We start from the raw sequence: 249032 nt of genomic DNA, 5'->3' as shown, positions 1-249032 counted from the left end.
ACTGATGGAAATTTCTGGAAGGAATGAGAAAACTTCATTTGTAAAACTATGCAACAGTTTAACAGCATCAGTCCTGGCAGTGTTTGTCTGAGAGCTGAGGTCTCTGGACAGCGGGTTTAAAGAAGAGTATGCTGGAGGCCTCTCAAAGACACAGTTGCATCTTCAATGCGGTGCGAGTGGAAGCCGCAAGTGGAATCCTGATGAGCGGAGCTTGAGAACAGCCGTGCGGCGTGGAGCCCCGAGGCAGAGTAGTGTCACACCTGGATTCTGCAGACCCAGCTCTGTCTTCACGGAGACACTTAGCTGCCAAGGGAGTTCCTCTTGCCTCCTCGCCCCTGTGGCACTGTGCTTTCCTAGATGCTTAATAAAGGTCTGTTCTGCTGAGCAGAAGCTGGGAGGGCCAAGCTTCCATTGCTTTTTCCTCTTGTGCTTATTGCCTTTACCCATCCTTCTAACCTCCAAAGCTCTTATACTACGAAGAGCAGAGGAACCTGTTGCTGTAATTTAATAAATATTTATTATTAAGCTATAGTTATTACAGCGGTGCTATCTATCCCACCATTAGTCAATAAGGACCCAGACACCTGTTGTATTTTTTTAGGATAGCCTTTATGTGGGGAGGGCAGATATTAAGCCCCTAAACTCCCTCCCATGCCTCCCTGCCCCCATCCCATGCCATCAGTCTCTAATGATCTCTTCTGAGCTACCTCCTGTCCATAATCCTCAAATACTTGCTAATGCTGTCCATCTCCTCCATCCATGCTGACTGGGCCACGTGCTCTCTCTACCTAACCCATCGTAGTGGTCCTCTTCCTTCTCGTCCTCCTGTGCTTGTCAGCTTCCCCCTTCCGGACAGATCCTCTCTGTCCTCCAAGCCCTCTAAACCTTCACTCAGCCCTTCCTTCTGCCTTGCCCAGGTGTAGGCCTTTTATTCAGCCAACCAGGGAGGCAAGGTTCAGGGCAGCAACTAGCTCTTGGGAGGCAGTAATTAGCATCAAAATACATAGCACTAGACCAGCCTCCAATAATTTCCCTTTTATGTCTAAATAAAAAGACCATTTTTTTTTACAATAAAATACAGTAAAAACAACTATGAAACAATTATAAAAAACCAATAGCTAAGAATTATATGAAATGTCTAGTCTAAAATGTATTTGGCAATCTTGAGGAAAATATTATTTGTCCTATCTTGGTGAGTCTAAAGTTTTGTACCTAAATTAATTTCTATCACGTCTTGTACCTAACAGCCTAAAGGAATCTATCTAGACCTTAAAACACCTTCTTAATTCCTGAGCAACTAAATTTAATTGTAAAACCATAACTATCTGGTCCAGTATCTAAATGTTGAGGAATTTTACCCATCCTTGACAATGACATCACTTCATACATGGGTTGAGAATTGGTGTGAGGCCTGAGGCAAGGTTTCCCTACCTTAGGACACAGGAAAGGACTTGATGGTGGTGGTCTGTGGGTAGCCTGAACAAGAGTCACCCTGAATTGCAGAACTGTGGCATCAAAAGTGCTTAGAATCTTCCAGCCAGGGACTCAGGAGTTGAGAACAATGCAGCAATTGCTCCGAGGCGATCTTGCTACCTGCATTTTTAGCCTCAGGTCTAGGACACCTGCCTGTCCTTTATTCAGAAGTAATTAATTGACTTGATTGGTTTATGCCAGGCCTGTACTGGATCCTGGAGTAACAAAGATAGAGCATTGATAATTATTCTTTGGGACACAGTTGAGTACCGGAGAAGGAGGCGAGATACTGAGCAGATAGCTAAGACCAGGTGGGGCTGTAGGCCAAGAGACACTTTTCATTCCTGAGGCAGGGACTCAGTGCTGGGGGAACCACTGAAATAGAAAACCCTGGAAGCCACAGCCAGCTTGGTGGCGTTTCACAGCTGTCAAAATATTATTTAAGGCTTTTAAAATATGTGTGTCTCTTGAGATATCAAAACTAATTTCTGAATAGCATAGGGAAACTCTAGCAACTTGCACTGAAAAGGAGCAGTGTCTTCTTCTGCCTGCACTCCTGTGAAGGATTTACAAATGTTAGACCGACGGTACAACACTTGCTCTTCAGAAGCAACTGGAAACCCAGCCTTTGCAGGGCATGGCAACAGCAGATCTCAAGACAGAGAAGGCTGTTGTTTGACCCAGGATATCAGCTGCTATGGGGTTCAAAGCCTTTCTGGTGTACTCCTCTGCATCTCAGACAATAAAGGTATCTACAGATAAAGTGAAGATTCTGGTCAGAAAGTACTATCTTCCAAAAATAGGGATCTCCTCAGAGTTTAGACTAATAAACAGCACAGGATGAAATCAGCACTATTGCATGATTGCGAAAGTCCCGAGCTCGGGATAAACAAGGTTGTTTGTCCCGAGCAAATGACCAGAACAGATTAAAACCAAGTGGTGGTGGTGGTGATGGGGGAGGGGGAGGACGAACTTGTTTTTCTAAGTGACAACCTTAGACTTTCTCAGTGAAAAAACAAAGCCTCTCTCTCAGGATACATCTGGCTCCTTGCTCCCAGGGAGAGGAGAAAGGGCTCGTGTAGCCTACCCAGGTGACAGGTGCCCGGGTAGGGATTGGAATTATGCCAACTGTGCTGTGTGGGCTCAGCTGCAGATAGATAGGCCATGGGCTTTTCTTATTGGGGTAGTCTGACTATCAGGTGCTCACCAGTGGCAAGCAGGAAGACTGGTAGGTCACAGCCAAGCAGTAGCAAGTGTAAAAAACAGCACTATATTTAGGCTCCAAGAACTGAGCTTGGGTTTTAGCCAGCTGTTGACGTGCTGGGAGCCTCACAGAGCCTGGAGGCGGGGTGCTCAGTGCTCTCCAGCAGGTCTGTAAGTAACAAAGGGTTTCTGCTGGCCCAGGAGTGGGAATTCCCAGGGTTTCCTTTTTCCATCCAGTCCAAAGGAAACAAAACAACACCTGATCTGACGACTGATTGTCCTGGGTCTGGGTCTGAAGGACCCACTTCGGGAGAAAGGGACGACTTGCATTCCTATACTCAGGCCATTCCAGTGACTCTCCCTGCTGCCCCTGGACTGTGCCAATGACAACAGCCCTCCTCAGTGATATAGTGTTTGTTTGTATGGATGTGCTCATGTGCATTAACACGTGAAGAAACAGGGTCTAAGGAACAAAACCATAGGAAAGGGAAGTTGCCTTGCTAGGTTATTTCTCAGCTTATATTGCTGTTATCCTAGATGTTTTGTTCTAGAATGAACGCTTCAAGTATCCGGCTCACTCTGGATACGAGGCACCTGTGGTACAATTCTCCAGAGAAGCTATAGCCACTGAGCGAGTGTGGCTACTCTTGTCCGAGGCTCCCCAGAAAGAAGATCTGCCAGGCGCTCAGGCCGTGGCCTCTCATTTTACCTCTGCCTCCTCCCCTTTCTCTAATGACTGCATGTGACTGTTCTTCATGATTTAGTTTACTTAAAAATGACGTGGCTCCGAAGCTTGACTGTGTAGGTGTTTCACAACATCTGCTCCATGTGTAGGAAAACCGGCTGCCAAAGGCAGAAGGTGCCATGGAACTAAAAAACGGTAAGCCTAGGAGTTCAGAGTACAACTTACCGTGGACTCACAGGTGGAAGGATCCTCAAATCCCAAGTAGGAGTAAGAAGCTTATACACTACTCCAGACAAGCATGGGCTGCAGCCAGTCAGTATGTACTAGGTCTTTCCCCAAAGCTGTTGACATACCCAGTATCTCTTAAGAAAAATATTTTGCTTTGATCCCCTGATGGGTGGAGTCTTTCAGAGGACCTCTATGGTAGACTCACATCCTGTTCCATCTCTTCAACTGCTTCCGGTGGTGAGTGTCTATTCTATCTGCCCTTCTGAATGAGAATTAAGTGCAGGGAGTCTTATGGGAGAGTTGGGGGACGGAAGGACCTGGAGGGGACAGGAGCTCCACAAGGAGACTAACAGAGTCAACAAATCTTGGAGAAAGAGGGAGACCTGCAGAGACTGATGCACCAACCAAGGACCATGCATGGAGAGGAACTAGACCCCCCTGCTTGGATGGAGTCAATAGACAGCACAGTCTCCATATAGATCCCATAGTATGGGGAGCAGGGCTGCCTCTGAAATGGACTCTCTTGCCCACTCACTGATCACTTCCCCCTGACAGGGTCAGCCTTGCCAGGCCACAGAAGAAGAGGATGCAGGCAGTCCAGATGAGACATGATAGGCTGGGGTCACAGGGTAGGGGAGGAGGGGGAAGAGGGAGGGGGCTACATTTGGGATGCAAGGTGAATAAATTAAAAATAAAAATTTTTTTTAAAAAGGTGGAAACTACTGTGTGTCAGTGAACAGCACAGAATGCTTGGGTATCTTAACAGTTTTGTCTTACAGGACTGGTAATGTGTGCCAAGGTCACCTGGTAGGCAACATGGTGGTTATGGTGGACATGCCTATGGTCATGTCAGACTGAATCCTGTACTGGGAAAGTGACTTTCCTCCCTTTCCTCATCAGTATAATAGAGGCGATAATGGTTCCTGTCCCTCAAGGTTGATGAGGGTCACAGCTTTACCACAGTGACAGACCATGCCAGAAATCTCAGCATCTTAAGAGACTTTATGTCTCTCAAAAGTTGTGGAGCTCTATAGTGGCCTTGGTGTGTCCATTCCACATGTATCCTCATCCTGAGTCCCAAGCTCCTTGGGGGCATGTTATTACTGAAGCAGAGAGAACGAGCAGAGTGACTGCAGAAGCGTGTGTCTCAAGGCTGCTTCTGGGCCACAGTGTACCTTGCATTCACTCTTGTTCCTGCCCAGTGTAAGTCCCCGAGGAAAGTCCTTATCTGTCGATGCACACATCACTCACCAGGGCAGTGGTGCTCGACCTTCCTAACGCCGTGACCCTTTAATACAGCTCTGCATGTTGTGGTGACTCCCACCCACAAAATTACTTTCGTTGCTACATTATAACTGTAATTTTGCTACTGTTATGAAGCATAATATAAATGTCTGATATTCCTAATGGTCTTAGGTGACCCTGTGAATGAGTCACTTGACCACAAAGGGGGTTATGACTCAGAGGCTGAGAACCACTGCATTAGGGGCTCTCAGATTCACCCCCAAAATAAGCAGAAGTATTGAAATCAAAGAAGGTGTCCCATGAAGGCATTATAGTCATATTATGAAAGCAGTGAAGACCTTAAATTTTTTTCAAACAGTGCCTGGGACACAATAAAATATTGTTATACTAACAAGGGTATTGAGCCTTGATTGCTCATGGCCTCTTTTTCTTTTCTCTTTGAAGCCCATGTCTCCCCCTGGCCCAGGCCTCTGCCCATGCTTTCTGCCCATTCTTTCCACTCATGTTGACTTTGCTCGTTTCTTTCCTGACATTTGTCTCCTTCCAAAAAAATCCATCATTTTTTGACTGATTCTCCGAGATGAACACCTTTGGGCCTTCTGTAGTTGGTGCAGTTGTTTTTCTATTCAGGGAAAAGGGATGATCTACCTTTAAGTGAGGCATCAAAAGACTTGTAATTCATGACTGGTTAGTCCCAGGGTATTTTTGCTCTTGAAATTTTTGCTATTCCACCAGCACAGGTTGCCACTTTCACCATCAGCATCAACAACATGTAACAACAATTTGGTAATAAAATTAACAACAAAACATGTTTCTCACGTGTTATGTAAAGTTTCATCTCTGCTGCTGTGATAAAACCCTAACCTCAACAACGAAGGAGAGGAAGGGGTTTATTTCAGCCCACAGGCGCGTCCTTGAGGGAAGTCAGGGTAGGAGCGTGAAGCAGAGCGGCGTGCTGTTTGCTGGCTTCTCACAGACTGCTCTTAGCTGGCTCTCTTGTATCGTTTGAGACCATTGCTCACGGAGTGGTGCTCCTCACGGTAGGCTGGGTTCTTGCACATCAACTAATAATCAAGACAATTCGCACACAGACAGGCTCATTGGCCAATTTGATGTAGTAAATTCCTAGGTCAGATCTTCCCTCCCAGATGAGCCCAAGCGGTGTCAACTTGGCAATTAAAGCTAACGAGAACAAAACCTCACGTTATTTCATTCTGTCTTTAAGAAAGTTCAGATGGTGTCTGACTTACTGAGTTGACATCCATGATGCAGACTTAAAGCTCCTTGCTCCGCATCTGCAGAAGCAGCTCCCCCTGCTGGCCAGACTCTTTTTAAAAGTAATTTATTTATTCACTTGACATCCCAATTACAGCCCCCTCAGTCCTCTCCTTGCGGTCCCACCCTCCCTCCTTCTTCTCCCCTCCCCCTCCCCTATTCCTCAGAAGAAGGGAGCCCTCATCCGTCCACCCATGCTAGCTCATCAAGTCACTTCAGGACTGAGCACGTCCTCTTCCCCTGTGGCCTGCCAAGGCAGTCCCACCAGAAAAAAGTGATCAAAAAGCAGGCCATGTTAGAGACAGCCCTTGCGCCCCTTTCTAGAGGACCCACGTGAAATCTGAGCTGCCCATTGGCTACATCTGTGTAGGGGGCTTAGGTCCATGCCTGGTTCTTGCTTGGTGTTTCAGTCTCCACAGGCCCCTCTGGGCCCTTTATTAGTTGGCTCTATGGGTCTTCTTGTGGAACTCCTGTCACTTCCAGGTCCTTCTATCCATCTCCCCACTTTTCCACAAGACTCCCTACACTTTGCCCAATGTTTGGTATGAGTCTCCACATCTGTTTGGATCTGCTGGTGGGTGACGCCTCACAGAGGACAGCTAGGTTGGGCTCTTATCTGAAAGTATCATAAATAGTGTCAGGTGTCCTCGGTCTTAGACCTAGGGGAGGGGAATAGGGTGAAAGCAGGAGGGAGGGAGGGAGGAACGGGAGGATAATAATTGAGTTGTAATCTGAATAAATTAATTAAACAGTAAAAAAAAAAAATAGTGTCAGGTGTTGGCTCTCTTCCATGGTGTAGGTCTTGGGTGTGGCCAGGCATTGGATGGACATCTCCTCGATCTCAGCTCTGTCTGTATCCCTGCACATCTTGCAGGCAGGGTAAATTTGGGGTTGAAGTTTTTGTGGGTGGGTTGGTATTTTGTGGGTTGGTTGTCTAATTAGGGAGACCCAGCTATATCACTCCTGGGCATACACCCAAAAGAGGATTCATCAAACAACAAGGACTTCTGCTCCAGTATGTTCATAGCAGCCTTATTCATAATAGCCAGGATCTGGAAACAACCTAGATGTCCCTCAGGCAAAGAATGGATAAAGAAACTGTGGTATACTGCTCAGCTATTAAAAATAAGGAAATAATGAAATTTGCAGGCAAATGGATGGAACTATAAAAGATCATCCTGAGTGAGGTAACCCAGACCCAGAAGGACACACATGGTATATATTCACTTATAAGCAGATTTTAGCCATATACTACAGGATAAACATACTACAATGCATAGACCCAAAGAAGATAAGTAACAAAGAGGATTCAAGGGAAGATGCTTGAATCCCACTCAGAAGGGGAAATAGAATAGACAAGAGATAGTGGTTGAAGAGAGGGAACAAGGTAGGAGAGAGTGTGGAGAGAGAAAAAAGGATGGAGATCAGATCTGGGGAGGGGAGAGTGGAGGAGGGACATGGGAGGACAAAAGGCCTGCAGAGAAAAAGAGAAGCTGTGGTGGTGGTGGAGGGGCATCTCAGTGACAAGCTGGAGACCTAAGCCAGGATAGGCTTCTGGGAGGATATGGAGGGACCCTGAGCTGAGACTCCTAGTAGCAGGGCCTGTGGAGACCGAAGTGGCCAGATCTCTTTAGTCAGAGAGATGAACTCCTGAAACAACTGACTGGCCTCCATTTACATACCTGTCTGACAGATATGGTGAGCCCTGCTTTGTGGGAGTGTAGACAGGACACGAATGACAAAAACATTAAAGTAAAAGCATTCTGTAAGTGAAGAAGCATCTTACCAGTTAGTTCACGCAACGAATGTGCGCTAAGAACCTGCTGCCTGCTTAGCACAGTTCAAGAACACTGAACACCAGGTCAGACTTTGTGTGCCACAATCAGGTCATCAGCTTTTGTTTTGAAGTGGGAAGGCTTTAGGAGTGTTTGCACACATGACTGGCACGATCTAACTTAGTCTTTAGAGGGTCACCCTGAGCTGTGAAAGAACACGTGTTAGAAAGCAACGCAGTCATCCAGATGGAGGCAGAAGGGGGGACCTAAGAGACTCATGGAGGTTGTGGGCATAGAGGCACAGAAAGGGGCTTTGGTCTGAACATACTGTAAAGATAGGTTCAGCAGAATTTGTCTGTGAAACTGAGGGATGGGGAGCTAAAGAGATCCCTGCCAGGCAGGTAAATAGGGAAAGGGGTCACAGATAAATAATAAAGTTGACAGCTTTTTTCTTATTACCTAAAGCTGTGGATCAATCAATTCCTCTTTCTTTGTCTAAATTGACTATTTTAGTTTGTTTCTATAGCTGTGATAAAGACCATGACAAAAAGAAACTTGGGGAGGGAAGAGCTTATTTCAACGTACACTTCCAGGTAACAGTTCATCACTGAGGAAAGTCATGGCAGGAACTCAGGGAGGGCAGGAACCTAGAGGCAAGAACTGATGAAGAAACCATGGAGAGATGCTGCCTGCTCACTTCCTCCTTAGGCTCTTTCAGTCTGAGTGCTTATATACCCCAGGACCACTTGCCCAGGGCAGCACTAACTACAGTGAGCTGGGCCCACTCACATCAAGCATTAATTAGGAAAATGCCCTACAGACCTGTCTACAGATGGGATGTTTCTTAATTGAGAATCCCTCTTCCCAAATAACTCTTGCTTGTGTCAAGTTAGTATAACACTAAACAGAGATTGACCGATATAAAATGAGAAGGCGGGGGCGGGGGTGTCCAACCTAGGCAACGAAAAACACTTAAGAATAAAGATCTCTCTAGAGGTCTCAGTCTTACAAGACCCCCAGCCCTCCATGGGGAAAATGGATTTTCATTCCTGAATCCCATTTTCACCTTGTGGAGAGTCTTTTTCTCTATACACTTTAACACACACACACACACACACACACACCTGTGTGTATGCTTTTTCACTTACAATAAAGGTTTGTTTTGTTGTTGTTTTGTTTTATCTTCTTTGTTCCTTCCTGTTGTGTTTTTATCTTTTAATTCTTTAGTTGGTGAGAAAATAAAATTCAACCAAGACCCCCTAGATGGTAACAGTAGGGTTGTTTGTAAGTTTGGGGGGGGGGGAAGAAACAAGAAAGGCAGTGAGGGTTTTGGCTTGGGTGGCTGAAGTCACGGCACGGCTGTTGATTGCTGGGTGAAGACTGTGAGGACGGTACGTTAGATCTAGTATACTCACTGAACATTCAAGTGGGGCACCCGAGCAGTTAGAGGTATGAGCCTGGGGCTCTAGAATGTTGCATCTGTCGATGTGAAAATGCATCTCTTACTTCAAAGGGGGCAAGAGAGTTTATTCTGGAGCTAAATATAAATGACCATGGCCTGGAAACACAGATGTAGGTTACTGCAAATCCCAGGTTCCAACACAGAAGCAATGTCAGGAAGTTTTTGTAGTAACAGAACAAAGAAAGTCATAAATCAAGACACTTTGAAACACACTGGTGGAAACATGGAATGGCAGTTACCTCAGCTATGGGTCCTTCTGATGACTCTTGGACTTTTGGATGTAGAAAGTACGGTTTTGTTAAATTTACACATCCCCAAACATTTTTATCCATTAGTCGCAGGATGTCAGATCTGACAGAGGTGGGCAAAAGGAGTGATTATCTGTAGGACTAAAGATACCCAAAACATATTGTAGCTGGGCTCTGTACCTGCAGCATTCCAAGCTCTGCACAACCGTAGAAGTTTACTTATCTGACCAGTCTTGCAGAAGGCGCATTGGAAGGTGCAGCTTCTTTGTGGGAAATTGGATTTACAGACACCAGGATCAGTGTGAGGTCGCCAGTGAGGGGAGTCTGCAGCACAGGCGATGAGTCTGAAGCCAGAAGACCGGAAGTACTTCCCAGGAGTCTTTTCCAAGCTGAGGCTCCCGCCCAGTAAACTGAATGTATTCCTTTCCCACTGGTAGGAGTGGCTGGTGCAAACCCACAGCTCTCACCTCAAAGGCGTAATAGTTTATTCTGGAGGCAAACACGAGTGACGATGGCCCAAGGAACACAGATTTAGATTACCCAAATTCCACGTTCCAACCTCCAAGTAGTTTCACGGAGGTTTTACAATAACAAAACAAAGTCATGAATCAAGATACTTTTAAATACATTTGTGGAAACATCAGAAAGACCCGTTAGAGCCCTGTGGAGAAATCTCGCCTGTAGATGTTATCTGATACAGCGTTCTTAGGCTTCTGATATGAGAATGGGATTTTGTGCAATACATTCCAAAGGTGTTGTACCTGGCAGGATGGTACATGTCCTTGAACAGGGCGGGTAAGGGATACATCCAGCCCGATATAAATAGTAATGATGCTCTGGACCTGCTACATCCCAACCTCTGCTCATCACTGCAGTCTTAGTCAGTTAGCCTCTGCAGACAGTGACTTCCAGAAATTCTCATTCACAGGGCCTTTGGGTGATATATGGCGACCCGTGAAAAATACCTTAGGCAGATGTTATTTCTCTATACTAAATACTCAGTACTAAGACTGTAATTTACAAGTTGGACAGGATGGTTGGGGGGCGGGGAGAGGAATTTAACAAAGGTCAGTTTTTGTGTAGGTTCATCGGACTACAAAAAGAGGAGGTAACAGGGCTTTCTGTCTTGGGGTCGTTCTTCCGAGTGGTGAGAGAGAAATACAAAAGGACCACCGGAAGAACCCACACAACTCCGTGGTGTGAGCCGGGGACCATAGAGGGTCTCTCCGCCTCTTCCTAGAGCGGCCCGCAGCTCCGCTAGCTGCCCTCACTTCCGGCGGGCGAGGCGCGAGGCGAGCACCGTGGCGGGCTGTGCGGTGAGCGCGTCCGGCCTGCGGGTCGGCCTGAGCGGGTGTGTGGTGGGGCTGCGGCGGGGCCGGGAGCCCGGAGGATGGGTGGCCAGGGCGAGGGGCCTTGGCCTGGGGTCGGCCTCTGCCTGGGCGCCTGCGCTCGCCGCGGAGAAAGACTCCATTGTAGCAATGCTTAGGCTGCACCGGGCTATTGTGAGCGACTACAGGGAGCCAGTGGACGCTTTGTTGCTCTCGTAAATGGGTGAGGAAGCAGGTGCCGGCCGGTTAGACGGGTTCCCGGTTCCGGAGCTCTGTCAGCCAGCTTTACTGAGCCTCTCCCCTACTGGGGAAACTCAGAACACCGTACTTGGTGTTGGAGGAGGGGGCGATGGACCCCTAGTTCGTCCGGTGAGAAATCAGGCCTGGGAGGTGGTTCCTGGACTGGGCTGGGTGTGCTAAGGAGCTCTGTGCCTGTGTTTACAAACCCGCACATGAGGATGACAGCATAAAGCTGTTTAAAACCCTTAAAAATGAGATAGCGCACGTAGGTTTGCCTGTAAGCATGACTGCACTTTACCCATGGGTAGATTTCTTAGTCTATAAGTTTGAAATCAGTTGGGACGTCTCGGTATTTAAAAAGATGTGCTTAAAAGTGTCTGACTGCCATTATAGCTATTACTGAGTGCCGTGGCTCTGGCCTGAGACGGTTAATGGCCGGTGATTGCACTTGCTTTGTGTTATATGCACTTTGCTCTTTCTGTCGCTGCAGTCGCAGCAGAAGTAGTCCTGGATACCCTTACTCTTGTATAGTTATTATACAACAAAATGAAGAGGGAAATGGGGGGAAAATGTCGTTTGTGTTTTTATTTACTTACTTGAAATGCTTTTAGGCAAGGAAACTCAGGACAATGATTGACTTGCAAGTAGGCTTTCTAACCCAAGACACTGTACATCCGGTAACTGTTTTGCTTTGCAACCCGGAACACCTCCTACATTGCCACCTATTTGGAATTTACGTGGGGAGGGAAGGGTTTTTTTTTGTTTTGTTTTTTGGTTTTTTGTTTGTTTTTGTTTTGTTTCGTTTTTTACATTTTAAACAGTCTCCAGACAAATCTTAAACGTAAACAAATAAAATTAATTTAAAACTTTGAGTTGTGCTTTCCTTGGCTCAGTGGGGTCTAGGACAGGAAGAGTAAAGAGTTTCTTCAGATTCTTCTCACTTGGTATTTACTGAATAAGACTCCCAGGAAAATTTTAATTCTTTCTACAGATTAGCTTCCATCTTCAACACAGTTTGCGAGGTTATCGTTTAAAGAAATAGCCAAACAAATAAGAATAAATTTACCAGGAATCTACGATACAGTAGTATAATCTCTCATTTCTTTTGAGTTTGAACATCTTAGATAGCAACTAAGGGAGGGATTTTCAGTCAGCACTGAAATGAGATACGTGTGGCAGAGAAGCCTGGTTGTCTTCCGCAGCTCATTATCTGCGTTTACTTCCCAGTCCCTCAAAATACTCTCTGCCCCTGCTCCTTAACGCGTGTTTTTCTTTCTTTTTTTATATTTTATTAATTTATTCATTACATCTCAATTGTTATTCCATCCCTTGTATCCTCCCATTCCTCCCTCCCTCTTTTTTTTTTTTTTTTTTTTTTTTGGCTGTCCAAACACAGTAACATCTGAAAACTGACGATGGTATTTATTACATTTAACTTCTGGAGTTAGAATTACCTAACAAACATTTGTCTCTTAAAGTTGCATTTGTTTTATTTGTCTTAGGTGCACTTTGATTTAAACATGGATGCGGTTTTGATTGAAGAGGTATTAATGTCGGATGACCGCTGACCTGTATTTTTCTTTTTCCCCTCCCCACAGGAAATTCTGAGTTGCGTTACTGTGGGATGTGAGACGTTGGCTCGGAAGACAGTAGAATCTCCTGACAGTACACCTGGCTATTCACCATGAGGTTAGGAAAGCCTAAAGGGGGCATTTCTCGAGGCTCAAACCAGGGAAAGGCCTATGAGAGCAAGCGAAAGACAGCTCGCCAGCGGCAGAAATGGGGGATGGCCATTCGCTTCGACTCAGGCCTCAGTAGACGGAGAAGAAACGTGGATGAAAAGCCCTACAAGTGCAGTCGGTGTTCCAAGAGTTTCAGTCAGAGCTCCACCCTTTTTCAGCACCAGAAGATCCACACCGGGAAGAAATCCCACAAGTGTGCTGACTGTGGGAAAAGCTTCTTCCAGAGTTCTAACCTCATCCAGCACCGGCGCATCCACACCGGGGAGAAGCCCTACAAGTGTGACGAGTGTGGAGAGAGGTTCAAGCAGAGCTCGAACCTCATCCAGCACCAGAGGATTCACACTGGGGAGAAGCCCTACTGCTGCGACGAGTGCGGCCGCTGCTTCAGCCAGAGCTCCCACCTCATCCAGCACCAGAGAACCCACACTGGGGAGAAGCCCTACCAGTGCGAGGAGTGTGCCAAGTGCTTCAGCCAGAGCTCTCACCTCAGGCAGCACATGAAAGTGCATAAAGAGAAGAAGGCGCACAAGAGGGGTAAAAATGCCAGGGCGAAAACTCACCCAGTGGCCTGGAAAACTGGTAAAGGAAGGAAGGCGGTGGCCGGGCTCCGCCAGGTAAAGGGTGCCACCTCAGGCCTTTTTAAAAAGAAAAAGTAGATAGAGGCAAAAAACAAAAAAGAAAAACAAACAAACAAAAACAAAAAAACGCTCTCGTAAGAATAAGGATGCTTTATAGCAGAGCACTTAGAACCGGGTCCTCCCCTAGCATGGAGGCGTCAGGGGTTTCGTGACATTGTGCCGAAACTCTGAGCCTAGCTGCCCTCATTTCCTTAGAAATAAATAAATGAATGAATGAATGAATAAATACATTTCTGTGTCAGGGAGCACAAAGAGCTGAAAAATACTTTGGTGAGAATTTAGAATCCCTGGCCTCAGCGGAGATTTCCTCCCTATATTTTGATAAAGAGCATCATGCCTCCGAGATTCACAGGTGTGCCAATGATTACTCTGTTTTTAGGATTTTTCTCTAGGCAGAATCATTAAAGAAGGAAGGAATGAGTCGTCAAGCGCTATATTTTGTTTTTAATGTTTTCTAGTTGATTAACTGTTAGTATTAAGTGTTGACTCTGTTTTTGACATAATAAAATGCGTTCAGGTTTGTAGGTTTTTTTTTCTTCTTTACTAGTGTATACTGTATGGAGTGAGGCGTTTCGTTCCCTTCAGTGTGTGTGACGTATCTGTATGAGGGGCTTTGGTCGTGTCCTCCCTCATGACCCTCCCCACCACCTCCTCCGGGTTGTCCTCTCCCAGACAGTGCCCTTTCCACTCAAAATGGTTACCCTACATTCTGTGAATGACAGAAAACTTAGTCAGTTATTTTCCTGTAGTGATCTCCAGTTGTATCCATTTTTCTCCAAATGACATGATTTTGTTCTTTTTGGACAAATAATAGTTTATTGTAGCTTTGAAGGTTTTAATGATAACTCATTTTTGTTTATTTGTTTCTTCCCTTCTACTGTGTAAGTAAAGGGGTAAAAAGGTCCCTATATTACTTTGCTTTTGTTTTTTGCTTTATTTTGTTTACCGTAGTCTAAGAGAGACTAAAGAATCCAAAACGAGAGACCACAGACCTCGTTGTGACACCAGTCCTTGGTGGTAGTGGTGGTGCTGTGTCACTTGCTTGCTTGAATTTGGAATGGGGTTATGTTGAACCAAGCCAATGGCTTCCTGGCATCCCTTTCTTCTCTTAAAAGCAGCGTCTGCATGAATAAACTGTATTTTACTAAGAAAGCCTCAGCTTGCTTCTCGCTGAAGAACTACAGTGTCATAGACTGTGCTTCGAATACCACTGACTGTCTGAAACAGATGTTGGTCTACAAGTTACTGTCCAGCGTGCTGTAGTGTTGTTAGAACTTTACTTTTTTACTTTATAGCACTTGTTTAAGAAGACTAGTGTATATCCTTCTTCCAATGCCAAGCATACATTCCTGATCAGCCTTCAGCTCGACTTACTGTTTATTGAATGCTAATGTTTTCTGATTTTTATAGTATCAGTTCTTCCTGTATTGATGACAATTATCCTTAAAAATAAAGAATGAGATATTTTCGCATACTACTCTATTTTTCTTTTGAGAAACTGTTTTCAGTCAATTAGAAAACAAATCACAGCTTTTAGAAGACTCTCGCTCTGCTCTTCGGTTTCCTCGGATCTGAACCCTACCTCCTTCCTGCCCCCTGCGTTTGAGTGGAGAGCCATAGCATATGACTTGGCCTGAGACAAATGACAGAAGCAGAATAGAAATAGGTACGAAGTTTTGAAGCCTGAGGTAACCATGCATCAGGACTGTCTCCATGACAGCGGAAAGGACTGCCACCACTGAACTCCGTTTCTGTTGGCACTCTGATAGGGTCTTGGTGTGAAACCCAGGCTGGCCTTAAATTCATTCCCTTGATTGAGCTCTGCAATAGCCAGACTCACACATAACTGTTCTCAGCCCCAGCATGACTCCCGTTCTGGTTTTAACACCCCACCCCACCCCAAACACTTCACTCTGAAGACAGAAGACACCAATGATATTCATAACGTGGCATGAGCTTGGTTTTCCCGCGTCACAGGGATGAGATCTGCCTTGGTTAGTCTGTCTGCTCACAGGCAGGAGGGTAGCATGGTAAGGCACTGATGCCAAGTTCAAGCAGAGGTTGCAAGCGTTAGAGATGTGCCGCTATAACTGCTAGACCACGTCTACCTGGAGCCCTCTGTCCTGTTGGTGGTATCCACATACATATGTATGTGTGTGCGCACTTGAGTTCTTTTTGATAGAAGTTGTACTTCTACAGAATATTATCAGGAAACAAGTTACGAAATTTTAAGAAAACGAGTTTGAAAAATTAATGCATGGACCTGGGTAATGTTACCACTAACAGCTCAGTTCAGAGGACACCAGCTTGGTAAAGAGCCCTAGGCTGTGTATCACAGAAGGCTTACAGAGTCCAAGAGGAGCATATAAAGAAGCCAGCACCGGTCAGCATCATTGCACAGAACCACACGGGGGGCCTTTATATAGTTACTATTACTTTTGAATCAAAACATAGGTCTTTGCCTTAGTAGGATAATAAATCTATAGCACTGATGAAAATCAAAACCTTAGGACTCTTACATGTTAGGGAACATGCTAAAGTGCTGTTGACCACAAACATCCATTTCTTCTGTGGCCTCATGTACAAAAACAAGATAATTAAGGCAAATAGCTGTGGACCAAGTTTTCAAATAGCAGGACTGTCCACATAGCAGGCTCTTATTTGTTTGTTTATCCAAATGATACTAATTAAAAAGAGAAATATCTTAAACAAGTACTGGGTTGTACATCTGTAATCTCAAGCTAGGGAACAGAAGTTCAAGGTCATCCTTAGTTACATGACACATTTGAGGCCAGCCTAATATATATGAGATCCTATTTAAAAAAAAAATCATTGTCTACTTTCTATGTTATTGAAAGTCCAGATAGACCTGATGTAAAAACTAGAGTATTTAATGGGGGTCACTTTGCATTCACTACATGTTTTTAGCTCTGCAAACTCCCACATAAAATCAAGCTCAGATACACATCTCTACACATTTCCAGTCACAGCTTTATACAGTTAGAAACAGTGTTGCGTGTACTAAAATCACCTAAAATGGTTGTTTGTAAAGTGGCCATCTGGAAGACTTCAGTGCATAACTTAGGTGAACTTAGGCTTTTAAGATAAGTAGGCAAAAGCCTAGCAAAATCAACAATTACTTTAATAAATAAAACCTTTTCTAAGATAATTCATTTCTATAACTTTCTAAGAGCAGAATAATATTTTAAGGGCTGGTTGCTTTAGACACAGGAAATTAGTAGCTACTTGCACTGTGCATTAAATTTTGACCTTAGGAACTCCTTAGAGAGCTGAGATGGAGACCAATTGGTGCAGTGGTCATTCCCTGACACCACTAAAATGGTAAAAAGGGCTCAAAGTCACTTTTGGCTACATAGGCAGTTTGAGAGCAGCCTGGGCTTCACAGAACTGTGTAGTGTGATTTATCTTGTGCACCTGGCCCTTTAAAGGATCCCCAGCTGCTAGTCAACTGGCCCTTTAAGAACTCTTTAAGTGCTTCTATTTGAGATTCTGTAGAGAATTCTCTGTTTAGCTCTGTACCCCATTTTTAAATTGGATTCTTTGGTTTGTTGGTGTTTAATCTTTTTAGATCTTTATATATTTTTTATATTAGCCTTTTGTCAGGTGTAGGATTGGTCATCTTTTCCAGTTCTTCTCTTCATTGTCTCTTTTCTTCTTTTTTCTTTTTCTTCTTTATTTCTTTGCTTCTTTCATGCTAAGGCAGTAAATCTCTTTAAAGAGATTCATTGGAGGGACAAATCCAGGAGAGAAGGGACGAATCCAGCCTCTGGTCCTAGGAAAAGCACTTAAAGAAATGCTCAACATCCTTAGTAATCAGGGAAATGCAAATTAAAATGACTGAGATTCCATCTTACACTCATCAGAATGGCTAAGATTAAAAACTAAAGTGATACCACATGCTGGTGAGAATGGGGAGCAAGGGAAACACTCCTTCATTGCTGGTGCGAGTGCAAACTTTGGAAGGCAAATTGGTGCTTTCTTAGAACATTGAGAATAGCTCTACCTCAAGACCCAGCTATACAACTCCTGGAAACATACCCAAAAGATGCTCCACCGTACAACAAGGACACTTGCAAGCACAACTATGTTCATAGCAGCTTTATTCATAATAGCCAGAATCTGGAAACAACCTAGATGTCTCTCAACCTGAAAAATATATAAAAGAAACTGTGGCACATTTACACAATGGAACACTAATTAGCTATTAAAAACAGTGGAGTCATGAAATTTTCAGGCAAATTGATAGAACTAGAAAAGTGACTCAGAAAGACACATATGGTATGTACGCACTTATACGCAGATTTCAGCTATATAGTACAGGCTAAACATACTACAATGCGCAAAGAAGATGAGTAACGAGGAGGACCCAAAGGAGGATGCTTGAATCTCCCTCAGAAGGGGAAATAGAATACATAGCTGAAGTGGTTGGAGAGAGGAAACAAGGTAGGAGAGGGAGCGCAGAGAGAAATAAGAATGGAGATCAGACTGGGGAGAGTGGAGGCTGGAGGGGCCTGCAGAGAAGAGAAGAGGAGAGGAGAGGAGAGGAGAGGAGAGGAGGGGAGGGGAGGGGGGAGGGGAGGGGAGGGGGGAGGGGAGGGTAGGAGAGGAGAGGAGAGGAGAGAAGAGAAGAGAAGAGGAGAAGAGGGGAAGGGAGGGGGAGGAGAGGAGAGGAGAGGAGAGGAGAGGAGAGGAGAGGAGAGAAGAGAAGAGAAGAGAAGAGAAGAGAGACCATGGGAGGAGGCATCTCTGTGACAAACTGGAGACATAGGACAGGGTAGACTTCTGGGAGGGTATGGGGGTGACTTGAGCTGAGATTCCTAGTAGCAAGGGTCATGGAGACTGAAGAGGACACCCTCTTCACTAGAGCAGACCCCTAGTGGAGGGAGGGGAACACTAACCCACCCACAAAACATCGACCCCAAATTTACCCTGCCTACAAGGTCTGCAGGGATAAAGATAGGCCAGAGATTGAGGGAATGTCCAACCACTGCCTGGCCCAACCTGATACTCACCCCATGGGAGAGAGCCAACCCCTGACACTATTAATGATACTCTGCTATGCTCAAAAAAAAAAAAAAAAAAAAAAAAAAAAAAAAAAAGGAGCCTACCTTAGCTGTCTTCTGAGAGGCTATACCCACCAGCCGATCCAGGCCGATTCGGAGACTCATAGGCAACATTGGGCAGAGTGTAGGGAGTCTTCTGGAAAAGTCAGGGGATGGATAGAAGGACTTGCAGGTGACCGGAGCTTCAAAAGAAGATCAAGAGAGCCAATTAACCAGGCCCAGAGAGGCTTGAGGAGACTGAAGCAGCAACCAAGGACCATGCATAGACTGGTCCTAGGCCTCCTACACAGATGTAGCAGATGGGCAACTCAGGCTTCATGTGGGTCCCCTAGTAAGGGGAGCAGGGGCCATCTCTGACATGGACAGGGGAAGAGGATGTGCTCAGTCCTGAAGATACCTGATGAGCTGGAGTGGGACAAGGCTCCCTTTTTCTGAGAAACAGGTGGGACCAAGAGGAGAGGAGGGAAGGGTCTAGGATCAGGATGTAAAGTTAATTAATTAAAATACCTGGAGTGGGGCTGCAGCTCCTGAGCTCCTCAGCTCAGCTGGGGATAGCCTCCCCTGGGAACTGCAATGTCCCTGCTGAGATAGCTTCTTCTTAGAGCTGTGTGGGTCCCTGGGATTCTGAATCTCAGGATACCCTTCCATCTGAGTAGCCGGAAGCCCAATAAGAACAGTGTGACTTCTGTTTTTAATTTGTTTTAAAAAGTTTGAGGGACTGGCAAGATGTCTCAGTAAGTAAATTTGCTTTCTGCCACACCTGAGCACCTCAGGTTTTGTCCTTAGAAACTTCATAACAGAAGGAGAGACCTGGCTCCCACAAATAGTCTTCTTCACACACGTCCTCCATAGACAAGTAAGTGTAAAACATTTTTTAAAGTAACATCAGTGTGTCCCTCAGTCGAAGAGGGGATAATGAAAATGTGGCACATTTACACAGTGGAGCACTGCTCAGCAGTCAAAAATAATGACATCATGAAATTTACAGGCAAAATGATGGAACTAGAAAAGATCATCCCGAGTGAGGTAACCCAGACCCAGAAAGATAAACATGGTATGTACTCAGTGATAAGTGGATATTTACTGTTAAGTAAATGATAATTTTCAGACCCAGAGAGCCTAAGTAACAATGAGGGCTCTAGGGGAATCAATGGCTTTCCCTGGCAAGGGAAATAGAATACATTTTGCAAGTTGACTGGGAGAGGGTTGCATGGGAACAGGAGAGATTAAGCTGGGGGAAGGGAGGGAGCTAGAGTACAGGGAGGGATGACTGGAATTGGAGGGCATTTATGGGGTGGGGGAGATGGGGGAACCTAGTGCAGTGGAATCTAAGGGTGACCCTAGCAAGGACTCCTAGTAATGGAGAAGATGAGCCTGAACTGCTCATCTTCTGTAACCATGCAAGGCTTCCAGTTATGGGACTGGGACACCAACCCAGTCACAAAATTTTCGAGCTACAATCTGTACAGCATGCAAGATGTGCTGGGGCAATGGTGGCACAGAACTTGTGGGAATGGTCATCCAATGATTGGTCTAATTTAAGGTCTATGCCATGATCAACATTGCAGGGATGACCAGGAACAGGAGACTGGATAGCCCAGAGACCTAGGATAGACCCAAAGATGACGGGATAGATAAATAAATAAATAAATAAATAAATAAATAAATAGAGTTTAATGATGTTCTGCTGTACTCATAGATAGGTGTCTAATTCAGTCATCACCAGAGAGGCTGGCTTGGCTCATAGCCAAACATTAGACAGAGTGAGAGCCCAGGTTGGAGTTCTCCATTGGGTCCCTCCCCTTGAAGCTCTAGGAAGCTCACTGAAGATGGAGAGGAGAAATTGTGGGAGCCAGAGAGATTGGGTACCCAGGGAAACAAGGCTTGTGGAGTCAACTAAGCAGGTCTCATAAGGGTTCAGAGTCTGGAGCCTTGTGTGGGTCTGCACTGGGGCCTCTGCAGGTATGTTATGCTTGCTGGCTTTGTGTTTGGGAGGGGAGCTCCTGACAATGGAGCAGGGGCATCTCTGATTCTTTGCCTATTTTGGGGGGGGCCTTTTCCTCCTACTGGGTTGCCTTGTCCAGCCTTGATGTGAGGGTTTGTGCTTGGTCTTATTGTATCTTGCTGTGCTGTGTTTGGTTGATGTCTCTGGGAGGGGCTGATCTTTTCTGGAGGGGGACATGGCGGGGATCTGGAAGGACTGGATCTAGGGAGAGAGGAGGTAAGGCGGAACTGGGAGGAGGAGAGGGGGAAGCCTCAGTTAGGATGTGCTGTATTATAAAAGAATAATTTGTTTTTAAATGTAAAGTAACACCAGTGACTGTAAATAGACACCAGTAGAACGTAAGCTCCTGTGACACACGTAATACAGCAGGGTAGAGTAAAGATAGAAATTGTGTTGACACAGGAGTTCAAGACAAAGTCACAGGGACAGCCATGTTGGCTCAGTGAGCTGCCTTCCATTTTGAATAAACTTGACAGGCCAGGACTTTTCTGATGTTATGGAAAGACAAAAGGACAAGCTGCCTCTAAGTAAAAAGGCTACATGATATTTTTAAATGATAGTTTTATTTTAAATATAAAAAAGGAAAAGAAAGGATCAACTAAGGGTCTGGAAGACAAGTTTAGGGTATCAGGTGGAGGGATTGATCTTTGAACTATTAACTACATGCCAACTTAACACAAACTCAAATAGAGTCATTTTGTTCAATATCTTTTGTAACTGTAAAGCTTTATGATATCAGTCATAAGGAAGAAAGTTTTAAGTTAAAAGAAAACTGATTTTGTCCTAAAGTTAATTTTTAGTTCTCAGGAAATTTGCTGTTCTCTTGCTTTGTTCCCCTTGTTCCTATATAGTTATGTAACCAAAAAAGATTTCAAACTGTGTAACCGATGAGTAAAGTCTTTAAGGAAATGATTTCGTGTATAAATAAAGCTTACAAGACACAAGTTGTCAGAGGAGGTAAAGCCAGTAAGGCTTCCTCTCTGTCCCATCTCTCATGAAAAAAAACAAAAACAAAAACAAAACAAAACACAGCAGTGTAGAAGTCTTGGAGAGACCCAACAGAACTAAAGTCTTCTTCTTCTTCTTCTTCTTCTTCTTCTTCTTCTTCTTCTTCTTCTTCTTCTTCTTCTTCTTCTTCTTCTTCTTCTTCTTCTTCTTCTTCCTGCTTTCTGGTACTTTAAAATATCTACTTACTTGTTTATTTATCTATTTGTTTATGTGTGTGTGCACATGTGTCCAAGTGACCAGAGGTCAAAAGACATTAGTAGTGAAATTGTTATTCCACTAATATTCGTGGAAAGTTATGGACCAGTTGTATATATTAGATATGTTAAAATGCCATCTATCTTGTGATATGAAAATATCACACTTTCTATTAAACAATAGAAATTTATTTTTATGTATTCTGGAGGAGAGAAGTTCAAATCCAAAGTTCCAATTAGGAGTGTTTTCTTGTGAATCCTCTCTTGCTTTGCACAAGGACCCTCTCACTGCTTCTTTACATGGCTTAAACATGCACCTGCGCACGCGCGCGCGCACACACACACACACCCATACCCCCCAGTATTTAACATTCACAGCAGTGTTCTTGCACATAAACACTCATAGTGGTTATGAAAGCATGCACAAGACCCGAGCAAGAACAAGTCAGATAATAATCCCAGTGTGGAGGAGGGAGGGGTCATGAATTCCGACACTTAGCTGAGGGGCTTTGCCCAGTCGATGCTTGCTGAGAGACCCAGTCAGCTTTCTTAAAGGATTTGGCCCCTGCAAGGATACCCACACTGCAGTAGATGATCCTGCACCTATCCACGCACTGGCAGATCTAAGTGGACTGTGCTTAAAAACAAAGACAAGAACACATGAAATTAGGAGGGAACAGTAGTGGAGGTATAGAGAGAAACTGGAGGGGAGAGATGAAGTGTGAGGTGTGCATTTGGTTCAAGCACATTATATGCACATAAGAAATTCCGATGCACTAATTAAAACAGTGTATTAAATAGAGGGCAGGGATACTTGCATCTAATCAGTCCTGGTCAAAATGTGGTCCCACCTTCCACTGACACATCATCTTCTAGGCTTCTGTCACACCCTGCTACATGGTCTGAAAAGTTACCAGAACTATGTGAGATCTTTTTTTCTGAGGGTCATATTCTAATGGGTACCTTTCCCTTCCCCCAGTACAAGATTCTTTGAACAATTCCTCTTTCTTGGGCTCCACAATAGTCAGACTGGGAACACATGTATAAGAGCCATTTTCCATAACTTCTTGTGTTTTGCTTGCTTTTGGGAGAGCTAGCACAAGCAACCCCATTTTTTCTGGTTTGAGACAGGGTCTCATCATGAAGCCTTGTCCCCTCCCCAATCCTTAAACCTCTAACCTCTAACCTCATGCTTCAGCTTCCCAAGTACAGGAAAGAGCTCTCATGCCCAGAAGACCTCATTTCAATTCTGATGACTTCTCTTGTCTCTGAAAAATATTCTTTGAAGACACTGACATGGTTTGTTGTCCATTGTCCCACAGGGCCAGGATAGGATCCATCCTAATTGGTCTAATTTGATCCTATGTTCAAGGGGTAGGGAGGAGTAAATGACAAATCTCTAGAAATCAGTCCCAATAGACTCTTTAGGCCTCACTTTAAACAACAGAGACGCGGAAGTGGCTCTGAAGTAAGGCAACCTGGAAGTGCACTCTTGGGACCCTGAGACCTAGCTGGCCTAGAAGAGAGAGCACATTACTGCTTGTGGCTCAGTCGCATTCCCATTGGCCTTGGCCTCTATGGTCAACCATGTGTGGTTGTGCTAGTTACAGTTTTTAATGGGGACTCTTGTCTGAGGCTTTGTCTCAGCACACGGACTTCCGGGTGTCCCCCTTTACTGTCCTGTAGCAGAAGTGGGTCTCTGTTCCTCTTCCTTCCTGCTCCTGCTTGTGCCCGCCTCTAGTGCTTGGGCAGGATGAAACTGGAGTCAACTTACCACTGAGTTGTCAGAGTTTCTCATTCCAGTGTTCTCTCCACTCCCCGGCATCTGACTACTACTGTTGGTATTCAAAAGCATTCGTAGCCACTCCGCGTATTCCATTTCATAGCTGTATCCAGAAATAGGGTTGAATGAGCGTTTTACATGTTTCCTGATGCTAAATCCTGTGATTACTCATTTATTCTTTATTTATGCCCTTTTCCAGTACCCAGTATTGTTACTTACTTTTTTTTTTTTTTACACTTCCTGGAGTTCCTGTTCTCTTCTTCCTCAGTGAAGGCCCGACACTCAATGTACATCATATCATGTAGTGTTCAGCAAAGAACTACAATAGCATGTGTGTATTATACTAGGTGTTCCTAAGAGTGTGCTGCCAAACTTACATGTTATGCTTGTCTTAGATAGCCCTCCCTGAGGTCAAAGGGCAGAACACTAAGAACGTTTAGGGAACACCTAATAACTACCACTCCGCTCTAATTACTTAGGGTATAGGAAGATGATGAAAGCATAATTTACGATTTCCCAAAGGTGTGTGAGCTTCACAGAAAACATTTTCAAGTCAAACTGAGTAATAGAAAATTTGCTCCCATCAGATTAATTATCATCTGAGTTAACACAGTGCAGTGACTAGGAGGTGAAACATCATGAGTGGGATTTGGGGAAGCCCCAGAGAGGGACGTTGCCTCCCTAAAATGTTCTATCTTAATTACTGCTAACCATTCATGCTTTTCAGAAACAGTTGGCATGAAACAGACAAAAAATAAATTGGCTCCTTCCTCCACTCTGTTTCAATTCTTTCAAACCCACACTTCCTTAAGCACCCCAACTTGAACAAGTAGTTGTTTATGTGTATTACATGTGTTGTTGATTTGTTTATGCCCAACCTTGTCCCCTAGTGTAAGCCTTTTATTAATTCTAGCCTTGTTTCCCTCATGGTTAATTTTCTTGAAAGGCTGATTTATACTTAAGAGGATTGAAATGAGTGCCAATGGAATACAAAATTGGTCATTCGATGGCCAGTAGCTATTCTTCACTTAGGAAATGAGTTTAAATTGGCTTTCTTGGGGCCCATGTATAGACAAATAAATTTTTGGGTTTTGTCCAAGAAATATATGATTTCACAAAACCTTTAGGTAATATTGATGCCCCAAATTTAGGAGTAGGAAGTTAGTAATTGGCTGGGAGTGGTATAATGAGCCAAGCAAGAAGTGTGTGTTCTCACTTAGGATGATCATTTCTAGTTCCATCCATTTGCCTGCAAATTCCAAGATTTCCTTGTTTTAAATAGATGAGTAGAATTCCATTGTGTAGATGTACCACAGTTTCTTTATCAATGCTTCATCTTAGGGGCATCTAGGTTGTTTCCAGGTTCTGGATATTACGAATAAGGCTGCTATGAACACAGTTGAGCAAATGTCCTTCTTGTATGGTGAAACATCTTTCGGATATACGCCCAAGAATGCTACAGCTGGGTAGAAAGCGCCATATTGATTTCCAGAGGCAAACAAGCCATTGAGCAAAATGTCCTCATTTCTACTACAGACAGAATGCTGCCTAAAAATGGGCAAGCCTAGATGCAGGCAGAGTCGACGGCTGAGCTCTGCCAAGGTAGGCTAAGCAATTCCTCAATAGTTCCTGCCTCACAAATATGTCTAGCAGAGCTATTGGGCTAGAAGGCCAAAGGTGATGCTCCAACGTTATAGAGAGTGTTGGGTGACTGTTCAGACAGTAAACTGTCTCAGTCATTTTTTTCATTTTGGAAGCTGGTAAGCTGCACTACCGGTTCAATCAAGCATTTAAGTTTTATTCCTTCTCAAGTCTCTGATGGGGCTGAAGACCAGATAGTTTAGTCTTACAATCAAGTTTAGTTGGTTAGGGGATAAGATCTTTTTAGATCAAGATAGATGATTTAAGTTAATAGAGATGAGCTACAATAGATACTGAATTTCATTCAGAAATTTAGACCCAACAAGATAGGAAAGATGTTTACTTCAAGTTTGGCAATACAAATAGCCAAATCACTATGAATGAAACATTTGTATAACTCATGATTGTCTTATGGTTCTTCCTGCTGTCTGTAGTTTATTTTATTCATGTATAATAATATAAATGTATATGTTAAAAAGGAAACAATAAAAAAAGAAGTATGTGTTGTTAGTACCTAGTAACTGTTTCCCCTCAGTTTGGAAGACAACTTATCATTACATCAAGTTACAAACAGAGTAGATAAGCTAAGCAAAACATACACGTTGGGTATGATGGGCAGACAATGATAAAAGCCTGCTGGTTCCAGCAGCGTAAATACATGATCTGATGACGGCCTTTTGACTGTTACCCAAATAACACCTCCCTAGTAAAATTCCACTTGTCTTTTTAAGCAGTGCTAAAATCACTTCACAAATGCATCATTTTGCAAAAACATTTATTATTTGATCCTGGTCTATAAGGCTCCTTTCTCATTAGTCCTTAGAGAATTTTGTATAATTTTTTTTTTTATCATTTTCATCCCCTACTCCACTTCCTCTCTTATCCTTCTCCCTTCCCTACTCTCTAATTTTGTCTTTAAAAAAAAATCAAGTACAATCTATGCTATCCACATACCATGGATCTGCGGCAACCCACTGGAGCTGGGTGTATATGCTATTTATTAACTGTAGGTTATAATGCTTACACTGCCCAAGTGTGGTGATTTAAATGCGAGGGCCCCCATAGACTCATATATTTTAGCACTTGGTCCCCGGTTGGTGTAACCCTTTGGGAAGGATTTGGAGGTGTGGCCATGTTTGGAAGAGATGTGTCATTGGGAACTAGCTTGAGATTTCAGCAGACTCCTGCCACTCCCTGTATGCTCTCTGCTTCCTGTTTGTGGTTCTGGATATGAGCTCTCAGCTGCCATTCTAGCACCACGCCTGCCTGTCACCATGCTGCCTGCCCTGGTGGTAATAGGCTCCTATTCCTATGCAACTATAAGCCCCAAATAAACCCTTCCTTTTATAAGTTGCCTTGATCAGGGTGCTGTCTCACAGCAACAGAAGAGTAACTAATGCAGCAGGTCTTGTTCAGAAAGTCCTTTCCTGTGCCAATGAGTTCAAGCATATTTCCTACTTTCCTTACTATCAGATTCAAGGTTTCATGCCTCAACCCATTTGGAATTGACTTTTGTGAAGGGTGTTAGATATGGGTTTATTTTCATTCATCTACACATGGCTACCTGACTTAGCCAGTACCATTTCTTAAGGATGCTGTCTTTCCTCCAGGGTGTGTTTGTACCTTTGTTGGTCAAGAATCAGGTGTCCACAGGTATGTGGAGTTACATACCAGTCTTCCACTCTTTCCGTTGATCAATATGGTTCCATTCCAGTACCATGCTGTTTTTATTGCTACACCTTGGTAGCACATCTTGGCGTGTCCGATGGTGATTTCTCCAGTAGTTCTTCTACTACGCAGGGTTGTTTAAGCTAACCTGGGTTTTTGTGGTTCCATATGAAGTTTAAACTTTTGTTCTGTCATGTGTGTGAGCTGTGCTGGAATTTTCATGGTGATTGCACTGAATCTGTGGACAACGTATGGTAAGACAGCCATGTTCACAATAGTAATCTTACTGATCCATGAGCGTGAGAGGTCTTTCCGCCTTTTGATGTCCTCTTTAATTTCTTTCTTTGATGACTTGAAGCTTTGAGTGTATAAGTTTTTCATTATACAAATCTTTCACTTGCTTGGGTTAGAGTTATTGAAACATAATTTTAAGGGTGTTTAGAAAGGTATTGTTTCATTCTTTATTTATCATTATGTTTGCATGTAGGAAGACTACTGAGTTTTGTGTGTTGATTTTTGTATCCACTGTAGACGTTTCCTGGTGGAGTCTTCAGGCTCTCCTATATGTAAAGCCACCATTTCTGTGATAAAGCTTCTTCCTTCCCTAGTTGTCCTTCATTTCCTTAGTGGTTTATTCTCTAGCTAAGATTTAAACGGCTAGACAGAACAGGTATCGAGAGAGTGGACATCCTTGTTTCGTTCTTGATTTTAGTGGAAGTGCTTTGAGTTTCTCCTCACTTTGAATAACGTTGGCTGTAGGCTTACTGTAAGTTTTTTTTTTTTTTATCATATTGAGATGTGTTTATCACATCTATAGTATCTCTAGGACTTTTATCATGAAGGGATGTTGGATTTTATCCTTTTCTGCATCTAATGCAATAATTATATGACTTTGTTTTTTCAGTCTGTTTATGCTGTAGATTATGTTTATTAATTTGCCTGTGTTGAGCCGCCCATGAATCTCTAGGGTGAGGCTTATTTGATGATAGTGGATAATATTATGATGTGTTTGGCTAAAAGTTTGTAAATTTTATTGATTAAAAAAATAACCAACTACTTCAATGATTCTTTGTATTGTTTTTGTTTATTTTTTTCTAGTTTATTTGTTACAGCCTGAGTTTGATTATTTCTTCTCATTGAATTTTTGGGTGTTTTTTCTTTTGCTTCTTGTTTTTCTAAAGCCTTTGAGTGTGTCATTAAGCTATTAATATGAGATCTCTCGAGGTTTTTAACATAGACACGTAGTGCTATGAACTTTCTCCTTGAACTGCTTTCATTGTGTCCATTTGAGTCCACTGGAAACATCTCACATTACAGTCGCAATAGATGGTATTAATTTGTAGATCAGTATGGCGGAACATTGCTAAACCAATAATGTCATTCCATAAATACGAACTGTCTTTCATTTATTTGGGCCTTACATTCAAGTTCTTGCTTCAGGTTCTGTTTCTCAAATTATGATAATCAGTTCCCTTCTTCTTAATTTTTATTCCCTTTATTTATCCTTCCAGAAATACGTGTGTGTGTGTGTGTGTGTGTGTGTGTGTGTGTGTGTGTTCTGTTTACTTTACCACTTACACTGCAATTTATCGAAAGTAAATTAAACATTCAAGTGTAAATTTAACTTCATAATCACTATGATATATTGTAGTCATATAATGAAGGTTATTTTGTGACTCATTCATTATTTCAACTAAAAGTAGATTTCACTGGAGAAATGCCTTTATCAAAACAAACAAACAAAAAAAACCCTTTCACTTAAAAAATGATTTTAGGTGACTAGAGATCATTGAAACTATTCCTCATGGAGTCTAAGTGGAGATCTGAACTAAGCTCCGTTTTCTTTCTTATTTGTTGGCATTCCTCAGGCTATTTCATGAACCATGTTGACAATCGCTGTCTTGTCTTTTCTGAATCATGTGTTATGTGAATAACTGATTATGTAACTGAGATTTTTGAGAGAAGGAAGATGCCAACTAACTATGCCAGCTAACAGCCACAAAGCAGATCGAACCTTGTAGTCTTCCTCTTTTCCAGATTCCACTCCCAGTGGTGTGTAATAGTGTGCCCTGACCATGCACATCTGTGTCAGTGTGTAGGGTCCCTGTTTTGTAGGGCTTGCACCAACATTCTACTTTCCATCAACAGTAGTTCTACATGCTCGAAGCTGAACACTATCCCAATCTTTAGCTACAGAATGCTTTTGGCAGTTGTGAAATGCGTATAGTTTCTAAGATATGGATGGTTTTATATGTGTGACTTATTTCACTCAACTTTATTTCGGGGATGTTTTTTGTTTGAGACTTTCTTATATGCATGTAATGTGTCTTAATCAAATCTGCATTCCCAACCCATTGCCTCCAATTGAGTCCCTGTCCCTCCACCACTTTGCCCTCTCACCTTTTTTCAAACCCACTGAGTCCACTGATTTCTGCCAGTGTGTGGGTTGATATAGAACCATTTACTGGAACATGGGTAGCTTCTCTCAGTCCACATCACTGAAGAAAGCAGACACACCCCCCTCCCTGGAAGCCACCAACTGCCAACACTTTCTCAGATTGGGGCAGAACTTGATGAGCCCCTCCACGTCCATACTGAGAGTCTGCCTAGCTTGACCTTTTATAAGCCTTGAGCATGTAGGCATGTCTGCTGTTTGTTTATGTGTGTGTGACAACTTGGTTTCGTCCAGCAAATATTGTTTCACTGCAGACATCCACTGTGTCCGGGTCTTAGAATATTTCTTTCCCCTTTTCTGGATCACCCTTGAGACTAGAAGTAATGAGTATCTCACTCCACACTGCCTTATTCTCTGTATGTTGACCAACGGAGCTCACCACCTACTCCTAAAAGATTTTTCCAGTAAGGGTTGAGAGATGCAGTAATATATAGCTACACTGGTAAGAATTCAGGGGCCATTTATTGCTAACTCCATTTGGCAGAAAGCTAATACTAAGTTCTCTCCTAGGGCCTATGAGGTCAGCCATGAGTCTTTAGCCAGGTTGCTGGTATGAGGTATAGGTTCTGTCTTTTGGAATGAGCTTTACAGCCAATCAGAAAGAGGTTGGTTATTTGCATAACATTTGTGTCTCGTGTACCCCACTGGGCATATGTCATCAGGGAGGTTGTTACTGTAGCTCACAGGATTCATAGTTGGGTAACACCACCAGTGACTTTTTTCTGACAGTAGCATGCATAAAACCTTCTAGCAGTGTGAAAGCTATCCAGTAGGAATGAAGTTTCCAAATAGTTGCCAGCTTAATTTTTGCATGACCTAGAATTCAGATATGCGGTCTGTGGTGATTTGAATAGCAATGTTTCCCCATAGGCTAACCTATTAGAATATTTAGTCACCAAGGAGCAGAACTGTTTGAAAGGATTACAAGGATTAAGAGATGTTGCCTTGTGGATAGATGTGGACACATTGGAGGAAGTGGGTCACTAAGAGTGGACTTTGAGGTTTTCAAAACCCCATGCCAGGCTCGGGGAGAGCGCTCAGCTACTGCCCCAGCTCCATGTGTGCTGCAATGCTCCCTGACAATGACAATGAACTCACCCTCGGAAACTAAGCAAACCCACAATTAAATGTTTTCTTTTATAAGAGTTGACTTGGTCATAGTAGCTCTTCCCAGCAATAGAATGGTAAAAAAAATGGAAATTGGTACCAAGATATTGCTGCGACGGGCATGACCATGCTATTTGTTTGAGGAATATGGAAGACTTTGGGACTTTGGACTAGAAAAACAGTTAAGAGCACTGTCTGCACTTCCAGAGGTCCTGAGTTCAATTCCCAGCAACCACATGGTGTCTCACAACCATCTTTAATGTGATCTAGTGTCCTCTTCTGGTGTGCAGGCATACATGCAGGCAGAGCACCGTAGACATAATAAATAAATAAATAAATAAATAAATAAATAAATAAATAAACAAATTTTTTCTTATATTCTATTTTTAGCTGGGCATGGTGGTGCATACCTTTAATCCCAGTACTTGGGAGGCAGAGGCAGGAGGATTGCTGTGAGTTCGAGGCCAGCCTGGTCTACAAAGGGAGTACAGGACAGCCAAGGCTACACAGAGAAACTCTGTTTCAAAAACCAAAAAAACCAAAAACCAAACCAAACAAACAAAAAACCAACAACAACAACAAGAAATAAAATAAAATTCTATTTTTCATTTGTTCACTTTACATCCCGATTGTATCCCCCTCCCTCATCATTCCCCAGTCCCACCCTCCCTCCCTCATCTCGTCCCCATTCCCCTAGTCCTCAGAAAGGGGAATCCCTACTCCCCTAGCATCTGACTTCCGCCTATCAAGTCTCATCTGGACTGCCTGTATTCTTTCTCTTCCTCTGTAGCCTGGCAAGGCTGCCCTGCCAGGGGAAAGTGATCAACATATGGGAGCCAGAGTCCATGTCAGAGGTAGTCCCTGTTCCCCATATTAGGGAACCTGCAAGGAGACTGAGCTGCCTGTCTACTACATCTCAGTGGAGGGTCTAGGTCCTCACCATGCATGGTCCTTGGTTGGTGCATCAGTCTCTGCAGCACCCCGCCTCCTCTGCCCGGATTTGTTGGCTCCATTGGTCTCCTTGTGGAGCTCCTGATCCCTACAGGTCTTTCTATTCCCCAGCTCTTCCATAAGATTCCCTGTGCTCCACCCTGAAGTTTGGCTGTGAGTCTCAGCATCTACTTGGATCCCCTGCTGGGTGGAGTCTTTCAAGGACCTCTATGGTAGGTTCCCTTCCTGTTCCTTCTCTTCAACTGCTTCCGGTGTCTATTCTATTTGTCTTTCAGGATGAGAATTAAGCATTCTTCTTAGGGTCTTCCTAGTTATTTAGCTTCTTTAGGTATGTGTATTGTAATATGGTTATCCTGTATTATGTGGCTAATATCCACTTATAAGTGAGTGTATACCATGTGTGTCTTTCTGAGTCTGGGTTACTTCACTCAGGATGACCATTTCTAGTTCCATCCATTTGCCTGCAAATTTCAAATTTTCCTTGTTTTTAATAGCTGAGTAGTATTCCATTGTGTGAATGTACATGGTTTCTTTTGTCCATTCTTTGGTTGAGGGACATCTAAGTTGTTTCCAGATTCTGGCTATTACAAGTAAAGCTGCTATGATCATAGGTGATCACCCTGTGGTATGGGGAGGTGTCTTTCGGGCATACGCCCAGGAGTGGTTTGGCAGGGTCTTGAGGTAGAACTATTCCCAATTTTCTGAGAAAGCTCCAGATTGATTTCCAAACTTGTTGTACAAGTTTGCACTCCCACCAGCAGTGGAGGAGTGTTCCCCTTTTTCCACATCCTGGCCAGCATGTGCTGTCACTTGAGTTTTTCATTTTAGCCATTCTGATGGGGGGTAAGCTGGAATCTCAGAGTTGTTTTGGTTTGCATTTCCCTGATGATTAGGGGGCATTGAACATTTCTTTAAGTGCTTCTCAGCCATTCAATATTCCTCTGTTGAGAATTCTGTTTAGTTCTGTACCCCATTTTTAAATTGGATAATTTGGTTTGGTGGTGTTTAGTTTCTTGAGTTCTTTATATATTTTGGAGATTAGTCAGATGTAGGGCTGGTGAAGATCTTTTCCCAATCTGTAGGCTGTTGTTTTGTTCTTTTGACAGTGTCCTTTGCCTTACAGAAGCTTTCTAGTTTCATGAGGTCCCATTTATTAATTGTTGATCTTAGAGACTGAGCTATTGGCGTTCTGTTCAGGAAGTTGTCTCCTGTACTAATGAGATCAAGGCTCTTCCTCACTTCTTCTTCTAACAGATTTAGCATGTCTGGTTTTATGTTGAGATATTTGATCCACTTGGACATTAGTTTCATGCAGGGTGATAAATAAGGATCTATTTCCAGGATATCACATGATGGAAAGATCTCCCATGCTCATGGATCAGTAGGATTAACATAGTAAAAATGACCATCTTACCAGAAGCAAGCTACAGATTCAATGCAATTCTCATCAAAATGGCAACACAATTCTTTACAGACCTTGAAAGAACAATTCTCAACTTCATTTGGAAAAACAAAAAACCTAGACTAGCTAAGACAATCCTATACAATAAAAGATCTTCTGGAGGACTCTCCATCCCTGATGTCAAGCTGTACTATAGAACAACAGTAATAAAATAGCATGGTACTGGCATGGAAATAAGCTGGTTGATCAGTGGGATAAAATTGAAGACCCAGAAATAAACCACACACCTATAGACACGTGATTTTTGACAAAGCCAAAACCATACAATGGAAAAAGATAGCATCTTCTAACTGCATGTCTACTTGTAGAAAAATAAATAAATATTTAAAAAGAAGATGTTTCAAAGGAGAAGAATACTAGTAAGTGGCCTAGAAACAGTTCTTGTGATAGTTTGACTGAGAATGTGGCCAATTTTTAAAAATTTATTCATTTATTATAATTTATTTATATTGTATCCCAATTGTTATCCCCTCACTTGTATCTTCCCATTCCCACCCTCCCTCCCTTTTCTGCTTGATTCCTTTCCTCTAGACCTCTGACAGGGAGTGTGGGGGGGGCTCCTTCCCCACCATCTGACCACAGCCTGTCAGGTCTCATCCAGATAGCCTGCATCCCCTTCTTCTGTGCCCACATGGTCTCCCTGCCAAGGGGAGGTGATCAAATCTGGAACACCAAAGTTCACGTCAGAGGCATCAGAGGCAGTCCCTGCCCCCCCACCCCCCCCCCCCCCCACCATGAATGAGCTGCCCAGGAAGTCATCTAGAACAGAGAGCCTGGGGGGGGGGGAGACTGCACAAACTGTTGCACCACTTTTAGATTTCTAATGATATTTAAATATTCCGTGTGTGATATATATATATGGCTTTTCAAATATAGCCTATTAATTTATTCATATTACATCTCAATTGTTATCCCATCCCTTGTATCCTCCCATTCCTCCCTCCTTCCCATTTTCCCCTTACTCCCTTCCCCTATGACTGTGACTGAGGGGGACCTCTTCCCTCTGTATATGCTCATAGGGTATCAAGTCTCTTCTTGGTGGGTTATTTGTTTTCTTGATGTCCAGTTTTTAAAAATTCTTTATGTACTTTGGATATTAGCTCTCTACCAGATGTGTAGTTGGTGAAAATCTTTTCCATTCTGTAGATTCCTGATTTGTCCAAATGACTATGTCCTTTGCCATACAGTTGCCTTCCATTTCCATGAGGTTCCATTTGTCAATTGTTTATTTTATGTTCTGTTCAGAAAGCCTTCTCTTGTTCCAGTGAGTTCAAGGCTCTTCCCCACTTTCTCTTCTAACAAGTTTAGCGTGTCTGGTTTTATGTTGAGGTCTTTGATCCACTTGCAGTTGAGTTTTGTGCAGGGTGGTGAGTGTAGGTCTATATGTATTCTTCTACATGCAGACAACCAATTTGACCAGGACCATTTGTTGAAGATTCTGTCTTTCTTCCCCCGTGTGTATTTCTGGCTTCTTTATAAGAAATCAGGTGTTTATAGGTGTGTGGTATATGTCTGCATTTTCAATTCAATTCTACTCATCAACATGTCTGTTTCCATGCCAATACCATGCTGCTTTTATCACTATAGTTCTGTAATATGATATGAAGTTGATGATGATGATACCTTCAGCAGTTCTTTTATTACTAAGGACTGTTTTAGAAACCCTGGGTTTTTTGTGTTTCTATATGAAGCTGAAAATTGTCTTTTCAAGATCTGTTAAGAATTATGTTAAATTTTGATGGGATTGCATTGAATCTATAAATTTACTTTGGTAGGATGGCCATTTTTACTATATTAACTCTACTGATCCATGAGCGTGGGAGACCTTTCCATCTTCTGATATTTTCTTTCCTCAATATTATAAATACTATATCATAAAAGTCTTTCACTTGCTTTGTTAGAGTTACTCCAAGATATTTTATATTTATGAGGCTATTATGAAAAGTCCTATTTTGCTGATTTCTTTCTTAGTCTGTTTGTCATTTGTGTATAGGAAGGCTACTAGTTTTGTGAATTAATTTTGTGCTCATCTACTTTGCTGAAAGTGTTTATCAGTTGTAGGAGTGACTCCTGGTGGAATTTTTAAGGTCACTTACATATACTATCATGTTATCTGTAAATATAGATACTTTAGCTTCTTTCTTTCCAAATTGTATCCCCTTGGTCTCCTTCAGTTGTCTTACTTCTCTAGCCAAGACTTCAAGAACTATATTAAATAGGAAGGAAGAGAGTGTACAGCCTTGTCTTGTTCATGATCTTAGTGGCATTGCTTTGAGTTTCTCTCCATTTAAATTGATGTTGGCTGTGGGTTTGCCATAAACTGCCTTGAATAGGTTGAGGTATGTCCCTCATGTTCCTACCCCTCCAGGACTTTTATAATGAATGGGTGTTGGATTTTTCAAAGGCATTTTTTTTTGGTTTTTGTTTCTTTTTTATCTAATGAAATGATCATGTGGTTTTATCTTTCTGTTTGTTTATATTGTGTATTACATGTTTTGATTTATATATCTTGAACCATCACTGCATCTCTTGATGAAGGCTACTTGATCATGGTAGATACTCTTTTTTATGTGCTTTTGGATTTAATTTGCAAGTATTTTGTATGTTCGTAAGGGAATTTGGTCTGTAATTCTCTCTTTGTTAGGTCTTTATGTAGTTTGCTTATTATGTAGCTGTGACCTCCTAAAATAATTTGGGCAATGTTTTTTGTGTTTCTATTTGTGGAATAATTTGAGGAGTATTGGTGTTAACTCTTCTTTGAATGGCTGGTAGAATTCTGTACTAAAACATCTGGCCCTGACTCATTTTAGTTGGTAGTCTTAATTACTGCTTCTATTTTACTAGGGAATATAGGTATGTTTAAATTGCCTGTCTGACATTGATTTAACTTTGGTAAGTGATATGCATAGAGAAAACTGTCCATTTCTTTTAGATTTTCCAATTTGATGGAGTACAGGTTTGTGAAGTGTGTTCTTATGATTCCCTGGATTTTCTTGGTGTCTGTTAAGTCCCCCTTTTCATCTATAATTTTGTTACTTTGGATTTTTTCTTTATTCCTTTTTGGCTAAGGGTTTGTAAGTCTTATTTCAAAGATTGTCAAAGTCTGTCAAAAGTATTTCTCAAATAACAAACTCTTTGTTTCATTGATTCTTTATATTGTTTTTGGTTGTTTCTATTTTAATTTCATCTGAGTTTGCTTATTTCTTGTCATCTGCTCCCTTTGAGTGTGATTTCTTATTATTCTAGAGCTTTCTGGTTCTTGCTAAGTCACTAGTATGTGGCATCTCCAGTTCTTTTATGTAGGCACATGGTGCTTAGAACGTGACTCATAGATCAACTTTCATTGTGCTGTGTACATTGGGGTATGTTGTATATTCACTTCCATTCAATTCTAGAAAGTCTTTAATTTCTTCTTGATCTTTGTCTTGACTTGTTTTTGTTTTTTTTCCCCCCATTCAGTAGTGAGTTGTTCAGTGTCCATGAGTTTGTAAATTTTCTGTTTTTTTCTCTGTTGTTGTCTTGATATCCAGATTTAATCTCTGTTGGTCAGATAGGATGCAGAGCGTTATTCAATTTTCGTGTATCTGTTAAGACTTTCTATGTGTCTGAATATGTGGTCAACTTTGGGAAAGTTCCATGAGGTACTGAAAAGAAGGTATATTCTTTTGTGCTTGAATGAAATGTTCTGTAAATAGATGTTAAGTCCATTTGGTTTATGATATCCGTTAATTTCAGAGTTTCTCTCTTTAGTTTTTGTCTGAATGACCTGTGTATTGGCAATAGTTGGGTATTGATGCCTCCCACTATCATTGTAGTTTGTGATGGTCAATATGTATTTAAGCTGTAATAATGTTTCTTTCATGAACTTGAGGGCCCTTGTGCTTGGTACATAGATGTTAAAAATTGTAATGTCCTCTTGGTAGATTTTTTTTCCTTTGATAAGTAGGTAATGTCTTTCCCTATCTCTACTGATTAGTTTTGGTTTGAAGTCTATTTCGTCAGATATTAAAATGGCTACATTGGCTTGCCCCTTAGGTCAATTTGTTTGAGATATTTTTTCCATTGTTTGATGCTGAGGAGATGTCTATCCCTGATGTTAAAAGTATGTTTTCTTAGACACAGCAAAAAGACAGATCCTGTTTTTTTTTCAATCTATCTGTTAATGTGTGTCTTTTTATTGAGGAATTGACACCACTGATATTGATAGTGAGCAGTGTTTATTGATTCCTGCTGTTTCAGTCTTGTTGTTGTTGTTGTTATGGTGGTGGTGATGGTAGGTTTCCCCTCTTTTGAATTGCCTGTCTGGGATTACTTATTCCATATTGTTTGGGGGGTATGCCTATCCTCTTCCTGTTGAAGTTTTCATTCTAGTGCCTTCTGTAAGGCTAGGTGTGTGAATAGATGTTTCTTAAGTTTGTTTTATCATGTGATACCTTACAGCCACTTTACTAGACAACTGACTCCTAGCTACATTCTAAAACTTACCCTCTTGCCTACAAATAAGTGTAGCTCTCACCCCTCATCAAACAAGCTCCTCCTTACAGCAAATGGAGACCATTACAGAAGAGCACAATTGGTCACAATACAGAAATCAATGGACTGTGTGGAGCTCAGCCTCAGTGAATGTTTATGGTACAATTCTTCGCTGCAAGACTCAAGGGACATCAGGAAAGAGAAGGATAAAAGGTTATAAGATGTAGAGAGCCAGGAAGTCTGCTGTGAGACTGTGTCTCCAAGAAATGACAAGGAAACTTCACCCATGACACCTCAACAACATGGCTTCCTAATCAAGCCCCGACAATACTATAATGATGTTGACAATATCAGTAGACACGCTAATGCAACACAGGGAAGCCTCACAAGTTCCCACAGCTAGACAAGAGCTACAGGCAACTAGTAATTGCAGACAGAGGGTGCATTAGCCTCTCCCAGGGATGAGCCCCTTATTTGGTTTTGCAAGACAAAGTGTTCAGCCCTAAAATCATATACACACAGACACACTAACCTGACTCAGCAGGATATTTATATAAGTGTGTGTGTGTGTGTGTGTGTGTGTGTGTGTGTAACAAGAACAACAACAACAACATGAATTTGAAAAGGACTCAGGGAGCCCAGGAAGCTTTGAGATGTGGTAAATATGCGCACTGTTAGGGAGAGGGGGGAAGGGATGTGATTATACTTCAATTAAAATTTTTATTAAAATAAAGAAAAAGAAAAATTTATTTAAAATTCTACCGTATTTTCTTTTGAACAATAAATTGTTAAACCATTTATTTTAGATCTATTAAACATCTGGATTTTTTCTTTTGTTTCCTGATTTCATTTTTACATGATGTCAAGTCAGGGTTATACCGAAGACTGTCACTCGGTCCAGGACCATTATTGACAGTACTATCATTTCCTTGCCAGTTGTTTTTATGGCAACTGTTTGCAAACTATAATTTTTCTGTCCTTTTGCTTTCAACTTTTGTGCCTTCTTATATTTGTAATGGTTACTCCTAAAGGATAACATATATCCTTGATTTATTATGTAGTTGAAAATAAATATTTATAAATCTTTATTAATTTATAAATATGTTCAAACCATTCATCCTGCTTAGGTATTCCTTAATTCACCTTGTTAACATAATTAAAATTTCTATGTAAAGATTTTCACACATATTTGTCAGAAATATGAGGTATTTTGTGTAAATTGATGTATTATAGATTATATTGAGAATTCTTTCAGAACTGGTCTTCAAACAGTGACAAATCTCAGAATAGCTGTTCTGGGCACAAGAAAACAGGGTAAGGCATGTGCCACTTACTCTGACTTCACCATTGCAATGCTGTGAGGATATCCTAAAATATCGCATTGTACTCTGTAAGTACATATAATTTTTATGTGTCAAATCAATATATATTAAATATAGTATATGCATATGTGTGTGTGTGCACACACACACACACAAACTGTGGTGGTTTGAACAGGAATAGCTCCCATAGACTGGTGTTTGAATGCTTGGACACAGGGAATGGCACCATTAGGAGATGTGGCCTTGTTGGAGGAACTGTGTCACTGTGGAGGCGGGCTTTAAGGTCTATATGCTCAAGCTACAGCCATTTTGGCACATAGTCTCCTTCTGCTGCCGACCTATCAAGATGTAAAACTCTCAGCTCCAGCGCCATGTCTGCCTGCACACTGCCATGTTTCCTGCCAGAAAGGTAATGGACTAAATCTCTGAAACTGTAAGGCAGCCCCAATGAAATGTTTTCCTTTATAAGAGTTGTACTAAAAACAACAACAAACAAACAAACAAAAAAGAAAAACAAAACAACAACAAAAAAGAGTTGTCCTGATGATGGTGTCTCTTCACAGCAATAAAACTCTAACAAAGACAATAATATATACCAAATTGTATCTACATATATATTGAAATATAATACATTGTAAATATATGTTGATTTGACAAATAATAATTATATGCATCTACAGAGTACAATGTGATATTTTAATATATATATATATGATATATACATATAAACAACAAAGAATCAGTAGGTTTGAGATGCCAGGAGAACCCTGGCATTCCCTTTATCTCTAAGGAAAAGTAGGAATTGTATTTCCCTCATTAGGGAAGCTAAGGCAGAAAAGAAAATACTCCACTGATAAAAACACCAGTGGCTGGTGCGCATATATGCGTGTGTTGAAATAGTAACCTTAAATTTGTTAATTTCCACTATAATCGTTTGCTGATCAGGATAAAATATAATGAAAATAATTATCACATGCATAGATGGACAGACAGATGAAATACACTCTCCCCTTCTGCAGCTCTCTTCTGTACCTCCTCCGTAAGTCTGACAAAAACAAGAGGCCAGGGCCAATTCTTCATGATCACGTGTGTGCATTTGGCTACCTTGCTTTGGTCTCAGTATACAAACCATGTTTAGAAAAATTTGACCTCAAGTAAATAGGAACTTTTCTAGTTGAGATCTGAGAAAATCTTAGGAAATTACAGTAAAAATCCTTAGCAGAAGGTAGTTCATACTCCCTGTCACCCCAGACAGGAAACACGCTGCTCTCCCAGTAATTCTTGAGTCAAAAGTGACCAATTAGATGTCTCTAGGGAGCCCAGCTGTGCATAACATTTCTTTTTCTATTCCTTTGGCTCATAACAAGCTCTGAGAGCACCCTGTTCCCTGCCTGGGGACATCATGCTAGTGACCAAATTCTTGTGGGGAAATCATCAAAGACATATTAGACCTGTGTTGGGTTTTTCTTTTTCGGAGATTTTTCGTTCTTGCCATCACCCAACACAAACGATTTTGCACTAAGTCAAGTGGGATTACAAAAGACAAAGCTAGGCAGAAGAAAGGTCAGATGCACCCAGAGAGGTGAGCAGCGTGCCAGAATATTCCTTCGGCCACTTTGCAGGTCCTGAAGCGTGAAGGAGAGCGAGGTACGCAGTACACTCACATCTTGGCCATGACAGTGTGGGACCGACACGTGTTACACCCTGCCGCCAGCAACTTGGCACTCGGGTGAGATGGAAGAAGAATGAGAAAGTTGGGGACCACTGCTACACGTGAAGGGGATAGTGCCGTGTGTCTGGAACATTCCTCCTAGTCGGTTTATGCTTTCAAAGACGGTCACCAGCATCTTCTTATGTGCTAGGGTGGAGCCAAGAAGAGCACGCTTACGTCTTTGATTTACCCTGCAACGGTGAGCTAGCTCCCTAGCGCATGGTCATCTCGGTGTCCTGTTAGGTGCTCGTGCTGTAACAGAGATAATCTAAGGGCCATACCATCCTTGGGTCCACCTATGTCATCACCATCACCTGAAGAATGAGGCAGCAGGGTCACCAGAGGTTTGAGAGACTGTGAGTTGGACATTCTCTCCTGTAAAGAGTGCCACCTCGGTGAGTTCAGGGCTTTGCATGACGTGAACTTGATCTCCGGGACACACACAGTGCAGGGGAAACTGAGTCCTGCAAATTCTTCCCTTCCCACCACGTACTTGCCCCCAGTGCAGCTACACTAACAATAAATAAATACAAACATGTAATACACTAAAAAACGCGCTGTCATAATATTGTGAAACAGCAGGAAGTTTGGGTTCCCGTAAGGTCCGCTTGGAATCCAAGCTTCATTGTCTCTGTTATGTCATTCAACCTCTGAGACTGAAAGGTGTGATCTCTCCTCTTGGTGAAACAAGGGTGGCAAAAGCCTAACACTCGTGACGTCATGGGGACAGAGAGGAATCCTGACTTCAGGAGGCCAGGGTAGCAGTGTACATGGTGATGGTGAGAGCCATGATGGCTGGACCAAAGAGCAATAGGCCAGCAATTACGATGCCGTAGTTAAACTTGGGAGCACGCAGATTATGTCAGAAGTAGGAAGAGTTACATGTTTTGTCACATTTTATCTTCACCACCTGGGACAGGCTGCTGAATGACCTGGCTGTGTGCGCTGTGAGAACATCTCTGCTCTCGGTGACCTCTTTACCGTAAGTGAAGACGTGGGAATGGGGAATGGGACAGCTGTCCGGGAATTTACCCTGGAGGGATTTCCTGCTGCCCAGCACCTGGGGAAGCTGCTCTTCTCAGTGCACCTGCTGGCATACCTGGCCTCCATGACCAGCAATGTGCTCATTGTCTCCACTGTTTGTATCAGTGCCCGCCTGAAAACCCCCATGTACTTTTTCCTCAGTATCTTCTCCGTCTTCGAGTGTTGTTTCACCACTGCGGTTATTCCGAAGTTGTTGGCTATATTTCTTTTAGGGAAGCAGACGATTTCTTTTGTTGCCTGCTTCGTACAAGCCTTCGTCTTTGTATTTATCAGGGCCTCTGGCTTTCTTCTCATCGCTGTGATGTCAGTGGACAGGTGTGTGGCCATTTGCAAGCCTCTGCATTACGCCACCATCATGAACCTGAGGACTTGCATCCTCCTCGTCGTGGCCTGCCTTGCTGTGACCTTCACCCTTATCACTTGGGTAGTAGTAAAGGTGTCACGGTTATCCTTCTGTGGCCCCCGTGTCATCCCACACTTCTTCTGTGACCTCGGCCCTCTGATCCACCTCTCCTGTTCTGACACCAGATCTACTGAAGCTCTGACCTTTGGCCTTGCTTTGATCATCCTTCTCTCTTCCTTCATCATAACCATCACTGCATACAGCAACATAGTAGTTACAATTGTGCATCTCCTGTCAGCCAAGGAGAGACAGAAAGCCTTCTCCACCTGCTCATCCCACCTCATCGTCCTCTCCCTGATGTACAGCAGCTGCGTGTTTATATATGCGAAACCGAAGCAAATGAGCAGGCTTGAATCCAACAGAGAGGCTGCTCTCGTGAACACAGTGGTGACGCCTCTGCTGAACCCCATCATCTACACCCTGCGCAACAAGCAGGTCCATCAGGCTCTGAGGGAGACTCTGTGCAGAATGAAAATATCAAGATAGGAAAACACCACACGTTCTTGTTTTCTCCATGTTAATCAGTGCATGAGCCTCAGCATTTCAGAATCGCAGAATTCACCAGCCTTCCATGTAAATAGCTCCACTCCACAAAGTGAATTCTTTTTAATGTGGTATGTGTCCCTGTCCCACACTCTCTATTCCACATATTTCTGGCAATAGATCTTATTTTTATTTATTTATTTGTTTTGGCTTTTTGAGACAGGATTTCTCTGTGTAGCCCTTGCTGTTCTGGGACTCACTCTGTAGAGCAGGCTGGCTTTTTCATTCAAGTGATAAGAACTGTGTGCTTGAAATTTCTGAAATATATTGAACTATACTAATTTAATTGTACTGTCTTCCATGCATAAATAAGCTTTAGTGGAAATAATAATTATCTACCAATGGTGGTAAAGTAAATAAAACAATTAATGATTTTATTTGAATTGAAGCTTTGAAAATTTTAGTGGCACTCACCAATGCTTAGCCCATATTCCCTCCATGAGGAGTTTTTTTGGGGGAGGACAAATCATGTCTTTTTATTTTTTTAATTTTATTGATTTATTCATATTACATCTCAATGGTTATCCTATCCCTTGTATCCTCCCATTCCTCCCTCCCTCCCATTTTTCCCTTACTCCCCTCCCCTATGACTGTGACTGAGGGGGACTTCCTCCTCCTGTATATGCTCATAGGGTATCAAGTCTCATCTTGGTAGCCTGCTATTCTTCCTCTGAGTGCCACCAGGTCTCCCCATCCAGGGGACGTGGTCAAATATGGGGCACCAGAGTTTCTGTGAAAGTCAGACCCCACTCGCCACTTAACCATGGAGAATGTCCTGTCCTTTTGCTAGATCTGGGTAGGGGTTTGAAGTTTACTGCATGTATTGTCCTTGGCTGGTGCCATAGTTTGAGCAGGATCCCTGGGCCCAATCTGCCTATCATAATGTTCTTCTCGTAGGTTTCTAGGACCCTCTGGATCCTTCTACTTTACCATTCTCCCATGCTTCTCTCATCTAGAGTCCCAATAGGATGTCCTCCCCTCTGTCCCAGTTTCCTGGTAAGTGAAGACTTTCATGGGACATGCCCCTTGGGCTAGTGTGCAGATATAAGTGAGTATATACCATTTTACTCTTTCTGCTTCTGGGTTAACTCACTCATTATGATCATTTCTAGCTCAATCCATTTATCCACAAATTTTGGGAATTCTTTGTTTTTAATAGCTGGGTAGTATTCCATAGTGTATATGTACCACAGTTTCTTTATCCATTCTTCTACTGAGGGACACCTAGGCTGTTTCCATGTTCTGGCTATTATGAATAAGGCTGCTATGAACATGGTTGAGCAAATGTTCTTGTTGTGTGCTGGAGCATCTTCTGGGTATATTCCAAGGGGTGGAATAGGTAAGTCTTGAGGAAGCCCTATTCCCAGTTTTCTGAGATAGCGCCAGATAGATTTCCAAAGTGGCTGTACTAGTTTGCATTCCCACCAGCAATGAAGGAGTGTTCTTCTCTCCACATCCTCACCAGCATGTGGTGTCGCTTGAGTTTTTGATCTTAGCCATTCTGATGGGTGTAAGATGGAATCTCAGAGTTGTTTTGATTTGCATTTCCCTGATGACTAAGGAGGTTGAGCATTTCTTTAACTGTTTCTCAGCCATTTGGTATTCCTCTGTTGAGAATTCTCTGTTTAGTTCCAAGCCCCATTTCTCAATTGGGTTATTTGTTTTGGTGGTGTTTAATTTCTTGAGTTCTTTGTATATTTTGGATATTAGACCTTTGTCAGATGTAGGGTTAGTGAAGATCTTTTCCCAGTCTGTAGGCTGTCGCTTTGTTCTCTTGACAGTGTCTCCTGCCTTACAGAAGCTTCTCAGCCTCATGAGTTCCCATTTATTAATTGTTGACCTTAAAGCCTGGGCTGTTGGTGTTCTGTTCAGGAAGTTGTCTCCTGTGCCAACATGTTCCAGACACAATTGATGATTTTATTTGAATTGGAGCTTTGAAAATTTTAGTGGCAATCACCAATGCTTATCCCATATTCCCTCTATGAGTAGTTGAAGGAAACATGATCCCAGAATTCGTTACCTCTCCATTGCTCTTCTGTAACTCAGCTCAGCTGTACACGAATGCCTACTTCAATGCTAAGTTGAAATTTACTATTTGGGGTCTCAACTCATTTTCTAAAACACCAAAATGGCCACTGTCCTAAAGATGAGCAAAGCCTTGCTGTTCTAAATTATGCAATTGCATGCTGGTTTCTCCAAGCAAAGCTTATATATGACAGATTTCTATTCTGAGCCTGTTACTGAGAAAAATGTACATAAGTCGGCTGAGAGGGGTCATGCTTAATATTCATTTGTAGGAGTTCCCTCAGATTCAAGGGTGTGGAATATAAGTCGTTCATCTGCTTTGAATTATTAATGAAAATAATTTAAGCAAGTGAGAGGTTTTTTTCCTGGTAGCATATTGTTTTCAGTTACAGAACTATCTCCCAGTTAATGGCTTACTTTAAAGCCAGTGCTTTTGTTGATCCTGTTTCTTGCATGCTTTCAGTCCCAGTTTCCAGGATATGCCAGGCCTGTCTTATCTTCAGAAGAAATGCCTCCGGAAAGAGTGTGATTTATTACTGGGTGTTTGTTTTGAACTAAGATCTCACCAGGTGGTAAATTTGGACTTCCCTTACTCTTTCACTTTCGACAGCTGAGTTAAGTGACAACAGAAATGGGGCACCCCTGCCCAGCTCTTTCTTTTTAGCTAAACTAAATCACTGCACAGCCACAAATAAACTTCTATGAAATTCCCTTAGGCTCATGAGTGGCCCTGAGCATCATGATTCCAAGTTCATCTTTCACTCCAAACTCACAAACCCCAGACGCAGAGCTCCTGCATTGGCTTTGCCTCGTGGGTCCCCTCAGAATGAAGCACGCCCACACTGTGTTCACACTCCCAGACCCAGCTCTGAGCACACAAGCCCTGTACTGCTTTGCCTGGTGAGCTGGCTCAGAACCAAGCCTGCCCCTGCCATCTGCACAATCTCAGGCCCACATCAGTTCACACACCAGCACTACCAGATGACCTCCCCTGGCCCTAGACTACCATAGCCTGTATCCACGCTGGCAGCCTTAGGCCCAATCTAGCAGCTCCTACAGTAGCTGTGCATTGCCTAACTCCAGTCATGTGGCTCCTGCCCAACCTGAAGCAGGATAGATCCTCACCTCACACACATGTCTAATGAGAGAAGTTCACATCACAAACACACACACACACACACACACACACACACACACACACACACACACAAGAAAAAGGAAAAGAAAAGAAAGGACAAGACCACGTGTCCCACCTCAAACCCACTAGCTCTCTAATAGTGTTCTCCAATGAGAATTACTGAGATGAACCCCAGGACAGAACAATCATAAACTCCAAAGAAAAACCCAAGAACTTTAAAGAGACACACACACATCTGAATGAGACGATAAAAACAGCGCAGGGCTTGAAAGTTGAACTCAATAAAGAGATAGAAATATTGAAAGGGATTCAAGCTGAAATTAAGATTGAATTGAAAGGCTCGACAACCTAGTTAAAAAAAAAAAACTTGAGGAAAGCATTAGGGGTAGACTGGCCAAGTAGATGACAGGTTATTATGACTGAGAAATAAAAAGGAGGATTAGGACTACTCAAGCAAAGAATATGACATTTAAAAAAAACCACATAACAGGAACACACAAGAACCATGGGGTACCACAAATAGATCAAATCTTTGAATTATGGGCATCGATGAGAAAGAGTCCCAGGTCAATGACACAGACCAGACAGTCAACAAGATCATAGAGGAAAACTTTCCCAAACAAAGAGAAGACATACCCGTACAAATACAAGAAGAGCACATAGACACAGTTGAAAAGAAAATCCACATTGTCTATTATAATTAAAACACTAACTATACAAAACCAAGAGAAGATATTGAAAGATGCTAGAGAAAAACTCCACACCACATGAAGAGGAACCCATGAGAATAACAGTTGATTCTCAGTGTAAAGGCTGAAAGCTAGAGAGTCTGGAACAAGCACACCTCCCCCAAGCATGAGGACCTGAGGTGAATCCCCAGCACTCAGGTGAGAAGCTAGGTGTGGCTGTGAGGGCCTGTAATCTCAGCGCAGTGCAGGGATGAGGATGTGGGAGTTGGAGGTACCAGATCCTGCAGGGTGACTGGCCAGCTAGCCTAGCCGAAACTGTAGGCTTCAGGCTCAATAGCAGAGCCCATCCCAAAGCATTAGCACAGAAGACAACAGCATAAGGACAACTGATGTCTTTCTCAAGCTCTGCATGTGTGCAAATGTGACAAGCACCACACACACATGCTTGCACCCAGGCATACAGCGCATGCACTATACAATCCAGGGAGAGAAGAAGGAAAGGAAAAGAAATCCAAGAGGATACAGATAAATAAAAATATATCAAATATTTATGGATTAAAAGAATTGATGTGGCTGAAATCCTTACATTACCCAAATCATTTTACAGATTTAATGTAATCCTTATATCAAAGAATGGCACTGGCATTGTCCATAGAAATAAATAAATTCTAGAATTCTGGGTAGCCAAAGCAATTCTGAACAATTCTTAGTGAGAAAAAATGATGAAGATACCATATTACCTGAGTTCAAACACACTACAAAGCGTGGTGGTGGGACAGGAGCCTACCTATAGACATGTGGAATAGGACAGAGAGCCTAGCAATAAAACTAACCCAGTAACAGACAATTCATTTTTTTTTTACAAAGTTTAAAAAATACACACCAGAGAAAGAATGGTCTGTTTAATAAATAATGACAAGACAAACAGTATCTAATGTAGAAAAATGAAGCCGGACCCCTATTTCTTACTACACACCAATACCTACTCTAGTGGACTCTAATACAATACCAAAGACACTTCAATATAATCCAATTTAAAAGCGGCCCTAAAAAATGTATACAGAGAAGACATGGCCAGCAAACAGATAAAAAAACTGCTCAGTGTTACCAATTATTTATTTTTAAAAAGCCAAAAAAAGAAAAAACAAACAAAAAACAAAAAAACAACAACAACAAAACAAACCACAGTGTGTTATTGTCTTAATATAGTTAGAATGGCTGTGATGAAAAACAACTGCGAGCAAGGATGTGGAGAAAAGGGAGCTCCAAGCCAGCGAGGGTGGGCATAGGGACGTTTGTAAACATTCTGGAAAGCAGCCTGGGCTTGTTCCCCACAAACTCAAAACTGCCAAGTGGCCAGGAATCACATTGTCTGGTGTATTTCCGAAGAAAAGGAAGTCGGTGTGCTGAGATACCCACATTGTCATGTTTCATCCATCACTGTGAACAGTCACCAAAATAAATCCACAGCCGACACACCTCCACCGGAAAAATGGACAAAGAAAATGTGATACGTGTACATAGCAGGATTATATTCAGACGTTTAAAATGCAGTGCGACCACTGGATATGTTTGAACCCGGGGAACACATTAAGTGAAACAGTTCAGAATTACAGAGATAAATGCCACATGATCTAACTCATAATATGGACTAGAAGATACCATGGCATAATTTGCAGGGAGGCTGGATCTGACCCGAGGCTCAGGGAACATTGTAAGAGGAGGCTGGAAGAAGGTAAGGGCAGCATGGGGGAAGGGATGCTGTGAGATGCTATTTTCTAGACATGACATGGATATTGCAAACATGAACTCGCAGTAGCTGCGGTTATCTGCACACGCCAGCCACAATTCTGGCAAAAATGGGAGGGGTACTCTCCAGGCCCCACCCATTCCAGGGATCTATAGTGTTCCCAGTGGCGGGTTTCGCATGATCCAGTAGATGGCCCAACACTCATGTGCATGTAGACAACACTAATTGGACTCAGTAGATTAGGAGGAGGAGGAGGAGGAGAAGGACATGAAGCCAAAGGAGACATGTAGGGAGGGTGGGAAAGTTAGAGTAATGGGTATGATAATATTTCATTGCACACATGTATGAAATTCTAACAAGTGAAGGAATAATATAACAGGAAAAAACCGATAATTTACAGAAGCTGGAAGTAACAGGTGAAGAGATTGATCAAGAGGTGCAGCGCACAGGTAGATACAATGATATGACCCAGAGTTTAAGGCCATACCAGGACATCTTTACTAGGTAGATACAATGATATGACCCAGAGTTTACTCCGTAAAAATATATTGCTTTTTTTTTTTTTTTATTAAATAGCTGAAAGTACTTTGTATCAAGCTATGGCAGTAGGTCCCAATGTTACATCTTCTTTAAAGAACACAGGAAAGAATAAGTCTGAATCCAGGGCGACTAGACCAAACCCCAACATTGAGCCTCCTGGGAGGGCAGTGCGCTTGAAGACGCTGGGTTCTGGCCAACAATCGTTCATAAAAGGGAGGAAAGAACCTCTGTGTGTGAGGGTTTGAGCTGTGGAACCTGCCCTACGCTTCAAAGCTGTGTCCCTGGGCCATTACACAGTCTTTTTTCTTATATTGTATTATCAATTTACATCTAAATATAGATAAAATTATAGCTAAAATTGTGAATTTTAACTATTTTACCAGAAAGAAATAAGAAATACCTGAAGAGACAGATATGATAATTACCCTCAATTGGTCAACCCAATATATATGCATCAAAGCATTATGTTATGCCTATACAAATACATGACTACATATTAAAAAGCAAAGGACCTCTGGGTAAGATACTTAACGCTGTCACTGTATGAGCCAGTGAGGCAGAAGTTGGAATAAGAAAAAAACAAATGAGAGAAATAGAGGAAGAGGATTGGCAACACAGAAGGAAGTGAAAGGGCACCAGAATGTGGTGGAAAGCAGATGGCAGTGCAGATAAATAGCGGAGTGTATGACCTCAGCGAAGCATCCTGACGTGGGGAGAAAAAAACATAAAGTTCCCCCAAATGTAAGCTCACACGGCCCAAGCCTGGAAGAGCCGGACGCGCTTGTGGGTTTTTGGTAAGACAGGATTCCTCTGGCAGGCAGGCTAGTGGTAGAGGAAAAGCCCATTTTATTTTACTCTATGATTCAGGGAGCAGTGGCCAGGGGCCATCTTGAGAGAAAATCAAGTTAAAGCGGAGTTACCCCAGGGCCTGAGATCAGGAAACTGTGAGAAGTTATGCAGCCTCAGTTTGGCCAGCTACTGCCTCTGGGTGAGGAAAAAGGTTCATAGATCAAGTCTTGAACGCCGGAGAGTCAGATGTTGAGACAAAGGGTTGCACCCGCAGGCTGGGAAGTCCATAAGGGGAGATAGCCCCAGCCTCAGTGACCCTGAACAGATCTCATCAACAGATCCAAACCCTGGAGTTTGAGAGCTCTGAGCTGAGGCCCGGTGATCAAACTGTGGAACCCAAGAACTCCGATGTTACACGCATGTGCTCGGTAGTTAGAACTCCGTCCCTCCAGCACCGTGACCACCCTGCAAGTACAAAGACAAGACAACCACCTCAGGGCTTCGTTTGATTCACGCACCTCCCCAGACACCTCCAGTTAAACACTAATCCCTCTAGATCTAAAAGAAAACTTGCTCCAGACCGCAGGCTGCAAAACTAAATGTGGCCAGTAGAGGTCTCTGGTACACAAAAAAGTAAATCTACCAGCTGGAACTCGCTTCTGGTGCATGCCACAGGCACAAGTGCGCACACAAGCAAACCTCAAACTCGCTCTCTCCTCACATCTCACAACTGTCTTCAAGCTTTGAGGTCACAACAATTCTCCAACATCCCATCTTTTCATTTTTCTTTCTCTCCTCATCTAATTTTTAATGGATTATTTCTATTATTGTGCAATATTTCTTTCTTTTCACACATTTTCCCTTTCTTTTTTGCTTCCTGTGTTTCTTCACCCGCCACCTGCCCCATATCTACTAATATTTTTTTTGCTTTATTTTAACACTGTTTTAAAATTTTATCCCTCCTCCCTGCTTTTTCACCTTTTCAGTATTGGGATTTTTTTCTAATCTCTTGCTATGTTCCCTTTCCTCTCAGTGTATTCTCCATGCCACTTCTTTTATCTGGACTATAAACCTGCTCCCCACTTATTTACTCCTTTCCTTAGTTCACTCACCCACTGTTTCCACACTTAACCAAAGTAATGTTTAACTTTGTTGTATAGTAGCATTTGTATTTCTGTTTTATTGTCACTGATAACATATTAGTGAGTTGTAATAGTTTTATGTGTATTTCCATATCATGTATGGATTGGTGCTGTTGTCAATACAACAATTTGTTATCTCCTGCTGAGGGGTCCTGGGGATGGAGACTCCCAGGGCAGGCTGATCAGCCAGAAGAGTGGCCCCTAAAAAGCCAGATGAGACATCTAAAACAAAAGGTGTACATGTCACAATGAAGACATTTGCATATCATGAGGGAACAGGCAGCATGTCTCATCCTCAAATCACAGCTCCACACCTGCTGAGCTCAAGGGTGCTAAGATGGGCAAGACACCCCACAGTGGCTTCATGGCTTCCTGCTAAGAGTGACAGAGGGCCTGAAAGAAGATACAAATTCCCAGAAGACTCCATCCTAGGGAGGAAAGCCAGGAAATTACATACAGGAACATCTGGATAAACAGCAATGTGGAGTGAAAACTCATCGTGAATATTGAGATAACCGGGGACGGGGGAGCCAAACTGATGAGTTGAAAGTAAAATCTTGACAAACCAAATAAACACATTGGAAAGCATCACTGATAAGCAAGGAAAAGAAAGGTTCGTGAAAATTTACACTCATGAGTCTAAGGATAAAAAAATAAGAGCATGGCCAGAACATCCAAGAACGCTGGTGCACGGTAAAGATCCTAAACATAAGAGTCCACAGAGAGGAGAAGGCGCTGATATGAACACTGAAAGTGTGGGGTACATAGCCTCTACATATGGCCAAGAATACAGACGTGCCTAAAACTGTGTGATTTTTTTTTTGAACTCGACCGTGTGGCTCTCCAGTATGAACATGCATATGTCAATGTGGTGTCATAACACGGAACGGCTGGGCATGCCTGGTATCTGCTGACTGAAAGGATATCAGAACATCTCAAACTTAGAGAAAGAAATGGACATTCAAGCTTAAGATGCACGTAGAGCCCTAAATAGACATAACCAGAGAAGAAACATGCTGCGCCATTTTGTCAAGATGCCAAAAATACAAGGCAAAAGAAACAATATTCACGGCTGTGAGGGCAAAATGCTAGCTTCCTTATGAAGGCAAAGCACCAGATCTCTCTTCAGAAATGCAAAAACAAAATTACAAGAACAAAAATAGAATGTGTATCTCCAACCTGAAAGTAAATGTCTACCAACAACCATTGCTATATGGAAGAAAATGATATTTAAATTTGGAGAGATAGGATAACTCATGTCAAGCCCAAACTCAAAGCAAAGCAGTTTGTGACCTCAAAGCCACACTACAAAGGATATTTAAAGTAATACTGTGCAGAAAGAAGGAAGAAAGCTCTCAGGCACAAGAACACAGGAAAGGGTCTTTCATGAGAGAAAAGATGAACAAAGGAAGCCTAGAAATGAAGCCATTTTGTCAAACGCTGTCAAATTTCTATTACTAACAAGAGAAAGTACATTAAACAAGCCAATCAATCAGCAAAATGACCTGTAAAACTATCGAAAGCAGTGAGCCCATCAGAATTAACAGCCCTTAATGCAAAGTGCCTCAGTTTGCCAACAAAGAAAGGCCAGGCAAAGCAGATTAAAAACCACCTCCAACTATTACTTGTCTCCCAAAAGCATAACTCTTGGTAAAGACAGACACACAGACCAAGAGTGTTGGGATGGAAAACAGCCCTTCTGTCAGTGGCAATGGAGAAGCTGTCACAGGTATTCTGGTATCTGATAAAGTCAACTTCAAGCCAGAGCCAAAAAGATAAAGAAGGGTGTTACATAACTGAGAAACAATACATCAAAATAATACACATACACGAAGTGTTAGGGATCGCTATAAAAATATGACATGCTGGGGTTGGGGATTTAGCTCAGTGGTAGAGCGCTTGCCTAGCAAGCGCAAGGCCCTGGGTTCGGTCCTCAGCTCTGGAAAAAAAAAATATGACATGCTAATGGGTATAGAGTGATGATAAGCCCTGAGATAATAATAGTGCACAACATTAGTGCTGTCAAATCATCTCATCTCTGTGGATCATGCAATGTAAAAACCGACAAGAAACGCGAATGTTAAACTACACCATACTCCAACTAGACTTAACAGACTATTAAGATAAGGCCATGAAAAATGCAAGGCGCAGCCAGGCATACCGCAATAAAGCAAATAGGTAGTAAATACTGTATATAACAAAAACCTTGATTTTTCCTGGAGATATTCTCTGTGCTTGCTGTGTGGTATGTATTCTCCTTCTTCTGTCCCCATTATGTGGATAGTGGGTCTTTTTCTGTGTTTGATTTTTTTTTTTTAAACCCTCAACCTTTACTGTATCATCCAATTTCTCTATCTTGTCTTTAATCTTTGACTCTGTTTTTGGCATGATTTATTCGGTGGGTGAGGTTTTCTACTAAGATTTCAACCTCATCCCAGCCCTGTCTCTCTTGCTCTCACACTCACCACACCCCACCCCTTCCTCCCCAGAGACCTTCTGACCCACCAGCATGGTGGGGAGACACAGGTAAGTTACGTTTATTCTCCTGTACAGTTCTTTTCCATTCTGGTCACCCTGTGGCTGGTTGCCAAGGACAGTGAACTTTCCCTAGACTCTTTTCTTCCCTTTGGGACTTATTAGATTCCAGACTTCTCCCCAGTGGAGACCCTGAAGCAAGCTCATGTGACACAAGCACAAGAAGGTCATCTGTACTCTCCACAAAGTCCCCATCCATCCCAGAAGCCCTGTGGCTGTTTGTTAGGGACTGTGACCTCCTCCCGACCCTTATCCCTCCTTCTGAGACTCAACAGTTCTCAGCCTATACCTCACAAAGGATTCTCCATCCAACACACAAGGCTGAAAGATTCAAACCACCCTCTCCCTTAAGAATTGTCAAAGCCCCACTAGCTCCCTGGCTGGGACTCCTCTCCAACAGCCTTGTCTTACATTGAAACCTGATGCCAGTCCACACTGTAAGGGAAAATGTGTTCTAATCTGCTTGACCAAGCTGCTGAAAGCACCTGATTGTAGCTGACAAGAAGAAAACATGAGAAAAGCGCTGTACCTCCTCCCAGCCTACCTCCACCCACTAATGATGGCCTCTTGGTGTAGACCCAGGAATACTCCAGTTCTTCAACATGGCCATTTCAGCCTTTCCTTATAACCCATCTCCATTCCTAGGGACTTCCAGCCAACGCACAGAACAGCTTTCTACCAGGGACCCCATAGCCAGCAAAACTGGCTGAATCCAGATAAGCAGCTACCTTGTAACTTCCTTCGTCTCCCCAACTATACTCTTTCTAGGCAATTCTTTTTTTTTTTTTTTTCAAGACAGAGTTTCTCTGTGTAACAGTCCTAGCTGTCCTGGACTCACTTTTGTAAACCAGGCTGGCCTCGGACTCACAGCAATCCGTCTGCTTCTGCCTTCCAAGTACTGGGATTAAAGGCGTGTGCCACCACACTCTGCTGTCTAGGCAACTCTTAAACATGCAGTCTCTCACTCTCATGAGTCCCTCCTCAGAACCCACCTCCATCTCTAGGACTTGGCCTCTTGGCACAGACCCAGGGTTCACAGTCCTTTTTCACCACCATCCCTTTCAGCCTTTCCTTTCTCCGTCTCCTTGTGTCACTCCACCACCTGCAAAACTGTTCTCTACTAGGGACCCGACAGCCACCACACTTGGTGAGAATCCAGAGTAGGCAACAGCAACCGAAGAATGAAATCCTGTCCAACAGAGCCGAGACCAGACATCTGCACCAAGAAATGCTTGAAGTATCAGAACTCCAGATGCCCAGATCTCAGCACAAGACCACAAACAGTCAACGCATACGCTTCCTCTAGAACCAGGGAAGCCCGTTTTAATAGGGCCACGAGAAAAAGCAGTTTAGCTGAAAGAAAGACAACGACTTCAACATAGCAACCACGAGTAAGCTCAAGGCCCTTAGAAAGGATCAAATGCCGTGATGAGGACCATGGAAACACAAGTTGTTGAGTGGCATAACAAAAGCATCTGAAGACATCAAAGTATAATTTAACAAAGGCATAGAGTCACTAAAGCAATTCCAGACTAAAAGAAGCCTAAAAATGGAAAACTCAGGAAGGTAACACAAATGTTAGAGATAAGCATTACCAACAGTTTTCAAGACAGAAGAGAGACTTCTCAGGTCTTGAAGACAATATAGAGAGAATGGACAACTCAGCCAACTAGATCAGAAAAATTAAATCTAAAAAAATTCAGACACAAAACTTCTAGGAAATCTGAGATACTATAAAAAGACCAAATTTATGAATAATAGGCACAGAAAAAGGAGACGAACCCCATAGCAAAGACATAGAAATTTTTTTACCAAAATCATAAAAGAAAAATTTCTAAATCTAAACAAAGAGATGCCTGTTAAGGTACATAATGCATATGGAACATCAAATAGACAGGACAAGGACCAGAAAATAACTTCCATGAGTTAAGAGCATATTCTGGCCCACAACTCTAGTGGAAGCCTCCACCAAAGGCCACCCCATCTGGAAGACCAGAGAGAAAACAGAAACTGAGGGATAAACGGTCATCCAACAACATCAGAATGCCTAAGATCAATAAAACAAGTGATGGCTTGTGTTGGTGAGGATGTAGAGTAAGGGAAACGCTCGTCCATAGCTGGCAGAACTGTTAATTTGTACAGCCACCATAAAAATTAGTGTGGTGGTTCCTCAGGAAGATGAGAATTGATCTGCCTCAAGATCCAGCTAAGCTGGGTGTGATGGTGCACACCTTTAATCCCAGCACTTGGGAGGCAGAAGCAGCAAGTGGATCTCTGTGCGTTCAAGGCCAGCCTGGTCTACAAAGCAAATCCAGGACAGCCAAGGCTACACAGAGAGACTCTGTCTCAAAAAAAAAATCCAGCTAAACCACCCTTGGGCATATACCCAAAGGATGCCTCATCCTATCACAGAGATGCTTGCTCAACCATGTTCATTGCTGCCTTATTCATAACTGCCAGAAACTGGAAAGAATCTCAATGTCCCTCAACAGATGAATAGATTTTAAAATGTGGTATATTTACACAATGGAATATTTACTCAGCCATTTAAAAAATGAAATCATGAAAACTAGGTGGAACTAGGGAAAAAAATCATCCTGATGTGGTAATCCAGACCCAGAAAGAGAAATATGGTATGTATTCATTTATATATGGATATTAGCTGTTAAGTCAGTAATAACCAAGCTATAATACATAGAGCCACAGAGCTTAGGTATAGAGTAAGGCTGGTGGGGGGCGGGCAGACAGATCTCCTTAAGGAAGGGAAATAGAATAGATAGTTATGGATTGATTTGGGGGTGGGGACCAGAACGAAAGGATCAAGTGAGGGAGGGGAGAAAAGAGGATGATGGGTAGAATACAGGGAAAGACAGCTAAGATTAAAGGCCTCTTTAAGGGGTAGTATAAAAACCTAACAGAGTAGAGGCTTCATACATATATATATACTCATATCTGGCACAGCCATATCCACTGGAAATGGCAAGAGTCGTGAAGCCAGCACAGCTGCTTGACACAGTCCCAGAGAAGCTGAACAGACTGCTACAATCACTGTCCTTTTATCTGAAATTTTTGGGTCTTGGCTCTGCATGGTGCATTCTTGGGGACTTTCTGCATTATGATTCATTTTATGTCTTTTCCTGAGAAAATCATGCCTGCGTCTTTTTAGGACAATCCTAAAGCTAACTTTACCTGGCCACTATTTGGAAATCTTTCTTATGGCCTGGTGATCATTAAGCACAGATAAGCACATAGCTGGATGAGGTCATTACTCCAGGAATCTTCCTGGGGTTTCCGGCCCTGAGCTAACTCAAACAGCATAAATAGTGCAGGGTAAGCAGAGACAACTGACAAACTCTGACTGGTCAGAAAAATGAGTTACAGATTAAAGGCCTCTTTTTATTATAGGCTTAGAGGTCTCTTGAAAATGTAGTTTAAAGATAGGGGACTGGACAGGGTATACTCCTGAAAGAATAAAGCCAAGTAAATAAAGCAGGTTGACTAAAACAAACTTTTCATACTTGATAGTGTAGATGATGAAACACATAGTTAAAGAAGTTAGAGATTGGCATTTGCTATTCATAAAAAGACAGGTTTAGGTATTTTGTTCGTTTGAAATGCTCTCAAACTACAAACACTGCCAGCCTAATAGCAGGCTGTCATATGATAAATGTGTTTTCTTTGGAGGAGACATTCTTTAGATTCTTTAAATTGGAGTTATAGGGATAATAATAATAACAATAATAATAATAATAATAATAATAATAATAATAATAATAATAAGAAGAAGAAGAAGAAGAAGAAGAAGAAGAAGAAGAAGAAGAAGAAGTAATGATATCTGATCTGTCTGTATTTCTAATTGTAACTGAACTTGTAACCCTGGACATATAATGAAAAACAAACACATAATCTGTAGCTTTTGGGTAATCATTAGTCTGTCTTTTTTTTTTTTTTTTTTTTTTTTGTGAAACCTGTATAAAGAAGCACTTGTTTGCTGCTCAGTCAGAACTGTGAGATCCTCCTGGCCGTCATGCCTGGCTCCCTCCCTCCCCTCCTCCACAGAGGAGACAAGGAGACAGCAAGGACCCGATCTCTGCCAGGGAGGGTTCCCAAGGAAGGGCCCCTTGACACGTATCTATAGCTACACCTACATAATTACTTATATACTTATTTTCTTATGTGTTTACTTATATAGGGATGTAGCTATAGAATAGATGAAGGTGACCTAAATTAAATTACCAACAATGGGGTGACAAATAGATATTTACATAGATAGACAGATAGATAGATAGATAGATAGACAGATAGATAGATGGATAGACAGATAGATAGATAGATAGATAAACAGATAGATAGATGGATAGATAGATAGATGGATAGATAGACAGACCTGTATGTATATTTATATCTATATCAAATGTGTATCTATATCTAAAAAGAGAAATATAGTTATAGGTATAAGTGACCCAAATGAAATCACCAATAATGGGGGAGACAGAACCCCAACTGGAAATCTCTTATCATGAAACTAAGTTTCCAGTACTGGGAAACTTTTGGCCAAAGGGGTCCCATGGAAACCCCCAAACAATCTAAGCTTTGCCAAGGATATGTATAGGTCACTTTCCACAAGCTGACAGCAAAGCCCTGCTGCTAAGGCAACATCTTTACAACTCAGTGGACACAGAGAAGTGGAGCTGGTCCCTAGAGCCTTCACCAGTACTGTCTAGTGTTCCTGGCCCTGGAGGTACTTGAATGCTACCAAAGAAGAAATGTAAACAGCAACCCAGCTACAAACCCTTCCATCTACAGTGGTGTCCTGCCTGCAAGACACGCTAGTGCAATGGTGGCACAAAGCTGTGGGAGTAACCAACCAATATCTGATTTGACTCCACAAGATGGAACCCATACCCAACACTGCTTGGGTGACCAAGAACCCGAGACTAGATGGTCCAGGGACTCAGGGCAAAACCAAATACTACTGGGCCTTTTTCTTCTCTTTTTTAAAAAATTTGTCTTTGTAAATTTTAATTTTGTTTTACTCTTTTCTCTTTTCTTACTGTATATGTCCTTTGCATATATATATATATATATATATATATATATATTATGTCTTCTAGTTTTGTGTTTTTATGGAATTCCTGAGTGTTGGAAAGAGTGGGTCTCTGTGTCTATTAGCTCTTAAAACCACACATAAACCTATAATTATCCTAAAACTAAAAGTTTGTTTATTTATTTATTCATTTAGTGTGTGCCTCTGTGGGGGGGGGGGGAGAGAGAAAGGGGGTGCACATGCACACATTCCACATGGAGTATGCCAAGGCCGAAGGACAGTCTGCAGGAATCGCTTCTTTCCTTTGACCATGTGGGTTCCAGGGAACAAACTGAGGTCATAGTCTTCATAACAAGTGCTGTTAATTGAGCCATCTCACAAGCTTTCAAAAGTTTTGCACACTGAAATAATAGCCAGAATTCTATTCAGCATTTCCCAAAACACCACAAAGAAGTATGTGACTCATTATGAGTTCCATGGTCCAGAGAGATTCGAGGTGAGGCAGCTGGTAGCCTGTGAAGACAGAGTCCTTTAAATGTGAGATACACACAGGAAGCTAACAGGGCTGCCTGAATGGCGGACTTGTCTGTGAGGACAATGCGCACTACTCCGGCTGGATGTAAGACTGTTGGAAAGTACCTCATACACCTTACACTCACAGATGGCACTGCACACAGTCAGCACCACGAGAGGTCCTTGCTGTTACTTTTTGTTCAGAAATTCCTTTTTTTTTTTTTTTTTTGAGAAAGAAAAGACACAGATGAATTTGTCTCTTTGCAGCCATAATCCTTGGGATATTTTATAATCAAGTCTTTCTCTCAGGATATTTTATAATCAAGTCTTTTCCATACATAAAAAGGTTTTGTAACTCAACAGTCTTAGAGAGCCCTAAGTTTTTTTTAAATCAAATTATGCCTTAAGATAATTAATTTTCAAATAGCTATAAAAGAAAATGTATACTTAAATATAACACACAGAGAGAAAGAGAGACAAACAGACAGACAGACAGACAGACAGACAGACAGACAGGTCAAATACACACTATGCATATCGATAATCAAGTCTACTTTCCTTCGGTTCGGTCACCTTTACTACCAGCCACTTCTCCAGGGAACCTAAGAACTATAACTGTCTCAATTTTAACGCACTTTATTGTTAACTCGTGTGTGTGTGTGTGTGTACATATATATGTATGTATATATACACACATATATGTCTACTAAAATTTTATGATTGTGAGTTCTATTAATTTGTGGCATAAAATGGCAGCCAGAATTCTGCTTAACCTCAAATTTCACTGCCAGACACTTAAATTTACATTAACAGAAAACATGTAACATGAGAAGATTGAAACTGGTATGGGATCATCCCTTAGCAACATAGTTGTACAGGGCTTTGCAATCTAAATTCTAAGAAAAAGGATTTATATACTAGGAGGTTTTGTATTTTTGTTTCAAGAACCTACTGAAGCAAACTATTAATAATATGTAATATATCAAGATGGTGATAAATTTAAAGTGTGCATATCAATCATCCAAGTTACACTAAACCATGTTTCCAAGACAAATGGATTCACAGAGAGAAATAAATATGGTTATTATTGATTTATCTCAAATCCAATTCGTTCCTGAGATTTTAAATGTTGACTCCAGTAAATAAAGTGGTAAAGAAAAAATCTACCTATTTGTCCTTAAGTATCAAAAAATTCAAGCAAGTGAATGTATCATACACATCAAATATTGAATCTAACTGACAACTTAACTTTTAGCTTAATGGCTTTGTACGACTGTTATCTGTCAGCATCCTTTCAGGACCATTTCCAGAACCTCATGAATAACAAAACCCACGGATGCTCAAGACCCATATGTGAAGTGACACAAAATTTGCATAAAATCTTAACAACATTACTAAACCCTTAAATCATATACAAATTACTTATACTCCCTAAATGATATAAATGCCATGTAAGCATACGTGTTTCATACACACCTCCAAATACTTATCATCCCTGTTGTCTGAACCTGCAGACATATGATTCACAGAAACAATGGGGGGGGGGGCAAATGTTCTGTTACTATTTGTTATATTAATCCATTTATGGAGTCTCCATAAATGCTGTCTGGGTTGATGTAATATAAGGCCAATGAATAGAAATGAAGGAAGCCATTTGTGAGTCCAAGGTGCTGAGCAGTTTTTTTGTTTTCAATTTGTACATGGCATTGCAAGTCAGGGAGCATGGATCTGGTGTAAATGGCGTAACGGAGATCACCACACGGATACTGTAGGGAGTGTTTCCACTGTTGGGGCATTTCAGTTACATGACCAAGAAGACTCACCTTCCCAAGCAGCTGATATTACTTCTTTAAGTTCCCCCTGGACAGTGCACCCCTCAGAGCCTGGTGGACCTGCTTGTTGCGCAGGGTGTAGATGACAGGATTGAGAAGAGGTGTCACTACAGTGTTTACAAGAGCAGCCTCTCTGTTGGATTCAAGCCCATTCGCTTGCTTTGGTCTCAGATATATAAACACGCAGCTGCTGTACATCAGAGAGAGGACGATGAGGTGGGATGAGCAGGTGGAGAAGGCTTTCTGCCGATCCTTGGCAGATGGAAGCCGCATGATTGAGTTTAGTATGTTGCTATACGCAAACACAGCTGTAACGACCGACGTGAAAAGGATAAATGAAGCGATACCAAATGCCATTTTTTCAAGAGATTTGGTGTCTGAGCAGGAGAGATGAATTAAGGAGCCAAGGTCACAGAAGAAATGGGGGACAAGATTAGAGCCACAGAAAGACAGCCAGGAAAGCTCCAGAACCACACCAGTTATTAGGATGAAGGAAAGCACGTAGCTGAAGAAAACCAGAAGGAAACAGATCCTGGGGTTCATGATGGCTGGGTAGTGCAGAGGCTTGCAAATGGCCAGGTAGCGATCCAAGGACATCACAGCCATGTGGAAGAAAATTGTGGACCCGAGAAACAGAAAAGAAAAAGCTTGTACGATGCAAGGAGTGAAATGGATTGTCCTGTCCCCAAAAAGAAAGATTGCCAGGAGCTTCGGGATCACGGTGGAGATGAAACAGCACTCACAGAAGGAGAAACTTCTGAGGAAGAAGTACATAGGGGTCTGCAGGCGAGGGTCGGTCCAGGTGATGGCGATTATCAGCGTGTTTCCTGTGACCGAGGCCAGATACACCAGCAGGTGCACCAGGAAGAGGACCTTGCCCAGGTGCTGAGCCACGAGGAACCCCTCCAGCACAAACTCCAGGACTGTTGTCTCATTCCTCATCTCCATTCTTACCTCTGCTTATTTCTCCATCAACCCTCCTTGATCTGATAGGCAAATCTGCTAGCTCCAAACAAGTAAATAAGTTAATTGGTGGTCACTTCTTTTAAAGGCTGCTTACCCCAAGCAAGGGGCCTGCGTGGTCTGGACCAAGTCCTCAGTATGTATGGTACGGCTGTTGGCTTGATGGTTTTGTGGGACTCCTAACTAGGGGATCAGGCGCGTCACTCTTTTACGTGCTCTTGGGATTCTTTTCCTCCTATTGGGGTGCCTTGTCCAGCCTCGATATGAGGGCTTCTGCCTTGTCTCGTTGTACCTTGTTTTGTTGTCTTTGGTTGTTGTGTCTTGGAGGCCTGCTCTGTTGTGAAGGGAAACGAAAAAGGAGAGGAGATGCGGGCAGCTGGGAGGAGTTGAGGGCGTGGAAGCCGGGGTCGGTGTATTGTATGAGAAAAGAACCTATTGTCAATTTTTAAAAATCATTTGCCCTTATGAGTCGAAGAAGTCATATTCTAAGTTTAAAGTCATTTATAAAATACAAATGTGAAACATGAAGTTTGGTTTTGTGTTGATTTTCAGAATTATATATTCTTAAAAATATTACCTTTGGAAAATATCATATAAGATAAAGAATAAAAACCAAGAACCATGCTTTTTTGACGATGAAACATGTAAGTATCACACATCGCAAGTGTCACCCTACAGAATGCTAGTCTCTAGACAGCAGACTTGCACAATATGGAGCCCTCCTGTGTGCTGATTGTAGCCTCTGAACATAGTATTAAAAGGCTATGTTTTTACTATCACATTCCGTCACATATGTCACATATGTCATATCATATATAAACAGAGTCTGAGGGGGTTATTTCCCGCTTCCCAGAACAAGCTCAAATGCTTGCTCCCCAGGGATGCTCATAGCTACCCAGTGACTAAGATGAGAAGGAACTAGGTGTGAAGGTGACAGAATAGTTCAATGGCTTTGTTCAGGCACAGAGAAGAAAAATGCAATGTGTAACTCAGTGTCCTGTGCCTTCTACCAGCCTTGCAGAACAGTGGTGCCTGCTTCAGCTGTCCTTAACAAATCGTCCATGATCCTTCCCTCCCCAGAAACATTATTAATAAAATATTCTGCTGTGGTTGAATTAGATCACTGAATGCAGATTAACTTTTTAAGAGCCATTGCCCAACTACCTGCTCAATAGGCAAGAATCAGCATTTAAGGGGATTGGTGCTCTGGTGAAAAACTCATCACAAGTCAGTTTGTTTTAAAGTCTTGCTTGCCCAGATCTATGGCTTTAATTGTGCAGGACCACAGTGCTAGCTTGAACAGGACTAATCTCTGTTTCAAACTGTACATCCTACCTATGGCCATACATTTGCCAGAAAGTGGCTCCCAGCAAAGAGATGCTTTAGGTAGACTTTCCCTCTTGCAACAAAGTGAAATCTTTCTCCTAGGCAAAATAAATAATAATAATAATAAAATAAGTCTTATCAAGAGCTATATGTCTTTAACCTACAAAACAAATAATGCTTGCTTTATATTTCAAGTCACAGAAAATTATTATGTCTATTTATTTTTAAGAAATAAGGAAAGTTCTAAATCTGGGCAAAGTAACAGCTGTTCTTCCTCCTTGCATAAATCTGACTGGTAAATTCTAGACCCTTTGAGGCAATGCATAGAACCCAACCCACACTACCATTTGAGGGGCTAATCATTTAGAAATCCAGAACATATTCATATCAGCCCTATGGAATAGTTACCCATTCCACAGGCTGTGATAGCACACTCTTTTCATAAGGTGTATTAACTTTATATTGGTCCAGAAGACACAGATTAACAATAATGACATACCTGCCTGGCTGTAAATCCACTCAAAGAAACGTAAGGAAAGAGGACAATAAAAGGTAAATCTTGTTGATCTTGGAGGCCAGTAACTAATCTCTTGTCAACTGCTTATAGTAGGCCACTCTAGATAGGTGAAAATAATTGCAGTTGTAAATGAGAATACATTTATAGATCTTGTTTTATTATATACTATTATATACTACAGCAGGATGGTTTACTCCCATGGGTGATGCCACACAGGGTCCAAAAGGGCAAATCTCTAGGACATTCATTAGAGGAATAAGAGAAAAAGATTCAAAATAAAATGACAACATAATCCCAAGAGACATTTCATTGCTTAGTGTTAGAAATGGAAAAATTCAGGAGACTATTATAATTAACATTCTAGTGCACATGGCAACCTTGTGACCTCATTCTCAGAAATCTGTATGGTTCGCTGTGAAAATCTTTAGAGGTATATTTGTCACGTCTCCCAAAGTTACACGTGTGGGGAAACATCGAATTACAATGTACTCGTTTTACCCCATTTGTTTTTATTTTACGTGTAGTGTTTGCTTACACGTGTGTATCTGTACCATGTGCAAGCCTTGTGCCGGTGGGTATCAGAAGAGAGCCTCCTGGAACTGTAGCTACAGACAGCTATGATCGGCCACATGGATCCTGGGACCTGGACCAGGCTTGTCTGGAAGAGGACAAGTACTCTAAAAGGCTAAGCCATCTCTCCAGCCCCACCGTTCACCTACTTTAAAATGACGACATGTAAGTGTCCAGGTAGATTTCTACACAAAGGACAGTTATGTAACCACCTGTCAAACTCTAACATTTCCCACTTTGCTATACATTTCTTTGTCCTCTTACAGTAAAGAGCTCAACAACTGCTACAATTTCTACCATCAAAATCACTTTCGAGGGCCTGGAAAGGTGGCTCAGAGGTTAAGGGCACTGGGTGCTCCTCCAGAGGTCCTGAGTTCAACTCCCAGCATCCATATAACCATCTGGCTCATAACCATCTATGATGAGATCTGGTGCCCTATTCTGGTGTGCAGGCAAACATGTAGGCAGCACACTGTATACACAGTAAGTAAATAAATCTTTTTTTTAAAAAATCACTTTTGCCTGTTCATGACCATGGCACAGTAGGTGTCCCTGTTTTGCCTCTGTTACTCCTAGGGTGTCTGAGGTCCATTTATGCTATGCCAGTGTCTGACGTTTATTCTCTTATAGTCACCACAGTTTTCTATTCTCCTGCGAAGAACATTTCTGTCCAGTCTAGCTCCAGGCTACAGTGAGTCAAGATGCTCTGATTATTCTTCTCCCATATGATACATCCCTACAACACTTCCCGTCCCTTCACTCCTTCCAGTCCTCACCCCTCTTCTCCTCTCCCCCAGATTCACCGCCCCCCCCCCAATTAGCCCCAGAAAAGAGCAGGCCTCCCAGGGACATCAACCAAACACAACACAAAAAGATACAATAAGACCAGACACAAAACCTTCACATCAAGGCTGAGTGAGGCAATTCAGGAGGAGGAAAAGGCTCCCAAAAGCAGACAAAAGAGTCATAGACACCCCCATTGCCTCTGTTAGAAGTCCCCCAAAACACCAAGGCAACAGCCACAATGTATATGCAGAGGACCTAGAGCAGACCTGTGAAGCCCCCATAAAGCCTGTGTAGCTGATTCTGAAAGCAGTGTTCCCCAGTGTCCTGACCCCTTGGCTCCCACAATTCCTCTTCCTCCTCCTCCTCCTCCTCTTTCTTCTGCAGGGTTCCCTGAGCTCCAAGGGGAAGGACCTGATGGAGACCTCCAACCAGGGCTCTCTCTCTCTCTGCCTGTGTTTGGCTACAGTTCTCTGCATCTGCTCCCATCAGCTGCCAGAGGCAGCCTCTCTGGTGACCACTGAGTTAGGTAATGACCATAGCGAATATCATTAGGAATCAATTCACTGGGTCTTGGTTTTGTTTTGTTTTATGTTTCTTTTGTTTTTGTTATTTAGCCAGCTGTGCTTGGTTCTTCCCAAGCCCCCTGGGCTATTCAGCCTCTGGTTCTTCATCATCCCCAGGTAGCGTCAAGCAAGGGCTCCCTCTCCATGACATGGGCCTCAAATTAGACTAGTCTTTGGTGGACCACTCTCACAAGTTCTGTGCCTCCAGCTATGACTATTCTTATACAACTTGTTTGAAAACAGAAGGATGTGATGCTCTTGAGTAATTAACATTCACTTAACATGTACAGGTTCTACGTAATGGGCTGGATCGTTTGTACCCTGTACAAACTTACAGGGCTCATAACAGCACTTTTGAATATCATGTACTTTACCCATCATGACAGTCCACAGCGCTCACTTACACACCCACTGGCTATCTTCCTTTTATGCATCACTTTCTTACATGTGCAACTTTGTTTTCAAATCTAGATTCTGAATATGTGAGAACACGTGTAATGGTTGCATTGCCGAACATGGTGCTCTCCAGTTCCACTCCTGAAAATGGCATACATATCTTGCTTCCTGTTGGCGAATAAAGCATGATTGTATATACACGGTACACCTTGTTTTAGCCAGACATCTTCTGATGGACAGCTGGGATGATTCCATCCCCTTTTTATGGCTGGTAGTGCGACGGCAATCATGCATGTGCAGACATCTTTGTAGTACGCTAATCTAGTTCTCTTTAGGATTGTAGCTCGGAGTGGTATAGCTGGATCATCTGGTAGTTCTGTTTTTGTGGAGGTTTGTTTTGTTTTTAGGAAAAGGGCTCTTACTCTATAGCCCAGGGTGGCCTTGAATACACAACAATCCCCCTTCTTCATTCAGCTGAGTGCTGGAATTGCAGGTGTGAGCCACCACACCCCGCTTGCTTCTAGATCTTTCTCAGGAACACTCAGACTTATTTATTGAGCAAATGCAATACTTAAGTTCCTACCAAGTGTTACAAAAGTGCCATTCTTCCTGCATCCTCACCAGAATTGGTTGTTTATCTGGTCATTGCCAATATAATGTGAATGGCATGGGATCTCCATGTGGTTTTGGTTAATAATTTCCTGACGCTAAGGATAAGATATTGGAAGTTGTTTTCATATATTTATTGGCCATTTGTGTTTCTTCTTTTTTGAGATGTACTCGCTCAATTCATTCGTCATCTGTTCACTTAGAGTTTCTGTGACAGTTTGACTTTTTTTTTCCTCTTCTGTTGGGAGGAGAATTTAAGCTCTGGAATCAGACCCAGACATATTTGAATCCTAGACCCAGTAGCAGTGGGTGTGTTAGAATTTTCTGGCAAAACAGAAACTGTGGGCAATATAGTGTGGAAGAATGCCTTTAGTAGGTGTAGCAGTTGTCAATAAAGCACTGTTCAGCCAGTCAGCTGGGTAGAAGGACAGGCAGTGGAAGGCAGAGCTTTGAAGGGAGGTTGGAAGGGCCTGTCGCTGGACAGTTGACAGCTGGAGAGAGAAGCTGCACTGAGGAGGATCAGATCGGCAAGTGATTGGGATATATGTAAGCTTTGAGGCCATAGAATTAGAGTAGTTTAGTTTAGTTTACTAGTAGAATAGTAGTAGTTTAGATTCTGCCCAGCATAGTGCTTGCAGCTTTAAAATACACCACAGTCTCATTGTATCCTAGACCATACAGTTAATTGCAACAATATAGCACAAACATAAACAGAACATATAGAGAGCATCTACCACCTATCTGTGTCTATTATCTCAATCTATTATCTCTGGCATCTGTCTCCCATCTGTCAGCAGTTTGACTTTCTGAACCCTTCATATATTCTCAATGCTCATCCCCCATAAGATATACAGATGACAATTTCTCCTATTCTGCGGGCTGTCTTTTCACTCCATTAATTCATTCCTTCATCATATTGAAGCTTATAAATTTGATGAGATCTCACTTGCCAATGCTTGCTATTATCTCCAGGAATATGGGAGTACTTCTCAGGAGTTTTTACCTCTCCCTATATGTCAGTGTTTTCTCCTAGCAGTTTCAAAGTTTCAGGATGTCTATGGAGGTCTTGGGAGAGACACAGATGTAGCTTCATTCTTCCTCATGTGGAAATCCAGAGACTGTTTTCTCCAGTGTATGTTTTTGCCGCCTTTGTCAGAGTTGGGTTGTGGTCATATGAGTTAATTTCTGAGTCATCTATTTCATTGGGCTATGTGTATATTGTTTGCTCATGCTGTGCTGTCTTATTGTGGTTGTTCTGAAGTCTAATTTAAAATTCACTACTCTGGTGCCTCCAGCGTCACTCTTTTGGCTCAGAACTGCTTCCATTCCAGGGAATTGCTCCTCAGTGTTAATTTGAGGGTAGTCTTTAACTTTCTGCAAGGATGTCAGTGAAATTTTCAGAAGAATTGCATCAGGTTTGTATATTTTTTTGTAATGCAGAAAAATGTCACAATATTGGTTTGACTGGCTCAGGAGCATGAGTAGTCTTTCTATTCTTTAGGGTCTTCATTTTGTTTCTTTTGACATTTTGATGTTTTTGCTGTAAATGCTTTCATTCCCTTAGATTTATTCATAGGTATCTGCAAAGCTATTGTCATGGCACTATTTTCATGCTTGCTGTCTCAGCGTGATTATTACTGAGGTATAGAAAAGCTACTGGTTCTGTATGCTTATTTTTGTGTCTGGATTCTTTGCTAAAAGGGTTTATCTATTCTAAGAGTTTCGTTGTTTAGTCTTAGGATCCGTTACATACAAGACCTTGTCATCTGTGACTAAAGATTTTTATTTAATAAGAATACTTCTATCTTTCCAATTATTCCCATTTTATTCATTTTTCCATTTAAATAATATTTTAAGGGCAGGTATGGTGATGCATGCCTTTAATCTCAGCACTCGAGAAGCAAAGGTAGAAAGATGGCTGTGAGTTCAAGGCCAGCCTGGTCTACAAAGCAAGCCCAGGAGAGTCAAGACAACCCTGTCTTGAAAAACAAAACAAAACATTAATATTTTTCTTGAAAAACAAAACATTACTATTTTAACTATTATACTAAACAAAAATCCAAAGAACATGTTGTCTCCTTTCTGATTTTAAGCAACATGTTTTAAGCTGTAAGATGGCTCAGCAGATGGGATCCTGGCCTCTATGCTTGACAACCTATGTTCAGTCCCCAGGACTCACATGATAGGAGCAACCTGATGCCACAAGTTATCCTTTGACCTACATGAATATTTGTGTCATGTGCCTACACACACACAAACATACACACATATAAATAAACATAATAAAATGTTACTCCCCCCACAGTGAGTGTACTGCTGACTGTACATTCGCCATAGATGCTCTCTACATGTTTAGGCATGGCTCGTCTCTTCCTAGTTTCTACAGAGCTTTTACCATACAGGCTAATGAGCTGTTATTCAAAGGCTTTTTCTGTGTCCTGCAGAGACTGCGTAGCTTCTGTCACTCTGCCAGTTTCTATACTGCACTTACTATTGTGCATAAGCATCCAAGTTATGTCCAAGAAAATACAAATGTAAAGTTGAACAAAACGACTAGGATAATTTAGTATTTGAAAACTAAATTAAGTAAAGAGATGGAAACACTGAGGATTACTCAAGCTGAAACTAGGGTGGAACTGAAAATTTCAGTAACCAAATTAGAAAACTCAAAGGAATGCCTTATAAGTTGAATGGATCAAGTAGAAGATCCATTTCAGTATTCAAGTAGAGTAGGAGAAATAGATCATAAATGCAAAAAATATGAAAAAAATAATAAATCGTGGGAAAGGAGCATGTAGGAACTGTGCAGCCCCATGGAAAGTACAAATCTTTGAAATGTAGGGATGGTTGAGGGAGAAGAATCCCAAGTGGTTGCCATACACTACATTTTCAATAAGAAATAGAAGAAAGTGTCCCTAACCTAAGGAAAGACACACCCATGCAGATACACCCGTGGGCGTCTAATAGCTAGGACCAGAAAATAAAATCCCCACAACATGCTATAGGAAAACACTAAATATATATATAACAAAGAAAGAGTATTGAATGCTTTAAGAGAAAAAAATACATATCACATATAAAGGAAAACCAATAAGAATGACAGCTGATTATCACAGAATGATTATCACAGAAACTTAAAAAGACAGGAGAGCCTGGGTCCATGCACTCTAAGTTCTAAAACACTGCAACTGCCAACATAGACTATCAGCCATAGTTGATGGGGAAAAAACCCTTTTCTATGATACAAACAACTTTTAAATTTTCGTGCCCAACAAATCAACCTTAAAGACAATACTGGAAGCAATATTTTGGCCTGGAGAGGAATAAATAAAGCCAAGAGAATCCAGAAAGAAAAATGAAGTTATAATTAATAAAACAGAAAGTATGACTCAGAACAAGATGGAAGAAAGAAAAATAGATGCAATAACACACACATTTCAACATGAAACTTAAATATTAAAGGCTCCAATTCTCCAATCAAATGACATAGACTGGTTGATGGATTAAACAAAATCCATCTTTCTGCTGTCTACAAAAACAACACCTTAGCTTTAAACATAGACATTGCCTTAAGATGAAAGGGAGAGACCAAAGTGCTCCAATCAAATTGTACAACAAGGTAGCCACTGCTAGCAAAACATCTGACAAAATTAACTTCAAACTAAAACTAATCAAAAGAGAGAAAGAGCGACAATTCATTCTACCCAAAGGGACAGTTAACTAAGAAGACATGACTATCCTAAGGATGGATGAGCCAAAATCTGGTGCACTTGATCTACTGCTGGAAACAAAGACATAGAAAATCAATTAAACTCAACTATTACATCATCCACAACAGAAAAACCAATGGAAAAAACAATATAAAATAAACCATAAGTTTAAAAATTAAAATGATGGTAAGTTAATGAAATAAAAGAAAGTGTCAGAGAATGAAAAAGATAAGAAAAAATTAACTTAAAATGAAGAAGGATCCCACACAGCACTTAGAACATGCAGCTTCTGACATGAAGAGCTTGTAAGTATCTGGACCCACACCCCCTTCCACCTGCCTGCCAGTCACCCCACTACAAGCCAGCCAGGCACACCCATTGCAGCTTCCCCCAGAAGCCAAAAAGGATAGTCCCAAGATTGAATACCAAGCCCCATTCAGCTGGCCCACAGTCTGACAGCTGGGGGGAGGGGCGATGCCAAACACACATACAAACAACCATTCGGCAAAAAGATGGAGGCCTGACCTTGTCCATAGAGTTACCCTAAGAAGCATTACCACTGTAGTTAGACTTCTTTCCCATCCGAGGTAATTTGCCCTGAATTATTTGCTTTTCCCCAGCATGGTAACCAACATAACAACTCAGTCTGTTTTACACTTCACAATTCCTCCGGCCTTTTCTTGGCTCTTCAGTTTTAGGGGTTCAGACTGAATGCACCCTAGCAAATGAATAAAAGCAATGGGGACTTTTCAATTCAATGCTTTTTCATCTTAGTGAAAACTAGAGGTGTACTGGTGTGTGTTTACATGCAAATAGTCTTTGTGGAAAGCAACTGTAGTGAGTGGTGTTAAGCAATATATTAATATCATGACAGGTATTGTTTAAGAATCATTCAAATCTTGGTATGATGTTCACATAAATCTGTCAAATAAATTTTACATTCTTGGTACTCATTAATTTAATTCTCCATTCCCAACTCTATCCTCATAGCCTCTCTTTGTTTCTCCATCATTTCAAAAGGATATGTGAAACCATGGCTTCCCAGACCCAACACACATCAAATAAAATGCATGAATGATTTGAGAAACTTTGTTGAAAAGTGTAACACGTATGTAATATGTATGAGGCTTTGGTTTCAACTGTCACCAAAGCAAATATAAAACGATTTTTCATCACAAGGTAATCAATGCCTTCAGATGGAATTGCTATATGCGTCAGCCATCATTCTAATAACAAACAGACAGGGTTTGATGATACAGCACACCTGATGGTTTACAAAGAACATTTAAATGAAAATGGAGTTAGACTAACTCAAAGGGGAGGTGCACTCCTCCTCTGATATCTGTGTAATTTAACCCTGGACAGCGCATCCCTCAGAGCCTGGTGGACCTGCTTGTTGCGCAGGGTGTAGATGATGGGGTTCAGCAGGGGCGTCACAACTGTGTTCACAAGAGCAGCCTCTCTGTTGGTGTCCAGCCTGCTTGTCTGCTTCGGCTTCATATATATAAACACACAGCTGCCATACATTAGAGAGAGGACGACGAGATGAGAGGAACAGGTAGAAAACGCTCTCTGTCGCTCCCTGGCTGAGGGGAGACGCACTACTGTGGCTACTATATTGCTGTATGCAAAGATGGCTATAGAAAGGGATGTAAAAAGCACAATTAAAGCAAGATGAAAAAACAGCATTTCAATAGACCTGGTGTCTGAACAGGAGAGACTTGCCAGCGGTCCAAAATCACAGAAAAAGTGAGGAATAACGTTGGGGCCACAGTAAAATGACTGGGAAAGCATCACCACGGGAACCACCATGAAGAGGAAGGCCAAAACCAAACAGACAGCAACGAGGAAGAAGCACGTCCTTGGATTCATGATGGCGAGATAACGCAGAGGTTTGCAGATGGCTAGATACCGGTCCAGGGACAACACGGCCATAAGGAAAAAAACGGTGGCCCCCAGGAAAAGAAAGACAAAGGCTTGTGTGAAGCAAGCCACAAAGGAAATCCTTTGCCTCCCTGACAGAAAGATGGCGAGCAGCCTGGGAATAACGGTAGTTATAAAACAACACTCCACAAAGGAGAAACTGCTCAGGAAGATGTACATGGGCGTCTGTAAGCGGCGGTCCTCACAAGTGATAGCAATAATTAGCGTGTTGCCTGTGAGGGAAGCCAAGTAGGCCAGCAAGTGCACGAGGAAGAAGAGGCTCCCCAAGTGCTCAGCCACAGGGAAGCCCTCAAGGATAAACTCCTGAACAGCTGTCCCATTCCTTGTGTCCTCTGTCATCAGCATCTCCATTTTTCAGTCTGTCACTGAGAGGCTTTGCAAAACCATGGCTGAAGATGGAGAACTGCATGCTCCTTAAACTGTAAACGACATGGGAAGGCAATGGGACTTTTAACACAGTGCACTCGATATGTTGTTTTTCCCACTGTTAAGGGAAAACAACCGACTGTTACTGTGACTGTCTTTATATTACATTCACCCTAAAATACTAGCTTTAGAAGAACTGCATTGCTGCACACCTTCATTGGGGATAAAGTCATTCAACAGTGTTGGTCATTTTCTCGTGTGGTTCACGGCCTACTCGGAACAAGTTATACTCTTCGATCTATTTGGTCATGGTTCATATATCTGGTAAAAGTACATTCATGTCTTACAGACACAGATAAATATTACAAACAAAAAAATTACAACCTAAAAATCAATCTGAGTCTGGGGACATAGCTCAGAGGTCGTGCTCCTACCTGACACGTGTGTGAAGTTATGGTTCTAGTTCCCACGGATGCAAAATGAAAGAAAGTGAAGCAAGCCAGACAAACCGAAGCAAGAGGCGGCCTGGCAGTGAAGGGCGTTTCTTGTTTATGCTGTATAATCGTCCGTAACTCCAGTTCCACGCCATCCAGCTCTCCCTTCTGACCTCTGAGGGTACCAGGCATGCAGGTTGTATGCATAGACACACACAAGCAAAATACGCAATACACATAAAATAAAAACAAGTCTTCAAAAGATTTTAAGTCATAGAAGCTATTCATCCCACAAAATATATTCATCATTCCTTAGCATTTGTCCCCATGTTTGGCCATATTATTACTATTATTACTATTAGCAAAAGATCCCGTCATCTTGTAGTACCATCTCTGGTCCTAGGAAGGGAATTAGATTAGAAGAGCCTCACAATTAACTGTATTTGGATTGTTAAAGGCTCATGTCAGGCAGGCAGACAGTGGAAGAGATTTCCCCTCCATCCTGTGCGTGATGGAGGGAGAAGACCTGCCATCTCATCTTCTTAGTCCAGACATTTCTAAATGTCTAGGTGGCTGGGGAGATGGGTCAGCAGATAAAGTGCTTGCTGTCCACATGTGAGTTCAGACTCCAGCACATGTGTAAAAAGCCAGGGGTGGTGAAGATAGCTACAGATGGTGAAGTGCATCTGTAACTCCAGCGCTGGGGAGGGGCAAAGACAAGCAAAGCCCAGTAGGAAGTGATGAGTGAGGGTATCCAAGATCAACCTGTGGCTTCTACATGCATATACATGGTAAAGTGCAAGTGTCTTATACAGATATGGGCACACGCAACACACATGCATGCACCACGTGTATATACCCTAAACACACACATGAGAGTACCCTCCACATGCACACACCACACGCACACACAAACATAACACACACACACCTTCATACACAGAAGCAAAGAAAAGAAATAAAACAAAAAGAATGAAAGACAAAAGAATATCCAAATTTGAAAGAAAGCTCAGTATACAATGTGAGTTTGATTCCCCATAATCCAAACTGAAGAAGGGGGAAGGGCAGGAGGAGGAGGAGAGCATGCTAGCATGCTCTTGTAATTGCTGAGCAGATGAACACAGGCAGATCCCTGGGGTTTGCTTACCAGCCAGCCTGGCCCATTTGGCAAGTGCTCGACCATTTTAAAATAAAAATGAATAGTGCCTGAGAAATGACACCTGTGGCTGTACTCTGGACACCATGTACATGCGTACACACATGTGCACACACGCACAATGTACATACCCACCTGTACACACACACACGCATGCACAGACTCATACACTCAGGGGAAAAAAGAGTGTTTAACCTAGTAGAAAAAGATTTCATGACTTAATTCAAGTGATGATTCTGATTCATCCTTTCTCCTAATTCCTGTTAGTGAATAAATATTATTTCCCCCTAAGTTGATAAAGTCCTTGTATACGAGCTTCCCTCACTCAGGTCAAGTAGAATCCACCTCAGGTCTCAGGCCTAGTTTGACTTAGCACAACCAAATACTCTCGCTTTTGTTATCAGAGCTTTAGCGAAGGAAAACACTGCTGTTGTTCACAGCAAACAAATGGCAAGATGCCCCATTCACCTTGAGGCCACATCCTTGTCGCAAGGAGCTCACAACAACCATAACTCTGCCCTCTGCTATTTTATCTTTTTTCTTTTTTAAATGTATACATTTATATCATTACACATAAATGAAATAAACTACATACACCTGGAAGAACCATGAGACAATTAGGAATCATATAAATGTTACATTCATAGTGATTTGGCTATTTGTATTTGGCAAACTTGAAGTAAACATCTCTCCTATCTTGTTGGGTCTAAATTTCTGAATGAAGATCAATATCTGTCATATCCCATCTCTATTAACTTAAAACATCTATCTTGATCTAAAAATATCTTAACCCCTAAACTACTAAGCTTAATTGAAAGACTAAACTATCTGGTCTTCAACCCCATCAGAGATTTGAGAAGGAATAAAACTTAAATATCTGAATGAACCAGAAGTGTAGGTTAGCTGCTTCCAAAATGAAAAAAAAATGATTGATACAGTTTACTTCCTGAATAGTCACTCAACACTATATAACATTGGAGCATCATCTTCAATCTTCTGGCCCAATATTTCTGACAGACATATTTGCGAGGCAGTAGCTATTGAGGACTTGCTTACCCTGTCTTGGCAGAGTTCAGTTGTTGACTCTGCCTGAATCTAAACTTCCCTATTTTTAGGCAGAATTCTGTCAGTGGCAGAAACAAGGACGTTTTGCCCAGTGGCTGGCTTGCCACATTTGAAGCCAACTCCATAAAGAGGTTCTTTGATGCTCATCATCTTCTTTGAGACAGGGTAAGTGTTGCCAGGAGTTAACTTGTCTTGTTGTCAACGAATCTTGAGAACAATAAGAACGTCTTTAAATGCCATATTTTGTAGGTCTCTGAGGCTTTTGAAGACCTTATTTAATTAACTATTTTACCTTATATATCTGTAGAATCATATCTATTAGACTTAGAATATATATTCTTGTGTTAAAATTAGACTAGATTTTGACATGACCATGATTTGCATCAATATACAAAATTTAATACCATTGAATTAAAAGTAACCTTTTGAGAATAACAATTCAGGGCTTGAGATGAGGAGTAGATTCAATAATCTACCTTTTGTTCTATCCTCCCTCTATATTTCTATATCTCCCTTTCTTTCTTTTCAGCTCCTATCTCCCTGAGAGATGTCCCTGAGTCAAACCTAGTTTCCTCTCTGTAAAAGACCAATAATACTTATAACTAACTCCCAATGAAAATAAGCATCTGTAGACCAAGAGAGTAAACAGAAACCTATCCCCCTCTGCTATTTTCACTCTCAGAAATAAATCAGCACATTGGTCTGGGCAGCTAAAAATGTAGGCACATAGACACCTCCATTCTAAAGGTTCATCAATTTTCCAGAGAAAAATCCAACATGTACAGCACATCTGCCAGTTATTCTTCGCCAATCAATTAACAACCCACGAGCTGCACTAAACCAAACTTATACTTCAGAAAATCTTGCATGGTGACACCATGGACAAATAAGAGCACACATTTCCTCATTGTTCTCTAAGGATTGGCAAGTGAATGGATCTGGAATTAAAAAAAAAAGAAAGAAAAGAAAGTTTTTGAGAGTCTCCAGGTCCCCACACCCTATCCTGCTACCTTGCATGTGCCAACTTCAGCAAACAACCCTACTGTTAGGAGCATGCAGCAGTCAGGGTAGAAAGCAGGAGAGGCTCCACTCAATACAGCATACATAGATGTTTTCTTCATAGATAGTATTTCCCTGAAAAAAATTTCCAAGGCACTGAACTGCTACTCCCACCACTGCCACCTACCACTTTCATGTTCCCAGACTGAGAAGGACACTTACACCACCAGGAGCGGAAATGAAAAGGACAGGACTTTGTCCCAACATATGTTTAGTTTCGGACTGTCTCTTGATACCAATCAGGGTCTACGAGATCCAGGGAGCAGCACCAAGAGACACTAAATATCATTAGTAGATGGAACGAAGCCATCCACAGACCTGTGCCACACTAGGATCCCTCGTGATTGGTAATTTAACATGGTTGTAAGTGGACTATCACTTGATTAATAATAATAATAGTAAGTCTGTATAAAACATTATTATATCTTATATAAGAACAGTAAGTATAATGGTTGCCCTTTCATTGTCTACAAAAGATATAATAATAATAATAATAATAATAATAATAAGAAGAAGAAGAAGAAGAAGAAGAAGAAGAAGAAGAAGAAGAAGAAGAAGAAAAAGAAGTAAGTTTGTATAAAGTATTATTATATCTTATAATATATAATGATTATTAAGTACAATGGTTGCCCTTTCATTGCCTACAAAAAATATAATATGAGCTCTCAAATGTCTTCATGAAAATATTTAAAAGTGAAGTACATATAATTCCCCAAAGTTCATAAACTTCCAAATTACATACTACTGTTAATGCAGGATTAAAAGGTCAAATGGAGCTAGCCAACACAGCACACACCTGTAATGTGCTCATTCACATGACTGAAGCATGAATATTAGTGAGCCTGCGCCTAGCCTGGGATTCACAATAAATACCAAGACACATGTTGATGTGACTGAGTCTTGGCTCTTCCGTCTTAGAATAAAATAACTTACATTTTATTTTACAGGAAGGAGATCTGAGTTAAGAGAGACTTTGATATTTTAGTGACACTTTGGATATTTTAAAGAAACTTTGAACTTTGAAAGCAACTTTGGGTGTCTTAACATTGAACTTTTAAAGTGTTTGAATTTTAATGATTGTGGGACTTTTAAAAATAGGAATTCTTTTATATTGTGAGTTTTTATCTTAATATTTTTGCCATTTTATTGAAAATAGATTTTTTTCATACAGTATATCCTGATTACAGTTCCCCTCCTTTTACTCATCTGTTTCTCCCCACCTCTCCTTCCATCTGGATCCACTCCCTTTTTGTCTCTGATTAGAAAAAAAAAAAAACTGCTTCTAAAAGATAATAACAAAACACAACAAAATAAGATAAAACAAAAACCATCACATCAAAGTTTGACAAGGAGATAAACTGTAACACTAATATTAACATGTCATATTGGGGACAAATGAGAAAGAAAAGGTTCTAGTTGCATAGTGATTGTCAAGGGTCAGGGTGACAAGGGGTCAGTTATGCTGGCTCAGTTATGTCAAGTCGACACAAGCTTAAGTTATCTCAGAAGAGGGAATCACAACTGAGAAAATGCTTCCAAAAGATTGGCCTGGAGGCAAGCTGTGGGGCATTTCCTTAGTCAGTGACCATGTGGGCAGCACCATTCCTTGGCAGCTGGCCCTGGGCTGTGTGGGAAGGGAGGCATGGAAAGAGTGACCTTGGGCAGTGTCCCTCCCTGCTCTCTGCTTCAGTTCCTGCCTCCAGATTCCTGTCTTGGTTCCTCCCCTGATGTCCCTCAGTTATGAAGTATAATCTGAGAGCTGTGAGCTGAAACAAACCCTTTCCTCTTCAGTTGCTTTTGATCACGGTCATGATAGTTCACCACAGCAATAGAAACATACCTAATACATTAATCTGGGCATATGCGGGACTCTGTCCCCTACTACAAAAATACTTTCTCATCGGTGTTCATTGTGGCTCTTTCACAATAGCCAGTAGAAATTGAGATAGGTGCCCATTGGCTGATGAATGGATAATGAAAATGTGGTACATTTACACAATGAAACACTATTCTGCTGATAAAAATAAAGTTGTGAAACTCACAGGAAAATGGATGGAGCCTGAAGCAACCATCCTAAGTGAGGTAACCCAGACCTAGAAAGACAAACATTGCATGTTTCCTCTCTTCGTGTGTGTTGGCTTTGAAAGTTTAGATACGTGCATTTTGTTTGGAATACCCACAGAAGTCAGGGGGTTAGTAAAGGGCAGTGGGGAGGGAAGACAGTCGTATAAACGGTTAAAAAAGAATAATGGGACAGGAAAGAATAGGTGGGGTGGGGGAAGGGAGGGAGACATAATGAAGAGAATGTGGGGAAGTTCACCAGAAAGCCTTTGAAAAGGCCACATGGAAACCTACTACCATAGAAGCTTCCTGAAGTAATACATACACATACACACACATATACATTTATAAAACGTGTCTAAGTGGAGATCCCTTATAATGAGAGACAACACCTCTGCTAGATACCATGCCAGCAAATGAAATCCATGGTACCAAGAAAGAGTTGTCCCTATGTGAGTTACCGGCCAGTCGGGTCCCATAAACTACAAACTACCAGCTTAGTGCTAGTGCTCTTGGTTACCCTCCGTAAGCTGACCTTAAGGACCTACTGCTGAAAATACTACATACTTGAGTCATCAAATGTGGAGAAAACAAGCTGGTACTCTCCCCCCCCCCCCCCCATGCCTTATTCCTTTGGCTAGGTTTCATAGCGATGGAAAGTCCCATTGTCAACACCAAAAGAGGGAAGTAACCATTAATCTCACCCAGGTGTGAATGGTGCGAACTACAATGATGACTGGCTTGGCAAGACTTGCCCACTGGGGCAATAGTAGCTCAAATGCCATAGAAGTTACTAGACACTTCCTGATTTGACTTAGAGCCTTCTCCACAAGCCAGAACCCAAGATAGGACGAGACAGAACCTGGCATTGCTGTCCGCTACAGAGGAGCGGCGACTACTTTTTTTTTTTTTTTTTTAATCTATGAACATTCTTTTAGAATCAAATGGCTTACCACTCTACCCATTGCCCTAGTTGGGGTTCTATTGCTGTGAAGAGATACCGTGACCATGGCAACCCTTATAAAGAAAAGCATTTAATTGTGGGTTGTTTACAGTTTCAGAGGTTCAGCCCCTTGTTGTCATGCATGGCAGGCAGCACGGTGGCATACAGGCAGGCATGGTGCAAGAAAAGGAGAGGAGAGTTCTACATCCATATACACGAGCAGCAGAGAGAGAGGGCGAGACACTAGGCCTGGCTTGGGCTTCCGAGACTTCAGTGCTCACCATGAGTGACAGGGTTCCTCCAACAAGACCACGCCTCCTTCTAGTGCCAATCCCTAGTGGCCAAGCATTCAAATCTCTGAGCCTCTGGAGGCTATTCTTATTCAAGCCATCTCACCCATAGATGAGTGCATCTCTCCACCCTCACCAAAGAGTCCTCTTGCAATAGATGGCAAGTAACACACAGACACACAACTGGCCATTATGCAGAGATTAAGAACTCTACTCAACACTATATGAGATATCCGTATCAAACCTTCCTCTGAAGGTTCATGGATCATCATGGAAAAGGGCTTGGAAAAATTGCCTGAGCCAGAGATGGTAGGTGACTACACAAGGAAAGTGTTTTCTGGACACAACAGAACAATTGTCCATAGGAACTCACACGATCTGTGACCTGCACAAGCTCAAAGAGACAAAATCCCAGCAAGGAGAGGGGAGCTGAGCATGAAGTACATCCCTAGCTGAGGAGATATTTGTAGCTGCAGGAGGAGGGATGGTTTTGTTTAAGGGTGTGATAGATCATGGTAGGGTCAGCTGTACCTACCATGCACAGCTGGCTGGGTGATGGGAGGGACCCTTCACCTTTTGCAACTCAGAGCGGCCCAGGGTGGTATGTTGGAGCGTTGTTCCTTTTTTTTTTTTTTTTTTTTTTTGTAATGATTGCAGAGCCATACATGTTATTTTTCAAAGTGGAAAATTGTTATTGGATTATTTAAATAAAAATGATATCTATTCCACTTATATATGCTTCTTAAGTAATGTAACCACAAAAGAGGAATCCTACCACCCAGAAATCTACTTTATAAATTAAGGGTTGAATATGACCAAATACATAACAACCATGTGTGAAAATATCATAATGAAGCTCATGATTAATACAATTAATATATGCTGACACAAAATCATGTAGTAATAAGAGATAACATGTTTTTACTATAATTCTTTCATAGTAGGCATGTTCTCCAAGATCATATTTGCATTAATTTATGTTGGGTTAATATGGTACATTTATTTCCAGTGGTAATTTTTAGATGACTTTGAAAGTGTTCTTTCATGGCCACCTTCTCTACATCTTTAATATTTGATTTATGTAAGGATGGGGCAATGTGAGAATTTTTGCACCTAACTTACACTCAAGTAAATAAATTGTATTCTTTTATGGCTCTTCAATGGACCGGAACAGTGAATTATTTCCACAGTTTTTACAGTTTCTCCCTAGTGTGTCATCTCACACACTCTGGAAATTTGACAAATAAATTAAAGCATTTTCACACTATACATTAAAAGATTTCTTTCCTGAATTTTGCAGGGATTTAATGAATGGCTGTAATAGTTACTTTTCTCATTGGTGTGATGAGTACTTGACAAAAGAAACGTACAAGTTGAAGGGGTTTATTTTTGGCTCACAATCCATCACAAGATGCATCATGGTATGGAAGGCAGGTGGGCAAAAGCATGATACAGCTGGTCACCTTGCATCTGATTCAGAAAGCAAAAAGATGCATGCTTAAAGTCTGATGGCTTTCTCCCAATCCTTTGTACATGTCCAGATGCAGAAAGTTAGGAGTTCTAACCTCCTAAAGTCATGAGGCATTCACACCCTTGCAACAGACAAAGCAAGACCCAGATATTGAGTTTTTCCTATTTGTTTGTTTGTCTGATTTCCCATGCTGGAGATCAAATCCTGAGCCTTGCACCCATCTACTGCCAAGCTGAGCTCTAGCCTCTCAACTTGATGCTAGACCGTAACATGGAACCCTGGGTAAGGAAACACTGAAACCAGAGACTGTCTACACGCCATGCTCATAAAGAGTTTACCGTGTACATGGCAGACCCACAGCCTGTGTTCTCCATCCAGACTTGCCATGTACGGTAGTAGCTGGTACTAGCAAGCCAGTTTGGTTCCTGCCACATGAGGAGGTTAAACTGGTCAAGAACATCAGGAGCATACGGACCTGTGGTCGGAGAATGAGTCAAAGACGTGATGTGCTTACCTTGATGCAATCAAGGACAGAAAACGGAGAAATGCGTGGAATGGAAAATCTGTCACTTCCTCTCTATGGCTCCCTATGTTAGGTGACAGAACTAGTTTTAAGAGTTAACACTACATGGAAAGAAGAACTGACCCTTTCCTGTCGGTGGGAAATTGTCACCGGTTCCTCCAAAATGATCCACGAAAGAACAGAGTCTTAGCTGTTAGGGCTGTTGGAGAAAACAGACATGTATGTCCTTGTAGCACAAGGACAGAAGATAGAGCATTCCACCGGACAGCTGTAGAAAAAGGCTTAAGCCGCAAGATAAAGCAGAGGCCAAAGTTGGGTTCAACTGGATGAGGAAGACAAAGCAACTTGAACACAAATGGACCTATCTGAGTTTGCAGAACAGAAAACAACAACAACAAACATATCCAGACTAAAGGAAGCTGATAATGGGGTCTGGAAAGGACTCGGACTAAGAGAAGACTGGGAATCTGTCTCTCCAGGGAGCTCTCCCCTTCGGCCTCTTGAAAAGAGATGGCGGCATCCAGCAGCCTGCAGATTACTCATGTGCCTGGGGCTTCAGTAACTACTGGGATAAGGTTTATCATCTACTCACCCCAGTTGCCCCTCTCCACTGAGTCGTTTCAGAGAGTTAACTTCACCAGCCCAGCAGGCCATCGGTAGTCAAGTTGAACCAGGGAGTGTGGTATGCAGTTTTCCACGAGTACTCTCGCCCTCAGTGGACACTCACTAAAACGCTGCTTTATTACACAAAACACTTGATGTCGTTTTTTTGGTTTTTTTTGTTTTTGTCATTTGTTTCACTCAGCCCCTACGTGGGCCTTTGTCTTTATTATAGATAGAAGGAAACTAGAGTTGAAGTTGATTTCAGCTTCTTCCAAGCTAGATCAAGGCTCTTGCCTCATTCTCACTTCCTCCTGACCTTGAATGACAACATTGCTTGGCTCTTGAGAAGCAGCACTTCCTTTATGCCTGCATTTGTCATGTTAATTGGGGTACTTGCTTCCTAAGTGTGTGTGTGTGTGTGTGTGTGTGTGTGTGTGTGTGTGTGTGTGCGCGCGTCTGTGTGTCTGTGTGTGTGTGTCTGTGTGTCTGTGTGTGTCTGTGTGTGTGTGTCTGTGTCTCTGTGTGTGTGTTTGTGTGTATACATAGATATAGTCTCAAATTTCTGCTTTGTCAAATTTCTATTTGTTAATGCTCATTTAAGCTTTCAATATTTGTCTAAACATTCTTTAGAATCCATTGTAAAATACGAAGATTAGAAAAATGATTAGAAACCAAGGTGGAAAAATAATAAATACTTTTCATGGCATGCTGAAACTCTACTAGTGTCATATTGAGTAATCAGTGATTGTTGACAAAGTCAAGTTTATTGAAAAGTATTGGAGATCATGAAAAGCATCAAACTATTATTAGGGATCAATTTTGTCACGGAGACTAGACTTAATCCATAAGAATCTACATATAAAGGCCATGGTTTTCTACAAGTCATTTAATTCTCAAATTTTGGGTCCAAAATCAATTTACTTCAGATGAAGGATAATGAGAATATGGGTGAAGACCCAAAGATAGCTCAACCCTTTTAAACCAAATATCAACTTCTATTCTTAGCTTCCACCTAATCTGACAAAGAATATGTTTTTATTTATTCCCAAAAATATAGCTAAATATTCACATTTTTTTCCTGTCACCATGACCAAAGAAATGGACTTTGTTACAAGAGCTTTTAACATAAGGGACAGATTCATGATCTCTCTACAACAGATACAGATTGTACTCCCAGCTTTATTCAGAAACAACAGAAGGATAATATTGTGTTTTTACAGTGATTTTATCACAACTGGCTCATGTCACTTGTTCCCACTCCAGGGCAATGAAGTGACAAATCTACAGAATTCAAAGACCAACTCAAGAGGTGAAAAACCTTGGGTGTTTTTCTAGGTATATAGGCCACATATCATGTGATAAAGATGGAGCTTTTACAAGTAAGACCAAGAGGTGAACCTACAAATTTGTTTCCCCTTGAAGCAAATATCAGTGAGAGGAAAAGGAAAAAGCAGAAACAATAGCTCATATTAACATCCAAAATTGCCTTTGATGCTTAAAGGACTCCAAAGGGAAGAGTTGAAGGAAAATAGAAGAAGTGGGTTTCTTGGAGACCAGAGGCTGCATGAATCAATTCTCCAGTCAAGAAATCCTCAAAATGCAATGGGTCCACACATACTACTTAAGTCTTTCAAGGTTCACACACTCAGATTCAAAGTGTGGTTTCCACATGAATGCTGTACATGCAAAAAAAAAAGAAAGACATTCCACACATCTGTAAGGTTTATGGGCACTCAGTCCTCTTAGAGAGTTTTTGTTTCTTTGACTGTATCCCCCTGGGGTTGGTCCCGAGACTCTGTTTCTTATGCTCAGTATTGTGTGAGCTCACAGCCAGCCACACTCTTCCATTAGTCGGTGCCAGGTCATCAGAACTCTGAGGTCATCTACAAAGACAGTGTGTGGGAAAAGGTTAGCTTTCTTACCTTCGGCACACTAACAAGCCTTTCATGTACCCCCTGGGATAGCCAATCCCCAATGAAACTACAAGCCCAAGAGAAGAGCCCTGGGAGTCACACTTTAATTTCGGAGGAAAGGAAAAAGTTTCCTAAGAGCTGCTTTGACCTCTTTGTTTCTCAAAGTATAGATCAGAGGGTTGAGTGTAGGGCTGAGCATGGTGTACAGCACGCCAGCCAGTTTGCTCTTCTCTGCGTTGTAGCTGGAGACGGGGCTGATGTAGGCATAGAAGACAGCACTGTAGTACATGCACACCACAATGAGGTGGGACGAGCAGGTCGAGAAGGCTTTCCGCTTCCCTTCTGACGTCCGCATCTTTAGGATGCTGGAGATGATAAAGCCATACGACACGATGGTCATCAGGAAGTTCAATATGCCGTAAAAAGCATCAGCCAAGACGATCATGACACTGTTCACATAGGTCGAGCTACAGGAGAGAAGCAGCAGTGGGGGTACCTCACAGAAGAAATGTGTGATGACACTGGGGCCACAGAAATCCAAGCGCGTCATCAGTCCTGTGTGAACGGCTGTGTTGAAAGCACAGAGTGCCCACACTCCAGCAGCCAAGATGCTGCAGAACGCTTTGCTCATCATAGTGCCGTAATGCAGAGGGTGGCAGATGGCCGCGTAACGGTCGTAGGCCATGACCGTTAGGAGGAGCAACTCTGAGGATGCAGCCCATGTAAGGAAATAGAGCTGGGTCATGCAGCCACCGTAGGAGATGGAGTTCCGCTCCGACACCAGACCTTTCAGGGCCTTGGGCATAATGGAGGAGGTACAGATGATGTCCATAGTAGCCAAATTGAATAAGAAAAAGTACATGGGGGTGTGGAGTCCAGTGTTGCAGGTGATGGCCAAGATGATAAGGACATTACCTACGAGGGCCACAGAGTAGAGAGAGAGGAAACAGATAAATAAGAGCAGCTGGTACTGCGGGTGCTCAGAGAAGCCCTGAAGGATGAACTCTGTCACCAGTGTCTGGTTTCTCATTGTCAAGGATGTCAGAGACCATTAGATGATTATGGCCCCACACGTTTGCATAAGATTTCAGGGCTAAAAAAAAAAAAGAGGTGAGAGGTTTCTTAAGAAAGGTCGTCGCCATGTTTCCTGCATCCCTGACAACACGGCATGGATGAATGATGAGACACAGCGTTATTGGGTTGTACTAAGATGAACACTCCACTGCTACGTTAACAAAGAACATACCCAAACATAGGCTACATACACAGAAACCTGAGCGTCCAGTTCATAAAAATAAGTGCAAGTCACCAATTAAGCTCATTAATTCTCAGTTAAAGAAATGCAAATTAAATCAAAGATCCACTCTGTCATTCACGACTGAATCAACTTAGGAAGTTGATTGACTTAGTATTCACAGCAAACAAGGATTCCTCAAAAGGATACCACAAAAAAAAAAAAAAAAAAAAAAAAACAGCATATCTCAAACAACAAGGAGGGTGGGACTAGAGGAAAAAATGTCCGAAGTTGTCCTCTGGCCTGCACATGCGTTGGAAACAGGCACATGGGTCTCTGCATATACAAGTACGCCAGAACACATGAACACACACACGCATGCATACACACATACACACACACACACACACACACACACACGCATAAGTTCTCCATTTGAACTTTTGAAAATTTGAAATTTTTCTATTTGAAAATTTCCTTCCTGGAAAATTTTCTTAGGTAACTAATATTAAAAAAAAATAATCTGAGCAAAATAATTTAGGACTGGAAACTACAAAGCCTCCTACACTCTCTAAGTTGGGTGCATCATTATAGGTCAGTGTGGTAGTGGATACTTTGAAACTGGTGCACTCACGGCCTCTTATTGATACTTTTTAAATACAATGGAAATTGTAAAAAGAATTTGCACAGTCATTAGGAGTTAAAGCACAAAAATTAATAAAGAGGCATTGGTGTACGGACCTGGCAGCAAAACAACTTATGCACGATAGACCACAATTGGTTTTTGTGTCACTGCTTTTGCTAATGTGTTTTCTGAATTTTCTCTAGTGTAGCTTTTCTGAAAGGCAGGTGGATTGCATAAGCACATTTTAATAACTCAGGGTCCCCTACTGCTGACAGAGCGAATATCCCACACAGCACTTCTGGAAACTTCCTCCTCTATAGACTCTTCCTACCCGTCTTAACTCTCAAAGCCAAGGCCACAGCCACGGCCACAGCCACAGCCACAGCCACAGCCATAGCCAGCTCCCTGTAAATGCTCTGGGTCACATCTGGCTTTTTGGGACAGTCTCTATGACCTCCTCAGCCAGGAGGAGGTCATAAAAGTCCTTCTCAAAAGTCCAATGTGTCTGCTGCTCTCTCCAAACATCTCCTCCTTGAGGAGAAAGGGGCACTCTCTCTCTCTCTCTCTCTTTTATGACCCCTCAGGATTCTATATTCACCTGTCCTAAGGCCCAGTACAGGTGCTGTAGGCCTGGTTACAAAGCTGGTTCTCTAGCACTGGTCCAAGTCCCCATGTGCAATTTTGGCCCAAGTGCTATGCCTGAGACCCAACCATGTTTGTTATTTCAATGCTAAAGATCACCTAGCAAAAATAACGGTGACAGCAACCACAGTGCACACTATGGCTGGAGGGAAAAACCAGCACGTGTGACACCACATTGGCTCTCTCCTGCTTTTCAATTCCTTCACCACTAAAAGGGTAGGAGTACGTTCATTTTTTAACTAAGAATTCCATTTTTTTTGTTGTTGTTTTGTTTTGTTTGCCAAACTTCCAGAATGCATTTGCCACTAAAATATTAAAGGCTTATACAAAATGTCTAAGTGTCAGCTACAGTTTAGGTCATGCCACTCTCCTGTAAGATGACAAGTGTCCTTTGAGCAGAGGGGTGTGGCACTGCAATGAGGTACAGCAACAAGCTGACCTAGGCTGAAGCCTGTGCTGGGGGACCCGCTGGGTCTTCACCTCAGTGTCTTCCTGGGTCTGAGGCTCAAGGAACTTCAATAATGTGAGTGAATGGAACAAGCACAGTATGTTTCTTTCACCGATTCCATTTTTGTTTGAGAGCAAAAAAATGAATAGTATTTTTCCCTTAATTTATGATTTGTATCAAGAGAAATAAACGTGACATTCTGTGTTCCTTACCGTGGCCCAGAGGGTGAGCAAGGGAGACAGAAAAGCTGAGGCTGAGGAGCTGAGTCAGGATGAAAGAGGAGCAGTGCCATGGTTTCGATGGTCTAGTGCAAGGCGTCTGCGCGCTCCTCTGGAATTTCACGCACTGACTTCCCCAGCCATCGTGTTCCCGCCATGACACTCACTATAGACCAACAGGAGTGTGTTTGCCGCCGCTATACCAGGAGGAGACAAGCGCCTCGGTTCCCTACACTCACAGAGCAGCAGAGCGCTTCATCGGTTCCACATGTTGCTGCTGAGCACCAAGAAAACCAAGCACACAGGAAAGGCTGAACCCGATTCTTTTTCCTCGGGTCCAGAGCGAGGGTAGCACAAACTAAACACACCTCCGATCTTGACAGGGGTAGAGTCGGTTCAACAAGCCTCTTCAGACTAAAGGAGGAGCACGTTCCCCTGCAGAACACTACTTGGCGCGATGGTTTTTCAGGCAAGGTGGGCAGTCTTCCCCGTGCAGCTAGCCAACAGGGAAGCAAGGAATCGGGACGCCAAGAGGCCCACGAGAATGACCATGAGGACGATCTCACCGGTCTCCTGAAAGGCACAATGCTGCGGACTCTCCTGGGATTCTAGGCTGTCAGCTTCAGTTCTCATGAAGCCTCGAAATTACCGCGAAGGATGTAAATGAAAAGGCAAGCTGCCAGGTACCAGGCACCCGGCTTAAGCTCCTGCTGCGGTCAGCCATCACAGTGACCACACCCAGGGTTATCTAACCCACCCGCCCAGTCCTCTAGCGCCTAAGTCCTCCTAGAAAACAACCACGCACTGTGGGTCTCATCACCTCAGAAACACAGCTCACTCAAAATCCTTCAGTGCAGTAAAAAATAAAATTTTCGTTTTATTTTTCCTGACAGCGGGTTGAATTTTACACGTAGGCACACAACTTATTTTTTTAGCGAATTTTTATTTTAGCTCCAGTCCGTGGTTCCTAATGTCATAAATAAAATATCGCTGTCTTATGGCAGTTAAGGATGGAGAATTTACCAATGCTCGTTTTTAAATCTCTAGGGGCTCCTGGTTTTCAGAGACACTATATAACATTTCCAATGTACTTATATATGAAGATGCATCATCCACTCTAAACGTATTTCAAGAATAGAAAACTGAAAATCAGAACATGCATCAAGTATTCAGCTTTAAATTAAAATGGCTTTGTCCAGTCTGTCTCTTAAAGTCTCTCTGTATGACCTGCCCTAATTGTCATGGACCTTTAGTATTCAGTCCCAAGCTTTTGGACTCCAGTCCAGAATTCTTTGTTGTGCGACATCAACCTACACGGAGCCCAGCAAATGTTAAAGCAGGGCCAAGAAAAGGAACCCCCCATCAACAACTGGAGTGGGTCTTTTCGTGGCTGTGACATAGCATACAAACCTAAAATTCTTAGCCACATCTAGGATCTTATTTGCATCACTGTCTCATTCATGGATCAAACCATAATAATACCTAGGGAGAAATATTTCCATGTTACTGCGTTGTGTAACTAAACATGTCTAGATAAATAAACAAAGGCTGGTTTATGCCATTTGTTAATATTAAGCAGGCAGGGTTACAAGTCAAACTTTCCCCTGCTGTTTCATGTCACCCCCCCCCCCATGGGACAAATGTTCCTTGAAATACTCATAATTACCTTTATAACTCCACTCTCGTGCGGCCGGTGCAGTGCGTGTACGGCCTTCTCTCTGTCAGACACAGATGAAGGAGGGACCATAGTGAGAATGAGCCTGTACAGACAGGTGAGGGAGGCTCTTTGTCCCGCTATTTAAGTTCATGATGCAAGAAACTTAGGCTCATCTTTAGTAGAATTTGTCCCTGTCCATGGCAGACACCTGGGAGGGATGTTCACAGCCTTTCCTTTAAATGGACCCAGAAGGAGCAATTAAATTAAATCCCTCTTTGCTGGGGATTTGGCTGTCGTTGGTGGACACAGATATGTTGTTCTGGGCTTCAAGCCAAATGTGTGGAAGAGAGTGTAAGGCCCAGTGGGAGACGGCCAGACATCGCCACTGTCCCAGTTCAGAGAACTGGGGTCAGGGAGGACCCAAGCTCAGTTCTCAGAGTAATACATTCACACCTGGAGATGTGATGCTTTGTTTTCTCAACCTGAACCTACTTGCTCAGTATAATAATGGGCAGTTGCATCCATTTTCCTGAAAAGTGAAAAATTTCATTCTTATGACTGAAAAAATTTATTGTCTATGTCACATTTTTTATCCATTTATCTGTTGATAGAAACCTAGACTTACTCAATAACTTAGCTATTGTGATTGTGTAAATATTTGTGTGGCACACTGACTTATAGTCCTTCAACAATATATACAGGCATGTTATGAATGGTTCACATGATGGAGTGTTTTAAGGAATTTCCACACTAATTTCCATAGTCTTTGAGCCAATATGTATCCCCACCAACAATGCATGTGGGGCTCCTTTCCCTGTGTCTTCTCCTGTACTTGTTGCTATTGATGCTCTTAATGGTGGCCATTCTGACAATGAGACTGAAGATCAATGTAGTCTTAATTTGCATTTCTATCATGACTAAGAAAATCTAGTATTTTTTCATGTTTATTGGTCCCTTGTATGTATTTATGTATGTATGTATGTATGTATGTATGTATGTATGTATGTATGTATCTTTTTAGAACTTATTGTTCATCAGATCCATTTATTTATTGAGTTGTTTGGTTTAGTAGTATTTAGTATTTTGAGTCTTCTATATTTCCTAGATACTAATTTTCTGTCCAAGATACAGTTAAGAAAATATTTTCTTTCATTGCATAGGCCATCTCTTCTTATTGTTTCCTTTGCCATGTAGTCATTGTTGTTTGTTTGTTTCTAATTTCATGGAAGCCCTATTTGTCAATTCTTGGCTGTATTTCCTGAGCTATATTGGTCTCCTTTTCCAAAATTCCTTGCCTATGCCTGTGTATTCAATTCCGCTAATAGCTTCAGAACTTTAGGTACATCAAGGTGTTTTGCTGACATATGTAAATCTTATCGCCTCACAAAATATGCAGTTGTTTACAGTGAGAGCTTTGATAAAGGGATGGAGGGAAGTGTGTATGAAAGAAAACCGTAAAGGCAGTGGTCACAGTCACCAAGCAGGAGCAAAGCTGGGGCAATGTGGCACGTAGGTCACGTGGGTTCTACTGCATAGAGGTATGCCCTCCTCCTACCCCACCCCCTTTCTAGCTTCCTCACCTCTATAAGCATTCCAGATTAAATACACGGACACAAAAATCCAAGGCATTAAGATAACTGATACATCTTCAATTATTTTTGACCAGGGTGAGAGATGAGGATCTAGTTTCATAATTCTACATGTAGATATCCAGTTTCCAAGCATCATTTATTGAAAAGTCTTGACACCTTAACAAAATATATCAGATGGGTGTAGCTGTGTGGTTTCATTTCTGGTTCCTCTCAAATATTCCATTGGTGTATATTTTTAGTTTTGTTCAAGCATTGTGTTGTGTTGCCACGGCTGTGTAATGTAACTTGAGGTCAGTGTGGTTCTTTTTTTCAGCATTACTTTGGCTGTTTAGACTTTCATGCTTCCATATGAATTATGGATTTATTTTCTCCATTCCTCTGAAGAATGACATTGGGATTTTGATGGAGATTTCACTGAATGTATTGATCACTAGTGGTAATTCAACCATTTCGTTGTCCTAATTTATAGATGCATGCCATGAAAGGGCTTCTGGTGTCTTCTTTTTTTCCCCCTTCAGTCTTTTAAACTTTTGTTGCAGAAGCTGTTCTTGATAAATAACTAACACTAATTAAAAAAGAAAATGTGGTACATACATAGTTATGAAATTTGTAAGAAATGGATGGAACTGGAAAAATATATTTAGTGAGACAGCAAAGATAGAGAAAGCAAAATCCACATGTTCTATCTCACATGTAGATCATAGTTTCATATTTTTAGATGTATTTGTCAAAAGTGAATGTCTGTAGAGACACTGAAGTATCAGAGAGGCCACAGCTTTAGGTGGGGATGGTATAACATGTGTGCTCTGAAAACAAATGCAGCAAACGATAGCAGTTTAAACAGGAAACCGAGTGAGGGATGGAGAGACAATGGGGTGCAGAAAGGTTAACTAAAATTAAGGATGCTTGAATAAGTCACATGGAATTCCATTACATTATAAACTAATTAAAAACATAGTTTAAAGCATACATTGAATATAGGTACCATGCATTGTGGATAGTGCCAACCCCACAAGCCATGGAATATCAGGCAAAATCCCAGGGCCAGGTATGGAACACCTCTCCAGGAGTTGTTAGCCAGGAAAGACCCAAAAGTCCTAAAACCTATACAAATTATGGCTGCTGCCATTTTTTGACCACGAATTTTGTAGTGGCCCTATTGCTGAAGACAGCACATACCATGGTTGACGAATACAGTGAAACTGCAGGAAGTGAGCGGAAAATGAATAATCTTTGATGCACACTTGTTCACTTTGGAAGCACTTCACTGATGATTTTTGCATCTGTGTTTATCAGACATAGTAGCCTGTAGTTTTCTTTTTTGTTCTGTATTTACCAAGTTTGGTTATTCAAGTTATATTAGTTTTGTAGGAGTTTGAGGGTGCTCCTTTTATGTCTGAATAATTTAGGAAGATTGGCTATAGGTCTTTGAAAGTCTAGTAAAATTCTTCTCTGGATCCATCTGGGTCCAGCTGTTCCTAGTCAGGTTTTTATTACTGTTTCAATATCTTCATTTGTTGTGAGTCTTTTTAGGTTTTTTCTCTCTCTTCTTGGTTTGTTTTTTGTGGTCTGGCTGAATACAAAAAGCCACCCATTTAAAAAAAACAAACAAACAAACCAATTTCTAACTTAATAGAGTGCCGATATTAAAAGCTTCCCTTCCACATTCTTGGTTTCTTTGGTGTCTGTTTGTCATGTGTATGTAGGAAGCTCACTGATGCTTTTGTGAGTTAATTTTCTTCTGGGTACTTTGCTGACAGTGTTTATCTGCTCTTGGAGTGTTTCCTGGTGGGATTTTTAGGGTCACTTATGTATACTATCACATCATCTGCAAATAAAGATACCTTGACTTCTTCATTTCCAATTTGCATCTCTTTCATCTCCTTCCGTTGTCTTAAGGCTCTAAAACTTCACATACCATATTGAATAGATAAGGAGAGAATAGACAACTTTTCTTCTTCTGAGTTTAGTGGAATTCCTTTGAGCTTCTCTCCATTTAAGTTAATTATGGCTACGGGCGTGCTGTAAACTGTCTTTATTATGTTGAGATATGTCTCCCTTGTGTCCCTAATCTCTGCAGGTCTTTTATCATGAAAGGCAGTTGGGTTTTGTAAAAGACCTTTCTGTATCTAATGAGATGATCATGTGGTTTTTGTCTTTCTTTTTGTTTATATGGTATATTATATTTATTAATTTTCATATATCGAACTATCCCTGCATCTCTGGGATAAAGTATACTTGATCATGGTAGTTGGTATTTTTGATGTATTCTTGGGTTCGGTTTGCTAGCAGTATTTTGCTGAATATTTTTGCACCTATGTTCATAAGGGGAACTGTCTGTAGTTCTCTTTCTTTGTTGGGTCTTTATATGGTTTGGTACCAGAGTATTCATTATCCATTCATTTGTAGTAGTTATCTAAGTTGATTTCACTTCTCAGATATTGTCAAAAAAAAAAAAAAACAACAACAACAATGAACGTGGATGTGCAAGAGTCTCTGTGGTAGGATACAAAGCCTTTAAGTGTATGAACAGGAGTGTTACAGCTGACTCATGTGGCAGCTCTACTTTTAGGTGTTTTACAGAATCTCTACACTGATTTCTGAAGTGACAATACTAGTTTATACTCTCACTAACACTGTAAAGAGTTGACTTTTATCAACATCTCAGTATCTGTTACTCTTAAAGACTTATATTTGACTTGGTTCGGACTTAGAAGTACAAGCTCTCAGCAAGGACAGCTTTGGCAAATTGTTCCTGGAACTTTTCTTTGTTGTTTGTTTGTTTGTTTCATTCTCTTGGCCCAAAGTTTAGCACATTGTGCAGCTGCCTCCTCCTTTTTCTTAGTGTGTTCCTTCAGCACAATAACATCAGCATTTGTGTTTCAGGACACATGGATTAACAAGGCAATGAATCTTAGGTGCTTTGGTCCTGGGCTTCTTATCTTCCTTTTTTACAACCTTCTGATGACATATTAACAGACGTCATCTTCTTTAGAGAGTTAAAAAGCCTTCTGAGTCTGTTAACTCTTTGTGGCCCTGAACACTGAGGCACATCAGTATCTGCCAGTCCTGAAATATTCTTCTTTTTTAAAAAAAATTACAACCAAGTTGAGAACAGAGTACCATCCACAGTGCCTCTGCAATCTGACTTGTGGTTCCTCCCTCCAGTTCTCTTTCATGTATAACAAGAATTGCTCTTACTCAACAGCAAGCACACTCTGCCAAGAGACTTTTTTCTCCAATATATATATTTATCATCCTTTAAAAAAAAAAAAGTAACTGTAATTGTGCTGTGAGAAGTGCTAATAGTGCAATAGTGACATAACTGTTATAGGGGCAAACCTGATGTTTGATCTGTCGAAGCGAGTTCATACCTGGTACTGTGAACCTGGTCATAGGCCCATGGCTGGGTGTCACAAGTTATTTTTATAAAACCTGTGTTTGTTTCTCTTAGTTTAGTCTCTTAACCCAGCTACCACGCAAATAATTGAGACTCTTTTATATTTGTTTATAAAGCTTTCCAACACAATCTTGAGCAGTTTAAATCTGTTCTTAATCCTCTATGTTATCCTGACTCCATCTTTGCCGAAAAATCCCAAGCTACTTGCCTTTTAGTTCTTTCTTTGCTTCAGATGAATCTTCATCTCTCCTGTACCTCTGCTTGTGGCTGAATCTACTCACGGAATCCCCCTACTTCTTCTAACTCCTCCTCCTCTACCTGGCAGGAAGTCCAGCCCTATTCTCTCCCCTGATCAGTGATTGGCTGTAAGCTGCTTTATTGGTATACAAAGTGACAATTGAGGAACAGAGTTTATACAACATTGAGACAGGAGATTCTCAGAATAAGGCTTGCAACCAGGTACAGGGGAATATAAAAATCAGCATTTGAAATACACAATAACCTTATGCCTACATCTCCCCCTTTTAGTCTAATAAAAAGACTCTCTTACAATTTATAATAACTGTGAGACTACAGCCATCTAGTATTCAACCTCATCAGAGACTTAAGAAGGAATAAACATTACCTAAATATGTAGGAAGTGCAGGCAAGTAGCTTTCAAAAGTATAGAAATGACAGAGATATTTGGCTGCCTGGACAGTTACCCAAAATTTCTCCACAACATTAGAGCATCATCTTCAGCCTTCTTGCTCAGAATAGTTGACAGATTTTTCTGTGAAACAGGAATTATAAACAACTTGCCTACCTTGTCCTTGCAAAACTCGGCAGTCAACTCTCCTGCAACCAGCTTGTCCTGTTTTGGACAATATTCTGTCTGTAATTGATGCAAGAGCACTTTTCACCCAGTGGCTATCCTGCCACATGTGAAGCCTTTGATGCTCTTTGAAATAGAACAGAGGTTCTGCCAGGAACAAACTTGTCTTGTTGTCAAAAAAAAAAAAAAAAAAAAAAAGCCTTAAGTTATTAGAATCCTTAAATGCCATATGCTATAGAACTCTGAGGTTTTTAAAAGCCATCTATCTATTTTGTCTGAATTATTTTGAGCTATCTTTTGTCTATCAATCTAGAAAACATATTTTTTGTAATTAGCTAAACTAGTATCTTGACCATGAGTTTGATTGTCTGATTGCTAATATGCATTTCTTAGTAATCTTTTTAAAATATTTATTTATTACATATACAGTCTTCTTGCCTACATGTACTACTGCACCTGTGGAGGCCAGGAAACAATAAAGGGCCACAAGAGATGGAGAAACACTTCTTAGGAGAGAGAGGATAGTAGAACAAAAATAAAAGAAGAAAGTGGTAGGTAAGTTTAAGGAAATTGAGCTTAACTAAGGAGGAGAGGGGGCAGAGGAGAGGAGGCCACAGGACAGGTTGAGGATAGATAATTAACACTAAGGATTATTGAAAAAGCCATACAGAACTTAATATTTTGTAAGCTCTCTAAGTAAATATACTTTACAGAAGAGCTAATACTCTGCCCAAAAGCCACAGGTTACCAAATAAAAGGCACAGTGTGTGGTATAGGCTGCCTTCCCTCAAGCTACTGGCTAGAGGAGTCCCAGAGACACCTTGGTTGTTGCTCGATTGCCCACCAGACTCATGGAAAGACCTTAATATGGAAGACACCACACACTTTGGTCACAGGACATGGAGAAACCAAGCTGGTGATGACAGGGAAATGTTCTCCTTGCTGGTTAGCCTTACTAGTACCAGAAGCTACTGTGTAGGTTGCTGGGAGAGAAAAGTCATCAGTAGTCTCCCCTAGCTGTGAACCCTGAGACTTGTCTGACAGTACATTCCCACAGATGAAGTAGTGTCACAAATGTTAGGGGAGTAACCAATAGCTTTCTGATCAGATCGAAGACCCAAATTCACTGGAGGAAACACATATCTAGAGCTGCAAATCTGATCAAGAACAGGTGGCTGGGAGCATAGACCCCCAGGAATAAAAACAATACTACTATTTTGTCCACTGGAAATAATATGAAACTGTCATATACTTAGATAAGTAGGTAGGTAGAAAGACAGACAGACAGATGGATGGACGGACGACGGACGGATGGATGGATGGATGAGCAAACAGACTAGAGCTTTCAGTCTTTAGTAGAGAAACTTCCTTATATAGTAGATATCAATTCACTTAGAAACTCACAACCAATCAAAGTTCAGAGAGTGTCTATGGAATGCTCAGCCATATATAGGACAACCATATCATGACTCCTTTGCTCCAAGTCTCAGGAAATGTCATGAAGTAGAATGCAGGAAGGTTGTGACAACCAAAGGTCACTGAAGAGACCAGGAGAAAACAGTGTCTTTGGGACACAACAGGACCAATGCACAAGACCCACACAAGATCAAGCCAGTCAGCATTCCAGCATGGAGCAGGCAGCCCAATGAGCTATTGTCAGTCTGGGGCAGGTACGGGAGGCTAGAGTCAGTTTACCTTAGGGATGTGGTCACTGGTGGGTCAACCATACTCCAGTGGATGACTTCACACCCATGTGTATGAACGCAGCACAAATTTGGACTCAGTAAGTTAAAAGATAAATGAAATAAAGAGCACATGAAGTTGCAAGGGAGAGGAGGTAGGGGTATATATGGGAGGACTTAAAGGGAAGAATGAGGGTGCGTGTGATTAAAAACACACTATGGCTGTATGAAATAATTTAAAACTATTTTTAAAGGTCATTCCCATAGATAACACTAAGCTCCTATGAGCTAAGGTACAAGGTTGATAGAGTAACATGATAGTTACTTCTTGTGGGGGTTTGAAGAGGTATGATTCCCCATAGACTCATGTGTGTGAATACTTGGCCCATAGGGTGCAGCACTGTTAGGAGGTGCAGCCTTGTTGGAGTAGGTGTGGCCTTGCTGGAGGAAGTGTGGCGCTGGAGGTGGGTTTTGAGGTTTCATATTTGCTCAAGATATGCCCAGCGTTTTCCTGGAAGACTATTTCTCATGTTCTCAGCCTTCCTTCGTTGCCTGTGGTTCTTTGTCTAAGGTTGAAGCCTCCTGAGCTCCTCCAGCCCACACCTCCCCCTCCCATGTTATGCCATCCTTGGTCAGCTCGAGTTTTGGGAGCTATGTTGGTGAGATTCTATGGGTCTAACATTCCTGGGAGACATGATCTCACAGCAACCTCCCTGTTCCTCCGGTTCTTACAATCCTTTTTGCCCCCTCTTCTGCAATAGTCCCTGAGCCTTGGCTGCAGGAGTGGTGCTGTTGATGACTCAGTTGGGTCTGACCTCTACAGCTCTGCATTTTGATTGGTTGTGGCCTTCTGTCTATTGTCTCTGTCTATGGCAGAGAGAAGGTCCCTTGGCGAGGAGTGAGGACTACACTTTCCTGGGGGTGTATGTTTAGAATGTGGTTAAGAATTAAGCTGACTTAGCAAAGTGACAGTTGTAGGTTCTTCTGCAAGAGCAATGACTTCATTAGCATCAGGTTAACTGGCTAGCTTTCCAGGGGTTGAGTGGGTCTTATACAGAACAGTGAGGGTAGATGGGGGAAGAAGGTAAAATAACCGTTAAGCTGTCTTAAGAAGTCACAAGGAACCATACTATTAACTATCTACCTAAAACTGCCTATTATCCCTGTCATCCATGGAAATCAGTTCTCCTAATAGATCCCATTCAGGTCATGGTGTGCCAATGCCTTTGAAGGGGGCTGTGAGACCCCAGGTCCTGCTATTCACTTTTTCTTCCTATGCATGAGGTTTTTGCTCTACCACATAATAACTGTGATGCACAGCTCACCATAGGCTAAAGCAGTGGAGTGAAATGATGATGGACTGGGACTTTCCTCTCTGTGAACTGATTAACTCTTGCATTTCGTTGCAGTAACTGGAAATCTAACACACCTGTTTCCCCATTGCATTTGCATTTGCATTTGAAAAGGACCTAACTGAATCTGGTGCACAGTGCTCAGCAGCGGGAAGACCATGAGAGCTCAGATAGCATCACATTCATCTGCAGGTACTTATTTGTCTCATATGGGTATATTTTCTTTTCAGTTTAAGTAACAGTTCATCAGATGTCAAGAGCAATTGCCATGAGCTTGTAACCACACACATGGTGCCACCTCGGAGACATCTGCACTTCATTTTCCTTCTCTGTAATTTGAGATTTATTTCCTGGGTTTTTGCAGTGAACAAATAGAGAGAGATGCAACTAAAATTTCTTATCACAGACTTCTTTTTTTTTTTTTTTAATTGTGATTTTCTTTTCTTCTTACCCATGTCTTACCACAAGAATTTGGACAAAGCAGCATTCTGCCTCTAATAGAAAACATACCAAAAACAAGGAAAACCACAAAGTGATGATAGGCAATGTGAGAATCACAAAAACAAAACAACAACAAAACAAAAAACACAAATGCACTATGAAGAGAAAGCCCAGTGCTTTTCCAATGAGAAGGCAGGTCTTAGAGGGAGGACCACTCTCAGCCTTGGACTGAGTGACTCCTCTTGTGTTTGCTCATCCAGGCTCCCTGGAGACACACTATGGACATAAGCTAACCTCAGGGCAGACATCACCAGGGGAATGAGACCTGTGGCTCCCTTCTGAAAGAGAGGAGCCAAGAGCAGCTCACACACACAAGTACAGTTGAATGTGTGCTTTAACGTCTTTGTGTTTGGTCTATAAGTTCCAAAAGGAAGAAAGTTCATTAAGTTTGTCTTCCTAAATAAGACCAAATGTTTGGACTCAGCCATCATGTCAACCTACCTGGGTCTTTGGAGACTGGAGGTCAAGGTACAGTGTTGTGGGGTGCCCCGCACATCTCTCACAGCACAGACTTGAGGGAGGAAGCAGTCTGCAAAAGGCTGGTACAATTTTGATAGGCAGGAGGCAGAGGGAGAATGGAGAATGCTGGTCCATAAGATGACTGTGCTCTGACCTCAGGCAGAAGGAACCATGGTAGCCATTTCCACGTTATCCTTCTCCCCAGGATGCTAACAGATTCACAGGGACATTTACATCCTTTGGATTTTCCTGGTTTGGCACAACTGGTGACTAGACAAGCAAGGAACTAGGATGAGCTGATCACATCCTTCTTCAGGGATGTCTGCTGAGATGGTGAGTCTCCTCTGTCTAGGGCAGGGGGCGGGAAGAGCTGGTCTGGAAAAATGAAATGTAGTACACGTGTCTGCATTCTAGTGCTCTAATGGAATCCTAAGTGGTACTGTTGGAAGGGAGCGAAGTGGGTGTACATGTTTCCTCTAAAGTCTCAATACATAAGAGAGATTGTATTTACTTTGCTTTTTTGTTTACTGTTTAGAATTTTGTTCCCGGTGGTTCCCCGATGTTAACATGCCAAAAGAAACTGAGGCTGTAACTTTTATTTTAAATTTTCATACTTTGCTCATATGTACCCTCACTCAACTCTCTCCAGATCCTTCCCACCTCCCCATCCACGCAGCATCATGTCCCCCCCCCCCACTCAAAACCCAGAAAATAACAAAAATGCCCACAAACCCGAAACAAAACAAAAAGTACATGGAGTTTGTCTAGTATTGGCCAACTACTCCTGGCACTTGAGGCCTACCCCAGTGTGTGGGTGATACTCCATTGGAGAAAACTGGTTTCCCTTTTGGTCAAGTGTCATTTGCAAATACCTCCTTGCTTAGAGGTGGGACCCCCCATGTCCACTCCCCATTTCAGAGCCAGAATTCTTGTCTGTCTTGAACATGTGAAGGTCTTGTGTGTGCTGTCGCACTCTTTGTGGGCCCCTATGTGTATCAGTCCTGTTGTGTCTAGAAGATACTGTTTCCTTGTAGTCATCTTTCCACGTCCCATTCCATTTAGATCACTGAGTCTTGAGGGGAGGAGGTTGATAAAGTGTTACAGTATTTTGTATCTGTTTGGCCTACAAAGCAAATAACTGACACAGAGACTAAAACGTAATTTAAAGCTGCCAGCACTTCAGGCGGAGTCTGAACTGATTCTAATCTACTCTTAAACTAAACAAACTACTCTAAACCTTATAAAATACATATATTCCAAACACTTGCCACCATGACTCCTGGGCCGGTCTGCGTCCAGTTCCCACCGTCCTCCTCCAACCATCCAAAAAAAAACCTCTTTCTCCCTAACCATCAAACTTTTCTCCTCCTTTCCAGGAAGTCCCGCCTTCCACTTCCTGCCCTTCTGCCCAGCTGATTGGCTAAACAGCACTTTATTGATGGTTGATACATCCACTTAGCATTCCTCCACAATAAAGACATCCCATTTAGGATGGAGGTCTCCAAAGTCTCTCACTCTTGGGACATTGTGCAGTTATGAGTCTCTATGCTAATTCCCATCTACTGCAAGAAGAAACTTCTTTTATGAGGATTGAAAGATGCATTGATCTTTGGGTAGGAGTCATTTTATTACTATGTTCCATTAGCAGAATAGTAGTAATAGGTTTTATCCTAGGCCCATGGCCTATCTGGCCTTAGGTTTTGGCCACTTTAGTGTCAGGTATGGTTCCATCTCATTGAGTGGGCCTTAAATCCAATTTTAAAAATTGGTTGGCTATTCCCATAACACTTATACCACTGTCACACCAGTATGTCTCACAATCAGGTCATTGTTGTAGGTTGCAGGGCTTGTAGCTGGGTGATACTGATAACTACCTTTCTCCTCCAGAGGTGGGCAAAGTGCCTTCCAGCATCATGGATGCTCTCAATAGTGGTGAAGTTTCTAGTTGGGTACCAGCTTGGCTTCTTCATGTTTAATAACACAAGTGTTATCTTCAGCAAAGGGTTTGTCATAGGTTGTGGGGAGTAACCAATAGCCTTGGCAATAGCCTGTGATGTTCGCGGGGGGGGGGGGGGGCGGTCCATGGACCCCTTTGGCCAAAGATTCAGCAAGATGTAACACATGCTTGGTACTATTCCTTTCAATATAGATATAGTTTAAGAATTTTCTACAGTAGTAGGCTTCCATGTAGTTTCTCAAGGGCCTTTAGTGTTAATTGACCCCCCCATATTACCTACTTTCCTTTTTCTCCTCCCCTCATTTAATTCTCCTATCTTAGTTTCCCCTGAATGAGGCTATATATTTTCCTTTTACTAAAAACAGATTATTTTCTCACATAGTACATCCTGATTACAGTCTTCTCTCTCACTGTACCCCTCCTAGCTCATCCACACCTCCTCTCCCATCCAGATCTATTCCCCTTCTGACTCTCATTAGAAAAGAGCAGGCTTCTGGGAGATATAAAAATACAACAAAACAATATATAAGATAAAACAAAAATGATCACATTGAAGTTGGGCAGGACAAACCAACTGAAGGAAAATAGCCCAGGAGAAGGCCAAAGAATCAGAAACCCATTTGTCCTCACACTCAGGAATCCCATAAAAGCTCTGAACTGGAGCCATAATACATACTCAGAGAACCTGGTACAGATCCATGCAGGCCCTGTATATGCAGGCTTCCGTCTCTGTGACTTCATATGAGCTTTGCACATGTCGATTTGGAGGGCCTTGTTTTCTTGGTGTCCTCCATCCTTTCTGGTTCTTTTTTTTTTTTTCTGCCTCCTCTTATGTGGGGGTTCTCTGAGCTTAGGGTGGGGGCTTGATGGAGATATCCCATTTAGGGCTGAGTGTGCCAAGATCTCTCACTCTCTGCATAATGTCTGGCTGTGGGTCTGATTTTTTGTTTGTTTGGTTGGTTTGGTGTCGGGAGCCGGTCCGCCATTACAAGATGGCGCTGACTTCCCGTTTCCTGGTTCTTCACGGAGGCCCTTATGGCCAGTGCGCATGCACAAACACGTCACCCTTACATAACCCGCTTACGTAGGCAGTATGCTAATTAGGTATTCTCTAGAGCACCAATGACGGGAGGACACGTCCCTCTACGCCTTGATATTTCCTATATAAGCCGTGGATTTTACGGGGAGAGGGTCCTTCTCCATCAGTCTGCAGAGAGCTGTACAATAAAATCGCTGTCAGAAGAATCCTGAGTTGCCGCGTCTCCTTTATCGGCGAAAGGTGCGCGCGACAAGTGGTGCCGAAACCCGGGACCTGCCGACCCCTGGGTGAAGGAACGACTTGAAGGACCCCCGACTGCTCGTCGGAAGAGGATTCAGAACTGACGGCGTGAGAAGCCTAGGCACTTTTCTGCAAGGTATGATTTCTTTTGTGTGGTACGGTCCGCTCTTGCTGTGTTGCCTTTGTCTTATAAAAGATGAAAGATACAGAGAGACAGTTAGCGAGGGACAAAAGGCTTTGGCGGACCACCAAGGTAGTCTATCAGAAGCAGAAAAGGAAAGAGGTTTAAAGAAAAGGAAGAAACCTCAATCAAAAGGATCCGAATTAAAAGGGAAACTGAAGGAGGGAGAGAAAGGGAAAGCCAGTGGGCTGTATCCCGTCTTAGATGAATTTAAAAATCTTAAAGTAGAATCTTCCGCCTCTGAGGAGACGTCTTCAGAGGACGGGGACTTGGGATCTGATTCAGAGGAGGACGAGTTAGATCCTGAAGAACGAATAGAACTGGACGAGGAGGCTGCTAAATATGAGTCAGAGAGATATGGGGTTGATCCGCCATTCGCCCCTAGGTGTAGACCATCAGCACCTCCTCTAGAGGAAAAGGTGATGTTGATAAAAAATAAAAGGATGACAACGAGACCTAAGACAGCTAGCTCCTTGATTCCAGTGGAAAGATGTAATTGATAACAAATGGAAAGGCCCGGATCCAATATTAATAAGATCCAGGGGAGCTGTTTGTGTTTTTCCACAGGACCAAGAAAATCCAATTTGGGTGCCGGTGCGGCTGACCAGGATAGTGAAGAAGGAAGAGAGCGCCTGGCACCTGGGCGCTTCGACTATATTGGCCATAGCCACCAGCTGTTCCACATTTGTGCGGTGCTGGGCACGCACTTCCAGCTGGAGGCAGTGCTGGTTGATATGGGCTCCTGCAGAGCCTGGCTGGCCACACAGGAACCCACCCTGGTGGGGATGGGGTCATTTGGCCTTATGTTGGCGGCGGGACTAGTTTTCTGTCTTTGGTTGCTCTGCAAATTTAGAAAACAACAACAACGTGACAGAGTTGTGCTTGCGCAGGCTATGCTTGCTGTAAAACAAGGGGCATCTCCCCAGATTTGGCTTAATATGCTCAAACACTGAGACACTATCTTGGTTCTAGCATTCCTGATGGGCACAGGTTCCCATTGCACCAGGATGCTACAGGATAGACCTGTGCACCTCCCAGGGCTCGAGTTCCCATTGCACGGGACTTCAGGTGTACAGGGTCTCCGTCCATGTGCCCACCTTGATCGCTCTCTGCTGAGGAAGTGGAGGGCTGGATCGGTAATTTCATGGCATTCGTTTGGCATTTTAATTTGAAATTTAAGGGGGAGATGTCGGGAGCCGGTCCGCCATTACAAGATGGCGCTGACTTCCCGTTTCCTGGTTCTTCACGGAGGCCCTTATGGCCAGTGCGCATGCACAAACACGTCACCCTTACATAACCCGCTTACGTAGGCAGTATGCTAATTAGGTATTCTCTAGAGCACCAATGACGGGAGGACACGTCCCTCTACGCCTTGATATTTCCTATATAAGCCGTGGATTTTACGGGGAGAGGGTCCTTCTCCATCAGTCTGCAGAGAGCTGTACAATAAAATCGCTGTCAGAAGAATCCTGAGTTGCCGCGTCTCCTTTATCGGCGAAAGGTGCGCGCGACAGTTTGGTTTGGTTTTGGGGGGGGTTGGTTTGGTTTGTTGCTTTGTTTGTTTGTTTTTTAAAGCTGGCTAAAATAAGGTGTGGTCCACATCTGCAGAGGAAAGTGGCTGCATAGGCAGGATGGCCTCTAGTCACTTTTCTGACCATTGGAGGCCAGGTCTGCTCAGCCCGGCTGAAGGGGCAGATCCACCCTGTTGCAGTTATGAACGCAATGGCTCCAGAGCATCTCACGGACATGCCACTGCGTGTGTCAGGTGATCATGCCACCAGTGAGAGGAAGTACAGGCTGGTCTTCTTTCTCTTGCCTTACCTTCTGCTTTTCCAACCACAAAACCTGCAAGTGGCCGGTTCCCCAATAACAGGGAAATCACAACAACCAGGATCTGTGTAGAGCTTCTCTGTACCTCACATTGTGCTAAACTAGGCTATGAGCAAGGACAGCCCCAGCCCCCAAGTACCTCATAAGGCAATGGGAGAAGTGAAGACAAAGCAGATCCTGGTGGGACAGATAGATGGCAATGTGCCAACAAGTAAGTGGGGTCTCAGTCAAAGACGGGCAAACAGATTCGTGGAAGAAGCAACATCTGGGAAGGATTTTGCTCAGAAAGATCTAGAGGTACAGAAGGAAGACAGGAGAAATCCAGAAGGGAAGAAAATATGCCAACGTTTTTTTGTGTAGCTGGGAAGGCATAAGCTTTCAGAAAACAGCTCATTTAGGCTGTGGTATGACAATGCATTGGCTCCTAGTATTCCACCAAACGCTGATTAGGGTATCATCGTTGAAGGGTTTTTGCATATGTGGTTTATTATGCATTGTTTCGTTATCTGGGAGGGACGCCATCCAATCAATTGGAAGGCAGGAAGAGCAGAACTGAAAGAAATAACCAAGAAGTAGTAATGCAATTTATTAAAACCAATCTAATACTGCCCATTATTCCAGTGTAAATTCCAGAGGGCGTGTTGACCACCCACCTTCCAGGAGTGACCATCTGGCCTCTATGGTAACGATTGCCCTGTTCTTCATGGTAACGCTGTTGCTCTTTTCTAAATACAGTGGGATAACCTTCCCTGCCTTTTCAGCAATTACTTTCCTGAATGTTTCTTGTCTATCTTTACCCAAAAAGGACAGTTTAGCTATCGCTAAAGAGGTATCCTCTTTTCCTAAGACTCCCAGCCCTGACCAACTCCTTAATTGCTTTCCCACTGCAAGCCCAACCCTTTTGAAGCACACCCATCAGAGCTCCGGGCCACCGCCGCAGATCAGCAGTCTCCTGTTCTAGCTGCTACTTTCTAGGGCTGTTACCCAGTCTCACTAACCATTTCCCCCAGTTTGGCCCCCAGCAGTACAAAGAGAAGATCTGTTCCTCTTGTGAAGAAACCAACAATCAAGTTTCTGTGGTCCAGATCCACCGCTTGCATCAGCTACAGGCGGTCTCTCCACATGGGCTTCTGACCTTCTGCTATAAGTTAACCATTGCATGGGATATGTGCAGCCCTGGTAGGCTATAGGTAGTGCTAGGACTCCGCCTCAGCCCTTGAGCTGACAATGAGGGACACTGAGGCAGGCAGAAAGCCATAAAGACGAAAGTAGCAAAGGATCGTCTGACTACTGAATACATAAATGAATGAGGCATAAAAGCTAAGTAGAGATGGGTCACAGGAACAAGGGCCTCAGCCTATGGGAGGCAAGATTACCGCCCTACCAGTGCCTCAAGAGAGGAGGTGAGGCGTCAGGGACTGGCCAGGGCCGGGGGCGGAGCCTGAGCTAGAAGGCAGGGCCGAGTCCTGGGCGGGGCTAGACCCAGATGCTAGACTAGGCGGCTGCTGGCTACAGTAGAAGAGCTGCCACGGGTGAAAGGGTCAGGGCTGCCACGCGGAACTTCGCGGGTTCCTGCGCCAGCTCCAGCAACATTCACTGCCCGCCGCCATGCCCTCTTACACGGTCACCGTGGCCACCGGCAGCCAGTGGTTCGCGGGCACCGACGACTACATCTACCTCAGCCTCGTTGGCTCTGCCGGCTGCAGCGAGAAGCACTTGCTAGACAAGGCTTTCTATAACGACTTCGAGCGTGGGGCGGTGAGGATGCGCGCTTGGGACTGGAGGGCTGGCGGCAAAGAGCGGGCGGTGGGCCAGGGTCGACAGGCGCCTGAGGACCGTCTGTCCCAGCGCCTGAGACCCAACTGTGAGGGCATTGGGATCCTGACTCAGCAGCGCCAGAGTCGGTGCCTGTCAGGGCAAGTAGGATTCGGGTAGTGGAACACCCTGGGCTTCCTGGTGATCACGACCTCTTAAGGGACAAATGACTTCCAGTGTGGGGTCTGCATAGGACTGGCTTCTTCATTGGGGGAAGGCACAAAGTTGCACAAATAAGACCCAGAATTTGTGAGAGCGCTCTTCACTCGGGAGTTGTGAGGACCCAGGACCCCTGTTTTACTGCAAAGTACAGAAAGCCCTGTTAGACAGGCATCCAGAGCCCTGAGTTCCCCTTGGGCATGATCATTTTTCTATCCCTACTGTGCCTCTCAGTTTACCAAGCTGAGCATAGGTTAGGTCCAACCTTATCCGTCAGTCATTGATGAGTCCCATTTGGTAGCTGAGAATGATTCTAAGAGCTGTCCCCACCCTTAGGCACCTAGGTACCTGTAGGTGTGTAGTTCCCTGCACCCAGCCCCCGTGTCATTTCAAGGAAGCCCTGGCAGAGCAACCTTTGGGAAGCCCGTCAGTCAGGTGCATCCTCCCTGAGTATTAACCTCTGGAGGAAAAAAATGGAAGAAAATTTTCCTTTCTTTCCTCCTAATACAGACACTGGAATCTGGTAGCTGCCGAGGCAAGGTAGCCAGAGTCTATTGGATCTGCAGCCCCACTCAGGCACTGTGGGAGGCCATTCAGCTTGGGTGCTACTGGTGTGCCAATTCTAGCCCCATGGCTTTCTCTGAATTCACACAGGTCATGGTTTTCAGCACCCCACTAAGTGCCAAATACATAAAGCGTGATCAGTACGTGACTCTGCAATAGACAGACACACTTGAGGGACTCAGGATGTGTCTTCTTCCTTCTACCACATCCAGATTCTAAAATGAACCCCAAAAGTTTAGATTTTACCAAATTGCCTTATCATGTGTTCTACTGTTGAGTCGCCCACATGAAATTGCTTAGAATTAACTATCTGTGAGAAACACAACTGACAGTTTCATATGCTTCCACTGAATACTTCCTGGATGAAAGTTCACTTCACATCTGTTCAGGCTAAACTAAGGAAATAATAGTTAACCCCTTTTCTGGATTCCAAACGCTAAGTATGCTTGATTCCTATCCTGGGACCTGGTACTTAGCCACATTTAACAAGCTGCTAACCAGGCTTGAACTCTCTTCAAGTGAAGTTGGTTGCTGAGCCTCAGAATGGCATCTCCTGTTTGGTTTCTCCAGTCTGGGAGCTGGCCCCAGGAACTGTACCACAGAAGGCTAAATGTGGCATTCAATTGGGGTGCTGACACCCTATGCAACCTCCAAAGCACTTTTGTTTATTTTCACTGTTTAGGGGTTCTCCCAGGATCTAGGGGGAAAGAGAGGGGACAGACTGCTTCATCTTTATACATGGACTCAGGGTGGGTGGCTCCTTCTCCCCAAACCTAGAGACACACAGGCTATATCAGTGTGCTCAGGCCATGTAGCAAAGGGCACCTCATGTGTCATTACCCTGAAGAGGAGAATGGCAGTGTGGCCATCACAGATGACTGGAAAGGAAGTGAGGGACCTGTTCTGTTCATCATTTACCTCTTTCTGTTCTGTCTTCCAACCTGAAAAGCCATTCAAGTGGCCTTGAAATTAAGCACCTCGGCAAGAACCCCAGAGGCAAATTTCAAGAGAGATTTGCACGCATATTTCCATTTGGTAGGAGGGAACCACAGGTCTAGTGAAATCTCTGTCCTATAGCTGAATGCAAAAAGAGCCTTAAAAAAACACACACACACACAAAGAAAGAAAAGAAAACAGCTTTTGAGAAAGTTCCTGTTGATGCAAAGGTTACTACATACTTTGTCTTGCACAGCCCAGAGCAACTTCCTCATTCTGCGGCCAGTATATCTGTAAAGTCCAGATGTCCCTTTTGGGTAAAGGTAGAAAAGAAACCTTGAGGGAAATGTTTGCTGAGAAGATAAGACTATCCCACTGTGCTTAGGAAAATGCCACAGTGTTACGTACCATGAATAGCAGGGGAACCAGCCACCAAGAAGGCCAGCTGGTCACTCCCAGCACCCCTTCCTAACGTACAACTGAATAGTGGACAGTACTAATCTGTTTTAGTAAATTACACTGTTGCCCATCCCCCACTAGTGCCATAAGAGTTCTGCCAGGAACTCAGGTCAGGAGTCCTTCGGATTCTCCTGGGTGTCAGGCACCTGGTTCCCTGATGTCTGCTGAGGAGAGTCCAGATGGGCCGTGGAGTGACCTTGCTCCATAAGCTAGTCCTACGTGGGACAGCTTTCCTTGCTCCATAAACTAGTCCTGCGTGGGACAGCCCTAACACATCTTGCAATTTTGAGGACGCCTTAGTTGGCTACTTTCCCTGATCCACAGTACTCTGGAAAAGCTCAGGGTATTGCACTGTTGACTATATGGCTCTTGAATATATTCATTACACATAAACTCATCTTATAGACAATATGCTTCTACATATCCCTAACATAACAAATATTCTTGTATTTGTACAGAGTAAACTCTACAGCACCTCTTTATGAGGAAGGACATAGTAGAGGGGAACAAGTATTTCCTTCTGTATTAACCTTCATGTGCCCCTCCTCCCGCGCTGTCCATCTCCCTTACCTCCCACCCTTCACCCCCTCTTCTTCCTCCCTTTACTCCCACAATGGCCACATTTTGACCCCCTACTTGGCCTCCAACTCTCCTTCCTTTTCTACTCTAATGTGTTTTTCCCTCTCTATCTTTTGTCCCCTACTACCTGCCCACTTCTGTCCCCTCTCATTCCCACAGTTCAGCTCTATTTCTCCCACTTCTGCCATCACATCCTCTTTACTCAAACTCTCTCATTCTCTGCAGCTTTTGGTCTTCTCATCTGTTCCCTTCTGCCTCTCATTCCCTCTAGCCTAGTCTCTCTTTTCTTCCCCAGCTCCCCCGCCCCTTTCTCTGTCCCTCCTCTCACCAGTTTCTCATTAGACTCCATCCAAGATGGACAGCCCAGTTGGTCATGCCCTCGCTCTGGGAGAGACCCATCTTCTCTCTGACCCATCCACGGAATGGTTACACATAAAGGGAGGTGAACAGTGCCCAGGGAATAACACGCAAAGCTGTCCTCTAGCAGAGATGGAGGAATGAATGAAAGAGCAACTGTCTACAAATGCTTGTAGAAAGCTCAAACAGATGTTGATCAGTGAACGCTGTGCTGGGATGTTCATGTACCAAATAATAATGTTTACATCAACAACAGGCCATATATATGATGGTGTCATTATAAATTTATAATGGAGCTGAAGTATCCTGTTGCCTGGTACATGCACTATGTTTAAACACAGAAATACTTATAATTATATTATAATTGCTTATGTATTCAGTACGGTAATGTTTTACACACACACACACACACACACACACACACACACACACACACACACACACATAAACTTAAGAGAATTGGCTTACCATGTAGCCTGGGCTTATAGCATGATATATAGGTACATTCATGTAAATATATACTATGACAAAATTGCCTCACAGCGCATTTACCAGAACATATCCCTGTCGCTGATGTATGACTGCATTTGGAAACTTTAAAATCAAATATACAACAGAATTTAAAAACAGCGAGTGAACGCAGGCTTCTGGCCCCTCCTGGCGGGCTAGTGAAGTGCTGGCACCTCTGTCTGCAGCTGGGCTCTAGCCTTTCTCCTCTGTGTGAATTGCCTAGATTGAGACCATTGTCCTCCCAGCTCCCCATGTCTGAAACCTCCTGCCCACTCCTCCCCACTCTCTGCGCACCACTGCTTGCCGTCTCTGAGCCTCGATACACCTGTAAAATGGAGTGACTGTACACACACACACACACACACACACACACACACACCTGCACAGCACTCACCGAGCCCCCAGGCCAAGCACTCTTGTTCTAGCTATACTCTACAATTCTAGACCCGCAAACAGCATATTTCTCTCTTAAGAGTTTCTGGGTTCCAACTGAACCACTCAGCTCTTGTTTATCTCCTGTCACATCTAGGCCTGAAGCCAAGTCAGCGAAGTTGCTGGGCTGAGCAGAGATAAGCCGGACTACAGGGCTGACCACCATCTCCTATGGGAGATCCTACTGGAAAGCAGATTAAGTCCCTATAAAACAGCCCAGTGACGTCGTCCCAGTGCATTCCTGAGGTCCTTAGCCAGGCAGAGTTGAGGGTCTGTAAGGTCCTATTTCCTGTGACTGTACTATAGGATGCTGAAGGGTCGGCCTCTCTTCCCTCAGAAATGTTACTCAGTATCTTATTGTTGTTGTTGTTTTTCTTTTTTTTATTAATTTGTTTTTATTTTAATTTGTTCACTTTACATCCCAATTGTAGCTCCCTCCCTGATCTTCTTCCAGTCCCATCCTCTTTCCCTTTCCCCCTCCCTCCACCCTCCCCTAGTTCTCAGAAAGGGGGGGAGCCTTCCTTCCTTACCATCTGACCCCAGCCTATCAAGTCTCATCTGGACTGCCTGCATCCTCTTCCTCTGTGGTGTGACAAGGCCACCACACAAGGGGGAAGTCAACAAGTGGGCAAGAGAGTCCAAGTCAGAGGCAGCCCCTGCTCCCCATGCTATGGGACCCACATGGAGACTGTGCTGCCTACTGACTACATCTGAGCAGGGGATCTAGGTCCTCTCCGTGCATGGTCCTTGGTTGGTACATCAGTCTCTGGAGGCCCCCACGGGCCCAGATTTGTTGACTCTGTTGGTCTCCTTGTGGAGCTCCTGTCCGCTCCAGGTCCTTCTAGCCTCAAACTCTTCCATAAGACTCCCTGCCCTCTGCCCTAAAGTTTGGCTGTGAGTCTCAGCATCTGCTTTGATGCCCTGCTGGGTGGAGTCTTTCAGAGGACATCTATGGTAGGCTCCCTTCCTGTTCCTTCTCTTTAACTGCTTCCGGTGTCTGTTCTAGTTGCCCTTCTGAATGAGAATTGAGCATCCTCCCTAGGGTCCTCCTTGGTATTTAGCTTCTCCTCCTCCTCCTCCTCCTTCTTCGTTTTTGTTGTTGTTGTTTTGTTTTTGTTTTTGTTTTTTTGAGCCAGGTTTCTCTGTGTAGCCTTGACTGTCCCGGACTCGCTTTGCAGACCAGGCTGGCCTTGAACTCACAGCGATCCACTTGCCTCTGCCTCCTGAGTGCTGGGATTAAAGGCGTGCACCACCATGCCTGGCTGTTGCTTAGCTTCTTTAGGTCTGTGGACTGTAGTATGGTTTTCCTGAGTTATATGGCTAATATCTACTTATAAGTGAGCATGTACCGTATGTGTCGTTCTGAGTCTGGGTTACCTCACTCAGGATGATCTTTTCTAGTTCCATCCCTTTACATGCAAATTTCATGATTTCTTGTGTCATGGCTGTCCTAGAACTCGCTCTGTACACCAGGCTGGCCTCCAACTCATAGAGACTTGCCTGTCTCTGCCTCCCAAATGCTGGGATTATAGGCGTGTGCCACCACCACGCAGTATCTTCTTTTGGGTCACCACTTGTAGCTGCTTAGATAGTCTCAAAATGCATAGCTTTCTCCTCAGTTCTTTCTTATTACTTTAGAATGGACACCCTCTCTTCATTCACCCCAATCTTCCTGATGTCATCTCTTCCCACCCTCAAGAACATCCTCTCCAGCCTCTCAATGCCACAGGAAAGCCACTTCCTCAAGAGCAGCTGGCCTAGGGCTGGGTCCAGGCGTTCTTGGCGGCTGCCCTTTAGTCCTGACCACAAGCCGACTTCCCTCTCCTCTGCATGCACTGCCAGCCCCTCCCACTGCCCCTCATCCTTACAAGAGTTCCCCATGCCCTCCAGTTTGGAGCCCAGGTCTTGAGCATATAGGTTCGGCTTCTTCTTCCTCTCACTCCACAGGCACTGGAGCTATGAATGCACTGCAGCATTCATATGGTTTGGCTCAGGCTGCTCACTGAGACTGCAGGGTTCTTTGCCCTGTGAGCTCTTTGGGAGCCTGAGAATGTAGACCAGGTAGTTCTGACATACACAGCCAGTGGGCTATGCCCTTGGAGAAAGCAGGGCTACTCAGGTATTCTGCCATTCTGATTTCTCAACAATCCTACAAGCTAGTTGCTTTCTCTGCTTGAAAGACGGAGAAACACAAGCTGGGGAGATACTCGGGTACTCAAGAGTTCACCTTGTAAGCACAAGGACTTGAGTTAGATCCTTGGGCTCCATATTTTTGAAAACCCAGTCCTGGGGTCACACTGTAATCCTAGCTCTAAGGAAAGGGGGACAAAGGGGTCTCTGAGGGTTTCTGGCCAGCTAGCCAAGCCTGCTTAGTCAGTTCTAGGCCAGTAAGAGACACTGACTTAGGGTCAGCGTGGCAGTGCCTCTGGAATGACATCCAAGGTTGCCTGCTGTCCTGCAGGAGGGGAAAAAAGGAAGAGGAGGTATAAGAGGAGGGAGAGAACAGAGAAGAAGGGAAGAGGAAGAGGAGGATGAGCAGGAGGAGGAAGAGAAGAGGGGGAAAGGAGGGAAAGAATGAGTAGGAAGAGAAGGAGGAAAAGGGGAAGACATGGGGAAGAAGAAAGGGGGCAGAAGATGAGGCAAAGAGGGTAAAAAAAAGAAAAAAGAGTAGGAAGAAGAGTAATATGATGAGGAAGAAAAGGGGAAGATGATTAAAGAGGAGAGAGAGAGGAGGAGAACATGAAGAAGGAAGAGGAGGAGGAGGAAGAAGAAGAACACGAAGAAGGAGGATGAGGAAGAAGAAGAGGAGGAGGAGGAAATAAAGCAAATTGATGAGGCCATATGGCCAGCAAGTTTGCACCTACAGTGTGAACTCCTCAGTTAGACTTGGAGTCTCCATCTTGGTCCACAGGAGTGTTGTGGCCTCTGCACATACATACAAGTTAGGAATTATCAGGAGAGTGAGCTTTGCCAGTGCCCAGTCCCAAACCATCCTATCCCCATTATGTTCCTCTACCCCAGGACACTTGAGTCAACCCCATCAGAACCTCTTCTGACCCACTGAAGGTCTCAGTGTAGAGACTTCCTTTCGTCCCCCATCTCTGTAAGTCATGTGTCTTCCCTAGTTTCTTAGATGCATCATGAGGCTTGCCGGCTTCATCCCACCTTGTAGTGTAGATAGTGTCCCTGCCTGAGGTTCTTCAGGCCCTGAGGTCATTATTCTCTGTGTGAGCATGATAGGTCACATAGGATGTGACCCTGCTCTCCAGGGTCTTAGAGCATCTTGGGGTCATCCCAACAGGATTTGCCTCTGACCCACGAGAAAGACACTCTGGTACTTGTCAGGCTTTCTGAAAGGACCTGAGATGAGTCAGGCCAGCATAGGAGCCTGGTTCTTCCATCCTCACAAACTGTTCCCGGGGGACCAGCGCCTCTGGTCTTGTCCAAGACTACCACATAAAAACTTCCCAGTTTATTCAGAGCTAAGAGGTTTGTGAAAACATCCAACTTCTCACTCCTTGCAGGCAGTATTCCAGTAGTCCTAGCAGCAGGGAGAACGAGGGACAGAAATAGGGGTCAATGGGATCTCATTATTGTAGGTTTAATTTTCTTAGCCAATATATTTTATTAACAAGCTAGTAACTGAGCATACGTTACTTATAACCCGACTAACTAAAACAATAGGAAGAGAGAATTAAGGAACACAATAACAAAACCGTAAGGATATCAGTTCCGAGGAATGATTTTCCTGGCATAATCAGCAGGATTTCTTTTGTTGGAACTTGGAGTAACCAGAACCCAGAACCTCAGCAGGAGCCGGAGCCTCGAAGCCTTTTCTCAAGCAGTTCTCTCTAGGAGCAATGAACAGCCAAAACTATCTGAACTCTGCAAAAAGCCCCGCCTCCAGTCCTGAGCTCATTTATATATCTCCTCCCAGAGTCTGGTCACTGGATCTTTTCAGCTGGCAACAATCAAGCTCCCGCACAAGGTGGTTGGTCTTCTAGGGAATTAACCTCACCTGTTCTCTCACAAGACCGTTCCAATCCCACCCTTGGGATCCTAAAAAACAGATTTATCTTTCCTTCACATTATCACTTGTAGGACTCTGGGGTCTTCTGTTAATGGAAAATCAGGAAGTTTGCCTTGAAGGTGTCTTGCAAGGCATCAAGTCCAGGCTCCCAAACCTGGTAGTCATTAAAGCATTTCCTCTTGCCTTCCATTAATCAACAAAGATACCAGCCACCCAGAGGCCATGGATATGGCAGGCACATCCATCTATAGGCTGGAGGCAGGAGCCAGGCAAGCCCTGGGCATCCAAGAGCACAGTCTCTAGGGCCAGGCGGAAGCACTGTCCACTGTCCTGGTGGCACCTTCTAGCAGCATGGTGGCCTCAGCTTACAAGTGCCACAGATGCATGGAGATGCTAATTGTTTTCAGCATACGAGGCTGTGATCTGTCCCGGGAGGACTTGAATCCACGAGACCTACTTTACTCACTTTATTGGCACCCTGAGACCTAGAGAGAGATGAAGGGGCTGTACCTAGGAGGCACTGCACGGGATTCCAGATCTGTGGATTAACATCTGAAGTGGGACCTACTGAGCCTCAGAGTCTTCTCTGTGAAGTCTGTCATAGCTCCCCTACCTCTCAAGACTTCGTAGGAGGCGTAGTTGTTGTCTGCAGGCCCTTGGTACATTATAAAGGATTGTTCCATGGAAGGGCCAGCCTACACCCCTCCAGAACATAGGGGCAATTAAAGAGGACCCTCACCAAGTCTGGCTTTGCAGGAATTTGCAGGAGCCTAGGTACCTTTTTCTCTTACAGCCTGCATCATATATAAGCTGAAGACATTCCCTGGGTCACTAGAGCCCATCGATATAGAGTCAGGGTCCAGGTTCCTCCAGGGGCAAGGCTACTTAAATTAACTAAGAGATTCCTTAAGAATCTTGGCTAAAGATGTATTAATTGACACTTCATATGAATAAGTGGTGTATGTGAATGTAATGGAACATTGTTCAGTCTCACACATGTATATATAAGCACGTGCGCGTGCGCGCGCGCGCGCGCACACACACACACACACACACACACACACATACACACGCGCACACACACACACACACACACATATACACAGCCCCGCCCCAATTTGGTCATTTTTGGCAACATAAGTGAGCCATCCCGTTAACTGGGATAGGTCAGACACGGAAAGTCAAACATTTTATTTCTATGTGGGAACTGAAACGCTGATCACATAGAAGTAGAGGCAAGAATGACAGTCAGTAATGTCCAGGAAGGAGTTAAGGGGGTGGCTGGGGGAACAAGCACCAAAATGAAGTCAGGTAGGAGACACGTGTTCTAGCTTTTCACGGCACAGTACAGTGATGATAGCTCATAATCACTTATTGTATATTTCAAAATAGTCCGAAGGAAAAAAAATTTAATGTTTCTAGGATGAGTAAGTGTTTGAGGTGTCAGAAATGTTAATTACTCTGGTTTGCCGATGCTTCTTCTATGCTTGTACTGAGATGTCGTACTGAACTCCATAAACTTACAGTTATTGTCAGCTCTAAAGATTAACTACATAAAAAATAAAACTACCTCATCCCATTTCAGATAAGGCAAACCTAGAGGATAATTGGCATAAGCCCAAAGTAATAGGAGAAAAGAATTCAAATCTGCCTAGCCCGTCAATGCACGTTACTCAAGATGAAATGAAGACCCACAAGGGCAGAGAGAGCCCAGGGTTTATACACTGAATTGTATGGAAAACGTGACAAAGAAGGAGTGGGGCTAGGGCAGTTAGGTGGAGTGACCACGGACATTGGAGAGGGCTAATTATACACATTTCCATTTTCCTTCCAAGGAAGGCCTTCTTTGTGAGAAGGCAAAGGGTAGAATGATCTTGAACTGCCATTGTTATCTCACCCAACTCAAATATTTCCGACGCTAGAGCACACAATTAGGGAAGAATGTTCTCAGCGGCTTCAGAACCCAGGTCTGGGAGGCAGCTGTTGACTCTCTTCTCCTCCCGCCCAGGTGGACTCATACGATGTGACGGTGGATGAAGAACTGGGCGAGATCCAGCTAGTCAAAATCGAGAAGCGCAAATACTGGCTCCACGATGACTGGTACCTAAAGTACATCACACTGAAGACGCCCCACGGGGACTACATCGAGTTCCCATGCTACCGCTGGATCACAGGCGAGGGCGAGATTGTCCTGAGGGATGGACGCGGTAAGCTGCTTGGACCCCTGCCGCTCCTAGGCTTCCGGGGGAGCCAGAAAGTTTCTCCTTCTCGGATAGCCGCCTTTCTGGGTGCGTGAATGCCGTCTTGGGTGGAGCACACCTTTTTATCCCATGCCCTAATGGGAGGCATGATCTTCCTGGATAGTAACAAGCTCGAGAGTGGAGCTAATGGCCCAAGGACTCCCACCAACCATGGCTTTCCCTCTGCACACTGTCCTGAACTGGTCAGGAGATGATGTAATCTCCTCTTAACGAAAGAGTCCTGCAAATGGGGAACTCTGCAGGTTAGCACAGGGCCCAGTAATGCAAATTCTCTGGCTGTCCTTAGTAAGATGGGGGGCGGGGGAGGCAGGAGTTCAGGGCCACAGGACACTTCCTGAAGGCCTGGAGACTAGAAGGTTAGACTAAGACTGCCACTGGAATGCCAGATATAAGGGCCAGAGACAAGCTGGAGTTCACAAGTCACTTGTTTTATTGCTTTGCTGTGAAACAAAGACTCGGGTTCACTACACAGCTTGGGCTGGCCTTGAACTTTCAATTCTGCTGTTTTAGCTTCTAAAGCCCTTGGATATGCAGGGCCCACTTTGGTACTTCTGTAAGAGGCCATTCTTTTCCAGGGTCCCTCCAGCTGGCTAACAACAAAGAACCAGAGAAGGAAGCAGGTGTCAAAGGTCAGCTAAGGCTGCCTGTGCTCTCCCCCATTGAATGATTATTAATAATTAATATTGACTCTTAGAATTGGTAAGGCAGCAGTTATTCCTTAGTCTGCTATTATATAAATAAGAGACATGGAAACCTGTTAGATTTTTTAATAAGCCTTAATGCACTGGGGCTGGACAGATATTAACCCTCTATGCTATCTTCTCTGCTTTCCAGCCAAAACCCCCCATAAATTCTTGCTCATGTTTTCCACTGAAGCTGCTTCTGCTTCCTCAGGCCAGTCCTCAGAGCAAGCTGCTCTCCGCCAAGTGCTTCTAGCTCATGCTAATCCATGGTGACCTGCTGTCCCTTCTCCCCCCCTTCCTCTCTCCTCATGGTCCTTCTGCCTAACCAGGCTGTCAGCAACTTTGTTGGTGTACTTTTAAAATGTATTTTTATTTGGGGTTCCTTAAATCTCTTTCTCTCTACCCCACCCCAATCCCTTCCATCATCGCAACACCAGGCAGGGGAGAAAGGTGGTTAGTGGGGAGAGGGGGCATAGTTTTCCTTAGCTGCTTCCTGTTGGTTAGGGTCATTGAGTTCCTTGGGACGAGTCCAACCTTCATTTCAGGATATCCTCCTTCTTGTTGTCACACTGCAGCAACAGCAACCAAGAGCAGCAGAGGGGGAGCACCAGCAGCCTCCTTCCTTCTCCAAGCCCCACAGACAAAAGACCATGGCCCCGCACAGGGTAGTTCACAGCTGACAAAGATCATGTGCCCTCTCAGAAGGCCGCTATCAGCTGTGGACAAAGCGGAGCAGTCCCCATATCCCACACCTGGGATTAAAACGAAAACATGCTTACATACAACCCAAAGCTGCCACAACACAACTTTATTAGCCAATCAAGAATAACTGGAGGTGAAGTTACATAGCATCCCTTGGTGTATGTAAAAACAAGCAAATGCTCCTCTGATGTGTTGCCAGATCTTAGCAGCCAGCAATTAGCATTAGAATACATAGCACCAGACCAACCCCCAACACCCCTCTCTGAGCGACACCTCTTGCAAAGCAGCTGCTCCTATGCATGGGTCAAACTCCAGCATTGGCAAGCTTCTCTCTTCTACTCATGGTCCTTGAGTTTGCTTTCTGTCTCAATCTGGAATCATAAGTCTATACATGCAGACAGCCTTGAGGATGCCTGCAGCTTCTCAAGGCAGCAATGAGCACGGCCCGGACACAGACCCCCTGCTGTGCCTAGTGCTTCACAGTTGGGAGATGTAGACAAGATGAGGCTAATCATTAAACCGCCTCCCTTTTTGGTAGAAAACTGAGACCAAAAAAAAAAAGAAATTCTCCGACCATCAGATCACATCCCATTGTCCTTGATGTGGAACTTGACTTAAGCCAAATTCTAGGAATATTTCTGAATTAGGTACTTGGGTTTAGAAGGGTTTTTACTTTAATCACCGCTGCCCCAAACTCAGCAGGAAAGACACAAGTGCATACACACACACACACACACACACACACACACACACACACACACACACACTCACACCATTCAAGTCATCTTGTGGCTCAAACCAAAAATGGCTGCTTTTCTTAATCTAGTGTTTGGAAGACGTTAGACTCTTCTATCTGTCCCACCCAAGCTCTCAGTGGAAATGAAGCTTCTTCCAGTCAAGGTGCCTAAGGAATATTCTGGGCATCTAAGGCATTTAGCAAAGAATGCCAAATGTTCACAGTAGTGCCTAGCATAGCTGGTGACGATAGGCATTGTCACCTCAAGCTCAGACCCACTATAGGGGTAACCCATAATAACCATGATTCTCATTGGTTGGACACATAAGGGGGACCAACACTGTAAAATGCTTTGGAGTGCTGTCATACTAACATCCCCCTAAGATCTTGAGAAATGGGCGTTATAATCTACATTTTATTACTCTGGGACACCTGACTTTAAACCACAGAGCCTAAGTCCACGCCTGCTTGTATACCTTCTGCACCCATGGCCTAGGTGCCCACATTTGTCTCCTGTGTAGACAGCACAAGGGACTGGACAGTGTCCTGCGTGTTGGGACTTAAGTTTTGCACATCTCTGTGAAGCATCCAAATGGACTTAGACGCATAAGAGCCATGAGTCCTGCTGTTTACTCTGGCAGCATCAAAGTCAGCTACTATGTCATCTCAGTATAATGGCTAAAGGACCACTCGGAAGTCATTTAAAAATATCTACCAAAGCCTGGCATGAGGTACATGCCTATAATCCCAGCACTTGGACGTCAGAAGTTAGAAGATGAGGAGTTTAAGGCCAGCTTTGTATAAATAGAAAGTTCTAGGCCACCCTGAGTTACATGAGACCTTGTCTCAAAAATAAATAAAACGAACAAACATATGTAGCAAACACAACAAAATACCTACTAGCTTGTATAGGTAAACATGTCTGTTCTAGGGGCCCAAGGCTCCTGCATAAGCAGCATGCTGAGGACTTAGTGGAAGATGTCTGGGGAAAGCCTCACCACTAGACATTGTTTGGACATTGCTGCTTTTCCTCAGGCTACTCTCATACTTGTCCTTCCTTCACAGCAAAACTGGCCCGAGATGACCAAATTCACATTCTTAAGCAGCACCGGCGTAAAGAACTGGAAACAAGGCAGAAGCAGTATCGGTGAGTTGTGGCATGGACCACATGGTCATGCACAGTACCTCCTGTACCACATGGCCATGCACAGTACCTCCTGTACCACATGGCCATGCACAGTACCTCCTGTACCACATGGCCATGCACAGTACCTCCTGTATCATGTCCATGGTATGAGATTATCATGACAATCATCTCACATCCATCTTCAGGCAGCAAAAGTAAAGGGAGTCAAGGAGAAAGCTTGAAAACAGCTGTATCACACTTGGGGAAAATGGGTCCACGAGAGTGAGTCACCAGGACACTTTCCCATTATTGCGTGGACTGCCTTAACTATTTATTTTTTCATATAATATTATAGTTATAACAGTGATACATAAATTTCTGATTGTGTCACGGTTCTTCTTGCCATAGGTAATCTATTGTATATATGTGTAATAATATAAATGTATATGTACAAAAATAAAATAAATTCTTAAAAAGTGACTTGAAAAGTCACTATATAAGTGATCAAGAAAAAAGGTCCAATTTATTCAAATTAAACATGAGGGAGAAAAACCACTACTTCCTTAAATTTAAAAGAGTCCTACACACAGCTGTATGCTAACATAAGATGAAACAGACAAATCCTAGAAAGACACAACCTATCACTGGATTAAAAATTAGATGATCCAGGGCCAGGGAGGTAAAAGCAAAAGCCATGCAAGCCTGCCCACCCAAGTATGGCCCATGGAACACACATAAAATCTGGACGTAGTGGTGTCATCTGTAATCCAAGCACTACGACAGCAAGATGGGCATGGAGGCAAGAGAATCAACCAGGTCTCAGACCAGCCAGTCTGGGATACACAGCACAGCAGTAGAAACAACTTCAAGAGGTTGCAAGGTGAGACCCAACTCCCAAAAGTTGACCTCTGACCTCCACATTCACAATATTGCAACTGTTACACATGTATGCCTACATACAGGTACACACACACACGAACACACACACACACAAACACACACACACTAATTTTTAGGAAATAGAGGATTTGAATACACCAATCACATGTAATATAATTGAATTAATAATTTTCAGGTTTTCTATAAATGAAGCTCAGGCCCAGGTAGCTTCATGAGTAAGTTCTAGCAAACATGAAGAAATTAATAGCAATCCCAAATAGACTTTCCCATAAATAGATGAGTAGGCAATATTTCACAACACATTGTATGACACCGACATTGTACAAAAACTAGGCAACAACATCATTTTTTAAAAAGCAATACAGCTGTCAGGGGGAGGGGCACATGCCTTTAATCCCAGTACTCAGGAAGCAAGGATGGGAGGATCTCTGAGTTCGAGGCCAGCCTGGTCTACAGAGTAAGTTCTACAACAGCCAGGACTACACAGAGAAATGCTGTCTGGAAAATTAAATCGGTGAAGAAAGAAAGAAAAGAAAGAAAGAAAAGAAAGAAAGAAAGAAAGAAAGAAAGAAAGAAAGAAAGAAAGAAAGAAAGAAAGACAAATATCTCTTGAGAATATAACTGCAGAGATTTTCAATAAAATATTAGCAAGCCAAGTTCATATGGTATTAACACATGAGATTTTTCCCCATGAATACAGTGTTTTTGAATATTCAAAAACTGTTAAGGGAATGGAGAGACGGCTCAGAGGTTAAGAGCACCATCTGCTCTTCCAAAAGTCCCAAGTTCAATTCCCAGCAACCACATGGTGGCTCACAACCATCTGTAATAAAATCTAGTTCCTTCTTGTGCAGACAGGCACACATTCGGGCAGACTATTATATAAACAATAAATAAATCTTTTAAAAACTGTGTTAATCTAATATATGTCAATAAAGAGAAAAAGCTCCTGCAATCATTTTGAGAGAGAGAGAGAGAGAGAGAGAGGAATTTGAGAAAAGTCAGCATCCTTTCACAATGAAACATACAAAATATTGGAATTGAAGAGAACTTCTTCAACTCAATAAAGAACATCTATAGAAAACTCCCAGGACAAACTGCTTTCCCGTAACATCTAGGAACATGATAGGATGTCCACTTTTGCTACTTCTATTCAGCATTTCAGTGAAAGGTTTATTTGGTCAGTTAGGGGAAAAAAGGTTTGCATAATAGCCAAAATGTGGTTATTTTATGAAAGAATTAATGAACTGGCAAGATTATAATTACAGACTGAATTAAAAATTCTAGCCAGGCATGGTGGCACACGCCTTTAATCTCAGTACTCAGGAGGCAGAGGCAGGTGGATCACTGTGAGTTTGAGGCCAGCCTTGTCTACAAAGTGAGTCCAGGATAGCTAAGGCTACACAGAAAAACCCTGTCTCAAAAAAAATTCTATCCACTATAGCAAAGAAGTAAAAAAAAAAAAAAAAAAAAAAAAAAAAAAATCTTACAATAACTCCAAAATCAATGCAATATTGATTAAGAAATTTAACAAAAACAGTCTAAGACTAACAAAGCAAAACTATAAAACATTGTTGAAAATAATTAAAGAAAACCCAAGTAAGTCAAGTGCCGATCTCCCCAAAATGATGTAGATATTCAATACTCACTGTGAAAATCCCAGCTAGTATTTTTTTAAAACAAAATTAACGAGATGTTTCTAAAATCCATATGAAAGTACAAGGTATCCAAAATCACCAGATCAATCATGAGAAAAAGAAAATTAAGTTAGAGAATCTACATTTTCCAACATCCAGATTTCTACACAATCGTAATATTCAACGAATACAGATGTGTCATGAGGACAGGTGTACACAGCAATGAAACCGAATTTCAAGTGCAGAAACAATCCCTTATACTATGCTCAATTAATTTTTGGTAGAGGCAGCAAGACAAGTTTGTGGGTAAAGAATAGCCTTTTTAAAAAAGATTTATTTATTATGTATGTAGTGCTCTGTGTGCATGTACACCAGCACATCAGAAAAGGGCATTAGGTCACGTTATAGATGGTTATGAGCCACCATGTGGTTGCTTGGAATTGAACTCAGGACCTCCAAGCCCTTTCTCCAGCCCCAAGAATAGCTTTTTTAATAAATGCTGCTAAGAAACCCAGATTGCCAAAGTGCAAATAAAGGATGGTTGATCCATCCTTACCTAACAACAAATTGATGACCTACATGGTGGCATTAAAACCATACAATCCTATGAAAACACAGGAGTAAACATGGCAAAGGGTTCTTAAACAGGACACCACATGTGTACATAGCTAGAGAAAATTAGATGATTTGGCTCCGCCAAAGTTTAAAGCTTTTATGTTTTGAAGGACATCTTGAAGAAGAAGAAGAAATGCAAGACTGTTGACAAAGTATTTGCCTTATGAACATGGGGAACTGACTCCAACCCTCTGAATCCACACTTTTTAAAAACTGTAGGAACTAGAGAGAGACCATTCAGTGATGCTTGCCACACAAGCATCCCACACAAACATGCCACACAAGCATCCTATACAAGCAGCTCACACACATAAGCATCTCACACAAGCATCCCGCACAAATATGCCACACAAGCATTCCTCACACACAAGCATCTCTCACACACAAGCATCCCACACAAGCATCTCATACAAACATCCCACACAAGCATCTCACACACACAAGCATCCTACACAAGCATCCCACACAAGCATGAAGACCTCAGTTCGGATCCTTAGCATCCATGTAAAAGCCCAGAGCTGCAACGCGTGTCTATAACCCCAGCACTGTTGGGGCAGAGACAAGTGGAACACCAGAGCCAGTCTAGCTAAATCAGTGAGGCCAAGTTCAGTGAGGAGAGCCAGTCTCAAGAAAAAAGGTGAAGAGTGACCCAAGACACTCAACATCAACCTTGTCTTCTACGTTCACACAGACATACACACACAAGCGTACACACACAATGCATGCACTCACTCACACAAACCACCATACATATGCATGCACCCCCTACCCCCACACACGCACACACACAAGCACATCCACATGCACATGTGGGCACATATGCACAGGTCAGGCATAGTAGCATATATGTATAATCCTAGTGCTGAGGATGAAGAGACAAGTAGATCCTGGGGCTCTCTAGCCAGCCAGCCTAGCCTACTTAGTTAGCTCCTACCTACTGAAAGACTGTATCTCAAAAACAAGGTGGATGGCTCCTGAAGAATGACAGCTGAATTGTCCTCTGGCCTCCACGTGAATGGGCACACATGTGCACACAAATATATCTACACACAAAGAACCCACAGAATGAGAAAGAATATTTGCAAATCATTTATTTGACTATTTATTTGACTGTTATTTAAGTACGAGGTGCAGGCAAGCAGCTTCCAAAACTAAGGGATGACAGAGACAGTTGCTGTCTGGTCAGTCACCCATTCTCTCTCTGTGACGTTGGAGCATCATCCTCAGCCTTCTGGCCCGGTATATCTGGCAGACATAATTGTGAAGCAAGAAGTATGAAGGACTTGTTTTCCTATCGAGGCAGAGCTTCGGCAGTCAACTCAGCCTGCGTCCAAGTCTTGTCCATTTTGGACAGCATATTGTCTTGCTTGTAGAGAGAGCTGGGGCATTTTTGCCCCGTGGCTAACTCACCATTAATAAAGCTATCTCCAAAAGGAGGTTTTATGATGTTCATCTCTGATGGGATTGAAGACTAGATAGTTATAGTTTCAGTTAGGCTTAAGTTGTTCAGGATTTGAGAAGAATAGATGGGTAAACATAGAAGGACAGGTGCTACACTAGCTGTCTGGGAAATGCGCATCAATACTACAGTGAGATGCTAAGTCGTACCCACTAGGGCAGCAGCAATCAAAAAGCCAGATTATTACAAATTATGGTGAAACTACAACCCTCACATGCTGCTGTTGAGAATGTTAAATGGTGCAACTGCTTTGAAAAATGGCTTTGTAATTCCCCAAGTTAACAGAGTAATTGCGTCATCCAGCAGCCCCACTCCTGGTTATGTGCCTACTCAAAAGGAAGACATATGTTTGGATGGCCAATGTTCACTGCCAACTTGACTGGATGTGGAATTACACAAGAGGATGAGGCACACATGTAGGTCAGTGTACAGGAGAGCTCCAGACAGAGCCAGCTAAGTGGGGAAACCTAACTTGAACATGAGTAACCCCAACCTACAGCCATAGGGTCCTAGACAGAATAGAGAACTGGGAAAAAGCAGGGAGAGCCCTGGCATGGCCCTTTCTCCATTTCATGGCCCACCATGATGTGAACGGCCCTAGTACACCTCACCCTCCCCACCATGATGGACAAGATCTCCTGAACTGAATAAAACACAGCTTTCCTCCCTGAAGTTGTGTTGAAGTCACAGTGATGAGAAAGACACCACATATGTCCACACTAAAGACCCTATACATTATTGTACTAATAACCCCAATAGTGCAAAGATGTGTACAACTTAAATGTCTATTAATGGGTGGATTGATGGATAATGTTATGTACCTGTGTAGTGTGATGTGGGTTTCAGGGATCAGACTCAGGTCATCAGGCTTGGTGATAAGCACCTTTACCCACTGAGCCGTGTTGTCTGTCCCACTATGTAGTTATTTAAAAGCCTTTGAAGTTGGCTAGTGGGGGGATTGTGTAAGAGTTTGAACCTTTGGGCTAGAGAAGCCCTATAGTGCTTCAAGCAGAGCTCAGTGGACCATAGTGGTAGAACTTCAGAAGGCTGAAGTGCCAAGAGAAGTACAAAGAGTGTAGACCTGCTTCATGAGTCTTTGATGATGAACAAGGACTCTACTAGTGACTGGGCTGGAGGCCATTTGTGTGATATTCTGGCATAGGCTCTGGCTTATTCTGTCCATGGCCTAAGAGCTTGCATGAGGCTCAACTAACAAATAATGGACTAATATGTTTGGCAGAGGAAGTTTCAAGACAGGACAGCATCTAGCCTGTGCTACAGGACAGCATCGGCTATGGTGATGGTTGCCTATATCTGTGAATATGGTTTTTAAAAAGACTTAAATTATTGATTTTCGTTGGGTAAATTTTGTATCTATAAATTATATCCCTATAAATCTGTAAAAAAAATTAATTAAGCATAAGACGTCAATGTTAGAACAGAATGTTTACATCATGTAAACTTTGACGAGCAAGTCTTCATAATCATGCTCAGCAAAGCCTCTTAGATATGACACCAAGAGAGCACACAGCACAGGGACAACTGTCAGGCTGGATTTTATCAAAATGTAAATTTTCTATACTACATATAACTCCATCAAAACAGTAAAAAGATAGAATGGACCAATGTTTGAAAACTGCATCAAGTATATATATTGAATTAGGAATATATATACAGAACTCTAACAAACATAAAAAGTAAAGCCCCACAGATTATAATTAGTGCTGCCAAGGAGGGAAGGCTCAAACCGCAGCACACTAGTAGGGTCAAGCAGCTGTACGCATTCGGGGAGACATGTCAGTTCTTCCTCAGAATTGTAGATAGAATCATCTTGTGACCTAGCAACACTTCTTATCATAGCTGTCTCCAAGAATAATACAACCAGAATTAGGGGTGTGGCTAATGGTAGAGCAGTTACCTAGGATATACAGAGCTGTGGGTTCAGTCCCCAGCACTGCAATGATATTAGCAATACTAAGTTTTATATCTACACCAAATACTTGTCTGCAAGTATCCATGGCAACTGTCTCAGTTGGGGTTTCTAATGGTGTAATAAAACATCATGACCAAAAGCAACTTGGGAAGGAAAGGGTTTATTTCACTTCACACTACCAGATAATTAGTTATCCATCAGTGAACTGCTAAGAGGCCAACATGGATGACCACATGATGAAAGCAAGATGCCAGAAACACATCTAGCTGGCCCCGAGGTCTAGACTGTGTTGCTTAAGGAAGCGCATGGCAGAGGAACTATGGCCAGTTACAAAGAAGTGACATTACACTGGCAAGAGTGACTGGGCATGTGCTGTGCCTATTGTCCTAGATTACTTGGGAGGCTAAACAGGAGGACCATTGGGTCCCAGATGTTCAAGGCCAGCCTGTTTCTAAAAGAAGAGAAAAATTAAGGATTAAGGATACTCTTGCCAAGAGTCGGGTTGGAGGCACTCTCACTGAACTGGGAGGTGGCTAGAGAGATGTTTAGGGTCTGGGAGAGAGAAAGGGGGAGCGGACAGATACATTAAGAGAGACAGAGATGCATATGTTTATACTCCCTACTTCACAATTTAAAAGTTAAAAACTCTTGTACCTTTACTGCCTGGTGTAAGAAAGTAACCTGATTACACGGTAGTCATGCTAAAAATTCAATGTGTCTGTAAACCTTTCCACCCAGCTCTGGATGGTGCATTTTGGAGCTTCTGTACTTGATACAGTACATAGAACCTTGTCTGAGAGTCTGCCTTCCCTTCCCTGGGGTTGTTGTTTCAATGCTTTTTCAGCTTGCTTCTCTACTTCAATCTCCTGTGACAAAAAGCCCTTTTTAGAAGTTCTACAAAACTCTAGTCTATGGGATAGGTTAAGACAGAGCACGAGTCAGGCAGGTGCTGTGGCGCACACCTTTAATCCCAGCACTTGGGAGACAGAGGCAGGCAGATCGCTGTGAGTTCGAGGCCAACCTGGTCTGCAGAGCAAGTCCGGGATAGCCAAGGCTAACACAGAGAGACTGTCTCAAAAAAATGAGAAAAAAAAAAAAAAAAGACTAAATAAGACAGAGCACAAGATTACTTTGATTTGTTGTCAGTCATTACCATCTTAGTGTGGGTAAGGGCACACCTACTTACACTTCTTATCCATCCACCTAAAAGATCACACTCTAGCCGGCCTTCTGGAAGCCAATTTGTGTCGTCCCAGCTGGATCTTGTGAAGATCAGAAGGAGGGTTATGAGATATTTTATCCTTTTCTTAGATCTCATTCATGTTTTATTCCTCCTTCCACCCAACTGCTCTTTTCAGCACCCTCCCCACCCATGCCCATGCCCCCATTTCCGGCCAGGAAATGCTGAACTTCGTACTGTCTGCACAATCCTGAACTTCCCCTTTCAAGTGGATTTTCGGGCTTCCTGATTGTGGAAGCTGAGCAAGAGCAGAAAACAGTTCCAGGGAAGCTTCTGGCATTCCTCAGAAGCCCATCTGGGAACGGGCACGGAAAGGTCAGAGCTCCATGGCCCCTGGCCCTCACCGACTGCACTGTGAGAGTGACACAGCGTCCTGTGGTCTGACAGCTCTCCCAGTCCTGGTCTAATACTTCCATGCCTTGCAGTTTTCACTCATGCTCTGAAGAGCAGCCATTGACACACATTGATACCCTTTCATTTTAACTTCTCAGTAGTTAGGTTTATCACAGTTTTTGTGGTTCTGAAAACTGAACCCAGGACCCCCTAAATGGTAAGCGAGCGAACACTCCACCACCAGCCCTGGCCGCATCATTGGTGGATACCGCTTTACCATGTTCACTTGGCTACCTGTAGGTGGACATATGGGCACCTGCTAGTGCTTTCAGACTGAGCCACAGTGAGCTTCGGACACCTGTCGACGCTCTGATGGGAGAATGACTCTGGGGAATACATCTAGAAGCATATGTGCAGGATTGCCAAGTGGATGCATCATTTGTGTTCTCCAGAGCTTGGTGATTGCCCAGATGTTCTGTCACTGTCCACCCTTAGCTGCTGTTGCTGTAAGATGCCATCCCCCTGCATCATCATCACATTCCACATGAGACATTTTCATCCATGTCTGTCTGATGGATGGGACTGTATCTCACTGTTTTCTCCATCAATCACTACATGATTGTGGGTTATACATGCACCCTGCAGACTTAGCCAATAGCTCCCCTATTGGTGAACACTCAGCTCCTCTTCACTTGGTTTGTTTTAGATATTACAAACAGCACTGCAGGGAAGCAATCTGTATGTCTGGTATACGATCGCTTTAATCACTGGACGATCCTTGTCCAAAATATTGATCCATTGTCTCAAAACTGCTCTCACCCCCCACATAAATGAGATTGTGAACTGTGAGGCAAATATGAATGACCCTGACCTGCGAGCTTGACTTGGGTGCTCTGAATGCCAAGGTCCCACACAGATGCAATGACACAAGCATCCATATCCACAGAGCAAAAGAGAGCGTTAAACCAAAGCATTTGCCAAGTCCATCTTGGGGACATCGGTTGTGTGAGCTACTTGAAGTTGGGGGGAACCAACTTTGGAAGTGGCAAAGCAACTGGTGGTCTGTTGATGGACTCCAAAGATGAATGGTTGACAAGTCACACATAGAGGCAGGCAATGGCTGGTTATTAAAGAGACAAAAAGTGGCCCCAGATCATTTTCCTCTAGATCTGCACCCTGACTCTTTACAATAACAAAGTGGTCAACCAATCCGCCTGGTAAAACTTTCAGAACAAGCGCAGTTCTCTTTGCTGAGACTGTTAGTTCTCGGTTGTGCTGGGCAAGCGTCGTATTTTGTGCACACAGAAGCCAATTGCTGCTTTATGTCATCTGACACTAAGAAGGCTCAGGCTGGGGACTGAGTATGAGCAGGCAAGGGAGCGGCCTGCAGAGGAATAACGGCAGAGCTGTGCAGCTGTCCCTTCATTTACACCAGGGTTACTAACTATCATGATCTCAGTCTAACTTTTTTCCCTCTCCCTCTGCATTTGACAAAACATTTACATATGACATAAAATAGTAATATTATCCCTAGAGTTAAAACCGTTAAAAACACAGCCTAAGGGGGGAAAAAGATAACAGATCAGAGGAATAGGCAACTAACCAACCAAAATGTCTATTTTTAAATTTTCACTACAAATGCGTACAATTTTTATTTGTCAATTAAATGAATGAAGGCATTAAAATAATTAAATTAAAACTAAATATCTTCAAGTCCTTTTATAATTTAATTAAAATATGATTACATCATTTCTCTCCTCTCCTAACTCCTACCCCTCCAATGTCTACTCATCCCCCAACTGACAGCCTCCTCTTTTTTTTTAACCATTCTTGATAGATACACATATAAACAAGCCAACATATAAGTGCAACCTGTGAGAGTCTCTGTCCTTACATGTCACCTGCATGTGTGTATTTCCAGGGCTGACCACTTGTTATTGGCTAACAAGACAAGCAGTTCGTCTCTGGGCAAGACTGACTGTCGCTCTCTCAACAGTTGTTAATTGTTTGTACCTCTTCATCTAGGAGTAGGCCCTGTGAGACTCCCCACCGCCCCCCAGCCTATGCTGAGATGTCGGTTGTTCCGTTGTTGGGATTTCATGGGCGCAGCTTTCCTGTCATAGCCAGCAGAGGCATCACACAGCAGATCTCTTGGTCCTCTGATTCTCACCATCTATCTTCTTCTTCTTCTTCTTCTTCTTCTTCTTCTTCTTCTTCTTCTTCTTCTTCTTCTTCTTCTTCTTCTTCTTCTTCTGTGCTTCCTGAGCCTTCAGTGCTTAGGAGATGTGTGGTAGACACAGCCACTGGGGCTAGACACCACACACTCACTTGTTCTCATTTTGGCCAGGTGTGCCTCCCTGTGGTGCTCTCCTTCCACGGCAAAAAGAAGTTTCTTTGATGAGGGTTGAAAGCTACACTTGTCTGTGGGTGTTAGGATGAATATTCAGAATTCCATTAAGAATTACACTGGTTTGGAAAAATTGGCAGTAATGATCTGTGCTCTCCCTAGCCACGTGCAGCTGGCTAGGCTTTCATTCCTGTTAAGAAGGCTTCGAGTCCAAGTAGACAGCTGTAAGTCACTGCCAATGCTTAAGTACCACCACTGCCCTCCAGCAATGTCTGGCCGTGATGGAGACTGTGGTTTATAGGCAGCCACATTTGGTTAGGACTTGACACTTTCTTTCCCTAGCATCTTATCACTTTATGGCACTATGAAAGCTTGTCCTCGGGGGCACGCGCTTGGGTCCTTTCCAGCTCAAATCCTCTGAGTCCTACGTGTAAATTGCATGGTGTTCTTAGCAATCTGGACTTACCTTTAACTTATGGGAGGCAACTAAGGACAATACCAATAGGCTATGTTGGTTTAGGACATCTGTTGGGTTTCCCTGATCAACAATTCAAAGGGAGGTTTTTAGGACCACTGCTGGACTTTTTGTTAGATACTCTATGGCTCTTGGGGAGAGAATCATCACTCCATGTGCTGTATTTTCATATAGTGCATGTTTTCTCTTATCTGTGGATATTAGATTTTAAGCTTTCTATATGTGCTTCATTTAAAACAGCCACAGAAGTTAGATAGCTTGTATGAGACCAAGAGAGGAAGGGGTCTCCCAAGGAAAGGGAAATAGAATACAGAGCTGTGGGTAAACTAAATAGGCTTAAATGGGGAAGAGGATGGGAATGCGTAGAAAAAGAGGAAATATGGAGGGGACAACTAATACGATGGGGCCTTTTGAATAGCCACATGGAAACTTACAACTCTTGAAGCATCCTAAAATGTATAAAAGAGACTTAAATGGAGTTACCACATAATGGAGGAGACAGTGCCCCCAACTGGACACCATATGGTAGCAAGTAAAACCCTCAGTATCAGGAATGGGTTACATCTTGTTCAGTCATTAGTCAAAGGGGACCCACAGACAACCCCCATAAACACTATAGACTATTGACAATGCTATTAGTTACTGTCCACAACCTGACAGCAAGTCCCTATTACTGAAGGCAGCGCTTACTTCTGTCATCAAACATGGAGAATTTGAGCTGGTGCCCAATTAGAAGCCTTAGCCATACTGACCAGCATTCATAGTGATGAAATGTACTACACATGCTACCAGAGGAGAAAAGTAGTCATCAGTCCTGCCCAGGTACAAACCCAACCCTGAGACCCGTAACTGTGCCCTGTCTTGCAAAACATACAGATACCATAATGGCACAAATGTCATGGAGTAACCAACCACTTTTTTAAAAATCGCCTTTAAGGCCTACTCCATGAGATGATACCTATGTCTGTACACTTTTTTTTTTTCAAGACATGGTCTCTCTGTGTTAGCCTTGACTGTCCTGGACTCGCTTTGTAGACCAGGCTGGCCTTGAACTCACAGTGATCCATCTGCCTCTGCCTCCCGAGTGCTGGGATTAAAGGTGTGCGCCACCACACCCGGTCATCTGTACACTTTTAATGAGGTCACAAACTTGAGACTAGATAAGTCATGGGCCCTAGGAGAAAACCTACTACTGTATTCTGCTAAAAGAACATGCCACTCGTAAAGACATATTGCTGTACCCATAGGTTAATGTATAGGACTCAAACCCCATCAGAGAAGTTTCTTCTTGGAGTAAATTGAGAATTAACAAAGAAACACACATATTCCCAACTGGAGAATGTGCAGACAAGGTGAGACTTTGTAATACCCGATGCTAAGTGGGATGTCTTTACCAAATCCTTTCCCTAAAACCTCGGGGATCCATACAGAAGAGGCAGAAAGAGCCAACGGTGGTTGATGACTCCAAAGAAAGTGTCTTTCAGACACAAAAGGGCTGATGCACATTTGAACACACAGAGACTGTAACAAGATCAAGCTAGGTAAGTCTCAGTACAGAGAAGGGGAAGTGGGCACAAAGTCCCACCCCTAACCAGGGTGCCATTTGAAACTGATGCCTGCTCAGAGAGGGACAAATGGCGTGACCCTGAGTCTATCAGCTGCACTGCAGGACAGGTGTCATGCTCAGGAGCAGTCGGCTGCTCAACACAAAATGGGCTCCATGCTTCCTTTGTTTTCCATGCGTGTGTGTGTGTGTGTGTGTGTGTGTGTGTGTGTGCGTGTGTGTGTGTGTGTGTGTGTGTGTGTGTGTGGTCCCTTTTTGGTTTTTGTCTTATTGTTTATACATATATTTTCTGAGCGAGAGAAAGAATAAAAACATGAATTTTGGAGGGAGGTAGGGAGATAGGGAAATTTTAGGAGGAGTTGAGGAAGAGCAAAGATATGATGGAAATATGTTGTATGAAAAAAAGTAAATAACTCTTAAAATGTAATAAAATCAAATGACCTAATTCCAAAACAAATCCATAAACACCGTACAATGTCTACCACTTTAAGTGTGAGAAATGAAAAGTTTGTTAAGCTTTCTGTATTTGGCTTTCAAGTCTCTGGTGATTTTGTCTATGGCTCTTTGCATTCCTTTGGAGTTCTGTTATCCATTTGTGTTATGTTGCCTCCTGGTTGGCAGAAAGTAAAGAGTGACTCATGGCACAAAGATGGAGCTCAAATAATCTATTATAGGATGAACAAACTTTGTCCTGTAAGAGACTGGCCGGATTTCACACTGACTATAATCTTCTGGTTCCTTGTGGACTAGTTACTTTATCAATCATGTTTTATAATAGCAGATGTCTCTTTACATTGAACTGATTGTATCATCTCCATCTCTTTAAGCACCCTCCCTCCAAATCACATGTCTTTTCTGCCTCTTCCTTATTTCTGCCCAGTTGTTCCTTGTGGTCTTTGCCCACAGAGTGTGGGGATTTTGTTTCCTGCTAGCCTGTTTATGTCTGTGGGTGTGAAGGCCTTCGGCTCCTGTGGGTTGCCTTGTCTGCATATCTCATTCAGTAGAAAGGACATGGGTGTCTGGCTTCAGAGACCAGTAGCAAGCTATGTGGCTTTTGTGAAAAGTGGGTAAGTGTTTGCCCCCTGGTGTCGCATCCTGAGAAAGTTCTTTCTGAGCTGGCAAAACAATGTCCAAACTCTGAAGAAGAAACCTCAGGGCATGCGAAGTGGATTAGCCAGTGGAAGCACTTGCTATGCAAGCCCTGTGGTCTGTGTCTAGCCTGAGCTCACTACTCACTGCAGCAGAAAGAGCTGGCCCCCAAAAGCAGTCCCTGGAGGTCCTGTTTCATCCAGAAGCTACTGTTTTAAAAGCCTGGGTTTGTAAGTGAGTACTTACCACGAGCGTCTTTCTGGGTCTCGGTTACTTTACTCAGGATGATCATTTCTAGTTCCATCCATCTGCCTGCAAATTTCATGATGTCCTTGTTTTTAGTGGCTGAGTAGTATTCCACTGTGTAGACGTACCACAGTTTCTTTATCCATACTTTGGTTGAGGGACATCTAGGTTGTTTCCAAATTTTGGCTATTACAAATAAAGCTGATATGAATATAGTTGAGCAAATGTCCTTGTCGCATGGTGGTGCATCTTTTGGGTGTATGCCCAGGGTCTTGAGATAGGACCATTCCAAATTTTCTGAGAAAGTGCCAGATTGATTTCCAAAGTAGTTGTACAAGTCTGCACTCCCACCAGCAATGAAGGAGTTCTGTCACTTGAGTTTTTGACATTGAGCCATTCTGACATGTATAAGATGGAATCTCAGAGTTGTTTTGATTTGCATTTCCCTGATGACTAAGGGCATGGAGCATTTCTTTAAATGCTTCTCAGCCATTCGAGATTCCTCTGTTGAGAATTCCCTGTTTAGCTCTGTGACAAATTTTTAATTGGGTTATTTTGCTTGTTGGTATTTAATTTTTTTAGTTTCTTATATATTTTGGATATTAGCTAGCCTTTTGTCAGATTAGGATTGGTGAAAATCTTTTCCCAATCTGTAGTACAAAATAAGCATACTACAGTGCAGACCCCAAAAAGATAAGTAACAAGGAGGACCCAAGGGAGGATGCTTAAACCTCCCTCAGAAGGGGAAATAGGAAAGACAGAGGTTGTGGTTGAAGAGAGGGAGCAAAGAGAGAAATAAGGGTGGAGATCAGACCTGGGGATAGCAGGGGGGTAAGAGAAAAAAGAAACTGTGGGTGGAGACATCACTGTGACAAGCTGGAGACCTAGGTCAGAATAGGCATCTGGAAGGGTATGAGGGGACTGTAGCTGAGGGCCGTGGAGAGCACCCTCTAACTAGGCAAGACTCCTAGTGGAGAAAGGACAACACCAACCCACCCATAAAATCTTTGATCCCAAACTTACTCTGCCTACAAGATATGCAGGAATAAAGATAGAGCAGAGATTGAGGCAATGTCCGACCAATGTCTGGTCCAAATCAAGACCCACACCATCGAAGACAGCCAACTCCTGACACTATTAAACATACTCTGCTAAGCTTGCAGGCAGGAGCTGAGTCTCACAGCCAAACATTAGGCTAAGCAGAGGGAGTCTAGTGGTTAAGTGTGTGGAGGAGGGGAGGGGTATAAAAGGACCTAGAGGTGACAGGAGTGCCACAAGAAGAGCAACAGAGCCAACTAACCAGGGCCCAGAGGAGCCAGTGGAGTCTGAAGCACCAACCGAGGACCATACATTGACTGGACCTAGATCCTCTATATAGATGTAGCTGATGGACAGCTCAGGATTCATGCGGGTCCACTAATAAGGATACGAGGGGCTGTCTCCAACATGGACTCTATTGCCTGCTTTTCAATAACTTCCCCCAAATGGGACTGCCAGGCCAGGCCACAGGGAAAGAGAACGATCAATCCTGATGTGACTCGATGAGCTGGGGTGAGTAGGTAGGGGAGCTCTCCTTTTCTGAGGAATAGGGGAGGGAGGATGGGACTGAGAGGAGAAGGAGAGGACTATCACCAGGATGTAAAGTGAATTAATTAATTAATTAATAATAGTTTTTCAAAAAAGAACCTGGGGCTTTAAGAAACAGAGAAGCCTCGCTCTACTCCTTTTTGCTGAGTTCACTGACTCTACAGGGGTTGGGTAGGACTCTGGTTGTTCTCTTGGGATAGGGCTGTTTATTTCCATTGGGAGTTGGTTATAAGATAGTATTGGTCTTATTCAGAAAGAAAATGAGATTGGACCTAGGGATATCTCTCTTTTCCTTTATCTTTCGTTCTTAGGTATGGAGGTAGGCTGAAAAGAAAGAAGGGGGAATATAGGAATATGTAGGGATGACAGGACAAAAAGTAGATTATTGAATCTACTCCTCAACTTACGGCCTTAACTGTTACTCACAAACAAGGTTATTTTTAATTCATCGGTATAGAATTTTTTATATTGATGCAAAATAAGTTTAATTTTGATACATTGGTATAGAACTCAAATTCAAGATTATTCTTCATACACATTAAATATATCTCTACTTTAAGATAAGGTAGTGTATCCAGACAAATCAATTATAATACAAGGTTTACTTCCAATACCTTGAAGGTGCTATTGTACGCTGGTTAGGATAATTAAGTAACACAAGTTATTTGTTAGTTGATCAACTCATGGTCATGTCAACTTCTAGTCTATTTTCATCACAAGAATATACACCCTAGGTTCAACAGATAGATATGATTCTATAGATAGATAAAGTTAAATCATTAGATAAGGTCTTCAAAAGCCTCAGAGATCTACAGAATATGACATTTAAAAATGTTTTTATATCTTAAGGATCCTTTGACAATAAGACAGGTTAACTCCTGGCAACACCCAGCCTACCTCAAGGAAGATGATGAACATCAAAGAAACTCCTTATGGCGACGTATTCAAATATGGCAAATAAGCCACTGGGCAAAATGCCCTTGTTTTTACCACAGACAGAATTCTGCCTAAAAGTGGGCAAAGTTGGAAGCAGGTAGAGTCGACAGGCAAACTCCGCCAAGACAAGGCAAGCAAGCCCTCAATAGTTCCTGCCTCACAAATATGTCTGTCAGATACAATGGGCCAGAAGGCTGAAGATGATGCTCCAACGTTATAGAGAGTTTTGGGTGACTGTCTAGGCAGCTAACCGTCTGTCATTTTCTCATTTGGGAACCTGCTAGCTTGTACTTCCTGTTTACTCAGGTACCTAACTTTATTCCTTCTCAGGTCTCTGATGGAGTTTAAGACCAAATAGTTTAGTTTTACAATTAAGCTTAGTTGTTTAGGGGTTAAATTGTTTTTAGACCTGGATAGAAGTTTTTAGGTTGATAGAGATGAGGTGTGATAGATGTTGATTTATCTTCAGAATTGTAAACTCGCCAAGATAGGAAAGATATTTTCTTCAAGGTTGCCAAATACAAATAGGCAAAACACTGTGAGTATTACATTTATATAATTCCTAATTGTTTCGTGGTCCTTCTTGCTATATGTAGTTTATTGTATATATGTGTGATAATATAAATGTATATGTAAAGATGTCTTGTTGTTATTTTTGTTTGTTTGTTTTTGTTTTTGAGACAGAGTCTCACTGTATAGCTCTAGCTGGTCTGGAACTAGCTATGTAGAGCAGGCTGGCCTCAAGCTCACAGAGATCCACCGGCCTCTGCCTCCTAAGTGCTGGGATTGGCACGAATGGCTCTGCCCACCTATTTTTGAACCAGCACGCAATGGTATGCACACACCTACACTTGCATGCACTCACACACATCATCTACAAGTTAATAATAAACATAAGTTTAAAAATAAAGGAAGATGTGAACGCTATCCCTGGTACATACGTCTTCACTGCATCACTGCAAAATTCATCTCCACTCAACCCTTTGAAGTCACTGCATCCCCTGAACTGCCAAGCATGAAGAACAAAGCATTCTTGTGACTGATGGTGGTTTATTGGTGGGTGATCGTACTTTGGGGTCCCCCAGTGACTGGCTCAGTTTTAGTTGTGTATTGGAGACACCTCTACTCACTTTTCCAAACAAACAAAAAGCATTTATACACTGTTCTCATTTTTATGCTTATTAATGTACTTGTGGTAAATGTCACGTGAGCAAGAAAAAAAAAAGCCTACTGAGGAGTGTCTAGAAGTTAGACATATCCCTGGTGGATAGCTGGGCTGTAGATAGATTTTTTTTTTTTTTTAAAAAGCAAACAAGCTGGCATGGTGGTGCATGCTTTTAATCCCAGCATTTGGGAGCCTGAGGCAGGTAGATAAATGTGAGTTCAAGGCCAGCCTGGTCTACAAAGCAAGTCCAGGACAGCCAAGGGCACACAGAGAAACCTTGTCTTGAAGACAACAAACAAACAAAAACAAAAACAAACTTCCTGCTTTTTCATCACACTCTTGACCTGAGACAAAGCCATTCAGTCTGCTAGTGGTTTCTCTCACCAGTAGCCTTAGGACCCTCTGCTGGTGGACTGACCAACAAATTCAAGGCTAGATCAGGATGCTTACCCCTAAGTTGAGGGCCTATCAGTCAGCCTTCTGTTCCCTGTTCAAACTGACGAACCGTAAATTAGGAGAGAGACATTCCTCAACGACTGTTCCAAGAGGCCAGATTTCCAGAGCTGCTCTCACACCTGTAATATTCCAAGCTCCACAGTCCACATTCTTTACCACTCCATCAGCTTCTTTTGCACACGCAGTTTCCCTCCAGGAATTCTCACTTCTAAGAGGGTCCCTGGGCCAGCCAGACACCGACAAGAGCAGTGGGTACTGTGTCCCGGCAAGAGCACAGGTCACGTGACCAGTGCGGAAGACTGAAGTCTGCCCCTCTAAGGGAGCCTTAAACGCGGGACACATAAGAATGCACACAAAAACTCTGAGTCAGAAGGAGTAGTTCAGCATTCAAGCAAAAATAATCCATTTTCTCATTCCCAAGTGAATGAACTGGGATTTCGTTCTCTCTAGTTTTTTGTTTTTGTTTTTGTTTTCAGAGAGGGTTTGTTGAGCTGTCGCATGAATGATGACTATAAGGCGTAAGAGTTAAAGATGTTCACTGGGGGTGGTGTCTGCTTTCTCTTTAGAGGGAGCTACTTTGACTGTGACCACGTCTAACCCTGCTGCAGGCCAGATGTTATGGGGGACACATTCCCTCCTGCTCTGGACCTCCTGTTCTTTCTCACTTCCTCTAATGCCCTATGAGTCTCCCACGAGGGCCTGAAAACCATCCCCTTCCCTAAGCGCCACACATAGAATCAGTGTGTGCACTGACCAAGGAGCAGGACGTTTGACACTCTGGTTGAGTGTGACATGGGAACCTTCCACCTGTGGCTGTCTAGACAGACCCCTCCTCAGGGCTGTGGCTGTTCAAAGTTGTTTGTGTTAAGTGAGGTTTGTGGGATTTCCTACCTCACCACTTCCTGTGCACTAGTGCGTGGCTGTTATACTTGCACTAATTCTTTGGTATAAGCCGTCCTCGGATCTCTCCTGGAATGATCATACCACAGAGTATACATGGTTGCCACACAACCTCTGAAGGGCTCCTAGTACCTCAGCTTCTATAGTGTGTTGAGCTTATAGTGGGGGAAATCAACTCCCCACCATACATAACCTAGTCTGACAACATGGCCACCTTCAGCCCAGGGGACCACCCAAAGGGGCCACCATTAACATAGTGACTTTTCTCTGTGCCAGCTGGATGGAGTGGAACCCTGGCTTCCCTCTGAGCATCGATGCCAAATGCCACAAGGATTTACCCCGAGACATCCAGTTTGACAGTGAAAAAGGAGTGGACTTTGTTCTGAACTACTCAAAAGCGTAAGTTTTAGGAACTTCCGTGGTGTGGGTGGCCCATCCGGTAGCGGGGAGGGAGATGGTGTTAAAAATGAGTTCAGGATGGTAAAGAAAGAACTCCATTCCACCTAAAGTGTCTGGACAAGGCAAACTGCACTCTCGATGGAGAAGGTTTGCTCGGAAGGGCAAACGCACAAGGCAAGAGTTACACTTGGTTTTTGTTCTGACTCAAGTGGTAAGTGTGTTTCCCCCATTGACTGGGATCCAACTCATAGGGTTTTTTTGTTTGTTTGTTTGTTTGTTTGTTTGTTTGTTTTTAAATTTTAGACCTCTCTAGACTTTCATTTTTTTAATATTTTTTTATTTATTTAATTTTTTAATTTATGTGTGTTGGTGTGAGGGTGTCAGATCTTGGAGTTACAGACAGTTGTGAGCTGCCATGTGGGTGCTGGGAATTGAACCCGGGTCCTTTGGAAGAGCAAGCAGTGCTCTTAACCACTGAGCCATCTGTCCAGCCCCCCAACTCATAGTCTTAACTGGCTAATCTGCAAAAAACTAGCACACAGGAAATGAAGGAAAGCAAAGGGGTCCCTGATCCAGGCCATCAAATGGTTAGAGTACAGCAGTGGACCTTTGGGTAAATAAAGGTTTCACTGGGGGAGGAGGGATTAAAGCTTTTCCATAAAAGTACAAGGTTGTGGGGTGATAAAATGATTTTTAATTCCTTGTCCTAAACACACCTTATAGTATTTGATAGACACGACTCACATTTGATGTTTCTTATAATAGGACCCTCATCCTTTTCCTTTAAGGGCCTTGAGCTGAGGGAGTGATTTAGCTGACACCATTCCCCGTGCGCTTGTGTGTATCCAGGCCAGAGGGTAGCTTCTCATTGCACAACTGCGAAATGACCTGAATCTAAACAGCCTTGACCCAGAAGCCTTCCCACACCAACAGCACTGTGCTGTGCTTATAATATTCCAAAGCAGGGGCTGTACTTAAAATACGCCATCACCTCTCCCAGCTCACTCTTCCTGTGGCCAATCTACCTGAAGATGGTGTCCAGGCTGTTGCCATGGAGCAGACTCTGTAGTGGCAATGACTAGAACGCCAGGGTTGGTCCCATGAAACGGATTCCTGCTCATTTATCTTAGGGAACCTCATGAGGTAGGCACATATGTTTGTCACTGTTCTGTTGCTGTGAAGAGATGCCACGACTGAGGCAGCTCTTAGAAAAGAAAGCACTTAGGTGGGGGCTGGCTTTCAGTTTCTGAGGTTAGTCCGTTATCATCATGGAGGGAAGCGTGGTGGCACACATGGTACTGGGGAAGGAGCCGAGAGCTTTGCATCCTGATCCACAGGAAGACACAGAAAGAAAGGGGTGGGGAGAGGGAGAAGGAGAGGAAGGGAGAGCTGGAGGGAGGGGGGAGAGGGAGAGACCTGGACCTGATTTGGGCTTTTGAAACCTCAAAGCCCAACCTCAGTGACACACCTATTCCAACAAGGCAGTATCTCCTAATCCTTGTAATCCTTTTAAACAATTCCATCACCTGGTGCCTAAGCATTCAAATATATCAGCCTATGGGAGCCATTGAAACCATCACGGCACATATTGCCCCCTCTTTGCAGTTGAGGAGCCTGAGAAATAACAAGGTTGAGGACCTTGCCTAAAGTCCTTGGCTAATAAACAACAGACATTGAACTCTGGGTTACATATCAGCACTGAAGTCCCTGAAGGATGCTGGCACAATCACAGATACTCTGTCAAAAATTTAGATCTTTCAGCACCACACCAAGGTTAGCAAGAACACCTTTCATACCATACTTTGACTCTTAGAGAACTTTTGTAACTGTAAAGTTGGGCCCCTGAAGCCAACTGAGCCTTATTCTCCCCTGAGGACTTTCAGCACTCCCCAGCACCCAGCACAACCACAGAGGAGTGTCTGGGAGTGGGACCTGCATATCTGCACACCCAGCAAGGATCCGGGGCTGACAACTATGACTCAGTCTCCTCAGTCTGGGTGTTTCCTCATCATAGCCATCCTTTTAAAACTTCACTGCTATTATTGACCATTTGTAGGTAAAGAAACTAAGATTCCAGTGGGTTATGAGCAGATAATTTGCCTATATACATTAAGGTAGAAACTAACTATGGTGGTCTGAATGAGAAATGACCTTTAGGTTTTGCACCACTTGGCACTCAGTTGGTGGTGATATTTGATAAGGTTTATTTGGGAGGTTCTGCTTTGCTGGAGGAAGTATGTCACTGGAGATGGGCTTTTAAAGCTTCCTCTTCCAGGTCACTCTTTTGCCTTGTGTTTGCATTTGAAGATGTGAGCTTCAGCTTCCTGCTTCTGCTGCCCGCTGCCTGCTGCCATGTTCTTCCCACCATTATGGACTCTAACCCTATGGAACAAGAGCCGGAATAAACTCTCCCTCTGTAACTTGCCTCAGTTATGGTGCTTTATCACACAGCAGGACCTTAACTTAGACAGAAGATGGTAGCAGAGAGCAGGCTGCTGTGAAGAACCTGCCTGTGTTTCTTGTTGTTGTTGTTGTTTGGTTTGGTTCAGTTTTGGAATGCACAGGCTAATCTCTGTCCTGGCCCCACAAGGCCAGCACCTGCCCCTGGGAACTGCCTGGGACATCAGGAGGCTCCTGAGCGTGGAGTGAAGACACTCTGCAGAGGCACAGTGGGCAGGGCAGGAGAGGTGACCTGTCTGTCCCTTGGTTTGCAGTGGGCAGGGCAGGCAAGGTAACTTGTCTGTCCCTTGGTTTGCAGGATGGAGAACCTCTTCATCAATCGCTTCATGCACATGTTCCAGTCTTCCTGGAACGACTTCGCTGACTTCGAGAAAATCTTTGTCAAGATCAGCAACACCATTTCTGGTGAGAGGGACCTTGGGGTTGTAGGGAAAGGGGACTTCATTTTCCTGTCTGGGATTTGCAGGCATCCGACCCAAGCTCCGGCGACATTATCTCCCCAAAAGTCTCAAGGCTCTCCAGACTTCTTCTTTATGTAAATAAGTCATCAGTGGCTCTTCTACACAGAACCACACCAGGAATGGGCTATTTCTTTTTAAGCATTTACATCAAAATAGCGTTGGAGGCTGAAGCGTTGGCGGCGATTGCTAATTCTGCGCTTGCAAAAGCCTCAAGTGCAGTTCCCAGCATCAACACCAGGTGGCTCACAACCACCAATAACTACAGCTACAGGGGACTCCAAAGTCTCTGGTCTCTGGAGACACCTGCACTGAACTGTTCACACACACGCACGCACGCACGCACGCACGCACGCACGCACGCACACACACACACACGCAAATAGTAAAAATAAAATTTAAAGCAAATGGGTCATTTGGACCAGAGTCCTGATGCTGTCCTGGACAGTAATACAGTAATGGATGGAGAGTCATGAGACACATTGCTTTGTAAGGAGGCAGGAATGGCTGGATAAAGACACTGACTTCAGCACAGAGGATGAGGACTCTCCCTTCTCTTTCCATGCTGGGATGAAGGACCAGGGATCTTGAGAAGAATGGGTGCCTGGGAGTCTTGCTGGTCAATGAGGCACAGTACAAGGAAAACTGTGCAAAGCCTGACCTGGAAAACTGTGCAAAGCCTGGTCCCTGATGAGGACCAGGGACCGTAGCAAGTGGGAGTGGCAAGTGAGAGGAGCCTGGATGCCTCAAAAAAGGCTCCCTACAAAGACTTGTCCTCACGCAGGGCCATGGGGGCCTGCCCAGCCGTCCTATCTAGGGGGTGTGCCCTCCTGTTCTCCCCACAGAGCGAGTCAAGAACCACTGGCAGGAGGACCTCATGTTTGGTTACCAGTTCCTGAATGGCTGCAACCCAGTACTCATCAAGCGCTGCACCAAGTTGCCAGAGAAGCTCCCAGTGACCACTGAGATGGTGGAGTGCAGCCTAGAGCGGCAGCTCAGTTTGGAACAGGAAGTACAGGTAGGCCTGCTGGCTGGAGATGTAGTCTTTCCACAGAAGCAACTCCCTGCTGACCGGTGTTTGCTGATCCCCGAGACTGCTGGCTTGTCTGTTTTGATTGGCAGTGTGCAATCAGCAATTTCCTCCTTTTGCTGGCAGCATCACCCACGAGAGCCTTGGGCACTGTGCAAGCCCCTTGCAGTCACAGGAAGGGCCGTCGCTATACAACTCTCACATCTGCAAACACAGTGTCAGTATTTTCACCATCCATCTCAATAATTACAAGAGGGCCTCTGACGCGTCAGGGGCTGTGACAGGTGTGTTCTACACACGCTCATGCAACCGTCACCCACTTTGCAAAAGTGACGAGACCGGAGAAAGAAGTAGGTCTTCGAGAAGGTAGAATGTGTTACTTTCTAATTAAAAATATTAGCACCACCTGGGCCTCCCTCCCCTCCCCCAAGCCAGTCTCCTGGCTCTCACTAGCAGGCTCAACCCCTTGCCTGCAGTTGTCTTAAAACAGAAAGAATTCAAACTAAATCAGATCGTATCTGATGGGATCTGTGAGGCATTCCCATGCTAGGTTTTATTTTGTTTGCTGGCAGTCCCAATCAACATCCCCCCACACCCCCAAGCATCTTTTCTTCTCCCTCTCCACACTGCAGCCAGCACCACTGGGCCTCCCATCTCCAGATGTCCATGTAACCTCTGGTCACCCTGTCTAGGTACCCAGCCCACACCAAGACTCCAAACACATCGCGTTCAGCCCTAATCTCCTACCCACTTGTCTTTCTTTGGGAGGTTACTTACCCAATTGAAGTTGGGGTCCTGATCCACACAGGCAGGCAGTCCTTCAGCATTCTTCTGGGCCTGTGTTGGTCCCAGGACACTCACTGCCAGCCACGCAGACAGACAGACAGCAATAGCTGTAACAACTCCTTGTACCCACCCCCATGCACAAAACCCAGCACGTCATAGGACTGATAGGACCTGAAGAGTCACCCTTGTCCTCAGCCACCCAAAAGCAGGCCCCTGCACTTCTCCAAGATAAGGCAACGTCCCCTTGCTGGAGAGCCCCTGCCACCTCCAAGGAAGGTGGCTAATGGGTTATCTTCACTTTGATATTCTGCTGTGGTTTAGATCATGAGACAATGATCCAATGCTCTAACGACCACCACTGACTAGACTTTTGCACACATGCTACCTTGTCTCTTACACAGACCCCAACTAATACCCCAGCACGATTCTTGGGGCCCGCCATCACTTCTGACACACCTTTCTTTGGCAGCCTCAGGGACATGTCATAGCTCCTAAAGTGTTTTGTTTTCAGTGTTGGGAATTGGACGCAGACCTCCCAGGGGTTAGCACGCTGTCTACCACTGAGCCGCATTACCAGCCTCTAATTATTTTATATTCTTTTCCAATGAAATTTGGTTTTTGAAACATGACTAGAAGGAGCCTGTTTCCTCCTCCCTTCATCTGTGGAGAGGAGCCCCATCCCTTCCCATCTCCTCCTCTCCAGAAGGGCCCTGTCCTGGATGACAATGACTCCTTTGCCCAGCAATGAACGTGATCTGAAGGAAGCCCGGCAGCCGCATCTGGGTGTCCAGCTTCTCCCGTGTACCCCCTCCAACCTCATGAAGCGCCTCTCGGAGCGCTCTTTCGACTTCTTTCATGAGCATCAAGTGGGTTTCAGTTACAGTGACCCTGAGTTAGCTATAGCCAGTCTTTCATCTTAGCTTTGAAAAGAAATGATTAAAAAGTAGTAAATAAAGATGTAAACCAGCTTTGGAGCTGGAGAGCCAAACCCATAAATTCTGAATTCCGCTTATACACAGGGTTTTAGGGTAAAATCCTGGATAGGTTAACACACCAACAAAAGAAGTAAGCAACTCAGGGGTGGGGGGAGCAGAGAGAGATTTAATCAGTATGGGCATGGAAGGGAAAAGACAATGGGGTCCAGTGACCCCCCCAATCCATCTTGAGGCACTGACATGAGCTTTAGGTTTAAATAGAGGAAGTCCTGGGTCAGGAGATAAGACATGGCTTAATAAGAAGTCCCGGCCTTTTTTATCTTTTTTTTTTTGTTGTTGTTGTTGTTCTGCAACTAGTCCAATGACGTTTTCATTGCTGGTTAAAGGGACAGATCTGGTTTCTAGAAGATAATTACTCCTGCTTCAGGCTGTAGTATATCTTGGTGCAAGCTATATCAGGATATAGCTATCTTGGTGCAAGTGTGTGCGTGCATCTGTGTATGCATGCATCTGTGTATGTGTGCATACATGTCCTGGTAAGTGTTATCTGTGTCTGGGGCCCAAGACTGTGACATATTTTAAATTTCTGAAGCAACTATTTTGGTTCAAATAAACTGCTGAAGCATGAAGAAGGCAGCATGAGTGGATCGCCGCAGAGATTTCACTGGGCTGAACGTGAGTGTAAAATGCATAGTCGTAATAAATAGATGCTGCAGGAGAAGATGAGACTTATCTCTGTGCCCTTGGCCTTGAAGACAGGTTAGACAGACTCCTCCAGCCATTAACATGCTGACTTGCAGAGTCCGCAGGAGTTTGGCCCAAAGTGAAAAACACAAACACAAAACAAACGCAGAGACAGCAGGCTGTCATCCTGCATTTAGTTACTGTGCACACTCAAGGGAGGAATAAATGATTCTTGGTAAGACAGTTTCCAGGTGCTTATTGTACACCAAGTTACAACAGGGAAGGTGTGTGTGTATGTGTGTGTGTGTCTGTGTGTGTGTGCGTGCGCACCTGCATGTCTTGAAGGCCATCACTTACACCCTGCCCTTGCCTGACTTCCAGGTCCATTTCTGTTTTTTGGGAGGTTTTTTGTTTGTTTGTTTGTTTGTTTGTTTGAGACAGGGTTTCTCTGTATAGCCTTGACTATGCTGGACTCGCTTTGTAGACCAGACTGGCCTCGAATTTACAGCAATCTGCCTGCCTCTGCCTCCCAAGTGCTGGAATTAAAGGCGTGCACCACCATGCCCAGCCCAGGGCCATTTCTGTAGCTTGAATATATGTGTCTGCCTCCCGCAGGAAGGAAACATTTTCATCGTTGATTATGAGCTACTGGACGGCATCGATGCCAACAAAACTGACCCCTGCACACACCAGTTCCTGGCCGCACCCATCTGCCTGCTATATAAGAACGTAGCCAACAAGATGGTTCCCATTGCTATCCAGGTAGGCGCACTGCTCAGATCAGCCCTTCTGTAGGACTCCTCGGACCTCTGAGATGCCGATGGGGGGAAGGAGCTTTCTGGACCAGCCCCATCCACTTGGCTGAGGGGCCCTGGCAGCTCTCGCTGCAGCTTTTACTGGGGTGGGAGAGAGAAATGAGCTATTGGAACTCACTACTGCTGTGGAGCGGCTGTTTATACCACAAGAGGCAGACGGTGGCTTTTCTAAGGTACCTTTGAGAAAGTCCCTTCTGGAGCTAAACACCCCGGGGAAGGCTTGTCCTGCAACGCCCTGTGCTCCTCCCACCCACCTCCTGACCAGTGTTTCCAGTGAACATGCCCACACAAGCCAGACAGGTGAAGCTGGGAGTTAAGCTGCAAACGGAAGCCACTGAGCTATGTCAGAGTCCTCATAGTCCTGGGACATTGTCTTCCAGGCAAGCAAATTCTTGCAGCCCCAGAGACAGTGGAAGGGACACGAGGGTGGGGTGGGGGTGGGGGGGTGGGGAGGTGGTCCCGGCACGTCTCGTGGGGAGGCAGGTGGGCACGGGGTTTCATCTGCCTGCAGTGTGAGAGCTGATGTGCAGACAGCAACGGTGAGTCCAGGAAAGGCACAGCAGGTCTAAGTGAAGAAGGCCTTGGGGGATCCGGCTTTACAGAGAGCCCATGAGGGGAGGGTGGAAAGATGAGCATCCAGCACACAGTGCCTGTGACCTGGACACTGGGTGCAATGGGAGTAATTTGGGGTCCCTGCACAGTCCAAAAGCCCTCGCCTGGGAAAGCTAAGAAATCCTGGAAACTGATGCATGGTGAAGCCTAAGTAAGAGCAGACACTATGCTTGATCTTAGGCGAAAAGGCCAAGAAGCGGTAAAACTGTGACACAATTTTTAAAATTCCAGTGAATTTGTTAGTTTCAAATAAACCTCTGAGCCACAAGGGAAGCAGCTTAGAACTTTTGTTCTGTCCAGTATGGTACATGAGCGGAAACATCGCTGTGCTGAATGTAACTATAAATTCCATTCCGTTGCCCGGCCCCGCAAGAGGGACTTACCACCGATGCATCGCTGACATCCTAAGTATTCTGGGTCCTAACGCATAGGATCATTGAGGTCATACACAGTACCTGTCTCCATCTGTGTAACTTCCGCCTTACTGCTGTCAATCATCTCACCCGGGCAAGGAGACTTAAGGTGCAAGTGCCCACAGTGAGCCACAGAGCTGAGATTCAGGCCCGTGGTCTCAAGCCGGCAGTTTAGGTCAGGTTTAGAATCCCAGGCTGTGAGTTCACAGCCAACCTGGGCTACAGAGTTGATACCGAGTGTCAAATTTTTAATTAATTGATTAATCAAAGCAGTGGGCAACGGATCTGTACCCCCAGTTTCCCAGGCCCCCACCCTTCCGTAGTATAGGAATTCCCAGCCTCTTATCAGATAGAGCTGCGTGAAAGAGTTCAAGCATTAGATGAAGGCACAGGGGCCATGGGAAACCACCACTGGAAAGTTCCAGAAGAGGGATGGATTACCACTGACAGGTGTTCTGAACTAGCTTGTCCCAGACTCATGTTTACTAGACCTAGAGGCCTGGCTTAAATCTCAGTGCTTTCCACTGTTCGCAGGAAGTAGGGCACTGGGCAAGCCACAGGACCTGGTTAGCCCTTTCTCTATGCCTGCCCAGGAGAACCAATGCAGCCCTGGGCAATGGTAGCATCACAGTCCCTGGGCCTACCCTTGAGCAGGGCCTACAGTGCTGCAACAGTCTGGATTTCCGGCTGGGCTGTAAGAGGACCATGGGTCTCTGTGCTGAGGCTGGCACGACCAGGACAGCTAAAGCTGTGCAGAGGTTCCCTGCCGAGGCTGCACTAGCTGAATTAGCCTTCCCCATAGAGGATGGAGATCATGGCGGCGGGTTTGGTGTGAGGCCGCAGACAGCCTGAACATGGGAGAAGGTGGAGGGGATGAAACCATGTCCAGGCCGAAGTGCTGCAGCACTGTGCACCTTCGGAGAGGACGGCATCTGCTCTCAGCCGACTTGGATCTCCGCAGGGCCATTGCCAAAGCAGAAAAAGCCAGACAGAGATGAGACAATATCATCTCATTTATGCAAAATGAAAGCAAGAACACAGCACGCCGCAAACCATGTACTTTACATGGGTAGACACTGGTGTGGGCTGGGTCACCCGGCTGTGTACAGGACAGGTGGGGAACAAATGAACAAGGTAAGAAGAAGCTAACTTCCTCATAATAAGGTTCAGTTTATGAAAATGACATGCAAAGACCTACGGAAGCAGTGAGACTTGGTGGCTGGGTATAAAGTGACATTCTCATTGTTTCTTGTCCTCCTCTGTAAAGGCTGAGATAGCTTAAAATAATAAGCGTATATTACCTTTTAGAGACCAAAGATGACCTCCTTGCTTCAAAGGCATTTAAAATAATGCAAACATGTTGTCCTGGGCATATTCTAGAAGACCTAGGACAAGGACAAGACTGGAGAGGTAGAGGAGAATGTGGCAGGCCATATATAAAAGCCCACCAAGGGAGCGCTTGTGTGGTATGGTCAGACAGAGAGGAGACTGACAAAAGTGTGGTGGGGCTACAGCAGGCAGAGCAATGGGGCATCCCTGGTCAGCTCGAGACTTCTGTGTGACCTGGAGAGAGGCTTGGTCACTTGGAGCCTCACTCCCTCCCTCTGCCAATAGGAAGGGTGAGGAACAATTGTCCTCATGTCCTGTTGAGGATTAAGTGATAACATATAAGACCCCAAGATGCAGCAGAAGGGCTCCAGAGTCAGTGTCAGGGTGTCTGCGTAGGACAGGTGTCTGTCTGTGTGCTCTAGGAAGCAGGCTACGGTGGCAGCTAAGGAAACAGAGTGAGCACTGGGAGGGGCAGGGCTCCCAGGACCCGGCTCACGAGGACTGTCTGGAAGTAGTACGCATGCTGTGCCGTGAAGGCGCATGTGCAGGGCTCTCTGCCTTAAGCCTCATCACTTAAGCAATCTGAAATGATCTCCCAGAGGTAGACAACTCCATTAAGGAACAAGTAACAAGAATACTGTGACGCTCGACAGTGTCTCCCTGCTCCCTCCTTCTACATCCCCAAGCAGTAGGAGCCTCTGGCTGCCCTACCTGCTCCCCTAGGCATCGTGGCTTAGGGCCCAGCACTGCCCCGGCTCTGGTGATCTTGGGATGAAGCTAAGACCAAGACCCAATGTAAATTCCTTGTGTCCAGACTCCAAAGACTTAGAACGGTCAAAGAATTAAATCTGTCAGGTGCTAGATTCAGAATGGTTTCGTGTTGAAGTCATAAAGCAGGTGAAGTAAATATTTACCTGTAGAATCTAGTCTTGGAGTTTTCTCCAGGCCTCCGCGCTCCTTCAAGCTCCGGGGAAGCTGGCTGGGCAAAGGCTTGTTCGCAGATCGGAGATCCAGTCATGTAGAGGGCTGAGGATTGATGGGGGGTGGGGTGGGGGGGTGAGTGTGTGTTCTTAGGTGGAAGGAGCCCAGAGTCCCATCCTCTTCTGCAGGGAGAGAGCTCTAAGCTTCTGCGTCTCTCCGTGGGGTTCTGCGTCTCTGAGGGGTGGGAGCCTTCACACTTAAAAGAGGACCAGATAACAGCATGCTTGGTCAAGAATAAGATAACAGAGAGAAAAAATTAGGTTTTAATTCATACACAGAGTCCTATACATTTAGTCTAGAGATGAGCGTCCAACCTAAGCTGACAAAAGGAAAAATAAAAAGCTTATGAAAACAGAGGAAAGGGCAAAAGACTTGGGGTCAGGAAGACAGAGAAAGGGGATGAGAAAGCGAGGTCTCATTTGGGATCCTGGGCTTGTAAAGCCCCTGGGTTGTAAAACTGACAGACCCAGGAGATCTCTCTGGCGCCTGTCTCTGGGGGCCCCTTGTTAATTCGGGGCTGCTTTGAAATGTCTGAGTGGTTCTTTGAAGTGTCTGGATGGAGCCAGAATAATTACATCTTTGGACAAATGGAATTTTATAGTTTCTTTCCGGAAATGGGGGGGTGGCACTTTCCCTTATCCGTGGGGAGAGGAGCTGACTCAGACCTCTGCCCAGAAAAAAATCCCACATTTACCCCAGGTGTTACATGTTTCTTTTTCTTTAAAAAAAAAACCATGGCTGATGAAAAAATATAATTTAAAAATATGTGGCTTCCTGGAAATTTGAATTTGTGTTGCTTGAATTGTATTTCTATTGGCCAGGGCTACTTTGGATGGAAAGACCAATCAGGAAGCCACTTGTAACCTCTCTTGTGAGGTGCCTAGTGAAAATACTTTAAGGAAGGGAGAGTTACTTTGGTGCTCAGTTTAAGGCATGGGATCCACCACGGAGGGCAAGGCATGGCAACAGAAATAGGAGGCAGCGAGTAGACATGGAGAGGGGCCAGGCTGTGGAAGCTCAAAGCCCAAGGCTTCAGATCCTAAAGCTTCCAAACCTTCCAGAACAGCACTGCCAGCTACCCAAGTGTTCAAACACACAGGCCTGTGAGGACGTCACATCTAAGCCACAGATTCGCCTTCCATAGTAGCTAGGGGGACACAGCTGAGTTTGCTCCAGGGCTCTGCAGGAAGCCTCTACAATCTCTGGAAGTCACCTGTACCCCTTCCTGGCTACTCTCGGCTAAAGAGCCCGCTTCTAGCGCATGGCTCTCCTGGGTCATCCAGAATGCGAGGTCTTCAAACGTTTCTGTGTCTGAGAAGATGGGGGTAGCCTAGTCGCCACCTTCCAGACTTGCCGGGGATCTCCCCTCCAGGGTCTGAAGAGAGGCTTGTTAAGGACAGTGAGTGGGCGCTGAGAACATGGCTAAGCAGCAAGGTGCTTGCCTTTCATGGGTAAGTTCCTAGGTCTGACCACACACACACACACACACACACACACACACACACACACACACACACATCACACATACACCCCACCAATGATGTGACCCCTATCAAAAACACTAGGGACACAGTCTGGCCTAGCTATGCTATACAGTGGTGCCACTAGCTAAATCACCACGACCTCCAGGGGCCTTATTTTCTGGGTTTAAAGAAGTGATTTATTTATTTATTTATTTTAAAAGAACAGATAACAAACTCTTAACATTTTAGAGGGAAAAAAAATCACTCGGCCCAAGCATGGAGTGCAACTGGAAGGGCAAAGGCAGACTAGGCCCTTGTGTGCATGGCTTCAGGGCTGGGGTTGGGGGTGGGGTGGGGTGGGGTGGCTCCAGCTGTAGATCCTGAGGTGGAGGGGTTGCTTCAGCTGCAGATCCTGTGCTGGGTATGGAGACTCAGCAGTGTGAGGTCCCAGCCCTGGCCCAGGAGGAGCTGAGTCTGGGGAACACCTGCATGGGGGGGGGGGGGGGGGGATGGAGTGGGCTGCTGAGCAGCAGTGGGTGAGATGGGAAGAAGCCAGGCAGTGGGGAGGGCCAAGGAGGAAAGCTTGGGTCATGGCCCCTTGCAGCTGCTCGTTCCTTTCCTGAGTCTACAGACAAGGAACCTACAGGCTGTAAGATGCATCACTAGGGCCCAGTACCACTTCCCTCACACTCATTATTTGAAAGTCACTGTTGATGTTTGGATTCTTCTGGAATTTCCCCCAGAGTCCGGGCTCTCCCCAGCTCTAAAGGAGAAATAAAGTGACACGGTCTCTTTCTTCAACACACCAGCTCAGTCAAGTCCCTGGAGAGAAGAACCCAATTTTCCTCCCTTCTGATGCAAAATATGACTGGCTTTTGGCCAAAATCTGGGTGCGTTCCAGCGACTTCCACGTCCATCAGACCATCACCCACCTTCTGCGCACGCATCTGGTGTCTGAGGTGTTTGGCATTGCCATGTACCGCCAGCTACCTGCTGTGCATCCCCTTTTCAAGGTACACACAGCCATGGCTCCAACCTACCAGGAAAGATCATCTTGGGGAGTGGCTGGCATCCCAGGGCGTGCGAGGGTGGGGCGGTGGTGGCTAGGAGTAAGCTGCAAAAAAAGGGGACTGGGAAAGACATTCAGGGACCAGGGCCAGAGCCTGCCATAGCCCACACCTTTAATCCCAGCATCCGGGAATCAGGGGCAGGCAGGTCTCAGAGTTTGAGGCCAGCATGGTCTACAGAGCGAATTCCAGGACAGCTAGGGTGACACAGAGAAAACCTGTGAAAAACAAAAACAAAAAAGGCCAAACCTCCAAACTAACCAAACTGGTGCTTAAGTCTCTTCTTTGTAAAATAGGTCAAAGCATCATAGGGCTCACAGTGAAGCCTGGGCAAGCACCAGAACTGTTAGCAATGAGCATCACAATGGTGTCCACAGGCCTCCTATAGCTCCTGGACAGGAAGGTCTATACACAGACCTTCACTGCCTCTCTGGGCCCAGAGCGATGCTGCTCTCGGCTGGCCTAGGCTGGGCTGGGAGTGCTGAGTGAAGATTTAGACCCTCAGGAAAGTTTCCCCTCCCCCACCCAGCTGCTGGTAGCCCACGTGAGGTTCACCATCGCCATCAACACTAAGGCCCGGGAACAGCTTATCTGCGAATATGGCCTTTTTGACAAGGTGAGTTCCCTCTCATGTGGGGCTTGGATGAGCTCTGCCTTGTGGCTCCATCCCTGAGGGCTGACATGTGTGAGAGACTCTGGCCCTTCTACCACCTGCAGCCAGCTCTCCTCTTCCCTGTGCAGCACCAGGGCTGCTACACTGGCTTGTCTCTCTGACACCTTTCTATGTACCTATCCTGTCCCATTCCAGCCTGAGCTTCCTCCATAAACCTTAAAAGATACTGTGACTTCTCCCACACACTACCATACCCCTGGCCATCCTGCCTGTGACCTTTGGAGCATTTGAACAGAGGTGTCCAATCACCATCCACCCGGCTCCATGATGTTCCCAGTTCTTTGAAGCTGATTGGCTGCCCCGGAGTTCTACTCTGCACAAAAGCCTGCTCTCTGCCGCAGCAGCCATATAGTGCCCAGTGTGTGTCACCCTCTCATAGAAGTAGGAGCTTGGCCTGCTTAAAGCTAAACAGCTCTCCTGTTGCACCTCACAGGAGTAGGGAGAAGTTGTCTGAGTACCTGAGGCCCAGCCACCCCACTGGCCTTTTTAAGTCTCTTGTAGATGAATCTGGGGGTATAGGTATGGACCGCTAAGGAGAAAAGCATCCAAGCTCTCTGAGAGGGCTCTCTCTCTGCTCTCTTACCAGGCCAATGCCACTGGGGGTGGTGGGCATGTGCAGATGGTGCAGAGAGCTATCCAGGACCTGACCTATCCCTCTCTGTGCTTCCCGGAGGCCATCAAGGCCCGGGGCATGGACAACACTGAGGACATCCCCTACTACTTCTATCGTGATGATGGACTGCTAGTGTGGGACGCTATCCAGTCGTGAGTGCGACCAGGTTCCGTGGGGAAGGGAAATCTTGAGGAAGCATGGTGGTGAGGCAGACCTACTCCTGTTGGGTGTCGATGGAGGGAAGGGGGGTGGCCGAAGTCAGACATTAAGGAATGACAGGAGTGCACGAGGGACCTGCGGGACACCGACTTCTGCCTGCCCTCCTGAGCCAGGTTCACAACTGAGGTGGTGAACATCTATTATGAGGATGACCAGGTGGTGGTGGAGGACCAGGAACTGCAGGACTTCGTGAAGGATGTTTACGTGTACGGCATGCGGGGCAGAAAGGCCTCAGGTGAGCTGCCAAGAGTCTCTGCTTCTGTTGCGGGGCCCATGCCTCTTGAGGAACAGGAGGCAGGAGACTGCCTCCAAGGGCACCCACCCACCTGAGTGCCTCCCTCCCATCTCATCTCTGAGTGTCTTGTCTGGGCAGCTCTTTGAAAACGTGGGTCGTGGGAGGGTGGGGAGCCAGGACAGAGGCTGAGCCAGGTATCGCTCACAGGGATGAACTCATGGTGTATGGCTCCATCTTAGGCTTCCCCAAGTCCATCAAGAGCAGGGAGAAGTTGTCCGAGTACCTGACGGTAGTGATCTTCACGGCCTCAGCCCAGCATGCAGCGGTAAACTTCGGCCAGGTAGGCCTAGCTAGCCCTCTCTAGGGGAGAACTGTCTCAGGTATCCCACAGTGGAAGCCACCACCAACCTCCCACCTCATTCCTCCCCACGTCCACCCCCAACACCTGGCCCAAGGGCCTGCCCTGTTGGCCCTTGCATCCCCACGTAGCCTGGAGCCAGCAGCAGAAGGCATGGACTCTGCATGTACACCTGAAGGCTCCCACCTGCCTGGGAACAGATGCAGGGAGGAAAAGGGTCTGAGGAGGGAGAGGACATCACTAAGGGGAGGCCTGGGACCCCTGGCAGAAAAGCAAAGAGGATGGCAAAGGAGGGGGACAGGTCAAAGGTATGGCTTGGGAAACTAGGAGTGGGCCAAGAAAGGTAAGGTGGGGACATCAGAGAGGTGGGTGGTGCCCAAAGGGAGAGATGGTGCCTGCTAAGCTGGTTCCCTATGAACCAAGGAAATGTAGGCATGTGGGTCAGAGGTGGGCAGGCACTGGGCTTCTGGGGCACCCACGCTGTTGGTGCTGTTTCCACAGTATGACTGGTGCTCCTGGATCCCCAATGCTCCTCCCACTATGCGGGCCCCACCACCCACAGCGAAGGGCGTGGTCACCATCGAGCAGATTGTCGAAACTCTACCAGACCGGGGCCGCTCATGTTGGCATCTAGGCGCAGTGTGGGCATTGAGCCAGTTTCAAGAGAATGAGGTGAGACTAGGCATTGCTGGAGGCAGCGTGGGTCACTTGAGTTTCAACCCCATTTTCCAGCCCAGGGCTTTGGGGCTCTGGCTCAAGCTAGACACCTGCAGCCAAGAATCCTGACTCTAAGGTGGAACTGCTAGAAGGGGTTGGGAGGGGGTGGTACTCCACCCCAGGTCCTCAGCCTGGACCTGAGCCCAGGGTAGGCTGGCAGCGGAGGGGATAGGCTCTGCCCCAAGTCACCAGAGGGTGTGTGTATGTGTGTGTGTGTGTGTGTGTGTGTGTGTGTGTGTGTGTGTGTGTGTGTGTGTTATCATCCCCTACCTCACCCCCAGTTCTTGATAAGTGGCTTCCTAGCTCCCCATAGGCAAAGTTAGAGCTTCCTGGTTCTTTCTAGGCACTCACAGCCATGCTAAGTGAAGGTCTTGGTGGACACAGCCCTTTGCAGTGCTTCAGTGCTGTTTGTCCCCATTGGCAGTACCCTTCTGCCCGTCCCAGGCCTGCTAATGTGCTGGTTCAACGCTCAGTATGAGCAGAGGAGCTGTCCCTAGGAGACTGACTTCTTTGTCAAAGGATGTCAAGTCTGACTTACTTTTTGCAAACTAAACCCCACATCTCCCCACCTCTTTTCCAGTCGCCAACACTGCAGATGTTGGTGTAAGCACACTACCTGCAGGGTGCTTCCCCCCTACCTCCAATCCCATTTTCCCTCCCTGACACCCAGGGCCTTTGCCTGTCTCAAGCCTTAAAAGGAAGATGGAAAAGACAAAAGATAGCAGGATTTTGTAGCCACAGAACCTCCAGGTTCCTCTGCCTTAAAAACCACTTGGCAACCAGGAAGTAACTTTGTTTTATAGCTCCAACCCTGAGCCTTTTGTAGGGAAAAGGAGGTAGCAGTTGTATAATCTGCTTTTTAAAAAATTGACATAGTCACCCTGCGGTGGCGGCACATGCCTTTAATCTCAGCACTTGGGAGGCAGAGGCAGGTGGATCTCTGTGAGTTCAAGGCCAGCCTGGATTACAGAGCAAGTTCCAGGACAGCCAGAGCTCAGAGAAATCCTGTCTCAAAAAAAAAAAAAAAAAAAAAAATTGACATAGTCATTTGTATATTCATGAGATAAAGTTGGGTGCGTCTATATATTGATACTGTTCAGTTATGACATCTGACCCCGAACAAATCACTCCCTTGACAACGTTCAGAATCTTCAGGTTTATACAGATAGACTCTATCATTAACTATTTACCCTACCCTGCTGTAGAACATTACTCACTCCTCCTTTGAACTCAGCAATCTGCCGTTTCTCCTCTTCTCTGGTAACTCCATTGAGATGATCAGCTAGGACTTTCTTTTTTAGGCAGGGTCTTACTATATAGCCCTTGCTGGCCTGGAACTCTCAAAAGATCTGGCAGCCATTGCCTCCCAAATGCTGAGATTTTTTTAAAAGGTGTGCGCCAATGCACCTGGTGAGATAGCAGTTTTTAATATCCCATATATGGTAGTTCCATCTGCTTCTTTCTCGTAACAGTTTGGCCCCCAGGTTCATCTGTGTTCCAAAGACAGGATTTCATTGTGCATGGCCAAGTAGTATTTTATCATGTATCACTCTCAGCAGGCAGCAAAGGTCAAAAGTGTTAAGGGTTGAGTGGATACACCTCTTCCTCCCTCCAAAGGACGAGGCCTACCAGTCTATATGGCACCATCTTAAACTATCTTTCATGGTCTGATCCCCAGCTGTTTCTGGGCATGTACCCAGAGGAACATTTCATTGAGAAACCAGTGAAGGAAGCCATGATTCGATTCCGCAAGAACCTGGAGGCCATTGTCAGTGTGATCGCCGAGCGCAATAAGAACAAAAAGCTCCCCTACTATTACCTGTCACCAGACAGGATTCCCAACAGTGTAGCCATCTAAGACTGGCCATCCCTGCCCCAGCATCTCTCTGGGACAGCCAGTGGCTTTGCCGGCCAGACCGCAGCTTGCCTGGCAGGCTCCGTGAGGACCTTCTGGCAGCTGGTGCCTCATCCAAGCTAGCAGTGCCGCTCCTGGGCGGTCTGCTTGTAAACTAAAGGTCACTCTAGGATGGGCAGGGGCAGCACAAAGCTTTCGCACATGCTACTTCTTCCTGACATCGGTGGTTGTACGGACACAGTTCAGGGACCTCCCACTCAGAGCAGGGCTGTACAGCTATGTCCCCCAGGCCACCTCAGTGCTTCCTCACTCAGCAGCAACAGTGCATCAGAGTAAGTGACAACTGTTCTGCGTGGGCCAGGGTACCTCTCCATTTATGCTTTGCCCAACTGCTTGCATGTAGCAAGTGCTTAAAAAGACTTCTTGAATTAAGAGTTTGTTAGGGGAGGGGAATAGGGTGAAAGTGGGAGGGAGGAATGGGAGGATACAAGTAATGGGATAACAATTGAGTTGTAATCTGAATAAGTCAATTAAATAAAAATATAAAATAAAACTTAAAAAGAGTTTCTTATAAAGTTCATTCAAAACAAGTGTCATTCTACATGCCATGTTCCCGTCAAGGCTGGCCCCGCTGCCGCCAAATCCACTATTTTCCTTTGATCACCAATTAAAAAGCTGAAGCCTACTACCTTCCCAAGTCACAGTATCTTCCCTGCTCCACACCAATGACCCTTTCTAGTTTTGTGAACTCCACAGGTATTCCAAATTAAACATACAAATCTAAAAGTTTGAATTTATGCTAGGATCCATATGTGAGCAAGCACATGTAACATTTGTCTTTCTGTGTCTGTCACTTGATCCATTTACTTGCTAATTTTGTTTCTGTGCAGCTGAGGAAAATTCCATCATATACGGCTGCCACACTTTCACTATCCATTCAGCAGCCGAAGGATGGCCAGGTTGCTTCCTAGTCTCTGCTGTTGCCTTCATGAATGAATGGCTCTCCCTTACAGAAGAGAGACCTGGAAGGACAGGGCCCCCACCACGTCTGCTCCTGTGCCCTGGGCTAGCACGAGCATCACGGTCTGCATCCCTTCCTTTTCCTGCCAGCAGGGCATCTGTGATGACTACGTGACATGACCCAGACACTACAGACAACGTCACAGGGATCCACTCCCCGCCGCCTTACCTCTGGACCCTCTCGCCCCATGGCCTCACTAGTCTTCCCTCATGTGCGGGCTGGATGTGGTTCCCTAGCCTCCTCATTGGAAAACACTCATCACAAAATTCCTTTGTAAGAAAGGCTTTATTGCTACCTTTAGACACCCCGTGTATAGCACAAACAAATCCCTTGTACAGAGAATTATTCAAGCGGTAATACTGAGAAACAGTGAACATACACAAAGGATTAAAAAAATTAGAGATTTAGATTACTAGAAAGTTTCTAAGAAAAAATTTAAAATGTGAAGTGCTTTTTAGAAACTACACTACACACACCAGTGTAAATTTGGTTTTTATTGACAATCAACTTTAAACATTGCATCTAAATGTGCACCAGTTACACACCTTCATCAATCACTTCCTACACAAAGACATGCCTTTATCTCCCTGTTTTGGGCTTTCCCTGGGCTACAGCCATAAGCTGCATTATATTTCAAATACGCATTTGAGTGTGTCTAACCATACCCACAGGGCTACAGCTTTTCATCCTGCCTGTACAGCCTCTGGCCTCCTGTCATTCAGACACTACCCAAGGCCTTGAACTGCCCTGTCCCTCACTGCCCAAGGCCTGCAGATCTGTGTCCAGGTGGAGATAACCACAGGTTTGGAAACTAGGCCTACATGACTGAAGAACATACTGAAGCCAGAAAAGAGAGACACAGAAACCTGGAGTAAGAAGAGAACTTCTACAATATTTCCAGGAAATTCTTTCAATAAATTTGAGCACAACCCCCAACTACTTACAGCTAAAGCCAAAGGTGTGCCAATGGGTCTATGACACAGGGAAGTGGAGGCCCAGGTAGAGAGAAGGGCTGGCAGTGGCACCCTGAGACTACCTCCTTCTTCACGACCCACAAGCACAAGCCCTCCCGGCCCCAAGGCCTCATCCTAGATGTTCTTGGCTGCTTGGTTCAGCCATATGCCATTTCCCCATACATCCAGGCTCAAAGTAAGGAGCAATGAGATAAACAGACAACCCTGCAAAATTACTCAGAGGACAACAAGGACAGGAGGACCTGGGTAGACCCAGAGCTCTGCCAGCATGCTTCACAGCACATGCCTTGCAAGTCTCCTGCACTCAGTCACCAGTGGATACAGCTGTTTGCTAGATCAGACAAGCTGCAGGAAAAACAAGCAAGGGGGAACTGGGAGGGGAAGAGGGATGAATGACAAATTTCATCAGAGAAGCCAGAGAAGAGATGGCCTTAAGCCACGGTTTTAAAGTCACCTTATCTATGTGGTGGTACAAGCCACCTGGACAGCTGGCTGTGCCCTCTCCTCTCTGCAGAAGCCTCAGTGCCTGGTTGGGACTTTATACTTAAACCCACCTCCATCTTCATGTGACTGCCCACCCAGTGTTGGAGCATCATGTCAAGGACAGATGAACAGGACCAGGGGCTCAGCTGCAGCAGCTGCTGAAGAATGCAGTCAGGGCTCCCTAGTGGGCAGTCTGTAGCTGCCTGGTGTGCTCAGACTGAGAAGGTGTGTGAGTAATTGCACTTTGGGGCATAGTGAACACAGGGGGACTTCTGTGGTCTGGAAGAGAAAGGGCAGGCTGACCTAAGGGGTGGGCTGATTGGATAATGGCTGAAAGCCCTGGCAGAACAGCTCCACGACTGAACCTCATGTCCCCAGAGAGTAGACAAGGGGTAACAGGACGAAACCTGCTCCCACAAGCCTTCCAGCCTCCGCCTGTCCCTGCAAACTAAACACAGGGCTTCCTCTAGGAACCACAAAAGATTCATCTTTGGTTTGCCTCAGTCTGTGAAGGTAAGTAGAGCAGCCAAAGTTGAGGGAAATGGACAGGACCCTAGGCATTGCCCCACCCACCTCAGGAGGCTCTGAAGACCCTGTAGCCGACAGCAGCCACTTGGAGAGTGCACTTCTGGGGTCCCTCTTGTCACATTGTGAGTTGACTATTGCCAGGCACTTTTGACAATGACCTTCAAGAAAACAAAGGTTTAGCAGACTTCTTAAAGGGACAAAGGCCATTTAAAGATGGTGATTTGGCTTTGTCTGTCCTGTGAAAAATAGTGTAGGTGGTAATCCCAATGACAGAATAGCTCACGCATGGAGGTAAAGACCCTAAATGATCCTGTCAAGTCCAGTTAAGGCGATGAGTGGGTGTGGACCAGGTCAGGACACAGTGGCCCACGCAGCTGGCTGCTCATGCCAAGGCCTCATCCCAAAGCTGACCTATTCAGCTCCTAGCCCTCAGCAGTAACACCACAGAACGTTGGCAGCATAGGCAAATGAATGTGTAGAGCAGAGGTGGATCATGGGGTGCCCACAATGCGTGTCCACTCCATCTGGAGACATGCGTTGGTCAAAGGAGCATTTTTTAAATACTCAGTTTGATTCAGATCCATTAGATCTCAAAACCCTTCCATTTCAATGCTGACAAAAGAGAAATGTATAGGTGGGCTCATGAGATAGGACTTCTCAGGAAACCAGCTGAGACCAGAGGAACTACACCCTTAGCATCCATTAAATCCCATGGAGTCTCAGACCTGTCTGTCTTGCTTTAAGCCAAGTCCTTTCTGGACATGGAAGGGCATCTACTACTCAGAATATATAAGGCAGAAATGGTTTCAGTTTGATTTTGATGCAAAGAGAGAACAGGGGCGATAAAGAGAACATTTCTAAATGTGACACTCCAAAGTGTCACTTCCACTAGACACAGAAATTCCAAAATAAAAACTTTGATAAAGTGCTGTTAGCTCACTGAATCACATGCCAGCAGACACAGAGCACCAAGGCTTCATCTGCCCCCGAGCAACGTGGCAGCATCAGCTGAGCGAGTCAGGGGTCTGTGTTTGCAGGCACTGTTCCCCTCAGACTCCTAGCTCCCAGCAGCAGCAGCCCTCCAGGACCATGCTGCTTTGCTCTCCACCAGTCTCCTCCATGCTGCTCTGTCTTCTGGCTTAACTCTGTATTTCCTTAGTCTTCTCAAGACCAGAGGCTGGAACTCAGCCAGCTCCGCATGGATACACGGGCTCTCCCACCTTCCCAGCTCATAGAGAACCCTGGCAGAATGGGCCCCAGTGGCACCTGCCTCACAGGAATTCTAGGATAACCACACCAAGGAAGGTTGAGAAAAAGAGAGGCCACTATAAATAGTCACCTGCCCAGTCTATGCTATTAAATGACAGAAGGAAGGAACACAATTGGCAGTAAACAAATTCCTTCAGCTCGTAGTGGACGTCAAGGAAATGGCACCCTGCACAGCATCAGACGTTAATAATTCCTGCTCCCGTGTCCTCAGGCTCTGTGCAAGAAGAGTTTGTGGTGGAACGACACATCCCATGTCCTTCTTTATTTTCAAGAGCAGGCTCTGTTAGTGCAGACTTTTCAAAAATATTCTTTTTACTTGTTTCTGGACAGTTTTGCACATAGATCACTCTATTGTAAGCCTTGAGTCTTTTCCATAATTGTAGGTACACCTTGCACTGAACATACATAAAGAGAAGACCTCCGGTGAAGCCGATGGCCACAACTACCAGCTTAGTCCAGAAAGGCCACTCCAGGATTCCTGCAAGGGGGGAGACTCAGTCACAAGTAAGCAGGGCTGTTCAACTCTCACAACCAGTCAGCACACTCTACTCATCAAACCCTCCCTCCCCAAAAGCAGCATGAAGGGTTTTTTTCTCACTGTAGTTTACCCTACTCAAATTCCACCTCTTGTCATTGGCTTTGAAGACAGAGAACTAGCCAAAGGGATGTCTGGTGTCTCTTCCTCAGTATTCACCCTTTGCAAACCTAACTGTTCGAGCCCCAGGACCTGTATACAGCACTCACCTGTCACCTGACCCTGCTTGATCTCCTCTGCTGTGCGATCAATGAGCACATACAAGGACCACACCACACAGGTGATAGCAATGACATGGAACGTCACTGAACACATGATCTTCCTGCGCTCACTGGCAGTCATTTGCAACTTCTCCCACTGGAAAGGACAACACAGAGAGCATAAGGCACAGACTCAGAACAAAGGACCACAATGGCAGTGAGTGTTGCTCATGGCTATGATCGGCTTTCTTCCCTCCCTCTCCCAGGACAGATCAATATCCCCAAACACCCCAAACTACTTTAAGCCACTTGGCTTCAACAAAGTAGCAGACACAGGCAGCTTCCTATGCAATGAAGAGAAGCTAGGACTGCGCTGGGCAGTGATCTCCCATCAGCTAGTCGCTTACTGCTGTAAGCAGAGAGTGAAGGAGCATGTCAGTTGAGACCAGCTGCTCTGTGTTAGGGCTGTGCTAACTGACATGGATGAGTGGAGAAGTGATGATGCCACAACACACTAGGGATGGGTCACATCTATGTTGTAAAGGTGAACGGCCGAAGGCTCTCACTCTTTAGTCCTTTGCTACTTTGACAGCAACAGCTTGAAATCGATGCTTAAGAGATCCTGGTACAAGCAGCCTCTGCCAGGGCCATCCCTCTAGGAGCTCATTAACTTACTCCAAACAGACTGGCCTTGTCATTTACAGGTTCCCAAATCAGAAGAAAAGACATAAAAGCAGAGAGAGAGAACAAAGTGTAAACATTTTGCATACCTTCTGCTAATGATGGCCACAGATATCAGGCTAAGCTGAAAACAGAGCTTCACTGATGATCTGTACTAGCCGTGTTACAGAGTCATGTGACAGATTGGTACAGAGTAGGTGCCAGGAGACTCTGACCAGGCAAAACATGTTCTTGAGCAGCTTGTACCTGCCTGCTTTAACACCCAACTGCTTTCTGTTGGGGTGTTAGAAGCAGTAAGATCCTGGGGTTTCCCACCTGAAGCAGAGCCAGCATGTTGGTGTTTTCTGTGCCTGGATTCCCACAGCTCAACCCTTTACACTCTGGAAGTACTCACACGCACCACCTCAGTGGATACTTTCCTGCACAGGCAATCCTTTAAAGCCCTTTCACATTGCCTGCAAATCTTACATACCTAGAACTACTCCCAAAGCCAAACTATCTACAGTGCTCCTCCTCCCATGAGATTGGCCTATGAGATCACTTCTTTCTCTGTGTGGTCCACTGCCAGCAAACTTTGCATTGAACCGGCCCCATAATGTGTAAGTTCCCTAGCACCTTATATATTAATGTTGTTGGCAAAGTAAGAGTCTTTTTTTCTCCTTCCAAATATGACCTTTTGTGCTGGGCAAAGCAAGAGAAGTATGAAACTGACAGGTACAAGTGGGAGGCTAGTGCCAGGAAGGCAGCAGAGACTTGGGCAACTCCTCATCTAGCAAATCCTTAGCACAGACAAACTGTGCTCAACTAGGCTGTGTGTTGGGAAGAGACACTCGTCACTGAGGGTCCAAACAAGAGGCACATAAGAAGCTAAATGCTGAGCTCACTGTTGCAGGGTAGTTGGTGGTCAAAGGACAACAGGGAGAGCAAATCAGTCTTGGTGGGAAGGAGAGAGACACACTCTGAATAAAGGTCAGACCTGAGCTACAACATCAACTCCAGCCCCTGATTTTTAGAGCAGTGAACACAGTGGTCAGAGTATAGTCTGAAAGGGTGACTCTACCGGAGCGCCCCTTTTTACGTACTTTCCTCAAAGGTTTCAGCTTGGTCTCCATGATGAACTCGTACTTGCAGAGCTCACAGCAGCGCGTGTCAGAACTCTTGATCCACTGCTGCAGGCAAGCCTGATGCACAAAATGGAGGCTTCCTGTGCAGTGACAGGGGGTGATCAGAGGGCTCTCGTCATCTCCTTCACAGTGGCAGATCCTATGGTGGAAGGAAACTAGTCAGTGAAAGTACAGCCGCTAACGGAAGATGACGCTAAACCAGAAGGCCACTCCTCTGCCAACAACAGCTCAGAAATGAACACCATAACAGTGACTGTCAGCACAGAGACACACAAGCGGAAATGAGAACAATCACGATTAGCTGGACGTCAGCTTACCACATCAGCAACATCAGGATGGCATTGGCAACAGAAAGGGAAGAATGATACAAGAAGTGACAAAATCGGCATTTTTAGGGCAGACTTCAAACTTTGAAAAGATAAAATTTAGACAATAAAGACACCTTCCAGATCTAAGGCATTAGAGGAAAAACATTTCTGTAAACCAAAACGAGCGTTCTTACCTCCGAACACCAGTGGCTTAACAGGCTTCCTCTCTAGCAAAATCACACCCTCATCATCACAGGCACCAGAGCCACACCCTTCCACCTTCTCTTGGAGACTGAGCAGAGACCAAGTACTTTGTTTCCAGTTAAAACTCCCCATGGCTCTGCAACTCCCTCTCTTTTGGGGACTAGCACAGCACCGAGTGAGAATTATTAAAGCAGCCAGTATTCCCAAGGGATCATCAGGATTCAAGCACTAACCTCCAAAGAACAAAGATGCTTCCCAACAGCTGAGCAACAGGTAGGAACAGCTGTTCTGAAGACAGCCTGGCCCAGGCTGGCTAGAGTGCTGGGTTACTTGAATCAGGAACAAGTTTTCTGACCCAACCATAAGAAATCTAACAGCTGACACTGAGAAGGGAGACTAGTGGAGGCACAGGAGTGGGGACAGAGAAGCTCAAAGAATTTTTGGTAGAGTCTCGACCTTGGCAAGGGTAGCACACACCTGAAGTCAGAAAGAAGGGATGAAGGGATGTGGGCAGGCTACTGGAGACCAGTCACTCCCCACCACGCTCACAGGGGCAAGCTAGAAAGCGGGTGCTTTCTTCCCCCATATTTAGGCAAAGCCTGCTTATTTTGCTCAGAGGGGTCGACATGGCCTTTAATATGTGTAGTTTCTGTATCTTATGATGTTAGCTTCCAAGTGTTATCACTGTTTGGAGGACACAAATGCTTTACAGCTGGCAATTGATGTCTTACTACTTCACTTTCCAGAAACTTCACATATTAAATCAAGGTAAGGTTATGAATATGTTACCAGAAACAGCCAGATAGTGGTTCCTGGCAAACCAACCTGCAGGCATCCCCTGAGGTGGACACAGGAGAGATGGGGGTGCATTTTTCAGAGAGTGGAGAAGGACAATCCAGGTCACTGTCCTTCTCTACTGAGCAGAGGGGTGCACGCAGGACCCTGCTCTTCAGTTTGACAGACGTTGTGTCCTCAAAGACGTCGTCATCTCCCATTTCATCAGAACAGAAGTCCGTGCTCCCTGCCAGCCAGCTGGAGGACTTGGCAGTATACAGATGGCTGGCATGGCTCTCCAGCTCATGGAACCTATGCAGGCTGCTGGCACTTGAGCCACGGGAGAGTGAGAACAGGTACCGGAGCAGTCGTTGGCTTCTCAACCTGGTCTCGCCATCAGCTTTCTCCTCCAAAAGTGGGATGCGCACACTCCCCTTGCCAGCTTCCCTCTTTGAGGCAACTGAATGGTTGGTGGGGAGGGCTAAGACTCGAGAGTGTTTGGAATGACCGAAGGGTGGGCAGTGCTCTGCTCTTTTTTCATGATGGAGCCTGTTCTTTTTGAGAGATGGGCCTTGAGGGAGCACCAATTTCCCTTCAGAACATGTTCTTTCCATATAGTCAAAGCTCTCGAAAGCATCCTGGGTCTTCTCACCCACATCACTTAGTGACTTTGAGAATCTGAGTGCTCTTCTTGCCTTGGTATTCTTAGCAGGCCTCAAAGCTTGGTCCTGGTCTGAACCAAAGGGATTTCTCTTTGTTGCCTGCAATGTGTCTTTACAGATAACTGTCACAGTGAGCCCTTGTGTCAGAGAACTCTGGTATGGAGGAGCTTTCAAGACAACAGCAGACTGCACGGGACTGTAGTGACAACACTCAGAAAACACTGCACTGGAACTGCATGCAGAACAGTGGAATAAAGCACAGAAAGGAAAAACAAGTTTAAAGAGAGCAGACATCAAAGTGGAGAAATGAGACTGTCTTATAACTTGGCAAGCAAACAGCACACAAAACCAGGCTGTTTAGACCCAAGGTGGAATGATCAAGTAAACGGAACCCTGAGGATTCTGGGCCGACACAAGCCACAGGAACATGTGAAGCCGAGTGTTACCTGCAGATGTCCTGGTTGGACGGTGTGACAGAGGAGCGAGGGAAGGAAGACACTGGCGCCGTCGTGGATGGAGGACTACTCCCAGCCTGCAACGACACACCTTCAGTCAGGGTTTATTAAGAGACCAAGAGACCCAGACACACTGTCTCCTTGTGGATGTCTGCTAGTTCCCACTGCTTTGAGAGGAATGTTATGTTTTGTTGAGACAGGGTCTCATTTTGTCACTTTGGCTGGCCTGGAACTCACTGTGTAGACCAGGCTGCCCTGAACTCACAGAGATCAGCCTGTCTTTGCCTCTGAGGGCTGGGATTAAATGTACACACTACTATGCCTGGCTGGAAAAATCATTAAATTCCTACAAGTCCAGGCAAGGCAATTATGACAGCATTTTTTTCTCACTGTGGAGAAAAGTATAGCTAAGAGATACTTTGTCACCACAGACTATCTCTTCCAAGCTCTGAAGATTCAGCAGCCCTTCTCCACTAATACCTCCCACACAGAAGCCAAGTGATGGGCCTCAAAACCGTACCGCCTTGTCACAACTCTGGGCCAAAGATCCCAGGGCTAAAAAGGAGATAGGAGCATATGATGGTTCCCAAGAAGTCTACTCTTTGAATTCTGAATTGTTAAGGAACATACTCAAGAAATTTAAACTTGAAAGAACATGTAACAAGAGCTCACAGGACACAGTAAGGCCTGTGAGCAGTGGTGGTAAACAAACCAGAAGAAGGGAAAGGATCTAAACAGGGTTTATTTCAGTAAGAAACGGATGAAGATAAACAGGAACCAGAAGAAGAACTGAACCAAGGATGTAAAACCACTGCAACTCCCGAGGCTTTAACAAGACTCATTCTCTAGCCTTCAGGGCCCTGGCACCTTTCACACACCTTTATTTTACTGACAGTCACAGCCCATGCTAGGTATGAAATCTGTGAGGTTTTACTGTTGTACAAATCCCAGAGTAGACTTCTGGAGACCTACATGGCACAGTCCAGTCACTCCACGTGGCCTCCTGAGCTGGAGTTAATATGAGATGGGTGAGGCTGCTGGTGCTATGATGCACTGTTTTACAGTGCTCCTTTTATTTACAGCATTTCTTTTATTCTCTTCCTATACAGCTCGGCCTGCAAGCTCATGGTCCTCTTGCTTCAAGCCCCCAAATGCCAGGATTAAAGTGTGTGCCAGCACGCCTGACTCACAGTAAGAGAATGCACTCTAAACTAATGATTACTATAGTACGCAGAGCACGGACACCACTGGTTATTGTTATACCCTGTTTATTAGCTGTGCGGATACAGCAGCACTGCACCAGCATCCACACAAACACATGAGTAATGTACTGCACAAGGCATTCAGACAGCTACAGCATTCCTGGAGGAATTTTCCACCTGCATCACGATCTTATGGGACCACTGTTATTCAGTCCATTGCAGGTCAAAATATCACTGTGTGGCACATGCCTATGAGCACATCCATGCCTCCTTACAACAGGGAGCCTAAGTGACAATCCACTCTGTGAAACCCAGCATCATTCATTGAGTAAGTTCCATCTTACCTAAAGCCTGCCCCATGATTCCAGGGAGCTCTACACTGGCCACAATTCTCAGATTAAGAACTAGCCTCGCCTTCTAAGTGAACCCTAGGAAGATACTCTCATCTTGGCACTCTACCAGTGGAACATCAGCTATATAAACAGTGCTGCTACCTCCCAGAACCTGCCCTCTGTCCCCTACTGCCAGTGTCTAAGCATACTACTAGCCTAGGAAAAGACAAAACAAAAACCAACTTTGCAGCACAAAATTAAACATACTCTATCCAACTCAATCTCAAGAAATTTGATTATGGAGATAGATGCTACCACAATGTATGTATACAGTGAAGTCTCCAGGATTATGCAGTTAGCACACCTGAGTCGTCAAGGAAGCTGCACTGTCTAACGGAATGTGCATATGGACACTGGGCAGCACTCTAGTTAGCTGGTCAGTTTGACCCAATCTAGAGTCATCTGGGAGGAGGGAACCTCAGCTGGGGAAATGCTTTGATCAGCTTAACCTGTAGGCCAGTCTGTGGATGAATTTTCTTGCCTGATGAATGATATATAAGGGTCCAGACCACTGTGGGCAGTGCCACTCCTGGGCAAGGTAGCCCTGGGCTATATAAGAAAGCAGGCTCAGCAAGCCAGTAGGCAGTGTTCCTCCATAAGTCTGCTTGAGCTTCTACCTCCAGGTTCCTGCCCTGCTTAAGTTCTTGCCATGATTTCCCTTTGTGAAACTATGTAAACTGTAAGATGAGGTAAACCCTTTCCTCCCCAAGTTGCACAGTTCTGGTCTTTCTCAGAGCAAAGGGAAGCAAACTAAGACAGGAATCAGTACCAGAATCACAAGGTATTGCTGTGACAGATCTGATCAATGTTGTTTAAGGAGGATTATGAAAATGTTTGGAATTTTGGGATAGAAAAGACATTAAGTACCCATAAATTAATGAGCTGTTATAAGAACTTAGAAGACAAGAATGCTGAGACCAGTTCAGAAGATGGATGCCTGATTTATGTATTTTATAGGGGAGGGCTACTTATGGGTTACTTAGAGTTGAAAATCTGTGTTTTCTAGTCAGCCGTGATTAAATAATTAGATGTGGTCAACAAGAGACCAGAACTAATGAAGTGAAATATTTGCTTTACTGGGACAATTAATGCTGGAGCTGAAAAATCAGGATTAAAAGAAAGCAGCATCATTAGGTGAAAGCTATTGGGAAGCATTCTCTCATGATGAGCACATAGAGTTGTGGTTCAGAGATGGCCAAGGCTGCATCTCAAACTAGTACCTGATCTTAATAACGTACAAGAGCTTCCAGATGGTACAGGTTTTGATGGCATGAAAGCTACAAGGTTAAAGGGGTCAAACTTGTACAGCAGCTGAGGCTTGGCATTGTAAATCCAGGAGAAGCCACTGATGAAAGTACAGCCTCAATTGAAGTGTACATGCCAAGATTGAAGGGGTCATGGAGAAAATCTAAAGTTTGGCACCCTGTGACATGGTCAAGTCCCAAAGAGAGGCCGTGAGACCTTTCGTGAAGGTGCAGTCAGTGGAAACAATAGCATATTGGAGTTGCCAGGGCTGTGGGATGACTCACAAGGATAGTAGCAGGGGAGGAATAAAGCCAGCATGAGCCTCTGAGACAAGTGGCATGTGTTGATGATGGGAGAGCCAGAGAAGAGGAGCAGCACAAAGCCCTTTGAAGCCCAAAAGACTGTGAATTCCAGATGTCAGACACTGGGCTACTTAAACATCTGCACTTGGGTTTCGTTTCAATGGGTATTTTAGATAGACTTTGGATATTTTAAAGAGACTGAATTTCTAATGTGTTTGAAAATGTAAAGACCAGGGGACTTTTAAAAAGTATACGCTATACTTTATGTTGTGAAAGTAACATGGAATTTTGGGGTTAAAAAAGAAATGTTATGGTTTAATGGTGATGTGTTTGTATATCAAGTTAACAAGGGATCAACTGTGCTGGTTAGTTTTTTGTCATTTTGACACAAGCTGAGAAGAAGGAACAACAAATGAGAAAATACCTTCATCAAACTGGCCTGTAAGCAAGTCTGTGAGGGCATTTTCTGGATTAATAATTGATACAGGAGGGTCTAGAGCACTGTGGGAAGAGCCATCCCTGCACAGGTTGTCCTAGCCTGTATAAAAAGGTGGGCCAAGCAATCCTTGAGAGAGCAAGCCAGTGAGAATGTTCCTCCATGACTCTGCCTGAGCTCCTCCTCCAGGTTTCTGCCCTGCTTGAGGTGTCCAGACTTCCCTTCACAAGGAGCAGTAAGTTGTAAGATGAAGTAAACCTTTTTCTCCCCCAAGCTGCTTTTGGTCATGGTCTTTTTCACAGCAACATGAAACAAACTGAGATAGGCATATTCTTAAACACATTAATAGAGTTCTTAGGAATCGAAAGTTTGGTTGACTTGGAGATACGACAATAACAAGCCCAGAGTAACTTCTATCACTTCTCAGGGTTCTTCTTTAAATAAAGTGAGAGGGTCTCGGGCATGTGGTTAACACCTCCTCACCTCTCCACCTCATGTCGCATAAGCCCAGCTACATGCATCCCCCTTCTCTTCTCCCAGCATCTTCAATAGGCAGCAGCCACATAGGCCCCACCCACGCCTTTGGAGCTCCTCCTGTCCAGTGTTAAGCGCAAAAGGTCTTTACTGTCAACCACACAGGGAGGAAGCCTGAGACCTATGTTAAAATGTCCAAATTCCTGCCATCTCTGGTATTCTCTGTTCTCTAGTCTCCAACCCATTTTGAGACTGAAAACCTTCATAAGCCAGCTCTGACTACCTGCCACAGGAAAAGCCAAACATATATCATGAGGGCACAGTACCTAAGAGAGGCAAAAGTATATGCTCTTGTTAGATCACAAAGTTTTAAGAAAAAAATTAAAATCTACTTAAGCTATTATATATAAATAACTTCAATAAATGCTTATTTCTTGAATAAAAACAAAAAAGCCAGCAAGCTATGGGTATGCATTTAGAAACCGGAGACCAATGTACATACACATAAATCACCAACATGTTTTTATGTTTTTTTATTTGGGAGTGGGTTCAAGACAGGGTTTCTCTGTATAGCCTTGGTTGTTCTGAACTCACTTTGTAGACCAGAATGGCCCCTAACTCACAGAGATCCTCCTGCCTCAGCCTCCCCAAGTGCTAGGGTTACAGGTGTGCACCACTGCACCTGGCTACCAAAATGCCTTTTAAAGAGACTGATTTGTTGTTGGCATCAAGCTCAGGGAAGTCCATCATTCTCCTAACATGGACCCAGAGGACTGCCCTGACCACAACAAAAAGAAGCCTCTAGCTCCTAACATAGTCCCAGTAGGTTCTGATTTGGTGGTTTGAATGAAGCGTCCTCCACAGCCCTGGACATTTGATTACCTGATCCCCAGCTGGTGGAGTTAATTGGGGAAGCTCAGGAGGTATGGTTTTGTTGGAGGAAGTGTGTCACTGGAAGTGGGCTTTGTGAGCTAAACAACTTTTTTTCATCTTCTCTATCTTCCTGCCTGTAGTTAAAATATGAGCTCTCAGCTTCCTACTCCAGTGGCCACACCTATGCTTTGCCACCATGGACCTTTGACTCTCTGGAAGCATAAACCCAGACAAATTCTTTCTTCAGTAAACTTCCTTGGTCATAATATTTTATTACAGCAACAGAAAAGAAACTAGTACAGAAGCTGGCACTGGAGAGTTGGGCTAGTGCTGCAAGAGGCCCGACCTTATGCTGGTCCCCAGCTGATGGACTGATTGGGAAGGATTAGGAGTTGTGGTGTTGTTGAGGGAGGTGTGTCACTAGGGGGTATGCTTTGAGGTCTCAAAAGCCCATGACATTGCTAGTTAACCCTCTCTGCCTCATACTTGTGGATCAAGATTTAAGTTCTCAGCTACTGCTCCTGCCATGCCTTCCTGCCTGCCCCCATACCCCCTGCCATAATGGCATGGACTCACCCTTTGGAACATGAGTGCCAATAAGCTCTTTCACAACTTGCCTCTATCATGGTGTCTCTTCACAGAAGTTGGAAAGTAACTAACACACTACTTTTTAAATACATGAACAGTTAGTACAATGGAAGACAAACTAGGCCTTTGGAAACAACGCTTTTCATTTGTGTCTGTGTAGGAACTAAGCTTTAATGTAAAACATATGCCTCACTACAGATCAAAGGAAACTGAAAGTAACTACAGGAATGTTATTTCTACAAAGAAAACAACAAAATCAAAATGAATAAAAGAAATCATGCTATGATGTCAGGACAGAGACCTCAGGAGTGAATGTTGACAGCTCCCAGGGAGGAAAGTCTTCCCTCCACACAGGCACTTACCACGTATGTGAGATTCATCTGGCTGGGCAGCCAATCAGTACTGACTTAAAACTACACAAATGAGCTGGGCCTGATAGTCCAAGCCTGTAGTCCTAGCACTCAGAGGCAGAGGCAAGAGATGCATTCCAGGCCAGCCAGAGCTTTATAGCAAGACCTGTGTGAAGAAAACCAAACCAAAGAAACCCAAAGCCAACCAACCAAACTCCCACACAATGACAGCGAACTCCAACAGAAACCTACTGTCACCATTCAGCGGAGCCCTAGGTGTAGCATGGTAAGAATCTCTGCTCAGGAGCCCCAGGAGCAGTAGAGATCTATACTCATTATAGTCACTTGTAGAATGTAGTTCCTGGCAGCATTTAAACACAGAACCCAAGCTGTTTGCAGGCTACCATTCAAGGCTACACTCAAGGCCCATCTCATGACCCTCCCCTATCCTTAGACCCACTTGTGCTGTGAATCCCCCTAAATTCCCTTTCTTCCACCAGCTATAGAAAATGCTCTCCTTTCAAGTATTCATAGCATTTCAGTAAGGCCATGTGTTCAGTCCAGGACAGTCTCTGTACTCAAAGACAGATGTGCTATATGAAAATGGGAGTCCAACTCAGGCCTTCCACAGGCCACAGGGTGGAACACACTGGGGCATGGTATTTTAGAAATCATGTTTATCGGAGTACCTTTTAATTTGTGTTTCCTTCCCAGGAAGTTGTAAAGGTTACTGCCCTCCTACTTCAAACTAAAAGGTAGTGATTTGCTGTTCACCACCCGCTCAGCAGACCCGACTTCATAAAGTAGATGCAGAGGCCTTGCTTGGTGTTTCAGTCACTGAGATATGCAGATGGAGATTATGTCTCAGTGAAATTACTCTGTGAAAGCCCATGCTTCACAGTAAGAGGCTCTCTTCTATAAATAAATATCCAGTTGTATCCAACCTAAACAGTGGCTACAATTAGAGAAGAGGCCACTCTGTGGCTGCTCTGATACATATCATGGCTCTTGCTGGAAGGCTGTGCCAAGAACCAGCCTTCATAAGAGCAATTAACTAGTGTGGCCATTAAAAAGTGAATAGACAGTATAGAATTCATGGAGGAGAATGCATAATAAAGAATTACTGAATACAATTAGTATCTGCATTGCAAATGACTCAACGCTGCCTAGCAAGTCAAACGAACACTGAGTTCTCTTCTTCTGAGCCTGATGGCACAGTCATGTGGACAGCAGTATGTCTCCAGTACAACGAGAGGCACAGGGCGCAGCAGGGAGAGGAAAGCTGCCACAGAACTGCCTTCTTAAGACTTGCCTTCCTAAAGTCTCCACAGCTGGAATAACAACCAAGTAGCTCATGTTTATAATAAAGAACACCAAAGGCAGCAAATTCTAAGCAAAGATGTCTTCACAGATCCAGACACTAAAGTTGTGACCATATAAAGGTTCAAAATCACCAGTGATGGGTTTGGTCCAAGGGCTGTGCCTGTGCCTATGTATATTACTCAAAAGGTCCTTTCACTACTGTAACTTCCTTTAAACAGTGAGTTTTAGGGTGGTAGCAAAGGAGGTCTGACTCCAGAGTCCTCACTGTGCTCTCTGGACACTCCACTGAGTATACCGCCAAGCAGAGTTTAATCATTTAAGTATCAGGTCAAGGTCCTGAGGAGACAACTCAGTCAGTAACCAAGTTCAAAGACAGAGTTCCATTCCTACAGTCAACAGGGCTTGTGGGAAGAAGCTTGGCACTATGGTGCCCACTTGTAATCCCACCACTGGAGAGGTGGAGATGGATGGATCCTGAGGTTTGCTGGCCAGCCAGTCTAGCCTACCTGGCAAGTTCCAGGGTACCGAGAGACCCTATCTCAAAAAACAGGGATGTAACAGCCAAGGTTGTCCTCTGGCCTCCACATGTACATGCACACACTTGTACACTTGAACACACACGTAAGTGTATACACATTTGCACACAAACTAATTATTATCAAGCCAAGCCACAAGCTTGCTGCAAGGATCAAATAAAACCTGAGGGAAGGCAGGATGGTCACATAGAACATCGGTGTTTGCTCGAAAGCTTCTGTGCAGACGACACAGTGAGTTCACAGGCTTCACTTCTGCTAGGACTAACCCTTCCTAGTGTACAGCCCCACTTCCCCTCCTCAGGAGGACAGAGCTTCTGTTTAGGCCACCCGTCTTGCCAGCCTTAATTCACGAGGCACACAGCTAGAGAACGCTGCTGATGAGAACACAGTACACCACACTAGACCTGCTGAGTTTAAAGTAGGAAAATGAAACCAGCCATTTTAAAAGTCCATGGTGCACGCCTTTAATTCCAGCACTCGGGAGGCAGAGGCAGGTGTAATGTCTGTGAGTTCAAGGTCAGCCTGGTCTACAAAGGGAGTGCAGGAAAGCCAGGACTACACAGAGAAACCCTATCTCAAAAAATAAAAGACCAAAAACAAAGAGAAGTCCATACCTCCTTCTCCCTAAAACACACACACACACAACACACACACACACACACACACACACACACACACACTTTTCTAGGTAAACACAGTATATCAGCCTTGGCTTCAGGCATATAGGGCAAGTAGTCTACCACTGAGAAACTACCAACCCATGTCTTAACACAAAAGAAGTTTCTGAAGCTGTCTTAAAATGTTGCAGCCTCAGAAAGCTAGGGTGCTCCCAGCAGCCTCAGTCTTACTCAGTCCTAGGCCCCACAGCTTCTGTCTCTGGGGGTGTTCCTATAACCACCTGCAGGTCTGGCTCTGCCTTGGATTTTTCCTCAAAGGAAGCTTTTTACCCTTTTATCCCATGTCTTGCTTCCTTCCTTCTATTACACCAAGGTTTATGAGGACGGAGAGATTACTCAGTGGTAAGTTTGAATCCCCAGCATCCATGTAAAAAGCTAAGTGTGGTGGTGTTCACCCATAAGCCCAGTGCTTCTGGTGAGGGCGAAGACAGGCAGAGCCTAGAAGCTCACTGTGAGCACTGGGAACAGAACTCCAGCCCACAGGAAGAGCAGTGGGTCTCTACCTGCCTCTTGTATTCCACTCCACTTATCTGCATGCTTTATGTGACGTCATCCTGCTTGTTACTATGTATAGTCTAACTTGAACAGCGACACCTTCCTCCAACACTTTTTTTTTGCTCAGTATTACTTTAGCTAGCTAGGTTCTTTTGTGCTTCCATAAGCATTTTAGGATTTTGTTTCTATTCCATGAAAAAAAATTCTATTGCCATTTTCAAAGAAATTGCACTGAGTGTATAGATTACTCATAGACTATATGTGTTTTCAAAATATTAAGCAAGTTTATTTCTTGTTAGCAAAAAACAATGCGTTGACATCAATCTTCCTGTTTTGATTACTAAAGATGCTTTGAGCCTAGTTATGATTTAAAAATATGGTCTGAAACCACAATTTCTTTTGCACCTTAGAATTCTGATAGGCTTACCTTTATCTATGACCTAGAACTTGTCTTTCATGGCTCAGTATTTTAGTCTACTCTGTGGGCTCAGTGTTCTAACTACACCATGGAGTGAGGGGTTCCTTCTGCTGTCTGTCTGGAGCTCTAAATGCCCCGAATCATCCAAATCTTTTCTCCCAGACTTGGGAGATTTTCTTCTGAATACGTTATTTATACTGTTAGTCTGAAGATCTCGCCTTCTATGGCCTTGACTCACAATTCAGGGTTTTGATGGTATTCAATATACATGGTGTACTTTATGTTTTATTGTTTTATTATTTTATTTTATTGTTGTCAATGTATGAATGTTCTAATTCATCTATCTTAGCATACATTCCTGATACTCCAATTTCCACTCAATCCATTCCAATTTGGTGAGCTTTTCTACAAGTGTTTCATTCTAAACTTTTCTACAATTTCAATTTGACTTTTCAGTATTTCTGTATTTTTGTTCAATTCTTCTTTCATATTCCATACTGATCTTATTTCATTCAGTTCTTTGTATTCTCTCAGTTGATTTAGGAGTTTGTATCATCTTTGATTTTATTACACCTTTTTTTTCTTTTTTGCCCCCGAGACAGAGTTTCTCTGTATAGCCTTGGCTCTCCTGCACTTGCTTTGGAGACCAGGCTGGCCTCAAACTCAGAAATGCACCTGCCTCTGCCTCCCAGAGTGTTGGGATTACAGGTGTGTGCCACCAGGCCCAGCCTATATTGCACATTATTACAGCTATTTTTTGAATTCTTTGTCTGGAATTTCATCTAATTCACTCACACTGGAATCCATCACTGTGGAATTTCTATGTATCAGAGGGATGGCATGTTGCTTGTTTTTCCTGCTTCTTAGATATTTGCACTGGGGCTTGTGCATCAGGGATTATTGGGGTTTTTATCAGCGTATCAGCTATATTTTTTGAATTGAAGTATTTGCAATGCTCAGGTAGGATTAGTTTATTTATAGTAGTAGTTCACTAGCTAAATTCCCAGTGTCTGTCCTCTGGGAACTAGGTGGTAATCTCCTACATTACCTCAGAATGTACAATCACAACTACTGGAGCAATCCACTATGAAACTGATACTACTGAGGTTTAAAACCCCATCACTTGTAACTTCAGTAACTACTGGGGGCAAAAAACAAGGTAGTGAGGTATATGGAAAGATATTAATTAGTAGTCAGGCATAGTGGTTAATGCTTTTAATCTCAGCACTCAGGAGGCAGAGGCAAGCAGATCTCTGAGTTCAGGCCAGCCTGGTCTACATGAGTTCTAGGCCAGAGTCTGTCTCAAAACAAACAAACAAACTACTGAAGTTATGAGTGGAAGAAAAATAGCCTGATGCGATAGGAATTACTATTTAGCCAACTGAGAGAGAAAAGCACTGAGGTGGAAAGGTGGCTGGAATTGGGGAGCTGAAATATAGTCAGAGTCCACAGAATTTAAAGACTGAGATATGGAAGGTTAAAGTTAAGTAAAGAAACTAGGGAGATGGTGCTAAAAGGTACTTTCTACACAAGCACAAGAACCCTCGTTGGATCCTCAGAGCCAACATAAGCGGGCAGAGTAGTGCATGTCTGTTCCTATGGAGAGATGGTGGGTGCAGAGAGGGGAGTCCTGGAAGCTCCCAGGCAAACAGATGGGAAGTGAGGTCTGACAAGTGAGATTGTTCTCTGACTTCTCTCATGTGCCTCACTCAAACATGAACATGTGTGGGTACACATACATATGCTCACAAGCATGCACACACACATGTAAGAAGAGCAGGACATAAGGAAGAACAAGGAAATGAGGCAGGGATGAGAGGTGGATACAGGGTGTGTAAAAGAAGTAGTAAAGCACAGTAGACTGAGCATAAATCATTCTAAATCCTGAGTATTATAAAACTATACTAAGACTATTAGAAGTTATTTATGCATCATAAAAAAGCAAACTAAAACCAAAAAGAGGGCCAAGGGAAATAAATGTATAATAGATTGTAAAAACACCATCTCATCAGTGTTTCCTTGGTGGATAGTTTCTGAACACCTTCCCTCCCACTGATGTTTCCTGTAATCAAGCAGCACTTAGTTCAGCTGTGTGGCTCTTGGTTTCTACATTGCCGGTAGATGTGACCATGAGAGCATCCTCCAGAGTATCCTAAAGGTCCCTTCAGCTTCCCAGTCCTCTGCCTCTGATATCTCTGCTCATTGTATATCATGTCTGTGGTTTAATCTATGCATTGTATCATTTCAGCCTCTCTCTCTCTCTCTCTCTCTCTCTCTCTCTCTCTCTCTCTCTCTCTCTCTCTCTCTCTCTCTCTCTCTCCAGTACTGGTGTGGAGCAAGGGGTAAAGGTGAAAGCCCTTGCTGGAAGCTTCTTGGTCCCCATGGACATGCAGCGGCACTCTCTGCTTCAGGCCCAGATCCATCCTTATCTTTCTCTGTGTGTCCATGGTGTACACAGCTATTGGTCCTGCCTCTACACTCTTCTTCTCTGCCTGTTGCAGCAATGTTGGTGTATGGGAAAAGGAAATTAAAAGCCCTTGCCAAGCAGCTTCCACTGACCTCAGGAACCATGCACACTGGGGTTGATTCTGCTTCAAGTTCTTTGGCCCTGAGTTGCAGAGCCTGCACTGGTCCCGGTCTCACTGACAATGCTATGTCTATTCCTTGGTCAGTTCAGCTAACCACCGCATATGTGCTTGGCTGCAGGATAGAGACATGGGGAAAGGTGAGGCCTGGAGGGTGATCTGCATGAACCTGTCTGAACGGCCAAGGGTCAGACAGAGTAATGATGGGCTGAGAATACCACCCAAAGAAAGATCACTGTGAGGTAAGCTGGTGTCTCCTGGGCCACATCCTAGCAGGCAATGTGCTTCTAGAAAGCTATCTATGGTAACCCACTGCAGAAGTGACAGATGCACTGTGGGACCATGTGCTAAGCAGGATGACGACACATAGTAAGAAAGATGGAACAGAAAGGAAGAGTGAGCCTGGCACCATGTCTGAAGAACTCGGCTCCAGACTACTTAATCCAGACATCTAGTCACCTGAGTCATATAAATTCATCTCCAGCTTCTGCACTCCTAATCGGAGAAACAGACTCTGGTACCTGAGATTTCTCTGCCTCAAAAGTATGATTCGAGAGAGTAGGGATGGAGTTTCTCCTATAAGTCACCTCCCTAGCACATACTCCAAGTTGCCTCACGAGAAAAACATAACTGTCAAAAGCATTATATGGCCCCAGAGTGGACGATAGGAATGCATCAAAGAAAGAGGGGTGTGTAGGGGCTCGGGCAGTAAAGGGCATGCCTCTAAGCATGAGGAAATGAGCTTGGACTCTAGGTTGCCTGGCTGATTTAATGAGCATCACACTCAGTGCCAGATCTGGTGTTTTGTTTTGTTTTGTTTTGTTTTGTTTTAAAGGCAGAGAGCAACAGAAGAAGACACCTGACACTGACCTCTGGCTTCCAGGTTACACATGCACTAACATGCACACAAGAACATGTACATATATACAACACACACAGACACACTCCCTCTCTCCTCTCAAAAATTATAAAAAATGGCAGTATTAATCCATGAAAAGTCTTAAGAATACAAAATCCCCAGGGTACAAAATAATGTATTTTGGTGGCACTTCACCTTAGAAATGTTGCTTGGATGACTCATGGAATGTCCCAAAGTCTTCTCATTCTGCAAGAAAGCCAAACAGGTAGTAATTATTAAGCTCTGATTAAAAACATGCAAAGAACAAGTACTCAATTATAACACTTCTAGTAACAAGCTATTCCTGTAAGTAAACACAAACCACTGTACTAGATATATGGTTCTAGGTATTGGAAATTTGGGCAAAAGTAAATAAAACAATGATCCCTGACCTAAAGGAACTTATCAGGGAAGGAGCAGGATTTTGGAATAATAAAATAAAGCCATAACAATTGTCTTATGACATTTTGAGATTCATAGTCAGGGATGAGAAATCCTATGTTTTCTTATACCTGACAAGGACCATGTTATGAAAAACCACTAAAAGATGAGGAAGAAGGTAGGATGGGTGACCCCACCTCTAACTGTCAAAGTTTTGGTAATGCCCAATTCCCATCCTCTCCATTGAGTATGTCCTGGAGCACAGAATTCTAGGATTACATTGGCCTCCTCCCTCTCATATCGTTAACAACCCACCACAAACTAATTTATCAAGTTCTCCTCTTTTTGCCTCTCAACTTTGTATCTCATGTCCTCTTTTATTGTTAATGCTTTAAGATCTTTTTGTTTGTTGGTTTTTGTTTTTTGAGACAGGGTTTCTCTGTGTAGCCTTGGCTGTCCTGAACTCGCTGTGTAGACCAGGCTGGCATCGAACTCACAACAATCCACCTGCCTCTGCCTCCCGAGTGCTGGGATTAAAGGCGTGCGCCACCACTCCTGGCCAAGATCTTTAAAAAAATAACTTTTCTTTACTGTTCCTCTGCTCATAAGCTAACCTTCTCAATGTGTAACAATGGGACTGTAACTATTTTTAGAGACAGGGGCCTCTAATGTGGTGATTAATTTGTAAAGAAGTCACTAACGAGGACCACAGTCCAATACTGGAAGCATGCTGGCTGGACTGGAGATACTCTAAAGAGACACTGTGCCTCTCCCTTGGCTGTCAGTACTGAAACAATAGATTCCAAGACATTGAAAGTTCCCCAGGAATGTCATGTAGAGAAAGAAAAGGGTGGGAACATGGTGTCAGCAAAAGGAAAGCTTGTCTCCCAGACAGAAATTTCACATAGTCCTGACAACTTGTCATATGTACACAGTGGTAAAAGGCAGGACCACATCTTCACCAGGACTACTTAACCAAGTGTGTGGGGTTGTTGGAGAACGGCCTCCGCAGGCGCTTATGTTGAATGCTTGCTCCCCAGTTGGTGGAACTGTGGAGTGTGGCCTTGTTGGAGAGCTGTGTCAATGGGGGGTAGACGTTAGAGTTTCAAAAGCGCCTCTGTGTGTCTGTGCCTCCTATTTGTAGATCAAGATGTGAGCTTTCAGGTGTTCCTGCTGTCATGCTCTGCCATCATGGACTCTAACACTCTGAAACTGTAAGCCCCAAATTAAGTGCTTTCTTTTACATGTCAACTTGGCCATAGTGTTGTACCGCTGCAACAGAAAAGTAAATCTATCCTGCTAGGACCCCAGAGGGGGGCTTAGGGGATCACTGGACTTCTATGTGCTTCCAGTGTAGCCACACTGAATAGTCTCTTTTTGCTTTTCCCTATTGTGTCTTTGGTTGGCTTACTGAGGATGGGAGGCCAAGCCTGGCTTGTTAGGGTTGCTAGGACAGAGACTCACAGTAACAATATCACTGGTAGTCTAAGAAGAGACAGAGACAGAGACAGGACAGGCAGAAGGTAATATGAAGACACAGGAGCCAAAGAGGGATCAAAAGAAGCCAATCTTGCTGGTACTTCAAGCTGAGACACCCAGTCACCAATCACAAATCTTCTGCTACTTAAGCCAAAGTAGCCTAAAGCAGAGGTTCTCAATGTTCCTAACACTGTGACCCTTTAATATAGGTTCCTCATGCTGCGGTGACTCCAATCATAAAATTATTCTCATTGCTACTTCTTAATCATAATTTTTCTACTGTTATGAATCATAATGTAAATATGTGTTCTCTGATGGTCTTACACAACCCCTGTGAAAGGGTTGTTCACCTCCAAACTGGTCACAACCCACAGGTTGAGAACTGCTGCCTTAGCAAACAGTCTTCCTACTATGCATGCTTGTCTTACTTAGGGTCCATGTAAATACAAACAAAATCAATTACAAAAAAGATATTTTCACGTCTATTCTTATGATCCATTTTCTCTTATGTCTACACAAACTATGCCTAGGGGAAAGGATGCGTAAATATACTGAGGTAAAAACACTACGATTGTCAGAAGTAAAAAAGATCATTCAAAATCTTTCAGAAAGGCTTTCCACTCCATTAATCCTTGCTTGAAGATAACCAGGCATGCAGCTTGTCTGGCACTCTCATGCACAAGAACGTAGCTCTTATGGAAAGGATTGAGGAAGCCAGCAAGAAAGACTAAATTCTTTCCTTCTCTCAACACACCAAATTCCATACTGCCTTCTTTCTCATTCTTGCCTTGAAATTATATATATATATTGTTTCTCTTATGGAATAATCAATATTTTAGTGAAAGTTTTCAGATCAATTAGCACTTATATTTTGGTAATTTTTTTTTTTGGTGTTATAAAAATGTGTGCAAATTTCAAATATTTTTATCATGTTCTTTTATAAATCTGAACATAAACAAAACTACAGTTCTCTTTAAGTGTACAATATAGACACTGTTGTTAAATGTTTAGCCTTAATGAAAGACTTCTTGGTCTTAGATCAAACTGTTAAAAAGGAAAAGGATGAAATTATAAAGTATGCTCAAAGAATTGAGAATATGACATTAACAATAGCTTTAAGAGTTTAGGCTTTTGAACCCTCTGGGTCCTTCCATTCCGCCATTCTTCCATACCACTCTCAGTGCTCCACCCAAAGTCCAACAGTGTATCCTAGCATCTGTTCTGATCCCTCACTAGGTGTAGTCTCTCAGAGGCCATCTATGTTGGGCTAATATCCACCTATAAGTGACTATATACCATGCATGTCTTTCTGTGTCTGGGTCAGTTCATTCGGGATGATCATTTCTAGTTCCATCCATTTGTCTGCAAATGTCAAGATTTCCTTGTTTTTAATAGCTGAGTAGTATTCAGGGGGCCTGCACAAACTGTTGTACCAACCAAGGACAATGCATGCAGTAATCCTAGACCCCTGTTCAGATAGAACCAATGGAGAGATAATTCTCCAAGGCTGTCGGGAAAGCGGGGGGCTGCCTCTGACATGAACTCTCCTGCCCCCATTTGATTATATCGCCTTGGTGGGGAGACCCAGCAGCACACAGAGGAAGAGGAAGCAGGCTATCTGGATGAGACCTGATACGTTGTGGCCATATGGTGGGGGAGGAGGTCCTCTTATGTCAGAGGCCTAGGGGAGGGGAATAGGGCAGAAGAGGGACGGAGGGTGGGAACAGGAAGAAATAAGCAGGGGATAGCATTTAGGATATAATCTAAATAAATTATAATAAATTAAAATTTTAGAAAGAACTTAGGTTTTCATTCCGTCATGTTATTTATACACTCACCTGCTAGAAATATGGCTGTCCAAAAGTTCTGTACCTATTCAAGCCTCGTTTATGAATGAAAATGTACTACAGATAAACAAAGAGCACTGTTGTGAATTCTGGCTTTAAGATGAATGTACTGGTGATTTGCCACCAGATTTTAATTAACTCAGTAAGTTAAAATACCATACTTTGGATTATCTGTACAGAAAATCAGTTATATTCAGCATCCCATCACCTACTGTGGTGGTTTGGCTGAGAATGCCAGCCTCACCCCCACAACTCCCCATCCCCATGCAGGCTCATATATTTAAATGTTTGGTCCCCAGTTAGTGGAACCAACTGGATGGAGGAGGTGTGCTACTTGGGGTGGAGCTTTGAGGTTTCAAAAATACCCACACCATTCCCAGTTAGCTTTTTCCTCATGCCTGTGGATCAAGATATAAGTTCTCCACTACTGCTCCAAACACCATGTTTTTCTACCTACCTACCTGCCTGCCTGCCTGAAGCCATACACACAACGTGGTATAATCAGGATAACAACAACTATGGTAGCAGTGCACTAAAGAACATAATCGTTTCCACTGCATTTTCCACGAAGGATCCTTGAATTCACAATAGATTTTTATTGTTAATTATGTAAACAACTAAATGAACAGACATTTCTGGTTTTTAAAATTTATATATGGAAGCTGGAGAGATGGCACAGCAGTTAAAAGTACTGGCTTCTCTTCCAGAGAACCAGAGTTTGATTTCTACTACCCGTATAACAGCTTATAATTATCTGGAGCTACAGTTTCAGTTTATCTGATGCCCTCTTCTGACCTCTGTGGTCATCAGGCTCACACATGGTGCATATACATATATTCAGGCAAACACTCATACACACAAGATAAAAACAAATCTTAAACACCTAAGTGTTTTTTAAAGTATGAAATAAATATATAAAACCTTAAAGCTAATCTACCTCAGTGCAAGTTAGAATTCACTGATATATTGTACTACTTCCTACAGTTCTATATGAGCCACAACAGCTGCTGGAAGTCACAGTTAAGAATGCACTGACTTAGAAACACCCTCACTGACTAGCTACTAGAAACCAGGTACTGTTCTAGGCCCTTAAGAATGGGGCAGCAATAAAACAAAGACCCTCACACACTTATAGAGCTGAATAAGATGGAGAGGGAAAGTGGAGCATGATGGCCCATGCCTATAGTCAGGGTATTTGGGAAGCTGAGTCAGAGGGACTGTACAGTAAGACCCCGTCTCAAAAGAAAAGAAAAGTGTTACCAGATTTGGTTCCAATTACTTTTGTGTAATTCTGTGTCCAATAGCTCTGGAGCATCCCACAGTCCCAACAAACAAAAGCATCATCCATACAAAATCCAACAGACAAAACAAACGGCAGCATTAGAATAGCCCTGCCAGATGAAATTGCATGTCTACTGTGCAAGTGTATGTGCTCAAACATGCTCACATATACACATACACACACACACACACATTCACATTGATAAATGGTAAATAACAGCGACAAACAGAACAAAGACCCTTTGTTCCATCTTCTGTCTATTTTTCCAAATGCTCCCAAAGAAAGGACAGAGGTGGAGCCTGCAGACAATACCTTCTCTAGAAAAGGGTCTGTAGCTTCATTCATTCAAAAACTACATTATTCTTCTCAGGATTTTTTTAAAGCCAAAATCCATGACTCAAAATTAAATGGCCAACATGAATTAATAAAAAAATATTTTACATCAAAGGATGGTATTTAAAAATCGAGACATGACATTTAAGTGTTTATTGTCTTAAGAATATGTTTGATAAATACAAGGGACATATTCTGTTAGAACAAATTCTGTAACAAACAATGTACATCCCTGGCATGTAAACTGCAAGGTTAATGTTTGGTGGCCCCCGGGGAAAGATTTCTGAGTACCTCTGCGGTTCCAGAGCTTGCCATGGCATCCCTAAAGTCAGTGAGAAACCTGGGCAGTGCTGACAGGGCACTTCTCTTACCTGAAGCTTCATCTTCCAACAGGAATGCATGGGCGTGTCCTCAGTACAGATCTTTCCAGCAGCATGATGCCCTGCACAGGGGTGGGCTGTGCCTGAACTGCAGCTTTGCAGCAGCCAGCAGAACCTCACTGCTCTGTTGCTGGACGTCAGTGTAACATTCCTGGGATCAAACTGGACTAACTACCTACTTCCTCCAGCTGATTTTCAAGGAATGAGGTGGTTAATGAATAATTCATAACAAGCTCATTCCCGAAACCCATTTCACGTCTACCCTATGGTCCTCCTACAGCAGCATGCAATGGAAAGACTCTAAGCTATACTTGCTGATTTGCAAATAACTGAAGTTCAATTTCCAGTCGATGGCAGTAAATGGTACTGGATCTATTTGTTCTCGTTAGTTAACCTATCACCCAGACTTACTTGAGAGACTTCAATTTTAAAAAAAGGAAAAAAGGTAGAAAGGGTAAATAATTAACCACAGATATCTGAAAGAACAAGAACATTTTTCCATCTTGTCCTACTGGGGCTGAGCTGTAGGAGAAGCAGCAGAATACATGTAAATCCACGCCAGCTGGGGGGTGGGACTGCTGAGCAGTGATGCTAAGAAATAAACTGCTTGGGGGTTGGGTTCCCTGTTCTCTCGGGCTATAAATAAACCTTTTATCTCCCTGTTATTCTTCAAGTAAGCAGGTGAACATTTGTTTCCCACAACCTGTTAATGCTTGCATATTTACAAATGAGTGATGCCTAAAGCAGTCATTTTTTTGCTATTCAAAACACAATTCCAAGAGAAACTTGAACTGAAGACTGATGACCACCTCCCTGCTCTGGCCACTGCCTTAGGAAGTCCAGCAGCCTGACTTGCTCTCCTCCTGTTTCCTTTGGCCTCCGCTGGTGCCTGGATGTACTCCCTACAAATGTCATGTTTGAGCTCTCTGTCAGTGATCGGGGAAGGGAGGAAATATTCTGTTCCTAGCTGCTTATTTGTTGGTTTTGCAAAATGGTCTTCTATGGCCTCCTTGGCCCTGCATTTCTCCTTTCATTTTATTTTGTTACTTTATAATATCACTTCTGAGTTTATGCTTTCTAAAATTTAAGTGGTTTTGTTGTTGCCATTTTTAAGATTTTATTTTTAGGATCCAAACAGGGTGGTCCCCTTGGGTGGTTCACTCTTTAATCCCAGGACCTGGGAGGCAAAGGCAGGCGGATCTCTTTGAATTAGAGGACAGCTTGGTCTGTGTAGTGAATTCCAGGACAGCCAGGGCTACGTAGAGACCCTATCTTTAAAAAAAATAATAATAATTTTAGAGGCTAGAGTGATGGCTCAGCAGCTAGGAGCACTAGCTGCTCTTCAAGAGACCCAATCAGCTTCCCTTTCTTTGTCTAGATTATCCAATCCCATACAGTAGCACAAACCACCCAGTTCTGAAAGAGAAGAGGAATCCATTCTATCCCTAAACACACAAGTTTTTGGCTCTGCTGGACAAACTTGGATCCCAGGCCTGGATCCCTCACCATCAACTTGAGGTAGTCTGTCTCTGGATTTCCTGAAACCTGCTGCTCAATTTGGTTGAGTGCTGAGACTTTATTATACCTGTCTTTTTATTCTTTAAATTACCAGAGAAAAAGACTCATTTCCTACAACTCTAGTGACCTCCATCATAGTGGCATCAGCATCATTCCCTAGGCAGGTTGTCCCAGGCTGCAAAAGAAAGCTAGCTAGAAGCGAGCCAGAGAGCAGCATTGCTCCATGGTTTCTGCCCCAGTTCCTGCTTGAGCCTCTGGCTAGAATTCTCTCAATGACAGAGTGTGACCTACAGCCTAAAGTAAACTCTTTCTTCTGCAAGGTTGCTTTTGATCACAGTGTCCACCACAGAAATAGAATGAAATTAAAACATGGTGGCACATACTATGTCTCTCATTTCAGAAGGGTCCCGACACGCTTTGGGAAAGGACTGCTACATAGAAAAGCTCAATAGACCAGCCTGGCTGAGTTTCCCCACTTTAGCCCATTACATTGAGCCTGCAAACTAGACTTCCTGTCTGACTGATCAGAATTTCAGTGACGTGGAGAGGTGTGGATTTTGTAGGCCCAGGGGCTAATTACTAGTTATCTTGGGCTAACTTTAGCCCACTAAATAGCCATTCCTTTCTCCTCACTCTGTGTTGGACCTAATATCCTACGACTAACAGATAAAACCATACCTTATAACCTAATAGATAAAAATCTTTTAGCATATGCTGCTTTAACAGAACTCTAGTTTTACAGTAGCCAAGGGCTGAGTACTATCAGGCAGCTGGCGCTCCCATTTTGCTGCCACCTGTTCACCTGATGTACCCACCAACACATTTGAAAAGTGACTTGTTTATGGATTTCTTTCTTCTGTTTCTAGAAAGAGTTCATGAAAATGCCACCTTATTGGAATACAGTATTTGGGGTTCCTGAGCTCCGGTCACTAACATTTAGTTCCAGAATAAAGCACATCTTTCACTCCCTTTCCACTTCCTTCCTAGCTGACACAAACTGTATTCTTCTCCAGTGTATTTCCCTGTCCTAGGAGAAAAGCACTTAACCAAGACTTCTAGTCTCTTAGAATTTCCATCATTCTAGCTAGGATGGCTGAGACCTACCCACTCATTCCTGCCACCTGCCACTGAATTTTGCAGTATTTTGTCCACTCTATCTGTGAGACAGTGTAGAGAACAAAACAGCATCTAGCTCTATTTAGAATGCAAATGTGGAGGTAAGACTGAATAACTTAATTCTTAAAAGTAAAAAGATGCCACCTATAAACGTATCAGAGTATATTAAGAATATATGAGTACATGGGCATGTTACAAATGTATTAGGAGCTAGTGAAATGGTTTAATAGGCAATTGCTACCGAGCTTGGATACAGAGAGACAGGGTGGAGGGGGGGCGGAGAAGGAGAAGGAGGAGAGGAGGAGAGGAGGAGAGGGGTGAGGAGGGAGAGAAAGATTGCGAGATTAAATGATTAAGTAAATAAATATTTTTCTAAGAAACTAAAATAAGTCATGGGTACACACAAGTGGGTTTTGTTTTGGTTTTTACTTTTTATTGATTCTTTGTAAATTTTGCATCATGCACCATAGTTCAACTCATCTCCCCATCTCCATCCCACCCTTCACCTTTGCAACCCCCAAATTAACACACACACACACACACACACACACACACACACACACACACACACACACCACAGAAAAACATCTTTTCATAGAAGTTGTAGCATGTCACAGTGTGTCCCACAGTATATCCCTCTGTCCACACATCTTCACTTGCAAATGATCATTGCAATGAGTCTTTGGTCTGGTCAGAGGTCTCTGGCTTCTGTGACACCATCGATATTGGATCTACACTGAGGTTCCTACCGGTTATTCTGTTGTTGCTCTATATCACGGAGATCCTGCAGCTTTGGATCAGCAAGCCTGGCCCTCCATGCATCCCAACTATTCACAGATGATTTTGAGAGCAGGCTAACTCAGGGTACTGGATGGTGACTGAGCTAGTCAGCATACTAGCTCTGCCTTATCCATACCACTAGGGTGAATGCTCCAGCTAGGCCACCCAACAGTCCCTATCATCAGCAAGAGGCAGGGTCAGATATCCTGCTCTCATGCCCTAAGGGCTAGTTCACCTGCACCCCAGCCTCCAGAGCCAGCTCCACTGGTTCTGCCCAATCAAAGCACAGAGACCACTATCCCAAGTGCTGCAGCCAGTGAAGGGGCAGGGCTAGCTCTTCTGCTCTCACATCCTCAGGCCAGCTTAACCCTGCATTCCCCCTCAGGGCCAGCTCCACCATGTTGCCCATGTGAGGTGTAGGGCCCACTCTATAGCCAGTGAAGAGGCAGGACTAGATCTCCCAATCTCATGTCCTTGGGACCAACTCTCCCCGTGGTAATGAGTGGGGAGGAAGGGAGGGCATCACCACCAAACCTATGCCACCTGTGGCAGAGGAGTGGCGGGGGTAAATATTCTAAAAGTCTGCAAAAAACAGGCCTGAGGATTGAACACACCAGACCAATGAGGAGTGCAATACTCTCACATGGACCCCATAAACAAAAGATACCTGAAGCTAGGTATGGTGGCATACAACTAAGAAAATGACATCTAACATTGATGGTGATGCTCCCACTAACCTGTCACCCAACTACTTGCTTTGTTTTTCAAAGAATAGAAAGGTCGAGAACTCCCACCTGTCCTGAAGTTGCATCTCAGTTAGGTTCCCATGGCAGATGTAGCCTACTCAGACCCACTCCTATGCCTCACACCTCCACACCCTCCATCGTCCTGTATCTGGCCTCTGTAGCTCAACTTTGGAGACTCAACACTGAAATCTCTAGAAGCTCTCCAACTTCTTAGGTGATGGTCTTGTGCACTGTGTATTCAGATGCTGATTTCTGTGCCCCAAGATCAGGTTGCAGTTTGGACATGGGCACTGTCACAATCATTGAAGAATCTCCCATATCAACGTTGTGTATAGAATGCTTCCCAATTATCTCTGATTGGTTAACAAAGAAGCTGACTGGGCAGAGGAGAGAGGAGGCAGGACTTCTGTGCCCAGTAGAGACCAGAGGAAGAGGTTCAGGAAGGAGGGAAAAAAGGAGGGAGTGAAAGGAGAGGGAGAGGGAAGCACAGGGGGATGGGGCGGTGAGCACACCATGACAAGGCCATGAGGAGTTCACCATAAGGATAGAGAGACACTGCACAAGGCCAAGGGGAGACTGAGATGGCAAGTAACAAAGGGCACACAGCTAGGAGGTAGCCTGACTAGCATGAGTGAGTTAGAACAGATGAATATTTGCCCAGTTATAGTGCTTAAAGCTTGTTGAATAAACCTATAGGTCTCTGTGTCAATTACTTAGGAGCTACATTGAGTATTAGGGAAAAAAAACCCTTATTTATTTTTACAACAATTGAGTTCTTTAAAACCGTATCTACCCCATTGCACCTGCATCAGCTCTCTGCCTATGCCTCTTTGAACTCCAACTCTGCTGTGGCCTCTTAACACTTCTGTAGCGATTCTGCAACACACACACACACCTGTGCAATGTGATCTGACAGTTAATATTCATGACTAAGATAGAAAATAATGGAGTTGTAGCTAATAGCCAGCTACCAAAGAAAACAAAGACTATACAAACTGTAGTCAAGAGGGCTTAAGTTGCATATGAATTTGTTAATTCAATAAATTTTGACACCAAGGAAAGACACAAATATGCCCACTTGTTCCTGATGTTGTGCTCATGGCACCCACCCTCTGCACAGTATAGGTCTATGATTTTCTCTAAGCAAGCCTTCTAAATTCTTGAAGGCTTATTTTTTTCCCACTGATCCTTAGCTGACTTCTTTGCTGAATCTGCAGTTGGTATGTTTCTTCCAGTTTTTACTTACTCTTTATACTACTGAGTCTAAGAATTTGACTTTACTCAATTATTTTTAAATTGAGATTTATTACTTAGAGAAATTTAAACACAGCCAATAATCATTCAGTCATTTATTTATCAAGACACAGTCTTATTCTGTCACCATGGATGGTGTATGGACCTGCTGTATGGACCAGGTTGGCCTTGAACTTACAGAGATCCTCCTGCTGCTGTCTCCCAAGTGTTGGGATAAATCCACTGATCTACAAGGGCTGACTACATCTATCAGTTGTAAAGGCCAGAGCTCAATCACTAGAGCTCACATAAAAGATGAAGCACTGAACCAATGCTACAGAGTTTTTTTTTTTTAATTGAACTCTGTATGTATGCTGTGAAAAGTGTGCCACACAGGCACATACATAAACATGTGTGTGTGTGTGTGTGTGTGTGTGTGTGTAGAATATTTTTTAAAGTGTCAAAGTGTTAAAGTGTCAAAATGTATTACTGGGACATAATAAAGTTAGATGCTAACATGCTGAGCCTTCCCTCTTTAACTCAACTTTGATTTTACTCCCTATTCTGTTTGCCACATGTCTCAGGGATGCCAACACCTCTTCTCCCTAAGTATGTCAGGCTAGCAAGTACTTCACAAGGCTGCTAAGGTGAGAGCTGCTAAGAACCCTGGAAAATACCCTCCTCATCCTTAGAGAAAAAATGTGAATCTTCTCTTCTTGACACAAGGCCGAGAGCCAGGCTGACTGCTACTGACAGCCATCTGCTACTGTAAGGGAGACTTCCCCTGAGGTGGAGACGGGTGACTGTGAATGGCAGAGCACAGAGAGAGCCTAGGCCTTGAGTATGTGCCTGAAACACTAAGTCAGCACACCTGAAGCCCACCTTTCTCATATGAGTACTTGTACACACGAGCTAGGAAAGTTTTTCAGGTTGGGCTGCTCAGTCTGTGCCTGCAGCTGAAAGCATCCTAAAAACATCTGGCCTATCTATTTGTAATATTAAACCCTCTTATGAGCATTTTAAATTAGCATAAAATTTCAAATCCATTATAAAGGAATCTAATGTGACTTTGAGAATCCTTAGGAAAAAAAATCAATGATCCTCAGAATTAACAGAGACCTAGCATGGGGCACAGTAATGCATGTGTTCCAGCTCCCTGGAAACAGGAAGCTCACGAGTTCAAAGCCATCTCAGGCTACATATCACTAAACCTTGTTCTTGAAGGAAAAACAACAAAAATACAAATATTATCTAGTCCAACAAGTAAGGAGCATAGGCCACTTTATCCTCTATGTCATAAGCATACTTGTTTCCCCTCAACAGCCTCCCAGAAGCAGCTCTCCAGGCAGCTTCCCACAGAGCCAGTTCTATCCACTTTGCTTTATATGAAAATAAAAGTAAACCTACTTGCCAACGATCTCATACTTTGCCTTAAAAAATCAATGGGCACACTGAGTTGTAAAAGTGGAACAGAAGGGTGTCACAGTCGAGCTCAATGATGGATGCAGTAATAAATACAGCATGCACATGCCATGCTTGGAACACCAGTTTCACTAGATTGTCAGTTAACAGTTCATAGCAGAACCACTAATCAGCATATGAATAGGCTACTAGCATTTTTCCTCACAGTTTACACACACACACACACACACACACACACACACACACACAACTCTTTCATGCTTCAGGTGTCTTCTCCCTCCTGATAACGATGATATGAATATAAAAGGAGAATTTCTTCACTTAAGTTGGGGCAAAAATAATTGCAATTTTTCACAGCTGAAATTTGCTGCTTGCTATCAGAACACACTGCTCATTTGGTTACACTGCTCATTTCTTCACTCTTTTTTCTTTCCTAGTGACTTTGCTATATAATTCGTATTTACTTCATCTGTGATGATAATGTTAGACAAAAAATAAAATCAAACAATTTTCTTTTTTTTTTTTTTTTTTTTTTTTGGTTTTTCGAGACAGGGTTTCTCTGTGTAGCCTTGGCCATCCTGGACTCACTTTGTAGACCAGGCTGGCCTCGAACTCACAGCAATCCGCCTGCCTCTGCCTCCTAAGTGCTGGGATTAAAGGCGTGCGCCACCACACCCGGCTCTCAAACAATTTTCTTATTCAAGTTGCAAAGAGCAGTGGAGAGTGCTCTCAGCCATCATCAATGATCTGTCAGGGACTCCTCTTGAATGTGCAATGATGCGGTGGCTGGGGAGGCTTTTCAAAAGAGAAGTGTAGTGGCTGCCATCAGAAGTTGACAGTGACCAACTGAGAGCAGCCATCAGAGCTGATTCTCTTACAATAAAAGGAGAAGTTGCCATGCAGACCAGCAGCGGAAGCAAACTGGAATAGTGACAAGGCTTGGTGAGTGCGTCATGACCTGACAAAACATCAGTCATACTGTTGAGCTGTCATCCTCTTTTTTTCAGCATAGTAACAATAAACCATTTCTTGATCAGACAGCGACACAAGGTACATTATATTCAATACCTGGTGATAGTCATTCAACTCAGTGACTGGACCAACAGCTGCAAAGCCTTCCTATGCAGACCTGCAGCAAATGGTCTGGTCCACCACGAGTTTCTGAATCTGAGAAGTCGGCTCAGCAGGGCAACAGGATACACCAAAACCCCAAAACCTCGTCCAGGACTAGTCAGTGGAAAGGGTCTAAATCTTTCCTCTACAGCACCTGAACACACACTGCAAATCAACACTTCAGAATCTGAACAAACTGGGTCACAGAGTTTTGGGTCATTCACCATGTTCACCTATCCTCTGCCAAGCAACTACTTCTTTAAGCATCTTAGCAACTTTCTCTGAGGAAAACATTTCTACAAACACTAGGAACAGAAGACGCTTTCCAAGAACGCCTCAGATCCTGAAGCACGGATTCTTATGTTGTAGGAATATACAAACTTAGTTCTCATTGGCAGAAATGTGTTGACTGGAATGGTTCCTGATTTAAATTCAGGCTCTGAGCTGGGCACTGGTGCACGCCTTTAATCCCAGCACTCAGGAGGCAGAGGCAGATGGATATCTGTAAGTTTGAGGCCAGCCTGGTCTACAATGCAGGATAGCCAGAGTTATTACACAGATAAACCCTGTCTCAAAATAAATAAATACATAAATTCATTCATTCCAGGGTCTGAAACCAAAATTCCTTTTGCACAAAACTAACAAAAGAAACAAAAACTTGGTACATTGAGATTCCAGGTTTTGCCTTTCAAATTCCTCTGTGCTTTCGTGAAATTTTTCTGTATCTTCATGTCCTTAGTAGACTGACATTGAGGTAAACAAACTTTAAACATAAAGGGCTGAGGAGAATATTATGTGTAAGAGATAAGATGATAATGACAGTCTCTCATCCATCTTCATGAAATCAACTAGCTTTTCTTGACGCCAGCAACACTTCCTCCTCATCACCCAGATTGGTACAACTGCCTTTCATGTGGCCATGAACCAGGGAACTAAGTTGTGTGTCTCTCTGACCTCAGTATTGGCCTCTTAGTGCTCGCAGCCTCCATGTGGCCACTCCAGCAGTGTCTATTTCCCACCTCCACCCCTTGAATTCTAGTGAAAATAAGTTTACTCATTATAGCAAACTGTTCTATATAATCTGGGAAATGATCTATGCCAGCAGTACTTGTGGTTTTGAACGAGTGAATTTATTAAGTTCCAGTAACCAAAAATTAAAGAAATAGCGAACAGGACACAGAGCAGCATAGAGGAAAACATCAAATCAGGAGTCTGCAGCATCCAGCACAGACAACTGGAGTATCTGGACTACCGAGAGAGCAAACAAAAGTAACATTTTCAGGTTGGGGCTTGGAAATATGCAGACAACAGCTGGGGAAGTCAGGGAGCTGAGCAGGAATCCTGCCTGAGCTTCCTACGGTGAGCTTTGGGTCTCCCCAATGCTGGCGATTTTATATCATGGGATGAACAACAGCAAATCGGTCAGAAACGGCTTCTTCCATTTTAGCTGTAGAGTTGGAGAAGGGGAGTAGCCTCTCTACTGACAGGGAATCTTGCCACTTCTGAGACAAACACACTTCAGTTTGAAGCCATGGGATAGGGATCCCATTTCCAGAGCCAACTTCTTAGTGCGGCTAAAGAGCATGTAGTGCATATCACTAACACTCCACGTGCTGTGCTCCTCTTCCCTTGGGATTTCTGCAGTGCACTATTTTCCTGGCACTTTTCTCTGTCTTCATTTAACTCTTACTTGTAAAACAGGGTCTCATGTAGGCCATGCTTCCTCAGAACTCACCAATGATGACCTTGAACTTCTGATCCTCTTACTTCCACCTCTCTCCCAAGTACTAGGATTATAGGTCTGTGCCAACCATGACCAGGCTTTGCTGTTCTGGGTGTCAAACCCAGAGCTTTGGAAAAATTAGCAAGCACTCTAACCAACTGAGTATGGTATCTCCTCCTGCCCAGTTCCTAAAACTTCTGAAAGATTCAACTTTGATTTATCTTATTCTAGAAAATCTCCCTGGATCAGAGGCTCTTACAACAACACTTATCACATTAGAAGGTTTGTCTACTTTTGCTTCCTGCTACAGAACAAAGCAGGAAGAGAGGGGCTGAGGCAAGGAAAGCAGCTGGAAAGCTTTAGTAGTACAGGTAGAGAGGGTCTGTGCTGCACATCCGCCCGGAGACTGACAGAACACAAGAACTAGACAACATGTGTACCATGCCATGTGTACACTTGATGTCTGACTACCACCTGCTATGTAATAGATGCTCAGTAAATATTTGTGCAAAGAATTAATAAATTAATGAGGGCTTACGTTAAAAACATTCAAAAACAAAGAGAATGGAGGTGGGCAAGGTCCTCCCAGAGGGACAGACGCTGACCTTAAGTAGCCAACAAAGAAAATGGTTGTAAGGATCGCGGTGTGAAGAGTGTATGGGAATATTATCTACACCATGTACTACAGAGAACATACCAGCTGCTTTCTAAGGCTCATCTCTAAAAAGGAGAGAATAATGAGTTTGTTGTTCTTAGTGCTCACATGGAGGTTATGTTGTTTAGATGGCCCAATCCTAAGGCCTTACAGCAACAAGCCATGCAGAGTGAGCATGAAGCCAGCATCTGATACAGCAACTCAACCCTCAGCAGCAGTGTTCCCCACACTCAAAATAAGCAAGACAATTCTCAGAGGCAAAAAAAAAAAGAAAAGAAAAAGAAAAAAAAGGGGAAACAAAACAAAACAAAATAAAAAACCCTAAAACAACAACAACAACAGGTAAAAATAGTTAAACAAGAAGCTAGAGCTAATTAGGTTGTAATTACATATTCACAAAGAGAAAATATATTGTAAAGACATAAAATGATTAAAAAATTTTCTAATGTCACTGGGCAGGGGTGGCGCACACCTTAAATCTCAGCACTTGGGAGGCAGAGGCGGGTGGATCTCTGTGAGTTTGAGGCCCGCCTGGCCTACAAAACTACATAGAGAAACCCTGTCTCGAAAAACAAAATTTTCTAATGTCAAAGGCAGTACTGAGAAGAAAACCATGGCAACAGTGTGAGAACAGTGCACAGGGTGAGGGTAGAGGCACTTCAAGAGGCAGGGTCAGGAAACAATAGCTGAGAGCACTCCGGAACCCAGGAAAGACTTGCCACAGATAAATGACTCGGGCTGTGATGCACTCTGAGACAACTATGACAAGGTACCCTGCACTGTCACTGGTTTTCTAAGGGTTCCTTCAAAGACAAGTTATACAGATGAACAAACAAATGTGTGCGCTCTATTTATATTCATCTGCAAGAAATTATATTTAGAAGAAACATGGGACAATATTCAAACTCAGGTGACAACAACATTTCTCTTTGGGTCTGTTTATTCTTGAATGACATTAAAAAAAAAGTCACCTTGCTGAAGCCAGGCATTCGAAGGCATTAATAATTATTTAGAGTATTGTAATAGTATCTTACAGTGTTATTTAGCGAAATCTCTGCATTAAAAACAAATCTGGATGGTTTTAATATTTTTAATAGTTACTGAAAGAATATCTGAAAAGTTATCTGCTACCTGGTTCATTAACACTACAAGCAAGTAGTGACAACCAACAAATCATATTCATCAGTGTCACATGACTAATGAAATTTATAACCTTCACTCAACTTTTCTTTAACACACAAAGGCATCAGGAAATGACTCTCTTGCCACATATTCTTACTGTTTTATCACATGAGCTCTAGCAAAATCTCCTCCCCAGACTAGTGCCCGGCATTCAGCTACATATTCTAAGCAAATGGACAAGGCATTATTTTAAGATCCAAGAACGTAAGAAAAGCAAAGCAGTTCAAACTTGGCAAAGCTGAATTTAATGTTTGGTAATAGCACCTTCCCCCACCTCCCCTTAACTCCAAGGAAACCATCAGAGCTCACTCATCTCCATACTCTCAACAAGAAGGCCGAAAGTGGTATTTAGTGAAGAAGGACTCATCTTCAATTCATGAACAACAAGTGTGCTATAAATGCCACTAGGCTGGTCCCCACGGCAGCACTGTGCTAGCTGTGATTACCAAACAAGATGAGAATCCGGGAGGCAAATTTTAAAAGATGCTAGACAGCTGCCCCCACAAACACCACAAGAAAATATATCCCAGCTTGGCGCAGTGGTACACACCTGTAACCCAGCAGAGGCAGGCGGATCTCTGAAAGTTTGAAGGCAACCTGGTCTACAAAGTGAATCTTAGACAGCCAAGGCTATACAGAGAAACCCTGACTTGAAAAACCAAACCAAACAAACAAAAAGAAAAAGAAAGAAAGAAAAGAAAAGAAGGAAGAAAGAGAAAAGACATCCCTATTTCGAGGCATGAGAATGTTATTATGGTGTGAACACGGTTAGTGCCCACGTCCTCCCTTTCTTTATTAAAAGAGGAGGCAGATGGATCCATTATATATGGGTGAGCGTTGGTCCCCAGAGAGAGTGGGCATTAACCAGAGGGAGGAAGCATTGACCTGATCTTCCTAGGGCCAGATTGGCTTGTCAAGATGTCTTTTTGAGGAGAGAGAGGTCCCCAACATACAGTGAACAAGACAGTTTTTGACATCAACCTCTATGTAATTAGGTTTATTTCTCAGGGGACTCAGATAGGACAATCGAGTCCTCCCCCTGTGGTATTTTGTCCTATACCCCTTGTAGGTGTCCATGTCTTATGGCAGGCAATATCTGAGTATATGCCATTCTCACCATGCCAAGGAAGGGGGAAAGGAAGCACATTAGTGTTCAAGCTTATCAGGCCTTGGTCTGCCAAGTCAAGTTTATGATAATACACCTGTATTGCTTGGGCATCTACCTGTTGTTTTATAAAGGTGCTAAGGCATCTAAAAGCCCAGGGGCCAAAAGAGATAAGGAGGAGAAATCCTATCAGGGGGCCTAGAATGAAGGGCAACAACGTAGTAAGCCAAGGGGAGGTGGAGAACAAGTTATGGAACCAACTCTGTTCCTGTTCTTGTTTTTGTTTGTTTGTTTGTTTGTTTGTTGTTTTTGTTTTTTCTTTTTTAAGCCTTCTCTAACGTTGGCCATGCTCTCTTTGACCACCCCAGAGTGGTCCATATAAAGGCAACATTCTTCTTTGAGGGCAGCATAGAGTCTGCCTTGTTGGAGGAATAGCAGGTTTAGATCTTAGCAGCTTGTAATTTACAGGTGATCTCTGGATGGAGTCTGTTAGTCAGGTAAAATCTGCTGAAATAAATACAGACTGGGGACAGAAGTTAAAAATTGTGTCCATAAGGCAGCTAGGGTAGGCTTATGTCTTTGAAATCCAGTAAAAGCATAAACATTTTTTTTTGTCCAGAAGGCTTGATATACAGATTTGACAGACTCGTTTTTAATAAGCAGCCAGTACTTTACCAGTTTAGTATAACCACTGCTCTTATTTTAAACCTGTAACTTGCACTTACCAACATTTAGACATTTTTTTAAGACCCTCAAATCTTAAACATTTTTTCAGACCTTTAAACATAGGAAGCCACTGCTAGGATGTGGGAGTCTCTGTCTTAATTAGTTTAAATATAATTAATGTCACATTTAGTAGATCTCTGATAAGCTTGAGGACCAGCATATCTGTGCTCAGTCCTCATCTGGGTTTAGCTCTCTACTCTAACCTTTATTTTATAAACATAAAACAGAACGTTATAATCTGTAGTCTGCAGATAAGTGCTAGAGGACCACATCTGTTTAATTTTAGTATATCTGAATTGTTTGTTTCTAGCTATATATTGTGATTAACTGAGCTAGTACCTAACAAAACCATAGGCTTTAATTATTTTAAACAGCTTGTGATAGTAGCTCTTAACTATACATACCAGCTGTAGTTAAAGTACCAGTATGGCTTAAGAATATTTATTATTATGTCTATAACTTTTATTACTGTTGTATTTTTTAACCCACTAGCAATCATTGAAGACATAGACAATATTGATTAATTAAACTTTTTTTTTTTTTATATAGTGGGGCAGGTATGGGAGTGGCTGTTAGAGAATCTGTGCCCTCTGTACTCTCCTCTCTTTGTTCATCCCCATCCTCTGTCATGCGTGGGACATGAAGAGGTCCTTACCAGAAGCTGTTCAGCCTCCAGAAGTATAAGCTTCTTTCTAACTTAGCCAGTCTTGGGTACTCTGTTACAGCAATAGAAACTGTGCTGAGGCAAGCATTAATGTCCTCGGATTCTTACAGGACAGGTAAGGAATAACTCTCAGGGCCAAAGGAATGACGCCAGAGGCAGGGACATGTTAACTGACAGTGATTTAGCTTAGTATTTAAACAACGCATATTGGTCTCTTCGTTTAGTTATGTCTCTAGAAAGAAGCCAAGAACTAGTAAAAGAGTAGGCTGAATACTGACATGCAAAGTTGAATATGTAGAAGCAATTTTTATCCTGCAAAATAAAACTACAGTTCATGGGAGTAAACAGTGGGGCTGCTAAGAAGAGAAAGCTAGAGACTGTTGGTGAGAGACTTTGCATCCTTTATAGTTAAAAAACAAACAAAAAACGAAAAAATGTCTGAAAATAGCAGGTCGGCCAGCTGTGGTATCTAGTGCATGTCTGCTGTCCTGAACTTTGGAAACTGAAATGGGAGGACTATGAGGAAGAGGGAAAACACAGAAGTGGGAAAAGGAAGGAAGAAAAAATAGGAAAGTAGGGGAAGGGGGTGAGAGGGAGGGAGAAGGAGGCTGAAGGAAGGAGTGGCCCAGCACCCTGAGGAGGCCCTGAAAACAGGCTGCCCTGAAGACACAAAGCAGATCAGATAACTATCAATTTGATGGTTCATGATAAAATCCCCCTGCTGACCTCAAAAGGATCAATGGTGCCAGAAACAGAATTCCTTTAAAATATGAGAACTTATCTTTTGTTTTCCATGTGTAGTCTAAATACAAGCCGGCCATGGATCACCTTTCTTATTATGCTTTCAGGAATACAATGATGTGGACCAGTTTTTTTCAGGGTAGGAAATGAAAATGTATTTTCTGGATAATCGTACAAATTGAGTCCCAGGTGATTCGGTCCTCCACTGAAATGCACCCATTCATACTCACAGCTTTGATGACACATGAGGCAAGGGGACAGAGGGGCAGAGCATGCAGCATCCACTGAGCTTGTCCAATCTTGGCAAAAGTGAAGTGCATGCCAGGACCAGCAGCACACACCTGGAATCCTCACACTTAGGTGGCCAACAGAAGAGGATAAAGTTTGAGACTACCCTGGGCTACAGAGAGTGCATATTGAAACCTGTCTTAAAAGAAGGTGGTGGTTTTTCCCAGTTTTTAAGTGGCAGTATTAGCACTTAACTTAGCAGTTAGTAGGGGCATAATAAAGCCAGCAGCAGTGTTTGGCACTAGATGCAGCAGTTGAACCTTAATGATTCACTGCCTCCTGATCATTCCTGATCATTCCTGATCAGGGCAGTCATCCTGCAGCACTGGGAACCAGCTCTTTCTGGGAAGCTAGAGAAGCATCTCCTTCCCTGTAGTAAAAATCTCTCCTTAATTTGGAAAAAATACTGTTGCTTATAGTGGGCCCTAGAATCCTGACCTTAAGACAGGAAAACGGACATTGTCCTAAAATGGAAAGTAACTTACGATGACCATCAAACAAATTTGAATTTCTAAACACTCACTTGGAAACCAATTATAAAGCTGTCTTTTAGAATTTTAACTTACATACACATTAATAATCACATACTTAAGGGTACACAAGGCTGCTTTACGATAGGCCTGAAAGCAAGATATCACTAACTTCAAGATGTAAAGAAAAAGAATGTATTCTCTAAGACAGTTAAGACTAAACAATAATTTCCTTTGAAATGAAGATTTCCAAAAAGAGCCTAAAGGCTGAAAAGTAATGGCTTAGTGTCTATAAAAAACTAAAAAGCCACATAGCAGCTCATGTCCTTAATCCCAACAGGAAGCAGAGGCAAGTGGATCTCTTTGAGCTCAAGGCCAGTTTGTTCTACACAATGAGTGCAGAGATAGCCAGAACTACACAATGAGACCCTGTCTCAAAAAAGAAAAAAAAACAAACCTAAAAAGCAGCAGTCCTCTCAAAGAATCGTTTAGCCACTGTAAGTGACAGCCAAAAAAAAAAAAAAATCTTTATGGATTACCAAATACTCAAGCAGTCCTCATGCCACGGCAAGTGACTCCACCTTCATCTACAGGTACCATAACTATGTGCAAGTCATTAGCAATCCATAGAGTAGCAGACAGAGGCTCACACAGTGCATGCTGTAGACAAAATTGTGCATAAAGTCCCCTTGGGTACAACCTGAGATAAAGACTTTGTCTTTGCAGCCCCCAAACCTCAGGAGGAGGAGGAGGAAGACGAGGAGGAGGAAGAAGAAGAGCCACTGCAGGGCTTCTCTTTCTCTCACTCCTCAGTATAGGCAGGCTACAAACTGCATCAAAAGGTTTTGGGTTGACCTTGTGGTCTCCTCAACCTGAGTCACTCTGCCTTCTCCTTTCGCTTTCACCACAGAATCCCAGTGTCCTACAGGAAGCCTTTCCTGACCCTTTGGGCTTAGGTTAGTCCTGAATTCCTCCATCACCGACCTTATCCAACTAATGCTTCTATGTGCCAAGCCAGGTCGCCAGCAGCATGAAAACAGAGATAGGCTGATCATACTGATGTCCTGAATGCAGTAACAAGTCCCTAAATCTTTGCTCAATTACACTTAGACACTGCATCTTGTTTTGAGAATCTAAAGAGTTTCCTTTTAGGAATGTGTAAGACATGATCAGCAGACGTAGACAACTGAGACGAGTGTGCTACTTACCACTAAGAAGCTGGTAAGCCTATGCCAAACCCTCAGAACCCAGAAACCTGCAGAAGACTGCCTCTGAACACAGCCAGCCTTGGAGTGCTCCTGTCACCATGCCTTCCTCACTGTCATACATTTTCCCTCAAACAGAAATAAAACAGCTCTTTCTTTCTCCGGTGGCTGCTCAGCCAGTGTCTGGCCACAGCTACCAGAAAAGAGCCCCCAAGGAAGGTACTGTAATAAGTTCTCACATTACCTGCTCCAGCTCCTTATCTTTGGTCTTGCTCCTGTAGACTCTAGCGGAAGTGGCGTCCTGAGAAGGGATGGCAGAGATCTGGTGCAGTGGCATGCTCATCCCAGCCTCTGACCTGGTCTTTCTCCTTACGGAACTGAGTCTCCACCAGCAGAGTCATTTTGGGCCATTGACTTCAAGCTGAGAGAAACAAAAAGAAACAGAGCTGAGCTAACTTTCAGTAAGACTAGCATTTTGCAAATTTGAGTAAGTTATGCTGACAAATAGTTGGTCATCAAAAATGATAGAAAATGACTAGGGAAAATTATAAGATGTTTCTTGTAATAAAATAATAGTATCTGAAGGAAGCTAGGTGCCACAGACTAGTCCTTTGTTTTCTATTTAACTTTACAAAAACAATGTATCATATTATTTTTAAATTTAAACTTTTGCTCATGAGCAAGTATTCCTGTGTATGTGTGTGTTTCTCTGAACATCAAATCTCATCTCATGTATCTTGATATAGTAACCTTTCCTTAAAACTATTGCCTTTGGCAGGAGGATTACAAATCGGAACTTGCCTGAGCTACATAGTAAGATCCTATATAAACAAAACAAAAATTAAAACACACACACACACACACACACACACACACACACACACACACACCACAAAGCAAAATCATCACTGCTGTGCTTGGAATTGGGTTATAGTTCTGTGTAGAGCTTGCCTATATACCCAAGTCCCCCAGTATGACGCTCTAAAAAGAAAAGGGGGAGGGAAGTTGGGTGGATGGGAGGAAAAGAGTGGGAAAGGGAAGAAGGGTGGAAGGAAGGAAAGGAGGGAGGGAAGAAAGGAAGTAGGGGAGGGAAGGAAGAAAGGAAGCCAGTCCATCCCACTAGCCTCAAATTCATATAATGGCAAGACTGGGGGTTAAGATGTCTGAAATTTAAAATCTCTATGGTTCATGCATAAACCCACTGTTGGCCAACTTTCCCTATTAAAGGCAAGACAAATATTTCAGGTATTATAGGCCGAATCTGTTCTACTTACTTCACTGTGCGGTATGAAAGCAGCCACTGGCAGTGGGTAATGAATGGGAATTACTTGGTGTTCTAGTTTAGATACAGCTTGTCCACTAAGGGCTTACCTGCTGCAAGTGTGATACCCTGTAACATGGATTAGGTCCCGAACTTTAAAAAGATACCAAATGAGTCTTGAGAAATGCTAAGTGTTTTTCTTGAAGGAGTGAGTTCATCTTACTAGTGAGCTCAAGAACAGCTGTTAAAAAGCTTCCAGGCACCTGCTTCCTCTCCCCTCCGTGTGTTTTCTTCCCTTCTCTTCCAGTATTTCCCTTTCCAACCCTGTGATGTCATCTAGCCTGTTACAGCACAGCCAGAGGTTCATCAGAAGCCAGTGTCAACGTCCTACCCATGGGTCCCCGAATTAAAACAGGTGGTGGTGGCGGCAGCATAGGCGCACGCCTTTAATCCCTGCACTCGGAAGGCAGAGGCAGGCAGATCGTTGTGAGTTCGAGGCCAGCCTGGTCCACAAAGTGAGCCCAGGACAGCCAAGTCTACACAGAGAAACCCTGTCTCGAAAAAAAAGTAAAATGCCCAATTTTGGGTACATATTAAGTAAAACAAAATAATTAAGACATTATATAACAATAAAAATATACTTTCAAAAACAGGTGGCAGGATAGATTTTGTTCATTAGTTACAGGGTTTCTCAGGGAAGATGTAGGTCATCATGGACATTCCTGAGACCCCTGAGAAAGAAGCTGTCTTTATGTAAAGTAACAATGTCTGTATCAGCTGTCTTACATGACCAGGTACGCTTGCTTTTTTCTATGCTCTCTCGTTGTTAGTAATCAAGGCATGTGTTCTCTCCTCTCCATTCTCTTTTCTTACTGCTCTACAGAATCAACTCTATACAAACTATCCATGTTTATGGTTGTTGCAGGATATTTGATCATATTGTGAACCCCGAGATTGTGAACTGGGGAAAAATGTTTCTTGTGGTGTGGCACAGCCCTAGCGCACACCTTTAACCCAAGAGCTTTTTGTTTATTGTAAACAGGTGGCTGTGGTGTGGCTCAGCCCTAGCACACATCTTTAATGCAAGAGCTTTCTGTAAACAGGATTAAATAAAGTTAATATAAAGTTAAATAAAGTTAAGCTTAGGTCAAGAGGTGGAACAAGCAGGAAGTGAACATGGGGGGGGGTAACCCATAGAGTGAGAGTAAGTCCAGAGGACTGATAGAGACACACACACACAGGAAATAGTAAGGAGAGATAGTGAGTTGATGGGTATTTAAGTGTGGAGAAGGAGAAATGGTTTTTTTCTTCTGGGACATCAGCTGAGTAGGAAGGTCAGCTAGGTGATTACCTCTCTGAGCTAGTAGGCTTTCACCCCAATATCTGGCTCCTGAGTCCTTATTGGTTAAATTGGATGATTGGATATTTGTATTTTAAAACAATATATGATAGTTGATATCCCATGATGCAGTTTCAGTGTTAGCAGGACAGGGCTTAAACCAAAGGAATATATTTCTAATTTCTTTCATTTTCTCGCCATGTGTTGGGCATGTGGTGGTGAGCAGGGATGGTAGACAACAGGGCCAGACCATCCTAAGACCACATTTGACTAATCTTTGTTCCACCTCTCTCAAAACTTTGTTCTAGAACAGCAGGGTTTGTGGGGATGCTCTCAACTCTGACAGCCTTACTAGCCAGGCAGAAGATGTCTGGGACTCACGCATGGATGAGTCATCCCTGAACACAGATCAAATCATAAAGCAACAGGAAGGAGGAAGGAATGGCTACTGACCAACACTCACAAGAACATGAGCTACAGAATGAGCTTATTTTGTATTAGGCAAATGCTCGCTGAAAATAAAAAATAAAAAAATGGAGTAGGTTAACAGTATTTATGGATTACACTTCCTGTATTCATCTTCAGGTCCTGATGAAGCTGGTAGAGAGGGAACACTGTGCCCTACAACTGTCCTGCATGTTTCCATCCAAACGCTATCCCACACAAGAGAGACGCACTTACTGCTGAGTTGCTTACACTCTGGAATATCGCTATAGTAGTGAGCAGTGTTTTCATCACTAATGCTTTAAAGTCTTCTGTCACAGATGATGACTACCATGTGGCCTCTTGGAATAAGTTCTCAAACTGGCCGTGCCCAAAGCCCCACTACCTATCATGCCAATAGCTACCTGTGGTGCTTCTGCTATAATCACCATTATTACATCACGGCTACATGCCCATGACAAGCCTGGGAAAGACTATTTATACCAAAGAGAAACCCAAGAGAGTCAGATGTTTGCAGCCTTGAAAGGTCTCCTTCCTTACAGTCACTCCAGCTTTCTGATGTGTATGACCACCTCCCAGTAATGGACCTGAAAGCTTGCCAGAAGCAACACTATTTAAAATATGCACTCATTTACAAACAAACAAGTAAGCAGACAATGATGCTATCTGTGTACATGAAAAATCATACGATATAAAGCATAAGATGGGTATGTTATATAAATTCAATTCATCTTTAATGAAGGACAGTTAGACTTGGCACTGTGCCTGGCCATCCAGATGAGGACTTCAATTTCACTGATATAAATCAAAGCCATCTGAAATGAACATATCTAGAGGAGTTAGACTCCTAAAATTTGAGTCATGAAGAAACACCAAGTTCCTGATCAGGAGAGTTCACATTGTTAAGATTACTACTCTCACAGGCTAGGGCTGTAACCCCATGGCAGAATGCTTATGAAGCACTAGAAGGTCATGGGCTTCGTCCCCACCTCCTCAATGCTGTGTGTGTCAGGGGGAGACTCTCTCCAAACTGATCTTAAAGAACCAAAGTAATCTCTATTAAAATCTGAGCTGCTGTTCGGCATAGATTTGACAAGCTGATCCTAAAATGAAAGTGAGAATTCAAGAAACTTACAATGCAATAACAAAAAGACAAGCACCCAATGAAAAAGGGTTACAAGAAATCAGCTGTCAGGAAGTACAAATTAAAGACATAAGGCACCATTTTAATTATGGTCCTAACTGAAGCTATATGAACAAGTGTTGGTAAGGATATGGCGAGACTGACCCTTTCACACACTGGAGGTGGGAATGTATGTGGCCTCCAATCTTCATGACCTCTAGCTATGACATCTCGACAGAAAAGCAATAATGATAATACCCGGCCTACAGTACCAGTAAGAAGGCCTGACCATGAAAACACCAACTGTTCTATGTACTTCCCAGAGAGTTCAGATAAATCCAAGATTCTGTTCATTCAAATCATGCCGTGTACAAATAAAAATAACAACATGGAAGTCAGAAGACAACAATGCTAGTTCTAGCCCTGACCCTCACCCCGAGAAGGATCCCCCTGTCTCTATTCACCCTTCTTTCAGAGTTCCGGGTTCTAGTGGCACCATATTCCATTACCTCAATTCTAATAGTGAAGAAAGAGAAAGGGATGTGCAAAAGAGCAGAGAGCACAAGTGCAGAAACACAACACTTTACATGCCTACGAAGAAACCAAGATTGTTCACATGCAGAATGAGAATCAGTAGGTTTGTGATTACGAACACACGGGTGTAACAGTGAATAAATGGGACCTCACGAGGCTGAGAAGCTTCTGTAAGGCCGAAGACACGGTCAACAGAACAAAGCGACAGCCTACAGACTGGGAAAAGATCTTCACCAATCCTACATTTAACAATGGGCTAATATCCAAAATATATAAAGAGCTCAAGAAAGTAAACACCACCAAACCAAATAACCCAATTAAGAAACGGGGTACAGAATTAAACAGAGAATTCTCAACAGAGGAATACTGAATGGCTGAGAAACACTTGAAATGCTCAACATCCTTAGTCATCAGAGAAATGAAAATGAAAACCTCTCTGAGATTCCATCTTATACCCATCAGAATGGCTAAGATCAAAAACTCAAGCGACATCAAATGCTGTCAAGGATGTGGAGAAAGAGGAACACTCCTTCACTGCTAATGGGAGTGCAAACTTGTACAACCACTTTGAAAATCAATCTGGTGCTTTCTCAGAAAACTAGGAATAGGGCTACCTCAAGACCCAGCTATTCCATTCCTGGGCATATACCCAAAAGGTGCTCCACCACACAAGGACATATGCTCAACTATGTTCATAGCAGCCTTATTCGTAATAGCCAGAACCTGGAAACAACCTAGATGTCCCTCAGTAGAAGAATGGATAAAGAAACTGTGGTACATTAACACTATGGAATACTATTCAGTTATTAAAAACAAGGAAGTCCTGAAACTTGCAGGCAAATGGATGGAACTAGAAATGATCATCCCGAGTGAGTTACCCCAGACCCAGAAAGATACACATGGTATATACTCACTTATAATTGGACACTAGCCCAACAGAGATGTCCCCTGAAAGTCTTCACTTAGCTGGAGATTGGGATAGATACTAGAACTTCCTATTGGGACTCTAGGTGAGAGAGGTAAGGAAGAATGGGGAAATAGAAGGATCCAGAGGGTCCTAGAAACCTACAAGACCATTAAAAGGCTGACAGATCTGGACCCAGGCGGGTCAGCTCAAACTACTGTACCAACCAAGGAAAACACATACAGTAAACCTAGAACCTCTATTCAGATCTAGCCAATGGACACCACATTCTCCACAATTGTGTGCAGAGTGGGGACTGACTAGGACATGGACTCTGGTGCCCCCTATTTGACCACTTTCCCTTGGTGGGGAGACCTGGTAACACTCAGAGGAAGAGTAAGCAGGCTATCAGGAAGAGGCCTGATAGGCTGTGATCTTATAGTGGGGGACAAGGTCCCCTGCTGTCACAGACCTAGGGGAGGGGAGTGGATGAAAGAGGGAGGGAGGGGGAATGGGCAGATACAAGTGAGGGGATAACAAATGAGATGCAATCTGAATAAATTACTTAAATAAAAATTTAAAAACAAACAAAAAAGAAACATGCAGGATCAGCCATCTGTATTATCAAGTACTACACACAAATGATAAAATTCACCACCAATACAAAATCTTAAAGACTTTTAAAAAGCATCAATGGAAAATCATAAAAAACAAACAACAACCCTATCTCAACCCAAAACTTACTACTCACAGCAAAGCATGTATTCTGACTACTAAAAAGAGAGTTGTCTAAGAACTACTGGGCCTATCTAGAGACATAAACACTCATACAAAGTCAATGTGACTCAGTTGATAGAATGCTTGCATAGCACGCACACACCCACGGTTCCTTCCCACTAGCACATGAGCCACGCAAAGCGGTGTATACCTATAATCCCAGTAATGTGAAGGTAGAGATGGGAGAATTAGAAACTCAAGGTCATCCTTGGCTACTCAATTAAGTCAGCCAGAGGTACATGTAAAAATAAAAATCAGTAATGTATTCCTCTGTAAAATATATATGCATGAATATTACTGACAAACAAAATAACAGATGAACAATGTCAAAATGAATTAAGAATTCTCAATGAAAAACAGTGACTTTGGAGTACACTTGATTACGGAAATATAATAAAATATGCTCTCAAGTTAAAACACATATTTAATGTAACTCAATCAAAGTTTAGGACAGGCTTCACATGGAAAAATGAGCATAAAATCATATATTAAAAAGACAATTAAATGAAAATGTTGGGAAAGAAACACTAAGAAGATGAATTCTATTAAATATTTAAATATTATAATTATTAGGAAACAGCAAGGAATAGGAACAAGATTTTAAAAGTTAGAGACTGAAGCATCCCAAAGAGCACCCTAGCCAACACAAGCAGTAGCCTCCGTTACAGCAAGGGCCACACTAGTCAAGTGCTGCACCTGGGGTAACTTGATAAAATAAATACGCTCACATTTTATTCATCAAAATGAATTCTGGTATGGAGCAGTGAGATAATTCTGTGGGTTCAGCACTGCTGCCAAGCTGAACAGCCTGAATTCAATCCCAGAACTTACGTGATCGAAAAGAATCTACTACAACACACTGTCCTGCACTCCCCCCCCAAAAAGTGAGCAAATTATGATGGATATAAAAATTAAATGTAAACAAAAAGAATGAAATCCAACTACAAATAAATTAATTAAGGAATTCCACTAAAGAGAGAATGTCTTTCTAAAACTAGAATTAACGTATTTCTTTTAAGTTATAAGGTACAGATTTTTGATTTGACTCTATACTCAAATACACAAATGAAGGGGGGGAAGGATGGGAAATGTGTGTTACATGGGACACAAATATTTCACATGAGTTTATCTTTTCCCCCGTCTTTTGAGAGAAGGTTTTGTTAGCCTGCCTGGCCTGAAATTCACTATGCAAAACAGGTAGGCTTCAAACTTTCAGCAATTCTGTGTCTGTCTCGGGCAGGCTTCTAATTGAGGGATTGTGCTACAATATCGAGTCAAGTAAATTTTTGAAAGAAAAAAAAAAAAAAAACAAACCCTCATAGCTAGATGGCCATGTTTCAGAGGAGCTGCTTTATGTAGGAGGACACAGCTGGTGAACCAGAGCATAGGCTGTCACATCAGAAGAACAAGAGAAGGCAAGAGCTCATGCAACTATATTTTTCTTTATTAACATTCTACAAAAATGTAACAAAACTTAGGCCAGGAAGATGGCTCAGCATTCGCAGCAGTGAAAACCCAATGGCCTGAGTTCAATGCTTTGAAGTCACATGAAAAGCAAGATGCAGCGGTGAACACCTGTAATCCCAACCCTCCTACAGCGAGACTGGAGGTACAGACAGGAATGAGCCAGAAGCTCACAGGCCAGCCAGCTGGAACATACAGTACAGCAGCAGCAACAATTGAGACCCTGCCTTAGCAAGCAGGAGGGAACCAACTCCCAGGTCCTCTGACCTCCTCCACATATGCCATGAGATATGCACACACTACATACATACAATTTAAAAATAAATGTTTTTAGCAAAACCTGTCAATGACCAATGTGTTGGGCATGTATTCTCATATGCTCTGATAGCAACACAAACTAAAAATGTCTACCACAGAAAAGCAAGCAACACAGCAAACAAATGAACAACTGTAGGAAAACATTTGCTAAGCTTAGACTATGAAAACATGCAAAAGTCTACAGTCTCAAAGAGTTTTCAAGGCAAAATTATTTATAACAAAGAAAAGTACCACTATTTGCCCCAAATTAAGTCAATTTGTTGAGTAAACTGTGATGCAATTATAGCCAATAGAGTACTATGTAGTCATTATATGAAATAGAGAAACACAGATATACTAAACACTAATAGTAAAAATTACAAATTACAGTAACAGTCATGTAAATATACACACAGGGGGAAAAATTCCCAAATGCAAATAGCTAAATGATGCAACAATATAAATGATTTTCCTTTGTCTTCCACATGTTTTCATAATAAATTAATAAATATTTTTGTAGACAGGCTGGCAGCAGAAAATAATCAGTGAGAAAAAGCAACCACAAGAAGGCTCATATTTTGTTAGAAATGCTTGTGGCAGCCTCTCAGAACTCCAAACACTTCTACAGAAATAAAAGCTACCGTCTCATGACTCATGACTGGTCACAAACAGTGCAGGATTTGCTTTCTATTCTAATTTTTTAGTCTTCCTTTTACTATTTTCCAAAAGGTTTCCCTTTAAAAACAGCAGTGTACATCAAAGAAACAGTCTGCCTTTCTGCATAAGGCTATTACAACATGACTTTTATTCTCGAGGCCAATGATTGTAAAGTCTGTCTTTGTTTTGTATTTTACACATAGTTAGACTAGTTTTGCCATTATTTTCATGCCATATTGTTTCCAAAAGAAGTCAGTGTGCATACTTCTTACAAAATGCAACTGCAACGAGGGCCATGATATGCCAGCAAGGAACCCGGGGGATCGTAACAAGGCAGACAAGGAAGGCTGGCACTTATTTGCCCAGCACTTACAAGCCTGAGCATTTGGCCAGTGCTTACAGAGCTATCTATTATTCACATGGCTTCTTTCCACCAATATGTGTGTCCCTGGGCTATGCTCGGAATATGTCTGTGGCAGGAACCATAATCTTTTACAACATAGAAAATAATAAACAAGGGCTATTTTCCTTTTAGTCATAGTCATAGAAGAAATGTTCCAATATAGTACGCAAGTCTGCTTTTCACCAGAAGAAAGTAAATCACTCTCTCAAAAGAGAGAGAACCCTAGAGATGCCCAGATGCCTTGTGAACTGGCTGGTTTTGTGTCGACTTGACAAAAGCTAGAGTCATTAGAGAGGAAGGAGCTCAGTTGAGGAAATGCCTCCATGAGATCCAGCTGTAAGGCATTTTGTCAATTAGTGATCAATGGGAGAGAGTCCAGCCCATGGTGGGTGGGGCCATCCCTGGGCTGGTGGTCCTGGGTTCTATAAGACAGCAGGCGGAGCAACCATGGGGAGCAAGCCAATGAGCAGCACCCCTCCATGGCCTCTGCATCAGCTCCTGCCTCCAGGTCCCAGCCCTGTTTGTTTAGTTCCTGTACAGACTTCCTCCAATGATGGGCTATGATCTGGAAATGTAAGTCGAATAAAGAATAAACCCTTTCCTCACCAAATTGCTTTTTGGTCGTGGTGTTTTGTTACAGCAATAGAAACCCTAACTAAGACACGTTGGATCTGACCATAGGATCAGGCACTTTTGGTGTGTCAACATATGTACAGTCAAGTTCCTCAATTTCCTGCGACCAGGCCTATAAACTTACCCACAGGCGCCAATTCTTTTATGACACTACCATATGTGGTGCAAAGAAATGGGCTCCCTGAACGCTGGGAACATACCTGGGGCTCTTTGGCCCTCTCTTCACTTGGCTACTAAAGAGCTTCGTCAGTCAGTCTTCTCCCTGCATAGCCTTATCATCTCCTTCCTAATAAATAGCTTTATATCAGTTCCCCAAGGAAAATACATAGGATGCGTGGTTGATATATTGTAGTTAGACGACGCTATGCACAAACAAAAATAGCTAATGCCAGGAGAAAAAGTTAAGTACTTTTTTTCCTTCGGTCATCTTTTCAGTTGTAGGAAAAAAAAAAAAAGCCAAAAATGAGGGCAGATTTGTGAGTATGAGAGTACTCGCAGTTCCACCTAGAAAGAAGGGGCCACAAACATATACAGGAGTTACACAACCAGGAACAGTTCAAGAAACCTGAAAACAGAGACAAGCTTCAGACTGCAAGGCCACTAAGTACCCAGTGCAATGAATTTAAAAGCAGAGTTTTTATCCAAGGTATTATAAAGTTCAAAGAGTCAAGACGAAGAGCAATCTTCCTGTAGGAGACTGACATTACTCTAACGCAAAATGAAATCAGATCTCTTCACATCAAAATACAAACATCTTCAAATTTCTAAAAGGCTATTTCAGCATGGAAACCTATATCCAGTTGTGCCATCAAATAATGCAAGAGACACAGCGGAGCACGATTTCCCCGTGCATTCTTTATTATCTCCTGGGAGATAAACTCCAGGTAAAATAAGAAAGCAAATCAAGGAAGAAGAGCAGGATACAGGGATGGGGATATAGCCTAGTGAGTAAAGTGCTAACTGAGCATCCACTTCTGCTTTCTATCCTATTTCCCCTTCTGAGGGAGAGTCAAGCATCCTCCCTTGGGGCCTCCTTGCTGCTTAGCTTCTTCGGGTTTGTGAACTGTAGTATGTTTATCCTATGGCTAAAATCTGCTTATAAGTGAGTACATATCATATGTATCTTTCTGAATCTGGGTTACCTCAATCAGGTTAATATTTTCTAGTTCCATCCACTTGCCTACAAATTTCATGATTTCCTTGTTTTTAATGGCTGAATAGTATTCCATTGTATAAATGTACCACAGTTTCTTTATCCATTCTTTGGTTGAGGGACATCTAGGTTGTTTCCAGTTTCTGGCTACTATGAATAAAGCTGCTATAAACATAGTTAAGCAAATGTCCTTGTGGTAATGTAGAGAGTAATTTGGATATATGCCCAGGAGTGATAAAGCTGGATCTTGAGGTAGAATCATTCCCAGTTTTCTGAGAAAGTACCAGACTGATTTCCAAACTGGTTATACAAGTTTGCACTCCCACCAGCAATGGAGGAGTGTTCCCCTTGTCCACATCCTGGCCATCACGTGCTGTCACTTGAGTTTTTGATCTTAGCCATTCTGACCCATGTAAAATAGAATCTCAGAGTGGTTTTTGAATAGTATTTTCCTGATTGCTAAGGACGCTGATCAAGTGCTTCTGTCTATTTGAGATTCCTCTGTTAAGAATTCTCTGGATTAGTTCTGTACATCAGAAGTGGATGAAGAGAGAGAACTGGGTGGGAGAGGGGGTGGAAAGGAAAATGAGGCTGGGGATCAGGTGGGGTGAGAACAGGGTGGGGGAAGATGAGAGGGCTGGGAGAGAGACCCATGTTGGGGGGCATCTCTGGGACAAGTTGGAGACCCAAGAAGGGGCAGGCTTCTGGGAGGATATGGAGGTAATTCTAGCTGAGACTCTTAGCAGCAGGGAATATAGAGACTGAAGCGGCCAGTCAGAGGATCAAAACAGATGCAGAGACCCACAGCCAAACATTAGGAGGCATTTGGGGAATCTAATGGAAGAGTTAGGGGAAGGTTAGAAGCCAGAGGGGACAGGAACTTCACAAGAAGACCAACAGAGTCAACTAACCAAGCACCATGGGAGCTCACAGAACCCCACCAATCAAAGAGCATGCGCAGACTGGACCTACACCACCAACCAAAGAGCATGCAAAGACTGGACCTAGGTCCCCTACACATATGTAACTGATGGGCAGCTTGGTCTTCATGTGGGTCCCCTAGCAAGTGGAGTGGGGGTTGTCCTCTGATATGGACTCTGCTGCCTGTTTTTGGATCACTGTTCCCTAACTGGGCTGCCTTGTCTGCCCTCAGTGGAAGAGAATGAGCTTAGTTCTGATGCAACTTGATGTAGTAGGGCGGGTGGCTGTGTGGGTGCTCCGTTTTCCTGAATTCGGTGAGGGGGTGGGATGGGGAGGAGAGGAGGAAGGGGGCTGTGATAAGGAAGTAGAGCAAATAAATAAATTAATTAATTAAAAAATTTTTATTTAAAAAGTGCTTTCTGAGCACATATGAAGGAAGCCCAGAGTTTGATCCCCAAGACTGCATAAAAACCAAGCAGAGGAGCACATGCCTATGAGTCTCAGCATTTGTGCCCCTTGGATGCAAATTGATGGACCAAATGCTGGACCATTCCTCTTTCACACACTTCAGGTAAACATACTCACTCACTTTCAATCACTGTAATAATAATAATGGGACAGACTTAGCTATGAGTCTAGTAACGGGCTGAGGAGGCAGCTCAACAGAACTCAAGAGAACAACAGAACAAAAAACTTTCCCTACAAGAGTGAGGACTAGAGTTTGATCCCATTTGATCCATGTAGCTATGGAGTGAGTGGGCAGACTGCCTATAATGCCAGAGTCTGGAAAAGGACAGGAGATCCCTGGATCAACCCTGCTAGCTAGATTAGCCATACTGGCTGTGGGTTCAGCAAAAAGATACTGCATCAATGAAAAGGTAGAGAGCAATAAAGGAAAATCTCCTAACTATAAACATATATATTCTCTCTCTCTCCTACTCCCTCCCCCTTCATACACAGACAAGATCTCATATGCACATACATACATACATGTATACATACACATATACTTTCAAATTTTAAAAACGATTTCTGATAACAACTTAGCATAATGTATTAAAAAATTATCAATAGTACTTTTCTGCCTGTTACTGTAGTTTTAATTAGCTTTGATATCAGCTAAACCCATAATCAATTTGAACCTTTAATGAGACCACTCTTAAAGAAATACTGAAGTTCTGCACATGACTGAGAACCTGCTTACAAAAATGACCTCAACATCTCTGTAAATGGGAAGAGACAGGGAGCACTCCACTCTAAAGCAGGAGCCAACTCTGATGCAGAGAACATGAGAACACAGTAGCTTGGAAGACAAATGGTCTCCATGACTCATTACCTGACAAGAAGCAAGGGAACTGTGCATCTTGTTCAAGAAACTCCTCCAAGAGGCAGCCAGCAGAACAGGAAGCAGCAGCTGTTGGCCAGGCCTACCAGCAGCAGGGGTGATAATTACCTCCCTGGTTGCTGTAGTCATGATAGTAGCCCTGTCAACACAGGATGTTTGCACTGACAATAGAGGCTGCATTCTGGCAGCACACAGGATGCGGCTCTCAGCTGCCTAAGTGAGCACTCACTCTCAAGCATATATGCTCAGAATCCCAACTAACCATAGCAGGAGCTCACTCAGGAGTGGGCTAAGCCACCAAAGAACTCTGAGCTTTCTGTCGAAACTGTGCTTCTTCACTTAAAACAATGTTATAATAAAATAAAATTTCCATTTTGAAAGAAATAAAGTGTATGTAGACTATATGAGATCCAAAGGGAAGAAATATATGATAAAACCAGTAAAATTTAATACAGAATTTATCACAGAACCTTACTTGTGTTAGAACAATTCTCACCTTGTTCTAATAAAATAAAGATTCCAACTCAACGTATCTCTAAAAAGTAAAGCTGTGACCTCTCAAAAAAGTGTTCTCAATTGAGGAAGCTATGGACCCAGCACAGGAAATGTCACTCTGGAACTGGGCTCACCCTGCAGAACCTGTTGTCATCACTGGCGCGCACTGCTGATAATCACCAAGATACGCCACATGATCTAGGCAGAGTCTCCAAACTTGTTCTGCTCCGGGCTATGCCCACGCCTAAGCTACACAGACACCTCATCATACCTGGCATCATCAACTGTTCTGAAACACAACTCTTGTTGGCATAGTGGGATTAGGTCTATAAATCCAGAATTTGGGAAGCTGAGGCAAGAAAATCATAAGTTCCTGGTCAGCCTGTACCATACAGGAAAACCTATTACAAACAAAAATGCTTTCATACTAAAGAATGTCATTCCCATCAACAGTGAATTTGAATCTGCATGACCCAATAACAGCCTGTCTCAACTGTATGCAAATCCAAATAATCAGCAACGTCCTAAACACCTCCCACCACAGGACTGCAACCCTTCATGAAGTGTCCCATGCTGTAAATAGGTGGAAGGAAAGATCCGGACTAGAAAAGAATTAACTTCATTCTTCTGTAAACAACAAATGAGAACCTGTAAAAACCTCAACGTGTAGCCAAACTCACAGCTGCTGGTAAAGCGAAAGCGCCGTTGCCGTAGGAAACCACTAGTAACCTAAGCAGTTCTGCAGCACGCAACCCTCTTCTCTTAATGCTTCTGAATCCGCAGTCCTGAGCTAGCAGGAAAGTAGTGAATCCAGGGGCCGCCTGTCCTCTTCTAAGGCTGAATTTCAAGGTGAAATGTCCAGCGTGGGTTCCAAAAGCATTTTCTTTCTTCTGATTTTAAACAAAAGGTCCAGCTGAATAAAAATTAAAAATTACTCCCCATCCTACTGTCTTATCTCCCCATATTCTACTGAAACCCTTCTAACAAACTCGCTCCTACTTTCACCTTTGTGTGTGTGTGTGTGTCCCACTGAGTATTTCTTGCTCCAGCATGAGTGGGTGGCTACTGACTGAAGCATGGGCAGCTTAACAGTGGCTATACCACGGGAGGAGACAACGCTTCCTCCTCTGACCAATTCATGCCAACAGCCTCTCATCAGGGGGCTTGGGGCCTCCTGGCCCTCTTGTTCGTGATGAAGGTCAATCTTGCGCTGGTCTTGTACAGATGACCACAGCTGCAGCAAGTGCATCAGTGCAGTGGCTGTCATGTCCAAAAGACATCTTTTGGCTGCACCTCTCTCCACCTTCTGTTCTCTCCTCATCGCCCTCTCCTGTGATGCTCACTGACCTCTGGAGGGAGGAGTACCGGATAATTTGTTAAGGTCAACATTGCAGCACAGAAGCTGATCCAGGTCACCCACAGAATTACGAAACTCACAAGTGGTTTCACCACAACACCTATCCATTCTTTGTCCATACCAAAATACCCACAATGGGCAAGGTTTCTTGGGTATTCCTCATCCTTTCTAGACTGTGACACAGAATTCACAGCTAGCCTGGCTAGTCTCACAGACCTCCTGAAGAAACTGTGTAAATGGTAAGGCAAGGACAGCCCTGAAATCTCTGACTGGAGACTGTCACAGCAGCTCTGACTTATCCTTGTCCTTAATACAGATCAGGTAAAGGTCAGCCTCCACTGCCCATCACTCCTAATTTTTATAGTACATTGTATTTTGAACGCTTTGCCAGGGGCTGTTAAGGTACAGTCTGCTTCAATTAATCTGAATTTCAATTCTAAACTAACGAGTTTTATCATCAGTCACAATGTCATTCTCATCTGGAGAACTGAAATAACATTAATGAACCATTTACTTAATACAAACTGATTGCACAGGCATGACACCTAATTCAGAAAATAGGGCAACCCTCATCTCTGATATCACTAGCAATTAATTCAGAATTTTTAAAAATATAAAACTTCTGAGTGAAATGATAAATTAAAGATGCATTTAGCCCTATTCCTCCCCCTAATACCAGAAGTGTGGTTACATAAAAATACATAAAACCACATGGGGAAAGTTTAAAAGGAACACTCAGAGCAAATGGAATTTAAAGCTGAAAAGTCACGCAGGCAGAGTACTGAGTCCCAAGTGGGTAGAGAAGCCAGGGGTTTAGGCAGTTTGTGTCACAGAACTCTAGCAAAGCCAGGAGGAGCAGCTTGGAAGAGTTAGGAGTTAAGATGAAGTTAAAATTAAAAAGATAACTGGTAAATCCAACAATAAGGGTTATAGTGGAAGTTTTGGTTATGTTAAGTAAATATGTTTTTGTTTTGATCCCAAGCGTAGGATGTGAAACCGCCTTTAGCTTATCCACAGCTGCTAACAGCCTCCTGCAGGGGGCATGGTCTTTGCCAGCTGGAAAACACCCTAGTGTGACACCAACTATGAGAGGGTATAAATAGGAGTGGGGTGGTGATGGGGGTGGGGGGGGCTGGGGGATGGGAGCAGCTGGGGGTCACTTCTAGAGACCCTTCTGGAGAGAAACACTCTGGAGAGTGTTTTGAGGGGCTGCTGTTGATTGGTTCCACTGCTGCTCTTTGCTGCTCGGCTGGACGGCTGGAATCGCGATGGTGAAGGATGGAATCACCCCAAGGAACTGAGTCTCAAATGTCTACATCCCCGTCCCTATAGCCTTCTTTCCCTCCTACCGAGGGTCAGTGGGCTGGAAGGGAAGTAGAGGCATTAAAGAATCCCAAATAAAGTAGGTTTAAAAAAATATATAAGACTACAAAGGTGACCTTACTCAGGAGGTCATGGAAGAGACCATACATGAGCTAAGAACTGGAACTCTGCCATGTTGTTAATTTTACCCAGAACAAAAGTATGCTTGACTTTCCAGCAGAATTCAAATAGTCTCTACTTGAGGTCATTTAGATCATTATAGATTAACTCTGGGAAAAAAACATAAAAGTTACTATTTTCACAGAGACATCTCCATGAGGATGAGTCATTAGAAAACACAAACTACATACACCATTCTTGCCCGTTTCTCATGAAATACTAAATATTTAAATAAAAGAACTATCAAATGAGGAAACAACAAAAAATACAAAAAATGGACAACTTGAAAAAGAATAAAGGCCAGTAAGACGGCTCCATGGATTAAGGTTTCCAGTCCCCACACCCACATGGATGGAAGGAGGAGACCGACTCCCACAAACTCACCTCTGAGTCCACACATGGAATGTGGCAGACACATACACACAATAAGCAAATATATGTAATTTAAAAAAAACACTAGCTGAGCACATACCTTTAATCCCAGCACTCAGGAGGCAGAGGCATGTGGATTGTTGTGAGTTCAAGGCCAGCCTGGTCTACAAAGTAAGTCCAGGACAGCCAAGGCTACACAGAGAAACCCTGCCTCGAAACCCCCCAAAAAGAAACAAACAAACAAAAAAAACCCCACTATTTTCTAGACGTTAATAAGAATGATTTTTTAAAAAGCCAAATGAGTGAAACAACAGATTAAATATAGCTAAAAGACCACTAAACTATATTCCACACTTAAAGAATTTTTTTCATCATTAAGAAATGAAAGTATTAAACAGAAACAAGCAGACAAGCATAACATGGCATGGTCTCCGTGAATGCTATTTGAGTCCCAGAGGAACATGTTACATGTAAGGAGATAAAAGTTAAGCATTTTCAAAAATAGATAAGGGGCTAGAAAGATGGCTCAGCAGTAAAGAACACTGGTTGCTTTTCCAGAAAATTGGGTTCAATTCCCAGCACCCATAAGGCAGCTCACAGACATCTGTAACTCCAGCCCCAGGTGATCCAACACCTTCTTCTGGCCTCCATGGGCACAATGCACGCAAGTGGTACACAAACATTCAGGCTGGCAAAACACCCATATACATACAATAAAATAAGATTTTATAAAAAAAAAGATGAAAGATTTCAATCTAGATTAAAGAATCACAATAACACACAAAGCAGTACAAATACAAAAAACATTACACATGGATATGCTATAATAAATATCAAAATAAGCACAAATAAATTTAAAAATAGCCAGAAAGACAAGTGATCTCTACAATTGGATCTCAATAGCAACAAGAAAAGCCAGGTGATAGCATGATGCTGTTCTCGGCATACTGACAAAATGAGTTGTTGACCAGCATTGTATACGCAGAAAAATTACTATTCAAGAATGAAGATGAAATAAAGATATCACCGCTCCAGCAAAACACACACACACACACACACACACACACACACACACACACACACACACACACAAAACTACAACAACAACAATGACACTGAGGAGAGAGGAAGACTAAAATGAAGACAGTGAGCATACTGAAAATAGCAGTATTTGGAAATCAATATGGCAGTTTCTCAGAAAATTGGGAATCGATCCACCTCAAAACCCAGCTTTACCACTCCTGAGCATATACCCAATAGATGTTTCATCATACCATGAAGACACTTGCTCAACTATGTTCATAGCACCTTTATTTGTGATGTCCAGAAACTGGAAACAACCCAGACATCCCTCAACTGAAGAATGGATAAAGAAAATGTGGTACATTTATACATGGAATATTACTCAGCTGTTAAAAAAAAAATGGCATAATGAAGTTTGCAGGCAAATGGATGTAACTAGAAAAGATTATCCTGAGTGAGGTAGCCCAGACCCAAAGACAAACACGGCATGTACCCTCTTATAAGTGGGTATTAGCCATAAAGTGAAGGATAAGCACGCTACAGTCCACAGACCCAGAGAAGCTAAGTAACAAGGACAGCTCAAGGAGCTAGGCATGCATCTCACTGTGAAGGGCAAATAGAATAGACACTGGGCATAGACTGGGGAGGGGTCGGGGCGGGGCTGGGATGGGAACAGGAGGTATCAGGTGGAGGAGGACAGAGGGGGAGAGTACTGGGAGAGCCCAGCAGAATGGGGGTGGGCATCCCTGGGACGAGCTAAAAGCCTAATACAATGAAAACTCCCAGGAATTGATGAGGGTGACCCTAGCTGAAACTCCTACAGAGCCATCTCCTGTAACCAGGCAAGGCTTCCAGTGGCGGGTTTGGGACACCAACTCAGCCACAAAACCTTCTACCTACAATTTGTTCTGCCTATAAGATGTGCTAGGGTAAAAGTAACACAAATTGTGGAACCAATGACAGGTCCAGCTTGAGACCCACACCATGAGAGGGAGCCCACCCCTGACATTCTCTCAAGGGTGAGGAACCAGAGGCTGGATAGCCCAGAGACCTAGCATAGACCCAAACACTAATGGTTTTTTTTTTTTAAATCATTGAAATGATTCCTTACGATGTTCTACTCATAGATTGGTGCCTAGCCCAACTGTTATCAGAGAGGCTTCACCCAGCAACTGATGGGAGAAGATGCAGAGATTCACAGCCAAACATTAGGCAGAACCTGGAGAATTCTGCTGAAGAGGGAGAGGAAGGATTGTAGGAGCCAGATGGCTCAAGGACACCACAAGAAAACCTAGAGAATCAACTAAGCTGGGCTCATAGGGGCTCACAGAGACTGAACCACCAACCAGGGAGCCTGCACGGGACTGACCTGGGCCCTCTGCCCATGTGTAACACTTGTACAGCTTGGTTTTCATGTGGGACTCCTAACAGTGGGAGCAGGGGCTGTCTCTGACTCTGCTGCCTGCTTTTGGGGCCCTTTCCCCCTACTAGGTTGCATTAATAGGAGAGGAGGTGCTTAGTCTTTCTGCAACTTGATATACCACAGCTGGTTGATACTCATGGGCGGCCAGCCCTTTTCTGAAGTAAACCAGAGGAGGAATGGATACGGAGTAGGAGTGGAAGGACTGGGAGGGGGGAGGGAGGGGACGTTGCTGTCGGGATGTAAAATAAATAAATGAATAAATAAAATACGAAGAAATGCTATAATATTTAATTATATATAAAGAGAAATTATAATAAGGAGAAATATTATAAAGTATAATAAGAAAACAGAAAACAGGCACATAAGGTGTAAACAGAAGCATGACCTCTGTGAATAAAGGGATCTAGTTTACTTCTTTCTGTTTGTCTCCTAGTTTCTTTCTCCATTTATACAAATATTTTTTCCACAAGGCACATCCCATTTTCTTGCATTCAGGAACACTATAACAAATCCCTAGCTGGGAGTCATTTTGAGCAAGCCACCACCCCAAGGGTGCACACCAGGACATGTGTGGCGGCCTGCTATCCGCACACTCGGGAAGCTGAGGTAGAACAATCACAAGGCCACGTAGGCTGTACTGTGACACACTGTCTCAAGGAAGGGGCCAGGGACAAACTGTGAACAATTCGGAGCAGAGCAGGGAGGCCTGCTGTTTGCAGGGTAAGAACTGAGGTGGCAGTGGCTTTATTCAACTTCATCTAGGAATGCAAGTATCAACAGCACTTCAAAGTACTGATTGCAGGTTACAGACCAATCTTGCTTTTTTTTTTTTTTCTTTTTAAGATGCTAAGCCACCAAAATTTTGAATCAGCTGTATAATCATTAAGTACATTAAATATAAACAGACTACATAAATGTTCCAATTTTTTTCTAATGTGTGTTAACGAGTATCAAAGTGGTGCTGAGTGACTCCGCATCCTCCTGTTTGTTATAGTCTCAAAATTACAGAAATTATCAGTCACTCCTTTTATATGTTCAGTCTGCTAAACCATCTGCCTGAGCTCATCACATGGGCCAGGTACATACTCGTCATGGTGTTGTATCTGATGAGCGTCAGAGAACTGCTCACAACACATGTAGCTCTGCCTGTTGTCACACAGGTCAGCCTGTACTCCATCAGTTTATGTAACAAAGTCAGTTTCTTCTTCATTCTGATAATGTTCTCCTGTATTTCCCCAGTTTTACTTCCTCATGGTACACCAGCGGAGAGTCCTTCTCAGGGTTAGGAACACGAAGTTTGAACAGTCCCTGCTTTCTTCACCATTGCCTCCAACCAAACTTTGCAGTGACCAAAAATGTTGCAGATTATCTTGAGTTCTCAATACAATTCATAGACAATAAGCAAAATTACTTTTAAAATATTAGCAAGACAGTAGAAAAATCAAAATTGGAAGAGATGGCTCAGGACATATGACAACCTGAGTCTCTTCTCTGGAACCCATGAGGTAGAGAGAGAACTGACTCCTGTAAGCTCTCCTCTTTCCACATGTGTACCAGGGCACATATGTGCCTATACCCACCCCTACCACACACACAAGCAAATAATCGAAAATTTAAAAATCACGATCAGGAACTTTTTTACAAATATTGAAAGGCAACAAACAAACAAAACATATTAGGGATAAGGAAATACACAGAGCAAGGCACACAAAAGAAAGGCCCTCTGGCCGGGCGTGGTGGCACACGCCTTTAATCCCTGCACTCAGGAGGCAGAGGCAGGCGGATTGCTGTGAGTTCAAGGCCAGCCTGGTCTACAAAGTGAGTCTAGGACAGCCAAAGTTACACAGAAAAACCCTGTCTTGAAAAAAAAAAAAAAAGAAAGAAAGAAAGAACCTCTTTAAAGCACATGACTCATTGAGGGCTAGGGATTTTCATAAGATAGTAATATATGATGTTCATACAGGGTTTACTTCAAGAATATAAAGCTTAGATTAACATCTCGCAGTCAGTATCATTAGCACAAATAATATACACATACCCAATAAGCTTTTGACAAAGTTCAATGTTCATTCTTGTGAAGCAAACAAACTTCATTATACTGTAGAAATGTCCTTAATTATATAAACTTCACTAACCTACAGCAGGAGTAGAGATATAATTTGGTGGTAACATGCCTACAGAGCATGCACAAACCCCAACAAAGGAAGAAGAGGAGAGAGAGGAAGAAAGAAAGAAGGGAAGGGGAGGGAGCGAAGAAAAAGGAAGGAAGGAAGCCACCATAAAATCCTGAGAACTCTGCCCGAAAGACTGGCGACAGATAAAGATGCCCACTTTTATCAATTATACTCAAGATTATACCAAAGGTCTCACAAATGTTGTTCATGGAGGGAAAGAAATACAAGTGCATAAAGAAAGGAAGGGCTGGGGTACAGCTCTGTGACAGACCGTTTGACAAACAAGCAGGAGACCCTCAGTTCCACAGCCATCTCTGCCTCAATCTCCTGAAGCAGAAGGTTATTAACAAAAGAAATCTAGAGTTAGGTGACGGAGTAAAAAGGGAATATGGTCAATATATGCTGCATGAAATTCTCAATCTAAAAAAGATGTTTCTAAGAAATCTAAGTCAGTCTAGGAAGATGTATTTAAGTCAAGTTAACAAGCTCATAAAATGAGTGTGTAATGTAAAAAAAAAAAAAAAAAAAAAAAAGGCAGTTTCATTTTCATTTACGAGCAATGAAACAAATTACAACCCTTCTCAGATTCAGTGGTGGTGGTAGTGGTGGTGGTGGTAGTGGTGGTAGTTATGTGTTGGGGGTTGGGGAGGGGGTAGGGAGGAGTTGCGGGGAGGTGCCTTTTGAGACCAGAAGAAGAAATCAGATGCCTTAGAGCTAGAGTTATAGGTAAGTTGCCCAGTGTGGGTGCTGGGAACTCAGCTCAGGTCCTCCACAAGTCCTTTTAACCTCTGAGCCCTCTCCCTAGCTCCTAAAACTTTTTTCTTTAAAATAAAAGAAAGAAAGAAAGAAAGAAAGAAAGAAAGAAAGAAAGAAAGAAGGCCCCAAGTAGAATATTTGGGAATAAACTTAATAAAACATATGCATATTCCATATAATGGAAATATAAAACACTGCTAAGAGAAATTAAATACTTAAATCAATTTGGAGGCAGATACCATGCTAATGTTGATTCTGCCCAAATCATAATTTCAGCCATACCCCATCAGGTGCTTTATAGATATTGGCTACTGATTCTAAAATTTATACGAAAATACAAAGGACTTAGAACAGATAAAACAATACCGAGAAAGTCCAAGTTGAAGAACACATCATATGACCTCAAGTAACAAAACTATAGTAGTCAAGCCAGTCGCAGTGAGGTGGTTTGTGCCTCTGTCTCAGCTCAAGAGCCTGAGAGGAAGAAACACTTGAGCCCAGGGTTGGAAGATAGCTGAGAAAACATGGCACAACCACAGCTCAAATAGAACATGATGATGGGGTAGGAGAGAGAAGGCACAGCCATGGGGAGGAAGAAGGGGAAGACGAGATAGAGATCTAAGGGTAAGCAAATTGATCAAGGGGACAGGACCAAGAGTGTAGAAAGCAAACTAATACACAGTCCATTGATGTAGCCTATGTAGCCTTAGCTGGTCAGGAAATTGTTATGTAGATCAGGCTGGTCTCAAATCATAGAGCTCCACCTGCCTTAACTGCTGGGATTAAAGGTACCCAGCATCTCCCAGCACTCTGGAGCCAGAGGCAAGCAGATCTTCATGAGTTCGAGAACAGCCTGATCTACAGAGTAAGTCCAGGCAGCCAGGACTATTACATAGAGAAACCCTGTCATGAAAAAACAAAACAAGAAAGGTATGCAGTACCACATCCACCTGAAAATTTTAATATTCCTGAATACTTGTATTATTTATAAACTACCTAATCTTATATTTTATTATAGAAATACAAATGAATATTCATAAGACAAAAATATACATGTGTGCAAAAAATTTACACAACAAACACATAACACATAACTATACATAAACTACAGTAATTATTTGTTACTATTTAAGAATATACACATATATCATTCAAATAATTGAATGAATAAAGAACCAAGAATTGGCAGAAGGGAAAGTTCTTCCTCACAATAGAAGACAATTAGTACAGAAAGAAGTCTGCACTTGAAAAACCACAATTCAAATTTGAAACTAATGAGCAAAAGTCTGAAGAGGAACAGAAGAGTTTAACTGACTTCAAAGAGAAAAGCAGTGTCTGGTTGCATCAAAACCTAGCAGGCACCAACTACACCCCCAAGTTCCCAAACTGACATTATATGGTTCCTATTATGTTATACTATGAAGAGCAGAAATATTTTTGGTTGTTATTATTGTCTAACATGTAAAAATTAATATAACCATAAAGCAACTACAGAAAATTACAAATTAGAAATATTCTAGGACATAACTGGCCAGTACCCTTCAAAGACACTGATGCCAAGAACAAAGAGATTAAGGAACTATATTCCATGTCAAGGCTGACTAACAGAACAGCTAAACCCAGCTTGATTCTGGACTGGACACTGGACACTGGACAGCGAAAACAACAGCAGTAGAGCAGGGGAAGGACGGCTGCAGGCTGCAACTGAGGGCTGAGTATTCACACAGACGAAGAAGAAAAGAAGGGCCAGGCTCGGGAGTGAAGTACAGCGAGTGAACGCCAGGAAAAGGCAGACGGCAGATCCCTGAACACGTCTTACACTTTTCTGTAAGCCTGAAATCATACAGCAATGAGCAGAACTAAAAAAGTAGAAAAAATGTTTCAAACAAATAACCTAGGAACCAAGGCCACTAACCTTTAATATGTGACACTTTTGAAACTGGCAGCATGCCAGAAAGCCCTTGGTTTGATGCTCAGCATGACAAAAGGAAGAGGCAGGCTGAAGTCTATAGAGAAGAGAGGAAGGCCCATCTGCTTAAATAAAAGTTTAAAAATCCTAATACCCAACAAATTAATGGAAAACAGACAACTTATAGCCAATCCAGAAATCAAACTAATGAACTTTGAAAAGAAAAAAGAAAAACAAGTCAGCTTCACTAGTAAGTACACGACAGATGATGAGACCCTTTTCCATTAAGTGAGTAATTCTATTTTTAAAAATATCGTCATTGACAAAGACTTTCTAAAATGATCATTCAACAGGAATCAGAAATAAGAATAACTAATTAGCAGTTTCAGAAAGGTGGTTCAGCAATATGAATCAAGAGCCTTAAAGTTTGCGCTCTCCTAAAGGAATAATCTCTTCTGTGGATTGAAACTCATGCTCAAGTATATTCACTAGGAGCTGAGGAGATGCCGCCAAGAGTGACAACACAAGCTGTACAAGCATGGGGATATGAGTCTGGACCCCAGCACTCACATAAAAAGCTGTGTGCGGCTATGTGTGCCTCTGACTGCAGAGCTGTCAGGGCTGTAGACAGGAGGCTTGCTGGACAGATTCTGTCCAGGTACAGTAAGAGACCCCATCTCAAAAAGCTTGATATGAAAGAAGAATGCTAGAGCAGGACCCTGGACATCCTCCTCTGGCCTCCCAGAGTGCAATACCTGCTACACACACACACACACACACACACACACACACACACACACACACACACACACACACACACACACCACACCTACATATACACACACTTCAAAATAAATAAAAGACATTCTCCAAAGGGTATTTATAGTAGTAAAATTCCTTAGAATGATTCACATGTTCAGCAATATGGAAATTAGGGTACAGCCACAACATACAACATCCTGTTACTAAAAAATATTAAAATGGGAAAAAAGATACAAAAAAATGTCAAGAGATTAAAGTTTACAAAATTGGTATTTTAGATTATTTTAAGTAAAAAGAAACTCATTAAAGCCTAGTTTTCAAGTACTAAAAGTGAACAATCAATGAAAACACAAGTTAGGGGGTCGAAAACTCTGGTCTAGTCTCGCACTAGGCTATGAGGTCTAATTTGTCCACCCCCTTCTGCCCACCTGAGCCAGAGATGACATCCTTACCTGGGGGTGTCCTTCCCCCCTTCTTTTGCTCCCTCAGTACCTGAAGGTCTACACCTTCTCCAGTGTACTCAGTAAACTCTGGCTGCTTCATATTTATAATGCATTCCCGCCCCCCCCCCACCCCCCGCTTCCTACATGCAGAAGGAATGGACTCTGGCTACTATGCTAAAGATACCTTAAATATAGTAGTTAATGACGTAGAAGTTTCATTTTTTCCCCTTGCTCCTTTCAAATACAGCCATTAAGAAAAACAATCCCAAATCCCCAAGGCAGGCTCTGAACAGTAGACAGCACCTACCTGATTATGTTCTGTGCAGCAAGTGTCATCTGCTTACTTTCATGTCAAGAGACATTTTACCATCTAATCACCAGCCACCACCCCAAACACACCCATCTGTCTGCTGCAGTGTCAGCTCTGCCCTACTCTGCTGAGTCTAACTCCACTTATATGCTCTCCACCTCATTAGCAGAGCACAGTGGTCAGGAGAGAGGAGGATGTGGTCAGGAGAGAGAAGGATGTGAGAAGGCTGGTAACACCACAACCAGACAAGGAATAGAATTATCTTAATGTAGCAGAGGGCCAGGTGGGAGGCATCAGTACATCAGTGGTCTCCAACAGAGGTAATGTTTTAGGAGGCATCTTTGCTTGCCACGGCTTTCTAAGTGCTACTGGAAGTTAATAAGAGGGCACGGATGCTGTTGGCACCCTACAATGCACAAGGAAGCTCCCCATACAAAGACAAGTTAGTATCATGGCAGAATCCAATTCCAATTCAGCAGGAAGGAGATGGTGCAGGGTTACGACAGCTGTGTAGTTTAGGACTTGTGTGTGACGCGTGCGCGCGCACGCGCACGCACACACACACACACACACACACACACACACCTCAACCAGATGCTACAAGAGGGTGGGAGAACTGTTCCTGGCTATCAAAATTCTACCTCAAGCATGGGGAACAAGAAGTTATAGCTGAGGAAGAATGGTATGCATGCCTCCTCCTGGCATATCTTGTGTTCTTCAAATGCTGCTTCTGAGCAGCAACAGTGAGAAGATAACAACTATCAAAACTGCCCAGGCCGGCAACCACCTCCTGCAGAGCTGGCAAAGACTCACAGAAGGATAACAAGTTGAGGTGAATATCTCAAGGCAGAAGGATTCCTATGCATAGGCCCAGCTTTGGTCAGGCAGGAGAGAGGTGGCAAGTACAGAAGGCCACTCAAGAAGAAAATAACAGTGCTGCTCCCAGGAGAACCATCAAAAAGGGCAGAAGACTTATAGGAGTGGCACTGTAAAAACTGGAAACAAACAGTACTCAGCCTCAACTTCCACGCAAAGCAGATGCAAGCAAGAAAACACTCAGAACACAGCTACCCTGTTACACTTAGTCACCTCATGACTACTGAATCACACAACAGGCCCTCCTTGTTTTAACTCCTTATTTATTTTTGTTGAGCCATGATTTCCTCTGATGAAGGACAGATAGCTGGGGAAGTCCTTTATCCCCAGTCTGGCTGAGACTTAAATAACTCAGACCTACCTCCCAAATATCATTTGATTGTCTAAGGTAACTTTTGTTCCCAGTGTTAGGGAGTACCTGCCACTTAAGGCCACTCATTTCAACACTAAACAGGAAGAACCATTAGAAATTTGTCTGTTAGAAAGTCATAAGGTCTATAAGAAAGTAATTAAGTCATAAATTAGCCCTGGCAGTGGGAGATGGAGGCAGGAGTTCAAGGCCAGAATAAGCTACAGAATTACAATCTGTCTTTTAAAAAGAAGGAGGAGGAGGAGAAGCATGGAGCTGGGGGATACAGAACACTTGCTTCACAAGCTTGGCCTCAGGGTCCAATCTCAGCAGTCAAGAAAGAAAACCACAGAACTGTGTCTATGGTGCTGAATCAACAGAGCCTCCCTCTGAGCCACAGGTGGTGATCTGAGGTTTCTTTCACATCAGTTAGTCTTCCAACTCCAAGCCTTTTTCTCTTCTCTAGGCTGGGGAGGTTCTTCTGTCCCAAGTAGCCTTATACCTACCTAACTCTTTATGTCATACAATTATGAACGGATACAAGACCAGTAAGATGGCTCAGCGGGTAAAAGGTGCTTGCCACTAGGCCTGCACCTGAGTCTGATCCTCAGGACTCACATGGTATGAGAACTAGCCTCTGACCTCCACAAGAGTACCCTGGTACACACACACACACACACATACACATGCAACACACCCACCCACAGAGGTATACATGGGTAAATGTTTAAAAATGAGAAGAGAAGGATGGAAAGAAAGAAGCAGAATATATCAATGACAGACAATTACAGAATGGCAGAACTAGAACGAAGGTGGAGAGCAATGTATTGACAGCTAATCTCACCTTGATAAATGTGCAGACAAGGCAGAAAGAAATCAGCCACTTGGGAAAGGCACAGGTGGACTGAAGATTCTGGGCACTGCCCTCAGAGTTGTACCAAACAGCAAAATGTTATGTAACACGACAGCAGTTTTTTAATGTTTTGTAATTAATTTTTTAAAAGTTTTTCTAAAGTCCCATTTTGTGATAAATTGCATTTTTATAATTACTTTTCTTTACTTCTGACCTAAATGTCCAACAGCAGGTGTGTGTTCTGTACATGAAGATCTCTGGCCTACAGTACCACAGCTGATTTTCACAAGGACCTCTAGGGGAGGAGCGGTTACCATCCCACATGACACTGACAAACCCGCGTCAGAGGTGAGATGGCCAAATCAGTCACCAGTGACACCAGGCATCCTGCCAAGCTGCTATTCCATCTGGAGAAGTCCTAGAACACCCATCCAACTGTCCCAACAGCATTACACTCAAGGCTTCCAGTGATTCTGTAAAGTACTTATACTCAAATAAAATCTCAAGTAAAAGATACCCACCCTAGGAATATAAATTACATGTGTGTGTGTGTGTGTGTGTGTGTGTGTGTGTGTGTGTGTAATCTATTATAATTTATTTACACATTACATGCTGACTGTTAACTCCTTGCTGTTTTAGCAACTCCCAATAAGGTATACAAGTTATAGTAAGCCTCTTGGCAGAAAATGGAAGGTTACTTCAACTTGAAAATCAAGTTAAGGTTTTTGGTTTTGGAGTTTTGTTTTTTGTTTTGTTTGTGTCACACACACTCACACTCTCACACACACACACACACACACACACACACACACACACACACACAGGGTTTCTCTGTGTAGCCCTGGCTCTCCTAGATTTGCTTTGTAGACGAAGGTGCCCTCGAACTTACCGAGATCCACTTCCCTCTGCCTCCCCGAGTGCTGGGATTTCCAGTGTGCGCCACCACACCCAGTAAGTTAAGTGATTAAACATCAACTTTTGCACTGACTACCATGAAGACACATAGAAGCAAGCTAGCCTCTAGTGAGCATCACAGTGCTCATCTACGGCATGAAACAGAGAGAAGCCTAGCTAAAGAGAGCTTTATAGTCTCAGGCATTCCCCAGAGGCTCCTCCAAGACAGAGATCCTGCACTTTGAACTGACAGCCATGAACAAGACAGAGATCCTGCACTTTGAACTGACAGCCATGAACAAGACAGAGATCCTGCACTTTGAACTGACAGCCATGAGTGGAAGGGACTCTGGACAGCCTTCTTCACAGAGAGTATTGTGTGCTGTGTCCCAGGAACAATGAAGCCATCTGAGGAGTGGAATAGCCAGCACCAACAGTTCTCATCCACTACAGTTCACCACTGCTGAGCAATCAATAAGACTATCTTCCAGTCTTCTTCCAATTATGTTATGTGTCATGTGACTGAATGCTGGTCACTAGATTGTAGGAGGAGTTATGTTAGCCACTGTCAGGTCTGGCTTGGAATGCCTCTCAGCATTCACTTAAGATCCTCCAGCTAGCCAGGTGGTGGTGGCACGCACCTTTAATCCCAGCACTCAGGAGCAGAGGCAGGTGGATTAATGTGAGTTCAAGGACAGCCTAGTCTATGAGGCAAGTCCAGGACCGCCAAGGCTATACAGAGAAACCTTGTGTCAAAAAAAAAAAAAAATCCTCCAGCTAACTCTCCCTCTGTCATCTTAGCATAGCTACAAATAGAGAGAATACCAACTTCTGTGGATTTTTGCATTACAGAAATATGTAGTTGTTATTGTTATTACAACACAGTATAGCTTAAATATTTTTCAAAATTTAGGGTGTAAACATATAATTGTGTTCTGATTTCATTGGTCTGGGATGAGGAAAGGCTTCCCCAAAAAACACAGAGATGAAACAATGACAGATTGATGAACATCAGGAAAAAATTAAAATTTGCATTTGAAAAATTAAATAGAGAGGAAATTAGATAACTCAAGTTTTTTTTAAAGAGATGGGATATAGTCAAGGATCCCTAGATATGTGTTCAACAATGGGTTATTCGTTAAGTATTAATTACTGATTTCACTAAAAATAGGACTATAACCAAGCTCAAGAGTAAAGGTAACTGCAGAATTTAAGATGGCCAAATATGCAGTATCAAAATAAAAAGGTGATGTACACTTCATTAATGGAAGTACAGCTTCACTAAACATAAGACAAATAAATGCTGCTACCCAGTACAAATCCTCCACAGTCCTATTTTCAGGGCTCTCTAATATAATAATCACCCTACAAATGTTTAAAACTATATACAAGAATGGTCGGTGCAACACCATTATAAAAGGGAAAAACTGGAGCATATTAAATGCCTAGCAATAGAGGAAGACATGAACCAAGTTATGTATTTAAGCATCCTCACCATCAATTCCCCACAATTTTCCTTCCTCTTTGAGATGAGGTTCCACTATGCAGCCAGGCTGAGTTTCCAATCCTCCCTCTGTCAGCTGGTGAATTCATGTTTCTCCTTTTGAGCTATTCTCAATCCATAGGTTTGTGTGTTGGGTTTGGCATGGTAATGTGTACAGTCTTCATGGGTATGTTACTTGGGAATGTAACCACAAAGTCATGAAGTATCACTGTATATAAGCAATGGAGAAACTGCCGGACTGTTTCACATTGTCCCCTGACTGGCTGCACTAACATTTTTTACACCTGTCTTTTTAGTCATGCTAGGAAGTGTGATATGGTAGTCCACTGTAAAATGGGGTGGGGACTAAACTCTTAGCCTTGTGATTCCTAGCCAAGTTGGACTTCTGATTCCATGAGATCTTCATTGTGATCTTTATTTGCATTTGCCTTCAGCATTTTTTCTGTGTTTACTGGTCAATTGCTTGTCTTATCTGAAGAAATACCCAATGAAATCTTTTGCTTTTGTTGTTGTTGTTGTTAAGCTCTTTTGTTACATTGGTAGGTTGACATTCCAATGGTTTAATCAGATAATATAAGGTACTCACTACTGTTTTGTTGCTGTGTAAGAATTCTCAGACACGCCGATACTGGACCTTCATTAGATAACTGATTTTCTTATACTAAACACTGGTGAGCACAAGGCAGGACAACAGGAACTCTCTAACCCTGCTAACAGGAAAGGGAAGCAGTCCAACTACACGAAAACGCAAGTTGGCAATAAGGAAGTTAACCAATGAGCACCAGGCATGGCTACTCATGCTGGTCCTGATGCCTCTTGCACCACCTCCTCCTGGGCTATCCTCAGTCAGGAAGCTCATGCACTGGCAGTCCCTGGTATAGCTCCAGTCATACAGCTTCTGCATCGGGCTACAATCTCATATCAGACATACAACCAAAGGAAAAAGTCATTAACACAAAAGCACAAACAATATGAAATACCAAGACATTATGTCCCCTCATGGCCCACATAAGTGTGTGTGGGTGGGTGGGTGTGTGTGTGTGTGTGTGTGTGTGTGTGTGTGTGTGTGTAATTTTTCCAGTGAGAATTACCTAGATGGACTCCAGGACAGAATTTAAAAGAACAATCACAAACTTGATCAATGTTATCAAAGGAATTATAAAATGATGGGGGGGGGGGGGGGAAGAAGCTCCATAAACTTAAAGAGGATCCCACTACATGCCTGACTGATGGCCAGGGAGACATAAATACATGACTGAATGAAATAACAAAGACAATTCAGGATTTGAAAACTGGATTCAGTAAGGAAGATAGAGAACACAAGCAGAAATGAAACTCAGTAACAAACTAGAAACCTCAGGGTTAGCTGTGGAAGGAGAAGGTACCAAGGAGAAGGTAGACTGCGGGACGTGAAGATGCAGAGGAATCAAACTACTCAAGAAAAGGCTACGCAAAGTTTTTCAAAAAGCACATAAAAAAGACACATAAAACTGTTGGACACCTTGAAAAGACCAGATCTTCTAATTGTAGACACATCCAAAGACAAAAATTCCAGGTCAACTGAACAGACCAGATCTTCAACAAGACCACAAAAACATCTCCAAATTAATGAAAGACACCCTCAAATAAACCGAGAACACATGACCAGAAAATAAGCTCCCCAGCAGATTATAGTGAAATACTTAATAGACAGAATAAGAAGAGAATACTGGAAAGAGAGAGACAGAGACAGACAGAGACAGACAGACAGACAGACAGACAGACATAGAGAGAGACCACAAGTCACATCTAAAGGAAAATCCATCAGAGAAACAGCTGATGTCTCTATAGAAAATGTCAAAAAGTCATCAGAGCCTAGAGTCATGCACGTCAAGGTCTAAAAGACCATGGGTGCCAACCTAAGCTACTGTATCCAGGAAAACTGTCTGCGAGGATTGAAGGAGAAAGAAAGACTTCATTATACAAATAGAAATCATTTCCAAGATGGGAGAGGCAGCTCACAGTTAAGAGCACTGGCTGCTCTTCCAGAAGAGTATCGGTTCAATTTTCAGCACTCACGTCATGGCTCACATCTCTCTGTAACTCTATCGTAAGAGATCTGATGCACTCCTCTGGCCTCTGAAGGCACCAGGCATATATATGGTACACAGACATATACGCAGGCAACCATCATACACATCAAAGAATAAAAGAAAAAAATCATTTCCAACAAACCAGCCCTACAGGATATCTAGAAGCAAAACTTAGGACTGAAGAGATGAATAAGCATAGCCAAGAGAATATAGGAAGAAAACAAATAAAGCTATAATAACTGAAACACAAAACAGGAATAAGAACATAAATAACAAAACAAATGAACGACCCTCCCCTGAAATGACAGTCATCAACAAACACTTTTAAATAGTAACTTTAAGTATTAGTAACCCTAGTTCCCAATTAAACGACACAGGTTTGTTTCGTGGATTAAGAAACAAAATCCGAGCACACCTGTAATCCTAGAACTTTGGGAGGCAGAGGAAGGTTGGTCTCTGTGAGTTGGAGGCCAGCCTGGTCTACAACGGGAGTCCACGACAGCCAAGGCTACACAGAGAAACCCTGTCTGGAAAAAAACAAAGCAACCAAAGTATTTTCACCAGCTTGGCCTATAGGTAAGTCTGTGGAACATGACTAATGATGGATGTGGGAGGGCCTAGCCCACTGTGGGCAGCGCCACCCCTGGGCAGATAGCCCTGGATGCTCCAATAAAGCAGGCCAAGCAAGCCACAGGCAGCAAGCCACAGGAAGCAAGCCAGTAATCAGCTTTGCTCTATGGCTTTGCTTCAGTTCCTGCCTCCAGATACCTGCCTTGAACTCCTGCCCTGAGTTCTTTTCATAATGGACCTTAAGTTATAAATTGAATAAAAACCCTTTTCTCCTCAAGTTGTTTTTGGTCATGGTCCTTTTCACAGCAACAGAAAGCAAACAAACAGGACCAGGGAGCAAGCAAGTGTCCCTATCCTGAAAGGAAAAGAATAGGTTTCAAATGAAAACTAATCAGAAACCAGTATCATCCTAAGTGGAGAAAAACTAGAAGTAGTACATTAAAATCAGACTAAGATAGGCCTCAGCACTGTCCCTATTCCTTTTCAATATAGCACTCAGAGCTCTAGCTCGAGTGATAAAGCAAGAGGAAGAAATTAAACGGATACTAAGAGGAAAAGATGTCAAATTACCCATTTGCAGATGATACATTCTACATAAGAGATCCCAAAAGTTTCATCAGAAAAATTCTAGAAATAATCAACACTTTGAACAAAAGGGCTGGATACAAAATCAACTTCAGTAGCTTTTCTTACACCAATAACAAATACTTAGAAAGGAGATCATGGACACAATCCCACTATGCTCAATGAAAATAAAGTGTCTAGGAGTAAACCTAATGGAGGTGAAAGACCTCCCCATTTGAATAACTTCAAATCTCTGAATAAAAAGAATGAGAAATACCCTAAAAAATGGAAAGACTTTTCATTTTTATATATTGGTAGAATTAATATTGTGAAAATGAACATCCTACCAAAAGCAATTTACAGATTCAATGTAAATTCAATAGAGAGACTCTATGACATTCTTCACAGAAATAGAGGGGGAATCCTAAAAATCATATTGAACAGTAATAGGAACTGGCACTTAGACGCTGAGAGCAGCAAACAGCCATCTAATTGGACTTAAGGCCAGCTTAACAGGAGGGGAAAGTCTCCTGTTATAAATCTGGACAGCTGCCCCTGACTGGTAAGGTCCTGATCCTACGGGAGACCCTACTTTAGTAAATCAGCATTTTCTAACTGTATTGTGAAGACTTATCCTCCTACCCACCAAATAAGTGGGTCTCAGCCCTCATCAAAGAAGCTTCTCTCTGTAACAGGCAGAAACCATCACAGGAAGTCACAAGTGAGCAGAAAACAGAGCACTGTGGGGTGAGCAGCCCTGAGTGTGATGTACCTACAATGCAGCCGCTGTGACTAAGGCTCAGGGAACGTATCAGCAGACAGGGCGGCAAGAGGGAGGAGCTGGACGCCCAGGATGTCTGCTGCAAGACAGTGTCTTCTGTGTGCCACAGGGAAGCTGCAGCCAGAATCTCAACAGTATGGTTTCTTAAGCAACACCTGAACAATGGTTACACCGTTTGACGTGCCAGTGTGGATGAGGAAAAGCTCACAAGGCTCCGCCCAAGGAAGAAGAGCTACAGGTAATTAACGGCTGCTAAGAGAGGGCAAATCAGTCTTCTCCAGGGACAAGCTCCCTGATAGGTTACCCAATCTTCCAATCTCAAGTGGTCAGCCTTAAACACATACACACACAAGCAACACTAAAGGGACTCACTGGGGGGGTAGATTATTAAAGAATAAGAGGTTATGAATTTCAGAGGCAGTTTGGGGGCACAAGGGAGGAATGGATAGATGGATAGAGGGGGTAGAAAATATAAATACAGTACTCATATATGAAATTTAAAAACAAAAAACAACTGGCTGTAGGCTGTAGACCAGTGGTAGAGCAGTTGTCTGGTATGTGTGAGATCCCACATTCAATTCCCAGAAAGAAAGAACATTTGGTAGAGAAAAAAAAGGAACATAACACTTGTGACAGAGTGATGGCCTTCAAGTGGATGGTTCAACTGATAGTAGAGAGGGGTCTTCATGTTTTGGGGGGGGCGGGGGTTCTCTGTTTTGCTTGTTTGTTTGTTTGTTTGCAGTTGAAGACTGGACAGAGGCCCTGTGCCTGCTAGGCATGCCCCTGCTACAGAGCCACATTGGCATCCCCTAACAGGGAAGCTTAACAAGAAAATCAATGCCATCCTATGGAAGTCTTGGGTAATTTTTTCCTAGTGCTAATTTAAATGAGACAAGTATGTTGGAACTAAAGCAGATGTATTTAGCAACAACTAAAATCAAGTAAACAGTTAAAAAAAAAAAACCCTTGTTTTCAAATAAACGATGAACTAGTTTAGGTATGTTCCACATACTTTATGTTTACCTGAAATTCATATTCGGTTGTGAATCCTGTAGTTTATCTGACAGTCCTAATTGTAGTCATGCCATGAAACACAATTTCCACACTCAAGAGCAGAAGCTAAAAACAAGCCAAAATAACAACAAACAAAAACCCAGTTTGCCTAACTTAACTTGAAGATAAAGGAAGCGACGTGTCTTGGAAACGAGGACATGCTACGCCTGAGTGACACGGACGCCAGACCTCCAGCAGCCACTCCCCACACAGCGGGCAAACTTTCTAAAAACGTCTTCTGCCTCCATCTTCTCAGTGCCAACATTGTAGGCATGCGCCATCATGCCCACAAGTTTTCCCTTCTTACATCAAAGTTCAGTGCGTCTCTTATCGACAAAATCTCCAGAAACAAGAAGTTAGGAAAGCACACATTGCTCTTTATTTTAACTGTCCAGGTAATTGCCTCTGCCCGTACCTCATTTCTTCACACGCTGCGTGTATTCACTCACTTAACAAACAGGGTATTTTTCCTCCCAAACTGCATCGCTCAAAATTCAAAGTCCCCTTGCTTCAGATTTTTAACATTTAGTTTAAATAATAATAATTGTGTCCACGCTATTCCATAAGTCTAACAAATGTAGTTCATGCATTCTTTTTCACGGGTGATTTGAGTATTCTAAATGAAGCATTCCACTCCCGTTTTGAGTAACTAACTAAGCAACTGGGTGTGAAGTTTACCATATAAACACACGCTAGCTTCACTTGGGACTAGTCAGCAATATTGGTGCTTTTTCCAGGAGATAAGTTATATACTAGTTATTTCTCTAATTGCACAAAATAAGGAGAAAAATAATGGAAAGTACCATACATCGCATGTATTTTCAGACACCATCAAATTAATAACAACAGAACCAGCAGCACTCTGTAATAAATCTTGACAGCTGTGTGACCATGACCACTCTGTCTTACAGTTGGGTAGACAAAGAGGCAGAAAATGGGTCCCCCCCCCCCCCGCTTGGGCTTACAGAGGGTTTTTTTTCCCCCTCTCCCCCTTTGAGGTCTCACCGCATTAAAGAAACGTGAGAACAAGAACATGAGCCATGACGATTCTCCTTAACAAGTTCCCTATTAAAAACTTGACTCAGATGAAGGAGAGTCCAAGTCAGTTCCAAGAAAAACATTTTTAAAGACTTGCAAAAGGACTGCGATTAAAATGCAAAGCAGCCTACCTACGCTTTCCCTCGGGCGCTTCTACTTGAGCAGGACTCTCCAGACGCCACGTCAGGCACTCAGAGGGCAGGAGTGCACCCCTTGCATCGCGCAAGTGGAAACTGAGGCTGAGGCAAAGGCAGGAAGGGCTGCTTGGTGCACGGCCTCCCAGCCCAGCCGCAGGACTCCACCTGAGGCAGCCCGGGGCCTTGGGCCGCCCCGGGGGATCCGGTGACCCGGCCCCGCCCCGCGGCACGCGGCCTCTCCCGGGCCGAGACCACGGCGCACCCACCTGTCGCGGCCTCCCGAGCGGCCACACCCCTGGCGGCGGCCGGGCGCGCGCAGCTCCCCTCCCGCCACGCCACGCCGCTCCTCGGCGCAAGCAGCTCAGGTGGGCGCCGAGCTCCACGCGCCGCCCGCTTCCTGCATGACACAGGCCGGACGCCACAGGGCCGCCGGGTCAGCGCACAGTCTACACCACCCAGCGAAGAGGACGCCGACTGACCGGTCACGTGACGCACTGGTCACGTGCCTGTCGCGCCTCTGGCAAAGCGTTGCTCGGACGACCTGGGGCGCTGGGAAGGCGGGGCAGCGGGGGGCCTCTAGGCGACAGGGCGCCGGTGGTGAGGGCGCCAATGGCGCTAGAGACTCCGCCTGGCTTCACCTTTTAGAGGAAGGGAAACCTTCCGGTGCGTGAAGCAAGCAAGTGGAAGTGGGAGTGGCGGGAACTAAGCGACAGAAGGTTTGTTGTGTGAACTAGCACGGGTGTTGGTGTTGGTGGTTTTTTTTTTTTTTCTTTTGCTCTCACTCCCTAACCTAGAGAGATACTGGTTGTGTGTGTGTGTGTGTGTGTGTGTGTGTGTGTGTGTGTGTGTGTGTGTGTGTGTGTGTGTTGTTAGGTATTTGATTCTACTTTGTTCACATTAAACTCTAACCTGATTACGCCTCTAGGTTGGTATTCTTTGTGACTTCTCCTGGCCCCAGTACTTTTGGTTGGACCCAGGATTCTCACAGAAGAGAATCGCTGAGTTTCATCCCCAGCTCTTACTATTTCTTACAATTCTGACTTTCCTAAGTCACGCCTTACAGAAGCAGAGGTTTCAGCCCCTGGCAATTTTGCTTATCCAAACCCTTTATTACATGGTGCATTAAAAAGTATTTTTTTTTTAAATTTGTGAGAGATATGTAGGCAAATCCCGGCAGTACTCTACAATTTCTGATGCCTAGAAATAAGGCTGTTAGCTTAGCTAATCCCATTACTCCCTGCAGTGCTGATCATTGTGCATACTTGGCTGTTTAGACAGCAAATTGCCAAGAAACAAAACATCTGGATCCGTGCAGCAAAGTAAAATGGCTTCATTTCTGTAAATCACCGTGATTTACAGATTGTAGATTATGAGATAGTAAGGGAGGCCAGGTGTTGCCCTAGAAAGAGTCACATCCAACTCCCCAAATGGTTAAGCATATAAGATATGTTCTGGTTTATTAGTTAAAGGTCCATTGCAAACAAAAGATGCTGTTACAGTCGACATGGTAGTGTGCGCCTTTAATTTCTTCCCTTGGGAGGCTTTCAAGACAAAGACATCATGAGTTCTTCAAGCCTGTCAAGCCAAAGCTACATAGTTAACTTTTTTAAAGTGTCTGAATTGCAGGGCATGGTAGCACATCCCTTTAATGCCAGCAGAGGCAGGCCAATCGCTGTGAGTTTGAGGCCAACCTGGTCTACAAAGCGAGTCTAGGACAGCCATGGCTGTTTTAAAAAACAAGACAAAACAAAAAACAAAACTGCAGTTATCTATGACCATAATGACATTTAACTCAGTGGATCTGAAGTGTGAGAAATGACTAGCTAAGCCTTAACCGTGCTGTGGAAGAGCCACCCTTGACTCCACACTTCCTGGTCTTAAGTCTCAGCTTCCCACCAGCAACACCTGGGATAACTTATTGAAATGGTTTATTTTGGCTCATGGCTCTGGAGTGTCCAATCCTAGATGACAGCAGTTTCCTTTTTTTGTTTCTTATTGTTTATGAAGCCAGCTTCTTCGGTTGAGCCCATCAGAAAGCTCATTCTTCTAAAATGCTTTTGGACAATCCAAAAATTGAAAAAAAAAATACAAAACTGGGTATGGAGGTATATGCCTGTGACTCCAGCTATGCCAAAGACTGAGGCTGGAGATCACGCAGTCAAGCCTTGAAGCAAGCCTGAACGACAGAGCAAGACTATGTATCAAATTACATATATTGCCAAGATCTTAAAACTAATTTGGGGGTAACTGTTGACAGTGAGCTAGGTCACAGCTTGGAAGGCTTGTTGTTGAGGTGCGCGAGAATTTTTGAGTTTCTCTTTTCATTGTTTAATAAAGCAACAGAGAGTTGGTGCTGGGTATTTGAAAAGATGGTGCATGATTGACCCTTTGGATTTCTTCTTTGGATGCAATTAATACAGGGTAGGGCTGTATTCCAGCCACTGGTGAGCAACAAGGCCCTGAGGACTTGCACATCCACATAAGGACATTGAAGAACCACACACAACTCTGCAGCTTTCTCTTCTGCTACCACAATTCAGGGACATTGTGAAACTACCTGAGGTAAACAGCCAGAGTCCAAATTACTTTATTGGGCAGCTGCCCTAGGGCATTGCTCAAATCACTGGGCTTTATATGAGTAAGAAATAAACTGTTGCATCAAACCACTGACCTTTGAGAGATTAATTTGAAAACACAGCATAATATGTTATCTGTTATAGTCTGAATTCTATCTTACAAAGTCATGATGTTGAACTTCTAACCCTTAATACTTTTTAATAAGACTTTCAGTCTTTGGGTTTTAACTCAATGATGTTATTTTGTTGCACGGATTATTCAGGGTTTGGCCACTTAGAGCACATTTGTGTGACTCTTGTACCCTGGCACAACATCATTATTGTAGACTCAAGGTGTTTTTTAAATTTTTATTTATTTTTGGTTTTTCAAGACAGAGTTCCTCTGTGTAGCCTTGTCTGTCCTGGAGATTGCTCTATAGACCAAGCTGGTCTTGAACTCACAGTGATCTTCAACTCACAGGGATCCACCTGCCTCCTCAGTGCTGGGATTAAAGGTGTGTGCCATCACTACCCAGCTATAGTGGGTTTTCTTTTTAATCGTGGCCTTACTCTCTGAGATTGTTTGTTTATATATTTCCTGCCCCCACACTATGACCAGCCTCCTCTCCAAGGCAATATCCTAGGGAAATTGTACTAGAAACCAAAATCTGGGCATGGGGTATACTAGGGCACTGTGTCTTCTCGGCCTTCTCAGAGAAACTGCAACAAGACACAGCCCCACAATGAGATGTTATTAACAATCAGAAGAAGTAGGCTAAAAGTAAAAGACACATTTCTCTCAGTATCTTAGTGATGTTTTTTAAGTTAGGCTCTCATTCAGAACTTAAGATGGCTGTCTCACAAGGCCTGATCACACTGGACACTTGGGCAACAGCATAAGAACAACGTGTCACTCAGTCTCCTGCACAGACCCGAAATCAATCTGTCCGATTCTGCATTGTCTGATCATTCACCAACATCATGGTTAGCACACACTCGTGACAAAGAGGCCTTGCGATCTGGAGTGCATCTTAGTCATAATAATCAACTCTCTGTGTTATTGTTTATGCAATTTTATGTCTTGAGTATGGACATGTCTTCTAGATTTCTTTCAAATGACAGCCTGCCAGTCTCCAAGCAGAAAGGCCCTTCGTCCAGACACGCTGAGACTCTTGATACTTGGGTAGGTAGGCTCGACATCGCAAGTAAGTGTGAAGGAACTATAGAAAAGTGGAGCTCTACCTTCTGGATCAGGAAGGCCAGAAAGACAGGGAAGTATCTAGACAGCAGACAGGATCTCCTCACCAGTGACATGGGTGTAGCTTCTTGCCTGAGATTTTCACCTCCTTCTACATTTTCTAGGACTCCCACCCAAGACTCCATTTATAGGAGGAAGACATGCACTAAAGCCTGTGCAACCCCAGCCTTTCCTGGTTTACCCTAATTTATCAAATCTCATCCAGGGCATCCCCTAGCCACTTCACCTCTGTTAGAGAGGTTTCTTAGCAACATTTTGAGAAATAACTTGAGACACCAAAATAGTATCTATGATTAATGCAAACACAGTTGCCACTGCCCCTTGAGGAATCCCTTCAAAACTTTGCTGTCTTAATTTCTGCAAATACAGAAAAGTCAATATCAATGTCCTTGTATGTGCCCTACTTGGGGTCTTTTCCCTAAGCCTCATGAAATAAGCCTACTAAAATAGATTTAATTCCCAACTCTGCTTCAGATTGGCCATGACTAAAATTCTTTTCTGCATCAAACCCTGGGTTGGCCTTGTTGGGGTCCCCAAGAGATAATGGTTGAGGGGGGCAGCACAGACCTGTGTATCTGTCCCCTAACCACTGACAAGACGATCCTCTCGCCACAGCCTCCTGAGTAGCTGAGAGTACAGGTTTGCATCAGCACACGCAGCCTTCATTTTCTTAGAAGACTGGACATGTACTGTGTGAATAATCTGTTCTGCTGTGCTCTCTTCATTAGTTTCTTTTCTTTATGCAAAGTTTTGTACTTTACATTCTCCCCTCTTGAAATCTAGCCCACTATTGTGAAGACTGTAGCCATATAACACTGTATCTGTTTCTAAACTTTTGTTTGAAGCTACTCGAACAGAAAAGCAAAAAGGACAGGCAGCAGCGGCGGTGGTGGCAGTGGCGGTGGTGGTGGTGGTGCACACCTTTAATCCCAGGATTTGTGAGGCAGAGGAAGGGGGATTCAAGGCCAGCCTGGTCTACAGAGTAAGTTCCAGGGCAGTCAAGGCTACACAGAGAAACCTTGTCTCAACATCCCCATCCCCCAAAGAAAAGAAAAGGGAGAAACCCCTTAACTTCCATATTTTCTTGTAATAGAGTTCTGATCAGTGAAATGTCACTCAGCAAGACATCTGTACCCAGAGAGGTGAAGTCAAACTCAGAAAACAAACAAACACACACTTTTTTTTTTTTTGAGCCATGGTTTCTCTACCCATCTCTCCTTTATATTATTTCTCTTTTACCAGATGAAATTACAATCATGTAGTGGCCTGGTTAGCTAGTCAAAACATGTGTTCTGCAACAAACTCTACTGATCTGTTTCACCCAATGCCTAATTACAGTGGCTGCATGTGAGACACATTGCCTAAGCATTGAGTACGATAAAGCGCTATCAAGTACTTAAAATTAGAGAATAGCTCCCTTCATAAATGCTGGTTACACTCTTACATCCTAGCTCTCTAGAAAATCTCTGGATATTTGAAGACTCCTAATACCTTAAAAGATTAAGATTGACCGAAAAAAAAAAAGAACATCCAAAACAATATATGAAAATGTCTTCAATTAAAACTGGCTTTGTTTTGTTTTTTAAAGAGGGGTGGGGAACATAATAAGTTATTTGAGCAGGAGGGACAGAGTAAGTTATTTGAGCCAGGCCTCAAACTGAAAACACTGAGTTAAAAACTGGAGAAATGGCTCAGAAGTTAAGAGCACTGACTATTCTTCCAGAGGACTCAGGTTCAATCCCCAGCACCCACATGGCAACTCACAACTGTCTGTAACTCCAAGATCTGACACCTTCACACAGACATACATGCAGGAAAAACACCAATGTACATAAAAAAAATTTTAAAAACCAAAAGTGTTTGTGCTGAGTGAGCTACACTTGTGTCTTTCTATAGTGTCAGAATTACTAAGTGGCAGCATAGGCACACACTATGTCAGTTTCCTGACCTTGACCTTGCCAAGCCTCCTGATGAGCATGGCCATGTCCAGCCCAAGTTCTACACTACAAGTCACAAAGTGGTCTTACACTGCAGAGGCCGAAAGGGGTTAAGGGTGCCACAGGAATGTACAAGTCTGTACAGAAAGCCCACACATGCATACTGTAGGTGGTCAAATAAGGAACTAGCAACCATTCAGGATGCTTCAAGGTGTAAGGTAAAGATGAGTCCAATGGTCTGAAATCAGAAGAGTAAAATTCACACAGTAGGACGTGGTGAAGATCCTGGGCAGAGGCCATGCCACTCCTAGATGCCTTTCCCTTTGGTATGCTTCAGAAGAGGAAGACCACATCAATTGCTGATCTGGTGTTTGATAAACTCACATACCTAGCTGTTGCTGTTTGTTTTGTAGACAATGTCTCCCAGCATAACCCATGCTGACCTTGAACTCAAAATCCTCCTGAGTCAGTCTCAATAGTGCTGGCATAGCAGGTGTGTGGCAGCACACCTACCCATGACCCATTCTGATGTGTGTCCATGTGCATGATGTGCTGGGTTAATAAGTCAGCATTAACAACTTTGCAGGCTATGCCTCACCACTGTGCTATGAAGCTGTTAGTTTCTCTCAATGAATCCTGTATGTACAATCCCCGGTCACTACTCACTTGTCCAGAAAAGATGTCACATCATTCTGCCCTACCTTTTTTCAATCAAAATGAAGTAACTCAGACAAACTGGTGCTCAAGAACAGCCTTGTTTCTATACTTTTTTAAAACAAGCATTATAAAAATGGCTATCAATATTCTCTAGAATAACTGTTCTAGAATCCGAGAAAATGCATCCAACATTGTACACACAGTACAGAAATCCTTTCAATATTACTTGTATATACCTGAAGAGGCACATACAGACTCAGTATCATCCAAAGGGTGGGATGAGAAAGACTAAAAGACCATAGGACTTCTGGGATTTCACAATGTGTGGCCCCTTGACTATGAATGCATATTTTTGAAGGGAAGAACACTCATTTCCATCTCCCACAAGGCAGTGCATGCTCATGATCCTAGTGTTTGGTACGTTGAAGCAGGACTGAGGATTCCAGGTCTGGGGTCCATAGTGAAACTCTCCAAAAAGAGAAGAGCTGTGGAGTAGCTAGATGAGTGGTACTAGCATCTTCAAGGCCCTGGGTTCCACCCCAGCACTGTGCAAATCTATTTGAATCATGATTCTGTCCGCAAGGAAGCTAATTTCACCATGAGCTCAGGGCTCAAGGCTTATTAGTCTTCTATTTCCAAGGTTGGATATTTTCCTGCCAGAGGGGCCATCATACCACTGTCCAGTGCCTCCGGGACGAGACCAGGATATATTGCAACAAAGGTGACAGTGCCATCTTAATGGGCCTGGAGAAGGCAGCTGATCAAAGAGGGTATTTCTTGAACATTAAAATCTAATGTGATCTGCCTTGCTAAGTTCAGGCCTTGCTTTAGGAGCTGTCGTCCCTTGCTGGCTTTTCCTTTTGCAGTAGTAATGTCAGTCCTATGACTGACCATCGTTGGGTTTTGAGCATGTAGCATTTTCTGATTTCACAGGTTTACAGCTGGAGAAGGAATTTTGCTTCAAGATGAATCAGACTGAGTCTTACCTATACCTGATTTAGATGGTATTTAAAGCAGGACTATCAAGTCTTATGGAACGAATTGAGCATGTGGCACCCTGGGAGAAGGAAAGAAGTTTCCATTTCCATTTTCACATAAGAACATGAGTTTTATGGGGCCAATAGTGGAATATTGTGGAATTCATTTCTCTTGTCAAAACTCACGTTGATACTTTAAGCCCCAGCATGGTTAACTAGGAGTAAGGAGGTAAGTATGATTAAGTTAGGTCATATTAAGGGCCTAAATTTTGCTTGGATTAGTCTCCATGTTAAGAGAGACACTGTAGTTTTCTCTTTTGGTTTTTCCCTATGTGCCCTCACCCTCACCTCTGTTATGTACATACCAATGAAAGGCATGCAAGAGTATTACAAGAAGGCAGCCCAAACCTCCACAAATGGACAGTTAGACCTATACATGGCACTTCTAGGCACCAGAACTCTGCTGACACAACTGCCACTCAAAATGCCTAGTCTATGCTATTTTGTTATGAAAACCTGAGTGAACAATATGCTGACAAGAAGTACACACACACACACACACACACACACACACATACACACACACACTGATGGTAACTTACAGAAAAATGACAGTTACCAGAAAAAAAAAATCAGGTCTTCGATGTAATTTTGACTTTCCTAATTTTTTTCTAAAAATAAATAGTTTTAAATATATATACTTATATAAATATATATTAAATATATTACTTTCATTATAAATTTTAAAAATTGTAGGGCATGGTGGCACATGCCTATAATCCCAGCACTCAGTGAGGCAGAGGCAGACAAATCTCTGTGAGTTTGAGGCCAGTTTGTTCTACAAAGAGAGTCCAGGACAGCCAAGACCACACAGAAACCTTGTCTCAAAAAACCAATAATGAAGCCGGGCGTGGTGGCGCACGCCTTTAATCCCAGCACTCGGGAGGCAGAGGCAGGCGGATCGCTGTGAGTTCGAGGCCAGCCTGGTCTACAAAGTGAGTCCAGGATAGCCAAGGCTACACAGAGAAACCCTGTCTCAAAAACAAAAAAAAAAAAAAAAACCACCAATAATGATGATGATGATGACAATGATGATGATAACAAAAACAACAACAACAATAATAATAATTTAAAATTTACATTTTCAAGAGAAAGTTAAAATACCATACCTTCATTTCCTAAATCTTAGTCATCCAGGTCATTTGTGACTTTGGTTATTTGTATCCTAGTACCTTGTAAGTTTTTACTCTTTAAAATCCTAAATCAGGACTGGAGAGTTGTCTCAGAGGTTAAGAGCACCAGCTGCTCTTCCAAAGGTCCTGAGGTCAATTCCCAGCAACCACATGGTGGCTCACAACCATCTATAATGAGACCTAGTGCCCTCTTCTGGCCTACAGGCATTACATGCAGCCAGAACACTGTATACATAATAAACAAATCGGTCTTTAAAAAAATTAAAATCCTAAATCAACCTATTTCACTTTTTCAGTTTAGAACAGTTTGTATTTTTTCTGACAAACATTGAAACTAGTTAGTTAAACATGTTTATCCACTCATAAACATTATCCTGAAGCATCTCGTGTTCAGGAGTGGTACAGACGGCACGCTGTCTGGATAAAAACTCTGACTGTCATGATGGTTTAAAGCCATATTATTCCTAAGAGAAAATTCCTGTCCCTATTTTACAATTAAATCACTTCGGAGAATGTAAAACATATAAGCACTTTTATTTTCCTATGTCTGAATGATTAAATTACACTAAATATCTATGTCTATCCAGATTCATGGAGCCAAATTGGTCTCTAGCTGGTTATGTAAGCCAAGGATGCTGGGGCACTTCTGAGCCTGCGCCTCCACCTCTCCAGTGCTAGGATTACAGGTATGCAGCAACACTCCAGTTTTGTGGCTTGGTATGCTAGGCAAGCACCCTACCAACTGAGCTACATCCCTAGACCCTAAGTGTAACTTGAGATATTTTACATAGTTAAAAGTGTAAGATATTGGGAAATTGAGGCAGGAGGGCCATCTTGAGTTTGAAGCCAGCCAAGGTTCCACTGCAAGTTTCAGGCCAACTTGAGCAAGGCCATGTCTGAAAAACCAAAACAAGAAAGATGTTAAGAATACAAAGATGTTCAATGCTGTTAAACCAAATATGTGCTGCCTTTATCAATCAAAAACTGAATATAAAATGGCTTGAGATTTAAACCTTGTTTCGAGACAGGGTTTCTCTGTGTAGCCTTGGCTGTCCTGGACTCACAGAGATCTGCCTGCTTCTACCTCCCTCCTGAGTGCTAGGATTACAGGCGTGGTGCCATGGTGCCTGGCTTGAGATTTAAATAATTTTGTAAGTTACATAGGCTGTGCAATATTGCAGCTCATCTATTCAAGAATGTTACCAGGGCTGTGTGCTGGGCACACTTGCCATCATTGAAACAAAGACATATCTGAAGTCTCTGAAATCCCTTTCAATAATAATAAATATTTTAAACTCACTGCTTCTTCTCTAAGTGACTCAGAAACTACAAAATAACTCAGCTGTGGGCTGGGTGTGGCTCAATGGCAGGGTACTTCCTCAGAAGACAGTTCATCCCAAGCGTCAGACAAAACTTGATGCAACTTTGACCAAAAGCATTCATAGGATTTAAAGCAAGGCTTATTTCTACTAATAATTATGAGCTTAGAGTCCACAAAACATATATCTAGCCTGACTTAAGTATTTATATCTAGATAAGAAATATGCTTTGTGACTGTATATATGAATCTTAATTTTTATCTTTTTCTTTTCTTTTCTTTTGTTGTTGTTGTTGTTTCAAGACAGGGTTTCCCTGTGTAGCTTTGGCTGTCCTGGAACTCACTCTAGAGCAGGCTGGCCTCAAACTCAAAGATCCACTTGGCTCTGCCTCCCAAGTGTTGGGATTAAAGGTGTGTGCAACCACCGCCTAGCTAATTTTTATATTTCTAAACCATATTTATTACTTGAAGAGAGAGGAAAGAGTTACTCGCTGATATGTCATTATCCTTTATTTATTCCTCTGAAAAAGCATGCCTTTCAGGGCCTAGGGAGATGGCACAGTGATTAAGAGTATTTGTATTGCAAGCAAGCGTGAAGAACTGAGTTCAAATGCCCAGTACTCACATAAAAAGTTGGGCATGGCTACAAGTACCTATAACAGCAACACTGAGAGGGGTACTGGGAGCAGAGACAGGCAGATCCCGGGAGCTGGTTAGCCAGCCAGCCAAAATGGCAAAACCTGTCTAAAGCAGTAAGGTGGAGACTGGTCAGAGATGGACGATCCCAGGCTTTCTCAGAGGCCTCGGTGAAAGGGCAAAGGAACCCAGCTCTGTGTCTTTGCCCAGGAGTAGGCTTGGGATGGCCCAGTCTGCGCTGGTGGCCAGGGCCTCAAAGGACTTAAGGTTTTGTTTCCTGGGAATTTGGCTTTTCCCCATAGAGAGACTGGAGTAATGAGTCCCAAAGCCACTATGTGCTCAGTCTGTAGTGTGCTTGTGTCCCCTTCTGTCCAACATTGCTTGACTGGCTTCCTGCTAACTTCACCCCATTATTGATAGTTTCTGCTGATTCTGTCCCATTTCCCTCCCCGGCCCCAGAAATAGTATATAAGATGTAGTACTTTTTACTAATAAGCTTGCTTGGTGTAAGATCTCCAGACCCAGCTTTCCTATCTTCTCATATCTGACATATCTCACTTAGGACCCTGTCACTGAAGAGTGACCTACTGATCCAGGTCACTTGATGTCCTTCTCTGGCCTTATGTGTCCTTTGAGTGCACTCACACACTCACATATATGAGTGCACTCACACACTCACATATATGAGTGCACTCACACACTCACATATATGAGTGCACTCACACACTCACATATATGAGTGCACTCACACACTCACATATATGAGTGCACTCACACACTCACATATATGAGTGCACTCACACACTCACATATATGAGTGCACTCACACACTCACATATATGAGTGCACTCACACACTTACACATATGCACCACACATACAAAGCACGCCTTCAGCAGGGTGTGGTAACTCAAACCTATAATCCTAGCACAAGAGAGGCTGAGGCTTAAAAGCTGCTGCAAATCAAAGGCTTGCCTGGGCTACAGTGTAAGACCCTATCTCAAAAACCAAAACAAACAAAAAAGCATGCCCTCTATCTTTAATTACAAGACTCTTCTATTACTTTTTTTGAAATTTACCATCATTTTTACAAATATACTTTACTATAGGTCTGGTGGCATCTGTCCAACAATATCCAGCCTCTTACAAGAAATGAGGGAAGAGTATCAGAAGTTCTCCAGGCAAGCTCAGTGGAGTAAGTGGTCTATGGAGCACCAAAAAGGCCTTCCGGAGCCCTGGAGACCAGGATGCAGCCTCTAGTTAGGTCGCCTCACAGCTGCTGCCTGGCATTCAACATCAGCTTCAGCTGAGCGCAGTGGCGCACGCCTTTACTCCCAGAACTCTGGAGGCAGAAGCAGGAGGATTCCTGTGAGTTCGAGGCCAACCTGTTCTACAAAGCGAGTCCAGGACAGCCAAAGGTACATAGAGACATCTCAAAAAAAAATTAAAAAACAAAAACAAAAATACAACAACAATGGCCCTTCAGCATTAATGGCCCTTCAAAGTCCTAAATGGTAAACTGATTACACCTAAGAACACAGCCCTTAGACATTAAAATAATACTTTAATACTGCCAGTCATTTTCCCCAGGTAAAATAAATCACTGACTTATCAAAGTACTTTATAAAAGAAAATGTACTGTAAATAATCAAAGTCATAGTAAAGTTGAATATTTATTTGAATTTTCCCTGTAAAAGCACTCAATATGTAGGAAAAATAAACCAAGTTTGTGAGACTTTTAAAAATATATATAGCCATTTTTGAAAAGTGGAAAGTTGGAT

At 43.4% G+C, this 249032-nt stretch overlaps 6 protein-coding genes and 1 pseudogene across 9 annotated transcripts; 3 read left to right on the top strand and 4 right to left on the bottom strand.

The window, feature by feature from the left end:
- The first annotated feature begins 10774 nt into the window (after window positions 1-10774).
- Znf22 (zinc finger protein 22) lies at window positions 10775-13582 on the top strand. Of its 2 annotated transcripts, none has more exons than XM_051155160.1 (2): window positions 10775-10910; window positions 12761-13582. In XM_051155160.1, exon 2 carries the CDS (start codon window positions 12847-12849, stop codon window positions 13558-13560), a length of 714 nt encoding a protein of 237 aa, XP_051011117.1. In that variant the 5' UTR covers window positions 10775-10910; window positions 12761-12846; the 3' UTR covers window positions 13561-13582. The 2 variants fall into 2 exon arrangements, with proteins under 2 accessions (XP_051011117.1, XP_051011118.1); XM_051155161.1 differs by lacking the exon at window positions 10775-10910 and adding an exon at window positions 10989-11145.
- Window positions 13583-41406: 27824 nt separating this feature from the next.
- On the top strand, window positions 41407-42339 carry LOC127197331 (olfactory receptor 49-like). The gene has a single exon (XM_051155158.1). It carries the CDS (start codon window positions 41407-41409, stop codon window positions 42337-42339), a length of 933 nt encoding a protein of 310 aa, XP_051011115.1.
- An 18066-nt stretch (window positions 42340-60405) lies between these two features.
- LOC127197329 (olfactory receptor 6C75-like) lies at window positions 60406-61368 on the bottom strand (annotated as a pseudogene).
- Window positions 61369-71147: 9779 nt separating this feature from the next.
- Window positions 71148-72131, bottom strand: LOC127197327 (olfactory receptor 6C75-like). The gene has a single exon (XM_051155155.1). It carries the CDS (start codon window positions 72129-72131, stop codon window positions 71148-71150), a length of 984 nt encoding a protein of 327 aa, XP_051011112.1.
- Window positions 72132-83767: 11636 nt separating this feature from the next.
- On the bottom strand, window positions 83768-84715 carry LOC127197337 (olfactory receptor 13A1). The gene has a single exon (XM_051155165.1). The coding sequence runs from the start codon at window positions 84692-84694 to the stop codon at window positions 83768-83770; it is 927 nt and encodes a 308-aa protein (XP_051011122.1). The 5' UTR covers window positions 84695-84715.
- Window positions 84716-105112: 20397 nt separating this feature from the next.
- Window positions 105113-156151, top strand: Alox5 (arachidonate 5-lipoxygenase). The gene is made up of 14 exons (XM_051155149.1): window positions 105113-105293; window positions 115385-115583; window positions 118824-118905; window positions 138043-138165; window positions 140924-141030; window positions 141929-142101; window positions 145134-145280; window positions 150941-151144; window positions 151728-151814; window positions 152458-152636; window positions 152817-152938; window positions 153178-153278; window positions 153798-153968; window positions 155692-156151. The coding sequence occupies exons 1-14, from the start codon at window positions 105144-105146 to the stop codon at window positions 155869-155871; spliced, it is 2025 nt and encodes a 674-aa protein (XP_051011106.1). The 5' UTR covers window positions 105113-105143; the 3' UTR covers window positions 155872-156151.
- Window positions 156152-159945: 3794 nt separating this feature from the next.
- Marchf8 (membrane associated ring-CH-type finger 8) lies at window positions 159946-237221 on the bottom strand. Of its 3 annotated transcripts, none has more exons than XM_051155153.1 (8): window positions 236988-237221; window positions 200514-200690; window positions 178037-178087; window positions 165078-165163; window positions 164021-164863; window positions 162642-162822; window positions 160888-161035; window positions 159946-160621 (listed from the first exon to the last, which is right to left on the bottom strand). In XM_051155153.1, the coding sequence occupies exons 2-8, from the start codon at window positions 200610-200612 to the stop codon at window positions 160320-160322; spliced, it is 1710 nt and encodes a 569-aa protein (XP_051011110.1). In that variant the 5' UTR covers window positions 200613-200690; window positions 236988-237221; the 3' UTR covers window positions 159946-160319. The 3 variants fall into 3 exon arrangements, with proteins under 3 accessions (XP_051011110.1, XP_051011109.1, XP_051011111.1); XM_051155152.1 differs by lacking the exon at window positions 236988-237221 and adding an exon at window positions 236716-236931; XM_051155154.1 differs by lacking the exons at window positions 164021-164863; window positions 236988-237221 and adding an exon at window positions 236716-236881.
- Window positions 237222-249032: the final 11811 nt, after the last annotated feature.

The sequence above is a fragment of the Acomys russatus genome, chromosome 13, assembly GCF_903995435.1.
Source record: "Acomys russatus chromosome 13, mAcoRus1.1, whole genome shotgun sequence".
Taxonomy (NCBI): Eukaryota; Metazoa; Chordata; class Mammalia; order Rodentia; family Muridae; genus Acomys; species Acomys russatus.
This window is presented reverse-complemented; position numbering and strand designations above follow the sequence as displayed.

Bases quoted from the DNA above. Each gene is read 5' to 3' on its own strand.
- Znf22 (XM_051155160.1), top strand. From the start codon at position 12,847: ATGAGGTTAGGAAAGCCTAAAGGGGGCATTTCTCGAGGCTCAAACCAG.
- LOC127197331 (XM_051155158.1), top strand. From the start codon at position 41,407: ATGGGGAATGGGACAGCTGTCCGGGAATTTACCCTGGAGGGATTTCCT.
- LOC127197327 (XM_051155155.1), bottom strand. From the start codon at position 72,131: ATGGAGATGCTGATGACAGAGGACACAAGGAATGGGACAGCTGTTCAG.
- LOC127197337 (XM_051155165.1), bottom strand. From the start codon at position 84,694: ATGAGAAACCAGACACTGGTGACAGAGTTCATCCTTCAGGGCTTCTCT.
- Alox5 (XM_051155149.1), top strand. From the start codon at position 105,144: ATGCCCTCTTACACGGTCACCGTGGCCACCGGCAGCCAGTGGTTCGCG. The intron at 115,584-118,823 runs GTAAGCTGCTTG...CTTCCTTCACAG, and splicing joins TGTCCTGAGGGATGGACGCG to CAAAACTGGCCCGAGATGAC. The intron at 152,637-152,816 runs GTGAGTGCGACC...CTCCTGAGCCAG, and splicing joins GTGTGGGACGCTATCCAGTC to GTTCACAACTGAGGTGGTGA.
- Marchf8 (XM_051155153.1), bottom strand. From the start codon at position 200,612: ATGAGCATGCCACTGCACCAGATCTCTGCCATCCCTTCTCAGGACGCC. The intron at 162,823-164,020 runs GTTGGTTTGCCA...CTTCCACCATAG, and splicing joins ACCTCAGGGGATGCCTGCAG to GATCTGCCACTGTGAAGGAG. The intron at 161,036-162,641 runs GTACGTAAAAAG...TGTCCTTTCCAG, and splicing joins AGCTGAAACCTTTGAGGAAA to TGGGAGAAGTTGCAAATGAC.